This window comes from Canis lupus, chromosome 17 (genome assembly GCF_003254725.2).
Source record: "Canis lupus dingo isolate Sandy chromosome 17, ASM325472v2, whole genome shotgun sequence".
Taxonomy (NCBI): Eukaryota; Metazoa; Chordata; class Mammalia; order Carnivora; family Canidae; genus Canis; species Canis lupus.
This window is the reverse complement of record NC_064259.1, coordinates 17342856-17631213: the sequence shown is the minus strand read 5'-3', so window position 1 is coordinate 17631213 and position 288358 is coordinate 17342856. Positions and strand designations below refer to the sequence as shown.

The 288358-nt window shown below is 38.7% G+C and overlaps 3 long non-coding RNA genes across 6 annotated transcripts; 2 read left to right on the top strand and 1 right to left on the bottom strand.

The window, feature by feature from the left end:
- The first annotated feature begins 50338 nt into the window (after window positions 1–50338).
- Window positions 50339–61665, top strand: LOC112664733 (uncharacterized). Its single transcript, XR_004806335.2, has 4 exons — window positions 50339–50473; window positions 51317–51360; window positions 59542–59617; window positions 60452–61665. It is a non-coding gene; the product is annotated as an uncharacterized LOC112664733 (long non-coding RNA).
- On the bottom strand, window positions 59261–83249 carry LOC112664731 (uncharacterized). Of its 4 annotated transcripts, none has more exons than XR_003139915.3 (5): window positions 82942–83248; window positions 79307–79470; window positions 67408–67588; window positions 65932–66074; window positions 59261–60860 (listed from the first exon to the last, which is right to left on the bottom strand). It is a non-coding gene; the product is annotated as an uncharacterized LOC112664731 (long non-coding RNA). The 4 variants fall into 4 exon arrangements; XR_003139916.3 differs by lacking the exon at window positions 59261–60860 and adding an exon at window positions 60955–61075; XR_003139913.3 differs by lacking the exon at window positions 59261–60860 and adding an exon at window positions 60957–61078 and having other exon boundaries at window positions 82942–83246.
- On the top strand, window positions 68138–228658 carry LOC125752810 (uncharacterized). The gene is made up of 5 exons (XR_007403173.1): window positions 68138–68251; window positions 153281–153410; window positions 187168–187236; window positions 226427–226506; window positions 227136–228658. It is a non-coding gene; the product is annotated as an uncharacterized LOC125752810 (long non-coding RNA).
- Window positions 228659–288358: the final 59700 nt, after the last annotated feature.

The window sequence follows — 288358 nt, the reverse complement described above, 5'->3', positions numbered from 1 at the left end:
AACACCGTATAACAAACTACATATTTTGTTTATTTTCTTCATTAACTGTCTTCTTTAACTAGAACAAAAGCCATCCCATGAGTGCAGGGATATTTGCCTGTCTTCTTCACTGTTACATATTTTTTTCTTTGTGCCTAGAGCAATTCCTGGCACATAGCAGATACTAAATAAATATTCATTAAAAAAATAACAAGACATGAATGAAAAGATAGTCAGGACTCTTTTGTGGCCTGATTTTGATTCTGCTTCTGTTTTTGCTTCTTATTCAGCCATTTATTTATTTGTTCATTCAACAAATTTTTACTAGGCCCTCCTCCAAGCTAGACATCATAATAGATGCTGGTTCATGGATCCTGGACAGTCGTGATCCTGCAGTAGCATGAAGCTCACTGTCTGATGGGAAGAATGGCCACTAGAACAGTGATCGTGAGGGAGATGGAGTGGAAACTTACTTCCTTAGGGATTAGTGATCCTTAGGGATCAAAGCCTTGATTGATGAGGAGAAACTCACTAAGAAGGACTGTTCCAGGCTCAGAGGACACACATGTGAAGGACCAGAGCCACAGAGCATGGTACTTCTGAGGACACAAGGAAGGTCAAGGTGGCTCTGGTTGGGGGTGTGACCATGGCAGGGAGCCCGGTGCTTGATGAGGGCATGGAGGGAGACAGACTGGAATCCGAGGCCCTGGAAAGCCCTCTTCAGGACTTTGGTCTTTGTCTCAAAGGTGTTAGGTGATACATTTGACGAAGTAGAAATTTGAAGAGGGAAATGAGCTGATCATATTTGATATTTGCAGAGATGGCTGTGGCTGCAGCATTGAGCATGGCAGGAGGCGTGTGAGACTAGAGGTGGCTGGCCCCAAGGGTGGCACAGCATAAGCTGGCAGCCAGCAGTCCTGGGTCCCATCCCTGTTCTGCTCCCAGCTCTCCTTCAAGTGAAGGAGCCCTCTGTGCCACCTTGTGGAGAGCTTATAAGACATAGAGGCCGTGGAGTGCAGTCAGTGTGACACGAGTTTTGTTTTCCTCATCTGACCCCGAAAAGGAGATCATTGAAATGAAAAGGAGGCCCACATTTTCTTAAGACTCAAGTGTAAGCTGAGAAATGTGCTTATTCTTCACCAACAGCGCATCTGGAAGGAATGGGAAGGTAGTTAGAATCATTCTTTCGGTTCCTTTGATGAGTTATCACAATTGCATCAGCTTGGGGATGCAAAAGTGATCTAGGTTTCCCATTGCTTTTAACAGATAGATTAATTTGGTGGCAGAAGCAGAGGGGATATGAAGAAGCTGATGCTTGCAGAATGCTTCCCTCTATCCCACTGGCGCCTGGGCCCTGGCCGCAGACCCGAGGGAGGCGGTTGTCCTGTGGAGTGCCCCAAAACAGGGGTGATGCTGACTGCCGGCTCCCCGTTCTCCATCTCTAATCAGTGCCTAGCCTGCTGCGGCTTGGGGCTCAGGCTTTCAATTATTCAAGAATTGGGAAGTATTTGTTGCCTGATGCAGGATTTGCTTTTGTTCAACAGAACAAAACCCTGGTGGGTGAGATTCAGCACCCAGGGCAGCCAGGTCTCCAGATGCGTGTGGATTACTGACAGAGGGGCAGTTGCTCTGGGAAGGGGTCTGGTTCAAACGGCATATAGAGTGGATGGCAGAAGGGAAAAAACTGCAGGCAGAGATGAAGAGAGAACATCCTGATTTTGCCTTCAATTTGTTCAGCTAGAAAACCAGAGTATGCTGAAATCACAGAAACCTGAGGCTGTGGTTGAGGGATGAGGCAGCTTTGCAGGAAGCAGCCCCAGGCCAGGTGGTGAGGGCTCTGGGTTCTAGCCCAGAGGCTACTGCTTACCTGCCCTGTGTCTTCAGGGAAATCATCTCCTCTTTGGGCTTTGTCTCCTCACCTGTGAAATGAGGAAGATGGATTATATGATCTCTAAGGTTCTATTACATCTCTGTCTTCCAGTTTCGGGGTGATTTTCAGGTCCTGGTGCCCGTTGTTACTAGATCCTCTGCATAGGATGGAACTGGTGTTGTTATGATCACTTTTGTTTATTGTCATCCATTCAATCTTTCATTCTTTCTTTCCACAAATATTGAATACTTGCTTTGTCCCTGGGGAACTCCTTCAGGGATTCCCAGACTGCAAGTCTCACATGATGCAGCCCGATTATGAAGGCAAGTGCATCTTTACTTCTACTTTTGTTCTCATGAGACTGGGTTAGTTCTAGAAGCCACAAGACCCATTCACTTCTGCATTGATTCATTGAACAAACATTGCCTGAGCATAAACTTTAAGCTGGGTGGCATATAAGGGAAAATCAAAGATGAGTCAGGTAAATGACTTGCCCTCAAATTTACATGGTCTTGTTGATGAGGCTGATGTATCATGGGAAAACTGTAATGCAGGGATAAGTACAAGAAAAATTATATGTACAGGGAATTATGAGAGCATAGAGGAGCAGTATCATTGAACCCTGGAGAGCCCAGGAGCACCTCTCGGAGGGGCTGGGATCTGAGTTGAGAGTTATTTTTAAATCATTGTATTACCTTATTTTGATTATGAAAGTTATATACATGCACATATATATATATGGCTATGTATAATATATATAATTATGGGATAATAGGTCATCTTAATTTTCTTCTTTGAAAGTTCTGAATTTTGTTTCACATATGCATATATGTATATGTATATATGTATGTATGTGTATATATATATGAAAGAAAATTCAGAACATCCAACAGAAGAAAATTGATATTACCAGTTATCCTGTAATTCAGAGGTAATAACTAAAAAGTATTTAAAAAGGCATGTAGCTTTGCTATATAGTTTTAGATTTTTTGATGTCTTTTCTTTCTTTTCATTTTTTTGACAAAAGAAATCACACTGAAAATGCAAATAAGTTGCATTTTCATTTGATAATATATTATTGACTTTTTTACATCAATAAATGAAATTCTTTGTCATTATTTTTAAGAGCCATATATCATATTATATTGTACAGATGTCTTTTTATTCTTTTAACTAATAATCTATTGATAGATTTGGGTTATCCCAATTTTTCAGTATTATGAACAATATTGTGATAAACACATTTCTCCTTAGGACAAATTCTTAGAAGCTGGATATCTAGGCTAAAGGATATTTTAAATATTGACACACATTTCCAGATTGTACTTTAGTTTAAAAGCAGAAGTGGGGATGCCTGGGTTGCTCAGTGGTTGAGCGTCTGCCTTTGGCTCAAGGTCCTGGGATCAAGTCCCACATCAGGCTCCTTTCAAGGAGGCTGCTTCTCCTTTTGCCTATATCTCTGCCTCTCTCTCTGTGTGTCTCTCATGAATAAATAAATAAAATCTTAAAATATATATATAATAAAAGCAGAAGTGTGTGTATACTCACAAGTGCACATATCTTTGCTTTAGTTAACATTAGTTGAGTACTTACTATATTCCAGATATTAGACTAAGAACTCTACACACAATCTGATCTAATGAATGTAATATTTCAGTCCAAACAAACCACAGGTCCATAAACTTATTACAAAATATACTTCAAGAAAAATAATCCAGAAACACATTTTATTTGCCAAGCCAACCCAAGAAGCTAAGTGGCATTTGGATGCAGAAGGGTGAGAATATTAAGTCCAAAAGCAATAATTGAATCTTTGTTTTAGCTTTGTTAAGATGTCAGGCATTCTATACCATTGGCCTGAGTCCATAATTTATAAGTTTAAATCTAAATGGGGAAATTACCCAAGGAAAGTCTGTGATTATGGCCATGATGACCATCTAACCCTGCAGTAATCCACTACATTTTTAGTTCTCTGTACCAGCTGGTGTTACTAAGGTTTGTCTTAGAAATAGGGAGACCCAAGGGGGTACCTGGGAGGCTCAGTTGGTTAAGTGTCTGACTTTGGCTCAGGTCAGGGTCCTGGAATCAGGCCCCACATCTGGCTCCTGGCTCAGCAGGGAGTCTGCTTGCGTCTCTCTCTCTCTCTCTGCCCCTCTCCCTGCTTGTGCTCTTTCTCTCTCTCTCTCAGATGAATAAATAAAATCCTAAAAAAAAAAAAAAAAGAAAAGAAATAGGGAAACTCTCTGTCTTGATTTGTCTAGGACAGTCCTTTTGTCTTGAAATAAATATTGGTAGTTGCATTGTTTTGTTCTCAAAAGTATCCCAGTTTGGACAATAATTTACTTTGAGGAAACTTGTTACAGATGCACAGGGTTTGCTGATGAGACAGAGATGAGTATGAGCAGTGGGATCTCCAATGGGTGCCCATTCCCTTATGCTCAAGTGCAGGTATCTCTGTCCCTAACTTTCTAAAGAAACTTACCTTGCCTGTCATGCACCAGGGTATCTGGTCACCTCACTTATCCAGATAATAGCTGAGAATCAGAGAGAAAGCCAAGATATCTATGTAGGAAGAATTAGCAAACCCTGTAATAAAATTCTTGCCCTGGTCTATCGGAGAAATTCTTATGCAAAGCCTGTCTACTCTTCCTTTACACACAGATCCCCCAAAAGCTTGGGTATCTTATTTTCTCCCCACAGGTGATTAAAAGGATAGGTTAGAAGAGAGAACAAATGCCTAAGGCAATACTTCAGCATGAGCAGGAAGAGAGGGAAAGTGGCTTATATGAGAGAGAGAAGACAGGAGGCTTAAAAGGAAAGGCGAGGACGGCCATCGTGTTAGCGCGGCCACTGCAGTGAAGCCCAAGAGAATCAGCACAGCAGGGCAGCAGTGGGAGTTCATAATGATGACCTTGAATTATCAAGAAAGTGTTTTCTGCATTTAGTAGGCTGTATTTAAGAAGGTCGGGAAGCCTGAAACATTTTAGATGGGATTTCTATCCAAAATAGTTCATATTGTTGAAATTAGACTTATAAGAGGTAAGTCTTCAGCAATCTGAACACCTTGATTATGGAATGATTTAACCTTCTGAGAGTCCTGGGCAGCAGAAAAAAATGTAATATGTAAGAAAAAGCATTTAAGTCATCTTTCCTGCCCTCAAAGACTTCAAATTCTTGTTGATAATGTAAGTTTTCACCCTTTCTAGATGTCTTTGCATTTTAAAAAGAACTTTAAAAGACTAAAATGCCTTATAATCTCAAGGGAGTCAAGTTCCCGTAATATAATTCCAGGCACTGAGAACATAGGAGGAAAGTTTTCAGGGCGAAAGGGTTTTTCTGGTTTTCCATGCAGAGCTCTTTAGCTTTGGTTCCTTGACAATAGTCTTATAAAAAGGGGTGCCCTTCTTAGCTGCTCATGCCCTTTGGAGTCATAAACTCCCACCTCTGAGGGGCCCACTGGACCTGAATCAAGTCCATAGGACAAAGAGCAGAGAGTCAAATGTGCTCACGGCCAAGCAGAAGGCTAAGGGGTCCCCAGAGCAGCTGAGGGCACTGCTCAGAACTAATCAGAAACAAAATTATGGATCATTTAAGTGACAAGTGGTCGGTCCTAAGCTCTCAGAGTCCAGGCCGTTGGGGTTCTGAGAATTCTGGCGGCAGGCCTCTGTTCATTAATTCCATCCATGGTGATGTTTAAAGTGTAATGAAAACTCAATGCAAAAAAAATTAGAAGACTTGGAGCTTTTATAGTTATCCCGAGGACACACAGCCTGAAGACAGAGGATGGAGGGCACTGGAAAGATAGATGAATGAGACGACCTCCACTGCACTGTTGCTGTCCTCACTGGTGCCCTAATGGGAAACTCTGCCTGGACAGAAGCAGGCTCCCTGGCTGGATAAAAGCTGAAAGGAGGACCACCTGCCCTATTAGAGGGTCAATCCTCTTTTTTTTTTTTTTTTTCTTTTTTTTCTTACCTAAAGCCTCAGCTTGACAGAGTGACTCTGAGGGCTGGGACAGACACTTATATCAGCAGAACCGTGATGCATCCTTGCATCTCATTCCCCAAAGTAATTCTGGCCTTCCAGAGGCTCAGTGACCCTTCCTAGAGTGTCACTAATCCAATTACTCTTTCTGTGGGAAGTAGAACCTGGGTTTCTGGTGTCCAGGCAGGAAAAAGAGCCATTCAGATCCAAACAGCTGTTGACATCACTTGTCATTTTGATGCCTTTAGAGTGCTGGTTTTTTCATTCTTTCCTGATGCAGAAAGAAGGGCAGCATGGCCATAGGCAGCTGACTCAGATATGCTACTAGAAGATGTGTAGAGGGAGGGGCCCTAGGAATGATGGGGACCCAGGGCACCTGAGACTCGGGGAGGTATACGCTAGTACAAGAGGAATGCTGACAACAGCAAAGACACCTTTTACTTCTCCATCCCTGGTGCCTCTCCCTCACAGCTTCTGGTCCTTTGCACACATTTTATGAGCTGAATGGTGTCCCCTCAAATTCATGTGTTGAAGTCGTAGCCCCAGTACCTCAGAGTGTGACTGTATGTGGAGACAGAGTCTTTAAAGAGGTAATTTAATTAAAATCAATTCATTAGGATGTACCTTAATCCAATCTGACTACAGTCCTTGTAAGAAGAGGAAATTAGGACATAGGTATTAGATAGAGGGATAGAGGGAAGGTGATGAGAAGGCATAGGGAGAAAGGTGGCCATCTACAAGCCAGGGGAGAGGCCTTGGATGAAGCCAGCCCCGGCAACAGCTTAATCTCAGACTTCTAGACTCCAAAGCTTTGAGAAAACAAACTCTTGCTGTATAAGCTTCCCAGCCTGGGGTACTTTTTTATGGAGGCCTCGACAGACTAATATACTGCATGATGCCACCTCTGCCTGGGTCACTCAGCAACCTAGCCCTACCACCTTCATGGGTTCCTGGAACACGGCTGCTGAGTTTGTCTCAGCTCTGCCGCCTGGCCACAAAGTACTACTTTAACATCTAGAGAAAATCATATCTGCTACTCAGAAAAGGCAAATTTAAAAGACTTTAGGTTTCATCTAGTTCAAGGATTCAAAAGTTGCTATGGATAGTAACAAGGAAGCTTGGGAGATCAAGAGGGGAGGGAGGCTGACCTTAGAGTAGAGGCTCCAAAAACAGATTTTGGTGTCTCCTAAAGAGGTGCTAACCACTATCTTTAGGCCAGAGAAAACCCTTGGTGTAGACATGGGATGTAGGGAGTTGTAGAGTCCCTAGAATGGACCGTGGCTGTTAGATCCCTCACCGAGTCCCAGTGAGGAGCAGGGCCTACTATCCTCCAGGGAGAGCCCTGGCTGAGACCACAAACCCTGGGGACAGACAGATAGACAGACAGACACATGCACAGTGGTAGAAGAATGCAGGTTGCTTGCCTGAACAAAAGGGTTTCCTGGGGTAGCAAGATGCTCTGAGTTGAAGGAGGGTTCAAAACAAGGACTGGGAGATAAGAGTCAGGGACGAAGCCACCAGCTTCATTTTACTTCTCAAAGCAGGGATGTTGCAGTGAGCTAGTATAGCCAGCAATCAAAGAGGCCCCTGCCACCTGTCATATACGCCTATCCTTCTCAAGGTATGAGCCAGGACAGCCCAGCCCTCTGTGTAACTCATTTCCACATCATCCATACTTTCCAATAGGCTCTTACTCTTTTAGATTGCTTCCTGAAAGAGCCACATATTGAAAATCACCGGTCAGTCAGTTCTTTATTCCGTTAGTCACCAAACTGATTTTTTAAGCTCAAAACCAATAAAGCTGTGACGGCGAAGAACGGATATGGATTTCTCATTCTCACACACTCATATATAATAATAATAAAACTTTATTAAACAAGAGACATGTTGTTTCAGAGAATTTTTCTTTCCCTTCTCCAGGGCCCCAAGGCTAAAATATACAATCTTATTAACTTCCTGGAAGAAATACTCCATTCCCTCGGCGCACATGCTGAGCATTCATCTTCTTGGACCTGGAAAATGAGACAGGTTCTTGACATGAAGGTGTGTGGGCCACAGTTGTATCCAGGGAAATCTAGGGGAGCGAGCATGATGAGGACACTCCCAAGGAATCTGTGTGGAGTCCAAGAAGCCCTCTGTAATAGATCCTCCTGCATGTCCCAGGCCAGGAAGAAAAGTAGAAAGAATTGGCACAACAGGGCTAATGCAGGGTCATGTGCAGATGTAGGGGAGCCTGGAGATAACATTTAGATCATACTCCCAGACAACAGATCCGGAGACCAAAGCTCAGACAGGCTGACATTCACCCAGAGGCACACACAGTGGATAGTAGAGGAGGAACCAGAGCCCTGGCATTGTGTTCTGTCCTTGCCTTCCACCCCACAGCTCCAGAATTGATCTCAAATCAAGGAGATTCCACTGTGATTCCTACATGTCCTGTGAGATGGCCTCACACTCCTCAGGGAGGTCAAGGGTCATGTCCCGATCTCCTATCTCTGACTACAGCGAAAACAACAGCTACATAGCTCATATAGGCAGGAGAGTCTGCCAGAATCAGCCCAAATCGGTTGAATGAATGAACGACCTCAAACAGATGGTGAATGAGATTAGGACTCTGAAATCTAATTCATGGGACACCTGGGTGGCTCAGTGGTTGAACGTCTGCCTTCAGTTCATGTCTGGGTCCCCAGGTCCTGGGATCAAGTCCCAGATCAGGCTCCCTGTAGGGAGCCTACTTCTCCCTCTGCCTATGTCTCTGCCTCTCTGTGTGTGTCTCTCATGAATAAATAAATAAAACCTTTTTTTTTTTTTAAAGAAAGAAATCTAATTAATATCATCCAGCTGACCACAGAAAATGTTTGGTCCAGGGAGGACTGACATTCTGAAAACCCTGAAGTAGCCTGATGGTGGGAGCTGCCACCCCATCTTCTGGGGTGGAAGACAAGGAAGCAGGCCTTCACCAAAGTTATCCAGGCCACAATATTTGTCAGTTCCTAAGGAAGGACTGTCTTTGGACAGCCAAGGGTGTAGGATGAGATATTTGAAGAAGGAGGACGTGACCAAGGACAAGCTGAAGGGGTGATCCCTGGGAGGAGACATGCAGATCTTAGGTACTGACTGGGCTTTGAGGCGGAGTTGCACAAGACAAGCGGAACCAGCTCCACACTGCTCTGCACAACGGAGCTGGGGTTCAGGCTGGTCCTCAGGAGTTGGGGCTGTTATGGACTGAATTGTATCTTTCCAAATTTCACCAGGTGAAGCTTTATCTCCCCATGTGACTGTTGTGGAGATAGGTCCTTTAAGGAGGGAATTAAGGCTCACTGAAGTCATTGGTGGGGGTCCTAATCTGATAGGACTGGTGTCCTTATAAGAAAAACACCCAGAGCTCTTACCCTGCACGTGTACACAGAGGAGGCCATGTGATGATACAGTAAGAAGTCATCGTGAACAAGTCGAGGAGACAAGCACAAGACACCAGACCTGCTGGTCCTTGATGTAGATCTTTTAGCCTCCAGAACTGTAAGAAAATACATTTCCGTCATTCAAGCATTCAAACCTCCCACACTGTCTGTGACATTTTGTTATGGCAGCTTGATAAGACTAATACTGGGGCTGGTAGTCTCAAGGAGGGGAAGCACAGAGGGAGTTGGGGCAAGACAAGAAACTGGGGGACTCATGTTCCTGGTGACAGCTCCATGTGGGCAAGCAGTCTCTTTTTAAGTCTTGGCAGAATGCAACAGCCATGGGCTTTTCTGTGTTTATCCTTTCCTGGGGTCCTAAAAACAATCTGGGGTCCTTCTAGGAAAATGGGAAAAGGATCAAACGACCTCTGATGGCCACTGTAGCTCTAAGACTACAACAGATGCAGAGGCTCATCACTGAAAACAATTTATTGGGATTTTTTTAAACTGCAAGTTTGGAAATCTTTTAACTCCCTATAAAAAGGAGCAACAGTGGGCTAATTATAAATGAGTATTTATGTATACTTATTTCGGGTTATATATTCCAGATATTTTTCAGTGAAATCAAATGAAATGACTGTCAAATACACATGAAGTTCAGCAGAAGTTGTCTAGATATTTACACAGTCTAGGAGACACTTGGAACATATATAACAGCTGCAAATTGTCAGATTCTTCAGCTCTCTCTCGGCCCACCACTAGTGGAATTAATTTGTGGGTATCCTCCCAAGGTCCCTCTGACTCCCACTCAGGCAGTCTCCACACTCTGGCTGTGGACCCTGGGTCCAGCTTCCATCCTCAGCCTGTCTGCTGCATTCCTCTAGATCCCATTTCAGATCAAACACCAAATGTTGTCCAAGCAATTACTGTGCACTCAGCTCTGTGCTTTGCTGGACCGGGAGATAGCATTTGAAATGACCTCTGAGGTTACTTTCAGCCAGAGACAGGGAAGGCTGCGAGAATGTGCATCTTCAGAAAATTCAAGTATTGCTCCCTCCAGGAAGTCTCCCTGATTCTGCAAACAACTAAAGCGTAGCAAGCCCCATTAATTCCCTCTCCTCTTGTGCACAGAAATAGACTGTATTTTCCTACAGTTCTTTCATGGAAATGCAGTCCATGTGACAAAGGAACATGGGTGGGAGTGATGTATGTCACTTCCAAATTTGGCTCCCAGATGCTCCCTTTTTTTCCTTGTCTGCCAGTGTAAAATGCTGAGGTCCTAGGAGATTGTGGGATTGGCCATATCCAAGAAGCCTGGATCCCTTAGTGACCACGTGGAGAAGAGCCCCCACCCAACATTTGACCGTGATAAGAGTGAGAAATAAGCCTGCACTGCACTCAGCCTCCAAGAGGTAGAGATGGTTTGTTGCAGCAATTGTCGTGTCCAGGCTCCTACACTGACCGACTCTCAAGTTGAAAATAATAGTCATTTGCTCTCTAATTGAACACGCCTTCAGATAGGGAGCTTGGGAATATGCATGAACAATTTTCTAATTTGGTAGGGCTATGAATGCAAACCATGGCCTGTCTGCCTCCAGAAAGCATGCTCCTGACCCATTTCTCCTTTGTTGCTCTCTGGGCTACAGTGGCAGCCACAGTCTTTGGAAGACTGTAAAAGAAAACCTAACTCACAACATTCCTGAGCTGGATAGAATTTTGCAAATTGTGCATATGGGCGTTTTTTTGTTGTTGTAGTGTGTATTGTGTCTCTCTTTATTTCACAGGCATGTTCCTATCTTATTTCCCCACATATTTTCTCCCAAAAGAAGCTGAAGCAGATTTTGAGCTGGGTCTAGAACCATACCCTGGGGTAACCCTCGGGCTGAAGGCAGCAAGCTCAGAGAGTAGGTTTCTGCAGATGGCCACTGTGGCACTTTCCAAAACCTGCTGGGCTGCCAGGAGTCGGGCTGAGACGCAGAGAGGTCTGGTATGGTGACTGAGTCTGGTATCCACAGGCACACAGTGGCAGAGATGTCATTAGGGCCTGGGGCTGGGGCCCCACAACTCCTGAGATGCATTCTCCTGTTTAATCGGGAGGTTCAGAGAAATTCATAGCATTCTCAATGGTTCCCTTGCTCTGCTGCCTCCCCGGTCTGGGCCTTGGCAGCACTTGCTTTGGTATAAATCACATTCCATCAGCGTAACTGCAGGGCTTCGGGGATCATTTTGGAATACTAGGATGTTAATGCATCGGGTTTTGTTCCAAGCAGTGAGCCACCTCCTGGGATTTGGGAATCTCTCTTTTAAATCCAGATAGCACTAATGAGCTAGTAAGGGCTCCTGACCTCCTTGACTCATTTCCTCACTCCTGTGGCTGCTCTGAGCATTGGAATTAGCCACATCTGCACTGCGTTGCAGCCGGCCGTGGGTCTGATATAGCCGCAGGCTTTCAATGCAACTGGTTCCACCTGGAGGCATTCAAACTGCAATTTCTTCTTTCCCCCCCCCCCCCCCCTAAATTATTGAGTATACCTAAAAGTGCTTTTCACGTACAGGCTCTGGGTAAATGTTTGTGGTTATTTTGATGGCAATTGCACTGGTGTCCTTATAACAGGGATGGGCTGGGAGCTGACCTTTAATTCTATATCCAAGCAAAAATTATGCTGGGATGTTGAGGAGATGGTCCTTGAAGGGATGAGTGATAAGGAAAGACACATACTGACAAGCAGTTAAATATCATTTATCCTTTAGCCAAGCCTGTCTCTTAGTGCCCCTGACTTACATTTAGCCACTTGGAAATGCCTCATTTAACACTTATTATATATCAGGAGCTGTGCTAAGTGGTTTACAAATATTTACCAATCGACCCTGCTACACCATTTTTTATGTTAGCTTTACAATAAGAAACCTAGGACACAACAGAGAAGTTAGGGAACTTGCCCAGAGCCAATACGTGGTGCTGCCAGGATTCGAAGCTGCCGCCTCTGGCTCCAAAGACCACACACTTAATCACTGTGCCGTGTCTCTCCTCCACAGTATTTCTGCCTCTCAAGCTTGGCTCAGACTCTTCATATTATCTAGAATGTCCATTCCTTTGCTCTTCACACTTCTAAATTCTAGCTCATTGTTCAAGACCAACTTACAACCTAGCTCCTACAAGAAGCCTTCCTGAATTTATGTACCATGCTGCAGGTGACTGGCTCTGAACTCCAGTAGCACAGTAGTTCAGGGCATGGCATTGGGCATTAAACTGTACAAACCTCAGTCAAACCCAGTCCTAGCTCTACAACCTTGCGTGAATTAATTAACTTCTATGAGCTAAGTTTTCTTCTCTGTAAAATGGAAATGTATATCACACCTGCCCAACAGAGCTGTTGGGGGGGTGGGTGGCTGTTAATTGGACTGGCATATCTACAATACCTAGAAGAGTGCTCACTCACCCTCCTATATATGCATTTTATTGGTAGTCTTGCTATTATTGTTGTCATCATTGCCCATTTGCTTTTCCTATCACTCTTTCCTTGTCTGATTCTTATCTCCTGTAAGATTATAGGATTATTTGACCCCTTAAAGACAAAGATGAGTTGTGTGTGTGTGTGTCTAATTCTCTGGCACTTAGATTAGTATCCTGCAAATAGTAAGCATTCATTTAATGGCAATAATTAATTAATGAGTTGGAGGTAGCTAATATTATATCCCTCGGCACAAGAATTCAAAAATCTCTTTCCTACTGAAATGCATATAAATATAAGTCACAGGTCTTCATTGATCTTGGAATGGCACATCTCAGGGGAAATTGAATGTTTCATAGTTCAAAGAAAATCTACTCCTAAATAAGTTAACAGATGCATTCATTAACTGAGGTGGTCCAGTTAAAATAGGGCACAAACTTGTTGGGATTTGAATATCAATAGTCTGTAGAGAAGCATCAGCTTCCAAGAATTTTTGACTCCTGATGTGATCTTCTTAACCTTTGCTTTCCAGTCTAGTCTTCAGAGAGGCTGCCACTTATTTATGATGGAGATACTGCAGATATACCATGCTAGGTAATTGAGAAACCATTTGAAGACCGATGTCTTATTATCTCTTGAAGCACACAGCAAAGAACCACTTACAAAGCCTTCTCTATTATTTGACTATTTAGATCCTTAGGTTCATTGACTTCAGAATATTTTAAAGGAATCACTCTGAAGTCAATAAGGCTCCATAACTTGCAAGGAGTCAGGAAGCTACTGAAAGGCTCTAGGTCTGAGTTGAGTGACTCTCTGCAAGGCAGAGCCATGTTGCTCCTGCTGAAAATAGGGACAAGAATTTAACTCCACAAGGGTGGCCAGCTCAGCATAAGTCCCTGTGCTCAATGTCAAAGGGCAGGGTCTCCTGCAGTTTTTCTCTGAGCAACTTCACATTGTTCTGTCTTCACATTGTTTTGGGAAGTTGGCCTTTGGGACGGTGGCAGGTGAAGAGTTATGGAGAGTAGGACCTACTTTTCTCATAAATATGCTCTGGTTTCCCAGGGCCTTCTTTCTGGAGCACTGGCATCCTCTGCCAACCCTGAGGGCTTCAGAAGGTCTCTGGATAACTGAGATAAGGAAAATGAAGTACCAAGAGGTGGATATGAACCACTTTTTGTGAAGAGAGCTGGGTGGTTCTATTGCCTGATGCCCCTACTCCCCCTCCTCAAAGTGTTTCCTATCTGCTTTCATATAGGACCCCGTATAACATTGCAATTTTTTTCTTCCTGTTTAGGGACAAGTGATGAGCTGTGACATCATCTCATACTTTCCTGGCTGCCCTGAATGAACATTGAATGGCATCCCACAGACTGCTTAGCTTTTCTTTGGCCTATTTGGGATGGCAGGTGTGGAAGAACAGAGATGACTGGATAGGTTCAGGGAAAAGGGAAGTGGTGAGTGTCAACCCCCAACCCCATCCCCAAGTGGTTTTGGTAGTAAGGCAACAGCCATCCTGGGGAGTCCTGTACATAACTTGTGAGTTGTTTCCCCAGTTCTCTGAAGTAACACTTCCCATAACTCTTTTAATCATGCTCAATACTGTAAGCAATTGTGAAGGACACCCATTTCCTTGCTACAGCTCAGCACCTTTTCCATAGCATTATACCTTTCTTCATCCTGTGTATTTCATAATATTTCACGCTCAGTGCAGATCATAGCCACTAATCACCTCTCAGCTTGTGGCCCTCGTCTCCATGTCAACAACAGACTCTCGTATGGTTCTCATCTCACATTCAGATGATGGTGGTTCAACTGGACATTCTCCTCTCTGCTCCAGGCATCCTGATTTATTCTGTGCTCCCTGATGGATTAATCTTCAGTCACTACATTACTCGAGAAAATTCAGTGGCTCCCCACTGTCTACTAAAAGTTGAGCTTAGCCTATCTTTTAAGGCCCCTTTAGAATTTGGCTCTAATCTTTTTTTTTTTTTCCAGAAGTTCCTAATATATACTTCAAAATTCTCATCCCCAAATCTATACCAGTCCATGGCTCTTTACATTGTCATATTACATGTTCTTTATCAGAGATGCCCAACACTCTCTTCTATGCCTTCCCTGTCAAGTCATCTAATTTATTCGGCAAAGAAAGAGTGCCTTCAATGCCTTCAACTTTGGCTCTCTTAAAGACCTGGCTTGTCTTAACTACTTCGGTTCTATTACCCACTGCCTTATTTTCAGAAATCTAAGTATCTTCTGCCTATATTACTTGACCGTTAGCTTGATGCCGTATGAAGTATAACATTAGCTCTGTCACTCCTACCCAGATTTCCGCCTCCATATTAGTACTAACCCCATGTACCCTATCAGAACATAGGACCAGGATTATAAGTGCTCCATAAATATTCTAAATATAAATTATCTAGATTCCACTTTGAGAGCTGGGTGGTTGAGGTACAGTTTTATGCAAAAGAAAAATAACATGTATTTTATAGTCAGTATTATTGTGGGGGACATACCCGGATATACCGCCTCCCAGTAGAATCTTTCTGTACCTGAGATGACCCTGAGTGGAAGAAAGGCCCACCCCTGAGTTTCAGGAAGATAAATTGCTTTGTTCTCCTTCACCTTCTTTGCTTTACTATTTCCTCCACTTGGAATTCTCTGCCTTTTATCCCCCTTGATATATTCTTTCCTGTCTTTTGATATTAACACAAAATATTATCATATTAGTGAAGTCTTTGCAGGCCTCAGCTCTCCATTGTCATTTTATACTATTTAAAATAAAAAGACATAAACATAAAAGTTAACACAATTACCCAGCACATATATGACCTGATTGGGAAATATAAATCTTACCCCATTTGTGGACTGTGGCCTGTCTTGAACTAGGCATCACATTTGTCTACCCTTACTTCCATTTTATTGTGCTTATCCCCATTATATCCCATATGATTCTTCAATGTGGGAAGCTCCATCTCTTCCAGATCATTTTACTATTACCATCACTGCAGGGAAGTAGAATGAGGGAATACTGAACAAATAGGGGGAAATTACAAAAGCTTAAAAATTTCAGTTATGTCCTCAATCTCATTTTTTGGCCTTTCTAACATGGTCACTGCCTGTGGGAAGCAATGTTAGTCAATGGCTATTTCAAATCCCCAACTCAGCCACCTGCTAACTAGGAGGTACTTGGGTAGCCTGTGTAACCTCTGCACTCTTTTTACCATCTGCAAAAAGGGAACACCGAATCTGCCTCTCAGGGTAGTTGTGAGCATCTTGTGGGATGATGTAAGTGTGCTCCTAACCAAGAGTGTGTGACATCATTGCGGCTCTATTGTTGTTAATGTCACTGAAGCAGCTCCTGTTGGAGTTATTGCCAGCTGAGGTAGGTACTGGACACCGGTGTGACTGTTTCTTCCCAGGGGTGACACTCCCTGAAATCCTGCTCCCTCCTTCAGCCCCATTTCTGAAATTAGGGCAAGGGCAAACTGCCTGGAATTTCACTGAACTTCTAGGTGAGACTCAATGAACCAAGTCCAGAAAACTCAAGCCAAAGAGCACAGAGGTAGAAGACAAAACCAAAGTCTAAATCAAGGATAAGTGCAAGTTGGTTTTCTTGGGAAGTCCTCTAGAAGGAGCTCAGACAATCACAGTTTAAATCAAATGAGCCATAGGTGAACAGCAGATAGAATTTCTTGATTCGCCTGAAAGTTTTCTGGGTGGGATCAGTATCATTCCGAATACATGTTGCTTATCTCTGTGGGTGCTTGGGCTCTCTTCTATGTGGCTCTGACTCTTGACTCCTCTTGCCCTCCTTAATAGCAGAACAGAAGCTGCAGCCTCCCCAGATATCAAAGATAAAGCGATAAACTCTTTTTAAATGAATAAATAAATGAGTGAATGAATGAATGTATACATGAATATAAGAAAGACAAGGCCCCTATGACAGCAGAAACTGTCTACAGACAGTAATCCCAAATCCAGACCTCCAGCCTTTCCTTGGAAGGACAATATATATGTAAATAGAGCCATCACGTTTAGAATGTCAGGCCTCAGAGGGTTCCTCTGGAGCTTACAAAGGCCACTTCACATTTCTTCATGAAATTACAAAACTTGACAGCTTTCTTAACACAGTGATGGTGAGGAATAAAAACTTCAAAAATTATGCTATTTGAAAAGTAAACTATTTACTGTTCAGAGGGAAAAAATCTGAACTTAACTACTTGGCAGCTATCAAAATGTAACCCTATGACACAACTGCGATTTAAAATGTAAATAGAGCTTCAGACATGCAGAGAAGGAACTAGCTAGCCCCACCCAAGACTAGTTACTGTGGCATCTTGACCTGCAGGGACAGAACCAAGGCCCAGGCACTCACCCATCACTGCCTGGACCAGAAGGACAACCGAAGTTTGTTTAACTCTACCTGCACCTCTTCACTCTCAAGGATATGAAGGAAGCATCACAAATGAAGGCCTGGTGATCCAGTTTCCTGAAGAAAGTGTGCACTGAATGAAGTCTAGGTTAATAACCAAGGCAGATATTCTTAAAAAAAAAAAAAAAAGTATTTGACATTCAGGAACAGAAGGTGATGTGTAAAATGTATTGTGCCCCCGTGTATTTGTATTCTCAGCTGCATCGAGGTCTTGAGATGTACACGTGCTTGTACAAATGCTCTCACACTCTTGAGCTGTGTGCCTTGAAAATATATTCAATTCAATCGGCCTTACGTATTTCTCTTTAATTTTGTAAACTGGAGAAGAGCAGGCCAGACTCCTTGGTGTGCAATGGTCAACACAATCCTCACTGGCCTATTTGCCCCTCCTTAGCCGTGGGCATCTGCTGTCCCAGGGCCTGGCAAGTGTGAAGTGGGGTCGATGCCAGTGCCTGTGGAGCCAGAGCTGTTTACAGTTTCGACATGAGCTGGCACATGTGGCTTGGGTGGGGGTAGGGATAGATGACCTCTAAGTTCCCTTCTCATCTAAGACCCTGTGATGAACTTAGAAGACATGACCCTGATTTTCTGCAATAGTAAACTCTCACCCCACCTATCATTCTAAAGACTTTTTGTAGGTTTCCCTCACTTTTTCCAGGAGACTGATCCAAAATGTGCAGCCTGTAGACAGAAATGTGATCCATCAATTTTCTTCTTGCTTTTTATTTTTTAATTGCATCATAGTAGTAATATAATTATGTGAGAGCACATGACCAAATATGAAGCGCTTCATACACAAAAAGTCATAAACACTTTATAACTGCAGCCAAAACACTCAGAAGCTCTGGGCAGCCGTAAGCCAAGCTTAATTTTTAGGGGAATATCAAGCCAAAGAAGCAAACCAAGGAAGTTGCCTATGGATGTAAAATTTTGGGCACAGTTCAGTTCAATTCCATTCAACAAATATATGTATCTACTAAGTAGGCACAGGGCACTGTGCCGGTTTCTGTTCCCTATGAACAGAGTTTGCTTGTTTTTAGGGATTGGCACTACACAGATGGTTTCATAGAGATGGTGAGAGGTGGATCAGAGCAGGGGCACAAATAAACAGTTTTCCATTTAATAATCATAATTATAAAAACAACAATTAGAAAAAGCCACCATTTACCAGAGGTCCAATCCTATGCCAGGATTTATGGCACACCAAGCATTCTCTATGTGTACGAGTGAACGAGTGATCACATACATAACTCCTAGTCCTTACAGCAACCCAGCAAAGAGAGTTATTCTTATGTCCCATTTTCTGTATGAGAAAACCAAGTCATAGGGAGGGCACATCACTTGGCCAGGGTCACCCAGCTCTCAGATACTGAGCCAGGGTTTGAAAACATAATTGTCTGACTTCAAAGCCAGCATGCATCACACCTACATTAACCTACATCTCATCATCTTCCGCAATGGCCATTACTATTTGGCAGAAGGGTGACAGAGGGCCTCAACCTGGCCTATGACTTTTGGTGAGAGTGGCTCACTGGTGCTCAGCCTCTCCTCTCAGACCCTCCTACTTGCTGCCTAAACCAGGCACCTCTCCTTGTTCTTCCAATGGGCCAGTCTGTGGTCCGGGCAGGAAGTAGAGACGGCTTCCGAACCTGGCTTTGGGCCATGTGAAATCCTCTAACTAGTCCCCGTAGCCCAAATCTTCCAGCCACCTTCATAATGTCTTCCTTTCTTCCATTTGAGTCCATTTGACTACAAATACAACCTTACTGACGTGGAGTCTCTCAGGAGCTCTGCTGAGTGGGGCCCATCTACCGCAAGCCTGGGTTCCTGGTCAGAGGGCAGAGCTTGCCTGGGAGTTTGTCTTTAAAAAGGCAGTTGGCTTGTTCCCTGAAGTAGGTCACATGTTCTCAGCTCTCTCGTCCTCCTCCTACTGTTGGAGCCACCCAAGGGGAAGCTCATGTGAAAACAGCATGTTACTCCCCATCAGCAGAGATACATCTTTGCCCCCCATGATGGGCTCTGCTGGTCCAGCAGCCACAGGCAAGCTGTGTTTTATTCGTGAACATCCTTCTTGTTTCAGCAGATAATGGACTCTAGTTAGGAGACAACACAGTAAACACAGCATAAACATTGGGGTGTACAGCTAGAATGAGTCTGCATATAAATAAGAGTGCTGGGAGCCAGGGAGGTAATAAGTCAGGAATGCAATGGAGAAAGGTTATTAAAAGCAGAGCTTGTAAAAATCTGCAACAAGGCTGAAAGCTTGGAGCATTTCTTGATTACAGAGAACTAAAGGCGGCGGCCTGTCTCATCTGTGCTCTGCCTAGCTGGGTGACTGGACTCCTCACTTAAAATCCTGCTGTTACTCACTTTGTTCAATCGTAAAGTTGGGATTTTATACATTGAAAACAAAAGAGAGTTGTCAGGGTGTTGTGAAGACTGTACATGAAAGAATTATGAAAAAAGCTGATGTTGCTGCATAAATGGAAAGTTATGTGATTCTTAATTTTGGAAAGTGGCTGAAATTACTCTTTTACACATCTGAGCCCTCTTCTTGGTTGAATATCAAGCAGAGTTTATCTTTTGTAACAGAAATCTCTCAGGGACATATCAGGCATAAAAGGAACCAAGAGTATTTTCTGTTGTGTTAGAGTCAAAACAGAAAGGTCCTTTTCATTAGCTTTGTACTGGTCAGGATATGGTGGGCTATGCTGCAATAAGAAATAAATCCTGAAATCCCACTGGCTTAACAACAGTTAGAGAAAGAGGATGTTCCTATCTCTCTGACATGACACCTGGCATGTCTGTGGCATTTCTCTTACAATCAGTGAGTTCTGAGCTCTAGGCTGCTCCTCTCTCCTAGCTACACCATGACTTCTTGCATTGCCTCAGAGGGGGCAAGAAAAGGCTGGATCCTGTGAGATGCTTTTTAATAGTCAAGCCAGGAAGTGGTTTATCACTTCCACCCCTATTCTGTTATCCATAACCCAGTCATGTGGCCTCAGCCCAAATATAAGGGGGCTGTGATGTGTGGAGGAGCCCAGGGATGTCTTGGGTGAGTTCCCTGCCTGCTGAACCTTTCTTAAAGTGAGTATCTGGCTACCGGATATACGGGGATTCCTTGTCGTCATGGAAGAGATAATGCTACTTTGATGTTGCTCCAATGACTTAAAAGTCTCTGGCCAGGGTGGTGAACTTGTATATTTTTGGGGCAGAACAAGATTCCCAGAAGGACTTCCCAACCAGCTGTAGCCTCTATATGACATTGTGATTTTGACTCTAGACACCAGTGCATCTGAACCCTGGTTTATTCAGGATAACACTTAAGTAATTTAACCATATTTTCAGGCTAATTGTTGCCATGCCATCTTAGCAGTTATGATATAATTGGGATAGCATTACCTTTTAGCCTTCTAATGCTGAGGCTAATAGCTTTGGTCAGGCATTTTACTATTGATTGGAACACTTTATTAAAAGACTGGAATTGTGCAAAAAAGAAAAACTTGTTAAATGCGATCATATACATCTTATAGCCTAATGTCTGGCATTTTCACAGTCTGAAGTCACCATAAATTGCTGATATTCATTACTATCTCCAAACTTTCTGAATTTTAAAGTGATTCAATGGTATCTTTTAGAGTTGCAGAAGCTATCTCAGCATTGAGATTATTTAGATTTAATTTAATTAAACAAGGTGCCATTAGACTGATGTGGCTCTGATGCTATGGCAGCCTGTGTAAGCAAACCAAAATCTAACCCTGTAAATGCATCAAGTTTACAAAACTGAAACCTTTGGCAATCAATCACAAACAGCAAATTAGGCTTTAATCAATAGCCAGTCAAAAATTTCCTTGCTTTGCTTTTGTCTTTTCTAGAATCTCACCCAGAACTCTTGTCTATGAGGGGGCTCCCAACTACTTTTGATTTGATGCTGCCCAATTTGAGTCAGTATTTGCTCATATAAACACTTAAAATTCTGAATATGCCTCAGTTTATCTTTTAGCAGATTCCAATGTTATATTTTCATTGGAACAGAATGGACATCTATAGAAAGCAATTGCTACCTTAAAATAGCACTTTGAATTTAAGTTAATTTTAAATACCTTTTCCAGATGGACAACCAACTGTTTTCATCAGTTTGGAACTTCCTAGCAGTAAAATGCTGGTGTGTAAAGGTTACTCTTTCATTTTATCTTCAACAATGCAGTCTGTTCTTAGACCCAGTCCATCCTCTCTCAGTTTGTGAGCTTGATGATTTGAATTCACCAATCCTAAACTCCATCTGTTTGTTGCCTGAAAACAGTTGAACAGATTTCAATAAATTTAGAAACTGTAAATAAATTGTTGAAGAAGCCTGAATGATGGGTAGGATTTCAACATTGGGGATGGACAGCCATTGTATTCATCTAAGACTTACAGATGTGGATTTGCTCATGTAGTCATCGTCCACAAGGTGAGATAAGAATTTCTGACTGTCTCATACTCCAACTGGTGACATCATTTCCCTCAAACTTTGCAGAAGAAAGTAAATCCAGATTGAATTTAAACTGCAGGACCTGTCCTTTCTGGTTTCCCTGGATGAAATTAATCATCCATACATTCTTTTTGCATTTCCTTCAGTTTTCCTGCAGAAGAAACAGATAATAAACAAAGGGAGGATGACAGCACAATATATAAAATATTTGTGTATTATTTTACTCTTTAAGGATTTGAATATATTCTAACAGCAGAAGCTAAAGGTGCTTTTAAAGGCATTGTTGAAACCCCAGTAATTCGAGGGAACACATGTTGTTATAAAACAGAAGTCATGTAATAAGAGCTACTACCTCTTTTCTTCTAACTACTGTTTACTGCAGGTATATTATATTTCAAGCATTGCTTAGCATTTTCCATATGGTATTCCATTAATATTTGCAAAGAATTTGTCAGTTATACTTTCTGGTCCTCATTTAACATATGAGAAAAGCAAGTCTGGAAAAGGAAAAGTAACTTGCCAAAATTACAAGGCGGGCAAGTAGAGGAGCTGTGATTCTAATGCAGGTCTTTATCCTCTTCTTTTGATTTCTTTTGTTTTTCATTGAAGGGGTTGGGTGGTGCCAGTGAAAGAAGATGCATCTTTCTTCAAGTCCTTTGTTGCTTCCAGAAAGTCTGCGTTGATTCGGTAAAAGAAGATGCTCAAGCTTTTGTTTCATAGATGTTCTTTGATATTCCTATTTCAGATAATTCTTTTAAAGGGGCAGCTAGGGCATGAGGACTAACTTCCTTCTCTAATCACATTACTCTGAGATGGATACAGGCATCTGAACATGATTAGAGTCCTTTTAACTGTGTTTCTACCGTGAGATATGGATTCAAAATACATTTAAGGTCCCGTTTGTTTTCATATTGACAAATCTATTGTACCCTCCACTGATTACCTTTTTAAAAATTAAATAAACTTAGTGACATGTAATTTACATAATTAAGATTTAGCTATTATAAGTGTCCAGTTCAATGGGTTTGGGTAAATATATACACCCTTGTAACAACAAGAACAATAAAGGATAGAAATTTCTTTCATTTCAGAAAATTCCTTTGTATTTGTTGTAACTCATCCCTATGATCACATGAAGTACAATTTAACGATGTTTTCTTTTATGGCTTGTGTTTTTTCTCTTCAATCTAAGAATTCTTTGCCTACTTGAATGTCACAAAGATTTTCCTCTATGCATTGTTCTAAAATTTGTTTTAGAACAAATTTAGAGTTTTAAGTTTTCACATTTAAGCTTATAATCATTTCAAGTTAATTTTTATGTATGGTATGAGGTTTTTTTTTTGTTTTAGAACAAATTTAGAGTTTTAAGTTTTCACATTTAAGCCTATAATCAAGTTAATTTTTATGTATGGTATGAGGTTTTTCTGTTTTAGAACAAATTTAGAGTTTTAAGTTTTCACATTTAAGCCTATAATCATTTCAAGTTAATTTTTATGTATGGTATGAGGTAATGGTCAGGCATTTTTTATACAGATACCCAATTTTCCAGCACTTTTTATTGAAAAGATTATCTTTCCCCCATTGAATTAACTTGGCCTCTGAAAAATCAATTGATCATGTGTATAAGTCTATTTTCAGACTCAGAATACTTTTCCCATTGATCTATTTGTTTACCCTTGTGTCTTACTTGGACTTTATAGATCTTGAAATCAAGTTCTGCAATTCCCCCATTTTTTTTTCTTTTCAAACCTGTTTTAGGTATTCTATATTTTTTTGTGTCTCCATATACATTTTGCAATCAAGTCACTTAAAAAAAAAAGCCCACTGAGAATTTGATCAGTAATGAGTTGAATCTATAGATCAATTAGAATCAACAAGTTGAGTCTTTTTAAGCCATGAACATGTAAAATCTATCCATTTATTTTAGTCATTAATTTTTCTCAGCAAAGTTTTACAGTACCAAATGAACAAAACTTGCACATATTTTGATAGATTTATTCCTAAGTATTTAATTTTGGGTGCTATTCTAAATGGTATTTTTAAAATTCAATTTTTAATTTTTTTCTTAGAATACTATTGATTTTGGTATCTTGTTTCCTGAATTGTTATTCAACTCATTATTAGTTCTAAAGTTTTTCTCTAGAGTTAGAATTTTCTTCATATAAAATTAGTGTAATCTTTGAATAAAAACATATTTGTTCTTTCTCTTTCAATCTGTATACATTTTGTCTTTTTCTATCCTTATTGAACTAGCTTAGATCTTTAGTGCAATGCTGAATAGTTGTAGTGAGTGAAAACATCCTTGCGTTGTCTTTGTCCCTAATGGGAAATGGTTTAGTTTTTCCCATTAACTATTATGTTGGTTATAGATTTTTCATAGACGCTCTTTACCAAGTTAAAAGAAGAGGATAGATGTTAAATTTTGTCAAATTATTTTGCTGCATCTATTAATAAGATAATATGGTTTTTTTCTCCACTATTTTTTAATATGATAAACTATACTGATCGATTTTGAAATTTTAAGCAAATCTTCTAATACTTGAATAAGTACCATGATATATTATTCCTTTTTATATATTTCTATATTTGATATGCTAATAATTTGTTAAGGAATTTTGCTTCTATATTCATGAAGGTTTTTAGTTTTCTTATACTATCTTCATCTAGTCTTAGGTATCAAGTTAATACCAATCTCCTAAAATAAATTGTGAAATAAGGGAGAAGTAAAACTTCCACTATTTTCAGATGTCATGATACTATATATAGAAAACCCCAAAGGGGTGCCTGGGTGGTTCAGTCACTTAAGCATCTGAGTCTTGATTTTGGCTCAGGTCATGATCTCGGAGTTGTGAGATGAAGCCTCGCAGCCGTCTCCATACTCAGTGGGAAGTCTCCTTGAGATTCTTTCTCTCTCCCTCTGTCCCCCTCACATCCCATTTTCATTCTCTCAAATAAATAATAAATAAATCTTTTGAGAAAAAGAAAACTCCAGAGACTCCAACAAAAAACTACTGATAAATGAATTCAGTAAGGTTGCAGGATGTAAAAACAATATACAGAAATCTGTTGCATGTCTAGACACTAATAATGAAGCAGCAGAGAGAGACATTAAGAAAACAATCCCATTTACAATTGCACAAAAGATAACAAAATGCCTAGGAAAAAAACTAAACCAAAGTGGTAAAAGTCCTGTACTCTAAAAGTTATGATGAATGATCAAAGAAATTGAAGATGATACAAAGAAATGGAAAGACATTCCATGCTTGTATTGGAAGAACAAATATTGTTTAAAATGTCTGTACTACCCAAAGCAATCTACAGATATAATGCAATCCCTATCAAAATACCAGCAGTATTTCTTTACAGAACTAGAATAACCAATCCTAAAATTTGTATAGAACCACAAAAGAGGGGCACATGGGTGGCTCAGTGGTTGCACATCTGCCTTTGGCTCAGGTCTTGATCCTGGGGTCCTGGGATTGAAACCTGCATCAGGCTTCCTGCAGGGAACCTGCTTTTCCCTCTGCCTATGTCTCTACTTCTCTTTCTGTGTCTCTCATAAATAAATAAATACAATATTAAAAAAAATCCACAAAAGACCCCGAGTAGTCAAAGCAATCTTAAAAAAGAAAAGCAAAACTGAAGGTATTACAATTTCAGCCTTCAAGTTATATTACAAAGCTGTAATGATCAAAATAGTATGGTCCTGACACAAAAATAGTCACACAGGTCAATAGAACAGGATAGAAAGCCCAGAAGTAAACCCACAATTATATGGTCAACCCTCAAGAAAAGAGGAAAGAATTTCCAATGGAAAAAAGGCAGTCTCTTTAACAAATGATATTGGGAAAACTGGACAGTTACATGTAAAAAAATGAAACTGAACCACTTTCTTACACCACACACAAAATATAAACTCAAAATGGATTAAGGACCTAAATGTGAGGCCTGCAACCATAATAATTCTAGAAGTGAGAACAGGCAGTAATTTCTCTGACATCAGTGATGATAACATTTTTTTAGATAATGTCTTCTGAGGAAAGGGAAACAAAAGCAAAAAATAAACTATTAGGAATACATTAAAAAAAAAAGTTTCTGCACAGCAAAGGAAACAACAAACAAAAATAAAAGACAGCCTACTCAATGGGAGAGGATACTTGCAGTGACATATCTGATAAAGGGTTAGTATACAAAATCTCTTAAGAATTTATACAACTCAATACCAAAAAATGGAATGATCCAATTTAAAAATGGGCAGAAGACATGAACAGATATTGCTCCAAAGAAGACATCCAAATGGCCAACAGACGTGTAAAGATGCTCAACATCACTCACCATCAGGGAAAGGCAAATCAAAACCACAGTGAGACATCACCTCACATCTTTCAGGATGGCTGAAATCAAAAACTCAAGAAACAAGTATTGGTGAGGATGTGGAGAAGAAGGAACCCTTATACACTGTTGGTGGGAATGCAAACTGGTGCAGCCTCTGTGGAAGAAAGTATGAAGTTTCCTCAAAAAATTAAACAATAGAAATACTATATGATTCAATATTTCTACTACTGGGTATTTACCCAAAGAATATGAAATACTAATTAAGAGAGATACCTGCATCCCATGGTTATTGCAGCATTATTTATAATAACCAAACTATGGAAGCACATCAGGTTTCTCTCATAGATGAATGGATTAAGAAGTGATCTATCTATCTCTCTAAAAAAAGGAATGAAATATTTTCATTTCACAACAACTTGGATGGATCTAGAGAGTGGAATGCTAAGGGAAATAAGCCCAGAAAAAAAAAAAAAGACAAACACCATATGATTTCATGCATATGTAGAGTTTAGGAAACAAAAGAAATGAACAAAAAAAACAAAAACAAAAACAGCTCAGACTCTTAAACAGAGAACAAGCTGATGGCTACCAGAGGGGTGTTGGTAAAATAGGTGATGGGGATTAAGAATACACTTACTATGATGAGCACTGAGTAATATATGGAACCTCTGAATCACTATATTGTACACCTGAAACTAATATACTACTGTACACAACCTACACTGGAATTTAAAAAAAAAAAGAGAAAAACAAGAAAACAAAAATTGAAAACAAATGAGCTAGCTATAAGGAAGAGCAAAATATCATGAAAAAGAATTGCGAGGGAGGAGCAAGATGGCGGAAGAGTAGGGTCTCCAAATCACCTGTCTCCACCAAACTACCTAGAAAACCTTCAAATTATCCTGAAAATCTATGAATTCGGCCTGAGATTTAAAGAGAGACCAGCTGGAATGCAACAGTGAGAAGAGTTCGCGCTTCTATCAAGGTAGGAAGACGGGGAAAAAGAAGTAAAGAAACAAAGGCCTCCGAGGGGGAGGGGCCCGCGAGGAGCCGGGCTGAGGCCGGGGCGAGTGTCCCCAGGACAGGAGAGCCCCGTCCCGGAGACGCAGGAGCTGCACCGACCTTCCCGGGGGAAAGGGGCTCGCAGGGAGGTGGAGCAGGACCCAGGAGGGCGGGGATGCCCTCGGGCTCCCCGGGACAGTAACAGCAACTGCGCGCCCAGGAGAGTGCGCCGAGCTCCCTAAGGGCTGCAGCGCGCACGGCGGGACCCGGCGGGACCCGGAGCAGCTGAAGGGGCTCGGGCGGCGGCTCCGCGGAGGGGGCTGCGCGGCCCCGGGAGCAGCTCGGAGGGGCTCGGGCAGAGGAAGAGGCTCCGCGGAGGGGGCTGCGCGGTTCCAGGAGCAGCTCGGAGGGGCTCGGGCGGCGGCTCCGCGGAGGGGGTTGCGCGGCCCGGGAGCGCGAATCCACCAGCGCAGGCTCCGGAGCACAGGGCGCCGGGACACAGCCCAGGATCCCGCCTCCCCCGGGACAGGCAGAGGCCGGGAGGGCCCAGGACAGCGAGGACGCTCCTGCCCCAGCTGAGCAGATCAGCGGCCCCGCCCCGGAGCCTCCAGGCCCTGCAGACGGAGTTCCTGCCGGAGCTGACTCCAGGTTTCCAGAGCTGCCCCGCCACTGGGGCTGTTCCTCCTGCGGCCTCACGGGGTAAACAACCCCCACCGAGCCCTGCACCAGGCAGGGGCACAGCAGCTCCCCCAACTGCTAACACCTGAAAATCAGCACAACAGGCCCCTCCCCCAGAACACCAGCTAGACTGACAACTTCCAGGAGAAGCCAAGGGACTTAAAGAACACAGAATCAGAAGATACTCCCCGGTGGTTCTTTTTTTGTTTGTTTGTTTTTGTTTTTGTTTTTGTTTTTGTTTTGTTTTGCTTTTTGATTTGTTTCCTTCCCCCACCCCCTTTTTTTCTCCTTTCTTTTTCTTTCTCTTTTTCTTCTTTTTTTTTTTTTTTTTTTTCGTTTTTTTTTCTTTTTCTTCCCTTTTTTTTTCCTCTTTCTCTTTTCTTTCCTTCTTTCTCTCCTCTCTTTTTCTCTTTTTCCCAATACAACTTGCTTTTGGCCACTCTGCACTGAGCAAAATGACTAGAAGGAAAACCTCACCTCAAAAGAAAGAATCAGAAACAGTCCTCTCTCCCACAGAGTTACAAAATCTGGATTACAATTCAATGTCAGAAAGCCAATTCAGAAGCACTATTATACAGCTACTGGTGGCTCTAGAAAAAAGTATAAAGGACTCAAGAGACTTCATGACTGCAGAATTTAGAGCTAATCAGGCAGAAATTAAAAATCAATTGAATGAGATGCAATCCAAACTAGAAGTCCTAACGACGAGGGTTAACGAGGTGGAAGAACGAGTGAGTGACATAGAAGACAAGTTGATAGCAAAGAGGGAAACTGAGGAAAAAAGAGACAAACAATTAAAAGACCATGAAGATAGATTAAGGGAAATAAACGACAGCCTGAGGAAGAAAAACCTACGTTTAATTGGGGTTCCCGAGGGCGCCGAAAGGGACAGAGGGCCAGAATATGTATTTGAACAAATTCTAGCTGAAAACTTTCCTAATCTGGGAAGGGAAACAGGCATTCAGATCCAGGAAATAGAGAGATCCCCCCCTAAAATCAATAAAAACCGTTCAACACCTCGACATTTAATTGTGAAGCTTGCAAATTCCAAAGATAAGGAGAAGATCCTTAAAGCAGCAAGAGACAAGAAATCCCTGACTTTTATGGGGAGGAGTATTAGGGTAACAGCAGACCTCTCCACAGAGACCTGGCAGGCCAGAAAGGGCTGGCAGGATATATTCAGGGTCCTAAAGGAGAAGAACATGCAACCAAGAATACTTTATCCAGCAAGGCTCTCATTCAAAATGGAAGGAGAGATAAAGAGCTTCCAAGACAGGCAGCAACTAAAAGAATATGTGACCTCCAAACCAGCTCTGCAAGAAATTTTAAGGGGGACTCTTAAAATTCCCCTTTAAGAAGAAGTTCAGTGGAACAGTCCACAAAAACAAAGACTGAATAGATATCATGATGACACTAAACTCATATCTCTCAATAGTAACTCTGAATGTGAACGGGCTTAATGACCCCATCAAAAGGCGCAGGGTTTCAGACTGGATAAAAAAGCAGGACCCATCTATTTGCTGTCTACAAGAGACTCATTTTAGACAGAAGGACACCTACAGCCTGAAAATAAAAGGTTGGAGAACCATGTACCATTCGAATGGTCCTCAAAAGAAAGCAGGGGTAGCCATCCTTATATCAGATAAACTAAAATTTACCCCAAAGACTGTAGTGAGAGATGAAGAGGGACACTATATCATACTTAAAGGATCTATTCAACAAGAGGACTTAACAATCCTCAATATATATGCTCCGAATGTGGGAGCTGCCAAATATATAAATCAATTATTAACCAAAGTGAAGAAATACTTAGATAATAATACACTTATACTTGGTGACTTCAATCTAGCTCTTTCTATACTCGATAGGTCTTCTAAGCAAAACATCTCCAAAGAAACGAGAGCTTTAAATGATACACTGGACCAGATGGATTTCACAGATATCTACAGAACTTTACATCCAAACTCAACCGAATACACATTTCTTCTCAAGCGCACATGGAACTTTCTCCAGAATAGACCACATATTGGGTCACAAATCGGGTCTGAACCGATACCAAAAGATTGGGATTGTCCCCTGCATATTCTCGGACCATAATGCCTTGAAATTAGAACTAAATCACAACAAGAAGTTTGGAAGGACCTCAAACACATGGAGGTTAAGGACCATCCTGCTAAAAGATAAAAGGGTCAACCAGGAAATTAAGGAAGAATTAAAAAGATTCATGGAAACTAATGAGAATGAAGATACAACCGTTCAAAATCTTTGGGATGCAGCAAAAGCAGTCCTAAGGGGGAAATACATCGCAATACAAGCATCCATTCAAAAACTGGAAAGAACTCAAATACAAAAGCTAACCTTACACATAAAGGAGCTAGAGAAAAAACAGCAAATAGATCCTACACCCAAGAGAAGAAGGGAGTTAATAAAGATTCGAGCAGAACTCAACGAAATCGAGACCAGAAGAACTGTGGAACAGATCAACAGAACCAGGAGTTGGTTCTTTGAAAGAATTAATAAGATAGACAAACCATTAGCCAGCCTTATTAAAAAGAAGAGAGAGAAGACTCAAATTAATAAAATCATGAATGAGAAAGGAGAGATCACTATCAACACCAAGGAAATACAAACGATTTTAAAAACATATTATGAACAGCTATACGCCAATAAATTAAGCAATCTAGAAGAAATGGACGCATTCCTGGAAAGCCACAAACTACCAAAACTGGAACAGGAAGAAATAGATAACCTGAACAGGCCAATAACCAGGGAGGAAATTGAAGCAGTCATCAAAAACCTCCCAAGACACAAGAGTCCAGGGCCAGATGGCTTCCCAGGAGAATTTTATCAAACGTTTAAAGAAGAAATCATACCTATTCTCCTAAAGCTGTTTGGAAAGATAGAAAGAGATGGAGTACTTCCAAATTCGTTCTATGAGGCCAGCATCACCTTAATTCCAAAGCCAGACAAAGACCCCGCCAAAAAGGAGAATTACAGACCAATATCCCTGATGAACATGGATGCAAAAATTCTCAACAAGATACTGGCCAATAGGATCCAACAGTACATTAAGAAAATTATTCACCATGACCAAGTAGGATTTATCCCTGGGACACAAGGCTGGTTCAACACCCGTAAAACAATCAATGTGATTGATCATATCAGCAAGAGAAAAACCAAGAACCATATGATCCTCTCATTAGATGCAGAGAAAGCATTTGACAAAATACAGCATCCATTCCTGATCAAAACTCTTCAGAGTGTAGGGATAGAGGGAACATTCCTCGACATCTTAAAAGCCATCTATGAAAAGCCCACAGCAAATATCATTCTCAATGGGGAAGCACTGGGAGCCTTTCCCCTAAGATCAGGAACAAGACAGGGATGTCCACTCTCACCACTGCTATTCAACATAGTACTGGAAGTCCTAGCCTCAGCAATCAGACAACAAAAAGACATTAAAGGCATTCAAATTGGCAAAGAAGAAGTCAAACTCTCCCTCTTCGCCGATGACATGATACTCTACATAGAAAACCCAAAAGTCTCCACCCCAAGATTGCTAGAACTCATACAGCAATTCGGTAGCGTGGCAGGATACAAAATCAATGCCCAGAAGTCAGTGGCATTTCTATACACTAACAATGAGACTGAAGAAAGAGAAATTAAGGAGTCAATCCCATTTACAATTGCACCCAAAAGCATAAGATACCTAGGAATAAACCTCACCAAAGATGTAAAGGATCTATACCCTCAAAACTATAGAGCACTTCTGAAAGAAATTGAGGAAGACACAAAGAGATGGAAAAATATTCCATGCTCATGGATTGGCAGAATTAATATTGTGAAAATGTCAATGTTACCCAGGGCAATATACACGTTTAATGCAATCCCTATCAAAATACCATGGACTTTCTTCAGAGAGTTAGAACAAATTATTTTAAGATTTGTGTGGAATCAGAAAAGACCCCGAATAGCCAGGGGAATTTTAAAAAAGAAAACCATATCTGGGGGCATCACAATGCCAGATTTCAGGTTGTACTACAAAGCTGTGGTCATCAAGACAGTGTGGTACTGGCACAAAAACAGACACATAGATCAGTGGAACAGAATAGAGAATCCAGAAGTGGACCCTGAACTTTATGGGCAACTAATATTCGATAAAGGAGGAAAGACTATCCATTGGAAGAAAGACAGTCTCTTCAATAAATGGTGCTGGGAAAATTGGACATCCACATGCAGAAGAATGAAACTAGACCACTCTCTTTCACCATACACAAAGATAAACTCAAAATGGATGAAAGATCTAAATGTGAGACAAGATTCCATCAAAATCCTAGAGAAGAACACAGGCAACACCCTTTTTGAACTCGGCCATAGTAACTTCTTGCAAGATACATCCACGAAGGCAAAAGAAACAAAAGCAAAAATGAACTATTGGGACTTCATCAAGATAAGAAGCTTTTGCACAGCAAAGGATACAGTCAACAAAACTCAAAGACAACCTACAGAATGGGAGAAGATATTTGCAAATGACATATCAGATAAAGGGCTAGTTTCCAAGATCTATAAAGAACTTATTAAACTCAACACCAAAGAAACAAACAATCCAATCATGAAATGGGCAAAAGACATGAACAGAAATCTCACAGAGGAAGACATAGACATGGCCAACATGCATATGAGAAAATGCTCTGCATCACTTGCCATCAGGGAAATACAAATGAAAACTACAATGAGATACCACCTCACACCAGTGAGAATGGGGAAAATTAACAAGGCAGGAAACAACAAATGTTGGAGAGGATGCGGAGAAAAGGGAACCCTCTTACACTGTTGGTGGGAATGTGAACTGGTGCAGCCACTCTGGAAAACTGTGTGGAGGTTCCTCAAACAGTTAAAAATATACCTGCCCTACGACCCAGCAATTGCACTGTTGGGGATTTACCCCAAAGATACAAATGCAATGAAACGCCGGGACACCTGCACCCCGATGTTTCTAGCAGCAATGGCCACGATAGCCAAACTGTGGAAGGAGCCTCGGTGTCCAACGAAAGATGAGTGGATAAAGAAGATGTGGTTTATGTATACAATGGAATATTACTCAGCTATTAGAAATGACAAATACCCACCATTTGCTTCAACGTGGATGGAACTGGAGGGTATTATGCTGAGTGAAGTAAGTCAGTCAGAGAAGGACAAACATTATATGTTCTCATTCATTTGGGGAATATAAATAATAGTGAAAGGGAAAATAAGGGAAGGGAGAAGAAATGCGTGGGAAATATCAGAAAGGGAGACAGAACATAAAGACTGCTAACTCTGGGAAACGAACTAGGGGTGGTAGAAGGGGAGGAGGGCGGGGGGTGGGAGTGAATGGGTGACGGGCACTGGGTGTTATTCTGTATGTTAGTAAATTGAACACCAATAAAAAAAAAAAATAAAAAAAAAAATAAAGCAAAAAAAAAAAAAAAAAAAAAAAAGAAAAAGAATTGCAAAATATTCTTATATTTCTGTTTAGAAAGGGTCTTGGTGTAGGAATAATATTATTTTTTTCTTAAATGTTTGATAGACTTCACCAGTGAAGACATCTGTACTTGGAATTTTCTTTATCAGTAGGTTTTTAATTAAAAGTTCTATCATTTTAATAGACCTATTGCCCTTTAAATTATCTTTTTCTGCCGTTTTGGTAATTTTTTGTTTGTTAAAAAAGTTTCCCATTCTATTTAAGTTATTGAATCTATAGCGATATGGTTGTTCTTAATATATATAATTATATATAGCTATATATATTATACATATATATATAGCTTTTAAATATCTATAAAATATACCGAATTCCAGCAGCATTTTGCCTAGTACTCACTCAAGTAAAATTTGCTAGAGGTTGTATTAACAACTTTTAGTGGCTTCCAAACATATATTGAGTCAATGATCTAGGCTATTAGATCTTGTGGCTCTGCAATCTCCATGCAGGGTTCCCATATCCACTGCTAAATGAAGTTAGAGTTAAAATGTCTTGCAGGGCTTTCCCTTGCCTCAGTTGGGAAGTGAAACATGTCATTTATATTTATAACATTTGGCCAGAAAGTCACTTGGCTTTGTCCAGGTACAAGAGAACTAGGAGATAGAGGTTTCAGTGTAACCAGTAAGGAGAGGATTCAATATTGATGAGCATTAATGGTGTCTACTGAAGTCTGCCTGTGTCACTTGATACTATGCTTCTCTCCACTACTTAGAGCAATTCAGACCATGTCACATGTCTGTAGTCTCTCCAGCTGTTTAAGGGCTTTCATATCCATTATCTTAATATGTCTCCGAATCAATCTGTAAGTTATGCAGGGCAGGCTCTTTGAACCATATTACCTTGGGTGAAGTATGGTGAGTCCAGACACAGATTAGGGAGAGAAGCCAGGAAGGGGTTTACAGTTTTGTATATCTATAATTCCCCGGGGAGAATACAGTGTGCCATGCAGGATCACTCCGGGAAAGCATCAGGTTTGGTCACCAAGCAGAGAGAAGGAGGAGAACTATGGGTGAGCTCCTTGCAGTTTTTACAGGAAGGAAAGAGCAAAGCAAGGCAAGCAGGTTTAGGATGGTCTAATTTAAATATGTTTAGCAGGCTCTGGGTCATAAGAGCTATTAAAGGCCGTCTGTTACCTGGCCCTGGAATGCTTAGGATGAGTTATGAAGGCCAGGAGTATGAGTGTTTGATAAGGGAGGAGTTTGGGGTGTAGACTCAATTGGCTTTTCAAGAAAGGAAACTGGCCTCTAGCTTGGGCCTCAAAACGGAGTCAAAATAGCATTTTAAAAACTATATTACCCAGGTATTCCTTATTGTCCCCATTTTGCATTTAAGGTATTGAGTTACACTGAGGTTAGATCAATTACCCAAGATCATCTCATTATTTCCCAGAGGGCCCTAGACTTACAACACAAAAATCCAATTCTCTGATAGATAGGTTTTCAAGTCCATTGTCTTACACATCCAGAGAGGTTTATTAAATGCTTCCATGAATCACCCTACCCAGTCAGAAGCCTGGGTTCCCACTCTGTTGCCTCATTTAGGGGCCCTTCCTCTACTCACAGAAGGTCATAGTGTCAGTGTCCCAGAGGGGCCACTGGACTCAGTTTCCAGTGAAGGCAGGGTCTTTTCATCAAGGGGAAGCACACAGAAGATAGCTGATACTGAAGCCAGGTGGCAGTCTTCTAGGGGGTGGCAATAATTAGAGCTGATGATTGAAACTTTTCCAAGACTGGATTTCCCTAGAACAAAGGTTAGCCTAAAACTTCAATGCCATCCTTTCCCTTTAAAGGGATGTGTGCACAGAACTGTCACTTTTAACAGTGCTTTAGGATTCTCAAGCACTAAATGGTACTCCTCCCCTACCACCAATCTCCCAAACAATTCTGTTCAAGGCTAGCCTACTGAATTAATCTTTCTGCTGAACAGAAACCAATCAGGAGTTGGCATGTTGTGGTGTTTAGGCCACATGAATATGAAGACCTATTTGCAAACACTATAGTAAAACTAAATTGAGTTAATTTCTATTTCTTGAGTTGAAACACTGAATTAAAAAACAATTTAAATGTCTTACTCTTTTAGAAAAAAATCAATGCTTTAAAATTAATTTCATTTTTTAAACTTATTATTAACTCCATAAAGCCTTTTGGGCTTTTTAAGCTAATTGTCTTTGAACTCATTTTAAATTCAAAAGTTTTTATAATTTTGATAATATTTTAAACATTATCTTCACTATGTGGCAGTTCATGTTATAAGCTTAGAAGGGTACAGAAAAAATTATCAAAATCCTTGTGTAAGAATGGCACAAATATTTTTGAAGCATTCCTATTAATTTTGTAGAACAGTAGGAATCATCCCATTTTGCTTAATTGAATCATATGTATATATATATATATGTATGTATGCATAGAGTCAAAATTTATAAATTCATAGAAAAATATCTAGAAGACTGTATACTAGAATGTTACCAGTAAGGGATCAACAACATTGGTTTGTTTGTTTTTAGAGAGAGAGAGCACACATGAGCAGGGCAGGGAGGGACAGAGAGAGGGAGAGAATCTTAAGCAGGCTTCATAGGTGGAGTCTGATGCGGGGCTTAAATTCATGATTCTGAGATCATGACCTGAGTCAAAACCAAGAGTCTGATGCTCAACTGATTGAGATACCTAGGCGCCTGCCTCATCAATGTGGGTATTTTGCTACAATTTTTATACTTTTATTTTAACTTGATTATTTCCAGCAAGTTTATAAGAACTTTCATAACTATAAAACAAGTAATTTAAAACACATTTTAGGCCATGAATCAAATAGGTTGTTTGAAGGTGGTCAGGTTTATTTTGCTCATGTGTGAACAGAGCCTCAGGCTCTTCTTCAAAGTTTGGCCACAGAACGCCTTGGTGGCTCAGTCAGTTGAGTGGCCAATTCTTGATTTTGAATCAGGTCATGATCTCAGAGTTGTGGGATTGAGCCCCATGTTAGGCTCTGTGCTCAGTGTGGAGTCTGCTTGGGATTCTTTCTCTTCCTCTCCCTTGCCCCTCCCCCCACTCACTCTAAGAAAGAAGAAAGAAAAGAAAGAAAGAAGAAAGAAAGAAAGAAAGAAAGAAAGAAAGAAAAAAGAAAGAAAGAAAGAAAGAAAGAAAGAAAGAAGAAAGAAAGAAAGAAAGAAAGAAAGAAAGAAAGAAAGAAAGAAAGAAAGAAAGAAAGAAAGAAAATCTTAAAAAAAATTTTTGGCCACATATTATGAACATCTTCCAAACTATTAGTCCTCCACAGCAATGATACATTAAATAGTTTCATAATATTTTGCTTTATAAGTATATAATCACTTATTTCCAATTTTTAAATTTTTAATTTCAATGGAAACACTTGCTCAGTGGGTGTAGTACAGAAGTCAGGCAAAGCGAGAAGTAAAGGACTCTCTTCTTAGCCACTTTCTGCCTCCTTCTCTACGTGAACACATTTGTAAATGTTTAATGTGCATTTTTCTGGACTGTTTATTACTTCCATGCAAATTCAGTCAGTACACGCTCCTTCACCATCTTACATGTTCTTTTCAGTATTTCAAGTTCTAATTATCCCGGTGGTAATCTAGACTTGATTTACTAACTTCATATATCATTTGTTAATTTGCTCAGTATATGGGACATTATAGCATCCCTGCTACTTCCTTCTCCATTCAATCTTCAATCATCACATTTTAGTTTTAAGTCTATTGTTTTATTTTCTGGCTTTGAAATTATATTAAAACATCTATGTGTTGACTCATCTCCATGCAATTGCATTTACCTTGCTCCCTGAGGACGGGGGCTGGTCAAGGGCTAGATTCTATATGTTTTGGGTTCCATAGAATCTGAATGGATTCCATGTGTTTTGCTTGGCATCTGCACATACATACCAGAATTCTAGCTCATTCAGTGACCCAACTCTTCCTTCTAGAGCAAAGAGCAGACCACGTTATGACTGATTGAAAACCCACAGGGAAATGCAAGGCAGGGAAAACATGTCATTGGGCCTCCAGATTTGTCTTCCTCCACTGTCTTGAATGCACTTGCATCAGACTCCTTTGTGTGTATGAGCACAGGGCTCATTAAGGCTTTAAGGCTATGACTAAAGAAAGTATTTATTTTCTTCTTTGGATATGCTCATGAGCAAGAAGGAGGATGAGGTCAGAAGATGTGCCACCAGATGCTCTTTGATATTCCCAAAATTAATAACTGTCTTCAAAGGGGTAAGGTTACCAAGCAAAGAGCTAGAATTTTCTGGAAGTAGTTTCTAAGAGAAGCATGATTTCAGTGGCCCCATCTGTCAGCCTGGGATCACACACAGGCTTTGCAGACAGAGCAGAGTTTCCAATAACTCCTGCTACTTCCAGGCAGGAAGGCAAAAAGAATTTGAAGGAGCGGCAACCGCTGTGACAGAGAAGGAGCCATGCTGCTCACCTTTCTTTGCCTTTTAGAAATAATCCTCTTATCTGTACAGCACTTTTCAAGCCTTCCTCAAATGAACTGTCAGATGCTTACATAAGGTTTTCACATGAGTCAGGCCTAACTTACCCATTCTGCAGCCAGTAAGATTGAGGCTTGGTCCCCTCATGCTGCTTGTTCAGATCAGCAGGGACTCCTCCCACCTTGTTTCCACTGCACTCCAGCTCTGCCCTATTTTCTCACGGTCTCTGGTTTCCCACTATTGGCTGCACTTGTACTTTTTGGCAAAATTCTCTGAAATTTTTATGATTTTCTTTCCTATCCTTTATAGTTGTTTTTACCAGCTAATTTGCCTGCCTCTTTTTTAATGTTGTTGCTGAAGTCACTCATCATGTCTTTCTAAGGCATTCCGCTTGATATACATAAAAACAACTCTATTTGTGTTTACCTTTCATTGGTTTATGTGACAGTTAGTTAAATTACATTATTACGAGAGCATGTACCACTGGCATAAATAGGTTGGGGTACAATCACGACTGACATGGCTGAGCATCCAACTCAATTGGTGGAAATGACAGTGTTAGTATATATCAGAAATTAGCCAACTAGCTGAGAGCCTTCAGTGTGCTGTGCCATCACTCAATACGATTTACCCAAGACATGTAGAGGACTCATTAAGCAAGCAGTTGTTTAAGGGAGAGTAGTTTAGAGAGCTTGCACTTCCATGAATCCTATAAAGATTAGTCATTAGAGCTCTTTCCACATCATAGAGGACATTGCTTTCTAGCTTGCCTCCCTGGGACCTGAGTCTTGATTAGCCTAAGTGGCTAGAATCTCAGCAGATTCATTTTGGATGTGGGAGTCTGGGAGGAGGTGGGTTGGTTCAGACTACCCTGAAATTGTCTTCCCAATTTCAGGTTCAATGCCAGGATTAGCAAACTGTGAGCCCAGCATATCTCCAATTATACCTATTGTGTCAGAATCCTTCTCTCCCTTCCCTAAAGATGTCCAAATCCAAATCCTTAGAGCCTATATTATATTACATGGAAAGGGAAATTAAGGTGGCAGATGGAACTAATGTTGCTAATCACCTTACATTAAAGTAGAGAATTACCTGGTAGGCCCAATGGAATCATAAAGGTCCCTAAAAGTGGAAGGCAGTGAGTTGGAAGATGTGCCCATGGAGAAGCTCAGAGCAATTCAGTGTCAGAATTCAGTGTGCCACTGCTGGATTTGAGGTTGGAAGGGGCCATGAATCAAGGACTGTGAGCACTCTCCAGAAGGTGGAAGAGGCAAGGTTCTCCCCTAGGGCCTTCATAAAGGAATGCAGCCCTGCCTGCATCAGGGTTTTAGCTTTGTGATCCATGCCTCAGACTTTTGACCTCCAAAACTGCAAGATAATAGGTTTGTGTTTCTTAAGTTTGTCATAATGTGCTATAGCAACAATAGGCATCTAATGCACCTACCCTCTTACTTCTGTAACATCCTCCCTTTTCCTAATAAAGGAAAATCATTTAGAGGATTTCTTTAATGTAAGCTCTGAATTTTACAACCCCTTTCTACTCCCCAATGTATTTAAATGTGGTTTTAAAGCCGCTGCTTGTGTCTAGAGGAATGTAAAACAAAGGGCCAAATCTCTTTACAACAAAATGTTTAAAATGCTTCAAATATCTAAGGAGAGCTTTTAAATAGCAGTTCTGTCATGGATGGAGAAAGAGCAAGGAGCATGAAGTGCTCTGCAATGTATCATGCTTGATAAGCCAAAGACCTGGGTGAGCAAGTGTCAGACCCCACCACTTGTTGGTAGGAGGGCCACTCAGGGCAGCCAGTGCCCCTGCCCCAGACCTGCTGGACGGGTTCCCAGAGTGACCTTGTAAACACCAGTTGCTGCCAAGTTTATCTTGGCCAGTGTTGTCTATCAGCACAGAACCTCTTACATTTAGACAAAGAGACCCCTGGGAGTTTCAAGGAGGAGAAATGCCGAAGGGAACATGCACTGCTAAGTCACTAGGGCTTTGTACAAATCACCCAAGGAAGCAGACCAGGGAGCAAGACATCCAGCGACAGGTGTGAGGCTTATTGCTACTGGAAGTTAGAGGACTGTGAGGAGGCAGAAAGTTCCCCAGCTCAGAGTCCAACACAGAGATAAGACCTCCTGCAGACAAGCATGTGTGGAGGATGGTGATGAAGTCATGAATGAGTGCTCCGGTGGGCACTGTTTTGGCATGCAAAGGAGAGCCTTTCACCCTCAGCTCAGGGGTCCAAGGGGTGGGGGGCTCTGAATGGAAAAAGAACAAAGTAAACAGAAGAGGAGGTTGGTGAGTTTCTATGAGGGAGGGGCAGGCAGACTGTGAGCAAATACAGTTGCTCATGTGACCCTGGGTCAGCAAGAAGGAATAACGTGGGAGATTCTGTTAGGGGACCCATCCTTAGTAAGAAGCTTGGGCAAGCAGACTCTTGGCAAATTGTGGCAGTTCCTTAATTGCAAACTAAGAAAATAGACCTGCTCTCTTAATAGAGATTCTCTGAGGTTTGTGAGTACGGGGGTAACACACACAAGCATATATGAAATATTAAGGATTTAGAGATGAAAGAGAGGGTTACTCAGGAAGGATGTGTAGCTTGGGATAAGGCATTTCACCTAAGACTTGATTCCCTTGTGTAAAATTGGGTCAAGGAGCCTCTCCTGTATCCTCAGACTTCAGAATAAAGTGGGATATACATAACCTATTTTGTAAATTTTGAAGTACTTTGTGTAAGTTGTGATTAATATTTTCATTGCTATTAATAGATTGACTTAAATTCATCAGAATTACCAAAGCTCTATAACAACTTTTCTGTCAGAGTATTTTGTGGGGAAAGAATGAGTTGATTCCATTTTGGCCTTTCCTTTTGCTATATCTTATCTGTCCTCCTCTTCACCAAATTCCATGTTTGTACTTTCTCAATGGCTGTTCACTCATATGTCCACATCACGCTGGCCTGTATATCCCCATAGATTCACTGAAATTGCTTTGGACAAGGTCACTAATGATCTTCTAATTGTCAGATTCCATAATAATAGTAACAATAATAATGAGGGTGATAGCTAATGCTTATTGAGGCTTAATTGTGTCAGGAATGCTCTAAGTAATTTGCATACATTAAATAATTTAAATTTGCACTACTTTGTGAAAGAGGTACTGTTATTAATCAGATTTTAATAACAAGGGAACTGTGGGAGAGAGGTGCCCCTTCCATAGGTCATAGGATTGGAAAGTGGCAGAGCCAGGATGCAAACTCAAGCAATCATATTCCAACATCACACTTGTAACCATTACATAATGCTATCTCCTCATTTGACTGCCCTCCGGTAGATGTGGATTTTCTTCCACTGACAAACTGATTGAGCATGGGGCTTTGAAAAGCAGAGTGGGTGGGTATGCTCAAGCAGGGGAGCTGACAATTAGATGTAGCTCCCCTTGACATGGAGAAATGCGTGGCATGATCCAGGGTTGGCAGCCTTTCTGAAAGTCCTTGGTCTGGAGCTCTGACTGGATATATGCAGAAGCACTGGCTGAAGAGGTTGGCACCAGAGAGCCAGGTGCCAGCTAAGTGTGGGGACAAATGATCAGCAAAGAGGAGGGGTCAGTTTCTCTAGATCTAGGGCACAAGAAGGGTTATAAGGATGGTCCACGAGGACCATGGTGACTTTTAAAGCCTCTTCGTGGCACTTTGGAGGCTTCAAGATCTTTAATTTCCTGGGGCATAAGTGTCCCTACCTTTTCATCAGGCTCTATGCCTAATATCCTTGGTGGTCCACACATCTTCTGGTTAAAATGGCCAATGGGTGATTCTAATAAAGCAGACAGTACCCCCCACCCTGCCCCCCGCCAATATCCTTGTTAGCTTTCTCTTGGCCTCCCTAGGGTAGAGCGAAGCTGGACAGAAAAGGCAGAACTTACTGAAGTTTGCCCATGAACATGACTGTGTCCTACAGAGACGTGAGGAAAAAAAAGAGGGAAGAAAAAGTCACATTCTGGAATGCTGTATTGAGAAAAAACCCTCAAAAATGAAATAAAGTTTTAATCAACTGGAATACAAATGTGTTAGCTTGCCTGTTCTGGGATAAGTTATTTTTTTCAGATGTACATAAAGCAATTTAGGCACTCATAAATTTGACAAGTCCCTTAAAAAAGTGTCATAAATTTGACACAGTCCCTTAAAAAGCAATATTGAGTAATTTGCTTGTTATTTTACGGAAACCACTTAGTAACCATATAAAGTAAGTGAGAGTAGGGAGTATAAATATTCCTAGCACTCCTAATCAATGAAGAGAATCCCTAAGAGAGCACTCTGAGCGTGTCCTGGAACAGCCTTGGGTACCATGTCTGAGGGTGCGTGTGCATTTGCATGTGTGTGTGAATGCAGGCATGAATGAGGACAGCTTTGTTTGTGTAAAGACATTTTATTTTGTCGACAGAATGAAAATAAGTTGATCATGGCAATCTTGACTCTCCATGGCAAAGAAAGCTTTGATTGGTTTTTGTCTCCAGAATAGAACACATTGCGTCTCTGGAAATCTTATAGCTACTTAAATAATTTATTCAGATGGGTACCAACCAGGACCGTTCCTATTTTGGGAGCCTCATTTCTTCCATGAATTTCCCACCTCCCCCTGAAATCCATACCCCTGTTGGAAACATCACTGAGATGCTCTGCTAGTCTATAGAAGCCCTCCAATCTCTGTTCCCTGGGCAGAGTCTCTAATTACCTACCATTATCCTTTCTTACTCTCTCCCTCTTAATAATACAACATTACCCCCACCCTGAGTTTTAGCTGGGAACATGGCCCACATCCACCCAGTTAGAGGCTGATTACTCAGCCTCCCTACAGTCTAGCTGTGGCATGTAATTAAATTTTGGCCAAGAAAGTGATAATGGAAGTGATGTATGCAAACTTCCAGACTGAGTATAATGAAGCTATGTGTCTTTCACTCTTTCTTTTCCTCTCCCCTCTGGCTAGGAAATGGAAATTGAAGCTGCTCCTTTGGACAGAGATAGAAGCTTCAAATTGAGGGTGGCACAGCTGCCCAACCTCTCTGGACTATTTGGTGGGAGAGAAATGAATTTCTATTTTATTTAAGCCTCTATATTTGGAGTCTCTTCATTAAAGCAATTTTACCGGGAACCTAAATAAGACATGGCCTAAAAGATCTTCATGTAGGGCCCATTTGTGCCCTGCAGTACTCTGGTTGATATCTTCACCTAAAGCGCAGATCTACTTCCTGATGACAAGACAGAGCTGCTGTGTGAGTATGTGAGGACAGAGCTCATTGTGGTTTGTTTAAACCATTATTGCTTGGAAAGCTGAAGGAATGGAATTGATTGCAGTAGCTGGGAGAACACCACCTAGAAATTCATAAACATCCATTTTATTGTTGCTGATTGTGTAACTTTTTATTTTGATATAATTTCAACCTCATACAAAACTTATAGAAAAGTTGCAAGAATATTACAGGAACTTCTGCAAAACTCCCTTTCAAATTTTCCAGCTGTTTCTACTGTATCCATTTACCTTGTCATTCCCCTCTTGTGTGTGTGTCTATCAATATAATATCTTTTAAAAATTACTTGAGAGTAAGGGGATTGCCTTTCATGATATTGCACATTTTGAAAAACACAGCCCAATTATTTTGTAGAATGTTCCTCAATCATGATTTGATTTAGTTTGTGTATTTTGGGCAGAAATGTCATAGAAGTGATGTTGTGCCTTCTCAGTGCCTCCTATCAGGAGTCAAGTGATGCCCATTTGTCACTTTGATCACTGAGTTAGAGAGGTATTCACTAGATCTTTCTATTGTAAAGTTCCCCCCCTTTTTTTTCTTTATTAGTAAATAAGTGTGGACAGCTACTTTGAAACCATGTAAATATCTTGTTACTCATCATAGATTCATTACCAGTTTTAACATCCACTGATGATTTAATACCTAGGAATTTTAACATGGATTTACTTGGAGAAAGTATGTTGTCTCAAAAAGGGTTTAGGACTATCTAATGTGGAAAAAGAAAGAGGTCTGGAGTCTATTTTCAAACAGTCAACTCCAGACCTTGATTTCCTGTTCTGCAAAACAGATGCATGGAGGGGTGGTGTTCTTGGATGAAATGGCTTCTTTCTAGCTTTCTAAATTCAAGGATCTGGAGTTTGCAGACATAGGTACTCTGACTTCCTGGGGAGACGAGTTCTTTGAGGTGCAAAACTTCATATGCTTTATAGTATCTTTAGCATCCCAGGCTGTTATTCACTCAAGTTTCCGAAGTTTTCTACACTGGAGAAGTTTCTGCAGGCATTCTGAAATTCTGAAAGGAGTGACAAGAGCCAGACCGGGGGAAACAATCAGCATTCAAGGGGCCAGGATACCTACACTGACACAGCAGGAAGACTCTGGAAGGGTCAGAATGAAAGTCCCGTTTGGCAGTGTTGCCAACTCTAATCTGCTTTGGGGCTGGCTTACCTCACATAGACATGAGTGGGAAGGCCCTTAGATCACCACTCACCTAAAGGCACCCTGAGAGAAGGACCTGTACCCAAAAGCCAGCACCCAACATTAGGTAGGCCCAGAGACAAGGCTCAGTGTTTATGAATGAGTAAGAGAAAGAACTCAGGAAGCTTCTAGCACCATCTGAGAAAGAATGACACTCTGGAAACTCAAGCTGTTTTCTGAAGCTTGGCTTCCTTATTGCTGACTTTTGATTTTCACAAATTTCTGCATTGCCCAATGGGGATGAACACTAAGATCACTAGGTTTATTAGCAGACAAAAAGGAAGAGAGAAGCAGCTTCAACCAGCATGGCTTGTGGTCAGGCTAATGCTTAAAATCAACAGGGAGCTGAGCTGGTTCTGGACATCCAAGTCCTAGAAACACCCCCCCCCCAAAAAAAAAAAAAAGAAGAAGAAGAAGTTTTAAAGTATGGCTATTCATTCTTTGATACTTATCCCATCATTGGGTGGGACCTAGATGTGTCCCCTTGAATATAGGTGGCCCAAGCCCACTTTGGTCAATACAGTATAGCCACAGTGACATTATGTGGTTTGGTGCTAAAAGGCCAGGTAGCTTCCCCCCTTGTTTTCAGGAAATCTTAATCTTGGAAACCCAAGATATCATGTAAGAAATTGGCTACCTTGGGACTGTCATGCTGTGAAGAAACCCAGTCCCTATAGAGAGATCATATATCCATATAGTTGCTTTGGCTATAGTCAAAGCTTTAGCTTTTGGCTATAGTTGTTTAGTCCCAGCTAAGCCCAGCTTTTGGGTTATCTTGGCCCAGGTGGCAAACATGAGTGAAGAAATCTCCACATGACTCTGGTCTTTGGTTATTTGACTACTTCTCAGCTATTCGAATCTTCCTAGCTAAAATATCAAGTGTTGTGTATCAGAGACAACTGTACCCTTTCTGAATTCCTGATCCTCAAAATCTGTGAGCATATAACATGGATGTTATTTTATGTCATTTTAATTTGGGGCTGCCATGCAGCAGGAGGTAACTGGAGCTTCGGCTCCCTTCTGAGTTGCCCTGAAGGGACTGTGTGACCTCAGGTGGGAGCCACTATGGATTCTAGCCTAATGCTTTATCTTTCTACTACTTGTCAACAAAATATATTTTATTTTAGTTTATTTAAAAAATATTTTGTCTGACAGAGAGAGAGCGAGCGAGAGAGAAAGCAAGAGAGAGAGAGAGCTCACAAGCAGAGAGAGAGAGGCAGGCAGAGGGAGAGGAAGAAGCAGGCTCCTCACTGAGCAGGGAGCATGATATAGGGCTCAATCTCAGGACCCTGGGATCATGACCTGAGCTGAAGGTAGATGCTTAACCAACTGAGCCACTCAGGTGCCCCAACAAAATATATTTTAAATCAAAATATTATGGTATGCTTAATGTGGTATGTCTCTCCTGTGTGCTCTGGGGGAGGGAGGTTATGACTCTTGTGGGGTTTTTTTGTAATGTCAGCAGCCCTGACACTTTAGCCTCATTTACTCTCTAAAGCCAACAAAGAACCATGGCATGTTTATGGGACACAGATAACTTCCAAACTAAGTACTTTATAATAAGAAATGTCAGTTGTACTCTGCGTTTTCAGCTGTGAACCTGAAAAGGTGATGATGAAATGGATTCTATAGAGGGAACTGTATTTCTCTAGAGGCATGACTTATACATTTGGAAATGCATTCTGGAGTCTTCTGTCTCCTTGCCCTGACACTGAAGACTAGGTAAGTGGGGAGAGTGAGGGCTTGTGAGTAGTCCCTGTCTTGACTTGACAAATGCACTACAGTTGCTTTCTCTTGATGTATAATAGCCGCCAAACCCAAGAGGGGAGACGAATCCTAAACACTCCTTCATCAATAAACCAGGAATTGTACTAGATTTTGATGGTGGAGCATTGAAGAAGGCAGGCACAGTTCCTGCCCTCATGAAGCTCACAATCAACCTATCAGGAAAGACAATGGATGGGAAATGTATAAGTTTGATGAATATGATAGCTTTGTGCTTCCCAAACTGTCTGTGACAAAGGACCTGTTCATTTTTCCTTTTTATCTATCTACCTACTTATCTGTACAGCATTTTGACTTCCAATCTGTTATGAATAGGTGTGTCCTACTACACATGATGAATACAGGTGAGCAATACAATCTATGCAAATCTGACAACACTCAGACTATTCTGCAAACTGTTCAAAAAAGAGGAGTCTGTAGATTTCCTCCTTGAATGTTGTGACACTGCCAAATTACTATACAGATTTTGACACATTTACTTTTTTTTTTAATTTTTTTTTTTATTTATTTATGATAGTCACACAGAGAGAGAGAGAGAGGGCAGAGACACAGGCAGAGGGAGAAGCAGGCTCCATGCACCGGGAGCCCGACGTGGGATTCGATCCCGGGTCTCCAGGATCGCGCCCTGGGCCAAAGGCAGGCGCCAAACCGCTGCGCCACCCAGGGATCCCCACATTTACTTTTAATGTCTGTATTTACCTCATTGCAGATCATTGACAAGTAGATTACACACTGGCTTTAGTTCACAGACCACTCTTTGAGTAGCATAACTACAGACAGGGAGCAGTTCAGGAGGACATCATGTTGTCATTTGCCCTTCTTCATGCATTTCTCAACAAAACTTAGAAAATTGGAGGGAGCTTTCTCATAATGTGCAGACTGTCTTATGTTCCAACTTCTTGATTTTAGGCTGATCACAGGAGAATTGATGAGCAGAATCTGGGAGTCACCACCTCTCCTCTTAGAATCTACTAGTTGCTGCAAGGGGTTGTAGGTTCCTTTCATGTTGTTTCTAGGGTCATTTAGTCCAGGGCCTGGTGGGGAGGATGCAGACAGAGTTGACTTGAAGTATTGTAAGTTCTTACATACTTAGTGTTGATATCATGGTTCTCCAAGGTGCAGTATTCTTGGAAGGGTATAAAGAAGAAGTGACTCTTAAAATAGTTTTAAGTCACCCCCTTTATGAAATTCTCAGTGATATCATCTGCATCTTACAGGTAAAGAAAGAGTGTCATACTAATTAAGAAACTCTCTTGGGTGAAAAGATAAGAAAAAGGATTCTAAAATTCTGAATAGATTTTTTTTCCCCCAGGATTTTAAAAGCTAGAAAACAAAACCGCTTTCAAATTTTGGAGGAGGGTGGCTTTTTATGATCTAGAATTTCTTAATAAATGTAACCATATATTTTATTTTATTTTAAAAAATACTTATTTGAGGGAGAGAGAGTGAGTGTGCACACAAGCAGAAGGAAAAGAGGTAGAGGGAAGGAGAATCTGAAGCACATTCTATGCTAAGCATGGAGCCCCATGTGAGACTTGATCTCAAGACCCTAAGATAATGACCTGAGCTGAAATCAAGAGTGAGATGCCCAACCAACTTCCAACCAAGGGCCCCTAACTATATATTTCAAAGACTATAAATATATATATTTTTATAAATGATTTCCTTTTGAAATTAAATAATCCAAAATGCAATGGATTATGTAACGTCTAGGCGTAATATTGCTCTCAAACCATAGTTGCCTTTGTGCAAAATGAGGAAAAAAGTGCATTCCATTCCAGACTCTACCTATGGACCTGACATGAGAGGACTGGCCTTGGGAGCATTCAGGGGCAAGGTCTCTAGGGAAGAAAATGTGGACTCTCTACTTCTCATGTCTAATTTGGCCACAGAGCAGAATTTTGCAAAATCAAAATGCAGGGAAATCAACTAATTGTTGACATCTTGCCAGCTGTGGAGTATATTCACTAAGGAATTAGAGCTGGCAAATAAAGTCCTGCTGCTTATGTCCAGATCTATTTGTCTGAAAAGAATCATTCCTACAAAAAAAAAAAAAAAATCCAAAGAGCAAACAACAGCAACATCCAACAAACTGAACAAGAAATATAAAAGCCACCCAATAGTCATTTCTCCTGCTTTTCCTTCAAAATACCAGTGTTTATTTAATAGACCCACAGTCCTAGGATGGAAACAAACAGATCAATCACTAGGGTGTTCTATTGTGCCCATCATCCTGACGTCTGTTGATGGTATTTATCTGAGTTTGAAAGTCATCACACGGGCACAGGTGCAGCTGATGTGGCATGACATTGGTGTTATATAAAGGGCTGTGAGTGACAGCATGAAGGTAGAGGAAATTATGCTTGAGCGCTCCAGGCAGCCAGCCCACCTCACAGCCCTCCTGCCACCCTCTGCCTTACCAGAGTCACCTCCTGGTCACGGCCACCATGTCTCATCATTGACTTCAATAGCAGTTGGCACTCTGCTTGCCTCCTGCTCTGCCTGTGGCTAAGACTGAGAGGAATATCTAATGGGCCCATCTTTTTCTGCTGGGATGAGCTCATTCTCGTGTCCCTCCCTAGCATGGAGCTGTGCTTATTTCTTAGACTAAAAATTTCCAGGGAAAGAGTCTGCTCATATCCAGAAGACAGAGGCTAGGGCTTGAGTTTTATAAGCTAAACAAAGCTCTCACACAAAGTAGAGACATAAGGACACTAAAGGGTGTGGGTCTTCAGCATTTTAAACATGGATTTGTGAATGGAGGAGAATATCTACCACGAGGAGCCACATCAAGGTGTGTACTTTATGTAGGTTAAATAGATTAAATGTCACAGAAAGCTTGAGCTTGTCCAAGTATGCTGGTGGGCTGGTTGCTTGAGTTGAAAGCTACTCCTTAGGGATTTGGGCAAGATCATCATGGACAGTGGGCATAGTCAGCAACATTTTGGTGATGAGCAAATAGTTGCCATTTTCCCCGGGTCTCAGAATTAAAGCTATTATAGGAGAGTTCTAGACTCCTAAAATTATTGCAGCTCAAATTCAATTTGTATCAACATCATTTTTCTTATCTATAAAATGGGTTGGCTTTGATGCATGTAAAGGCTCACTAGGTAACTCACTAGGTTTTGTGAAACATGGTATGAGGTGGGTTGTATGTACACAAGCAGTTTGGGTGCGGGGTATGAATGGGGTTAGGTGTCCTGTAGGACCCTGAGAGGGGTACTGGAAATTTCATCTGGGCTGCTGTATACATATTGTAAAGCTTGCCCACTGTCCGCCTTCAGGGGGACTTTTCTTGGGATCAAAACTCTTGATAGTTTTTAAAGTAGCATCATACATTCCTTCACTTAGTTATTCCCTCAATCATTGATTCTTGCATTATTTAATTCAGTAATTCAACAGATATTTACATGTGTAAACAGTTCGTTAACCCTTCTCACAGAGATATGTATGGGGCCCCCAGCTTAAGTTCTCCTGGAAGGTTTACCTACCCTGTTCATTCAATTGTTCATTTAATAACATTTTTACCCTCTGGAGTTTGCACCCTCCTACACAGCTCTTTAGAAGAACTCAAATTCTTTGCCTAGAATGTCTGGTGTACAGCTGGGATGATTCATGGCTGCTTAGGAGACACTTAAGCTGGAGGCTTTTTCCAGAGCCAGGCAGAAGGTTTGCCTCACAGGGTCCTCCAGAAGGATGGGTGTCTCTTTGCTTTGGAAGAGATACACTAGGAAAAAAGGGCAATGTTTCCTGCCTTAAAAACCTCTCTCTAGATATTTCGTAGGTCACGGCTATATATCTGTGAAAGCATGAAGCAGGAGAAGCAGAGTCATTGTGTCATTGAGTTAGCTTTACCATTGTTAATCACCCACCTTTATTATTGTCCACCTCATGTTATCAAATCCTACTTCCCTATTATTTTCCTGGTACTCAATTCTTTGGACTTCAGCTCACATTTGCCTCTCCCAGGAAACTCCCTGATTATGGCAGATTGATTATGTATGGCCCTTCTGAGCATCACCATCCTTTAGTACTTGTCTGCATATTTCATGGAGACTTCATGGGTCATAGAGGACATATTGTCTCTCTGTCTAGACTTTGGTCTCCTTGGAGAGCAAACATTAAGTGCTGTCCCTCTTTTTCTATTCTTGAACAGTGGACACATTGTTCCATGGCACTACTGACTTGATGATACTTCAGTGGGGCAGGTAGGTAGTTGGATCACACTCAGAGGTTACTTCAGGGGGCTTTCTGTACAGGTAAAACCTTAACCCCTGTGGCAGTAAGGCCCATCTTCTGCCGTTTCCATGCTATATGTTTCTTGTTACTGGTGCCCTGAGGGCTCCTGCCGTATCTCCCCAGATTTTCCTGTTGGTACTTTGCATATGTCAATGTGCCTGCAGACACTGCTCTGCTATGATGTCACAATTGCAACTTGATGAGAGCAATTTTCCTAAATGAAACAATCCTGGTGATTAGCTCTAGCTCTCTTCTGCCAGCCAGTACAGCTGGGATGGGCTGCAGTGTCTACACACACACATATGCACGCACACACAGAGCCTGAGGGTCCAGTTTCCTGGGTGCTCTAGGATCCACCAGAGCTCCCTCTGTAAGCCCTCCCTCCCTTCCTGAGTTAACAGCAGTGTCCCAGATACATGCATAACAGGTTTCCAATTTATTTCTTTTCAACAGCCCTTGGCAAACATTTCTTCCCCCCCTTTCTCTTTTTATTGCTTGCCTTTACTTTATCTGCTAAATCCCTGCTTGTGGGTCTCCAGCTGCCTTTATAGCACCTGGCCCTGTTAATATCTCTGTGTTGTTGCAGTTGCTGCCCTTGGGGTCTTAATGAGGAGCAGGTGGATATTATCAGGTCACTTTCAGGAAAGAGGATAGGAAGGGAACCTATTACCAACCAACACATTATATAGGTTATCTCATTTAAAACCATCCTTGTGCAGTAAACATTATTTCCCTTACTTTATGATGAGAAAAACTATCCCCAGGAAAGTCCCTAAATATCATTCTTTTGAAATTCCCTATAAGAGTCAATCTCTCTTGTGTTCAAGTTCTTTCAATGGAGTCCGAGGATCTAATGTCGAATAAAGATCACGTTCCTTAGCCTGGTATTCAAAATCCCTTATGGCCTGGCCCTCATCTACGTTTTCTGTCTCATTCCTCACTACTTAACATTCAGTCATAATCAAATTGACTTTTTCACTCTTCTGCATAAGTACCTGACTCTTCTCCACCTCCATACCTTTGCTCCTGCGATTCTCCCCTTTACAATGCTCTCCTCAAACTATTTTTCCCACATATACAGATTATGCTTAACATTTAAGAAGCAGCTCAAAAATCACAGGCTCCACGTAGACTTAACTAACTTCCCCAGTTGGAAATAATTGTTCCCCACTCTACCAACCATGTCAACTAACCTGCATCTCTCTCCTACTAGTATTCCTTATCATGGGTCCGTCTGAAGCTGTGATCTCTTTGAAGGTGAGAATCACCCGCCGGTTTTAATTTATCATTTCACAATCTGACCAGGGCAGTGCCTTTCTCAGAGTTGATGCATTAAAAAAATAGTGTTGAATTGATGATTTGGGGAAAGTCACTTCATTTTCTAACTACCATCTCCATCTGTGGTTAATAACTAGTATTAATTAAGATATTTCTGACTAAAACTTATAAAAAAAATCAGTGCTAAATGATTAGGTTCCGAAAATTTTGCTTAATGAGGCTAGTTCTTTCATACTTCCCAAATAGTTTATCTTCAGTGACTATCTTTGAATTTGGTTAAGTGGATATGGTTCTCCTTTAATGTAAATTTAAAGTTTCACAATAGTCAAAAATTCTTTCCTTCAGAATAGGACATATGCAAATCAGGTTTAAAGTAGGCTAATCCCTTTATCCATAGACAATTGGTTATGCAAAAATATACACATGAAATATGAAATACGCTTACTGGAGAACTTGTTTAGTATTAACTTACCTCTCTTGACCTCCATTTAACAATTCATTTAATCAACAAACATTTATATGTGTAGTCATATATCTTTCCTAAGTTTCAGACCTGCATATTCAATTAACAACAGCTCTGTTGGAACCCAGGAAACCTAAAATTGAATTTATAATCCATACCCCTGTCCAACCACGAAGTCAAGCCATATACGACCTGCCGAGATCATATAGCAATGCCCACCCATCTTCTTAGTGAATCTGGTAATTATCCTCTATATTTCCTCTTACCTCTTTTTCCTTAATCCTTCCCAACCAACCAAGTACTTAGTATTATTGATTATCCTGCAGAAGTATCTGTAATATATTGCTGTTTTTCTTTACCTCCACTGCTACTGAGTGTAGCTTTTTTGAATAAAAAACAAAGAAATGGCTAATTGGCCAGTATCTTCAACAATAAAGTATTCAGTGTCTATGATGTCCTGACAACATACCAGGTCCTTTATGGATGCTATCTCATTTAACACTCACAAAAACCCCTTAAAAGGAAGTAATTTCAAACAAATTTCTTCTTAAAAGAGGAGATTAAGACTTACAAAGTTGGGCTGCCTAACGGTTCATGACTGGATAGGTGGCAAAATGGGATTTAAAGTGAGTCTCTGAGACTCTGAAGCCTAATCTCTTTTGCTGTGCAATATTGCCTCTCAGGGAAGAAAATGATAGTTTTGATTAAAAACATTCATCAGTTTGTTCAGCAGGTCTTTTGAACATGCATATGTGCTTGGCTTTGTATTAGGCTGATGACACGGTGATACAGTCCTAGAGGGGCTTCCAGGGACATCAACAGTGGCTAGGCTGTGCTTCTGTTACAGATAAATGGAATGTCTTGGTCACTTTGAGAACACCCATTGTCCTGCTCACTCACACCATTTGCCTACTGATAGGTGGCTCAGGGCTCTGCTTTGTGTCCTTCCCTTCCTCATCCCAAGGCCCAGAGTGATGGAGCAGCTAAGTTCTAGAATATTGCTGGTTATCTTGACAGTGGGAAAATAGAGTTTGGGGGAGCAAGTGCTACTCTTAACGCTTCTAACCATGAGTGTTGTCATCTGGTTTGAATCACATTCTTCACTGGCCAAAGAAAGCCACAAGCAGGAAAGCAGGAAGGTATAAGGGAGGCAGTAAATACTGTTGAACAGGAACACAGTTTACCACAGGTAGAAAACACATAAATATGTAAAGGCAGTCACCCACATACTACTGGAAGAGGAAGCTTTAGTCTCCTTTCCCTTCTTAAATGTCCTGAAAAGGAAAACTTGCTAAAATGCCTGATAATTTTTCAAGGCACTAACTCCTGCTGCCCTGAGGTAATGAGACTGGGATAGAGCTTATCCTTAAGGAAAGAGCTAGCTTGTGTCCCTTTCATTATATTCCACAATATTTGATAGAAGTGGCAAACCAAGGTGGCACCTTCTTTGGTGCCCAGCCATCCATTTTTTTTTCTCCTTGGTCAGGTCTTCTTTATATGGCTGATAAGATGATTCTAGGTGGCTAAGTTTAGGCTTCACAGAGATGAGGGGGCACTGTGAGGCTTAAACCAAACTCACCCATTTTTGAGGGGAGCTCAGCACTGGACAGTGAGCCTGAATTCAGCACTGGGACACTCTCTGAGCCAACAGTGGAATAATACTTTGTTACCCATATGGCTACAGTTCCTCAAGACTTGTCTCTGCCAGATTATCATTGGGGAGAAGCCCTGATTAATAGGATTCATTTTTTTTTCTTTTTTGGACTCTTGCCTTAATACCATCCAATTCCCATCAGTATTCTAAAATGTGCCTATGGAAGCATACACACATTTTATGGATACAGAGGAAAACAAAATGACCAATATATCTTTCAGGTAATAGGGAAGGGAAGGATGAGTTTCCTAGGTCCTGAAGAATGGGAAGAAGGAGCAGGGCAGAAGACATACAAGAATCAAGAAAGAGCATAGTATCCTAGGTGGATAACATGAGAAGATACTGGATTAATAACAAAGGCTTTTTGGTGGGATTTATCAAAAACAGAAGCTGGAAAACCAGACTATTAAAGGTGCTAGATGATAAAAATCTTAAATCTTTTTTTCTTTTTCACTTCAAAATTTCTAGTACTTATTATGCTATCTAGGATAGAATATTCAGGGAGTGAATTAGTGAATGGAAGAATAACAAGTATCATGTGTATAGGTTATTTACTCTACATGGGCATGAGATCATTATAACTGCATGGACTCATTATAGTGAATTAGTATTGGTATGCCCATAGTAAAGATAGGAAAACTGAGGCTTAGCAATATTAAGCTTTTGATGTATTATGCATCTATTGAGATACCTTTGGCTGCAAGTAAGGGTATATTTGTGAGATAATAAATAAAAAATACATATATTGGTCTCTGCTCCAGTTCCTGACACAGAGCTCCAAAAACCCTGATAATTTTCTAAGTGATAAGAGCACCAGGGCCATCTTGTGTTGTGATGTTTGGTCTTTGACTCTGGTTCCTGACACAGAGTTTCTGAATCCCTTGGAATTTTTGGTGGAATAGTAGTGATTTGGTTCTAATGAGATGACTCTCAGGGGGCTCCCATTTCAGGACTGCTCATAAGAAAGACCAAACCATGTTTAGAATCTTAGAATTTTCAGCATTCTCTGCCCTTGTCCAGAGAAGAGAGAAGGGCTAGAAATGGAGTTGGCAATTAATCATGCCAAGTGAGGAATACTCCATAAAATCCCAATAGTAGGGAGGATTTGGAGAGCTTTCAGGTTGAAGTGTTTTTGTAAGTTCCATGAGCCATTCTGTAAATCAGTCAAATGCAAGGAAAGGTCATTATAATCTCTGACCACAGCCAGGGGATAACCGGGGCTTGAACAGATATCTGTAGGGAGTGGCAGTTCTGTGGGACTGAGTCCTTAATGTGTAGGATCTGACATTGTTTCTAGATAAATAGTGTCAGAAAGTGCCAGATGTACTTGTCTAAAGAAGTCTCAAATAATGACAAAAAAAATGACATGTTTATTATTTCTTATGAAAAGAATTATGGTGGTATTCCATCCAGGGTTAATTTTTCAGCTCCCAGGCCCTTTCTACTCTTCCATTCTTGGCCCTTGCTTTTTCTCCCTGTGATTACAAAATGACTGCCACAGTTCCAGACATCACATGAACCATGATGATGTCAGCTGACAAAAAGGGAACCGTGATGATGTCTGCATGTCCTTCTTAGGAAAGAAATTCTTCTTAGCTAACTATCTTTAGAAAAATATCTCATTAGGCTCTTTGGTGTGGCCACGAGGGTGTAATCTATTTGTAAATAGCAAAACACAGAGCAATACATGGCTCCGTTTATGGTGCTAGGTAAAATCTGGGGTTGGCGGGAGCAGAGAAGTATGAGAGAGAAAGGGAAGAGATGAAAACAAAAAGAACAGTGAGCTGAGTGACATTACAGGGGATCTGGGAGGTTGAAGAAAGGTTTTGAGAGTTTAAGATGTTTTTAGTTTTGAAATTTAATGTCTTTATATTTCTGTCTTCTATAATCCCTCCATTTTCCTTACTATTCTCTAAAGACTGAAGCATATGTAAATTCTATCTGTTTGTTTTGGAGACAAAGTTGAGAAAAGGGACCACATTCCCTGGCCTTAGTTGGTTTAAAGCTCTGAATTTAGAATAATTCTGGGAAGATTTAGGATTCACTAGTTACAGGAACTTGAGGATATGCACTGAAAGTCATCAGAAATCTTGAGGAAGATGTTGGAACTTCCATAGGCTATGAGATAGAGCCCTGGGATGATTTTATTTAATTTTCAGAAGACAGGAAGGCCTCATGACATGTGGGTCATATACAAAATGTTGCATTAAGTATTCCTAAATGTCAATCTTTGCTCATATTTCTGATAATTCCCTATGTATAAATTCCCATAAGAGCAATTACTGGTCTAGAGGTTGTGGACATATAGAAAGCCCTAAAAATGCATTGCCATTTGCTGTGACAGGGCTCACTTCCCCATGCCCTTGCCAACATGGCAAGGTATTGTGATGTTTCAGAAACTTTGAAGGTTTTAAGTGCCTGGGCACTGACCCTGAGAAAATGTCCATGTTTTCTTCTGCAAATCCCTGTCCACCTGCAGCCCCAACCAGTATCTCTTGTCTGGGGGTTTTTGATTATATCCCCTATCTGAAAGGGGCAGAAAATGTGTGAGTAGGAGGAAGGAGGGAGCAGGGGACAAATGAAGGATCCAGGATAGTTTGTGTCTAAGAAGGATGAAAGTAGGGGATCCCTGGGTGGCTCAGTGGTTTAGTGCCCAGGGTGTAATCCTGGAGACCTGGGATCGAGTGCCCACGTCGGGCTCCCTGCATGAAGCCTGCTTCTCCCTCTGCCTGTGTCTCTGCCTCTTTCTTTCTCTGTGTGCCTCTCATGAATAAACAAATAAAATCTTTAAAAAAAAAAAAAAGGAAGGATGAAAGTAGTAAATGGCTCAGTCTTAAAGGAAACTAGCCCTGTTTTGTGAGAAATTGCATTTCTGAGAAGGATCTTTAAGGCTGAGATAGATATGTTAACCCCAAACTTGAGGTTAGATGCTGTCTCTAAAGGGTCTTCTAATTCCCTACCTCCAACCATCTCTAGTGTCTGCAAGCTACACGCATACTACAGTCCCGTGCCACTTTCTGAGGTTACAAAGCTATTGTTTTGTCCTGAAAATGCAGATTGCATGGTAAGATTTCATCAAAGCTCATTCCTCCTGAGTAGCTTTGAGGGTAGGACCCAGAGTGCCAAGGAGTAGGGTGAAGGACTCCTTTTTCACTGACTAGCACTCTTCCTTTTTAGAAGAAATTCATTTTGCCTTTGGCCACTTGGATTAAAGACAGATCTACTCACAGGAAGCAGAATCCAGCACAGCACTAGAGGCCTGGGCTGTATTTTGGCTCCAGGGGAGAAACCTAATGAGGGATAATGCTGGGAAAAATTAACTGATCAGGTGGTATTTTATTTCTTTTCTACATCTGTTGCTGTATGAGTGCCGTGTGCATCTGGGGGACAGAGCAGGGCATGAGAAAAGCTGCTGGGCACCAGATAACTGGAGGTCCTTCTGCAGAGAATTTCCCTGTTTCCTGTGACGCAGTCCTCAGAGGAAGTTCACCCAGCTTCAAAATCCAGTTTGTGAAAATTCACTTAAAGTTTGGGTGAGATTTGGGGATTATTCATTTTAGGATATGCCACTACTGATATGTCGTCGTGTTTATAATCACCATCTTCTCCATTTCTCTTAGAAACATAGAAGCCCGGAGTTAATTTACAAACAACTGGCGCTTCTGTTCCTCAGTCCATGATGACAAAGTAGCGTGAGGGCAAGAACCTTCTTGTCCATTCACCTGCACAACCCTAGTGTTCTTACAAGGAACCAATGAATGAACACATGCACAGATGAATAGTGTAATAGCATTATTCAGGCAAGGTGTCTCTTTTGTTTCATTTAACTTTAATTGTTTTCCTTTTCAATTTTAGCTCTCCACTCCCCTTGCCTAGGCACGCTCTCCAGTGGATGTAATAAATGTCCTCCCAATTCAGATTCCATGTTGATTTATTCATCTCTGGGGCCTTAAAAAATCTTTTGATACGTATATTTAATTCATATAAATAATATTGATTAAATCCCTCTCTTTTTACTTATTATCGTCCTGTTATTCTATCCAAAACTAGTTGATGATTTCTGACTGTTGCCAAGTATTTCACCATGAGCTTATACCATGTTTCCTGTAACTATTTTCTAGTCATGGGCATCTGAGTTGCCCTCAGCTTCCTGTTGTCACAAATAATGTGGCCATCCTCGTAAATGTCTCCTTGTGGACCTATGAGAGGGTGACTCCGGGATATCCACTCAGGGATGGCATGACTTGGGGCCACGGTCTATGCATATGTTTAATTTCACTAAATTTTGCTGGATTCTCTCCAGGAAGTCACCAGCAGTGCATGAATATTTCTATTTGCAACATTTCGTTTTTCCTACTTATCATTTTTTTTGCTTTGCAAAGTGATACTCACTGATAACTACTGGGTGCGAGCATCTATTATTAGCTCTTGGATCCCCTCTGAGGTGCCTATTCTTATCCTTTGTCTATATTGTATTGGATTTGTTATCTTTTCTAGATGATTTATAGAAATTCTTCATGTATCTAAATAGTAATTCTTTATTAATATCTTCTTCCAGGCTTTTCTTGTTATTGACTTTGCAGAGTGACATTTGAGGTACAGGAATCGTTTTTTGTTTAGATTTTCCCTTCATGGTTTATGTATTTTGAGTTTTGTTTAACAAAGCCTTTCTCACTATAAGGTAAATACCTGTCCAATCTTACGTAAATATATGTTCTACTACATTTCCTCTGTTAACTTAATACTATTGCCTTTCACAATGTTTTCTTAACCCACATATATGTCTGAAAGTGGTATATGACAGACACAGCATCACAAACCAATGAAAAAATGAATAGATCATTTAGTAAGTGTTGGGAAGAGTTAGATCGTTTTGATAAGAAAAGAAACTCCAAGTGTATTGAAGACCTGTCTCCTTTTCCGTGTATATTCTATCTTCTACTATTGGTTGTTCCATTCGCTGTCTTTTTTTATAGTGTATATTGTGTTCAGATATCTCACCTCTCTCTAGAGCTCACCTTATATACCCTAGGGACCTAGCTGCTTTGACTAGTAATGCCATCAGGATGGAGGCACAAACCTTAGGTCCTAGATTGTTCCTCGTGGCATGTTTAGGAAGATGTGGAGGCATTGGTGTTGATATTTATGCTTAATCATCCCTTGTACTCTTTCCCAGAGAATTCCCCATGCTCCCTATTCCAGGGTATTCCCTGCCCACTGTGGTAATGTGTGGGCTGGTTAGGGAGATATAAGCAACTGCATTCCTGTGTTAAACCTTGTGTGAAAACAAGCCAGGAAATGATATGCTGGAACCATACTGGGGTTCAGAGTGGGATACCAGCTCTTTTCTCATTGAGTCCTGGCCTGCCCCATTATAGGCCTCTGCCCAAATTCAACTACTAATCTTCTGTCTTCCTGGACACTTCACACACACTTTGCTTAGTTTTTAAGTACCCACCCCCCTTAAATGTACAAGCTTCTTTTTTCTCTTCTGGTGTCTTCATAGTTGGTTGGGGAGGGTGCCAGCAGCTGGTATTTGTTGGCCACGAGGTTAAGAACTGGAAGCCTGTCAGAAACTATCTCACTGGGCATCTGATATTGGAGATTTGTGCATGTCAAGAATAACTGTACAATCCTTTATGAGATTTTACTATATTTGTTTTCTTCAGATTGCATTTGTCATCTTTTAAGTTAAAAAAAAACCTTCTGATATTTAGTCTTACTTGTTGGACGCATGATTATAACAACAGGTTTATTGAAAGTAATAATGTCAAACTGAAGAGTAATCTCCATGAAATTCTGTGTACTCATAATTAATCATTAATTTGGTCACTGAACATCTTTGTAAGAGCAGTAGTTTGTCTTATTTTAAAATGTGGAAACCGGGGCAAAGCTGCAAGTCACATTCTCAAAACCATAATAGGTATTGGTGTGACTTCCTGAGACATAATTGTGGAGGTCTCTGTTAAAAACCTTGTATTTCAATAACATGCCATGGGGTCTCTTGGCTAAGTCTTGCAGCCACCCTGGTTCTATTTTTCAGGCTGATGGAAACTGTATTCGACATGTAGCTTTCAGTAGGAAGGATCAACCCATTGCCTGTATCATCCCCACTTAAGGTAAGTTGTGTGGGGAAAGAGCCTAGGAATGGAAACCCATAGACATGGCTCCCAGTCGTGGAAGTCACTTTTAGCCGGTGGCCACCTGAATGCATGATTTTAGGCTAGTTTATTATCTTCTCTGGGACTTACATTTCTGATCTGCTAATGAGGAAGCTGACTTGATACATGTTCCTTGTCACTCATCTCTAAGGAGTTTGGGGAGTCTTTGATTGGGGGTGGAGGGTCAGGCAGTCCCTGTCATCCATCCAGAAGAAATAAGTTTACTTCCCTTCCAGAAAATCTCAGCATCAGGCAGATGCTAAGGCTGAGATTCCTTTTGCCGTTGTGTGCCTAGCATGCATTAGGAACAGTCTATCCCTAGCTTTCTCCAATTTCTGCCCCAATTGCTTTAGCTCTCTTCTTTCCTGCCTTCACCCTTTGTAGCCACCATATAGCTTCCAGAGGCTGCTTTTGCACATGTGCAGCCTGGCACAGGGCCATGCCCACAGAAGGTGCTCATGCAATATCAGCTTGCAGTGTGCTCATGTATCCCATTTTTACAACTTTAATCTATTATTATCAACTCTATCAACACCTGGGCAAGTTTTCTTCCTTAAAATCCAGGCAGATGTTAACCTTCTAATGTTCCTCTTGTTGTGGAAGGAGCTTGAATGGGATAGGAGGAGACTGGATGATATCCAACCCTGGATGGAAGGAGGGGAAGGGGAGCAGAAGTGAGCAGAAAGCCTGCCCCAGGCAGAGAGCCTCTGATGCTGGTAGTCAGCAGGGAATAAGTGGAAATCTTAGCATTCCAGTTTTTTGAGTAATGGCTGAGCTCCTGTTGGGGCCCAGGTGACTGATCCCTGTCTGGAGGCAGCAGAGACGTAGAGGAGCTCTTTAAAACCGCGCAGCAGACGGCCACTCCATGGGAGTATCCATTTTGACAAAATAGACTGTGGATTTGTCCGAAGAACTCAGGCAGCAGGGATTGTGGCCTCCTCCTTGGTCTCATGCTTGAAGACTTTTTCTCCCAGTAATGAGAGTGCCGAGCGAGCAGGCCTTTCCCCGACAGTGCTGGCAGCAGGACAACTTGTGCCCGGGATGGATTTTTCTTCATTGATTCTAATCTTCTTCCTGACTGTCTGTCTTGGCTGCTTTGACATATTGAACACTGAATAGTCCCTGAGTAATTCTTGAACATTTGGGGATCGTTTTTATTTTTACAAGACAGTAGAATCCAATGGAGTGATTTATACATGTACTAGAAGAAAATGAAGAAAAAAATAACAAAGTGGTTTCATTCTGGGAATAAACACGGACTCAATGACGATTAAAAACCACACCAAACAAAAGGTTCGCACCCAATTTTCAATAATTCCATAATTTTGTAAGGATACACAGAATCATGTAGAGATGAACAGTAACGGATAAAGGGCTTTCACAGCTGTGGCTTCAACCATGATTGATGAGAAAATGCTACTGAAGGGAGAAAAGGAAAATGAATATTTATTAATGGAATAAAGTGTCGGGGGCTTAAAATCTAAGGAGATCCATCATTTCATATTCAAGGTTGGATGCATTCAAAACAGAAGGTTCAATACACTGGCCCCATAGCTGAGCGGTAGACCAGAAAAATTCACAGGCACTGCCATCGTTTGGACCATGGGGGACTTCCTGGGGATGTTATTCCCATTTCAGCCCCCATTAACATCACCTGAACAGGGCAACATTACATGAGTTATTACTCCAAGAATGCTGTGACAACAATTGCCTTCACATTTTAGAACACCCAGAGCTATGTGGTCTGGTCATTCACCCAGAAATTAATATATCATGTCTGCATACTTTCTCTGTATATGGTAGTTATGGCCTCTGTGCTGACAGCTTGGAAATTATTGGTAAGATTTTTTTTTCTACCATGACTTCATCAGTTCTCCCTTGTACCTTATAAGGGTAATATTTAGCCAACCAATAGTACCTCTTCAAATCTCCTTGCATATTTTCTCCCCATAGAAACTCTACCCTGTGCTTGTTCTCTTTAGGTTGGTCAATTAGTTAAAACTCAAAAAAAGGCTGTTTCCTTTTGGTGAAATGTTACTCACCTGACCTTAACATCTTTAAAAAAAAATTAAAATCGGAAATTCAAGGAAGGCATTGTGGATCTCTTTTGTGATGGTATTATTTCTCCATGTAAGCAGCTTGTTCAGACAATTAACAATAGTGATATTGTGCCTTATTTTGACAGGGAAGGAGAAATTGATTGATGGCATTTAACTGCCTTAATTTAACTTAAGGTATTGAAGTTGTATTGGAAATTTTCAGTATGTAGATTTCAGCAGGTGGGTATCCCCCAACCCTATCACCCCTATCCACATAACCATATGCACACAATGTCCTCAGCTCCCTACACTTCTCTTGGGACCTATATTACTTTATTATAGAATATGGCAGTGGTGGCTTATTGGTCCTATAAATCCACCTACACTGAGCTTTTGAAATCACTGTCCTGATAGATAGTCTGAATCTTTACACTGTCACACTTGTGTTATTTCTAGATATCACTTCTAGATGGCAAATCTTGGACTGCAGGTGCTGGCTTATACTGGTTGGTTGTATATGTTATACCAGAAGAAAAGCTGCTATTCTATTAGACAGTGTTTTTCAATTTATTTTAAACCGTTGATTCTACTAAATCCTTAGCAATAGATGTGAATGAGTTCTCTCTATTGGCCATCTTTGGGAGAAGGCCAAGAGAGTATAAATTTTATTGTTATATTTTATTGTTATTAGGTCATGTATACTTCCCACCTCCCAAGACTGGGAAGTTTAGTCTGCAGAAAAGGGCCAGACTGGAAGTAGATCCCCAACAAATATTTAATGGGTTAACTAATTAGTATGGTTTGTTATTTGGACAAAAAGCAATATTGGAGTTCTATCAGGGAAAAAAAGATTCACATCTACTCATAATTATGTAGCAATGGCCAGAAGGTATGTGTTCAGGGAGGCTGCAAATCTCAAGGATATAGTTGAAAAAGCCTCTGAGTTGAAAAACAAAACAAAACATGTTCTCTTCAGAGAGTTGTTTTGAGTGGCTACAAATAGGATATTGGGCAAATGAGCAAGAATGTTGAGCAATGAAGCTAGAAAAGAAAAGGTAGGGGCAAGACCCAGAATATTCTGGTAGTTTCTGGCTAACAACTTCCAATTGGGTCCTATAAGAAATGAAGCATTAAGGATCTATGAGCCCAAATTAAACAAACAATGCCTTATCAGATTTGCATTTTAGAAAGGTAACATTAATAATCATGGATGGAAGGTGGTGATAGTGGAGGAGGGAAAAATCGTAGAAGATTATTTCCATAAACTAAGGCAAAAGCCATATTGTTATGGACTTAGTTGTGTCTCCTCAAAATTCTTATGTTGAAGCCCTATTGAAGTACCTCAGAATGTGTATTTGGAGATAGGGTCTTTATATAAATACTTAAGTTAAATGAGGCTGTTAGGATAGGTTCCATTCACTCTGATACTTTTTTTTTTTTAAGATTTATTTATTTATTCTTGAGAGACCCACACACACAGAGGCAGAAACATAGGTAGAGGGAGAAACAGACTCCTTGCAGGGAGCTCGATGTGGGTCTCGATCCTGGATCCTGGGATCACACGCTGAATTGAAGGCAGACACTCAACCGCTGAGCCACCCAGGCATCCCTGACTGATGCTTTTAAAGAAGAAGTTAGGACACAAGAGACACACCAGGCAGGGCACGTCCAGAGGAAAGACCATGTGAGGGTAGCCATCTGCAAGGCAAGGAGAGCGACCTCAAGGGAATCCAAACCTGCTGACACCTTGATCTTGGACTTCCAGCCTCCAAAATTGTGAGAAAATAAAATTATGTTGTTTAAGCTGCTGAGTCTTTGATATTTTGTTATGGCAGCTATATTAGTCGGAGTTCTCTACAGAAGCAGAACCAACAGGATATATCTATTTACCTATCTACTTATTTATTTTAAGGAATTGGCTCATATAATTATGGAAGCTAAGAAGTCCTTGTAGCTGGCAAGATAGAGACCCAGGAGAGCCAATGGTGTAATTCCAGTTTGAGCCCAAAGGCCTAAGAACCAGGAGAGCAGATGGTTCAAGTTCGAGTCCAATAGCCAGCAGATTTGAGATCCAAGAAGAGCCAGTGTGTTTCAGTTCAAGTTCAAAGGCAGGAAAAAACTGATGTCTCAGACGCTTGGATGGTTCAGTGGTTGACAGTCTGCTTGCAGCTGAGGTCGTGATCCCGGGGTCCAGGGTTGGAGTCCCTCATCGGGCTCCTTGCAGGGAGCCTGCTTCTCCCTCTATGTCTCTGACTCTTTCTCTGTGTCTCTCATGAATAAATAAATAAATAAATCTTAAAAAACAAAACAAAACAACCCTGACATCTCACCTCGATCTGTTAGGCAGGAGGAGTTCAACCTTATTTGAGAAAAGGTCACCCTTCATGTTTATAAAGGCCTTGAACTGATTGGCTAAAGTCCACTCATATTGGGGAAGACCATCCACTTTACTCCGTCTGCTGCTTTAAATGTTAATCTCGTCCAAAACCAGCCTCCAGGACACACCCAGAATATGTTTGACTAAATATCTGGGCACCCCATGGTACAGTCAAGTTAACACATAAAATTAAACATCACAGCAGCCCCAGAAAACTAATACATGTAGCCATGGTCAAGAGAATATGCAAGAGGAGATGGGGTTGAAAAATATTCTAAGTGAAATCATAAGGACTTGGTGACTGATCGGATGTGAGGAGTAAAGTCAGTAATGAGTCAGTATTCTGATCCCAGATGATGGAGTGGGAGATGTGCAGGGAAAACACAACACAATGCACACCCACACATACACCCTCCTATACACCAACCTCTATTAGATATGCATAAAATTAAGGGGTAAATTGAGCTTTAATCACTTATCCAGACTTTGCCATTCTTTTTAGCTATTAGGGGCAAAGCTGTTTAACTGTAAGTGAGAATCCTTGCAAATTAACAATAAAGGTAGAGATGGTGTTAAACTCATAAGAGAGACCTTGAGATCTTTAATCAAAACCTCTGAACTCATTTTGCATAGATATCTGCTGTTGTTGCTGTATTTTTTTCCCCCAAGCCCACATCCAATGGGAAGCACTTTGCTTGAGGGGAATGTGAGTATAAGTATCTGTGTGCTGCATACAGGAGAGAGTTCTGATCAGGTGGATTAACCATATGTAGAAATGACTGCCGGTGCCCAGTTTTGGGAGGAGAGAGCAAAGCTATAGGAAATGCTACATGAACATAAAAACACAAAAATCTGAGGCCATTTTGACCAGGAAAAACTAGACACACATCCTCAGTGGTCCTGAGGTCATTCGTAACTGAGTCATCAGTAAAAGGCTATATATATGAAAGTCAGATCTAATTAGGCAAAGAAATAATGGGTAGGTTTTATAAATAATCAAAATACAAATGAGTTTTGCAGTAAAACTAAAATGTGATGTTACAGCCATTGGGGAGTAGAATGTTGGGTCCCAGAGTCCCCTCATGATTAGGCAAAAGGACCAGAGTGGAGGCAGTGAGTTAGGGAGAGACTTCAACGTGTGGCTCATCCTGGGGCCCAGACTTCCTTCTGCTGCACCTGCTACACAAGGTACTACTAAGGATGTCTGCCCTGAATCGTGCTGCCACCACTGATCATTGTTCTCTGCCATAAATTCCCAGCTCCACCCTCATGGTCTTTTGACTGGTGAAGGGATTTGATAAGCTTCAACAAACAGAAATGTATGGGAGAAATAAAAACACATCCTGTCCTAAAAGGCTTTGCCTTTCCTTGTTATTTCAAAAGCTGCAACTTCATGTTCAGTTCGATTGTTCTTCAGGTGGTTTCTTGGGTGGAATGAATTGGTTGGCAATCTCTCCCCAAACAGGTGAATAACTTAGTGTCCAGAGGCCATTAACATTCTGCTTGCAAGGGACTGCTCCCTATTTGGTCCTTAATTTGTTAGTATAATTTCAAGTGAAAACTCACAAAGAATTGCATTACAAGCAAAGTTATTTTTTTGGTAGAACTCACATGTGATACAGAGTGGCTGGTTTTACATAACTTCTGACTCAGTCTTTTATGAAATAAATTTATGCTTGATTAAAAGTCTATGTGTGTGGGGAGAAGGAAGGAGCACTGAGGTAGGATAAGGGAGTGGTGAACAGGTATAGATTCAGGGTAAGTCATTTGTCCAGTTCATAGAAAAGGCACTAGTAATATTTGTAAGAATTGTCTCATTATCATACATACATATGTACATACATGAAAGTATTTACCACGTGAATGAGTTTGGGAGCTGATCCTGTCTTGGTTGAACCTTTGGATAACTGCAGTCACTGTCTGTTGACCTTGATTGATCGCAGAGCTGTGAGTTAGGAAGATTTGGCTAAACCACACCTGAACTCCTGACCCAAAGATGCTGTGAGATAATACATGGGTATTGTATTAAGCTGCTAAGTTATGAGGTAATTGTCACATAGCAATAAATAACAAATATACCACCTAAGATTTTGGATAAGCATAACTTAAGTGAGGGCTAAGTCAATTATAGTGAAGATATTTCTGTTGATACTAAGCATATTCACCTTCAAAGTATCCTCCCCCATCTCCCACCCACACCTGCCACCTGCCCAGGAGTACACATGGCCACGTGGCTCATGATAGGTTGCTATGCCAAATCTGTTTACTTAGAATGAAGAAGCAAAGTGATGGTTAAAATTTTTGTCTTTGAAGATCCTTTTGGTTATACATTAATTTTGAGCTTTTTTTTTCATTTGTTTGTTTTGGTAAGAAATTAGGCCCAATCATCACTGCAAATGGTATCCAAAGCTGACAATGAATCAGTTAAGCCATATTTACTAGCCCATTTAGAGACACCAGGTCAAATAAACCATTAATATGAATGAGCCCTGCAATGATAGAAAAAAAATACAAGTTAAATCATGACCGCTCCTGCTTAAAGAAACTCTTTTTTTTTTTTTTTGTTCACACATCCAAATATGATAAATACTTCTTGGCACTTTTCCTGCTTAAGGCTTAAGATGGTCAGCGATCCTGAGGCTGTGATAATAGTCACACTGTTTATTTATTACTCTTTAGACTCAGATGGCAGTTCCAGGCCTCAGAGCTCTAGAAAAATGAGTATGGACATCTGGCCAGAAAATGACTCTCGTGTCATTATAAAGCTGGCTGGTTCTGGCATCTGCCTTTTTTTTCTTTTTCTTTTTTTTTTCTTTTCTCTTTCTTTCTTTTTTCTTTTCTTTTCTTTCTTTCTTTCTTTTTTTTTTTTTGTGAGCATGAATGATATTCTTTTTCCTTCTAGGGTGTGAGAAGACTGACATCCTACTCCCTATAGAAAACTTAGTCTAGAACAGTGTTGTCCAATAGAAATATAATGCAAGCCACAAATGCTATCCCCATATGTCATACTAAATTTTCTGGTAGCTACATTAAAAAAGTAAAAAGAAGCAGTTGAAATGAATATTAATAGTATATTTTACTTAACTGTACATATCCAATGTTTTATCACTTCAGCCTACAATCAATATAAAAAATCATTAATGAGATAGTTTACATTCCTAAATCTTCAAAGTCCAGTGTGGACTTCTATTGTATTCACAGCACGTTTTAATTCACACTACAAATGTTGCAGGTGCTCCACAACCACATATGGTTGATGGCTACTGTACTGGACCAGCCAGATCTAGAATGTGTGCAGAGCAGCCTATGCCTCTGGGCTGCTTAGAGCTTACCTGCATGCCATTTTTTGGTGTCCTAAGGAAATTCCATGTTCTTTCTGCCCCACAGCCTTCTTGCTCTGTGTCCTATGTCAGCTCTTTGAAAGTTTTGACTTTCTCATACTGTATAATTTGGCCACACTTGGGGATGATAATTCAACAGCGGCTTCTTGGGATGTTCCTCTAAAGCTCTCTTCTGAAACAGGAAACATAATAGGATATACGTTATGGCAACATTCAAACTGTTCATCAATTATCCATTACATCTGCCATCTCCCTTCTGCCAATCGAGGTAACTATGTTATTACAAAAAAAAATCTTATTTTAATTATAATCCAATCAGAAGATGCATCCATTATGTAGAGTGCTTTGGCATGTTCTAAGGATTTAATTTTTACCCAAATAGCAGAGCAAATGCTGCAGAGACAAAAGGGTTTGTTCATGTCTTCATGAATTCAGTCATTAAAAAAAATAGAGTGCACGCTATGTGGAGGCATGGTGTTCAGTGGGGGACACAAGTTATACAGACCATGGCTCCAGCTCTCATGAAACTCATCCTAAAAGGGGAGAACAACGTGGACAGATGCCAGTGTGGCCATGTGTTGCTAGGAGGGCTCTGACTGGGGGGACCAGGGAGATATCTTGGAGGAGGTGAAATTGCACTAAGTATGGAAAGCGTGGGTAGGATTTTGATGTGTCACCATGGATGAGAAAGGAGAGGCAGGGAGATTATTTCAAACAGAGACTGGCGTGATTCTGTGGTGCAGGGAGGTAAAACCACATGTTGAAAATATGCACAAGGATACATCTTTTTCACAGGTGAAATGGAGAGGGGGTCTGAGAACCCCGTGGTCAGTGAGTATGTACAACTAAATGTGCTGGACTGTGGTTGGATTTTTGTGCTGGATAGTAGACTGTATCTCATTTCTGGGCTGGGTGGAGCCATGGAAGATTCTAAGGGCTGTAAGAGGATCATAGCTGTGTTTTCGGGACAGACCTGACATGTGTGTGCATTTGTGTGCTGAAGTCTGGGGGAAAGTGGGGGGAGGGCTCTGAACACTTTGTCTCTCATGGGAACAAAAAATATTAAAGCAATGGGTTTATGCATTTTTTGACCTTTAAAAAATGGTATTTTCTGCAAACTCTCTCCTCCCCACCTTACCCTTGTTAAATATTTCATCTCAACTGGAAAATACCCACAACAATGATTTTTTTTATGGTTTTAGCCTTTCAGTAATAAACCAAAACAAACAGTAGGGAGCTTAAAAGGCCTTTCAGCTGAGAAAGATGAAAGCAGATGCCTCTGGTTTAGATTATTGTTAGAAAGTGCAAGGGTCCGTTTCTTCTGGAAATCCTGTGAGGAGGAGAGAGCAGGAGGAAGAGCTGCTGCCATGACCACCCCATCTCTGACCTGACATTTTGGTAGCATTTCTTACTTGCCCAGGGTTTATACGTGCACCCCAGAATCTCATTATCTGAAGCACAATCCTGCTTTCCCTCCCTGTAGCTAGAACCCATTTGTTTCTTGATGTGTAGGGAAAACCCCAGTGAGAAAGATGTAGAAATTGGGATTCATTTTTCACAAAACTATTGAGAAAACAGAGATGTCTTTATGACTTAATGCCCTAGGTACAGCCACAAAGTTACCTTCAGGCTGGAGGGATGGTTTCTCACTGCAGCTCTTTGTCCAGACCATTGATCTAAGATGCCTCTTGTCACTATGACCTTGAATTGCTCAGGGGTCTCATTTATAGCAACAGGCAAGCACATACTCCTTGTCTACTTACACAATTCCATCCCATGAGCCTTTGCTCCCTCCATTCCTCTCGCCCACCATAGCCTGCCAATTCATTTGTTTAGCCAAGATTTAATGAGAACCTACTGAGTGCAAGAGCTCAAGGATTCAGGGATGAATAAAACGTGGTCTTTCATGGGTTCCTGGGTAAGTACAAAGGTGTTAAAATAACTCATGGCAAGTGCCATGATTGGCAGCATATTCAAGGCTGCAAGGGCGCTCAGCCTAGCCTGCAAGGTCTCAGAAGAGAGGTTCTTCTCAATTAATAACCCAGGAGCTGACCCCCCACATTCAGCACATCTCCCCTGACCCGGTGTCTCCTTCCTCTGAGCATTGCCACTTGCCACATGCTTCTCAGTGTTACAGTTACATTTTAGACTATTGCCTATCTCTTTTTTGGAACAAACAAAGTAATGTATTTATGTATATTTTGACTTTTTAAAGAAGAACAATTTTGACAAGTTCCATATCGCTCGTCTTCATTAAATATTCTATATCATCTGAAGAGCACCTAATATCACTTTGTGGGGGTTCATTAAGATTGGGTCAGGTTAAATGAGTTCATTTTTTCATTTAATAACCACATTTTAAGCACCTCTGCATCTTGTGATGTTTAAAATGTGAACAAAGCAAATTATAGTTCCACTCTTGTAAAGCTTAAATGGTAGTGGTAGTATAAAACAGTAGATAAAAACAAAACAGCATAAAACCTGAAGAGAAGTACTATGAAACAAAATAATGAAAAATAAAGCTTTCAGGAGGTGGGCCTATGATATTTCTTCACTCACACTATACCCATTTTTGTCATTGTCTACATTGGTTACTTCCATGATCTGTAGGGAAGATTTGGTGCCGATGGATGCAACACGTGCACTTATAGGAAGGGCTCTATTGGGGGTGGGCAGTGGTCACAGGCTCGGATCCACTCAGGGAGGCTTACTGAATTGACATCAACTCTCAAGGATGTCCTAAAGCAGGGATCTAGGCTCCAGAGCCCTGTGAGGGTCCCTGGGATTATAAGCCACATTTTCTCAGGTCCCTGCTTCTTTCCCTGCAATGTTCTAGGACATCCCCATGCTTCCCCTTCACTTTCCTTGTAAATACAGCACCCATGGGATGAGATTGGGTTTATTAGAGACTCCAACCAAAAAAAGTTAGCAAAATGAGTTTTAAATTCTGACAACTTTCTGAAGAATTATAAAGGAAAAGTACAAACTAACTGCTTTGAAAGAGGGCATATTTGGGTGCCGGGAGAGAGGGACTTAGTGCAGGATGCTAAAGCAACACTCAGGCATCCTGGTGATGACCATATCCTGGTTTCAAATGGATTTCTCCCCCTTTCCCTAGGGGAAGCAGGGCAGACAGGCAGAAAGGGCTGGACAGGAAACTTTACAGTGAGGACTGTTTGCCATTTGCTTGTTACAGTTGGTACGAAGGACCAGCAGGATAACATAACCATACTGAAGCAATATATAAGCCTGTGTATCTGGTGGGAGAAATTTTTTTCCAGTTTTATTAAGATATAATTGACAGATAGCATTGTATTAGTTTCAGGTGTACAACAGTGATTTAATATTTGTATATATCACAAAATGATCACCACAGTAAGTCTAGTTGATGTGATCACCATACATAGTTACAGATAATTTTTTGGGGGGATGGGAACTTTTAAGGTCTACTCTCTCAGCAACCTTCAAATATATGAAACGGAACTGTAGTCGCCATGCTGCATATTACATTCCCAGAACTTATTTATCTTAGAGCTGGAAGTTTGTACATTTGGCTATCTTCATCCATTTGAAGCTTATTTAAAATGAATCTCAAAATGTCCCTTGTCCCCTTTAATAGAGCTCAAAAGCATTAGCAGTAAGATATGAAGCTTGAGGAAATAGCAGAAATGAAGAGATATCCGCCAGCAGAGGCTGTAAGAGAGCAAGGCGCTGCCTATGGGTTTTTGGGACTGTTCTCAGGACCCCAGCCAGAGTCCTCCTGGACAAGGCCCAGATGGAGTGGCCTGACCAGCTGGCCCAGCAGTTAGCCTTTCTTGTGTGTTAGATGTGAGATGTGTGCAGTGAACCATCTGACAACCAACCAAGATGCTTTAATTGGTGCCTGCTGGGTGCCTTGCCCATGCAAGATTACCACAGGGCTAAATAGTTCAACGGCATAGACGAGGACACTACAGTGAATGCAGGTGATGCAGCCCAGAGAGCTTGCTGGTGGCTGTGCACCGGCAGCCAACCCTAGCCAGTGTTTCTCACCCTTTGGTATAAATAAACATTCCATAGGTTCTTGTTAGGACAGATTCCTGGATACCTTGTTGGGAGATTCTGGTTTATTGGGATTTGGTTGGAGTCTAGAAATCTAGATTTTTGGCAAAAACATTCTATTTGAGATGATACAAGTATGAGAAGCCCTGCCCTCATGCAGCTCAGCCCAATCTTATGATGATTTTTTTTAATCTACCAGGAACTTCATTTTTTTAAACCACTTTATTGAGATATGATTGACATGTGAAAAGCTGTGCATATTTCCCGTATATAACTCCACGAGTTTGGGGATACATACGCACCTGTGAAACCATCACCATAATCATGACCATAAACATATCATCACCTCTCAGAGTTTCCATCCACCCCTATTATTGTTATTAATTATTATTATGACTTTGTGATAAGAACATTTAACATAAGATCTACCCTCTTGGCAAATTTTAAGTACAAGTGATATAGCATTGTTAGCTATGGCGCTGTGCTGCATAGGAAATATTCAGAACTTACTTGTCTTACACAATTGCAACTTTGCACCCTAACCATGATCTCTTCATTTCAATCTCCTCCTGGCCTCTGGCAACCTCCATCCTACTTTCTCTGCTTCTATGAGTTTGATTATTTTAGATTCCACATATACTTGAGATCGTACAGTATTTGTTGTTCTGTGTCTGGCTTATGTCACTTAGTATAATGCCTTCCAGGTTCATCCATGTTGTTGCAAATGGCAGGATTTTCTTTCTTTTCTAAGGCAGTCCGGTCTTGAGTGGTAGTACATGGTGTAGAGTCTCAGAAGCCAGGCTACTGGAGCCAGTTTTTTAGAGCCTAGCTTTTCTCTAGGCTAATTACCTCTGCCTCCTACCATGTCAAGGTAGATCAAGGCATTGGGAGAAGGAAGCCTCTGGAAGGTGTTTTCTTCCCCCCAATACAGAAAAGCAAAGGCCACTCAGAGGAGAAAGAGGATGTATTTACTGTAATATCACAGCCATTATTACTGCTACTACTAATATTTAAAATTGTGATTGTTTATTGAGAGGTCTGTACTATTATTATCCTCGTTTTATAGGTGTGGAAACTGAGGGAAAGAGGTTTAAGTAACTTGTCTGGGGTCACACAACTGGTAAGAAAAATTCATGGCCAAGGAATCCCAGTGTGAAGGCCTCCTAGAACACTGACATGGTGCAGGACTGGAATAAGAGAATAGTTTTCACTTCTGGGCTTTAGTTTTCTTGCCTATCAAATAAGGGTTTTGGATTATGTGACTTATAGGCAGGGCTGGCTTTGTGGGTGTGTAACCTGTAGAGTTAAATAGGGCCCCAGGATCAGAAGGTCTCAGGCTTGGTTCCAAGATGTGCTGTTGCTGTCTTGAAATTGCTAATAATTTTTGAACAAGGAGCCCCGTATTTTCATTATTCATAGGACCCTGCAAAATAGGAGGCAGATCTTGTCTCCCAAGGGTTCTTCTTTTCGTTACACTTTCCCAGCTTCTGGATAGATCCTTAACAATTCCCTCTGCATCACTGGCCATTGAAGTGCCCGTTGGCAGTGGCAAAGGGGCAGTGAGCTGACCTGGACCTTACAGTGAGAGGAGCTTCTGGGCTGGCGACATGTGCCTAGGACATGTCTGCAAATGCTGAGAAGCACCTGGTGGAGGAGAGTGCATGGAAAACGCTCAGTGGCCGGGGGTGGTATGCCATGTGCTACTGGCTCTTGAAAACAGTCACAGTGCCAGCCAACGTGGGGGCTTGTGAGCTTTATTGCTACGTTGCCGATCTATAGTACTTTAGCAATCCCTCCAAGTGGAAGGTGGAGGGGGACTCAAGGAGAAGAGTTTTCCCTGAGTGGCTTTTTGGGCCTTTGCTGGCCGCCCCTTACCCATTCCTTGGCAGTGGTCCACCCCCACACTTATTCACCAGCAACCCTGCCCTCATCATTCCTGAGTCCCAGGAGTTTGTGTGTAATGCTTGGAACACGCTTTTCCAAATGCTGGTTCCTTCCTGACAATATAGCGTTACTATACACTCAGTGCACAAATTTCATTACACTTGCTGCCTGAAAGGTTTGGCTCAGGAACAAGGGAAGGAAATGTTTATCGAGTGCTTATCATGTGACCTTCTTATTTTCTCTCAGTTCTTCCCTCAGTTCTTCCTCTGAGTAAAGTCCTAGTCCCACTTACGTTCTAAGAAAAAAAAAATTAAAAGGGTGCTTAGCGGGGTTAATGACTTAGATTCTTATCAGCACTGAAACAAAAAATTCAGACACAGACAATCCATCCAAAGCATAGCATAAAAGGTTCATTCTTCACACCTTGGTGCTTATAGGCAGAACAATAAACTATGAGGGAAGCATCTGCGTGTTCCTGTGTGTGAGTGTGGGGCGTGTGGATGTGAATGGGGTATGTATGTATGTGTGCGCACGTGTATGTGTGAGTGTGGAGCATGTGTATGCATGTGTGTGTGTTGGGGGGATGTATGTACATGTGTATGTGTGAGTGTGGGCTGTGTGTATATGTATGTCAATGGTGTATATGTATGCATGTGCATGTATATGTGCAAGTGTGGGGTGTGTATGTATGTGTGTGCATGTGTGCGCATGTGTAGGAGTGTGGGATGTGTGTGCATGTGTATGTGTGAATGTGAGGTGTGTGTGCATACATACGTGTGAGGACTAGGGATGCAGAGAAAGGTAGGACAAGTTCTCTTGCCCTAAATAGGCCTTCTTCCCACTCCATCCTCTTTCTCCCCTTCCAACTTCTAGATCTTTCACAAATTATATTTGAAGAGTCCTCCTCATCAAAGCCTTGCCATTGCTTCCTCCTAGATACCTGCCCACCTTGGTTTAGGGCAGATGTCTGCCTTTGTGCCCCTGAGCACTCATCCCCAGCCTTTACTTGCTTATATCTCCCTGTATTGTGATTGTGTATGCACTCATATGGAGCCCCATAAGGTCTGATCTCCACCTGGGCTGGCAGTGGGACTGTCTTGTTCTCTGTTGCAGCCCTGGCGAGGATTGATAAATATTTATAAAAAGAATGAATAGACAGCAGGGAGAGGAGGTACAAATGGCAGTGATGAGGAGAGGAGGTACAAATGGCAGTGATGAGCCCTGGCATCTCAGGTATAAAGACAGATGCCTGGCATGGGGCACAGTGGAGGCAGCTCCATCTGCAGGGCCTGGCCCGGAAAGGCTCCTCTAAGTCTTTATTTCTTGAGCCCTCACCAGTGTTCCATGCAAAGGGCTTTGCTTGCATCATCCTTGTTCATCCTTATAGCAACTGGATAAAGTAGGCCCTGATTAAGGTTTAATGGGGAAGGCAACTGAACCTTGAGAGGTTGGTCAGACATAGAAGACAGAGAATCACTTCTCATTCATAGAGAACAGATTGAACTCTGTCCCAGGGGTGTGGAGACAGGTTGGGTGAGTGTGTCTATAGCTAGAGGAAAATGGACAGTTGTTGAGTGAAATGGGGTGATAATGCGGAACCTTACCTCTGCTCCCAGGGACAGTGGCTGTTAGATAATCTCCTCACTCTTCTCTGTTCTAAGAAAAACTAACTACAAAACCCCCTGTAATCTCAAATATTGCTGGATAGACCCATCTCCATTCTTCATGGCTACCATAAGACTGACCTACAACTGCCTTGTTCACCTGCCTTTATAAAACTCTAGCCCTGTTCCTTTATCCTTGATTTGTTCCTCATTCATAAATGAGTTTCCTAAGGCAGTAGCCTAAATCACATCATCTCCTTAGTTGTCTGGTACATTCTGTCTTGCACCGGGCCTGCAGCTGACAAAAGATAGGGGGACCAGATCATGGGGGCTGTGTCAGCCATGGAAGGGGCGACGACACGATCCTGCAGGCACAGGAAATCAATGATGTGGCTGAAGGATTTTTTTTAAAGATTTTATTTATTTTAAAAAAATTTTATTTATTTATTCATGAGAGACAGAGAGAGAGAGAGAGAGAGAGAGAGAGAGAAAGGCAGAGACACAGGCAGAGGGAGAAGCAGGCTCCATGCAGGGAGCCTGATGTGGGACTTGAACCCAGGACTCCAGGATCACGCGCTGGACGGAAGGCAGGCGCTAAACCGCTGAACCACCCAGGGATCCTCCAAGGGACTGAAGGATTTTTAACAGAGGACTGGCAAAGCCAGATACATGTTACAGAAAGGTCATTCTGATTTGTGTATGTGAGAAGGATTGGAGGGATAATTCCCTGAACACAAAGAAATTTCAGATTCTGATAAGAGAGGATGGGGCTCTGAGCTGGGGTAGGGTCAGTGGTGGGTGATATGTCAAGGATGGTATCCTTTGGGACATACATAGTATCTGGATGTGAGGCCAGGGAAAGACACTGTCAGCTCTCATGAGAAAGGCTGTCTTCCTTCTGGATTGTGAAAGGTGAACAGCACAGAGGGCCACAGAGCCACAGGCAGGCCTACTGCATAGGGAAGGTGAAAGCAGGTTCTGATGGCACCATCAGAAACAGAACTCGGAAGCACATGCCTGCAGGTGTCCCCAAATGTCCTTATAGATAGATATTGAGGTGGGGGCTGCTGAAGACATATATACCCTACCTCTGTCTGATTTGGCTTCGTTTATCTTTTAGTAAAGTCCAATCTAGTTTAGACTAATTTAGTCTAATTTATTTTTCCCCCAAACTACCATCCTACTTCTGTCAGAGAAGAGATCTCCTAGCATCATGATCCTAGCCTGAATCACTTCATGGAGGGCTGCCAGGGAAATGGAAGAGGTGGACATCTAGGTGCTCAGACAGATGGCATTATTGCTCTCATTGGCTCCATCCTCTGCCCCATGGTTGGTTAGGAATAGTCGGGTCCATGGGAGATCTGGATTCTGGGCCCGCTCAGCCTCCCATTTGAAAATCAACACTAAGGAAAGGTAGATATTTTATGGCAGCCAAGGGGAGAGTTGTTTCTGTGGTAGGTGCCACACTTGAAGGCAGTGGATGACTCAGGTGCTAATTCCTCAGGGAGGAAGACACCATTGTTATGTGTCTTCAGAAGCCTGTGCTCAGGCTGGAGCTGTGAATTGTAGACAGCCTGGTGAAACATTCTTCTCGGTTGTTCTCAAGATATCTGTGGGTTTTTTAAAGTGTTTTTCACACATTAATACCATTTTCAGGCTTTTTTTTCCGGTCTTTGATTGCCTGAAAGCTTAATGTAGATGTAAGCACTTCCCTGGATTCTCAGTGAGAAATGTTACATTAACGTAATTACAGCAATGATGATTCATATTGTCCCAGTGTCATAAATCTGGGCCTACAGAAAACTCTTCACGTAGAGCTCTGCCTTTGTCTCTTTGCTCAGAAAGTGACATCTGCCCTCTGTGCAATGGCCTCCTGGGGATGCATCGAGCCTGGGCTATCCCTGGGGACCCCCTTCCACATCAATGCCCTCAGGATGGCTCATATGCTGCGACCTTTCAAGGTGCTTCTGGGCCCCACTTCGGTCCTGGTATCTGAGCCAGAGAACCAACTGTTTGCTCTATATCACCACCTGGATTTTCCATAGAAAACGACAAGCCCCACATGTCTCAGTGTGGAAATAGTCATCTTTCCGACCCATCCATCCCCCTCCCGCCAGACTGCAGTTGTTCAACCATCAGAAGGGAAGCTTTGAGACAGATATTGAGAGGAAATAATGCTAAACTTAAAGGATGAAGAAGTGTTAGCTAACTCTGAAGAATGTGGTTGGGTCTGAGGAACGGGTCAGAAGATGGGCAAAGACTTCTTCCTGTCTGCTGAGTGGATGGCCAGGCTAGGCTGCAGGATGGCTCCAGGCCGCCTCCTACTTGAAGAGTGGATATATAGCCTTTAACACACTAGCACTGGGGTGTTACATGGGCTCCCATCACTCCCTGTCCCTGGTTCCCTTTACTCTCTCCAAATTCATTCTTAAATGGAAGTTTTAAAATAAAAATCTCAAAGTCCTGATGGTCCATTAACAAACTGCATAGTCTTTAAAATACTCTTCTATAAATGACCATAGAATGGCGACTTTCCTAAAGCAATATCCATGTCTCTGGCCTAGTCCCATAGACGAATAGCCCTCCTTTAGAGGGGTGGGGGCTTTTTGTAACTGTGAGATGCAGGGAAGAAAGGGATATTGCGAGGCTGGGGAGCAAGTGAGGTGATTCACAAAGGGATTGTTTTTATTTAGCAATTCTTCTTTCTTGCATGACTTTGGTTTGGGATTGAGGATCCATGTGTTGGTCCATGGTAGGGGGGCTGGCAGCAGCTACTCTAGGATTTATTTGCTGTTCAGTGAGGCCAGTGAGGACAGTAGCTCCTGCCATCTTAGAGGAGGTGAAACTTGCTTGGTGGGGATAGTGAGTGGGGGAATTTAGTAAGGGAGTTGAGATTTGTGTGGAAAAAAAGATTGCTTCTTAAATGTGGATAAAACATATTTATGGTCAGTTTTCTGTTTTTTACATATTCCCAAAGTGACTGTGGTCAGTTGAATGATGACAAGTTTCCCATGCCATGTAAATATGTTACCGTGGCTAGAGCTCAGTAAATGAGGTGTTCTTTCCTTTATTTTTTTAAAATAATTTTTTTAAAGAATTTATTTATTTGACAGAGAGAGAAAGAGAGAGAATGAGCAGGGGGAGGAGCAGAGGGAGAGGGAGAAGCAGACTCCCTGCTGAGCAGGGAACCTGATGTGGGACTCCATCCCAGAAGCCTGGGGTCATGATCTGAGCCAAAGACAGACCTGAACCAACTGAGCCACCCAGCCAACCAACTGAGTTCTTTCCTTTCATATGTTATAAATCTATACTAAAACCTCAGTGGCTAGTGGCCAGGAGATTGTGGGACAGAAGTAAAGGTGGTGGTAGAGGTGTGTGTGTGTGTGTGTGTGTGTGTGTGTGTGTATGGGTTGGTTGGACATGCGTGTGTATCAGTGTAGAAATATAAGCTGTGTTTCTATGAGAGAATACATTTGCAAGGTGTTTTGCAAGTGAAGGCCCATTTCTTTATAAAAATAGAATTGCTTTTCTAAGACAGATGTGCTGAGTAAGTGGAAGGACGGCTCTGAGTTTTAGAAGGAGCTTTCCAGAAATTGGTGCAAGGAGCTTGCTAATGGTACTGGGAGATAGAAGGGGAGAGGCACAGGCCACGCTGTGTTTTGCATTTCAATCTCTGTGGATCCTCTCTCCCTGCCTATGCATATTTAAAATTCCTTTCAATATATAAATAGGATAATTCTCTCTCCTCATCCCCACCAGAGTTCATTTAACAGGCACAAAAAGAATTGCACATCCAGGCCTGTCTTTTCCTGCTTCCTGTTTTTACTATTTATTGGTTTTTCTCATCTTTTTTTCCCCTCCCACATAGCTCTCCTTAGATTAAACTGTGTTTCCAGATTGACTGGAGGGAGAAATACAGTTCCTTATACACAAGGCTGAGCCCCAGGGAGGTGATCCTAGGCTTGCCCTGTTCAGACCTTCCCAAACTCTGCTTTGAATAGACAGCCCTGGGCCTTCGATACTCTATAGGTTTTTGCAACCTTCCCTTAATGCCACCTTTTGCCTATTTTGAAAACAATTACCCATTTTGCCTTATGAATGAGCCTGGGTACTTCCCAATGTCCCAGAAGCTCAAGTGAAAGACAGGATTCTTGATGGGAAGGCTATAGGCAAGGATGTGAGTCAGGATCTGGGTAAAGGTGCCTGTGACAATAGCCAATCAAACTCTTATTCGTAGAAAAAGCTCAAGGAAGCTCTGGTTGAGTCTAATGGTCTTGCTTCATGTGGCTAATGTGAACAGTGTGGTCATTTTGGAAGAAGTTAGACCATGCATTCCAAACATTGAACAGATTTCAAAATACCAGTTAGTGAGGCCTCTAGGACGTGTGTTCTTAGAAAGAACACATCATTTTGCATTCAGTGGAGGGAACGCTGAATTGGGAATCAGGAGTCTTGAGTTCTAGGCCTGCCTCTGCTAGTGTGAAGCTCACATTCACTCCGCATCTCTGGATCTCACTTGATGCATCTGTGAAAGGAGAAAGGTGGTTTTATTCATTTGCAGTGACTTTTCCAATTACAACAAAGTGATTGGCTTTTGTATAATCTTGGATCATATGTGGTGGCCAAAATATGTGTAGTGAGGCATAGAATGAAGCACTGACTGGTCTGGCACCTGTGATGTACGGACGGTATCAAGGACAGGAGGAGCTTTTCTTTGAAGGTGCTCTGAGCTTGACTCTGGGACTCATTAGGATCGCCTTGCATGGGTTGAGCTCCCATTGAATATCGGATAGAATCCAGAAGCGTGTGACCATGGGAAAATGTCACTGCTGTATGACTCAGCACAGAACCTAGGGAAACTTTATAGCAATTTCTGTCAATTAAAAGTAAGGTGACCTGCATATGTGACCTTGAAGAACTTTAAAATAAGGCAGGTGGCATATTTTTTTCAGAATTACTCCAGGTTTCCTTTCTCTCTTTCTTTCTATTGCTAATTAATACTGTTTGTAATTCCTTTTTAAAAAAAATTGTTCAATTTATTTAAACTAAAATAAAAGTGGTTCACCCATTTCTTCTAACCCTCCCTGCCACCTCTTCCCCTTAAAACCACCAACCTGTTCTCTGTATGAACATTTTTTTTTTTGATTCCACATATAAGAGAGATCCTATGGTATTTGGTATTTGTCTTTTTCTGTCTGACTTATTTCACTTAGCAAGTTCCATCCATGTTGTCATCAATGGCAGGATTTCCTTCTTTTTTTATGGCTGAATAAATTCCTTTGTATATATGTACCATGATTTCTTTATCCTTTCATCCATCAATAGACACTTAGATTGTTCCCATATCTTGGCTATTGTCAATGATGCTGCAGTGAATGTGTGTGTGTGTGTGTGTGTGTGTGTGTGTGTAAAGATATATATGTATATGTATATATATATATTTATTTTTTGCCTTGGTGTTTTTGTTTTCTTTGGATAAATAACCAGATGTTGGATTACTAGTTCATATAGTATTTCTATTTTTAAGTTTTTGAGGAACCTCCATCCTGTTTTCCACAATGGCCACACCATTTACATTCCTACTGACCATGCAGGAGGGTCTCCCTTCCTCCACATCTTCATCAACACCTTCTATCTCCTGTCTTCTTGACAGTAGCCATTCGGACAAGTGTAAGGTGAAGAATAAGATATTTCCATGATATTAATTTGGGATATAGCCCACCTCTCACTCTAATCTGCCTCTGAGGTGGCTGCTGATTCAGATTGCTGCTGCCAAGATCAGGAGGCTGGAGGAGAGACTTCTGGGCCAGACAGAGTTGGGAACACAAAAGCAGTACATGAAGATTGCAGCTGATGTCTCCACTTGGCAAACAGTCGGCATATTTGGTTTCCTGTTCATATACTCTGCTGTCAAATAATCTATTTTAGAAAACTGATCTCTACAGGCCAGGCTGTCCTTGGAGGCCTGAAGCATGTGTGAGCAGCGTCAAGTTCTAGCCTCAAGAAAAAAGCAAGGACTTTCCTTATAGGCCAAATCAAGGGTACTCTGCATTGCTCTGTGAAACACTGAGGGATAGCTGGGCACAAACTCTGGGTTTCCACTCCTCACAGGGCTCACTTGATTTGTAGGAGAACCACTGCTTTGTGGTTCTCATTTAGGATCTGTGACCAGTAATTTTTTAAAAAGATTTTATTTATTTATTGGAGAGAGAACAAGAGTGAGAGCAAGAGAACACGGAGAGAGTGGGAGAAGCAGGCTTCCTGCTGAGCAGTGCCTGATGCTGTGCTTGATCCCAGGACCCTGGGATCATGACCTGAGTCAAAGGCAGACACTTAACTGAGTTACCCAGGTGCCCCGACCTTACACATCCTAAACTGTGTTCTCTACCCACGATTTGTTGGAGTTCAAACTAAACTTTGCCCAAAGTCATTATGTAGGCCCTTGATAGTTTCTTGTTCCTTTAATTTGCAAACACCTCGATGGTAGAAAATTTCCCAATAGCATGCATGTGCAGAATGGGTCGGAGCAGGGCGCACCACAGGAGACTACTGGGACACAGCCCTGAACATTTAGCAAGGCTCACACGTTGCTCATCGGTTCCAACACCTCCCCTTTCTGCATCTCAGCCTCAGCAAAGTTAGCGATAGCCAGAGGCCAGGTGCCTTCACGGTCTCTTTAGAATCTCCAAAATCATGAAAATGCTATCTGCAAATACCAAAAATCTCTTGAATAGCAAACATGGGGTTGATTCTGGTTGCTGATCTTTTGACAATCACACATTTTCTCTTTTTGTTTTTGTTGTTGTTGCTTGCTTGCTTGTTTTAGGAGCTACAGAGAGTAGTAAAAAGCGTGGGCTCTTGAACTAAACTGCACGGGATCTAATGCCAGCTCTGGCACTTCCTACCTGTGTAATCTTGGGCAAATTCCTTAGCCTTTCTGTGCCTCAGTTTCTGTATGTGTAAAATGTGGACAATAGTAGGGTTGTTGTAAGGATTAAATGAGTTCATGTACTAACAGCACTTAGGACTGTGCCTGACAGCAGAAGCACAGTATAAGTGTTAGCTCTTCTTATTGGAAGTCACCACTGCTGTTACAGTTGACATCTGGAAGGTGTGCTGAATAGCATGTCCTGCATGAAAATATGATAATGGCTCTTGTGTTTGCAACTAGTATCTATTAATTAAGAAACCGTCATTTGTGCTCTGTAATTATATTTATTAAACCCTAACTCCTATCATAACAATAATTAGTTCTTGCTAATTAAATTTATCAAATTCCCCCTGGATTCATATCTTAGGTAAATATTTAGTAGCCCTACACTAATTATTTTAATCAACATGGAGTGTATTTCAAATGACTACAAATAGTTCTAACTAATTAAACTGAGTACAAAATAATATCTTATGTAATAAATTTGCAGGTGCTAAAAAGAGTGGGAACGAGCCACAGGATAATGTCTCAGCGACCTAACCACCTGACTTAGTGATTACAGCATTTCCAAAGCTCAGCTAGGGGAAGTAGCCGAGAAGGTTTATTGTTTCTGTCCTGATTTGTTTTTTGCTGCCAATGTTTTGTGGATGGAACAGGCTCTGTGTGTGATTCAAGAACATGCCATATGATTTAAAATTGGACCCACTGACACTACTAATTAATGCGGAAGCAGGAAGCCAGCAGCTGCGGCAGTACGCAGTATGATGAAACCCTGCTTCAAAGAGCCTGCGAGAAGAAAGGCAGACTCTCTGACGTTCCTCATTCTGCAGGCCTGGTTTCCTCATCCTCAAACCATGCTCTCAGATCTACCTTATGCTGGGAAGTCCTCCTGCACATCCCCCACCTCCCCCTCTTCCCTGTCCCCCACCCCGCCCCCGCTCCTAGCTCCTAGCTCCTTCATAACAAAGAAGATAAATCCTTGAATTACCGTTTGCTGATTGGCATCCTGTTGCTAGGAAACTGTGAAATGAATGTATCATATTTCATAATAAAAATGCCACTGACCTATCCTTGGAAAGACGTGTACAATGAGTTGAGGCACCTTGTGGAACAGACCTGCACTGACCTCCCACCTGTCCTCTCCTCTGTGCCCTTGTGGGGTCATTGTGAGATGACTGGTTCTCCATCATAGTGGTCACTCCCTGGCCACACAAAGGGCTGACTGTCATCTGACTTAGGGTTCTGTGTGAGGCTAAGGTTGAGAGAGTGGCCATCTATGGCCAGAATAGGGGGCCCGGTCCATAGACAGGATTGGCAGGATATTTGGTTCACCACTGAGTTTTAATACTCAGTTTAGGATTGGGATTAGGGTTTAGGTTGTTGTGAAGTCCTATTAGGGAGAGAAAAGAAGGAAATGATCATTATAGTATTGGCAGTTGAATTATAATAAAAATGATTGACCTCAAGAATAAAAATGGTAAGTTCGAGTATCAACAATCCATGTAGAAAACTAAATCTTTCAAAACTGTCTCCAGTTTTTTCTTGTAAGTGACAAGTGAATTATCATAAGCAGCCAGCAGTGGATGCTCAGGACTTGGTGTTCGGGATTGCTCCAGGCTCTCTCGACCTTCCAGTTTCATCAACTGGCCTGTGAGGAGGGGGCTTCCTTGCAGCTTACATGTTACATTCTATTTTTGTGGAAAGGTGTCTTGAGTGGGCATGGGAGGGATCATGGGAGACAAATCTGACAGTGGATCTGCACTTATGCCTCTCGGAAAAGTGCACAGGCACATGAGAGTTATAGAAAATGCCCGCACTTTATCTCCCCCTCTCATTAAGCTGCCATCTACTTTCAGAGCCGATCTATCTCTTGGTTCTGAATACCACTTCCCCACTTCTAGCTCTCCCTGGAGTATTTGTGATCTCATGCAGCCACCTTTATGATAGATGAATCATTCCTATGGCAACCGCAGTCATCATGAATCCTCTGAGTGAGCGAGCAGGAAAAAAAAATGCTTTTGAGAGAACAGAGATCCTAGGGGGACCTGGAGTAGTAGGGAAACTGGAGACCATTGAACCAATAGAGGTGGGACCAGATTGTGTCAGAACTAGAAGGGATGAGATGACTGAGGCCCAGAAAAGAGGCTAGTTTTGCTCAGTATCACACAGAGCTAGAACCCAGGCCTCTTTTCTCCTTGCAACATGGTGTATAAGTAAACGAGTGAGCACACAGACTTGCCATGTGTCAACTGCAGGCAAATGGGTCATATAATAGAATCTTTATGTGTTGTTTATTTGAACCCACTGAACATGAAGTTTTGTTCAGAGAAGTCTAATGATTCAGGACCAAGACTGGATCTGGACCCAAGATATGTTATCACTGCAAATGTCATTTTCTTTCATCCCATTTCTTCTCCAAAGGATGTGCTCCCTTGTGATGGTGGTAGGGTGGGGGCCCCCAGCCAACGGAGGCAGCTCTGCAGATAGCAATGAGAAAGCATCTAAGAGAGAGCACTGGGGAACCTTGCTTTGTCCTTGCTGTGGTTGGCAGATAGGATTTATTTCATAGTTTCTTATAAACGGGGCTTAGCATTGCTTTAATGGAGAGATCTTCCTGAGCGGGGAGCTGAGATCAAGTCATCTATTCACATGGCCTTTTCCCCCTGTAACTGCCACAAGGTCATCCATGCACCTGTTGCTTACCTGTTAGTTCTGAAGAGTCATCATCAATCTCAACTCTGTGCACAAAGATGCTCCCTCATCCCATTTTTGCCCAAATATGTCCAGAGAATGTTTCTTTTAAAGAATGAAATGCCTTATTTTATGCTTTGAACAATTTTTATCCTGGATTGTGACTGAAGAATAGGAAGAAAGCTTACATCTTCTGAAAGAATCCACTACAAAAGAAGATGATGTGCATGGAAGGGAGGCATTGCAGCTGTTTCATTTCCGTGCCTTGCACAGGAGTCTCCTGAGATGGCACCCTGAAGCCTGCCAATTGTTCTTTCTCTTTAATAGATTATCCAACAGAGATCCAAAGCCCTTGGCAGACTGGGCAGAGAACCACAATGTTTGAGCACATTACTGCTCATTCTGAGAAGAGTGGAGTACAAACTGTCATTTTTCAATCCACTGTCATATGGCTGCAGTCCTGCTAATGGCACCCAGTCCTTCTACAACACTAAATAGACAAGATATTTTTTCCGTCCTGAACTTTCATCAGAATTAAACATAACTATCCATACACATCTTCCCTTTCTTCTCTTGGCTCCCATAATGATATGCTTTTCCAGATTCTTCCTCTCTGTCAGCTTTATCTTCGTTCCTTTTGTTTGGTTTTCTCGATGCTTATTCCTAACCATTTTTCTTTTCTATATTTATTTATTAAAAAAAATTCAATGACAATCTATGCCTGCATTGTCCAGTATGGTAACCACTAGCCAAATGTGGCTGCTGAGTATTTGGAATGTAGGTATCCGAATTAGGATGTGCTAGAAATATAAAACACACAACAGATTTCAACAAACAACAAACAACAGCAAAAATGTAGTTATCCCAATAGTTTTTATATTGATTGTATGTTAACATTATAATGTTTTGAATATATTAGGTTAAATAAAGTATATTATTAAAACTAATTTTACATTTCTATTGGGAAATTCTGACCTTTGCAGTGAAAGTACCCAAACTTATCTCTAGCTCAGACGTCTCCTTTAAACTCCAAACAATAAAACTCATTAACAACTTAACATTTCTGTTATGTTATCTGTCAGGCAATTCAAAATCAGCACATCCAAAATGAAATATGAGATGTTTTTTCCTAAATATAGTCCTATTTTAGTTACTGGTTCTACCATCATTATCATTTCCCTCTTCTCTTCTCCATGTGGCTTTCTTTTCCAGAATTGCAGAAATGTAAAGTGTCCAGGTGGGAAAGCTGTGTACATAACCACTACCCTATACTTGTGCCTCATTTGCAAGATCAAGTTTTTATGTGGTCATCTGTAGTGATAGCTTTGTATAATATATTTCAAGTTTGTGGCTTATTTCTTTATAAGCCAGCCTATTCCATTTTGGGGCCTTACTGAACTAGAATCTGACTTTTATTCATCTTTCAATTCTATCTCCTGAAGCCATATGAGGTAAGTTTAATTTCTCTTCCACTTGTGAGAATATCTTGGCTGCATTGGCTTTACTTGAGTTATACGTTTCTTGTTCCATTGGCATGATTTAAAGTCTTCTCATTTATTCTGGCCACTTACATTTTGAACACAGTGTAGTTTGTCTACCTATAAAGAATGCAATTGTCAAATGTTCCACCAATTTTAACAAGCTAGTCAAAGACTAGAAAGAGACTCTTACTTTAGTTGCCTCAGAATCTGTACCTCTGCTGATACCAAGTGGTATCTTGGGAGTATATGCATTTATTTGGGTTATATCACATACAGATATTGTTTGGTTTAGACCTGATTTTGTGTAATTCCATTGTGTCTGGGTTATGTAATGTAATTAAGCCAAGCCTCTTTCATCTGCTTTTATAGGTTTGTATAATATATTTCAAATTTGTGGTTATACTTATAGTTTGGCCCATTGCACCAGGAAGCCATCTAGACACTATCGATTCTGCTTCTTTCACTCACTGATTTTTTTTTAACTTAGATCAGTATAATCAAAAAAATGATTAGTAAACTTATATTTTTATAGAAATGAGCAAAGATGTTAAAGGATAGGATGAAATTTAGGACTCTGATGTATACTATGAAAGTCCTCTATCCAAGTTATGTTATTCTGTTAATTAGTCTTCCAGATTATAGGGCATGATCATTTAATCAGCTGTAAGTTTATGTAACAATGAATGTTGGTAAATTCTTTCATATTATCACTTCAAATATTTTCTCTCTTCTGTTTTCTCCTGGGACTATAAATACATTTCCATTACTGTCCTGCTATTTGTGGATATTCTGTTCTGGGTTTTTTTTTTCTCTCTCTCTTTTTTGTTTTTTTCTCTTTCTGTGTTTATCTTTCTGGATCATTTCTATTGGCATTTCTATCCGGATCGTTTTTCTTTTTAAGGCTCACTAATGTATTCCCATGCTGTTTTCACTCCACTGAAGGGCCCACTGAAAGAACTACTCATTTCTGATCTAATTTTTATCTGTAGCATTTCCATTTGATTCTTATGGTTTCCTTCTTTCTGCTGACGTTCTGTATTTGTTTATACACATTGTCAAATTTTTCCATCAGACCAGAGGTCAGCAAAATTTGTTTTTGTAAGAGGCCAGGTAATAAATATTTTAGGCTTTGTGGGCTCTCTAGTCTCTCATTACTCAGTTCTGCCATTGGCCAGCAAAAGTAGCCATAAATGAATGAATGTGGCTGTGTACAATAAATTTTATTTACAAAAACAAGAAGAAAGCTGCATTTACCTTGTAGGCTATAGTTTGCTGATCCCTGCTCTACATCCTTTAAAATATTAATTACAGTTATTTTACTATCGCTGTCTGATAGTTTTAGTAATCTCTAAGTCTCATTATACTGACTATTTTATCTCTTGACAATGAGTTCTTTCCTTTTTTTGTTTGTCTCATAATTTGTAATCAAATGTCAGAGATGGTATGTTGAAGAACAGAAGAGACTGAAGTAAATATTATGTACAAAAGGAAATGGACACATCTTCTGTGGTTGATAGAATCAATCTGGTAAATATTTCAACTGGATTTTTTTTTTTTTTTTAGGTTTTAATTTTTGTAATTGTTATACCATGGTACTTTTGGTGTAACATAGCCCTCAAAATTCTCTAGTGTGGGTTGTTTTTACTTGTGTCTTATATACAGAATGGTGCTGAGGGCTTTTTCTTAGTGTTCTTGATATGCCCTTAGCTTTCAGGAGTGTTAATAAAAACACACAACAAAGGGTGTTTCTCCTCCTCTTACCCAGATAGGAGAATTCTATTGCTTTTTACTTTGGGTTAGACCTATGGTATAGATAGGAGGAGGAGAGTTCCTTTATGTGACAATACTTGAATTAGGTCATATCTCAGTATCTCTTATTTCTTGTTTAAAGTGTGATGATGCAAATAAGTATTTTGACAAATTTTCACTTATAGCTACCTCATTGTCCTGAATTATCAGAGAAATAACTTTAAGAGAGCAAAAATAAGTAGTGATTTTAGACATGATTTCTTTTTAGGAGAGAAATGTTAGCTCCCAGTAATTGTTGTTTCCTCTACAGATTCTTTTGAATCACACATAATTGATTAAATAATATTTTATGGAATCTTGCCAGGGGTTGATATCAAAATAATTTGTCTCTGGATTCCAGTATCTCTCTCATTTCTCTTTACTCTGGAATAACATTTGCTTTTCTGTAATCACCTATGTCTTTCTCACATTTTCTGTGGTTTAAGTCACTAATATAATCTCATAATTGAAGGTCTTTTTCCTCTTAAATTTTCTTCACCTAATTTGGCCTAAGCTTCCTTCTTTTAATATGTATAGTATTTACTATATGGCTGCAAATCATTGTAATTTACACTGTTACCATGGGTAACTACATCTTTTAATTTATTCATTCAACCAAAGTTTAGTGTCTAATACATGACAAGTTTAAGTCTTAAAGCTTGAGAAACAAACTTGAACAAAATTTAGTTCCTGCCTTCAAGATGCTCCAAGTCTAGATGCTAAGGCAGCCATGTAACAAATGTTTAGGTAGGAGCATGAGATAAAAGCAATTATAGGGGAATGGCTGATAAACTGTAACTAGGGGTAGGGAAAGAGATTTGAGAAGGTTTCAGAGAGTTAGTGATATTCTCAAAAGTTATTTAAAAATATAGACTTTCCCTTGATAATGAGACAGAAAAGACATTTCAGACAATGTAAAAACGTTCAGAACTGTGGAGGTTGAAAGCAACCTCATGCCTGCATTAGCATAAATTCCAGCGAAGGTAGAACATGGTGGCATGTCCTAACAAGAGATGGAACTGGAGGGAACTAGGGCCAGGCTGTGAAGGCCGTGCTTGCCTATTAGGAAATTTGGACTTATCCAGTAGGTGGCTAGGATTAATAGAAGGATTTTAGATAGAGGAATCACATGATCAGATTTACATTTCTAAGAGTGTACTTTGGCTGAGTGAATATGAAGAGTCAATGAAGCTTTATTGTTTAGGCTCTGCAGGCACATGCCTAGGGCCCATTAGCTTTACAATGGCCTTCAAATTGTTTGAGACATGGGGGAGAAGAAATATTAGCTTCATAATTGAAAAGCTGCCAAGTTAAAATAAAAATTATTTTAATTAAATGCCTATAAACCATGGAATTAGGTTAACTAGTTAACTACAGCTCAACTAAACTCTAAGATAGTTTCATACAAATTAGAGAAGTGTTGTGTTGAATAAGCAGAACTTGTAACACAACAATATAACAACTTTGCTTTATTCTTTATCTGTCCTTTCAAATCTGTTCTGTGGGGCTAGTTCTTTCCCTTCTCTTTAGGCAGAACATAAAGTTCTATGGCTTCTCGAGTCACTGTTTAGGAACTGGCATTCTTAATTCAGTCTAGTCCCCCAAACAATCTTAATTGTAGTTAGAATGCCCAGTCCCACTAGTAATCAAAGCTACATATTTATTTAAAATTAATAGTTCTTTTCTCCTTTGCTTTGGGAATTTTTCCTACCCTGGGCAGGAAGAGGGATTTGGTTGGCTTTTTCAGAATTCAAGAGTTAAGTATTTTAATTTGCTTTCTCCACTCACTAATTGCCTTTCAATCTTCTACAGTTGAAACAGGGTGGAGGTAGTGTGAATGTTGTGTGGCAGGGGGTGGGGACTGTTTAAAAATGGAAATGGACAACATGTTCACAAGTTATGTAGGAAGTAAGTAAATATATAACTTGGCTACTTAGACTTGAGAGTGAGAGAAAATGAAGCATTTACAATGACTTCCTTTTGAATATAAAGGAATGCTTGTGTGACATACTGTGGTGGTACCTCTAACTAGACCAGGCTCTGCATTTATTCATTCAAGAAACATTAACTGCCTACCTTATATTTAGATCCATTTGAACGAGATATTTCCAATCCTTGAACAGCTCACAGTCTGTTAGGGAGAGTAGTAAACCCATAACTCAAGTGTTCTGTGATGAGAACTATAACAACACTGTGCTTTGGAAATTATATGAACATAAAGGCATGTGCCATGCAGCTTAGAGCAGAATGGGAAGGGCTGGCCTCTGGAAATGTCAAATAGCCAAACTTATTTTGGGAAATATTGATTGTGGTGCCTGTGAAGAAGTAAAAAAGAGTATTGGTTATATATAGATCTAAGGCTAAGGAAAGGGTCTGATTTAATTCAGAAGTTTAGGAGTTATCAGCATAAATGTATAAGCAGAAGTGAATGAGGTATATTATCTAGGCAAAATATTACATCCCTGGCTAATATTAATGAAGGGCAAAATGGCATAGGGTATATTTAAGGGATAAATAAAAACTGGAGAAGGATGCTGAGGATAACTGTGCAGAGGACTAGGAAGAAGAAAACCCAAAGAGAGGAGACCTAGAGGCCAGTGGAGAACTCTTTAGGAATGAGAGAATAGTTATTACTGTAAATGCTGGAAAAAAACTCAAGGGTTGTGTTAAGGAACCAGCATGGTTGCTGAATCAGATAGACCTGGATTTCCCCTAGCTTCGGCTTATAATCTGTAACTTTAAGTAGCTTGTCTAACCATTTAGCAGTAAACTGTGAGTATTTGGTGTTCCTTGGAACTCTTTGGAAAGATCTTCCATAGCGTGCAGTGTACCGATTCTTTCACAAGAGCCATGTTCATCATTTGTGCCAAAAGTTGACCAAAAGAGCAGTCCAGAGACACTTCTCCTTCCCTATCCTCTGCATCTTTCTTCTCAGCATCTTCTTCTACATTATCTGAGCCATTTAATTTCAGACTTCCTTTCAGTTTGAGTCCCTCCTGTCATGCTCCTCTCTCTAGCTTCCTGTTCTGCAATTCAAGGCTCCTGGAATGCAGAGCAGTGTACAGATGTTTCCATCCTGTGAGTGCTTGCTGTTTCTCAGATGGTGTCTCTGAGCAGATGTTCTGGTGTGTACCTCCCTTTCTCTGCTGTTGTGTTTTCTATACAAACACCAGATTGCATTGCTGCCTCCTTCTTTCTGGAGAAAACCCAATTCACACTGGTGATGGAATAGGTTGTGCTTTCAGGCTGTTAGATATGGTCTAGGGTACAAAGGCTTTGCAGAGCAGAGTGTTGGGCCAAAAGGCTTAAGAAATGAAGCTTTGTACTGTGACTTCATCTACTCTTGACCTGCTGCCCTCAGCGTTTCTTCCATTGAACTAGTGTTTTATAAGAACATCTCTTTTCTCTACTTCCTCTACTTCCTTAGTCTTGCTCTGTGTTCCCCCTGTGCCTCTCTAGGTCTTTTGTAATTGTGCATCCACACATAAGCCTTCCCAATACGCTGGGTTCTTTATCTTCTGGCAACATGTGGGGTTAGGAGATGGAGTCAAAGAGTCCATGGAATTATTGCCCTTTACAATAATAGATTTGAAGAGCCTTAGTGAAAATAGGGAGGAGGCAAGGTTACCTGCTAGGCTAGGCTTGCAGGTGGGTGAACTGTCCCCCATGAGGGTCAGCCATGACATGTTGCTGTGGTCTGCCTCCCCTCTTTTCATTTTTTTCTTCATTTGTCAACTTGCTTTTGATTTCTTACTGAGAATTTAACTGCAGCTCAGGACCCAGGGATATGGAAGACAGTCCTTTGCCTTTAAAAAGGAGGCTCTTTTACCTTACCTCTTGATTTTCCTCTTAGGAATTCATGATTTGGTAAATGCTTTTCATTCTCATCTTTGTTCCATTTATGGCAAGTAAGTACTTTTAGTCCTTCATGTAATAGAATGAATTATATTCACTTGTTACTGGCCCTCTCTCCTTATTGGAAATAGCAGTCTTGTTGAAGTTGCTTATGGTCCTATATGTATTAATTGGAATGTTAGGTAGAACCCTGGAGAGTTAGGAAAAGATCTTAGGGAGAGTGGTGATGGAGTCAGGGGAGTCAAAGCAGAGGAGGGGGCTGGATTGACTCACTAACCCAAGTTTTGTCCATATCCAGGCATAATTAAAAGCCAGAGTGGAACTCAGATCTGATAGGTCTCAAATGCCACTGGTATGGAGTGCATTTTACAATCCAGGTTTTCCTCAATTTACGTACCAGATCATGTTCTGAAAATTTGTATGTGAAATGCATTTATAGAAGCCAGCAATATATTTATTTATAAAATGAAGAATACACTGCAAGGAAAAAACTTGATCTTTAGAAGCAGACACACCTGAACCAAACCATGGCTTTACCACTTTATTCATTCATCTACTTGGCCATTCATTCATTCAAAAATATTTATCATGAGCATTCACTGTCCAAGGCATAATGCCAGGAATGAAGGAGAGAACACTGGTAAATTTTCTGTGTCAACCTGGATAATTTAGTAACTTCTCTCAGCCTCAATTTCTCATCTATAAAATATAAATGATATTACTTACTGTGCGGGTTGTCATGAAAGTTGAAGTAAGGATTCAGTTTCTGGCATACATCAATTTTTTTATATTGAGGATTATAATTAAGTAAGTAATATTTCATTTCACATATCACATGAGATTTTTTTAAGTGAAGCCTACCTATTTACAATGACATACAATAATGTTATTCTCATTGAGGTTCCCTGAATAAACATTTCTCTCTCACTAATAGATTAAACTTCTACACATGCAAGCTTATTGCAATGGAAATTTCAGAAATAAAATCAAGTTATAAATGTTACAACTATAACATTAGACATTGGAAATGTCTTTCTTCTCTACAAAGACCTCCAAAAAGCACAGGATTGGTAGTGCCTGGGCCTAACTTAGTTTAAGCTTTGACACAATATAACCTGAGATTCCTTTGCATCTCTCTGGACTCCATATTCTTCATCTATGGAATAGTTTTAGTTACTTCCTTGCTTGCTTCATAGTGATTTTATAGAGATTAAATGTAATAAATGATAAGAGAGTATTTTAATACTTTCACTATAATTTTTTTTCTTTTGTTTTCTTGTTTTCAAGGGCGGAATAACGAGGGTATCTTGCTCAGTTTTACATCTTATTGCAAATTTTCCTATTTCTTACCTTTCATAAATTTGCAAATTTTTATTCTATTCTGAATGATAAGCAATAGTGTCAGTGGATTCTGATTTGAGAAAAGCGGGTTTGCCAAAATTTAAATTTATGAACTAGATAGATTGAGAATAATGGTTCACATTAGGAAGTATTGTATTTTACCAAAAGGTTTTTCTTTGACTTTCTTAAACTAATAGGGGCCAGCAGCAGTGATTTAAAGTGTGCTTAATGTTTTAGAAATATAGCTATTATACAACTTGAAATATCTCTGCATAGTAATATCAGAGCACAGGTTAATATTAGGATTTTTGTTCTAAAACTTAGCATACATAGTGATAGAACTGAGAGTGCCTACAACCACACAAAACACTATTGAGCCTTTTTGCTATATGTTTAGTTTGGGACTTAGGTTTAGGAGTTGGCTTTGAATGAATTTCAAAGAAATCTCAGAAGGTCTAGAAAGGAAATACATTGAAAAAAGTCTAAAATGTAATCATTCAATCCACAAGTCCACCCTAAGTCTCTGCTGTGGGTACTTGGTCCTTTGCTGGGAGATGTGCAGTTGGGAAATCATTACTGAAGAAGTGACATTTGAATTATATCTTGAAAGTTGCATAGGTGTTTAGCAAGTAAAAAAGGAGTCTAAGGGAAAACAAGACAGAGATGACTATGTGACCAGTTTAGAAGAAGGATGATAGAACCCCGGAAGCAGGTTTGAGCATAGGGAGCATATAGAAGAGTTCTGATGGAGGAGGCTGGAGACAAGGTCAGGAGACAGGTTGGGGAAGGCCTCCTATGCCACATTGTAAAGTTGTTATAAATGCAGACAAAAGGGTGGTGAGTATTTGATAAAACAGCCCATAGGAAGCACATCAGTTATTCTCCTCTGGACATTTGCTCTATAAATTTTCTCACTGAGCTGAGGCAAGGGCTATTTTGTCATTATGCGGAGGGCATTATGGTTCTTTGCTAAAGATTGCACGCCTTAGCCGAGCATGCTGATGAGCTAAGGTTTACAGAGACACACTTCTGCCTGGCTAAGTCATGTTTAATGTGTTCCACACATTAATTTGCTATAGTAATAAACCATATGGATTATTATTATTTTTTCCTGAAGTGCTTGCTGTCTCTTTAGAAGTGTGTGTCATGTTTATGGAGTTATGAAAAGGTTATCACAGAATTATATAAACTGGGGTTGGGAAAGTGTATGATCTCGGAGAACATGACAATAGCACAGGTAGTCAGTCAGCTCTGGGGGTCTCATAAGAGAAGTGGGTATAGGGGTCAAGGAATGGGTTAGGAGAGAGGGCATAAGCTGATGGGGTTTTAGAGGGAAGTTGGTGATAGGGACAAGGAATGATAGGAAGTCCTAAAGCTTGATTCTGAGATTGATTTTGGAAGTTCTTGGAAATAGAGTAAATTGTGAATTTCTGCAGTGCAGAAACTTCTTTGGTGGGAGGCATCTGGGGAGTGAGAGTCAGCCACAAGGCAAAGACAAGCATTAATCTATAAGGCCCCAAGGTCCTGAGCTTGCCTAAGATTGCAGAAAAACCAAAGAAAAGTGCTTCGAGTAAAGTCAGAGATTGTCTGTTGCAGCAGTTGGAGGCAGAGTGAATGCGGAGAGCAGAGAAACATAGAATCCGGGAGGACGCCCAGGCTCCTTGGCCGTCAGGACCTAGCAGGGAATGGCACTGTTCAATGCTTTCTTGCTGTTAATCATTTTTCTCATTTTCCCTAGTTGTTAACCCTGGGACCATACTAATCAACTCCTCGTTTCCCTGCCTGTGGCTTACATGGTTCCTTGGTTATTACATCTGAGTTTAATCATTGTCCAAACTGAGCTCCATGTCTTCCTTGCAATTTCACCCCTGATTCAGTTTGTGTTTTGCCAGGAAATGTGTGGAAATGGAAAGGATCTATTTAGAGAGAGGAGAGTCAGCCAGAAAAGGGAGATGGGACTCTCTGGGGATGTATGGAAGATTTTCCCCCACTGGTCCCTAAGACAGTGTTGAAAATTTCAGAAAACAAAACAAAACAACAACAACAACAACAACAACAAAAAACAAAACCCAAACCAGAAAAACAATGCCATTCATGACTTACTACATTTTCTCTTTTTCTCATCGCGTAGAAAAGCAGAGAGGTGAACTGGAAAGCATAAAAGTGGTTAAATCAAAAGCATCAAAATGTAGTCAACTTGCCATTTAAGTAGGAATCATCTGGAAGTCATGTTTGGCTCTGCACAGCCTCCACTCTAGAAGTCTCTCACGTTTCAGAATCAGAGTGTGGAGGCAGAACTAAGTCGATCATGGGGTTCTTCGATTACAAGGAAGTGTTAGTGCTGGCCATCATCAACTGATCCTGCAAGACATCAGAAATGTCATTTATCTCTCTCAAAGGTTGTCTGACTTGGGGGTGGCAAAATTTAAAATCAGTTCCTTAGGGAGTAGCTCTCAAAGTCTTAAGGGGATTTATGAATAGATATAGGTACATTAATTTTTTTTTTCCAGAAAATGTTGTCAGATATTCTGATACTCTGAGGAATACCTCACTCTGGAGAATGGGGTATTTCCATCATGATACAAATATCCCATTATTTTTCTCATCTTTAAAACAAATAAACTTGTACAACTTGACCTCCATTTTACAAATCAGCAGCCATCTCATTTTGCTTCTGTAAGAGCAAATCTTAAAAGAATCATCTCTGACATATATTACCCCAAATTTTTATCTTCCTGTTCTCTTTTGAGTCCACCCAAAGTAGGCTTCCTCCTCCACCATTCCAATAAAAATGCTCTTGACAAGATCACCAAGAACCCCTGTTTGATAATGCCAATAATTACTTCCAGACCCTCATCCTTCTGGATGCATTAGGAATATCTGATATAGTTGTTTATCTTTTCCTACTGGATCCTGGATAATGCCTTTTTCAATTTGGCTTCTAGGTGAAACATTCCCTGTGTTCCTCCATGTCACAGGCTGTTCCTTCCTGGGGTTCAATGTTTCTTCATGTTTTTCTGACTTCTTAATGGTGGAGTGTTGCACTTGGTCCTTTTTACTACTTTATCTGCACTTATTTATTCATGATTTCATTCAATCTTATGGTCTCACACACCATCCACAAAATATGACTACCCAATTTATCCTCAAATCCCAGATCTCCTCCCTGAATTTCATGCTTACTTATATCCAACTGACTGCTCAGTATTTCCACTTGGATATTTGATAGAAATCTCAAACTTAGTATGTTCTTGATCTTTTCCCTAAACCTGGCTCCTCCCGAAATCTTCCTCTTCTCAGTTGTCCTATGTCTGTATGACAGAGCTTGTTGGCCTTCATCTCTCTTTTGTGGTCCTCAATCATCAACAAATCCTACTGACTCTACTTTTGAAATATACGCAGAAATAGATCACTTTTCTCACCATGTAACACTGTCATTCTGGTCCAAGCCATTATCTTGGATCTGGATTGTTGTACTACTTTTTATTCTTTGAATGGGAGAAAATAGCCATGTCAAGGTGGGGTTAGAGGTAGAGACTAGAATCCACAAAATAATGTAGGTTTCCAGTTCAGTGGTCTGATATTGATGTGAAAAGTGAGTGGATGCATTAGTGGGTTGGGGGCGATGCACGCACAGAAGCCTATGCCAGTTAATTCCGTATACCTGTTCACCACAGATCCATCTTCCACCCTGTTGTGTTGTAATCTGTGCTCCAGAAACCTGTCCTCCAAGCACTACATCTCATAGGCTCTTTTGTCCTCTGCTAGGCTTGTGTTCAGGCAATGGGTGACATGATGGATCTCTGAGGGCAAGAAAATAGAAAGTCAGAGTCCTGAGCCCTCAACCCCTACCACACATATGGCAGTGGCTTTGTTCCAGTCATAGCACATATCAAATTGTTCCTACTGCATAGTTCCTGCTCTCCCTGAGCTTTGTGAACACCACTTCCTTCTCTTACTTTTTCAGGATCATGAGTGTTAACTGGGTATCTCACCATGTCTTGTCGGTTCCTTTAACTCTTTCCAAATCTCTTTAAATAATCCCTTTGTTGGGTTCCTTCAGGAACATTATTTTGAAGATGTTCTTCTGTTTCCTTCTGGAATCCTTCTTTTTTTTTAAGATAGATTTATTTATTTATTTATTTATTTATTTATTTATTTATTTATGACACAGAGAGAGGCAGAGACACAGGCAGAGGGAGAAGCAGGATCCACGCAGGGAGCCCCACAAGGGACTCAATCCCAGGTCTCCAGGATCACGCCCTGGGCTGAAGGTGGCGCTAAACCACTGAGCCACCTGGGCTGCCCTAGAATCCTTCTTAACATAGGTAGAACTATTCTTTTGGTATGCAAATAAATATTAAATTAATTACATCTTATGAAAGTAAACAACTATTCCAAAACACATTACTCATAAAAATACAGAGAATAAAAATATCTAAAGGGATGAAAAATGTTCATTCCTCACTGCAAGGTCACTACATAGTCACTATTAACATTTTAGTGAATTGTAAAAAAAATTTACAATTTTTATATATTTTTATTTATATAATTTTAGTCTCCCTGTGATGTTTTAAAACATTAATGTCTTTTTTCCCCTCTTCTTTTCTTCTAAGATTTTATTTAAATTCAACTTAGTTAACATATACCAGTTTTGAGAAATGTAGAAACTTTGGAGAAAATACAGAGAACAAGAAAATAAAAAATTCTATCACTTAAAGATAAACTTGGAAAAATTAATTGTATTTTCTTAGAATCTTTATTTCTTGGCAGTCTAATATAGTTCCTCCTTTACAGAACATGGTGATTTTTAAAGCATAGTGAAAGCAGATTAGTTACAATTCATAGAACAAAGGGGAAATGAAGAGCAGCTTGGAATAATATTGACCACTGGTTAGTTTTTATTGCTTTGTCTTAATAAAAGGAAAATTTACTAGAGCTATTAAGTTGGAGTTTAAATGATAAAAATCAGCTATTCAATTATCTTGATATGAAAGTTGCTTCTTTATGTGCTTTGTGCAACTTGCTTTTGTGGATGGGAGAGAAAGACTTTAGTAATTTTCTTGGTCCTAAACTAGAAACTGTAAATCCTGTAACCAGTGTTAGTGGTCTTTGTCATAGTGTAGACATCCTTTCTTTCTTTAAACAGATTTCCACATAATAGTGAGAGGAAGGATATGTTTTCAGAGAATTCCCCAGTTCTGGGAAAAGAAAGAAATTTGCTGAGGGGCAAAGCAGGTTCCATTTTGTACCTGGGATACATAATCTAAATTTGGCTCATAAATATTCTGAAGATTCTGAATTAGAGATCCAAATGAGAAAAAGAAAGACCATCATATCCTTTTTCTTCATATCATAACTTTCCTTTAAACAAAAAAAAAAAGATTTCATTCATTTATTCATGGGAGACACACAGAGAGAGACAGAGACCTAGGGAGAGGGAGAAGCAGGCTCCCTGTGGGCTGTGTCTCTGGGACCACGCCCTGAGCCGAAGGCAGATGTTCAACCCCTAAGCCACCCAGGTGTCCCTCATAACTTTCCTAATTGAGCTCTATTCATTTTGGTTTTTGCTTGAGTCACTCAATCTGTCTTTACCAAATTGTTTCAACAGGGGTAGGTATAGCAGTGCTATATGTCCCAATCTTTTGAATTTTTAACTCCCTCTCTGTTCTTTTAAGACATGAACATCAATTTATTTGTGTATGTAATAATTAGGTTTCAACATTTTTTTCCTCAAAACTTTAGGTATTTTATATTTTTGATATAGCATAATTAATGGGTAAGAGGTCAGTATATTCCTGTCTTTTTGAAACATGAATTTTCCTGCAGATTTGCTTAATAATTATATATATTACATATATGTAATATATATTTTATATATGTATATATATATTTATATATATATGTAATATATATATATATATATTTTAATGACAATTTAAGGTAATTTCCAGTAGATTACCAGGGATGGCATATTCATTGATTTTTTTTTTTAACCAAGCATGTAGTCTAAGCCCTGTTAATCAATATATATCATGTATCTGTTTCAACTGTAGACTAAAGGAAAATTGCCTTAATTATGACTTCATTGCAAAATGTTCCTTTTTTTTTTTTAATTAGAAATATACATTGTGGTGAGGTTGATTATCTCTATCTATTGTTTCCTCCATTGTTTTCCATCTCCTGTTTATTTTTCTCCTCACTCTCAGGAACTTCCCAGAGTTGTTCTAAATGTCTGATTTGGTTTTTCATAGAATCAAATCTGCTCTTACTGCCTTTGATTTGAATTTTGATTCTGCTCTTTTATTCCCATTTTATTTGTAACATTCCCTTTCCTCATCCATATCTTTTTGTACTTTATCTTTTAATTTTAGTCTGTGTTCTTATTTTTTTTTCCTGTTCCTATTTCTTGTAGTATATTCAAGGAAATACTTATTTTGTCTAATTTTTACTTTTCAGAATAAAGTTTTAGCTACTGTTTCCATATTTATTTTTTTTCCTCTTTCATATTGATTTCTATATTCTTCATTGAATATCAGTTTTTGTTTCTGTTTTTTTTTTTTTATGGGATCTTCTTCCTTGGTCTCTTATTCATTTTTAACTGTCTTTTCTTTTTTCTTCTTTAAAACATTTTTTTAGTGTTTTCAAAGAACCAATTTTGATATTGTTGAACTCTATGTTCATATGCTAATTTTTATTCATCCTATTCCTATTATTTTCTTTTAAATTCTTTGAGTTTATTATGTTGATTTTCTGTATTGAGATGGAGATTTTGACCATTCATTTTCAACCTTCCCTTGTTTCTAATATAAGTATATACATTTCCCTCTAAATACTGTGCAAGCTTTTCCTTTTATGTTTAATTTCCTTCTTATTTTAAACATCTATTTTTTTTGAAAGTTCCAAGTTAAGATTTTATTTACTTATTTGCTCATGAGAGACACACACACACAGAGGCAGAGACACAGGCAGAGGGAGAAACAGGTTGCATGCAGGGAGCCTGATGTGGGACTTGATCCCAGGACCCCGGGGATCACGCCCTGAGCCAAAGGCAAATGTTCAACCACTGAGCCACCCAGGCGTCCCTAAACATCTAATTTCTATGTTTCATTATAATGGTTTTCTTTCTTTCTTTTTTTTTTTTTTTTTTTGCTGCACAAGTTATCACAAGTGTGTTTTATAGTTATCTTGTTGAAATTGAATCCTGACCTAGTCATATAGTGCTCAAGTCTGTATTCCTCAATTCAGTGATTATTCATTCAGGTTTACTGTGTCCAGTGCACCATTTCAAATGTTAGGACTTCATCATTGTATAGACCAAACTCCTAACTCTTTGGAGTTTATGTTCTAAAATGGGGAGAGAGACAGTGAATGTAATTAGTAAGTAGGAATTTTAGAAGGTGTTAAGAGCCACATAAACTTAAAAGCAGGGTAAAGGAGATTGGCCATGTTGTGTATGGGTGCACATGTGCATACATGCGTGTGTTGTATGAATTGTGGTGGGAAGAGCATGTGGTTTTAAATAGAGTAGTCAGAGAAAGCCTTCCCAACAAGGTGAGATTTGGGTATATATCTTGAAGGAGAAAAGGGATTCTTCTCTGGGGAAGAGCTTTCCAGTCAAAGGGTACATCCAATTCAAAAGCTCTGGGGAAAGATCATGCCTGCATGTTTCAAAAGGCCAGTGTGACTGTAATAGACTGGCTGAGGGTACATGGTAGAAGAGGAGATAAAAGAGAATAGGAGTGAGGGCAGTTAGTGTCACTTGGACATTGGCAAAGAGACCCAAGATCTTGATTTATTTTTACCGATCTTCATGAAAAGACTTGTTTATACAAAAGATATTTTATTTTTCAGAATTTTTAAGAACAGAAATGGCTTTACCTTAACCTCTAGGAATAAGTAGATGAATTCAATCGATAGTACAGGATCTTTCAGGCTCTTGAGGAAACTTTGGTGACAATCAATCTGTGTTAAGAAACTCAAGATTTTGCTCTCTTTTTATTTGATCTTTATACAGGAATCATTCACTCATTTAGTCAACAAATACTTTTTGTTTTTTTCAGAATTTTTTATATAAATGTTCTTTTGCTGACCTCTGGGAGATTTAGACAAATCAACATGCAGCTATTCCTTCTGGTCATTTTATCTTAGAAATTTGAAGGACTTCAATAGTTACCATCATCACAACAGAGCGTTACCCAAATTCTGCCTGAATAATTCCATTCTTGTTTATAGCTAAATTCATTACTAAATACTTTAATTCTTGCCAATTTTATGTTGCAATCCATCAGATATTTGAAAATAGCTCCCAAATTCCCCTCAAATCACATCTTCCCTGGCCCTTGCATTCTAAATCTTTCTACCTCTCCTCATATTCCTCATATATCTGGTGTTTCAGACTCCCTGTCATTATGTTCACCCTCTTTTAGACAAGGATATTGTGATTCTTACAATTTCTAGGTAAGAAAAATCCCTGGTCTTGAGTTTGAATTTTTACTTCTCGGAAGTAAAACTTCAAAATTGGTTATGGACAAAAATGTGATGAAAGCAGATCAATTAGATCCCAGCATCGATGGCCATGTTACGTATTTTGGCACTTTATGGAAAGAGTTTCCTTCTCTCAAAGAAAAGTTCTATAATAGATCTTCCTCAACCCTAGTGAAATTGATTAATTACTTCAACTTAATTGATTGTATGCAGTTTCTCAACCGTTTCAAGATCCTAGAAACCAAACTGAGCCATGAGTCAACATCTTTCTATTTGTTTCCATCTGTGTTTATAACTAGCATGACTCCTGGTTCCAAACCAGTGCCCAGTATGTTGCAAAAGCAGAGAGGCTAGGTTTTTTCTAAGTTTAATTTCCTATTTGTGATATGAATGAAGTTAAGATGAACCTGATGAGGTGTAACTTTTCCTGTTCTATTTTTGCCCTGGTGATGAATAGCACTTTCCCTGAGTGTCATGTGAATTTGTTCTGTTTTGTAAATACCCTCACTTGATTTATCAAAAAGTTAAGTTGGCAGAAGATGCTCTTAAGCCATATATGAAGCATCTGTCCATTCATTCAAACCTCTTCCAATAAAGTTTATTTTATACTTGGGAAGATCTACAGGAGGTACTTCTTCCTTGGAATATCTCTTTAGACCTTTTGAAATCCCATCTATCATTCAAGGTTCAGCTAAAAATTATTTTAATATGAAATTTTCTTTAGCCCTCAGCCAGAGTAGCGTTTTCTTTCTTTAGGTATCAAGATCTACTCCTAGTACCTCACCTGCAGATTCTATCCTACTTTGTTGGTGTCATTTGTGTACATCCACACATGATCAAGCTTCCATTTGCAACTTTTACTGCATACTGAAGCTCCTGGTAGACCTTTCTCTTTTCCTTTTTTACTTGACTGTCAGGAATCTTAATAGTGTTGCTCCGGTACTATATATCATCATGTAAGTTATGATGAGAGGCTCTGCTTCTGGCTACAGAGACCTAAACATCTGGAAAATAGTCCTCTTTTGCTCCCAACATTGGGGCATGGGAACATAATTTAAATGAACTGATAGCATAGTCCTACCTAGGAGTTCATATTAGAGCATGGGTACCCAGCACAGGGGGCTTCTGAGAATTGGTGTTAGCCATGATGGTGACAGGATCCATTGTTTGGTGGGGATTGTGGGCCTGGTCCAGGAGTCATCTCCAGTGTCTAATGGTAATATCAGTAATGTCCCATGCAGGCCATTCCTATACTGTGATCTTGCTTCTGATTCTGGTTCTTGCCCATTTTCTGTAGCTGGCTCTTTATTTACATGTTGAAATTGCCAAGTACTTAGTACTCTTCTAATAAACCATAATTTTTGTTGTTTGCAACCAATAACCCTGATTACTGGAAGAAGAATCTTTGTTTTGTTCAGACTTGATTACCATGTGCCTAATAAATACATGATTTTCTGCATGATACAGAACATGTTAGATATGATGTGTATGGGAGCTCAGGGGAATCATAAGGCCAAATTAGCTCATTAATTAAACTATCATGTTAAATTTTAGAGTGTATGATTATGGAGAAAGCTTTAGAATAGTCTTTCTCCCTTTAGCCTTCTTTTCAGTTCTGAATATAAAATCTCAGTATAGATTTTCAGCAGTCTGTGGGTTAGCTTGTTGCCTTTTTAACTTTTATGGGTTGTGATGTTCAGTTATGCTGGGAATTACAAGCCTGAGAAATTTCTTGGACATTTGGAGTCATTAATGAACTAAAAATACAGGAGGGGCATAACTGAGTGGATTGCTCACATCTCCTGCTGTGTGGCCTGAGGTGTCTGCTTTGGAATTGCAAGTACCAGGAACCTAGGCAGAGGGGAGAAAAAGTGGCATGAAAGCAGTTTCTCCTTGTTATAGTTTTGCTAGGTCTTGATCTTGCCAAGGAATTTGTAAAGGTGTGAGATTTCCAAAATCTAAGAATGCAAGTAAGGGGGGTTGAGGTGGGGGTGGAGAGAGCCCTGTCCTTCCTATATAACCAGACCTCAGTGCACAGATACTTCTTGGGTTTGGAAAATGGCCTGAGGTCCCCTGGTGACTCCATTGCTTTGTCCCCTCCTGCTGGGGGTTCCCTGGCACCGGTGGAGCCATTGGCATGCGCATGTGTGCCACGTGGGCTGAGGCTGTCAATCCCTTGGGGGGACTCCCCCCTCTGACAGCGAGTGATGAGTTTCCTAACAGCCATGATGGCTGCAGCCCTGCCTGGAGGCTTGGCTCCTGCTCAGCAGCTGCCACACAGCCGTGCTTCTGGCCTTCCCCACAGCCTCAGGGGAGCCCCGCTCCAGGTTTGTGCCACTTCACTGACTCCAGAAAGCTGTACATTTACACCACCTGGGAGTGAGAGGAGTGTGTTTATCAGCCACCAGGCTTGGAATGAGAGTCTTCTCCTTGTGGGAATGCATCAGTCACTTCTCAGGACTGACCCTTTGTGGTAGTTCCTCTTGTAGATGATGTTTTGCTTTTCCTGATTGCAGAACAAAATGAGAGCTTTATAATTAAGTGTATGGTAAACGATGTGGCAATGGCCCTTTGGGTCCTCGGTCCTCTCCAAACAGCTAGGTGTGGGGGTGGCAGCTTTGGGAAAGATGAAGTAGATTGGGAATTTCTTCCAAATTCCTGGTTACAGTTAGCTAAAAGGCTACTAGGGGATTTCTATATGACACTTGACCTCAAACACTGCCTTAGGGTTCTGCTTAGGAAACTGCCGTAGCTCAGTTTATGCCAGACCATTTAAATGGAAAACCCACATGAAGCCTCTTGTGTTCCTTGTATCCAGTGTGCAAGGGAACCTAAGCACAGGGCTTGAATTCCAAATTTGGAACAAAGAGGCATTTGTTCTCCTTCCCGAGTGGCAATGAAGCATTTTTAAGAATGTTTGGAGACAAAATTATTTTGATTTAACTTAGGATAAGATCAATGAATTGTTTTTCAGAGAAAGATGAAAGGCCATCACTTCTTTACACACCCCTTCTATCTCCTTTGGAAATAGACAGCCAGTGAGAACATCATCCCATGTACTTATTAGCAGTACTTCCAGGGCTGTGCCTATTAAATGAATTGTTTTGAGGTCAACATGAAACGCCAACTGGAATGTAACAAAAAGATATCAAAATAGAACAGCCCTCTTTGTGATCATTAAGACAATGTTAAAAAGGGAGAAATCTATACTATTGACCCAACTTTGATATTTTCTGCTTTAGTTTAGGGTCATCACCACAAATCTCAGTTACTAAACTCATTACATGTTGTAGAGGCTTCCTAAGCTGTGTGATTAATAATCCTCCTCTGAATCAAGGCATCACAAATAGTGTGTTACTCTGCTGCATGAGAAATAGAGCCACCAGGGCCAACTAGTGTCATCTGTAGCCGAGGACTGTGATTTCTTCTGTATGAGCCTCTTCTGACTAATTTTCAGATCCTGAGTCCTTTATGACTTAACTTGTACAGAATGACAAACAGTGCTGACAGTGTTATGGGTCTTTGTTCCTTATTGGCTCTAGGTAGGTACCATCAAGAAGCCTTCTCATGAACAAAGGGGAATACTGAAGAGGTGCCAAGATAATAAGCAACTCTGTGTAGCTCATATGTCAACTCACATCCTCTTCATAAATATCTTTTTTCTTTCCATAAATATTTTAACCCAGTGGTTAAAACATCTAACTCATAATAACAAGAACAATAGTAGTAACTACTATTTTTTTGAGTACAGTTACATGATGATAATGCAGTGATTCACTTGCCCCGTGTTTTGGAGTTTCCTCTTTGACAGTTGGATTCTGTTATTAGATCACAATATTCTAAGGCTTGTTTTGGTATCTTCTGAAGGAGTGGGGCATCATGGATGGGATGGTTTTTTCAGCCAGGGAAACCAGACTTTAGAAGGTAGACCCTGGATAGATTGGAGTGGCAAGACTTGTAGACTCTTTTACCACTTTATCCTCTCCATTCTGCTTTGAAAATGGGAAGATAGCTCTTTGATTTGGGTACTCTGCTCAGAGGTAGGATGGGAGCCAGATTGTGGGGGCATTGGAAGGCAAGCTGTGTCCTGTAAGTGGACTTTCAAAGTGTGTGCTTTGTGGGCTTTTGCTTTTCTTCTCTTTCTCTTAAAATTCGAGATTCATGGCTATATATATGTGTGTGTGTGCGTGTGCGTGTGTGTTCATGTGTGCACATGTATGTGTATTCACTATATGCAGTGAATCTTATAAACTGTCCTCAAATTATACAGTAGATTATTATACAAAAGATTTTGGCTCCCCTATATCTTTCTTTACAGCAGAAACCATGCCTTTTTGAAGTCAGGATAATCATAGCAGCAGTTTCCGGCAAGAATACCAAACAAATGGTAATTTGGACTGCTGTTCTCTTTTGGAAATTATCTCTTTGAAACTCCTGGTCTTCATTTTATTAATGATAGAAAATAAATGAAATAGAAACATTCTCATATTACAGATGAAGAAACTGAAGCTTAAAGAGGGTGCCATTCTAGTAATAAAAGCAATGGTGGAATTAAGACCTATGTTAGTCTGGTGACAAAGCCCATACTTCACATGATGATAATCTTTCATGGCTTAGAGGAGAGGCTCTAGATTGGCCCAGAGGAGAGATATATCTTTCCTCCTCACCTCATTATCCAACAGTTTCATACTATATACACATGTAAACTTCATAGAATAAATTATTCTCTATGGTCACCATGGCCAAGGCACTGACTGGGATGCTGCCAAACAGGGAGCCTTTTCTATATGACTTTAGACCAATGTATGTCCTAAGGCCCAAATCTCTGCAGCAATGACAATATTTCTTGGCAAGCTAGAGAAGTCATCCTTGTAATGTTTCCTGACTCAGAGTTGGTACTCAATGAATTTTTATTAAATTGAACAGAATGTTCCAGGTTTGGTGTAAACCTTAGGAAGCTTTTGCTTTTCTAAACACTTGCATATCTATTATCTCATGTGAGCTTCATTAAACATCTATGAAAATATCCCCACTCTGCAGAGTTGACAACCTAGTTACCAGAAGACTTGAGGCTATCCCAAGTTCACAGCATAAGTCAATGTTAAGCTGTGGCTGGGAACGAAGTCTTGAAGTTTGTGGTGTAGTATGCTTTCTTATTTCTTCCTGAATATTTCCAATTGCTCTTTAAGTATCTTAATTGAAGGGAGAAAGACAATATTTCACTAAATGCTTGAGTTCTTGTCCTCTTAAAAATAGGAGGATCTGATGGCAATGATGATGAGGGCAATGCCAGATAGTTCTGTGTTGAACAGTTGATGAATATCCTTGTGTTCTTGCCAGAACTCTTCTCATCCTTGATTTCCTCCAGTTGTCAGAGATTAGGGAAATCTTAGTCTATCCTGGAGCCTTGTAATCATGGGCTATGTGCACAGTTTTCATAGGATTTTATTCTGAGGATCCCAAATATGGCTAAGTCCCTAAACACAGATAGTGCTCTCTTTAGGACTGCGTATTTTTACCCAGTTGCATGGTTGTATTGGTTGTTGTTGCATTTTGTTGCAATTTGCAACAAATTGCATTTTGTTGCAATTTGCATTTTGGTTGCATTTTGTTGTTGTTGTAATTTTAGGTCTATTCAAAAATTGGCTTCTAGTGATGCAGGAAAATTATGGCTGGAGGTGATTATGTGCCTGGGAGTTATTTATTACTCAGAAGACCTCAGGAGTCAGAATTTTTTATTGAGTTGGGGACTTTAAAGTTCAAATTCCACAATGTTTAAAGTCAACAGAACTACCCCCTAGAATCTTTTTACTCAAAACATGGTTCTTAGACTAGCGGGATCTACATAACCTGGGAATTTATTAAAAAATGTAGACTGGCATGCACCTCTTAGGACTGCTGAATCAAAATCCTCATTTTAGAAAGATCTATAGATGATTAACATGCATTTATAGGTTGAGAAACACTTTCTGTGATATTGTGATTTATCTTAAGAAATACATAATTGGTCTTGTCCCTAGTTTCTGGTGCAGAGATCCTAAAACCCTTGGAATTTCCTGTAAGGAAAGCAATGAGGATGTTTTAGGTTATGTTAATGAGGTAACTTTTGGAAAGCACCTGAAGAGGGGGCCTGGTTGCCAGGGGAGTCATTGGAGACTGATTAGAGAGTGGAATTTTTAGTCATTCCTGGACCTCCTTGCAGGGCAGAGGGGCTACAGGCTGAATCAGTTGCCAAAGGCCACTGATCATGCTTATACTGAAACCTCCATAAAAAGCTCAAATTAAGGGATTCTAGAGCTTCTGAGTTGGTGAATAAGTGGAGGTGCTGGGAGAGCAGTGTCCTGGAGAGGGCATGTAAGCTTGGACCCCTTCCCACATAGCTCTTTTATCTGCATGTTCATCTATGCCCTTTGTCATATCCTTTTATAATAAATTAGTAAACATAAGTAACCTGGTTTCTTGAGTTCTGTGAGGCTCTCTACCCAATTAATCAAACCCTAGGAAGAGATCATGGGAACCTCTGATTTATAGTTGATAAGTCAAAATCACAGTGACAACCTGGACTCACTGATTGGCATCTGAAATCGGAGGCAGTCTGGTGGAGCTGGGCCCTTAACCTGAGGAATCTGATGTCTCCTGGTAGACAGTGTCAGAATTGAGTTGAATTGTAGAAACCAGGTGGTGTCCATGAATTGGCGGTGTGGGGAAAACCTTCTACACATTGTAATTGAGGCCTGGAGTCATGCACTTCCCAAGATAGTCTTAAGGGATACCATATTAATCAGGGTTCTCCAGAGAAACAGCCGATTGGAAATACATGTGTGTATATATGTGTATATATATAACATATGGACACACCCAGAGATCATGTTTAGACAAATATCTGGGCACTCTGTGATTCAGTCAAGTTGATATATAATTAACCATTACAAGATACCAAGTCACCTGACCATACCTGCTTTGGTTTAAGAATTGTATTGTTCTAACAGAACAAGGAGAGTAAACCATAAGCCTCCATTTATTAAGATCCAAGGATATTGCTATGTACCCATATTGTATTGGGTATTAAAGTAGATTGGAGGCTATGTTAATTAGTTAACATAACCTTGAAATTATAGTTCCAGCTATCCATGTGGTCCATAGACCAGTATCATTGGCAGCACACGGAGGAGAGCTTATTAGATGTGCAGAATCTCAAGCCTACCTCAGTCCAGTTATTTTAGAACCTGCCTTTTAACAAGATCCCCAGGGTATACTTATATATATTAAAATGTGAGAAGCACTGCTGGGGTTGATCCAACCAGAAGTGCCTTATCTCTCTTAACTAAGTGAAGAAATTGTATTAGGGTTCCACCACAGGCTGTTTTGGGGAGGGATCCTTCTGAGGGTGTTGTGCCTGAAGAAAAATAACCAGGCACCCTATAAAGCACTGGGTTCTCAACCCTGGCTACACATTGGCATCACCTGGAGAGATTTAAAGGAAGCCTATGCCTGAGACACACTTCCTGATTCCCTGATTTTATTGGTCTTAGGTCTGGTCTGGTGTTGGAGATGTTTCTAACCTTTGCAGATGAGTATAATGCCACTGCTGTAAATGAGCATGGAAGCCCTTCTCCAATCCCACTTCAGTTCCGAGTCAGATCAGAAGTAAATCTTTTGATTCCTTATTTGTATTTTTATGAATTCTAAGGTAATTTTCAGGATGTAGAGAAAATGTAGGGAGCTCGTGACAGTGAGGAAAGAAGGCCAAAGAACACAGTGAAGGAACAAGGCATACATGTAGAGGCTCAGGGAAGTAAAGCCTCATCTTGATTCTTCTCCATAACCAAGGGCTCACATCCCAAATGTGATTTTTTGCTTATTTTCAGTGACAGGAAATACCAGCTATGAAGTTAGACATCATAAAATTTCAAAGCTGAGCGGGACACCAGGAAACCAATTGGTGCCGTTCCTGTTTTAATTTGATGAATATCTACTCTTTCTAGCTCTGAGTAATGATTCTTCCCTTAAAGGTCACAGAGATTTTACACATAAGAGACTCATTTGCTCTCACTCATGTTATTATTTTTTTTCTTCCTCTCTTCTGCCTTCCTTCTCCATTGAATACACAACTATTAAGCACCTTCTGTATGCATGGGCATAATTTGTCATTTTCCCTTTGATTATGCATACATTGCACATTTCTGAACCTTTCTCAGTTTACTCAGATTCCTTTATATTTTTTGTGTCTAAAATGTAACCCAGAACTTTAATGAAATTCTAGAAAAGAGAAATGGTGAGGGAAGTTTGACTTCCGTATCTAGGATGTTTGTATTTAGCTTGTGGACAGCTTGGAGCCCTTGCTTATTTTTTCCTTGTCCCAAAGCGCTCCACTATGATGTCACTTCATCGCGTCAGGATCAGTTCGAATTATATTCCTGTCTTGTGGGGGTATTAGCAAATCTGCCTAACTTAGTCCAGTCTGCAAATTTGATGAGCACATTGTCGATTCTTTCATCTCAGCCATCAATAAAGATATTGAATAGGCAATAAAGATATTGAATCCTGTCATACCCTGGGACAAAGGCATGGGTGTTTACAATAACACTTATGACCTAAGCAATCTGCTGTTTGAACTCATACTTTCTTCTCAGAATCAGGTATCAAGCTCTTGGGGATTGTACTTGCAGAGACAACTTTAAACATCAGTAGAACCAGTGTCAACCAGTCCCCTGAGCTCTCTTTTGATATATCATGTACTTCCAACCACTCTCAATGGAGCCCACTGTCCTTCGTCTTCTTCCTCTTCAATTGACTGTCTTTATCAGCAGCTTGGGCTCTGAACCATGTTGGTATTGAAACATCTGTATCTTGTCTTTGATATCTTATGATTTCTAGACATGACTGTTTCCACCATAACTTTTCTGCCTTCCCAACTCACACTGCCCTTCATATTATAAAACTTAGTCCCTGCAGTTCACTTGAAAAGCTACACAGGATGCTGTTTTGATATTGGTAGGCATACTGAGATATCTGTCACTGACCTAGAAAGGAGTGGGATAAAAGGGATAAAAGGAATAATAATATTTAATTATTTTAAATGCTTGGAATCTGATTCCTTATACTTGTGGTGTGATAGCAGATTGAACGAACTTATTTTGAGTTTTATCGTAACAGTTCTCTGATTGGAGTATTGAGAAACTCGGAATATTTCTGAGGCAATGATTCTTCATTGTGAAATGTCAGGTGGTCAGTCGCCTGTGGCAAGGCCTCTTCTCAGGGCTTCCTCTTCGTTCAGCCTCAGATTATCCCTTGACTTAGAAATAAAATGCCAGTATAGTTAATAATGTAACTGGCGGAGAGACATAGAGTCATTTGTCTCTATAGAATGAAACAAAAGCCTGTATCAACCCAAACAAACAGATGACAGTCTTTCTGCAAAAGAACTTTTGCTCATCACAGTCCATCCAGGAAACTTTCAGTTTTTTTTCTTTAATTTAAACCACCCGTTTGAAACACCAATCATAACTGGAAATAAAGACAAATGATGTGCATCCCTGTAGACTTTGAAATGGGCACCCTGCCTTTTCTCTGGTTCTGTATCTATACACACTCATTCTCCTAGGCTGGGCTATGAATTTTTTCACTGTTCTGTATGAAATGCTCATTCTAGCCTCCAAGACTTTTTACTATTACTGTCACTACCTGGAAAGCAGCCTCCCACCCACACCTCTTTAACTACCTCCCAGTTCCATGCTCTGGCTCATTGCTTCCTATGGTCATTGTCTCCTCAGGGAAAACATTCTTACTCTCCACAGCTTTCTTATTTCTCTTCTTTGCCAGACATTTCGACATGGAGTGATGATCTGGCTGTAGCATTTGTTGTTTATTCATTCACTTACTCATCAGTAAAGTATGATTGAGCATCTACTATATGCCAAAGATTTTAATAGGATCCGGGGCACAATGGTGAGTGAACATAGTGGGCCCTGCCCTCACAGAACTTATAGTCTAGTGAAAGACATAGATATACATAGTTGCAAATAGTAGAAAATTAAAAATTACCTTAAGTGTTTTTCCAAGGATAAATACAAGAGACTTTGAGATCTTATAGGATGTTTCCTCCTCACACAGTATTTCTTTTAGTTGAAATTAAAAGGATAATCAGGAATTATTTAGGAAAAGGGTTGGAGAAAGGTAGAATATTATTTCCATGAGGAACTTAAAGATTCACAATGGAAACCAGAAGATCAATGTGATTTGAAGAGTAGGGCATGTATGCTATGAGACAGAGCTGCAGAGGTGCCAGGGCTCAGGCAGGTCATGTCTAACAGATCTTGTTAAGAATTGTGGTCTTTATTCTATGAGCAATAGGAAACCTATTAAAGGGTTTGTAGAAGGACAGGGCCCCGGGCTTAGGTTTGTTTTTGTTTTTGTTTTTGGTGCAGATTTCATTCTGGAGCTATCTGGGGAAAGACTAGACATGAGAAAGTGTTTGGCGAAGAGTTTGGGTGAGTCATTTAATAAGTTATTGCAGGAATCAGGGAAGAAATGTTGGCAGCTCTGCACAGGGTGATAACGGTAGAGATGAAGAAGGGTGGAATGACATAGAAGGTAAGATAAGTAAGCCTCTGTGATGGCTTCAGTGTGGAGGTTAAGGAGAGGGAGAAGCTAGGATAATTTTAAGGTTTCTGGGGGTACACAGGATTTGAAAGGTGAGATTATTCATGGAAGGAAGTTGAAGAGAACCATGTTGGAGATGGGAGCTTATGGGTTTGGGTTTGATGCTGTTGAATTGAATATATTTGTCAGTCATACAAGTAGAGCTCAACATATGAGTCAGGGGTTCCATGGAAAGATCCAAACTAGAGCTGTCAGTGTGGAAAGCTTAGATGTGCAGAAAGTACTTGAAGGTCTGGGTCTGTGTACCAATGCCCAAGGGAAGAGGGTCTCTGCCTGCAAGTCTAACTCAACATTGCCAGATTCTATTCTTTTCTTTTTTAGTGAACTTCATTATCATGATTATAAGCCTGGGCTCATTCGTTATGTTTAATTAATATTTACAAGACACTATGCAAGTCTATGACTACCTTTTACAATGTTTATTATTTATTTTACAGTATTTTAGTTAATATTTACAAGACATGATGCACTATTCACGAGTGTATACTTAATTTTCATAGCTTTTCTGTAATGCAGATATGGTTATTTCTATTTTAGAGATTAAGAAATTAAAACTCAGAGATATTAAGCAAATAGTTAACTCAGACAACAAGGAAGTGCCAAAGCTGGATTAGAAGCCAGTTTTTCTTTTTCCAAACATCCATCCTGAGCTCCTGCCTATAAAAGCCAACCAAAGGAAGTCTCGGTAAATACTTGTTTGTTGATTGATTGATGCCAGATAAATTAAATGTCTGAGAATTAGTAAATGTTACTGATTTTCTATTTTTCTAATCACTAGCTGTGAAATAAGCTACATTCTTGGGTCCACCCAATACTAGCTCTTGTCTGTGGATTAGAAAAGTATACAGTGCATTTTCAGATATGGTTTGACCAATGTAAGCAAAGAAACGGGTAGTTCTGGAATCTAAAACTGTCTAAAAGAACACACAAACAATTATGCCCATTTCCAGCCTTTGTGAAACACTTGCAAATGTGTGATGCCAAGCATATTTAAAAATAAAATTGACATAAAAGGAACATTCTTGGGAAGTCATATGTTTATAGGGAGTAACATGGAGATAGGTAACTAACTATATTAATTGGCTCAAGTGCCATAACAAAATACCATAGATTGGGTGGCTTAAGGAACAGAATTTCATTTCTGAGAATTCTGAAGTCTGGAAACCTGAGATCAGGGTTCAATCATGGCCAGATTCTGATAAAGGCTCTTCTCTTGGCTTACAGACAGCTACCTTCTCACCATGTCTTTACTTGGCAGGAAGAGAGAGATTGAGAGAGATTGAGAGATAATTAGACTGAGAGAGAGAAAAAGAGAAGGAGGAGGAAAGAGGGTGGAAAGAAGGAGGGCTTCCTGGCGTTCTGGTGTCTTTCATCATAAGGACATTCAATCCCATCATGAGGGCCCTACTTTCATGACCTCATCTAAACCTAATTACTTCCCAAAGGCCCCATCTCTAAATATCATCCCACTGGGAGTTAGGGCTTCAAAATAAGCCTTTTGAAGGGACACAGTTCAGTTCACATCAGTGATAAACAGTCCCTGAGACAGAGGGGTTTCCCAGAACATGGACTCTTCCTGCTAAAATTGAAATAGTCCTGGCAAAGCAGAATACTTGGTCACCTTGCATAGAAGGGAAATCACTTTTATTTTTCCCAGTTATTCAGGAAAGGCTTCATGGAAGAAGTGGAATTTCAATGATTATATAAAGGATGGACAATAATCAAGAATGGTATTGAATTGGGAAGAGGATAATTGATACAAGTTGCCAGCCAGATTACTAGGAACATTAATCCCTGAGTCTATTAAGGGGAAGCTATTAGGATATCACCCCAGAGCAGCTATGTGTACTTTTCCCAAGGCCTCCCAGAGACAATGACTGAATTGTTATACCATGCTTTTCAGATATTCCAGGGAGGAATTTCTAACGTGGTGACTGGAGAACTGGTTTCACTGAAGATGAAAAATGAAATATTTTTACCATCTCTTTCTCCTCCTTTTCCCTGGACCAGTTTTATTTAAAAAAGAATATAAAACTTTTTTTTTTGCAAGAATGCTGTAAACCTGCTACTCACCAGACAAAACACTACATAATTACTTAGTTATTTGATATTCTAAGAAATGAGTTATTTGCACACAAGTAAATGTGTTGTCCATCAAATCAGTTGGAAAGCCTTCAAGAACAGGACCCCTGCAGTCTCTAGATTTAAGGTCCTTGAGTTCTCATTCATCTCTAGTTTATCTTTAGTGCATGCATGGAGTAGGATTGAAAATAAACACTTGCCAAAAAGAATGGAAATGCTGCATATTCCATGAAAAGGCTTTTTGACAGGCACTGTATGCAAAAGTGCATCTAGGGAAGCTGTCCATAAAGGATATTACTATTTTGGCAGAAATGTATGTCCTACCTTACCTGTTCTTTTCCTTAATGCTTCCAGGCTAGACTGTATTATATTTCCTGATATAGAGTCTTATGATAATCAGGAAGCACTATGATCTATTGTCCCAAAGTTGAGTTTTGAGAGTCCAAACAGTTGTGTGAAAGAGATCCTTTGTTGTCGGTCACCAATGTCTTTTTTTTTTTAATGGTGGCCAAGTATAAGCATGGCTGTTACAGAGTTATAAAGGTCCTGCGTTTGTATGTCTTAACAAAGAGTTACAGATTTTTAACTCTACAGGAAACTCACAGGTCCTCGTGCAACACACTTATTTTTAGAATGATGAAAAACTAGTGCCTTCCTCCAAACTACACAGCTGGTTGGTTGTAAGACCAGTATTAAACACAAGTTCACTTGGATTTTTACCTAGGACCCTTTATACTCACACATCCATCACCGTATTTATGGGAAACCTTCAAATGCCTCTCACCTCTTCAAGGGAAGATAATTGGCTTAGTCAGTAGGATGGAGGATGCTTTTGTTCACTAAAAGTAGGGATGGGGTTGGAGGAGGGGATCTTCATCCCAAGCTTTAGGGGCATGAAAACAAGAGGAAGGCAAGGTCAGAACAGGGAGCCCATGGCCAGCCAGTAAGCCAGTTCTAATACTGTGGAGCTGAGGGTCCAGAGCCAAAAATCTGAGGTACCAGGGAGCAGTAATCAGATTAATAGATAATATACAAGACAGAAATAACCTGGGAGATTGCTTGGCAAACACTGTTGCCTGAAGCCAGCTTTTTTTTTTTTTTTTTTTAATTTTATTATTTTTTTTGTGCTGGCTGCTAGGCAGAGGATGAGTGGGCCAGCTCATTTAAAGGGCCAGCCTGGCACAGGCAGGAATCAAAGGAGAACACGCATCAGGTGCAGAAGAGTGTTGATTTTATTTTGCTTCCAGAATAAGAAGCAATTTGGTGAAGTAGAAAGGGAACATAGGCTCTGGAGTCAAATAGATCTGGGTGAAACTTCAGCTCCCTTACTTCTTTGATGTGTGGTGTGACTTCAGAGCAGATGATCGTGAGCCTCCTTCTCTCCTTTGTAAATGGGGGTTTATGATACCCAGCTGGGTGAGCGTATGTAGTTAGAGTACTGAGCACAAAGCTAACACATGGAAGCATTTCAACTCAGCAAATGTGAGTTTTTCTTCACAAAAATCTCCTCTTGCCTTCTCACCTTGCCATCCGTGTCCTGTCTTCCACCTACCATCTATGTCTGAAATACACAGTTCAAAAAGAACAGACGAAGGATGGAGCGGCACCTTGCTATGACTTTCAGGGAGTGAGCTGTCCGGGGGTGAAGGAATGGCAAAGGCACACGACTGTATTCACCTGCAGCAGGGCTCCACCTGTACATGTGTGTGAGTGTGTTCTGTGTAAGTATGTGTGCCCTTACGATGGCCCAGGGGTAGGTCTTAAAGAGAATTCTGTGTGGAGAATCTCAGCATGACCAAAAACTCATCAGAGGACACAGTGAGTCTGTGACCAGATTAGCCTTCCCAAACCTTCCTTCTTTCCTGCAGAAGGAGCCAAAGTGGAGTTCCAAGACTTCACAGATTCTTCTGAAGCCCCTTCACTCCCATGGCAGTCGTTGCCAGAATTCCTCTTCTCTTTCAGGTTGCACTAAGTTTTTCTCTGTCACCTGGACTTCCAAAAATTTTCCATGATTTGCTCATCCTAATTTAGTCAGTCAACCAGAATTGTGGAACACATGTTATAAACCCAGTATTGTATGAGACTTGCCATAAAAACCCCCAAAACCAACGTTGTTCTAGTTTTCAAAGAGTTTATAATCTGCAAGGAAAGTCAGATATTTCATAATTCGTTATAATAGCACTTAATTTGTAGGGCAGTTGTAACAAAATACCCCAAACCGAATGTCTTAAATAATAGGGATTTGGCATCTAACAGTATTGGAGGCCACAAGTCCTCGGTCAGGGTGTTATCAGGGTTTTGTTCCCTCCGAGGGCACTAGGGAAAGATCTGTTCCAGGCCCCTCTCCTAGCTCCTGCTCGTTGCTGGCAATCTGATGTTCTTGACTTCTGCTATATCACTCTTATGTCTGCCTTCATCTTCACATGGCATTCTTCCTGGGTGTGCCTCTGTGTCCGAATTTTCTCTTCTTACAAGGACACCAGCCATACTGAATCAGGGGCCCACCTGATTCCACTATGACTTCATCTCAACTAAATATATCTGCAATAAACTTTTGTCCAAATAAGATCACATTCTGAAGCATGGGTGGTGGTGGTTAGGACTTCAATTTATGAATTTTGGGGGACACAATTTAACCCATAATAGCACTTAATGAAAATTAAGATAGGAGAAGTCCAGGGTTCTGTGGAAAATTTGTTCCATCTACTTTCCTCAATCATGCAGATTCCACAGGGTCCGCTTCCTCCCCAAACTCCCGCTTGGCTCCTCTGCTCCACAGTGACATTTCCTCGTTAACTCATAACCCTCCTTGGGCCTATGTCCCTTTTCCTCTACTAGATTCTAAATTCCATAAATGTAGAGAATATGTCTTTTCCTTTCCCCTGTGACTGCCTCAGCAGTAATGAATCACCAATGCCAGAATGCTCAGTGGAGTTGGTGACTTGGTGACTTTCCAGCATAGAGCAGAGTGGTGCCAAACACCCCTCTTCTCTGTCCTCACCTCCACCCTCTCATTGGTCTATGTCTTGCAGCCCTGGGTTCCTTTGGTCATAAAGCCAACAGGAAATATCTCAAAAAACATACACTCTTCCCGAACCCTGTTCTGTGGCAGGGGCACTGGCAGGGGTACTGGCAGGAGGCATCAGCAAATGTCTCAGCTCCTGGACCACTCCCTGTGCACAAAGCAAACTACATCATTCGTTAATGAAAAATGACAATATCATCAGAGATCCTAATAATATCCTTACAAATCACAGGGTGTACATACAGCACCCTTGCTTTTAGCAGGGGGATCAGATCCAGGAATATATTCACAGAGCTGTTAATGTTTTGACGTATAATGGAATGAGGAGGGGAAAAAAACATATGCATCTTCATTTGCATCCATAAAAAAGTCCAAGAAAATATATGTGCTTAATCTATAATATTCACCTATTGTATAGAATATTGAGCCTGATTACGAACTTATGCTTCTGTGACCTTTTTGAATAAATGATTGGATTTTGTGGACCTGAGGTTAGAGATCCTGAATGCTCCTAAGACAGCAAAGCAGATGGTGCATTAATAAAGGGGGTATTAGGAGGATCGGCTTCCCAATTCCAGTGTATTCATTAATACACTTTAGACAGTTTAATTGCTTCCTGAAACACTAATTGAAAGAGGTTCATTTGCAAATGCCTAGGTTCTAATAATATAAATCTGGCACGGTGCCACAGAAGCCCCTTAAATACTATTATAAGATGAATTGTGGCATTTAAATAAAGGCAGCTGCCTTTATTTTTGAAATAAACATTTTTGAAATAAAGTTGCTACAGTGAAATATAATGTATAGATTTTTTTCAGAGTAGGAAAAAGCACAGTAGGTACTGAATCTTTCCAATATTGGAGTTTATGAAATACTTACCAACATCATGCTACTTGAGCCTTGGGATTGTGAACATCTGGTAGACTCTGTGACTTCAGCAGCACAAAAGCAGAATGTTCTCGTTTACATAAACTCATTTCCTGGAGGGATAGCTCTGGAATCTGTTATTTCAAGAGAATATGTGACTAAATGTTACACCTCTGAAAGAAGGATTTTCCCCTTCAAATCATGCTGCCTACTGACCTTCCTTAAATTGTATTTCATGCCTTTATAGGCATATTGATTCTCCACACACTTCCCCAGTATTTATTAACCAAAACTCTGAGCGGTTAGGCTAAGAATACATTAAGAGTTTGTTTCCAGGTGAAAAAAATTAATATGGATGGCTCACATCCTAGATTTTAGTAATTTTGTTTCTTGTGGTAGGGTAATTCTAAAATGAATGGACGTGAATGTTGGCTGGATTGCTTATTGGCTGATGGAGCTATGGATAATCTATGAACCTTTACTAGGTAACAGTGTTCAGAAGTGCCAAATCTTCCACCAATGAGGGGGGCCTTTGATGTGAAGCAGGAGCAAGATACTTTACATGAATTGTCACTGAAATAGCTTATAAGAGCTGAACTCGGTTTGGTGCCCAGGATTGTTCTGGAAATAGTGGAAGTCTTAGAGGAAAGATGAGTGAGACCCACGGACAAATGCAAGGCATGGTTTTGGTGTTTGAAGAGCTAGGGAGTTAAGGGTTCACCTGTTTATTTTTGAGCAGATAAATGGCATTAGAGAGGTGGGAGAAGGGCCTTCTGGAGACTTTGTGATAAGACCAAGGAGCTCTTTAGTGTCGGGAGCTACCGTACTTTTCAGGGGGAAGAGTTTTCCTCAAGAAAATGGGAAATGACTTGTTGGATTTGAATTTTTTCTCATTCCTGATGATGACTGTACAGGTGTAAATCTTTGCTAAGTTTTCTACTTTGCGTCCTGCTTGTGGCAAAGACTAGCTGGCTCCTGGTAGGTGTCTCTGTATTCAATGTACCTGATTCCTGCAATACATTGTACAGACTATGCTTTTAAGTTTATTTAAAGTTTAATTCCAGTTACATTTTAAAATTACATTTTTAGAGGCAAATGCAATTTTTTAATTTAAATTATTTTAAATATAAACAATAAAATGATTTTATCTCTCCCTTATCTCTTCACCCCTCAGCTCTAATATTCTTGACAGGTATTCTGATTTTAATCAGATATTGTATGTTGTACCTATCCTAGAAGCAGTTATTTCAAAATAACCTATTTTATCCTGTTCTTATCTTGTCTTCTGTTTTCTTCTCCTTTTTTCTCGTGCCTTTATCCCAAGAAGTGACCACAAGTAGACACTTAGTAAAATTTGGTTGAATTGCACTGAACTGGTATGAAGATAAATATTCTTGAGAATAAATTGAAAGAAAATCAGCTATACTTCAGCCTAGGCTAAAAAGGTACAAAGTCAAGGGGTCCCCATGTTTGATTTAGTTGCTGGATATGTGGAACTGTTGGTTTGACATCCTGCTAAAGGACAAACTTTGAGAGATGACTTAGCCCTCTAAAGTAGATATATAAATATATTGTAATCATAATTAGGGCCAGAAGGAAAATAGGACTCTGCTGATCCATGAAAGCCAACATACCTTTTTTTGGTATGTCTGAAAATCTTTACTTCACCCTGATTTCTTTCAATTTTGGTATGGCTCCTCATGGCCTATTTCATTGCATACCCACAGACCTCAGGCTAAGCTCAGAAAGAAGGCATGTCACCAAATGAACCACCTCCCTACTCATCCCTTTCTTTACTCCCTATTCAGAGAACTCTGAAAATCCCTGGTTATTCTCAGCCCCTCCCCCTCCTTTCATACCTTCATCACATCAGCCACTATTTTTTGCCTGTCCTGTCTCCTCGGCCTCTGTTTGGCTTCTCTGTCTTCTACCTCATGTTCTCCTAATCCTTTCTTCACACTGGTTCCCAGGTGAAATTCCTAAATGTGAAATCTGACCATGTCACTCTCTCCTGCTTAAAAATCTGCAGGATAAAATTAAAATGCTTTTGAAAAGGTATTCTTTCTTCAAAGCTGCCCAGATCTTTTTCAGCAGTGGAGTTCTGTTTCCTATTTGAGGTAAGGTTATTCCCTCCTTTAGGCCTCTATAGAGACTTTTGAGTTGCTCTTTATAATAGGATTCACAGAATATAATTACTTGTTTATTTCTCCATCTCCTTAATAGTCAGCCCTTGGAAGCAGAGCCTCAGTTTTGTTTTTCTTTTTTCTATCCTCATCATTTGCCAAAAGATGAGTGTGTATTAGGTGCTCCATAAATGACTATTGCTTGTAATTGAATATAACAGGAAGGCTATTTGATTTTTGGTGAGAAAAGAAACTTAACAGAGTAAGAACCATATGGAGTCAAAGATAGGTCACATTAGAAGGTATTATGCTCTATATTTGAGAGCTCCATCCATACAAGAATATCTATACTATAGAGATCAGACTATTGATAGCCAAGATCTGTATGATTTTGTGGCTCAGAACTTCATAGCTCCTCTGTGTAAAAAACTAGCTTTCTATATATATTTCTGCATGTATGCACATTGATATATGTCTCTGTGTTTTAAAGACTGAGAATGCATCTTGAAATGTTTAAACAGTGATACATTTTAATGAATATAAAAAGTTAGCCAGGTAGGTAACTTGATATCAAATGTACTTTTTACAACTTGCTAAATCCTATCCAGCCAGAGTTAAAAAAAAAAAGTCTCAAATTATCTTTTTTAGGAAGATACCTTTGTAATATAAAGCAGTTCCATAAGTAATATATTATTTGCTAATGAGAAATTCACCTGATACTGTTTGAGGTAAGGATCCTGAGAGAAACGAATTTGGAGAATTGGATCCTACACCTTAGGGATAAAAATACAATTAGCTGATATTATGGTGTGGGGAGGAATTTAGGGGGCTAAAGTCTTAGACTTTGAGCCAAGTTTTTTTTTTTTAAGATTTTATTTATTTATTTGTGATACACACACACACACACACACACAACACACAGAGGCAGAGACACAGGCAGAGGAAAAACAGGCCCCATGCAGGGAGCCCAACATGGGACTCGATCCTGGGTCCCCAGGACCAGGCCCTGGGCCAAAGGCGGCGCTAAACTGCTGAGCCACTGGGGCTACCCTGAGCCAAGTTTTGACTACCAGTATGTTGCTTTTATTTGATTTTGAAATATTATGAGATTGTTTCTTATAATTGGTAATTAGTGAAAGCAGATTCAAGTGATAAGAATGTATTTAAACAGGTGTAAGGACAAGGTAAGGGTGAGAGTGCTTTAGGGTTAGATACTTGAAGGTATGGAAGTCCTGCGTTTTCGTAGAGAACTAAAAGTGTCATCTTAAAGAGTTAACTACTGTGAATGTTACTAACTCAGGTCCTTGGGCTCTCCAAGTAATAAAAATTGACTGAGGCCAAGTGGCATGCTTGAGTACAAGAGAGACAGCACAAAGGAAGGAGTCCTTCAAGCTAACTACATGAACAAAGGCTGGGGAAAGTTTTTAAAGAGGTTAAGGTGGTAAAGGAACAACACCTAACTAAGCATGAAGAGGTGGGGAGAGACACAGAAAGTTGGACATGCAAGTGCAATAGACAGAACATGCTTGGTCAGGCATCACATGTCTCATTAGCATATTTCATCTCTACCCCTGGGTATGATTTTTAGCATTATAATGAGGGGAAAGTTTAGCAAAAGATCAGTGCTAGGGTGTATCTTGGAAAAGACTGATTTAATTCTGTCTACACCAGTCTTCATAGTCCAGTGCCCCCTTGGTAAGTGCCTTCTTTCTGCATCTCTGCAAGATATACTAGTCAAGAGGTAGAGAGTTTCAGCTCTCAAGGAATGATGGGTTTCACAGTAAGAATTGAGGGGACCTGAGTCTAGTCCCTGCTGTGTCTCATAAACACCAAATAGCCACAGTTTCAACTGCACATAAAGCATTGATTTAAGGATTTTCATTAATGTTTGAATCATATCAAAAAAGACATTTGAGGTTGAGTCAGAACTCAAAAGTTATATCCACTAGAAAGGAATCAGAGAAAAAAATGCATATCCTTGTTAGTGATAATAATTCCTGAAACACTCTAATAGAAAAATTTAAAGTCAACTGCCTTAGACTTAAATTAATTGTTGTAGGTATGACTAGTTAGTGTTAATCATAAGGAAACTATTTTTTTAATAATTTCATTTATTTATTAATGAGAGACACAGAGAGAGGCAGAGACATAGGCAGAGAGAGAAGCAGGCTCCCTGTTGGGAGCCTGATGTGGAACTCGATCCAGGTACCCCAGAATCACGACCTGAGCCAAAGGCAGACACTCAACCACTGAGCCAACTAGGTGCCCCCATAAGGAAACTATTAACCATTAATTAACTATTGATCCATTCATCCTCAAGCAGAAACCAACTATTCCCTATTTCAATCTTTGTCTCTCATATACATGTATACATATAGTTTAGATCACTAAAATCTACAGTAAATAATTTGATCTCACCTTGTTTGCATTTTTCTTTGTACAAGTCTTAAAGGAATTAGTCTGAGAAATCTAATATCACAATGGAGAGTGAAAGGAGGCATGTTTAGACTAGAAATAAGATTATTTTTAAGGACTTGGACTGAATTATCTATGCGTGCAAGTGGGTACCTTTTTCATACTCATTAAGGCGAGTTCAAATAAATTCCTGCTAAGGGATACTTCTTAGGACTTGTCTCTACTTGAATATAGTGAAATCTCTCTTTTAAATAATTTCACACTGAACACTTAAGCCGGTTTTGTGTCAGGGACTTTGTCAAATTTAAACTACCTAACTATCTCAATCCCCTTCCTGTTTTGGGGGCATTGCACTTTGATGAGTCTTAGTGGAGGGCCCACACTGGAATTTCTAGAAAGCCAGAGGCTTTGTTTCCCCTTCCCATCGCTGAAAAGGTAAATCTTACCTAGTAGGTTTTGCCAACTGGTTGTTCCTATCCCAAGACACAGAGATGTAAAAACTACTTGGAAATTACTTCCATGGTGGTGCCATCCAGTGTCAGCAAGAGTGGTATCAATCAGTGGGATCCTAACCATACTTTTCCTGTGACTTGATTTTGGTGCTGATTTCTGCTCTCTTCTTTCTTAATTTAGCTAAGAAACTTTTTAAAAGATTATTTTAAAAAATGATCTTGTGATATAGTTCATGTGTTTGTGTATCTGCTCTATGAGGAAATTTAAAAAGTTATTTTCTCATGATCATTTTTGATCAACTTATATAATTTAGGTTCGTTCTTCCACATGTGTGCTTTTTATCCCTTTATGTGATATGTGTTGAATAATACATGCATTCTTACATGTTCAATGTATTTTTAAATAAATGGATTTCTATTAAATTTTCCTTGGCAACATTGTTGTATTTGTGAGCTGACACTAACTTGAATGTAATGGAATGGCTTTCAAATAATCTCCAGATTTTACACTGGCCCCTTTCCCTTCTCACAACTAATGCCCTAAATCTGTGAGAGTTTACTAGAGTTAAACTTTATAAAAGAGTAGAGTTTGTTCTGTTTTATATTTTGGTGTGTTGAATTATCACTTGACATTATTATCTAATCTGGGTTATGTTTAAAAGTCAAAGTCATTAAATATTTTAAGCTTCCTTGGAGGTTTGTCTTTTCTTATTAGGGCTGGGGCATGGAGAAAAGATACATCTGAAAGAAATTGGTAATGAAGGTACCAAATCTCACGTGTAAAAAGGGTCAAGTTCTTATGTAAGACAGAAAAATTCAAGCTCCTATGAAGATGAACTAAAGAGAACTTGATTCCAAGTCTGAGACTTTCAAGGAGATTTAGAGGTCAACTTTTCCTCTTTCTACCTAAATGTGTAGATATGTCTTTAAAAAAAATTAAAAAGCCCAAGAAAAATGTGAAGCTTGAGGAGGGTACTAGAAACAACTTAGCAACTTATAGGTCCCGACAGTGGTGTTATTGATAAATCTGCAAAGCCAAATCAGTTTTAAAACTTGTTCTGTTGTAATAGAAATCCAGCTTTCTTTTCAGTGATCTGTCTTAGACAAACAGAAAAAAGGTCAGAACTGGGCTGATCAAAATCAATCAGGGTATAAGAAAATGTGACTCCAGATTTGCCTGCTGGGGGCATTGTCTTAGATGACAAGTCAAGCCAGCCCTCCAAAAATGGTTCAGCTGTGAGGCAGGCTGGCCACCCAACAGCATAGACAGATATAGTTCATGCGTTTGTGTATCTGCTCTGTGAGGAAACGTGAAGACTTGTTTTCTCTTTTCTTTCTTTTCTTTCTCCCTTCCTTCCTACTTTCCTCCCTCCCTCCCTCCTGCCTCCTGGGATTTGGCTATACTTCATCCTTTTTTTTTTTTAATTCTAAAATATAGTCCTAAAGAAAATTTGGATGACAGTGGGCAAATCTGACTTTCTACATGGCTTCAAGTAACTGATATGACAGCTTTAGACAGACATGTTGATTAATAATTCTGTCCCTGGCAGTAAGTATCCCCACCAAGCCAGTTTCCATTTTATCATCGTGTAAATATGTAATCTGCATAAAATTAAAGCTGTTATGTACTTGAAACATTGTCTGCTCAAAGATGTTTATTCTAAAGAACAGCCATGGATGAGGTTGCTACCCTGCCTCTCTCTCTTTTCTTTATTCAGTTCTAATTTTTCCTCTCTCCACTTCAAAACTGTATTCCCTTGTCGTTATTCCTTCTGAACCATTCTATTATCCATCTTAGGCATCTCTTTATAGAGCCAGAAATGATTTTGAGTGTGAACATTCGGTGTTCATGTCACCACCTCTGCTGAAAACCGAACTGTTAAATTATGAATTTGTGGTCTCGTTTCACACCATAGTAGCCCAGGCTAAAGCACTCCCATAAGAAATGTCAGTTTTCATCTAAATGCACTCAACAGTAAATGCCTTCTCCCTGGAGCATGCCCTATTTGTTGAAAAGAGACACAGAAATTTTAGAGTTCACATGTTGTACTGCAGGATCACACAGCTGGTTTAAAAATTAGTGCATTTGGAATAATGAATGGCTGACTGGAGGCATTCTGCTGTTAAGTATGGTCCAAAATGTTCTTGACAACTAGAATGTTAGAAAAAATTTTCTCTAACATTCTCAGTTGTCAGTGTTTTGGGAGACAGACTCAAATGTCCAAGCTCATGACATGTCTGCGCTAGTATATTGTGAAGATTAAATGAGTTAAAACATGAAGTGTCTGTAATTGTATATCATACCCAGTAAGTGTTTAATAAAATTGTCTGTTTTTATTGTTCTTTATCTTAGTCCAGTGACTCTTGTCTTGTCTTAGGGTATTTAGCAACTGACAATATAAAAATTTACATTATGGTGATCCTGGAGGATGATGTAATTTCCTGAACTAAGTGATTTGTAGGGCTCCGAAAAAGGATTGCTTAAAGAATAAATAACCTTATGAATTTAGGAAAGGTCTCTCTTAAGCCTTTCATTCATACAGACTGGTTCTTAGAGGGTAGACACAACTCCAGGCTTGAATAGAACCTGGACGGAAGCCTATTTAGGAGACATGGACCCAGGCTTGCAAAGTAGCTCATGCTCCAGTTAGAAATATCCAAGACCTGACCAGAGGGTAAATTCTTCTCTACTGATGTAAACTTTTATGGAGACTCCCCAGTCTTGCAACTGGTGACTGAAAAAGAGTAAGAGAGACACACAGAGTGCTTTTCAGCAAGGAAATCTGTTATACTGGAAATGCAGGAAGAGACTATGGGACAAAGAGTAGATAAGGAGCACTCTACCTGGTCCAGTCCCCACCTTCCTCCTACTCTGTAAAAGGTGGAAAATTTTTGAGGTCTGTTAGTTTATCTCCCCAGTGAAACTGTGAATTCTGTGAGAAGAGGCACTGTGTCTTATATTCACACAGGACCCAGGACCAAGCACAGGGCCCGGCACAGGTAGGCACCTGCCAAGATGGAAACAATGGAGACTTAACTGTCAGCATTATTGCAGGGATAGCAGAAAGAAAGAATATAGGAGGAGATAGATGATCTGGGATCCTGATCCTACATCCACATTGTTAAGCTTGGACAAGTTTGCTTCATGTTTAAACCACTTCTACAACTAAGATCAAAGCTATAGAACTTTGTACATAGAAGGTACTTAAAACCTTCTTGTGAAAGAATGAATAAATGAAAGAAATATATTGAGTTGTTTAGAACTTTTCTTAGATTTTTTGTTTTGTTTTGTTTTTGTTTTGTTTCTCACCTGAAGTAAAACCCACATCACCACCTAGATCCTTGGAAACATCTTCCATGATACTTAGTACTTTGAGTCCCATTCCGTGTAGTGGATTAGAATGCAAGTGATTGAGGTTCAGACCCATATTTGTATGACCATGAGTGTTTTCATGGAGAATGATCCAGAGTGGGGTAAAAAACAAACAAACAAACCAAGTCATACTGGCCTCACTGGGACAGGATTGGAATTTCTGTGTAAATATCTGCTTTGGACTGTACTGTATTCGTACATTCATTTCTTCAAAATATTTATTGAGTGCCTATCCTGGACCAGCCATTGTCCTAGGTGCTAGGACATAGCAGTGAACAAAACTGAGTCCCTGCTCCTAGAGCTTATCTTCTAGGAAGGGGAAGAGAGCACTAACAAGTAAGCAAGCAAGTAGCTGTAATGTCAAATAATAGTACTCTGCAAAACCACAGAACAGGGTACAGGGCAGAGGGTATGGGGCTTAGGGAAAGAGGTACTCCTCAATGGGAAGGCCTTTTGAGTAAATTGACAGTTGTTTAAGGACAAAAGGGAAGTGAGAAGCAAGTATTAGGTGTCCAGTGGTGGGAGCAGGTCAATTAAAAGAGGTTGGATATTCAAATAAAGATGTTGAATTTGCACTTCAGTAGCTAAATGTTGTAATCTGGGGTTCAGGACTGGAGATAGATATTTTGAAATTCAGCCAATGGGAGGCATTTAGAGTCATAAGACTTAGAGTGTCCTCAAGAAGAATGTGTAGATGGAAGTAGAAGGGTCCAGGGACTGAGCCCACAGGAGCTCCAGATTTGGTGGTTGGGAATGTGAGAAGAGAGGCCTAACAGACTCAAAAGGGGTAATTAGTGAGATAAGAAGTGAAGCAGGACTGAACAATGGCTCAGAAACCAAGGGAAAGATAAAAATATCTTAAAATAATTAAATATCTAATTAATACTAAATCAATTAAATGTAAGGTTAATAGCTAACATCGAATAGATTGATATCCAACATCTCTTATTTCTTGTATAACCACAGCTAAAAGGCTTTGTAATTTTCTATATATTATTAAGCTATAATTTCCAGCATTGGGAAAGTAATATTGGTGTCTCTGAGGCATTTCCATTGGTTTAAGTGGAAACTAAATGTTTTTATCTGGAAATGACACAAGAATGGCTGAAAGTCTTTGAGCATTTAGCTTCATTTCCAGGGAGGCACGCCTAGTCCTTGACAAAGTTTGGATTGATTGATTGAATTCTCAAACATGCTTCAGTTTTAGCAGAGATTGAAAGAGTTGTCTTGCACCCACCATCTGGGTCTGGTGTCCCAGATGGAGTGCAAGTAAGTTCTGATAACATTAGGTGCCTCCAACTGGGGCTGTTTCTAGAGGCGGTTCACAGGAGAGGATTCATGTCAGCTCAGGAAAACGTACAAATAAATAAGGAAAACAAACTCTGATCATGAGTGAGTTATATCTTTGGGAAGAACATTCAGTAACTTGTTTGACTAATTGAGAACCTACTGTGTGTCACAAAGTATTGCCGACCAGTATTGTCAGATTGAAAAAGAACTAGAAGGGAAAATACAGTAAAATGAAGTGAGGAAAACAGGATACAAAGTTCTTTTATTTATGAGGCATTAAGGGAAAAAAAATTCATGTGTGAAAAAAATGGAAGAAAAGGAACTTCGGGAACTAGGAAATATTCTAATTTCTTCTCAATAATTTTCCATATTTTCCTGATTTTTCTCTTATAACTGGCTTTTATACCAGGAAAGTAAACTTTTATAAGAAGAAACTGGAAACTTCACACATTTATTTTTGCTTTAACTTCCTATTGGGGCAAACAATAGTGCTTCTTCCTAGTTATCCTTTCATGGAGTCTATACCCTATTTATGAAATTCAACTTCATCTATGCTAATGGCTGTGAAAATCAGGCAGCCACCCTACCTGCTATCACTGTGGATCGCCTGGGGTGCTGGCTTCTCAAGCTGCTGTTTTATTAATGATCTTGAAACTGAGATACTAAGAGATGAAGAAGTGTTAAAAAGACTTACTGATACGCTACCAACATTTGCCAAGAAAATGAAATCCACTAAGATGAGAAAGCACTGGGGAGGCCAGGGAGAAGCCAACTGTTCCATGTTTTTAGCCCCTGACCTCTGAAGTAAGGATTTCTAAAAACCAGCCCTCCTTTGGCCACACTTGGGCTGTCCACCCTCTGTCTGCATGCAGACAGCAGTCCTCTGAGACATAAGATTTTGCCCTTGACAAAGCTTGGATTGATTGATTTTATTTCCAAATGTGTTCCAATTGCAGCACAGTTACAGTTGGAGAGGGGGAAAAAAGGCTTGAGGCCTCATCATACTCTCATTTTATTAATTTCTTTAATAAAGGAGAAGGATTATTCAATATATGATTATCCAGTGGCCCAGTTTGCATAAGTTAAATTACATATCATTAATATGTTAAGTTTTATAAAATTAAAAAACACTGTTAAATGATTCCAGGATCTTTTTTTTTTTTTTTTTCCTTTCAGGCTATATACAGGTATGGTTTCATTACTTGGTTTATTTAAACTGAAGAAGACAGTGTGTCTTCTGAGACTGTAATAGACACCAACTACACATTAAACACTGAAAATGGAATTGTGGTCAAGGTGGTCTGTGGTTGTGTTTCTGTAGAGAGCCATCGTCGGGGGTCACTTTGCAGAGAGATGCCTAGGCCTTTGGGATCCCCAAGACATACTTGGTAAAACAAGACTGTGAAGCAAGGTCATTGAAGCATCAAAAGAGTTCACTCCATTTTTAAAGTAGCTGATGCCTTATATGAGGAAATAACCAAAGTGGATAGCAAAGAGTTGAAAACTTATCTTATTGGGTGGACGCTATCAAAGCTGGGTTCCACTTACCCTAGTTTTGACAGAGCTGAAGGAATTGGAGGCATAAACCAGGAAAAATGTGCAGCAGAGAGAATAGGTGGTAGGCATTGTAATCTATTGAGTGCTAATTGATCGAGTGTAATCTACTGAGCATATGGCCTGTGTTTTCGAAACTCTCTCTTATGTCTTGCCCACTGGTAGTCTCTTGAGTGGGTGGTCATTTCTCACCTCCAAAGTTGAAGAAATGGAAGCTACCAAGGTGAATGTGCCCAACAAGATTTCTGACTGTCAGTCTGGAATTCACTTTAACACTACACTAATCCTGACTTTGAATTTATAAGTTCCATGTCCTTATATTGCCGGGTCCTTTATTCCTACTTTTTAAAACTTTCTTAGGGACTTCTAAAAACTTTTTTCTGTTGTCTCATCCTGAGCATCTGCAAACAATCAACACCTCTAAAATGAAATTCACCCAAAATAGCAGGGCCTTCTAGTACAATGAAACCCATAAAAGGCACACCTGGTATTCTTGAAAAATAAGTGCTGTTTTTGATGGATTTAAATTGGACTTCAATAATAGACATATTCAATCATGTTATATTTGACCTAAAAATCACCTCATAGTTGTCAGATGTACCTTTGTGAAAACTTCCATCAGATAGTGTGTGCTGATGTGATTTACCGAAGTAGATTTGACATGAATGGCTAAGTTGTCAGAAGTAATGCAGTGATTTTTAAAAAGTATGTTCCCCCCCACCACGTGGAAATGGTGAGCTTTTTTAGCATAAGTGCCTGTGCTGAGACCATCAGGCTTTCTCCAAATGCCCAGCAGTCTAATTGGATGGCTTCTCATCCAGGACTGTTCAGACTCCTCATCACTTCCTACCCAAGAGCTCTGATTGATTGGACAGTGATGAGTTATAAGGATTTTCTCGGAATGTGTGTCCCTAGGCTTCCATACGTCAATAGCAGAAGGAACAGGGCCCGAAGAAGCCTGTGAGTTAGACTCACAGCTTGTCTCTTGTTCCTGAGAATTATTCTCTCAGCTTCTCATAATGGGATAAGATGATTTTAGCATCTCCTTTGTTGCTTATCGACCTGCTCCATCTGCTGCTGTCCTTCAGTTTCCTAACTTAGAATCCTCTTCTCTGATTTTCCCACCAGAGGTCCTGCTTCCTTCTCTCACAGTAATTAGTTAGACTTTTCATTATTCATAATAAACTATCAAGGATATGCCAACACTGAAGTGGAGCCTGTTTTGCATTGATTCATTAAGCAAATACTTATTGAACCCGCACGAGGAACTGTTACAGGCATCGACGATAAATCAGTGAGGAAAAAGGCTCATGAAGCTTATGTTCCTGGAGTGGGATCAGATGACAAACAGATAACATGCTAGAAGGTCAGATTGTGAGAGATGCTCTAGAGAAGAATAATATAGGGGTAAGGGGATGGAGGAGCTGGGAGGAGATGGCATTTTATTTTGATGATCAAGGAAGATTTCACTTATGACACTTGAACAGAAACCTGAAGGAAGTGAGAGGAATTCATGTGGGTATCTGGGAAAGAGTCCCTGACCAAAGGACGGGCAGGCGCAAGGGCCTGGGAACAGGAAGGAGGTTGCTATGGCCACAGGGGAATGGACAAGGGAAAGCTAGGTTGGAGGGGAGTCCAGGCGGAAAGCTAGATCACTTTGGGTCTTGTAGACCACTACAAGGGCTTGGGCTTTTACTGCAGTGATAGATGATGCCTCTGGATGGGGTTTTAGATAAAAAGTGATGTAATCTGACTCTCATTTTAAAAGAATCACTGTAGATGCTGAGTTAAAGCATAGACAAGATGAGAGTAAATGGAAGAAGCCAGGTAACACTACACTAACAGAGGAGAAAGGTGATCATGGCCTTTTATCAGGTGGACATAACAAAGGTGGAGAAATCAGTTGCAAGTGGGTCTATGTTAACAGTAATTCTCTTAGCAAAGCTTGAAATGTAGTATTACAAATGTTTCACACTTCTCCAGCTCCCCAGATTCTTACATCCAGCAAGAACATTTTCAATCTTTTAGATGTCCCTGACTCTTCTATCTCAGGTCAGGAGCTACATGATACCATGAAGAAAAAGGAAATGAGCTTGTTATTGGTAGTCCTAAAGTGAATCCTGATGCGGGGAGTCATGACTATGGGATAATTACCTCCCTCTGTCCTCAGCTGCTTCATCTAGAACATGGAAATAAAAGCAGCATCCATCTCTTGGGTTTGCAGTGAAGATTAAATGACATGAATTTATGAAAGCATTTAGTGCAGTAACTGGTATGTTGGCAGAGTTCAATTAACGCTAGCTATTGTTATCGAAATTATTTTTAATTATTGTTAGATGCACATTCTTACCTCTAAGGCTTCAGTGAAGGCCTAACATGTTCTATTCTTCTTGGAGTCCTGACGCTTTCTTTGTCAGCGTCTGAAGCAGTGCCCTTCTGCTACATTTCTGTCTCAACTATGTTGCTTACAGCATCTACGAATGACAGCCTCTCTGTTCTTCTTCCTCTCCTATACCTTGTGAATGTCCCCCCCTTTCTTGATCCCCAGTTTTCACTTTAATGAAGGTTGCCTCTCTCTCTTTCATTTCCTGGGTATGTCTGGGAGCCTCTTCCTTACTCTTATTTCCTGGATTTCACACCCATGCCAACAAAACCCGACTCTGAGGAATACTCATTAGATTCTTGTATCTGTTTAGTTCGAGTAATATCTCTTTCCCAACCTTTACTCTTTCCAAGCTTCCCCTTCCTATTTATGTCTTTCCTTTTCAATCAATAATCAGTCTAGAGAGGCTACCAGAGCTTGCTGGTTGACCTGTCCAGGCCCTACTTGCTAAGCTACCGGTGCAGCCCCAGTTCTGTCCCGTTCTCTCAAGTTCTGGGTGCGGTTTCCCTTGGCTACTCCTTGGCTGTCTTGTATGGGTGAGTATTTTGAGGGTGGATGCCTGGGAGGAGAAGCATGTCTGGTGTGTCTTTGCCTGCCAGGTGTTTTCTTATACCAGTTAGAAGGTCCCTAAATCATAGGTGCATCTTGGTGAGCCCCACCTTCTCCTTTGCTTGCTAACAGAATCAAATGTAAGGACTGCCTCTGGGCTTCACCCTGCCAGAGTCCGATGGCCCCATTCCACATTTATGCTCCTTGGGGACCTAATTACTCTGATGGACTTGCGGTTCCCTAAAGCTGGGGGTGATCCTTTTAAAGTTAGGCTTTATGAAGTGTGCTGTGAGCCTCCCCAGACTTTGGAATTCTTCCATGAAAATAACAACACAGTATTAACTTTTTTTTTTTTTTATTTCACATTTTTGTGGTTTCCTGATGATGGCACTTGTATTCTAGATGCATTCCACAGAGGACTCAAGAGCACTAATACACACTCAATTTTTATTAAAAAAGAAGATAAAAGAGGGTCCTCAGAGAAACAGGATGTCATTAAGAATTATTATGGAGTATAAAACTTTATTTTTAGGTCGTGACATTAGCATCCTGAAAATCACTATTTTTTTTAAATTTAAAGCTTGCAGTTTTTTTTTTTTACTTTTTTTTTTTTTTGTAAACACACTAAAGCATTTAAATAGCACTTGCTTGTTTGTGATGTTCATTTATTCCCATTCCGTTGTTCAAATAATTTCTACAAACAGAAATCTTCATTGGAGAGAGACAAAAATAAATACATTTCCTCCCCTCAAGGAGTTTCCTCTCTGGTGGGTTAAAGACAGATTTAAAATAACTCATGATTATGTAGTTGAAATTATCATTATTCTATGGTTGAGCTAGGGCTCTTTAATAGATGATATCTAGACCAGTGGGAGAAGGGCTGAAGAAGCTTCTGGTGCATCTCTCTCTTTGCTGGCTGAGCAAACAGCTTAATCCTCAGCTTCTCCACCTGTCTTCTTCGGAGTGCCAATAAGTCCCCACCCATTCCCCCAACCTGGCTGACTGTTCTGGGCTGGGTTTGTGAACTGATTGCATATGTTACCAAGAAAATTATTGGGATGTCAAATGGTGGTGTCATCTTTCTGGCAACATATTCTTGAGCAGATTGTGATCCAGTGACCTACAGGCACATCATTCAAGATGCCAGTCCCACTGCTGGTCCATTCCCTACCTTTGCCTCCAGGCTGGAACCCCATCTGGCAAAGGAGAAGTACCAATAAACCCAGAATTCTATTTCTTTAGCCTTTTTCTAGATTGTCAGTCCCAATACCTGGTAAGGTGACGCTTGACCCATATAGACTCATTGCCTCTTTGTCCCTTCTCCATCAGCTTTTCACATATCATACAAAAGCTTCTCTCTGCAAGTGCAATAAACTCTGCACAGATTGAAAAGAGGGATGACAATATTCTTAAAATATTTTGAATCATGATTTTAAAAATATTTTAAGCCACAAAATAAATAAATACTTAACATATGTTAAAATATCTGCTCAGAATGGTTCCTCTTTTTACTTCCCTCCTCTGGATATCAAATACTTTCCTGTCCTTTTCTCTTTTCTTGAGATAATTGTGTGTTTGTGTTCTTGTATTGCCCCAGGTTTTTCATGTCCCTTTGAAGTAGACTTAGTTTGATATTCTAGATGAATATTGTGTTTATTTAATTACATAAAAACATAATTCTTTTCAAGAGTCAACAAGCATGTTCAAGCTCCTCAAACCCTGCCTTACACACATCTAGTATGAAAGTCTAGCTTGTTTAATTTATTGATATGTAATCTTCCATTAATTCCCTCCACAAATTTATTATTGTATACTGAGTAAGGTATGTTGGTAAGCACTACAAGGCTAGAAAGATAATCAAACAGATCTTGTACTGTATAACAAGCATACAGTGCAAAAGTAACTGTAATTTAAAGTTGAATATGGCAAATGTCCAAAGAGAGATATTTAGAAAGTAATATAGAGAAAATTGGGGTAATTAATATTCCTTTATTTATTTTAAAATAAAGGGAAACCCTTCCATTTTTCTTACCAATATTGTTGCTTGCCTGTAAAACTCATTTTTAGAGTCATTTTTAACATAAAGACTGCACCTACATTTGAGCAGGGATACAATTTTAGAAGCATTCTCTTAGGAACATTTTATTTACTAAGTAAAGAAAAGTTGTTCTCTTTTATGCTGTTAAACATCTTGAATGTGGTCCCCTCCTCACAAGCAAAATAAGACACCACGTTGATCCTCAAAGAGCTCATGTTGGAGCAGGGCCAACAGAGAAGCATGCAACTAAAAGTTCAGTTCAGACCACAAATGGCCTCATGTTGGACAAATTACTTACCATCTCCTCTTTTTCTTATCTGCAAGTAGGGAAATAATGTCTTTTTCACGGAATTCTGCTGCTGTTCTTTTGAGATCGTGTGGTCAGTGAAACTAGCAAGCATTAAGAATTAGAGGCATCCATACCTGACGGCTACTTTAGGAAGCTGTGCCAACCTGTGGTTCATGATGTCTTATAAATTGTGAAAGTATTGTGAAAAATTTCGCAGACCTGTAGAGATTAAAAACACACCCTAAGGCACCTCCAGGGAAAATAAAACATTTTGGATGCTTAGGATTTTCTTAGTGGGAAATTGAAAATTTAAGGAACTCACATGTTTGCCACCTGCGAGGTCAGATTTTTAGCACTCTGTGTAATACATTCTGATGGCATTCATCTGAATTTGTATTGTTTCCTTTGTCTTTCACCTCTAAAAATCAGGGAGGCTTGCTTGTTTGATACTTAAATTCTGGTTCCCTCTGCAAGAGGCACCTTTGTCTAATTCTCTGTCTGGAAAACTTCTACTTCCTTGTTGCCTCTTTCTGATCTCTTCTCTCTCCTCCTCAAACATAAGCACTCATTTCTCTGTGCTCATATCAAGCTCTGCACGTATCCCTGCTGTGGCACTACAGCAGTCAATTGTAATTGTTTTTGTATCTTCCTAATATGCACAAAATATATTGTTTAATACCTACAAGAATAACTGGTTCATAGAAACCATCCAATAAATATTGAAGTGGGGCACCTGGGTGATGCAGTTGGTTAAGTGACCGACTCTTGGTTTCAGCTCAGGTCATGATCTCAAGGTCATGAGATGAAGTCCCATGTCTGGCTCTGCAACTCCGTGCAGAGTCTGCTTGGGACTCTGTCTCCCTCTTCCTCTGTTCCTCCCCCAACCCAAAGAAAGAAAGAAAGAAATGTTGAAGGAACACAAGGAGAAAATGAGGGACAAAGGGACTAAGAAATAAAAGAAGAATATAGAAAGAAAAATGCAAGAAAATATTCTTTGGTCAAATTATGTCAAGTATGTTTTCCTACCTTTTCTTTTTTCTTTGATTTGAAACAGTACAGAAGTACAATGTGATCATTGTAAAATAGTCAAAAGCATTGCAGAGTTAAAAATTAGAAAATGGAATCATGTTTTAGTTTTTTCACTAGATCGCATGCAGTAACTCTACTATTAATCTATTAATTTATTTTTGCAAAGCACCAAAATATTCTGTGGGTGGATCATAAATAAAATTTCCACTTGTCTGTCGATGGATATTAAAATAGTTCCCAATATTTTCATTTTTAAACATCATGCAAAAAATCTTTGCAGATAGGAATCAATATTTATGTAGAATTCTTAGAAACTGAAGAGATGGATCCAAACAAATGTGCTTTACTGTTTGATAGATCCTGCTAAACTGTCTTCCACAATCAGTGGGACATTTCCCCCCACTATTGGTGACTCTAGACATTTTTAATCCTCAACCTTTCCTTGAGGTCAATTTTATAGACAGAAAATATTATTTAATTTTTATTTTAATTTGCATGTACAAGATTAACTAGGGGGGTAGAATATAATTTTTAAATGTGTTTATCATTTCTTGGAATTACTTTGTGTCTGTCATTTATTCATAGTTATGCTTATCAAAGATTTTACCTTTGTGTCTACTGTATATACAGTAAATACTTTCGGTCACTTACTAGGATTTTGTATAAAATTCTTATAAAGATCCACTGTGTAATGTAATCTAATTTCTTTATAGTTGTTGATCCATGTGTCATTTACACAGTACTTCTGTGTCAACAAGAATTAGCCAGAGCCCTCCAATCCCCAGTGGTGCTGTAGAACAAGGATTTCACGCCACTTCAGTCCCAAAGGGAATCAGATCCTATATGTAAAGCAAGGCGTTCCTCATGATGCTGAATATTTAATGAAATTGTGCTCTGGGTTGGACTGATATGATATGCATGTGCTGCTTCCTTCCTGGTGAACTCTTTAGTGTTCTGAAAAGCATGATAGTGATTCTGACATGCCCTTCATGGTTTAACAACTTCTTTCAAGAGAAACTGCACACCTGCAAATTGTGCTTGCATCTGATCTGGCATGATCAGAACCCTTATTATTCTGTTGCAGATAGATTCTCTTAAGGGTAATGTATAGTGTTGAAGCTTTCCACTTTATTTTTGTTTCAGAATACTATATCAGAGGATATTTATTATATTTGTGAGTTCATTTTCCTTTTGCTCTTATTTGATTTGAGTGTCAGATGTAGAAATTTAGCCAATTCACATAACCGTTAAGGGAATGTATTAACTCATTACTAGCCGTGGAAGATTACCTCCATCTGCTTCCATAGTACATCCCTAAGCAGCGTTTTACTCTAAAAAGTTTTACTGTATAAGAATATATTTTATGTAATATAATAAATATATTGTTATAACTCCCTTTACTAAAGAATTTCCTAGAACTCCTTAGAACCAGAAAAGAAGAAAACGCTTGTGTAGAAAAGCAATTCAAGGCTTTGTAAACCTCCGGAGCATCGTTTATTTAGTACACACAAATATACTAATCTTGTATTGACATTGTCATCGTATCAAGTTCAAATAATCTGTCTGCACTTTAAGACTAGCATTGAGTTCTGGCATGTCAATCCTTACCTAATTCCTTTTGTTTTTTTAAATCAAGGTATAATTTACATATAATACAATTTACTGTATTAAGGTACACAATTTGATTAGTTTTTATAGTACTATGTAGTCATGCAACTACTACCACAATCAAGATATATTTATGGATTGTTTTTATAACTCCAAAATGTTTCTTTTTGTCCCTGTCTAGTTAAAAGCACTCACTCACAGGGCCCCAGGCAAGTACAATGTTTCTTGCTCCTATAGTTTTGGCTTTTCTAGAGCTTCACAAAAATCAAATCAACAGTAATAGTTTATACCCAGTATCTTGTACTCAATATAATGTTTTGCAATTCATCCAGGTTGTCACATGTATAAATATTACTGAATAGTATTCAATTACATGTATGTAATATAATTTCTTTTATATATATAGACACATCTCTGGTAAATATATATATAAATATATACTTATATTTAAATATATTTATATATTTTTATAAATTATATTTTATAATATATTTATACATTTTATATATATTTAAATATATATTTATATTCATATATAAATATATATATTTGGTTATTGAGAAACAAACTACTGTGAACATTCTAGTAAAACTCTTTGTGTGAGCACATGTATTTATTTATATGTTTATTTATTTATTTATTTTAAATTTTTTTTTAATTTATTTATGATAGTCACAGAGAGAGAAAGAGGCAAAGACATAGGCAGAGGGAGAAGCAGGCTGCATGCACTGGGAGCCCAAAGTGGGATTCGATCCCGGTTCTCCAGGATCGCGCCCTGGGCCAAAGGCAGGCGCCAAATCACTGCGCCACCCAGGGATCCTTATTTATATGTTTAAATACCTACTGGCAAATCTGCTGAGTCAAATGATAAAAGAGCCATATGGTAAAAGTATGTTTAAAGAGTTGAGAACCGCCAATTATTTTCCAAAGTGATTGTATAATTTGCACTCGCATCAGCAAAATATGAGAATTTTAGTTTCTCCAAATCTTCCCTAGCACCTGCTATTGTTAGTCTTTTTAATTTTAGCTACTTGGTGGATTTGTAGTGATATCTCATTGTGGTATTAAATTTGCATTTCCCTAGTGACGAATGATATTAAGCAATTTTTTTCATGTGCTTATTTATCATTCATATATCTTTGGTGATGCTTTTAATAATCTTTTAACCATTTTTAAAATTTGAATTTTTGGATTTTTATTATTGACTTAAAACAAGTATATATATATTTTTTATGCAATCTGATGTGAAGTAATGTTTTGAAGTATTTTTTCCTAATCCATGATGGATCTTTAATTTCTTAAAGTGTCTTTTTAAGAGCAAAGATTTTTAATTTTGATAAGGTCCAATTTATCAGTTTCTCTGGCTTTTGCCTTTTGTGTATTCTGCAAGAAATCTTTGTCTACCAATGTTACGAAGATTTTCTCCTTTGTGTTTTTTAGAATGTTGTATTTTTAGCTCTTACATTTAGGGCTATAATCCATTTCAGGCTAATGTCTATATAATATGTGAAATAAGAGCCAAGGTTTTTCTTTTCTTTCTTTTTTTTTTTTTTTTTGGTTTTTCTTTTCTTTACCTAATTGTCTCAAAATTATTTTCCCCATATAATTACTATGGTACCTTTGTTAAAAATTTGTTGACATGTGTCATTCCATTTCTGGATTTTCTAGTTTCTTCCAGGGATTATATGCATATAATCACACTAGTACAACACTCTCTTGGTTATGTTAGCTTGTTAGCTTTATAGGAAGTTTTGAAATCAGGATGTGTAAGTCTTCCAACTTTGTTATTTTTCAGAATTATTTTGGCTACTGTAGGTTTTTGCATTTCTGTGAAAATATTAGAATCCACATGCCAATTTCCACACAAGAAAACAATCAGAATAAAAAAAAGAAAACCCAAAATCTCTAGACCAATTTAGAGAGAGTCAACATCTAAAAAATATTGAGCCATCTGATCTATGGACATGGTATATGTCTCCATTTTTTTGCAGTCTTTAATTTCTCTCAACAATGTTTTGTAGTTTTTGGTGTAGAGTTTTGCATGTTTTTGTTAAATTCAACAAGTTTTGTTACATTTTTTGGACATGAGTAAACTAAGGAACTTGGATGGGAGAGCATCCTGAGTTATCTTGGTGGGCCTACTGTTTTCATGAGGATCCTTTTAAGAGGGAAAGAAGAGTGTTAGAGTCAAAAGAGATGTGGCAAACAGGAGTGATGGGAAGAGTGGGGCCATGAGTGAAGAAATACCTTATCTACTCTTACACTCATCTTTTAATTTCTCATGAACAGTTATATGTCTTAGTTCTAAAAGTTACATTTGAAGATTTGTTTGAAGGTTTAAGCTTTATAATTTCAATCTCATCATTTGTTTTCTTGACCTTATAATACTGGTTTGTTGAACAATATTTATTTTTTAAAAGATTTTATTTTTTTATTTTGAGAGAGAGGGAGACATTGTGAGTGGGTGAAGGGGCAGAGAGAGAGAGAGAGAATTCCAGGCAGGCTCCATGCTCAGGCTTCAGCACAGAGCCTGACATGGGGCTCAGTCCCACGACCCTCTGATCATGATCTGAGCCAAAATCAAGAGTTGGATACTTAACAGACTGAGCCATCTAGGCACCCCAGAATAATATGTACTTTAAAGTCCATATTTGATAACATCATAACCTAGGTTGCCTATGGATCCATTTTATAATCTGTATGATTTTCCATGGGTCCTTCCTTTATGCATGGAAAGTTTTGATTGAATGTAAGACATTGTGTAAAAATGTTATAGCTTCTGGCTGACATTGTCTTCCTCTGGGGACCATTCTCTTTGTTTTCTAGTAGATAGCTATAATAAAAGGAGATTAAAGATAATCATAGCCTAAGCTCATTAAGGGCTGAGTTGCCACTGACATCAGGCTTAGACTAGAATAGATCATTTTAGTCCTTAGACACAGATCTCCAGAGGCACCAATTTAGAGCCTGGATAGTTTGCCAGGATCACTGCTCCCTGGGGAGCTCTAGTGTTTATCTTCTCAGTACCTCATGACTTGAACATTCTGCTCTGTTATGCAGGTATTTTTCTGCTTGGTTTCTTAGTCTCTCACTCTTCCCACCTTAAAGATTTGACAAATGCTTCAAGAGTCTAATCTAGTGGTTCTCAATCAGGGCGATTTTTCTTCTCAGGAGACAATGGACAATATCTAAAGATATTTTTGTTTTTAACAACTCTGGGGGTAGGGGGCAGATTACTACTGACATCTAGTGGGTAGAGGCCAAGGATTCTGCTAAACATTCTATATGTCCTATAGGACAACCCTCGTGATAGAGAATTATCTGGCCTGACATGTCAGTACTGCGGAGGATGAGAAACCTGGGTCTAAACCACTGGATATCAAGCTAGTAAGCCACTACCTCTCTTCTCTCATAGAATTTTCCTCCAGACTTGACTGTCTTGGCAGCTGCAAAACTCCATATTGAAAAAAAAAAAATCCTCAGCCTCACAAGGTATTAAATATCTTTGCTAGTTTTCTGTCTTGTAGCAGTGAGGCTCTGCCAAGCATCTCAGCTTCACCTCCTGTGCCAAGAATAGGCAAATCCCTAAGGGTAAACATGGCTTACGGAAAATTGTGCTCACTTCAATGTGCCTTCTTTTCTCCTCAAGTCCAAGGTTGTGTCTGTTTATCCCCAATTGTTCTTGACCAGAGCACCAGCCTCTACAAGCTACCCTGTCATTGCTAGAGGCCATAGTATTCCTAGCTGATGAAAAAGCAAGAAGGGATAGACAGAAGTTCAGCTCAGAGAGATAAATGAAGAAAAGTGTTCCTTAGTTGATGGGAGACAGGAAGTAGGCTCAATGTCTTCTTCACAGCCAGTAAAAGGAAGCTGAGAAAATCTTTTGCAGAAGATCTGCTTGATCCGTGGCTTTAAAGGAAGATGTGGGCTAGAGAGGTAGGAGGGAAAAAGAGGGAACCTCATGACAGGAAAGCAGTAAAGCCATAAGCTGAATCTGTAATACTCTCAAGAATCACATCCCATTTAAAACCTGGTTCTGGAGACTGGCATGTGGCTGAGTCTGACTTTTTGCACTGAGAAGACTGAATACAGAGAGAAAGGGTCTCTGCACCTCAAATGAGGCTGAAATACAACTCTTCACTGCATGAAGAAGCCAAATGTTCAGAAGGAAGGCAGGATAACAAAACTAGTCATTCTAATATCAGTCCATTCCTGTGAAATAAATTTTGTTATTTAAAACAATGCAAATACATTTAGGACATCAAAAGATACAAAATTGGATACTAGCTGTTGAAAACAATGAGAAATGATGACAAAAGACAATTTGAAAAAAGGTAAAAGGGCCAGATTAAAATCTTAGGATTTATAAATATTGGTATTAAAGAACTTAATAGATTGCATGAAACATGGAATGGACCCAAAGGAAAAAGTTATTTGAAGATGATACTGGAAGAAATCACCCAGAATCCAGTAGTGATGGGAAAAATAGTTAAAACTGGAAAATCATTAAGGGAATGAGTGTAGATTGGCAAGCCCCACCATAGGTTTGACAGAAATTCTGGAATAAAAGAGGGATAGAGTGGTGGAGAATAATATATAAAGACATAATAGGTGAGAGTCCTTAGGGAATACACAACAAAAAATACACAACAAATGGCATGCAAGAAAAACAAAAACAAATCCACAATTTAATACAGAGAAATTAGATTGTAAAACATTAAAAGAGAAAGAAGAAAAATCTTAAACATTAGTGTCTAGAGAGAAAAAACAAGTTATCTGCACATGAAGTGTATTATGACTGAGAACAGATTTATCACCCAGAAGAAAGTCCAAAAGACAAGAGAATCATCTATTCAAAACCCTGAGGGAGACTTACTGTTAGCCTAGAATTTTATACTCAGCTAAATCTTCATTCCTTTGCAGAGGTAAGAAAAAGGCATTTATTAGTCACACAAAGACTGTTGACCAGTTATAGAATAATACTACAAGATTTATTACAATATGCAGTGTAGATAGTGGTGATGGGAACTCAGAGCATGGGCAAGAGGATAAAAGTGAGCACAGAAGAAATGAAAATATATCTGTAAATTAAAGAGCAATTTTGATGTTTATATAGGTAAAACTAAACATACCAAAAGCAATAACATAATGGTGGTGCTATGCGTTGTTTAAGGCATGCTAAGATTTTTGACAAGTTTTGCATTGGAGAAAACATTGAATAACTTTAGACTTTACCCAAATTTAGCTCCACATTTTTCTAATAATGTATTTGAATATTAAGAACATAATTTATAGCTTCAAATCAGTAGAGATAAATAGTCGATAAAAATCTTTGCCCAATAGAAATCAGGAAAAAGAAAAAAGAAAACAAAGAAATGGTAAAGAACTCAATTTTAAAAGTCCCTATCATATATAAATTACTTCAGAAAATAATAAAGAAAATCATCCAACTTATTCTATGAGACTTTTATAACTTTTATACCTATACAAAAAAAGGCCAGTATAAGACAAAAAATGGGCCAATTACACTTTTGGTTACAAGTCCAAAGATCTGAAATGAATGCCGAGTAATAGAATTCAGTGGTGTTCTAAGCAATGACAGATTATGACAAAATAGATTTTATCAATAATTTGAGGCTGTCTTCATATTAGAAACTATATTAATAGCAAAAAAAGAAAGGAAAAAAAAGGAAAGAATAAAAAGAAAGAAAAGAAAAGAAAAGAAAGAAAAGAAAAAAAAAAGAAAAGAAAACCAGAAACTTGAAAGTATCACTTATTGGCAAACCAATGCAATTTCTTATGATAAAACTACCCTTACAATATGACTGGAATAATTACTGCAAATAAACCTTGTTTAACGAAAAAGCATGCTACACAGTCAAAAGTCACCAAGCATCAAAGAAAGAAACCATGAGAATTTACCCTAGGCATGCAAAATTATTTTAATATTAGAAAATCAGTGCATGTAATTCATTACCATTCAAATTAAAGACAAAAATCATATCGACTCACAGGAAGCATATTACCGACTTTACACATGGTTTTAAAAATAACTTAGGAAATTAGGAATAGAATTTATTGTTAAAAATTACAATAGACTCTAGTGTTAGATTGTTAGCTTTCAGATATCTACAAGAAACTAATGCTTAATGATGAAGTGTTGGAAGTTTTTCTCTTGGGATCATCGTACAGCATGTCACCAGTTTCTCACTGGCATGTAGAGGGCATCCTTCTATAGTTCTCCCTAAGAAAAATGTAAAACACTGGTTGAGGGCAGCCCTGGTGGCGTAGTAGTTTAGTGCCGCCTGCAGCCCAGGGTGTGATCCTGGAGACCTGGGATCAAGTCCCACGTCGGGCTCCCTGCATGGAGCCTGCTTCTCCCTCTGCCTGTGTCTCTGCCTCTCTCTTTCTCTCTGTCTCTCATGAATAAATAAATAAAATCTTAAAAACAAAACAAAACAAAAACACTGGTTGAATTGTGATAGTTCTCTGCTCAAATCCCTACAGCAGGTCTCAGTTTCAGAGTGGGCCAGAGGTCCCTGCAGGATCTGATTCTCTTACCTTCTCTCTGCTTTCCCGCCCTAATCATGTTTCAACCCTACTGTCCTCTCTGGCATTTCCTAAGCATGCCGGGCACACTCCTGCCTCATGGCCTTTCCCCACACTGTTTCCCCTGCCTAGAAAGCTCTTATCCCATCTTTCAGGTTTTCCCCACTTGTAGTCTTTCCCTAAGGGTCACCTTGACTCCCCTATGTAGTCCTGTAGCCCCTACCCCGAGGCCCCCTTCTCTGATCTATGTGTTTCTGTCCCCTATCACTTACCATCATATTATATACAACCATGTTATACATTTTTTGTCAAATATATTATGTATTGTTTGTCTGCTTTTGCTACAACTTAAGTTTCACTGGGACTGGGATCACGTCTGTTTTTATACCAAAGGCCTAGGAATAGTACACCACATTTAGTAGGCAGTCAAGCAATATGTGTTAAATGATACAATGAGGAAATTTTGTGCCAAAGCTACATACATTTAGAAGTATTTTTTGGCATGAGAGACTCCTAACTCTGGGAAACGAACAAAGGGTAGTGGAAGGGGAGGTAGGAGGGGGGATGGGGTGACTGGGTGACGGGCACTGAGGAGGGCACTTGATGGGATCAGCTGGGTGTTATACTATATGTTGGCAAATCAAACTTTAACAAAAAAAATTTAAGAAGGAAAAAAAAAGTATGTTTTGGAAAAACATATATACATAAAGAGAGTCACCTTGGGTCTTTTGAATGAATTATCTTTATTCTAAAATGAGCACTTTGGGGCAGCCCAGGTGGCTCAGCAGTTTAACGTTGGCTTTGGCCCAGGGCGTGATCCTGGAGACCTGGGATTGACTCCCACATCGGGCTCCCTGCATGGAGTCTGCTTCTCCCTCTGCCTGTGTCTCTGCCTCTCTCTGTCTCTCTCTGTGTCTTTCATGAATAAATAAAATTTTAAATAAAATAAAATGAGCATTTTTAAATATACACATTAGTAGTCTTTATTTTATTCATTTAAATACTTGTTTTTCTCCCCAGCAGGACTTCAAGATGCTTATAGGAAATACTGTGTCTGCTAATACTTTTATATGTTCCAAAGTGGTATGAGAGGCTGGTTAGAACGATGTCTGTCATATAGTAAGTCCCAGATGATTTTTTTCTTCTTTTCAGTTTGTGGAAGAATAAATATGGGTACTGGGGAAATAAATGAGAGTTACTTTAAATTAATTCTCCCACATACACCTTTTCTCAGACAAGCCCAACTACTGTGTCTGAAACTTCCTGCTGTTTCAGGCATCTGTGTCTTTACACATGTTAGCCTACCAGGAAACTTTCCATGTTTCTGAATCCTGTCCTCCTTCCATGCTCACCCTAGTGCTTACCCCCACAAGCAGTCTGCCTGGCCATCCCTCTGTAATCTTTGTCCTACCCCCTTCATGTGAAGTATAAAAGTGTCAACAAATACAAACAAAAAACAAATATAAAAATTTAACAAATGCTTTAGCAAGTGCTTATTAGATTTTCATTCTATATTCTGCATTATGCTAATCAGTTTAGTTGTATCACCTAGTTTAATCCCTCTCAGTGATGCTCTGAGATTTTAGGTGTTATTTCCAATATTTACAAGTGAAAACACTGAAGTTCAGAGATGAAAGTTAACTTACCCAATTCTCAGATAGTAAGTGGTGGAATTGGAACAATACCATTTGACTTCTTCAAGCCAGAGAATTTTGTGTTGAATTGTTGATGCAGGCAGGTTGAGTCTGAGAGCCCTGGGGAATGTCCCACAGGACCAGCCAAGAGGGTCCTTGACTTCATCCAAGGTAGAAATCAACTTTGAGCCAGAGAAAGTGGAAACAGTGTTTATTGAATAATGTAAGTGACAGGTAGAGAGTAGCAGATGGAGTGTCTGCGTGACTCGGAAAGAAATGAGAATGAGTCTTATTGTTGCTTGGGGCTAAGGTTTTTATTGGAAAGGGGTCTGGGATACATGTTCCTTTAGGAATCTAGAGGAGGGTCCAGTCAAAGGCAAGCATCAGATGAACAAGAGGTGTTATTCCATAAATTACCAAGGGTAGGGGATGTTGATGTCAGCATCAGTTGAAGTTTGTTTGAAGCTAATGGAACATGTTTAGGATCTGGCTCTTCTTGGATGTCATTAGGTGTTTGGGGCCTAGGACAAAACACAGAGAATGATGAACATAGCTTCTTTGGCTTATTCAGAAGCAAAATACAGAACATAAATAAATGGGGCCTCACAGAAAAAAGAGCAGAGATGGAGACTTTCTCAAATGGAGTCCTTTCAGCTTCTCTACTTCACTGTGATAGTTGATTAAACTGTCTGACTCTTCAACTATATTAGAGGTCTATTTTGGAAGAAATGTTATCATTTAGGTTTCATACATGGAGTGCCAGAACAATTTCTGGTAAAAGGCATTAGGTAACTATAGGTTGAAAAAAATGGATGAATGAATAATCTATGGAGGGGTGGCAAGAAATTGGGAAACATAGAGTAATTTGGAACCAATCTGGGAGAGCTTTTTATAATATTTAGTGAGTTTGGGCTTTATCCTATAAGTTTTAGTTGCTAATACCACATTTGACATTGAAGAATTACATATTAAGATAATACATTTTCAAAAGATGACCATGGCAGGCATATTTTGAAGAGCGCAAACTAGAAGCAGAAAGAACTCCTAGAAGTTCTAGGAGGCTATTTCAGTAAATGATAGCCAGAGCACTCACCAAAACAACAGGTCTGTCAACAAAGTACCTCAAACTCAATAAGTTATAGCATGAGTCAGAAGTCTGGGCAAGACTTAGCTGGGTCCTCCACTCATGGTCTCCCAGGACTGTAGTCAAGGTGTTAGCCAGGCTATGTCTTATCTGAAGCTCAGAGTTCACTTCCAAGCTCATGTGGTTGTTGGCAGAATTTAGATCAGAATTTGGACTAAGGTCCCCTTCTCTTGTGGGCTGTCACCTGGGGGCTATGCTCAGGTCCTTTCCAAGTGGCTTTCTCTTAGGCATTCTCATAACATGGCAGATCACTTCTTCAAACCCCTTAGGAGAATCTCTCAGTCTAGGTTGCTAAGTATCCATCTTCTGTAATATAACATAATCATGGGGGACTATCCCATCATCTTTGACATATTCTATTGTCTGGAAGATGTCTCAATTCTCCCTGCATGCAAGAGGAGGGACCTGCCAAGATGTGTTATCTGTTGTGATTCACTGTAGGGTACATTTACCACAGGATTTATCTTAAGCTCAGACATTGAGGTGCAAGGGTTGCCTACCTACCATACTGGCATGCTAAGGTTGTAGACTCCAAAACCAGATGGATTGGCACTATGTAACCATAGGCAGGTAACCTAGCCTCTCTTTGTGTTTCAGTTTCCTCATCTGTAAATGAAGAACATAACACATCACAATGAAATGAGGAAGTGCATGTGAAGAACATAGAACTTACCGAGTGCTCATTGTACGTTTCTCAATATCACTATAGATTGATCAAGATGGCCCTAACATTCTCTTTATCTTGACTAAACGTTAGACTGGCCCCCGGTCTCTCTTTTCTTGGAGCACATATTTTAGAAAACTTATAGTTGTGAATTCTTTCTCTGCTCCTTTAAGATATAAGTCTTCTCCCAGCCTTTTGCCAGTTTTACCACCCAGGAATGTCTCAAGGACCTGGATGCCATCCCTTTGAAATGTAATTATTAAGAAAGATAGCACCCTTATCTTCCAGTCTCTGAAGGAAAGTAGGATTCTAATTCTGATAAGGTACAATTAGCAAATACAGATTACTTAATCACATTGACCAATCTCTTCCCTAATGTCCTCCAGTACTTTTCTCCCAGCTCACCCCAGAGCTTAAAAACTTCCTATTGTTTAACACCAAAGAATTTTAAGTGGACTTGAATCTCTCTCTCCTATTGCAACAGTCTTTTTTTTTTTTTTTAAGATTTTGTTTTTTTATTCATGAGAGACACAGAGAGAGAGGCAGAGACATAGACAGAGGGAGAGGCAGGCTCCTCGCAGGGAGCCCAATGTGAGACTAGATCCCAGGACCCATCACACCTTGAACTGAAGGCAGACGCTCAACTGCTGAGCCACCCAGGCATATCATCCTATTGCAATAGTCTTAAATAAAGTATTCCTTGTCTGTTTAATGCTATCTGGTACATTTTTTTCTTTGGCTGTATCACAGTTATCCATAGGAGAACTCTCCTTTTCTGACCTGACTCATGGTTAGCAGGTTTGAAATATGGCCAACGAGCAAAGAAGAGAATCTGATTTTTGGCATCATTCTACCTTTCCTTTTCTCTACCTGTTTCTCCTGAGGGACTGTTGCCCTGTTGGGTAATTAAGACTCTTCATGTAATGCCCACATTTCAGACCCATTTTTTCCCTTTGCTACTTGGTCCATATAATATCTGTCATATAATAAAGGATATTATACTAATTTTCTCAGAGGGGTAAATGTTAGATAATGACTTCCTATTACCTTCCAAGAGAATTTCTACTTTAGCAAGGGGACTTTCTTCACTCAAAAGAATTTTCCTGAATCATGGAACTTTATCATTAATTCCAACCTAGAGAAGAGGCATTAAAAGACACTGGCACTTTCTAAAAACTTACAATTAACTAAAAAAATTGCAGCCTATTTAGCCTACAAGTTGGCCCTGGTTTGAAAAAAAAAAAAGGACAGGCTATACGTTTATGCAGATAAGAAATGAATGAGCAGATCCACAGTGAAACAGAGAGAAAGTCAAATGTACATGGGTAAATAACTCATTAATTCTTTTCTGTGGTTTAGAAACAAATAGATAAAATGACATGTATCTTCAATTATTATTGTCAGAAAGCTTAAAAATAATTTAGTATGTCTGATATCATATAAATGTCCCAGAAGCTTTATCTCTAGTGTATAAACACAAGTCTTACCAGTTTAATACATGTCCTTCCAGAGAGTTGCTCTCTCTCAGGGGCTAATCATAATTTCAGAGGACACTGATGTTCAAATAAATAAATCTCCTTAATTGAGGCAATATAGGACAATATATCAGAAACTTTGTGTGCATGTATGTGCGTGTGTATGTGTGTAAAATGGTGGTATGTGGAAGAATAAGGTAAAAAACTGCTCTATTTGATCTGCTTTCTGATTTAGGAACTGTGTGTGTGTGTGTGTGTGTGTGTGTGTGTGTGTGTGTGTGTGTGTGTTGGGGCTTGTGCTCAGAATGCTTTATATCAAGGCAGAACTGCACCAGGTCTTCCAAACTCCAGAAGGAGGTATACAGAACCTACAGGAGGACATTCTGTTGACTGAGCAGAATGTTAATATTTCAGAATATGTTATCTGCATTTTGGGAGAAAATGTTGATTCAGTATGATTTCCAATTTTGGAAACTTAGTTTGTAGGACTTCCTATACTTGTATGATCCTGAATATTGACTCTTACCAGAAAATACCGGCTTCCTGGGGCTTATTTTTGCAAAACTAGAAATCTTACTTCTAGAATGAGGAATCCAGTAAAACCAGCGATAGACATGTAAAGATTTCATCTTTGGTTTTAATTTTTTTAAAGTTTTAATAGAGTAAAAAGAAGCAGTGGCTTGCAAGCATGAAAATAAATTGGAAAAACAAATCCAAATAAGTCGTAAAACCCAGTTCTCTTCAAACTCAGAAAAGTGGTGTTTTCTTGATTTGCCTTCTATGTGGTGTCAGAGGATTTCTTGGTCATTCAGGTGACTTGTTCCTGCAACACCAGGCTCTTTCTGGCTGTTTTTGAGGCGTGGGATTTGGACTGCAAAGATGGGTTGTGACCTAACCCCGTAGGTATCATGCACATTTCAGTACAATAGGACTTAAGAGTTCCAGAGAAAAGCTCCCCACTTGGTAAGGGCTTGTGCTATTCTGTCCAAGACGGAAGTGTGGGGAGAGAAGAGTTATGTTTCAGTGGCAGAGCAAGTTAAGTAGCGTGTTAGGCTCCGTTCCACTAAAGGAGACCTTGTGAGCAAATGCCAGCTCCTTAAATCTCCTTGCACTTTCATGCATGAGACGATGTCAGTGATAAATGACGTGGAAACTAAACCACCGTGAAGTACTTCAGACAGTCTCTCTAGAATTAAGCTGGTCACGTATAGATCTAGGAGTCAACCTTTTCAATCTGCAGGGAGCAGCCAAGATCATGACCTACAACCAAGGCAGGAGGGAAGGCTTAACTTGAATAAAGGGAAAAGTGCTGTGAGATAGGCAGCTTCTTACTTTATTAAACAGAGAAGCTGGGGCAGGAAATTAGATCCTGGGTTAGTGTGGACATAGATTTTTGATACATTTCAAAAGGCCTGGACTTGACTTCCTGGAATTATTCACACACACACACACATACACATACACACACACTCACTCACATGCTCACACCCTGCCTCCTTCTCATGGGATAGGACTGGTGGGGAGAGGCATGTACCAAGCACTGCTGGTCTTTGACTCGCAGTGAGACCTTGAAGACTTTAAGCAGAGAATCTCCCTCTCAGTGTTGTCTGCCTTAGGGCTCTGCGCAAGAGCAGGTGTCCCCTTTATGCCCGTGTGGCACCGTGGTGCTGGGGGCCAGAGGTGCACAGACAGTAAAGATGTGATACCTTGGCCGTTGAACAGGATTGTGTAAATTAATGATTTCCCAGATGTTCTTCCCCGGTCCTGCTCTCTGACACAGGAGTTAAACCATCAATTTTGCAGAGCCATCAGGGCTGTAGCTCTAAGTCAACCCGAGAGGGAGCACAGAGATAACCCTCCTCCCCCCTATGAAATCAGACACATGAGGCTGAGAGGAGAACAGGAGAAGAAACTGGAAGCAGTGGCACAAGGCTTAAAGGAACATGGGATGGTGATAAATGTGCAAATGTGTGCTTAGGAGAAAGAAAGGAAAGTGCACAACTGGGTGCCCTCTTTAAGCTCTCCTGGGACCGATGCAGAAGTGGTTTCAGTGAAAAGGCCTCCATGAATAAGGAAATCCTTTCTGCTTCAAATGGCTCCCAGTTTCTGATGGCATCTTTCTTTCAGTCTTGTAACATTCACATCTCTAACCAAAACTGACAGTATCTAAAGTAAAACATGAAGCACATTTCCTAAAACCTTCGAGAGAATCAGTATGTCAACTGTATACTCCCCAAGTGCACAGACTGCCATTTATAACCATAGGAGGATAAAAAACACTTGGTGCAGGGAAAAAAATCCTGGACTAGCTGTGAAAATCCTGGTTCAATCACAGACCCTTTATTTCACCTCCATGTCCCGGTGAGCAAGAGGTTCCTGAATATTCTGTACTTCACTTGGAAAGAAAATAGGGTTTGGAAAACATATAGGATATCCCTGTCTTACTTAAGTATTAGATAAAAAGTAGCATGTAGACATGTCTTGTGAACCACAAAGCAAGTGATTACTATACAGGTTAATTTTCTTTGTTAGTCTCCCTTGTTCATGTATGTGACAGGGAAATAATAACAAAAATAAATATTTGTGAAAAGTTATTGCCTGTTCTATGGCACTTTTCTTAGAGCAGTTGTCCACAGTGTATTCTGACATTCAGTTTTGATGTTTTACCATCAAAACAATAGAATCGTCCATAAATCTATAAAACACCACTCAGAGTTGAACCATCATAACATAACATTTAATTCCTTTTATATTAACTTTTTAGAAATTTTGTTTATTTATTTATTTGAGAGAGAAAGAGTGCATGGAAGCAGTGGGGAGGGAAGTTGATGAGGGAAGAGTAGAGGGGGAAGGAGAGGGACAAGTAGACTCCACCCTGAGTTTGGAGCCTGACATGGGGCTCAATCTCATGACCCTAAGATCATGACCTGAGCTGAAATCAAGAGTCAGACACTTACCTGACTGAGCCAACCAAGTGCTCCTTTTCTATTAACTTTTAATTTTCACATATATTTTTACTGTAAAAAATGCCATCATAGGGCGCACATTATGTTGTATTTTATGAGTTAATGTCATATGGTAAAACATTCTAGGCATGGTCCTACACTTCTCTCTGGTCTTCAGAATTATTGCTTCATGGATGCAGGATGTTGCATCACATTGATGGATTCACACTTAATCAACCCTTTCTCACGAGTTGCTTATATTACTATCACTGTTTGGTCAATGAAGCTTGACAAAGTGCTTTGTATCATGAAAGAAGATTCAAAATAGTGTAAGCATGGCTATCAGAATCATTTTAAGATGGAGTCGGAAGGCCATAAGGCAAATCAGACTATGCACATCCAAAACCGAAAAGAACTTTAGCAAACCCTGTTAGTTCAATAGCCAATCATGTATAGATGTTCAGCTTAAACTCACCAGCACCAAGCATAATTCATTCAAAAAAATTTGGGTAAGCCTGTGGTTTCTGCTTTAAAACCCCCTGTCTCAAAAAAATAAAAATAAAAAAATAAAAAATAAAACCCCCTGTCTCTTGCCTACAACTTGGAGCACACTTTCAATTTGACTGAACTCTGTGTCTGCTGCACTGCAATCCCTAAGACCCCATATCAACACATCCATTAATTTGGCAGGTTGTAGTTTTGCCTTTCCTTGGTGGGCAGCATCCATTCGCAAAAATGGGGCTATCAATTTTGGCAGCTCAAGAGCCTGCTGGTTGTGCATTTGGGTTCCCAAATTAAGGAGGGGGTGACCTGGCCTCATTTCAAGAGCTCAGCATTTGAGGTTGAATAATGCAGAATCCATGAAGAAATTAGAAAGAAAATCAAATGCACTATGCATAAGACTTGAAACCTATACTCTCTTCATAAGAAGTCTAATATAGTTGAATGGCAAACTCCCCATAGCATCAATTTGATTTAACAAAATATATTAAGGAGCTACTATGTGGTGAAACTGTCATCTCTAGGGAGTGAGTAATGGTTAAGTTCAAAGACTCTGACCCAAAGGCCTGGGGTGACATCTCTGCTCTGTTACATAATGATTGAGTAAGTATAGCAGGCAACTTCATCTTTTTAAGATCCAGTTCTTCAGTTGAAAAAATGGGAAAATGTGAAATAATACAAGTAAAATATTTAGTTCATCTCTAGCATACGATCAGTGTACCAAAGCATAGCTCTTGTTATGATTCTTATGTATCTTTTAGGCTAAGCACTATAGGCAAATTATTCTGCTTCTCTAAGGCTTGATTTCCATACCTATAAAATGGAATTCATGCTAAAATTTACCTTATGGTCTGTTATAAAGTTTAAAGGAAGTAATGCATACAAGTAACTCAGACCAGTGCCTAGCACATAGCAGTCCTTCAAAACAATGTGAGTTATTCTAATTTTTCTTTTAGTGATCAGAGCAGCTTGGGTGGACATGTATTTCTACCTCTCCTTGCACTGGTCAGGACATGAAATCCTTGAGGGATTAAGCAACCTAGGTCAGTGAATTACCTATCTATTGTATGTAAGTGCCAGAGTTTAAATTAGCTCTTCTTGACTTCACAGCTTTCCAAACTCTGGGAGGATTCCAGATGAAGGAGACAAGGTTCTTGATGATCAGAATCCTCTAATCCCGCCAAGGAAACTACCAAGCATGGCTATCCAGGATGGAGGTAGAGGTGCCTTGAGGATTGAGGTTGGTGCTGGGAGGACCAGAGCACAGTGAATCCTGCCAGGGGATGGGGCAAGGGTTGGGGGTGCTGGGGAGACTTGTCCTTCTGCTCCCTGAACTGATACCAATTGTGAATTCCAGGAGAGCAGTGTCGAAATGAACAATATTTCTCCAGATGAGAAAAAGTGCCCTTGGGGAAGAAAAACCTGGTTGGGCTTTGACATTCAATTTCCAAGCACTTTAGCTTCTAAGAGAACTCTAAGGACTCCTTCCTAACTCACTTTTCTGCTACATTTCCTTGGCCTCTCTTTTCCCTGCAGGCTGCTGCTCAGGTCACAGGCCATAGGTTCTTTCCTTGTGCTCTGGGCCCTCAAAGGCAGAATTTCTGACCTAGGCTTTTCTAGCAGGAAGGCTGAAATAGAGGGTTGAAAAGTGGAAAAACAAAATGAATGACTGAATGAGGAATGAGGAAAAACCCACAGTCCTGTTTTCCTTTTCTATAATTCACTAGCAGCTAATTTAATGGAAATGTGTTGCATTAAAAAAAATTAAAATCCCAGTAAAGTCCTTGTAGTTTGGAATATGATTTTGTATTTTATGGAGAGTAAAAAAGGACCTTTTGGTTTGGATTAATATTTGGAGTGACATGTCTTTCAGCACTGGCTGTACTGGTGCGTTTGCCTAGAGGAGTCATTAGAACATTTCTGAGTAAGTTGTAGGTTGAGTAGGTGCTGGACAGTAACCCTCGTTGTTTCAGCAAATACCAGGGATGACTTGTTCAAGGTATCAGGGCAGAAATAGGCTGCTGTTACTCCTTTAACCCAGAGGGGTCTTATTCTCCATCCAGCCTTATGTAGAAGCAGCAGGCACTAGGTAGGAGCTGCTCTGCTTGGAAGCAAATGGGTCTGGCCCTTGGATGATGCCAGAAGGTTAAATGAAGCTCAGAATCCCAGTCCACACACTTTTTTTTATTAGTACAAAATTTCGTCTGTGTAATGGCAGCAACTGTATTGCACTTGTCCCAAATGGCTATGCCTCTCTGTTTGCCTGTGAACTCCCTGAAGTGAGATGTACTTTTGCACAGCATCTGGGTGGGAAGGCTGCTCAGTAGCAGTATGACAGAGTGAGTGGTAAAAGCAAGGATCCTGGTGGGAGGAAGCCTGGGTTTAATGCTGGTTCTGCTACTCACCCTGTAACATTGGCCAAATTACTTGACTTCTCTAAGGCATCAGCTTCTTCATCTATAAAATCAGGCTAATTTTTAGTGCTTATCTCAAAGGGCAGGTATTTGGTCAACTGAGGACCAGCTGCACTGAATCCATTGTGGACAACTTGAACCCCTTCACTAAGTAGGAGCCATTATAGTTACTTTTACTATTGTTGTTTTCATGTTTAAAACCCATAGAAAAGACCAGGGGAAATAGGCCTGTGTTACAATGAACATTCTGTTTTCTTTATTTCTTTTTCTTCCTACTCTGAGTTTGGGTATCGGAGGTAATAATTCTTTGGATAGCGGGTTTCCAGCTTACCACATCTGACATGCTATATTTTTTCTTGCATATTTATTTATCATCTGTTTTCCTCTACTATCATGCAGGGACTTTTGTCCTAGTTCTTGACTGCACAATGCCCAGCACATAGTAGTTACTTAGCAAATATTTGTTGAGTTAGTATTTTGATGTTGGAAAATATACCTGGATTTTTATATTTTCTAGTTTCAGACATCACTAGAAACAGGTTCAAAAGTCCTTAGTCTAGGGTGAGTCAAATGCCTACTTAGTAGATATGGAACAGGAGCACATGGTTATACAGCTCTTGTGGAGATAGGATGGACAGAGATGGGACTGTTCCAGAACAAGAAGGCAATACTGAGCAGAAAAATATCATATGCTGAACAAAAATTATAACAGTTCCTTCTCTAAGGAATTTACCTAGAGCAATTTCATCCTTTTCTCTCTAGTTTTGAATTTAGGAAGGCCAAGGCTATCTTGACCCAGAAAAGCCCTTTATGCATTTACCTGAAGGAAGACTACTTCCATCTTATCCTACAATCAGGCAGCAAGTATTTACTGAGTAATGAGTGCCTGCCAACAGCATGCAGTAAGTACCCTGTGATGTAGAGAGATAGACATGCAAAGTAGAGAAATAGATTTGGGAGTCATTTGCATCCTGGTGAGAGAGGAAGCACTGCAAGCAGATGAGCTCTCAGAGGAGACAGGTGGAGAGGGAAAGGAATAGAATCCACGGTCCCAGGAGGCACCTCCACAGACGGGAGGGAGGTTGGCGCTGATGTGCTAGTTGGAGCCGAGGGAGGACAAACTTCAAGGGCCCTGGTTCTCCATGGACCTGGGCCAGAGGAGGTGGCTACGGAAGGAGGAGCCCCTTCCACAAATACCACATGTGACAAAGATGGAAAAGCCTATAAATACGAGTACCCTGTAGACACAGGGTCTTAGTTGGTTTCTCAGTCTCTAGCACAGGCTGTTTCTTATACAACTGCAGGTGACACACTTGTTAATAAAAAGCTCAGTTCTTAATATACATATTGCAGCCTTTAGTGGTCATGAAGAAAAACCACCCATCTTTCTATCCCGCAAACTGAATGGACAGATGGTCCAGTGCCGGGACTCTTCCTTGTCTCATGTTGGTTACTGTTAGTTGTTTTAACAAGCCTCCATCAGCTCTCTTCCATGCTTTTGAGAGATCCATAAATGCGATAATCTCAGAAATACATGGTGTCCTTAGGGATATTCAAGCACACCGAATTCTAGCAGCATGCAAGCTAAATTGATAGACTTTTAAAAATGATTGACAATTACCAATAGCTGGAGGTTTTAAAACTTATTTCATGTGCTCTGTGAATACACTGCTTTAACTTCCATTTCTTAGAGGGCTCATGATTCATCCACTGCAGAAGGAACAGTTTCAAAATTGTTCAATTGGAATTTGGTGAGCAAAATAACCCAGACCAGATCAGATACTTATTTGATAACTGAATCACAGTTGCTGACTTGGGTCACCTTCTGTGAGTCCTCCTCCCATGCCAAAGGCAAACATGTTCATCCACTTAGCAGGTATCATGCCCCACATCATGGTAAGGGCACATCTTTTGCACTTAAGAAAGTTTACAGCTAATAAGGGAAGATAAGATGAATGCACAGATAACTATAATACAAGGCAACAGGTGTTTATCACCAAATGTCTGCATATTTCCCAACAGGATAAAATGTTTCTAAGTAAATGAATAAATGAAAGCATTAATTGGGAGAGTAAATGTGAGTTTAGGACAGGGAGAAGGGATCTCATGGAATGGTAGCATATAACTTCCTGTTGGGTATGGAATTTGACAGGAAGGAGAAGGTTTGGGCATGCAGAGATGAAGAGGGGAAAGAATAGCATATATGTGGGGGAAGAGCTTGGGTAGAAGCGTTGAGACAGCAATCAGAGAAACTAGGGAGGCCATGCGGGCAGGTTTGCAGCAGATGGCAGGCAAGCTTGCTCAGAGGATATAAAGGATCTTGGAGAGTCATGATATTTATCATGGCTAAACACAGTGTGCAAGGGGGCCTGATTCTCATTTTTAAAATAGATAATGAGCTCTCTCTGGACACACTAAGTCTTACAGAGGTCAGGCTATCATACTACAGTAGTATCCCCTTCTCCACAGGGAATACATTGCCAGACCCCCAGGAGATGCCTGAAACAGCATAGTATTGAACCCTCTACATACTATGTCTTTTCTTATACAAACATACCTGTGATGAAGTTTAATTTATAAATTAGGCACAGTAAGGAGTTAACAACAATAACTAATAATAAAATAGAACAATTTTTTAAAAATTTTATATATGTATATTTTTTTATTGAAGTTCGATTTGCCAACATAGAGTCTAACACCCAGTGCTCATCCCGTCAAGTGCCCCCCTCAGCGCCCGTCACCCAGTTACCCCATCCCCCCACCCACCTCCTCTTCCACTACCCCTTGTTTGTTTCCCAGAGTTAGGAGTCTCTCATGTTTTGTCACCCTCTCTTATTTTTCCCACTCATTCTTTCTCCTTTCCCCTATAATCTCTTTCACTATTTTTTTATATTCCCCATATGAGTGAAAGCTTATAATGATTATCCTAACAATATATAGTACTAGAAGTTGTGTGAATGTGGTATCTATCTCTCTGGTTCTGTTAAAACATCGTACTGTACTACACTGACCCTTCTTGTGATGATGTGAGATGACAAAATGCCTACATGATGAGATGAAGTGGGGTGAATGATGAAGGCAATGTGATATAGCCTTAGAAACTATTGACCCTGTGATGATATGTCAGGAGGAGGATCATCTGCTTCCAGGTTGTGGTTGATGGTGGGTAACTGAAAACACAGAAAGCAAAACCACAGATAAAGGGCGGGGGGGACTACCGTATACATAAATCAATATATTATATAGGGCCTTCAACAAATTCTGTGCCCTTTATATCCATAAAGTTAGTAAGATAATCTATAAACAACGTTTAAAAATAATAAAGAGGACAATGATGTATGTAATTATGTATATAGTATTTTGGAAATGCTCTAACAATTAAAAAATGTCTACTTTAAACAAAATGGTACATGGTGGCCTATGCACAGTCTCACTGAAGCCTTTAGGTGTTAAGAGAATAACTGTTCTTTAAAAGACATTTCGTGATTTCAAATACATCAAATATATGTAAGAGAAATCACTCTTGTTCCCATTTTGTTGTGAACAAATAGGATAAATATTGACAACTCCTTTCAAGCATATGGTGTCTGAACATTCTGCAGTGAAGGCTAACTTTGGAGGCCTGACTTTGCCCACCATGTTGTCATATTGTGATACCCTAGAACCTCTTTTCTTGCTGTGTGATAATTTGATTGAGGCTCAGATATTAGTCCTTGTTGGGAGAGAGGTGCAGAAATAGGGCTGGCTGATGGAGATGTTACATTTGAATATGCCAACATGTGAAACAGACAATTTTATTGGCTCATTTCATGATAGATCACCTCCTACATGTTGCAGCTTGGGCCATGGGCTGGCTTTTGTAATATTTAACTACTTTATATTCTATTTTAAATAAATGGGGGTATAATAAGTAAATAAGTCTTTAAATATGATATACTAATGAGGTGTCAAATTAGATTAAATGAAAGCAGCTATCACTCCATATCTGAAACAAAGTCATGAATTTATTGCTTGCTAAGCAGGGGAGAGCTTCACGGTTGAGCTCATACTGAGCAGAGACCTGACCTTGTATAAGGATTCAGGAATTATGGAATTCAGGGATGGGTAGAATTTTAAAACTAAAATGTGTTTAGATATTGGGTAATCTTTAGCTGTGGAAACATAGTTACTTGAAAATTATTGTTACACATTGGCTGATTTTCAGAAGCAATGTTACTGATGTGAAGTTGTCCTTGATCAATTAGGATGGATTTAAAATTGGTTCTGGTGATTACTTGCTGCTCTGGCTGAAGAAAAGAAAAAAAAAATCAGTCTTTTCCCATGAGGATAGGAACTTTTTATCACTAGAAACCATTGTTATCATCCTTCATGCCTAAAATTTCAAACTGTAGTCTGACCTTTTTTTTTTCCATGTTGAGAAATATAGTGAGAAAGGGATAAAATTCTTTTTTACAAGATAAAGTATGAAAAAATACTAAATATTAAAATGGGCTGTCAGAAGTGTTGACAGGTGAAGATAACAAGTGATATATGAATCGTTAACTTTTGAATTAAAATTTTATATCTCTGGTTATATTATAGTCCTGGAATGGTCTAAGTTTGACTATGTATTTGCATTGCCTTCCGTATTATCTAGAGCATATTCATTTACTTCAGATCCGTGTCTTCCGTTGAAGAAAAATGAACATGATAAATTGAATTAGTTTGACATATTAGTTTGGAAAAAATAAAGGCATAAAAAGGGTGTCAGGTTTAAATTATTATTCTTTTTCTTTCCTCTTTGTAAAAGCTCTCTTTTCTGTGGGAACCTTACATTTCAGGACTCTAAAAATGAGGATGGTACAAAGGCCATTGGCTGAAAGAAGAGTGTAGAGCAGAAGAAATCGTTTGAGAGTAAGGAAAGAGGTTCTGCCAAAAAAGATTTTACTTTGTAAATTCAAGAGTCAGTCTGGGACTAAAAGTTCAGATTTTCTGTGTGTACCAAAATAAGCATATTCTCTTATGAGAAGATGGACCTCATCTCATGGTGTCTTATTTATTTATTTATTTATTTATTTTTTTTAATTTATGATAGTCACACAGAGAGAGAGAGAGAGAGAGAGAGAGGCAGAGACAGAGGCAGAGGGAGAAGCAGGCTCCATGCACCGGGAGCCCGATGTGGGATTCGATCCCGGGTCTCCAGGATCGTGCCCTGGGCCAAAGGCAGGCGCCAAACCCCTGCGCCACCCAGGGATCCCCTTATTTAAAGTACTACTAGAGAAATTTATCATATCATACCCTGAGACCATCCTTAGGACTATTAAAATATTCTTTTGTGTTTAAGCATCTAAGACTGAAAGGCCTATGTGGAGCACCCCAGATTGGTTAGAAAGAAAGCAAAGCATGCCTGTCTACCCATGTAGATGGATTCTGGTGAGAAGCATAAGAAGGGAATGGTTGGCAAGGGAAAAGGTCATGAGGAAGTCACCTGGGTCAGGAGGGTGTTAACACAATCATGAGGGAAGTTGGAAATGGGCCAGTAGAAGGGTATTTTACAGAAAAAGGGGTATCAGCCCAAACAGAGCCAGACAGTGAATGGGAAGGATCAAGAGCTGGGATGCTGAGAGCCATGCAGCAGGCACCATGTCTGAAGCATCTTATCCCTTCTGTTAATTCTAAGCAATGCAGCCAGGAAGAGGTGGACCGGGTGACAATGCAGCTGGGAGAGAGCAGACCCTCTCTTTACTGGAGACACACCTTTGAGCCCCTCAAAGCACTTATAATCACTCTACTAAAAGTTTTCCCACTTAATTACATCTGGTCCTCTATTGTCCTCTAATTGTTTCAGGTGTGTCTAAGTCAGGTTTCCCAGTAGGCAAACCTATACTCTGCTCTCTTAGTTCTTCACAGTAGAGCTAACACATGGCTGAGAGCATAATTAAGCAAGCTCTCATTTCAGACTTGATTGGCTGGCTGATTAAAATGGAAGTAAATAGCTCAGGTGATTATTTTGTCCATTGGTAAGAAGACTGGAAGACATTCATTTCCTAACTGTTGCCAGATGGGTCTGAGAAAAGTTATGGCTGCCTTCCCAACTTGGGCCTTAGTTTGGCAATCTGTAAAATGTGGTGGATGAACTTTGGCAATGGTAGCTTTTCTCCAGAAGCCTGGGAGTTCCATGGACTGGGATTCCAACCTGCTTTTTGCAAAGTGTTGGTAGCACCCTGTGAAGTGATGCACATAGTTTTGTGCTTGGAATTTTAATGCCTGGGAAGAACCAGTATGAGTCATGCTTCTTTTCTTACATTTAAATTCTTTTAAAAAATGGTGAAATGGTGAAAGCATCTTGAGAAATGTTTTACTATTTTACTTTTAGTTCCCAAATTATGCACTGCCTGGATTTGTGTACCCCTCGATAACGAGGGAACATCACAGGCTAGAGGACAACAATAATTCCTGAATAGGGTGAGAAAGTCGTTTATCTTTCTGTTTCCACTCTGCCAGCAAGCATCTGAAAATCACTAACATTCCCATTTGAATAAATATTTTGGTAAGATATGTTCATTTGAATTTTTTACCCTCAATAACTTAGATTGTGATGGGAAGAAAGGAAAGAGATGAAATAGTTTTTATTAAGAATTTCAACTGCATTTCCGAAAGTGCTGTTAATACTAGAATATCTTTTTCTACTTGATAGTTTTCTTTTGCCTGAGCAGGTTTGACGCGAACAGTTAGAGGTATACTGCTCAATAGGGATGTGTGTATAGGGAATGACAACAGAAAAAGATTGGAGATACTCCTTATCCTCCTCGCACATTTATCACCTGCTCTCTGCAGGTGTTGCCAATTAAGTTATAGCTTTTGCTACCCCCAAAGCCTTTTTTTCTCTTTTGGATTTTGAAAGGTAGATACTGGAATATCTAAACTCAGTTGAATTCTGTGCCCCCTTGATACTAAATGCCCAACTTCTCCAATTAAGGCATTTAAGAGGCTGCTAATGATAACACATCTTGATGGCCCATATGGAAGATCAGGAGGAAAGACTAAGTTGGAGTAGAAAGTCTCCTCCAGATTGTGAACAGTGTTTAACCTAATAGCAGAAAAAGTGACATGTTGGAGGAAATCAACAAATAGTCATGAAGGCCTCCTGGAGTTTGTCTCATTTGCTCTGGGAAATAGAGAGCTGAACATGACAGGATACCTGGACTGGGGAAGCTCACAGATTTGAGGAGACTGATTATGTATAACATAAGGTAAAACAACAATAACAACGAAAAATACCAAAAACCAACCAACCAAACAAACAAACCTAAAACCAGAACAACAACCCCCCCCCCAAAAAAAAAAAAAAAAAAGAATCCCATAAAAAACATGGCCCAAAAGTAAGTCAAGCTCAGCTGGAATTCAGTTTCAAAGGAGGTAGATATATCACACAGCAATCCAGGGTTTGCTGCACTTGGCTTGAGAATGTAATAATGCAATAAAAAATGTCCATACATTCAATTATTGTTACCGAATTGACATAATTTCTTCTCTTTTGCTCTCAGGGGTCTGTTGTCCAGCTCATATTTTCCAGGTTCCTACTTCTTACTCACATAACTTCTTTTAGAAGCATGTGCCTTACCATTCTAATATTTTCTGCTGTCTGTGTATAAGCTGCTTGAACTCTAGATTTTATCTCTCCAAAATAAAACATATTCTAACTATCACTTCCCATGCCAGATAGTCTTTCTCTTCTTATGCTTCCCAAGATTACATCACATTTTTGTCATACAGCATCACACTGTAGTCTTGCATTAGCTTATATACCGCTAAGGCCTATGCTTCATTTTCTACATGAGTGTTTATTAAGCCATATCTTAGGGGAATTGGAAAATTGAAATTTCGAAAGCTCTGCAGGATTAACTTCGATTTTTGTTAAAATTCAGGAAGGCTTTTTTTTTTTTTTTTGGACCTAGCATTTTAACCAACTACATTTTTCTTAGATCTTAACTATATCATCCTATGTATTAATGACTCTTCTCAGCCTTTAGGAAACCATTTCTGAAATTCTTAAGAGTATCCATGCAGTTTTCAAAAGTCTCATTCTCTACTGCTTGGGAAGATTGAGAAATTAGATTTACTCTCTTTGCTCTAGGAAAAAGTTACATACTGCAAAAAGGCCATTTATTCTTTTTACCATGAACATGAACCAAATTTCCAAATGGTCTCTCATCTCTTCTATTTTTCCTTCTGGAGACTATGGCTTCTTTGATTTTAGTTTGGTTCCTACAGAGTTTGCCTTATCATGGGTAAAGTGTTATCTGGTGCAGAAATAGCTTAAGTATTCAAAGTTGTAGTTTAACACATTTCTGAAAAGGAGTAATAAAATTACTGTCTCTCCCACTGTGCCTTCCAAAATGACTTAGGCTGCCTTATGCTAATATTAATGGGCTGCTTCGGGCTGGAGCAACATGCTGGAAAATTGTGGTCTGTGAAGCATTGCCCTTGATGCCATCCCATGCCAGGTCGGCAGGAGCTTCACAGTGTTTGGCTGGGTATAGCTCTCAAAGTTGAGAACTCTCCCTTCAGCCTCACGTCCAGGATAGCTCCCTATGTACAGCGATCATCTTCCACTTCATTTAAGACTCTTCTACAAAGGACAGCTCATGGTTTCAAAGGAAATATATTGTCATTGCTCTTCTTTTAAGTAGTACTTGCTTACTGGTTTGTTTGAATAAAATGACATTATTATTATATTTTAAGCACAATGAAATTTGAGAGGAGGACTGGCATATCAACCATAAAGGATACATTATTAGATGGCTATAAAATGTTCTGTAATTTTAAAACATCAGATACAACTTGCACTCTGATAACACCATAAACACCCCCTCACATAAAACACTAAAATTACTACCAAAATGAAAAAGCAATTACTTAATGAGCCTTAGCTTAATAATAATGTAATCACTGAAAATGCACGTGCTAAATGCTCTACCTGCATTATCTCATAAAATCCTCATAATCTCACGAGGTTGGTGCCACGATCAAGGTTAGTTGTTCAGGCTCTGAGGATCGGGTACCTGGTTCAAATTCTGCTCCACTTCTTATCTGCTGTATTAAATTGGTGAAATTTCTGACCATCTTCTAGTCCTAGTTTTTCCATCTGTTAAATGTAGTTAATGATAATATGTATCTTATAGGGTTGTTTTAAGAATCAATATAAAAAACAGCTGTAAAGTATTTATCAAAGTGTCTGGAAAATGGCTTTAAATACAGCTAATGGTTACTGAGTACTTACTGTGTGCTAGCCACTGTCCTAAGAGCTTTATGGACAGCATTAATCTAATCCTCACAAAGACTATGATCGTCTTATTTTCCTATTAGGAAAATTAAGGTTAGTGAGATACAGTAACTACTCCAAGGGCAACAACTCACTGGGAAATATGAATTAATAGCCAAACTTGAATCTAGATATATATGCACCTGGCTTATATTAAAGAATCAATAAACATTTATATTCATGGTTGTTGCTACTGTTAGCAGCTCAAATATAAGAGTAGAAACCTTTCTTTAACATGAGACAGAAGATGATTCAACAATTGTTCACAGAACTAAATTTATGGACATAATCTAGTGAGCATGACTATTAGTATAATTAAACCACTTACTGAGCACTTAAAAGCTACATAATACTTTTGGCTTGTTTCTTCTAGAAAAAGCCCATAGAGTCTCTGTCACTGTGGTCTCTGTTTTATGAGGCAAAAAACCGATAGCAAACCTCAGGAGGGAAGTCAGACATGGAGTTTGTATTCTAAATCTCTCTTATCTGCATGATGTTTCCCTTGAAAATCATACACTCAATAAAGAGAAGACTATCCTGTGGAATGTGCTGATGGAAATATTTGATATATATGTTCAGCACAGTAGCCATTAGACACATGTGGCTATTAAATATATGAAATGAGGCTCCTACAAATGAAGAACTAAAGTTTTAATTTAATTTAAATTAGTAACAGGTATTATAACTCCAGTTCTTTTCCCAAGGGGCAACTTTAAATCAGTCTATCTTCTTCTCAGATCACTACCCCTTATGTTTTCCCCTATATCATTTTTTCTAGATCTGGAACTCAGGTTTAAAATCATATTATGGGGATCCCTGGGTGGCGCAGCGGTTTGGCGCCTGCCTTTGGCCCAGGGCGCGATCCTGGAGACCCGGGATCGAATCCCACGTCAGGCTCCCGGTGCATGGAGCCTGCTTCTCCCTCTGCCTGTGTCTCTGCCTCTCTCTCTCTCTCTGTGTGGCTATCATAAATAAATAAAAATTAAAAAATAAAAAAATTAAAAAAATAAAATCATATTATGCTGGATGCAGATGATTGAGAAGAAGCTTTCATCTAATAATAACGCAAAAATATAGTCTTTCCTCACTCTCTACCAGATACAACATCCAAAGCTATATTCTATGTATTTAGTTCCTGCCTAGGTGGTTATCTTACAAATGATAGAGGCAAACCATACCATAGAATTGAGAATGAGCAACCTTAAAACAACACTGAGTGGTACAAGGTTTGCTACCTTTTTCTGAATCTTTACTTTTGGTGCGTGCTCCACATTATGGCATTTTGGAGTCATGCACTTGATGTCACATAGCCATCAGCTTCCACTATTGACAAGCTGTCAACAACATTTTGGAATTATCTACCAGTTGTATGTAATTTCTTGAAGACTGTGTTTCCAGAAACAAGGAACAAAGCATATGCCTTGGAACTTTGCAGTTATAAAATATTTTTCTGCTTCTTAATTTGCAAAATCCCCATCCCAAATATGAATTAAGGGAGTATTAAAGGACAAAGCTGGAAGAGTTGAAGAAAAGAAATAAAATAACATATGCATCCTGAGATCAGTTATATTTTTGAATATGCTTTCTTTAGAAGTGATAGAAATGAATTCAATCAGATGAGGCTGTGAGGACTCTTTCAATTTGGCAGAGACTCAGCGTCCTATTACAGAACAGAATTTAGTGTTGACAGACAGTTTGGGGAGAAGAAGGAATGCATATCTTCTGTTCTTGACTTCTGGTCCACGGGAGTACTAGATTTTGTGCTCTTATCATTTACCTGCTGTCGTGAAAATTTCTTAGTCATCATTCCAACAGGACAATGTATTATAAAATTATTGCTTGTTTTAGAACAGCATTATACCGTAACAAAAAGCAGCTTATCACCTCAAACATATTTTTCTGACCCTGAATTCCATTTCACAGAGTTCACCAAATGGAAATAGATAATTCTAGCTGCAGAATCATAAAGATTTGCATTTGAAACATAGTATACCGCTTCATAGATGTCTACTTTTCTTTTGTTCCATGGTAGATGACTTTTAGAAACCTTGAACTTCCCAGTTATGTCTTAAAATATTTTCTTGATTTGGGAGAAAAATAGGCAGAAGATGCATTATCAATAATAAGCCACAGGGTCAGAGGTCATCTCTGAGGCAACAATGGAAGATAAAAAATAATAATAATGGTCTTCTTTTGTCCCTCCGCCCCAGCTAACAGAGTGGCATAGAAAAAAAAAAAAAAAAAAAAAAACCTCACCTGAGAGTCAAAAGACCAGGGCTCAACCCTGCAAGTAATAATCTAGGTTACTTCTTTTTTTAAAAAACCCTCTTTTCATTTCTTTGTTTATAAAGAAGAAATGGTAAGTTTTCCTGCCTATCTCAATGCTATTTGTACATCAAATAAAATAATATTTGCAAAAACACTTTGGGAATTATGCTGATTTGAAAATACTCTGATTCGCTCACAGATAGCACTCCAAATAGAAATTTTCAGCAGTCTGATATTTAGAAGGATGATATAGGGGCATGTAAGGAAAGGTTTTTTTGTGGACCAATGGGGACAATGCTGGAGAAGAGGTTTCAGAGGGACAAAGGCATGCACAAGCTTTGTATTACACTTAATTATGGAATACGATAAAATTTTTCTGGGTCTGAGAAAGGGTCAGTTATCAGATATAGAATGAATTCCAGTAACAACTTTATTCCATAGATAATAAAGTCATGTGAATTCAGTTTGGAGATTGTTAAGCTTACGTAAACCAGGATGGTTTATATGCATTATATCTATAAGCATAAAATCTAAGCATAAAGTAAAATCCATATGTTAAATTAAAATCCATATGCTAGGTTGAAAGAATAGTTTTTCCAAAGGAAAGAAGAAGGTCTATAATGAAGTGCCCTGATTTTTCATGACGTGTCTTGTGCTTGGACTTATCTGCCCAAATCTAGAAAAACATGATGTCGAGTTCCCGTGCACCAAGGTACAAGCCATTGTTGAGTTTTCCTGGAAAAATATGTCTATGTGTGCAGCAATAATAATAATGTAAGAAAAAAAAGATTGTAAAATGAAAGGACAGAGTTTCCTGTTTGTTATTTTTCAAAATAATGACTGTGGGTTCTCTCCCCACAGAAAAGATGCTATTTATTTTTTAATGATGAGCTGTTTCCCAGAGAAACAAAGTGGCATTCTGTCGACACCATATGGCGGCGGAAAAACAGATTCCACCGTGTTCCATTTGTTAGACTGTCTTCTGCATTTCTGTATCCATAATTTATGTGGGGGCCTCTGTGATTGCCAAAATATTCAAATGGATTTCTCTTAGCAGGGCAGCCTGCATGGGGGGAGAAAGGTTTTCAAAACAGCAGGACCTGAACAGTCTCCTGCTGCTCGGAGAAGAGAACACTTCCAACTTCTGTCCTTCTGGCAGCTTTCATTGTAATACTAATTTACATCCTTGGTTTAGGGACCATGTTTGCATTCAGAAAAAGCAGCTTATGTTCTTTTATGCTAATACAGTCATACTTGAATTATAACCCACACCCTTAAAGTCATATTACTCCTTCTGTTTCGGTGTAAGCATAGGACCTGGCCTTTAAGAAATTAATGGTAGCTGATACATAGCAGTGGCTGAATGATACCATTCTGAACACATTGATTCTGCAGCTGGTTTCCAAAAAGACATCTGAAGTGGTTATAGATAACATTAAAAATAGTCATGAAAGACTTCCTTTGCTGTCTAAGCATATGATTACCAGCTACATATTCAGAGGCTGTTTTTCAGTGGAAGTTCGAGTGGTATTCTCTGGTGTGTAAATAGAAACATGTCCCATACATGATACAGAATATAAAGAGAAGATTCGATGAGTCAGACTAATTGATATTTTGGCAAAATGGAATGTCTGAAAACAGTTCCATGTTCATGTGCATACAAGATAACAAGACTCTAAATTGTAAGTATTCTATTGCAAGTATATATGTATATATATATTTTTTACTTCAGAGAATCTCAGATATTCTTTCTGTATACTTGGTCATTGCATGTACCATGGTAGTGCATCAGAGAAACATCACGTAATTTCATATGGAGAAAGAAAACACATGGAAGAAATACTGTTCAATTACAGATGGAAGGTATAGCAATAATGCAATAACAGTACTAGAAGTTTCTTTTCCTCAACCGGCACAAATATGACCAAAAGTACAGGCTGCCAAAAATAGGTGGGTCATATTTGGTGTTTGTAAATACAAATGGAAGGTTAAGGTTTGGGTTATAAGGGGCAGAATTACAGGCCCAGAGACCTTGACTGATTTCCATTTCTTCAAAATCAATTTGAACAGACTCCTGGAAATCTATACTATTTTTCAGAATAGAGGGGAGGGGACACAGCTGAGTTCCTGTTGCTGATACTTATTCTTCTCAGGAAGCAGAATTCCCATGGGCCCAATCTATTGGCCTTATTGGCATAAATATCTTAGCAACTTGCTCTCCCACTAGAGGGCCTCCTTATGGAGACTCAGAAGACCATCAACTACAAAGAACCCTCTCCCTGGAGTTCATGAAGACAGAATGGTCATTGGACTATCCAAATGAAGTAACTGGGGACACCTGTCTTTTATCCTTTATGTAAAATATGAAATCTCTTGCTTGGAGATGGGTCAAAATATCAGAGGCAGAGTTGCAAATAGTCTCAGGTGGTTTCTCACATGACTAATGGGGTACGGTCACTCTGACTTGGTTGTAACCCTGGTTGTGTTAGATAACACTCAATCATTTCTCCAAATCCCAAAATACATTTTTGGTGCTATCTTGATACCTGCTTATTAGGACATTTTTAAGAATCTCAATTCTCCCAGGAAAGCTTTTTGGAAGAGAAGGATTTCACTCATGTCCCACCCTTTTGTTAGAAATCAAATCTCATACTTTCTCCCTTTTCAATTAAAAAGTTATACATTCAATTAGACTACATCTGTGAACTTGCTTTATCAGTAATTAAGATGAACATTATGATATGGGTAATAAAAAGTAATAGGCTCCTTCAATCTCTTGGGTTTTTTGAAATACATTTTCTCAATGGAAATCAAATTATTTTATTGCATAGAAGTGATTCCTCTCTTCAATAAGGTGAAATGATGCATGAGCTGTTGCTTGTACAACTACTAAGTCAGAATCATTAAGAATGAAGTTTAGTAAATAAAGTTATTGGGTGGCTGCTTTTTCACAAAAGGTTTGGAATTGTATTAAATTAACAGGAAATAGATCTAGAGTTTTCTCTAACCTATCCTCAGTAGAGAACAGAAATGAAATGGCCTTATTCAAGGACATCCATTTGAAATCCATAAATATTTTATAAGGATGGAATAAATTGCTTATTTTAAAACAGGTGCTATTGTAAAAATTATTTTGATTTTTCTTTTGCCTCAGGGCCCTTGAACAAAATAACAATATATCATGTACATAGTGCTTAGACATTAGGTTATGTCTGTGTTTTCCATAATTGGCTCAGGTGGAGGGAAGCTCACACTAAGGGTTCCTCTGCTGTCTCCCCAGTGTCTTTCCATAAGGAAAATCATGACTTAAATAGGACCTGCATCTCATTGCTCATTCTGCAAATTGTCAACTAAAATGGTACCATTTCCTTCAAGATAATGACAATAGATTGAAATGTGTTCTGCCAACTTATTTGATAGATAATTTCTATCTTGCATCAACACATTCAGATGTTCCCTATATTTTGTGGGTGGTTTTACATTTAAACAAAAGAAGGAACATTTTATTTTATTTTTCTTTTTTCTTTTTGATTTTGACCTTATTTTTCTTTTGGATTGTAGGTTCTCTCTAAGTAAGGCATATATTATGGAAGTTTGTGATGGAAAAATCTGTTCCTTCAAGGAAATAATGTAAGGAAAGATGGAGCCATTTCCCCACCATCTATTTACTTCTGGTTGTATTTCTGAGAGGGGGAAGAAACTGAGTTGAGCCATCCAAATTCTACTTCTCTCTCCTATAAGACTAATGATCTTGGCAGCAAGCTTTTGCAGGCTGAAGTCAGGATCTGATGTGTGATTGGGTCTGGAATCAGTAAGTGGACAAAGACATAATTCATTGCATGAAGATTATTAAAATGTTGTGATAAAGATTAGATCATTTTCTGGCCATGATCAGGTGGTCAATATGGAATTGTGAAACACTGTAAAATGGACTAATTTTTCTGAATATATAAATCTTGAAAATGAAGATATGCATATCTCAAGGGGAAGTTGCCCGTTCAGAAGCCAAATGACTAGAAACCAAGAGAATTGCCAATAACATGATGATGGCCATCAAAAGAAAACGGTCTCCCTGCTTGCATTGTTTTTAAGAGAATTTTCCCCTGATTGATGCAAGGAATTCCTTAACCCTAGAGGAACCAATGATAGGCCAGGCCGATCCAGTCAGATTCTTCCTTTTGAAAATTTGAGCTAGGAGACAGAATTTATGCAAGTTTGTGTCTGAGTCAAGGTAAGATAATTGTGATACCCAAAGAAAGGTTCCAAGACTGCCCCTGCTGAAGCCACGAGACTTTATGTAGCTGTGCAAATGGCCACATGCTGTAGATTGTGTGGCCCTGATACTGAGTTTTTCTCTCTCCACGACCTTTGCCATATAACTTTGCAATTTCTTTTAGGAAAAGTGCAGAGTATATTTCCCTTTCCTTTGATGTTATTTGGCTATTTGACTTGCTTTGACCAAAAGAATGGGGTAGAACTGATGGTATTCCAGTTCTGAAGTGAGGCTTTAAGTGGCCTCACGTCTTCCAACTCACCCTGGTGTACCTTTTCTTTAGCAAGAAGAAGAGAATGTCCCAGCTTATTTTCTCATTAAAGGTATAAGAAAGACACCTGGAGCAGAGCTACCAAGATCAACAGGTACACTAGCATGAGAAATAGTCACTCCAGTCACTGTGACTTGAAGCAGAGCTGACTTGTAGAACCCAACTTGGAGCATTCAAACATCACCAACCCATAGGCTCCTAAGCAACTTAATAATACCGTTTAAATCATTGAGTTTTATAGTCATTTGTTGTGTAGCAATAGCTCATCACTAGATAACAAGTCATTAGTTCTGATCACCATTTTCTTGGATGCCGTGAGATCTGGTTCCTTCTACTACAGCATTTTTATGGAGCTACTTTGAGTGGATTTCTATTCCCTGAAAACATATTTTCTGCTTTGGGCAATCACAAAAGGACCTTTAGCCAAGTCTGTAGCAAAGAGGTATCTATCTACTGCTTGGATCTGATGGCCTAACACTGAGAGATGCCACAGAGAATGAGCAGCTTCTCCCTCAATTTCCAAATTCTCTTATGCCAATTGTCTTTAAGTAAGAAAAGTTGGAAAAAAGGAACAAAAAGCTGGGATCAAAACCATGTCTCTTAGTGAAGGATTTGCAGTAATGGAAGTCATACAGGTAATGGATAGGTCCAAAAGCCAATCTGGAACATGTCCTTCCCAGTATCAAGGGAATTTGGAAGCCAAATTCATAATTAGAAATTTCTTTGTGAACATGGAAATAGAATAATAGAAAGTCTACCGCAGGATTTAAATATTTAAAGATATCAAACCTGATTCACCAGCTCCATAATACCTGCAGTGGGGCCCAGTGTGCCTGAATCACTGGAGAGGACCCTGCATATCAGATGGCATTGCCAATGCCTATGCATATAACTGAAGTTACCTTCCTGCCTTAATGTTCTTCAGCCATGTTAATATCTTGAAGTTAGCGTTCTACCCTGAAACCATCTTTCTCTTTAGCATGGCCTGTGTATGTCTCTTCTGATTGAATACATGTTGATCAAATTTGATTAAATTTCATACTCAAAGAGAGTTTATAATTTTTCTTTTTAAAACATATCTGGAAAGCATACTTCTATTGGCCCCAGAAAGTCTAGAGTGAAGCTATGATCAATTTTTATATAAATAACATTTATTATTGAACTGCTCTGAAGATAACAATTTTACCTAATATTTCTTGCAAAATGTGGGGATTATTTTATCTCATAAGCAACCTAATATCTTGCTTTTTTTTTTTCTTTTCCTTCATGGTATTCTGAGTGTGGTAATAGAGTTGAAAGTGTTATTATGTAGAGGAATTCTGACCTCCTCCTTCGGGGCTGAGAGATCACACAGAGAGCAGGATGCACGGGGCCAGCGATCTGTTCTTGGTGGAGCTAATTGATAAGGAACATATTTTATGAATGAAGTTACAAGATAAAAACTGAGACTAATGAAATACCCCAATGACTCCAAAGTAATTAAGGAAGGCATTCCATACACTACCTCTAATTAGACACTGAGGCTGAGAATTCACAATTGACTTGATATTCTCCAGTGGTGCTGACCCCTTGTTTAATATGACAGCAACTGAGAATATTCATAACCAAGGAAAGTAAAACCTTCCTTCTAAGGTGACAATGGGCCATTTAAGTGAGGCTCGGGTGAGTACTAGGCAATGACAGACATAGAAATTTAACAGTCTCTATGTTTTTCAAAAGATTACTTGATCCAAACAAGTTTAAGAGATATTTTTAAAAATAATTTTTATAAAACAACTCTTTTCAGATTTTAGAAAAATGATTAAAAATAAGGTCACACAATATGACCTATTAAAAATGTGTTTACCTGTTTCCTCTCATCAGGCTTTTCTTCAGTTCTTCAATCTAGTCTTAGAGTTTCCTATAATCATTCTTCCTATAAAATATAATATTCTGAATTTGTGTCAGATCTTACCATCGAATAGTGCTTGTCCCTCACTTCTCATTTCTCTTTCAAAAGATTGTCTTTAAATTACCCTCACTGATGGGGATTAAGGAGGGCACGTGATGTGATGAGCACTGGGTGTTATATGCAACTGATAAATTATTGAACACTACATCTGAAATAAATGATGTACTATATGTTGGCTAATTGAATTTAAACAATAAATAAATAAATAAATAAATAAATAAAAAAAAAAAAAAAATTACCCCTAGAGATCTTCCTGTTTCTCAAAGATGTGGTGAAACTATTAGAAGCCAAAGAATAGATTTTAAGTCAATAGGTATTTATTAATTTGAGTATGTGATGTGTTACAACATATGAGAAAGCAGAAGAAAATTTAACCAGGTACCCACAATTTAGAATATTACAGTCTATTCTCAGAAATGAAACACACATACAAGACAGAGAAACTAACAGCATATGACAGAATATAATTATACATGGAACTGTGCACCAGACTTTGTTTTGCAGGTGTTTAAATGAGAGGAGAGGAACAAGGGCTAAAATACCTGGTAAGATTTCTGAGTGGGAGGAGGAACTCAAAGGGCAGGCAGAAGGTACTGATTTGGACAAGTAGAATGGGAAGTAGTGGGCAGCAAGTTGGGCGAATGTGCCAGAGAGAGCTTTCTCATGGGGTGTTCATGACAAAGGGAGAAAGGGATTATTGTTGCTTGTGGGTTTGTCGCCATCATTGGATCTCATGAAAACCAAGCCAAAATCATATGTAATTACTTTACTTGCAATAAATCAGGATTGTTTGCCAGCTTATGAATAATTAGAGAGGGTAGGATGGAATACTTTCAAATCATTTTTAATCCTTCTTTAAATATTATTTACTTATTCATGAGTGACACAGAGAGGTGGAGACATAGGCAGAGGGAGAAGCAGGCTCCCTGTGGGGAGCCCTAAGCGGGACTCAATCCCAGGATCTGGGGATCACACCCTAAGCTGAAGGCAGACGCTCAATTGCTGAGCCACCCAGGAGTCCCAAATCCTTCTTTATTTAAAAAATCTTCCCTAGAGGTTCCTGGGTGGCTCAGTTAGTTAAGTATCTATCTTCGGCCCAGGTCATGATCCCGGGTCCCACATCGGGCTCCCTGCTCAGTGGGGAATCTGCTTCTCCCTTTCCCTCTTCCCTTGCCTCCTGCTTGTGCACTCTCTCTTTCTTTTTCATGTTCTCTCTCTCAAATAAATACATAAAATCTTTAAAAAAATAAAAATAAATTTAAAATCTCCCCTAAAGAGTAATAGAATCTTAGAGCAGACATAAATTGTGAGGGTTACTACTTAAAGATTCCTCTCAATGCAGAAACTTCTTCTGAACCACTGATGAGATGCTTGGGATCGATGAGCCCCTAATATGCTATGTAAGATTTTGTTTAATATACATATTTTTGCATAGAGAAGTTTTATAGTTCTGTTGTATTTCTTTTTTATTTATTTATTTATTTTTATGATAGTCATACATAGAGAGAGAGAAAGGCAGAGACATAGGCAGAGGGAGAAACAGGCTCCATGCACCGGGAGCCCAACGTGGGATTTGATCCCGGGTCTCCAGGATCGCGCCCTGGGCCAAAGGCAGGCGCCAAACCGCTGCGCCACCCAAGGATCCCAGTTCTGTTGTATTTCTAAGGCCATTTGAAGCTCATGCACTTGTGATGAACACCCGGTATTGTATGGAAGTGTTGAATCATTAGATTGTACATCTGAAACTAATATTACACTGTATGTTAACTGGAATTTAAATACAAAGTTAAAAAAAAAAAAAAAAAACCTCAAGTCTTAGAAACCAGTGGTCTATAGCATCTTGGCCAGGTGGTCAACAAGAGATAATGACAAAGCTCACCACCATCAATTTAGCCAACTGTAATTTCAGCAGCTCCGCCTGTCCCTAAGTGCCCTGAGCCAGTCTCCCAGTCAGAGGTGGCATTTTGGCCCTAGTTATTGGGTACATATCTGAATCCAGGAGGGATGATTTAATTAGTATCCAGTCAAGATGAGACCCCAGTACACAATGCTCAGGTGTCTCTATCCACAGCATCAATAACTAATGCATAGTCCTCTGTCTGAAGGATATGAAGATTGAGTTATTTGCTTTTAACTCCCTCATAAAATGAAATTAAAATAAAGAATCAGACCTAGGAGAGCGACTTAACTCACAGAGCCTGGGATATATGCACAGCCTTGGAATGGTGATCAGCAGACAGCCCTGTTTCCACTCATCCTCTTTGCTTCACTGAGTAGATTTGGGAGGCATTTTTACTTTAGGTTCATAAGTTTCCTCCCTAATGAGGAGAAGCTGTTTAAAATGACGTGCTGATTTAGAGTTTTCTTTGACTTTCTTTTTTAACATGATATATTAGAATCCCCTTTCTACTCACATCTTTCAGAAGTGGTGCCAATAATGTGGGGGACAATAAATTATTCAAAGTGGGGGAGCCATATAACAAACAGGAAGCCAGCAGTTTATTAAAGATAGCTGCACACAAATGCGCATTTGCCAGCAATGTCGACAACAAATCAGAAATGATATATGACCTTTCTCACACGCCTGCAACATTTAATATCTTTGAAACACATTAAAGATGTCAAATGTTTAGACCACAATCTGAGAAGCAGTGAAAATATAGTAACAGTGTTTGCAAACAGGCTTAGAGCTGGGTCACAATTCCCTATGCCTGTCTTTTCCTAAAGGGTAAACATCCTTCACATATTTGTTTGCTAGTGTACTTTGCTTTGCAAAATAGTTCTGATCCTGAGGTGGTGTTTGTTAATCCAATCCCACTTTACCATAAACTAGAATTATCATTTCAGAGGCAGTTATACTTCATTTATGTTCAATTTCCGACTCGGGTAGGCTCCCATAATTCACATTTGTTTATCCTCCTCCCCCTGCCCTGTGTTTAATATTGAATGATTTATAAGGCATCTACTTTAAAGCATTGAAGAAACTTTCCTTTTAAGCTGATAATAGTGAATACCTTTTGGAAGTAAAATATTATTTTATTAATACTTTTGCTTTATAAGTTGGATTTTAGTTTGTGTCACTTTCAAAATTAATTTTATTATAAAATATAAATGCAGAATAACTAAATAGTATAAGGAACCCCATGTGCCCACCACCCAACCTCAACAATTATCAACTCATGATCAGTTATGGTTTAACTGTACCCTCATAATATTTATTTTAATTTGAAACAAATATTAAACACAGAATGGTATCATTTAACTTGTAAATATGGGATGACTGGGTGGCTCAGTGGTCGAGCATCTGCCTTTGGCTCAGGGTGTGATCCTGGGAGCTAGGATAGAGTCCCGCATCGGGCTCCCTGAATGGAGCCTGCTTCTCCCTCTGCCTGTGTCCTGCCTCTCTCTCTCTGTGTGTCTCTCATGAATAAATAAATAAAATCTTAAAAAAACAACTTGTAAATATTTTCGTGATATATCTCTGAAATAAAAAAAGATCAGTTCTTCCTCTATCTCTTTTATTTTTCCATGCATTTTATTTGTGCAAAAACCTGAAATGTTTGTCCTGTAGAATTTCCAAAAGTCCGTGTTTTGCTGTTTGAATCCATGTTTTAAAATGTATTTCTGTCCCATATTTCTTGTTAATTGACAGGTATGTAAGCTTGATTAGATTGATGCTTTTTTTTTTTTTTTTTGGACAACACTTCTTCATAGGTAATGCTACACGCTTCCATCAAAACCACATGTCTGCTTATCTTCCTGTGATGTTAGCAGCCATTGCTCTATCTGCAATTATAGATAGTATGGAAATCTTACAACTGTATACTTCCATTTCTCCTTTCCTGTCCTTTTGTGTTCTTGTTTTCAAATATTTTACTTCTACTCTAAAATATATTACTTTTGCTTTAAATATTTATTTTATTTTATTTTATTTTTATTTATTTTATTTATTTTTTAAAGATTTCATTTGTGTATTAGAGAGAGTGTGCATGTGTGAGCCCACAGCAGGAGGAGGGGCAGAGGGAGAATCAGGCTTTCTACTGAGCAGAGAGCCCTACCTGGGGCTCATCCCAGGACCCTGGGACCAGGACCCCAGCTGAAGGCTAATGCTTTACTGACTGAGCTACCCAGGTGCCCCTAAATAGTCAGTTGATCTCACTGAAATTCCTCTAATATTCCTTGTAGCACGAGTCTTCTGGTGGTGAATTTTTTTTTTAGGTTTTATATGTCTGAAGATTTTTATTTAATCTTTTATTTTTTTTAAAGAAATTTCTTGGGTATAGAATTATTTGTTTACAATATATTATTTTAGACATTATTAAAGATTTTGTTCTGATTTTGCTCACTTGAAATGGTTTCTGAAGATACCTCTGATCTCACTTTTACCTTTGGTACTTTGTACTTATTAAGACATTTTTAACCTGGCTGCTCTTAAGATTTAATTCTTGATTTCTGGCTTGAAGCAATTTGATGATGATGTGACTTGATATCATCATGAGTCTTATGCTTATGGTTCCTTGAGCTTAGATTTTTTTGGATTTATAGTTTCATCAAATTTGGAAAACTGGCTGCTGAAGTTCCTCGATTACTTATTGCAGCTATGTTAATGTTTTCCAGACTTTTCTCTTTGTGTTTTACTTTTGGTAGTTTTTATTGCCATGTTTCCAGTTTCACTAATCTATTGCTTTGCAATTTCTAATTTTCTTTTAATACTTTTTAGTATATTTTTATATTTAATTCACTTTACTGTGAAGAATTTTCTTTGGCATTTTTTGTGCATGAGTCTGATGGTAAAGAATTCTGTGTCTGAGAATGTCTATTTCCTTTTCATTAAAAAAGCTTTTAATTTAGAAATAATTTCATACTTTTAGGAAATTTATAATAATATTAACAGAATAATTATCACTTTTTGTTACCATTTTGCCAAATTACTTTATCATTTGTGCTCTTTCTTTTCCCTTTATTCTTAAAATTTTCAGTGTGTGTTTCCTAAGATGAAAGATATTCCCTTGTATAACCAAAGAACAGTTACCTATTTGGGGAAATTGAACACTGATACAACCCTTTAATGTACTGTCCAAGTTCCAACTACTTTTAAAACATTTTCTGCCAAAAGAGAATCTAGTCAGGGTGCCAGGATTAGATTTGATGTTCATGACTCTTGAGTATTCTTTAATATGAAATGTTTCTTGGCCATTTTTGTGTCTCAGTGTGTATGTTTTTAAGACATTAATGATTTTGGGGACTATCGTGTTCTCCACTTTGGGTTTGGATGCTATCTTATCATGATTGTGTTTAGTTTATGCATTCCAAGCCACGGTATTACATAAGAGATGTATCATTTTCAGAATATCATGTCTGAGACATATGGTGGCCATTTGTCCTCTCTCTGGTGGTGTTAATTTTGATCTACCAGCTCAGGTGTAGTTTGATTCTTCCAGTGCATAACTTCTATTTTTTCTCTTATAACTAATAGGAAAACCATAGCCCTGAAAATATCCTGATGATCCTAATATCTCATATTAGGTTTAGAATCACTTGATGATTCTTGCCTGAATTGACCTTTTGACAACTGCACATTAATTATTTTCCAACTTGAGTACATTTTATATATTTACCTATCAACCCTCTACATTGTATTATAAATGAGTTCCCTCTATCCTTTCCTCCCTCCGTCCCTCCCTTCCATCCTTCTTTTATTTCTTTTCTTCCTGCCTTCCTAATTCATTACTACAAGAAATTTTTGGGTTCCTATTTCTTTCTTCCAATATTTTATAATTTAATACTGACTTATTTGGGGCTCACATTGTTCCAAATTTGGTTAGGAGAACTCTTTTCAGTTTATCTCCTTTATCTGTGTTATTTTGCCTTCACTTTATACATTTTTTCACTGAACGTAGAATTCTGTTTTGAAAGCTTTTATTGTTTTAGTGCCTTATAAATGTTGTTATACTCTTTGACCTCTACTGTATCTGATGAGAAGTTTTCCATTCATAATGCTATTCTCCTGTAAGAAGAAGTGCAACTTTCTCTAGCTGCTTTCATAATATTTTATCTTTTGTTTTTAGCTTTTTGACTATGATATTCTTAGGTATAGTTTTCTTTGTGATTATCCTTCTTTGGGTTTGTTATAATTATTAGATTTGGAAGTTGAGGTTTTCTACACCATTTGGGAAATTTTCAGTTACTACTATTATTTTTCTACCCAATCTCTTTGTCTCCTAAGATTCTAATAACATGTGTCTTAGATAACTTGATACTGTCTTACAGGTTGCTAAGGATGTGTTAATATTTTCTTACTTGATTCTTTAAATTAGCTAATTTCTATTAATATATTTTTAAGTTTCTTGATTCTTAATTCTTTAGTCACCAATCACTCTTAATGCCATCTCGTGAAATTATTTATTTCAGTTATTATTCTTTGCATTCTAAAATTTCCATTTGGGTTTTCTTTTATAGTCCCCAGTGTATTTATTATCGAGACCATATTTTCATTTAGGCCTCTGGACATATTTATAAAAATGGCTTTAAAGTCCTTTTCTGCTGATTTCAACATGTGGAATCTTTCAGGATAAATTGCTACTGTTGGCTTTTTCTACCAATTTGGGTCATATTTTCTTGTTTCCTGACATGTCTAATGATTTTTTATATCATACTGGATATTATGTTTGATCTATTGTGGAGACCTTGGATTCTATCATCATCCTCTGAAGAGTGTCTAATTTTGTTCTAGCTGGCAGTTGACTAGACTCAAACTCCAAACTCTGTTCCATGTGATGGGTAGCATCCAGAATCTCTGCTTAGTTCATTCAGTATCCTACCTCTTGCTTTCCTTGGGTCCATGGCATTTCCCAAAATATGCACAGTTAGGGGTCAACAAAGGATTTGGGTAGAGTTTATATACAAGGATTGAGGCTCCTTTGCTTTACTGTGGCTCTTTTCTCTTTCCTCACTTTTGAAGTACTTTGGAAGCCCTAACCCATTCTAAGATGTCTCAAGTTAGTAACACTTTAACTTTCTGCCTGAGTTCCTGCCAACCTATGCTACACTTCCTGGGGAGATCTTTCAGGAGAAGAGCCATTAAATGCAAACCTTACCCCGGTTAGTTCTTTTACAAGTGACAGTCTCTGCCTGAGAGACTTGGGCTGTTTTATTTTCGTGTACTTTATATTTTGTGGGGAATTTGTGATCATTTTGCATGGATGGATTAGTCCAATGCAGGCTACTTTACCATTAAAAGAACTCTTACTTATCTTTTCAACCCACCCTAGTCAGGCTACTGTCACCTGCAGTGTACTAACACTGCTCTAAACAAGGCCATTGGTATTTTCCACATTGACAAAATTAGTGGTCATTTCTAGTCCTTATATTACTCAATGTATGCGTGGCATTTGACCATCGCATTTCTTTTCTCTCTCTCAACTTCACTAGATGTTAGAACACGATAATCTAGTCTACTTCTGTTTCACTGATTGCTACTTGGTGTCCTTCTCTTTACTTCACTCATATTATTACCTTAACATTTTGGAAGGCATCAGGGTTCAGACCTGCAGTTCCTTTGGTTCTCTATCCACAGCACTTCCAAGTTGACCTCATGTAGTACTATGGTTATAAATACTATGTAACATTTTCTTTTTTCTCTGACTGGATCTCTCCCCTGAATTCCAACATCAAATCTCACTATCTTCTTGAAATTGTTCCTTTGTGGTTTGTCAGGCAACTTAGACTCATCCCGTCTACGTATTAATATGTAAAATATTAAGTAAGAGTAAAATATTCTCTTCAGTTAAAATTAACTTTATTCATGCTGTTGCTTTGTCTTAATGCATAGATGATTGTAATTCTTTTTTTATGTGTGTAATTCTTTTTTTTTGTAATTCTTTTTTTAATTCAAGTTCTACATCAAGTGCACTTGAGAATTGTCTCTGCTTTACCTTCAGAATACGTTCAGACTCTGACCACTGTGTGCCACCTTCTATCTTACCAACCTCATTTAAAACATTATTAGCTTTTACTTGAATTACTTTGAGTACTTTCTTCTTCTGTCCTTGACCTGTTCTATTCTTAGAGTGCGTTATTCACCTAGTAGCCAGAGTAATATTTGTATTTACTTATTTATTTATTTATTTAAATTAAATTAATTAACATATAGTGTATTATTAGTCAGAGGTAGAGTTCAGTGATTCATCAGTTGTATATTACGCCCAGTGCTAATTACATCACATGCCCTCCTTAATGCCATCATCCTGTTATTACCCTATCCCCCCACCTCCTTCCTCTGCAGCTAAACCTCAATTTGTTTCCTATGGTTAAGAATCTCTTATGGTGTGTCCCCATCTTTGACTACATCTTGTTTTATTTTTCCCTCACTTCCTCTATGCTCCTTTGTATTGTTTCTTAAATCCCACATATGAATGAAATCATATGATAATTGTCTTTCTCTATTGACTTACTTTGCTTAGTATAATACCCTCTAGTTACATCCACATCATTGCAAATGGCAAGACTTCACTTTTTTTGATAGCTGAGTAATATTCCATTATATATATTGTACCATGTCTTCTTTATCCATTCATCTGTCAATGGACATCTGGGCTTTTTCTATAGTTTGTCTATTGTGGACATTGCTGCTATGAACATTGGAGTACAGGTGCCCCTTTGGATCACTAAATTTGTATATTTGGGGTAAATACCCAGTAATACAATTGCTGGGTCATGGGATAGTTCTATTTTCAACTTTCTGAGGAACCTCCATACTGTTTTCCAGAGTGACTATACCAGCTTGCATTCTCACCAGCAATATAAGAGGGTTCTCCTTTCTCCACATCCTCACCAACATTTGTTGTTTCCTGACTTGTTAATTTTAGCCATTCTGACTGGTATAAGGTGATATTTCTTTTTTTTTAAAAAATTTTATTGGTGTTCAATTTACTAACATACAGAATAACCCCCAGTGCCCGTCACCCATTCACTCCCACCCCCTGCCCTCCTCCCCTTCTACCACCCCTAGTTCGTTTCCCAGAGTTAGCAGTCTTTATGTTCTGTCTCCCTTTCTGATATTTCCCACACATTTCTTCTCCCTTCCCTTATATTCCCTTTCACTATTATTTATATTCCCCAAATGAATGAGAACATATAATGTTTGTCCTTCTCCGACTGACTTACTTCACTCAGCATAATACCCTCCAGTTCCATCCACGTTGAAGCAAATGGTGGGTATTTGTCATTTCTAATAGCTGAGTAATATTCCATTTTGATTTGTATTTCTCTGGTACCGAGTGATGCTGAGAATTTTTTCACATGTTTGTTGGCCATTTGTATGTCTTCTTTGGATTAATGTCTGTTCATATCTTCTGCTCATTTTTTGACTATTGTTCAACATACTACTAGAAGTCCTAGCCCCAGCAATCAGAGAACAAAAAGAAATAAGAGTCATTTGAATAGGCTAAGAAGAAGCCAAGCTCTCCACCTTTGCAGATGACATAGTACTCTATGTGGAAAACCCAAAGACTCTATTCCAAAATTGCTAGAACTCATATAGGAATTCAGCAAAGTGGCAGGATACAAAATCAATGCTCAGAAATCAGTTGCATTTCTATATACTAACAATGAGATGGAAGAAAGAGAAATTAAGGAATCAATCCCATTTACAATTGCACCAAAACCCATAAGATCCTTAGGAATAAACCTAACCAAAGAGATAAAGGATCTGTACTCTGAAAACTATAAAACACTCATGAAAGAAATTGAGGAAGACACAAATAAATGGAAAAATTTTCTATGCTCATGGATTAGAAGAACAAAATTGTTAAATTGTCTATGCTTCCCAGAGCAATTTATACATTCAATGCAATCCTTATCAAAATACCATCAATATTTTCCACAAAGCTGGAACAAATAATACTAAAGTTTGTATAGAATCAGAAAAGATCCCAAATAGCCAAAGGAATGTTGAAAAAGGAAACTGAAACTAGAGGCATCACAATTCCAGACTTCAAGTTGCATTACAAAACTGTGATCATCAATACAGTATGGTCCTGGCACAGAAACAGATACATAGAACAGAATGGAGAACCCAGCAATGGACCTTCAACTCTATGGTCAACTAATCTTTGACAAAGCATGAAAGAATAACCAATGAGAAAAATGAAAGTCTCTTCAGCAAATAGTATTGGGAAAATTGTATAGCCACATGCAGAAGATGGAACTGGACCATTTTCTTACACCATACACAAATATAAACTCAAAATGGACAAAAGACCTGAATGTGAAATAGGAATCAATCAAAATCCTAGAAGGGAACACAAGAAGCAACCTCTTTGACCTTGGCTATAGCAACTTCTGGCTAGACATGTCTCCAAAAGCAAGGGAAACAAAGTAAAAAATGAGCTATTGGGACTTCATCAAGATAAAAAGCTTTTGTACAACAGAGTAAACAGTTGACAAAACCAAAAGACAACCTACAGAATGTAAAAGATATTTGCGGGATCCCTGGGTGGCGCAGAGGTTTGGCGCCTGCCTTTGGCCCAGGGCGCGATCCTGGAGACCCGGGATCGAATCCCACATCGGGCTCCCGGTGCATGGAGCCTGCTTCTCCCTCTGCCTTTGTTTCTGGCTCTCTCTGTCTCTCAGTCTTTCATGAATAAATAAATAAATAAAATCTTTAAAAAAAAAATAAAATAAAAAAAAATAAAAGATATTTGCAAATGACATATCAGATAAAGGGTTAGAATTCAAAATCTATAAAGAACTTACCAAACTCAGCACCCAGAGAACAGAGGAATATTCATACTATTTATACAACCTAACTTATTTATGTCACCAGTTTGCTTCAAACTTCCAGTGGCTAGCATCTCTGTCTCACCCAGAATGAAGCCTAAAGTCTTTCCCATTACCAAGAAGTACCTTTGTGATTTTCTTTCCCTGACCATCTCTCTGATCTCATACCCAACTTCTTTATACCACATTCCTTGTGCTGCAGCTACCCTGGTTTCCTTGCTGGACCTTTGCACTTGGTCTCCCTTCTGATTTGAACACTCATTCCCTAACATCTGAGTGATTTGTTTCCTCATTCATTGAGATGTCTGCTTATATGTTACCCTATTAGGGAGGACTTCCCTGTTCTTCCTATTTAAAATAGCACCACTACCTTCACTATTCTTTTTTCCCTTACCTTGTTTTATAAAGATTCGTATCATTGATATTGGCAATGGTTTCTTAGATATGACACCAAAAGTACAAGCAACAAAAGCAAAAATAGACCAGTGGATCTATATCAGACTAAAAAGTCTGCATAGAAAAAAGAAACAATCAACAGACTGAAAATGCACCTACAGAATAAGGAAAGTGTTGGCAAGCCAAAATCTGATAAGAGGCTAATATCCAAAATATATAAGGAAGTCCTGCAACCCAATAGCAAAATCCTCAAATAACCCAGTTGAAAAATGGACAAAGGATTTGGATGGATGTTTTTCCAAAGAAGATATACAAGTGGTTGACAGATATGAGAAAAAATGCTCAACATCACTAGTGAGCAGGGAAAAGTACATCAAAATCACAGTAAGAAATCACCTCATACTTGTAAGGATGACTATTATCAAAATTACAAAATATAACAAGTGTTGGTGAGAATATAGAGAAATTACAACTTGTACACTATTGACGGGGATGTAAATTGTTGCATAGAAATGTAGAAACAGTATGGCGGTTCCTCAAAAAACTTAAGGTAGAACTACCATATGACCCAGCAGTATCACTTCTGGGTATACATTCAAAAGAATTGAAATCCGGGTCTTGAAGAGATATCTGCACCCCCATGTTCATTACAGCATGATTCACAGTACCCAAGATTTGGAAACAACCTAGATGTCCTTCAATGGAAGAGTGGATTTTTTAAAAAGTGATGTATACACACAATGGAGTATTATTCAGCTTTAACAAGAAGGAAATCCTGCCATATATGACAAAAAGATGAACCTGGAGGACATTACACTAAGTGAGATAAGACAGTCATAGGAGGACTAATACTACATGATTCTACTTCTATGAGGTATCAAAATAAATTCATAGAAATAGAGGGATTAATGGTAGTTGCCAGAGACTGGAGGGAGGCAGAAATGATGAGTTATTATTCATGAGTATGGTTTTAGTTATATAAGATGAATCAGCTCTAGAGATGTGTTGTACAACATAGTGCCCAAACTTAATAAAAATATTTTTATTGAGCTCTTGAGATATGTTGTTTGTTTAATGTCTGTCTTTCCAGAAACAAAAAATGTAAGCTCCCTAATCACAGACATTAGGTCTTTTATGTTCATTGCTATACATTCAATAGCTCAATCAGTGCCTCTACCATAGTGGGTGTTCAATAACATTTGTGGAATGGATGAATATAGTGAAAGGGGGCATAGTGCACTTTAGGAAATGAAAGAGGTCTGGTAACAGATATTGATGTTAGGGGAACTAGTGAGTTAGGCAGCAGCCAGACTGTATAGAATTTTGTAGACCATAAGGATTTTTTAAAAGCACTATGTGTAGTCACTGGAGTATTTTAAGCAGATAGACTGATGTGATCTGATTTAAGTTTTGAAAAAAGTCACTCTGATCTGCAAAGTGTATGATCACTAGGGAAATTTTCTCAGCCCCAGACTAATTAAATCAGACCCTCTTGTGTTGGACCCCAGGTCTCAGTGGTGCTAATGTCTTTCAGGTGATTCCAATGCACAGCCAAGATTGGAAACTAGCAGGTTTGGGTAAGTTTCCTGACAAAGCTGGATGAACAAGATTCAAAACACAGGTGGAGAGATTTCTGGTTTCAACCTAGTTTCATTAAGAGTTTGGAGTCATTCCTCTTGTTCTTAAAATGAGAAAAAGCTATACAAGTTGAAATCAATAACTTTCTTGGATCAATAAGAGAACTAATGTTTTGGGGAAACCACTTCCCTGAAATCTGAAGAGTCAGATGCATCTGAAGAGATACCTCAGCTGAGATCCGCTTACCTGGAGAAGCCACTGGGAGTGTAAACTGGTAGGAACATGTAAATAGTAATTTTGACAAATTGTCTATGTCTGGACTAGCATGAGAGTGAGAAGCTTCTGTCATAAGGAGCTTCATAGTCTTCCAGGATTTTCCTTCAGGAAGCCTTTCAGTTTTTCATGGGGGGATCTGAGAAAGCTCCTTACAGTCAGTAAGACAAGGATGGGGGAAGGAAGAGTAGTCATGGTGCCTTTTTCCAAGCAAAGGTCTAATCTCTAGGGTGGAAGACTTTACCAGAGGGTAATTCTGAAATCTTATCCCGGCTTGGAGAAGGGAACTCTGCCCCTCTGCCCTACTTCAACCTTCCTACCTCACTCTAAAAATAAATAAATAAATAAATAAATAAATAAATAAATAAATAAATAAATAAATAAATAAAAGATAGATAGATAGATGATAGATAGATAGATAGATAGATAGTCCGGTCAGCAGGGGAATGGGTTTCAAGGAATTAGACTGGGATCCTTGGAGCTAGGAAAGAGACTAAGGGATGTAGGGACAAAATTCCACTCGTGGAGGAGGGACAGACATTTTCTGAACTCCACATCCAGACTCACTAAAGACTGGGCCTCAGAAGGCTATAGGACACCCCCTTCTCCATACCTTACTACCGACTGACAAACTTTCAGTAATAATGACAGTGAAGGCACCTGGATAGCTTAGTCAGTTAAGTGTGCAACTCTTGATTCAGCTCAGGTCATGATCTCGGGGTCATGGGATTGAGCCCCGCATCAGGCTCTGCACTCAGCATGGAGCTTACTTGTTCTTATCCTCTGCTCCTTTCCCTGTTTGCTCTCTCTCTCTCTCTCTCTCTTTCTCTCCCTCTTTCTCTCTCTCTTTCTTTCTCTCTCAACTAACCAAATAAAATGTTTGAAAAAAAAAACAGATGAGAGGGAACACATTATCATGAACTACTTATTGAGTACCTATTATGTTTTGAATTCTGTTCTATACCAGATATCTTATATAACTTCAATGTCCCTTTCAGTAAGTTTTTTAAAACGTCCATTTTATATTTAAGGAAGTGGAAGCCCAGGGAAATAATTAAATACACAGAACTGGTAAGAGATACATATCCCATAACAACTCATGTCACTTTTTTTAACTTCATTCTCCAATCCATTGCTTGTTCTACTACACTGTGTTGTTTAACATCATTTCAAAATGTGGCAAAATTTAGAAGTAGCAGAAAGAACAGAAATGGGTCCTGAAATGGAGGAAAAGCTTTTATGGGACAATTATTATTATTACAGGTGTTTTACTTGGTGTTTTCTATCTAAATAATATTTAAATCTAGATATTTTCTATATATATGGGGATGAGACTATTTGCAAAGCCAATTGTCAGGGAATTCCTACCAGAATTAACTGGTGTTGTGGTTTTTCACACCAATGTCTGGAGCATCATTGAGGTGCCAGAATAATAAGTATTATGCAACAAATTTTGATTTTAAGACTCATGTTTCGTCTTCAAATTTTAGCAGCTTGAAAGCTGAGATGCATCTTATTATGTCAAGAGAAACTTTCCAGTGGCCAAGCAAAGGAGTAAGGTATGGTGACATTTTTTTTTTATTGCCTAAGTTAATAAAAGCTTAGTCCATTTTGGAGGTAACTCTTTACCTAATTTGCACCTTAGTTAAATAATTTGCATGGCAACATAATATTCCATTGGTTTAAATGTAAATTTGGATCCTTAATGATTGCTTTTAATACCTTTAAAAGATTATATTACAAAAAAACTGAAAATAAAGTTATTGTGACTATGGAAGATTTCTTACCAAATCCCAGAAAGTGCAATTAAGGGCAATGAAAATTGCTAACTCTTTTAGAATAGATCATGTAATTTGGAAAGCTTGAGAGAAAGATTTGACCAAGTGCATTGAGAAGGACTCTGACATAGGACCTGAACTACTATTTTGTTGAAAGTTTCCAGCCAGCTTGTAAACAAAGCTGTTTAGCTCCCAGCACTATAAAACAAATTAAGAAAACTAGTTAAACAAACCAAACAAATCATTGACCAGATAGTCAATGCATAAGTAAGTAAATGCTTAAATGTATGCTGTCAATTGTAGAGGAGCTAAAATGGCCCTAATGGAGAGAGAATTTATGACTTGGGGAGTGAGGAAGAGATAGAGATAGAACTCCCACCAGGGATACTCAAAAATAATATAAGATTTCACTAATGCTACACAAATGTCATACAAAAGAGGTTCCAGAGAAGTCTTTTTATGTTATGGGTACTAATTTATGTAGGACTTGAAAAAGGAAAAGTTATGCATAATAGTAATCAGGGGGGATCTCTCAAGAACAGGAAAAGTATTGAAAGATGGTATGAATCTGAAGATGTTGAAGAGTTAGGGATGGGGACTACTTGTTACATGAACCTTTCTCTTCCACACAACGGGTGCCCATGACAGTGTCTTCCACATAGTGGCAGTAAAGAAGTGTTTGAATAGCTTGAAAAACTGAAGGATGACACCTCTTAATGGATATAGAATGTTTAGGGTCATGGAAGAGCATTAAAAAAAGCCTGACAGAGACCTTCTCACTCTTCCCACATCCACTCCAGATACATTCTCGGAATCAGCACCATCCTATTTTTAAACATTTCATTTGTCAGCTTTTTATTATTAAAAAAAATGTCCAATTTGCTTAAAGCACCTCAGGCAAAGTATGATCAAATTCATGGATGACAGTGACATTGAATAAGAATGGACAGGGACAGAAAAACAAGGGCCCATTAAAATGGACCTATGGATAAAGAAGACTCTCAGCTCTATACCACATCCAGGGTTTAGTGAAATAAAACCAAAAACAATCATAGACTGATTCAGTATCAACCTCAGAGGCCATGCTTTTACAGCCTAAGGGACTGAATTGTGCTAAGACTAGACCATGAATTCCCAGGGCATTTTCTGAATAATCATCTTATGTCCACATGGTATCTCAGCTTAAACTATTTCCCTCAAGAATGTGTCAGGAAAGGAATGGTCCTTGACATTCTTTTGTGGAAATGTTACCTCAAGCACACATAGATTTAGATGATTTTAAATCGGGGTTGTTTGTATTCTGAGAGTGAGTACAGCTGTGACATATATGATAATTGGGAAATGAAGAAAACAAAAGAGATCCCACATGGTTTCCTATAGCATGTAACAAGTATTTGTCTATTACATGAGCCAGCTATCTGAGCATGACAAATTCTTTCAATATGGTAGCCATAAAATGAAGTAGTAACAAGGAGCCAGGACACAGTCTGATATGCTGTGAAATTGGGAAACCAAGTCCAGGGAAATCCAGAAATGTTAGGTTAAAAATCCTGTTTCTACAAGTGAGTTGTCACATGTAAGCAAGGTTGATATTTCTTTAGTTCTTTAAGATTGAGGTTATTGGAGGGGTGACTGGGGAGAAGGCAAGGCAAATGAGCTAGCAGTATAGAAGGTAATTCTAGCTGGAATTCTTGAGGGCTTTTTAAGATTCATAGGCCTGTCCCTATGGGTGTACCTATCTCCTTAAAGATTTTAGTTTTTTTTAAAAAATTATTCATGAGAGACAGAGGCAGAGACACAGACAGAGGGAGAAGCAGGATCCCTGTGGGGAGCCCAATGCAGGACTTGATCCCAGGATCCTGAGATTATGACCTGAGCCAAAGGCAGACGCTCAACCACTGAGCCACCCAGGTGCCCTGGTGTACCTATCTTCTTGAAGAAACACCAAACAGTTGGGAGGCCCCAGAGACCAGAGGTCATAATTAAGCCTCTTGGCAGTCTGGATGAAAAAGTAGAAGGCAGGAAATGATGAAAGCCACAGAAGGGGATGCCGCACCTGATAGGGAACCAAAAGAGGAGACCAAATGGTAGAGACACCACCATTTACAAGTTTCTGCCAGGCATTTCCAACAAAGGGTTCTAGAGCAGTTGGACATTTATTGGGTGGGGGATGTGGTGGAGAGACAAAAAGGAAAAAAATAAAAGACCCTTGATCTAAATTTTACACCTTAAAAAAATTAACTCAAAATGGATCATGGACCTAAATGTAAAATGTAAAGTTATAAGACTTTTAGAAATAGAAAATATTTGGACTCTAGAGCTGGGCAAAAAAACTCAGGCACCAAAAGCACAGACCATAAAAGGAAAAATTGATAAATTAGGCATTAACTAAAATTAAAAGTTTTTCTCTGTAAAGACCATGTCAACAGCATGAAAAGATAGGCTACAGTCTGCAAAAAAATTTTACAAATCACATATCCAATAAAGAATCCATATTTAGAATATATAAGTAAATCTAAAAGCTAATCAGTGGTGATCCCTGGTTGGCTCAGAGGCTTAGAGTCTGCCTTCGGCCCAGGGCATGATCCTGGAGTCCTGGGATCGAGTCCCACATCAGGCTCCCTGCATGGAGCCTGCTTCTCCCTCTGCCTGTGTCTCTGCCTCTCTTTCTCTCTCTCTCTCTCTCTGTCTCTCATTAACAAACAAATAAAATCTTTAGAAGTTTTTAAAAAAAAATAAATAAAAGCTAATCAGTTAAGAAAAACCCCAAACATTTCAATTATAATATGGGCAAAAGACATGAACAGACATTTTATCAAAGTGAGTAAGAAGTAACAAGCACATGAAAAGTTATTCACCAACATTTGTCATGAGGGAAATATAAATTAAAACCACAGTGCAATATAATATACTAGGTACCTATTAGAATAGCCAATATTTAAAAAATATATAGTGACAACATCAAATTCTTGCAAGGATATAGAGAAACTGGTTCACCCATAATTGCTAGTGTCAATATATAAAATATTACAACCACACAGGAAGACAGTTTGGCAATTTTTTATAAAACCAAACATGCAAATATCATACAGCTTAGAAATTACACTTGCGGGCGGTTGTCCCAGAGAAATTAAAACTTACACTCACATCTGTACATGGATGCACATTTGTAATAGTCAAAACTTGGAAATGACCCAAAAGTCCTTCACCAGATGAATGATTACACAAATTATGGCGCATTCATGCTATGGAATACATCTCAGCAATAAAAAGGAACAAAATATTGATTCATGCAAAAACTTAGATGAATTTCCAGAGAATTATCCTTTGCAAAAAAAAAAAAAATTCCCGAAGATTGCATACTGTATAATTTTATTTATATAACACTCTTGAAAGTATAAAATTGTAAGAATGGGGAATAGATTAGTGGTTGTCAGAGATTAGAGATAAAGATTGGGAGAGGGTGGGGAAGCAGTATGTATGGCTATTAAAGAGCAATAAAAGGATTCTTGTGGTTGTAGAAATGTTCATCTTGAGTGTATCAATGTCAACATCATCGTTGTGATATTGTACTCTAGTTTTGCAAGAGCTGTGTAAAGAATCAAGAGAGCTGTCTAGTATTTTTTAAAACTGCATGTAGATCTATTATTATCACAACATAAAAGTTCAATTTAATCAATGTATCATATCCTTTCAAAAGTCCACATCATATATAAGTTAGCTAGATATAGTGATATAGAGAGAAATGGATCTGAGGAGGTAGTTGGACTTTATTTTCTAGTTGCAGAATGGCTTCAAAGTATTTTAAGCACAGGAATACTATGGTCAGATTTTCAAAAATTCTGATATGGTTAACATACAATGTTCTATTAGTTTCAGCCCTATAATTTAGTAATTCAACAATTCTATACATCACTCGGTACTTATCATAAGTATACTCTTTAATTCGCATCACCTATTTCACCCCCACCTCCCCTCTGGTAACTATCAGTCTGTTCTGTATAGTTAGGAGTCTGTTTCTTGGTTTCTCTTTTTCATTTGTTCGTTTTGTTTCTTAAATTCTACATATGAGTGAAATCAGATGATATTTGTCTTTCTCTCACTGAGTTATGTTACCTAGTATACTCTTTAGCTCTATCCATATTGTTGCAAATGCCAAGATTTCATTCTTTTTGATGGTTGAATAATATTTCATTGTATGTATATGCCATATTTTCTTTATCTATTTGTCAATTGATGGATACTTGGGCTACATTCATAATTTGGCTATTGTAAATAATACTGTAATAAATATTGGGGTACATGTATTTGTGTTTTAGAAAAGTCGTGGTTTTTCTATGTGATGTGGATTTGAAGTGGTGGGGTCTTTAGGGCTTGGGTGGGGACATCTGAGAGACTGACACCAGATAGAGAGTGATGGTTACCAAATGGGAGAAACATAAGGGACTAGTCTACAAGGCAGGAACACCACGGGTGGTGAGGTGGGAAAACAGGAACACACAGGTGGTGGATCAATAGTGTGTTATGGCTGGAGTGATTTGAGGCAAGTCTTGGACAAAGAAGAGCAGGAATCAAGAACTATCTCCAGTCTTCAGTCACTAGAGGCATGGTGGAGCTTTCACTGATGAGGCTTCAGGAAAGCAATTGTTAGGGGTGGGGAGCTGTAGGAAGCAGGGTCTAGTTGAGTTATCTACTGCTCAGTCATTTCACAGCCCCTATGCCCCCCATTATGTTTTCTCTTGGGGAAATTGTAGTCCGGAATTAGTGAAGTCATGGGTCTAGCATATATACCTTAACTTTCTAATTCCATGAATTTGAATTCTCAAAAGAAATATCATACTAATTGTCCAGAAATTCCATCATCCCAAGAAGAGATCTATTGTTCACCATTTGTGAAATTAGATGTAAGCAACCATCCCTAACCACATGACTGCTCTCTAAATTTTAGGAAGCAGTTGAGAGTACCGTATTCATTGTGAGCCCACTCAACTAGCAAAGGACTCTACCCTGAGGAGGTGTTCAGGGTGAATGTGGTGAGGAATAGGTCCACCTCCATTACGAAGCTCTGACTCAAACAGGATCCATCCAGATTGTGGCATCCCATGCAGCCTTGTGTATGGACTGCTCATTGGAGACAGGGACTAGAGAGCTTAAATAGAAGAGTGTGTGCATACAAAAGCAGCAGACCTTTGCCAGTCCTTCAAACCAGAGTCCTATGGCCCAGGAATGATTCCAAGGGTTTCTGAGAACTACAAGGTGCTCTTCTGGGGTTTCTCTGCTAGGGAGGGAGAATTCTGCATACCCTACCCATCTCAACAGACTACCCTTGAAATGATGCTGTTAGAAGAAGGGAGATTGATCTGTGGCTTCCTTTTTTAGAAGCCCTCAGTCCTATCTCCTGAAAAATGGTGGAGCTCTGATAGTGCCAGCCGTGGCATCAGTGCCCCATAGCACCTGGCCTCCTGGTCAGTTCTCCCAGGAGCCTGTTGGCTTAGCACATGGACTTGACATAAATTACCTTTTTGCTGAGTGAGAATGGGTGTGGGTGGGATGCATTCTGCTCATGATGGGCACTCACCTCCAGCCACAAGCCGTTTTTATCTGTGCTTCCATGTGAGGAGAGAAGCGATACCATAAAAAAACAAAACAAAACAAAACAAAACAAAACAAAACAAAAAACCACAAGCCACCCAAGTTGTCATGTGAACATTTCCTTGCACAGCAGAGACCTAAGGGAGTAATTAAATTTCGCTGATGCCCTATCATCTTTAAGGTTGGGTTTTATCCTTACATAAACAATGAATTACCCTGTAGTGTTTATTTAACAAAATACCCAGAAGATCCTAAACGTGCTTTCACAGAAGACTTCTTTCCCTTTCTCTACATCTGTCTCACTGCTTCACCAGGTCCACTCAAGGCATTCAGCCTAACCCTGGGAAGTGCTTCCTGATGGTGAGAGCAGTGCTAAGTTTGGCCATGGGAAATGAAGCTCTTTCCAGGGAAATCCTATTTTTGTTTTCATGTCTGCTCGAATAGACATGCATAAGAAATTAAATCTGGCCAGGAGGTTGATGCTGGAACTTGTGGGGGATAGGGGCATATGGGAGGGTCAGGGGTAGAGAGAAAAGCCTGGCTAGGATGTAGCCCCCAAGGTGATCAGAGGAGGTCTGGGAACTTGCCAAAGAAGATCAGTGTGGCATTAGCAGCAGAAGAGATGCTCCAGCAGCTGATGAAATATGATCTTAAGGGAAAGCTCAAATCCAGTTATTAGTGCAGGGAAAGAACCAGCCTGGTCCAGAGAAGTGATTTGAAGTAGAGGGACATAAATAGAAACTGTGATTAGATAATGCCAGTCACTTACTTGCTGCCCAGAGATACCGTGAGGGAGAGCTAAGCCACATGCTAGGCTCCTGACAGACACACCAGGTTCGGCATTGTTGCCATTACATACAACATAGAAAGAAAAGCTCGTGTGCACAGACCAGTCCATCTGTGCGTTGGCAGATGGGATGGGAGCTGCCTGAGTGAAGAGCGCAGTATGATTGAGTGTGGATATGAATGAACTTAGGATAGTTCAAATACAATTGCATTAATGTGGCCATCTCAGATTTTTAACTGAATGAATAGTTTCTGAATTGATTTTATTGTTTAAATCCACACTAGTTAATGGCTTTTCAAAATAAAATTGACTTTGGCTGACTTAAACATCAATAGAAGATTTTAAAAAATGAATTCGATTGTATTTTAAGCCCCAAATCAAGATTTCTATAAAATTGGACATGTCCCGTTTCCCCTGTTGTAAACTGGCTTATTTCTGAACGTGTAATAAGCAAAAGCAAACCGAATTACAAGTAGATTCAGACAAACCTTAGCTCAAACTTCAGGTAAATCCTCTATTCTCCGGGAATCATTGGGTAAGCTGCTTAGTTCCTCAGTTTTCTCAATAGAAAAAGAAGGAGATAATATTATTTACCTTGCAAGACTATTGTGAAGATAATGATTGTCTAATATAGTGCTCAGCCGATTGTAGACATTCAGCAAAGATTTGTACACAACTGCGTTTGTTTTGCGTATAGTCCTTACAAGCGTATATGTACAATGTTGGAAAAGACCTGGATAAGAGGACCACGGCATTCTGGTTGTATCCAGGTGTGGGAAATGGCACAGAGTAAATAATGGGCATGATATATCTGGGGATATCTTTCTAGGACATTAATCTTATCAGCAGCAAAATTAGTAAAAAGTTAGATCGTGGAGAGTCTTAGAGATAAAGAGTTTAGATTTAATTATTTAGGCCAAGGGTTGACAAACTTTTTCTGTATAAAGCCAGATAGTATATATTTTCAGCATTTTGGAGAACAGTCTGTGTTACAAATACTCAACTCTGCCATGATAGCATGAAACACCACAGACAATATTTCAATGAATGACTGTACTTGTGTTCCAATAAAACTTTCTTTGCAGGGATCCCTGGGTGGCGCAGTGGTTTAGCGCCTGCCTTTGGCCCAGGGCACGATCCTGGAGACCAGGGATCAAATCCCATGTCGGGCTCCTGGTGCATGGAGCCTGCTTCTCCCTCTGCCTGTGTCTCTGCCTCTCTCTCTCTCTGTGTGTGTGACTATCATAAATAAATTAAAAAAAAAAAAAAAACTTTCTTTGCAGAAATAGGAAGTTGGCCCGATTTGGGCAGAGGTCTATAGTTTGGCAACCTCTGATCTAGGTGACAAGAAGTAAATCCAGCATCCTATCTTATAATTTCTTCATTTAGAAATACACAGATATTTTGCCTTTCGAATTAATTAGATTACAGCTAACCCCAGACTATGTTCATTCATGAAGTCATTTCATACATTTTGGAGTGTCTACTATCATTAACAATTGCTCTTGGTGGTGTAGAAATAGCTATGAGCAAAACTCACAGACAAGGGGCAGCCCGGGTGGTTCAGTGGTGTAGCACCGCCTTCAGCCCAGGGCCTGATCCTGGAGACCTGGGATCGAGTCCCATGCCAGGCTCCCTGCATGGAGCCTCCTTCTCCCTCTGCCTGGGTCTCTGCCTCTCATGAATAAATAAATAAAATCTTAAAAAAAAAAAAACCTCACAGAGAAATGTTCCTGGCTTTAAGGAGTTCATGTTCTTTCTGGTGGGATAACAGAACTATATCTGTCACTACCTTCTTGTAGAAATTCTGCTCTACATAAGCCGTATTTATCAGTGTTTGCGATGCCGCTCATCGATGTTCTGTGCTGATTCTCCCTATATTACTAGATAAAGTGACATTCTCGCTTACTGTATCTAGATACCAGCAAGACGTTTGACAAAGTCCCCCCTGATATTACAGTGGACTCAGTGGAGAAATGTGAGCTTGGATGATAATGTAGCTCAGTGAACTAGAACCCGGATGAAAGACAGTACTCAATGCATACGGATTGATTGATCACCATCAACCTAGAGAGCAATCTCCAGTGACCTAGAGGGCCATGTCCTTGTCTCTGCCCCAACTCTTCCATCGATGACTTAGGTGGAAACATGGAAAGCGTGGTGATCAAATTTGCAGAAGACATAAAGCAAAGAGGGAGACAGCTGACAGGGCCAAGATCCAAAATGATTTAGACAGGCCGGAACAATGGCCTGAATCTAACAAGATGAAATTTAATAGGGATAAATGGAAGGTCCTGCACTTGAGTTCACAAGTCAAATCATACACGAGAAGGGGGAGAAGTGGTTAAACGGCAATACATGGAATAAAAGCCTTAGCGGTTTCACTGACAGCGGGCTCAGTGGGAGCCTACAGTGCGAGGTGAATGTCAACAATGCCTGGGCGAACCAAAGGCATTGCGATGAGGGCAGAGTCCAGGGCAAGGGAGGTGGCAGGGCTCTAGCACTGGGTAAAATCAGATCTCATGCGTGTGTGGTCCTGAGTGTCAGGTGTTCAGAGGGACGTGGATAGACTCTGTCCTTGTCAAAAGAGAAGACTCCATGAGTAAGGAGGAAACCCAAGAACATTGAGATGGATTAAGAAAATAGGGTTATAAATGCTTAAAGCTGATTTAGGGATTCCACAGAGCAAGTTCTGGGGGGAAACGGCAAATTCACCCTTGTTGAAATGTTTCCACTTCTCTTATAGCAAACCTCCTCTCTGCTCTGAAGATCAAAGGAGAGTGGATATTTTAACGCAGCACCCTCTGGGCAAAAGGCCCTCAAGGGAACTGGGGGAGCTTATGTTAAAACCGATTTGTTTCAGTGAGGTTCCTTATCAGTTTCATGCCTTTGTAATCCAGGAGCCATTTTTGCAAATCTGCATCAAATCACCCCAGCATGAGTTAGGTGGGCAGAAAGGTATGCCTTCTGGCCTGCTGAGAAGCTTAGTACTGAGGGTCATATGTGTGCTTTTTAAGGAACAGATTCCATGTGCACCCCTAGAGAAATGTCAGGGAATCAGGGGCTCAAAGAATGGAGAATTTAATTTTTCTGATTAACTCTGAAAATATGTTTTCATGCAACATTGTTGTTGATGCAAATCATTCTGAAACGATGATCTGTTTACTTTCTTGCCTTGGTGGAGGGAGGAAAGGAAGGGAGTAGAGGTGATCTCTAAAATATTCTCCTATTTTTTAAGATAAAACCCGAATGTGGCCTGTCCAGTCTGATCTGGCCCCTACTTACCTCTTTCACATCATAGGTATCTCTTCTGTCAGTGACCCTGACCTCTCAGCTACTCCCAACACATACCTGTGCTGTCTTTTAGGTTTGCAACAATTTGTCTCCCCACCCTATCTAACACCCTTCAGTTCTTACCAGAAAAGCTTAGAAATCACAATTTCTGAAGAAACTTCCCTGATTCCCAGAGTCTGAGCCCCATTTAATGTTGTCTGAGCACACTCTGTCCTTGCTAGAGTGTCATGCTTATTCCACACCATGGTAACTGACTGGCAATTGTACCTGTCTTCTTTATGAGCCTGAAGAGGACAGAAACCATGACTGATCTATTCATTGTTATATTTCCAGCATTTAGCATGGCTGACATGGAACGTGTATTCAGTAGATTTGTTAAATTGAATTAATTCATTGGCTGTATTAAGAACTGTAGGGATATCATCTTAGGCATCTATAACAATGTACTAAAGCAAAAATGGCACTAACGCCATAGTAGTGACAAGAGCCATCTGTCCAGTGTGCTTTTATGATAGAATGAAGAAGCTGAGATCTAGTAAAGGAGACTGACTTGCCCAAGGCCACATAGCCATCGAGTAGTTAAGCCAACACTAGACCCCATTTATCTTGTCTAGAAGCTCTTTTCTGCTTCACCATAACTGCCACTGCCAGACTGTGAAGTCACAAATCTGCTCTAGCAAAATCAGTGTAAGAGGAATATATTATCTCTGAATCCAGTGAAGGCTGGAGAACCAGATTTGGAAAAAGACCAGGAACTAAGAATGGTGAAGCATTTCGAAGGACAGACTGGAGCAGATCCCAGTCTGAAACAAGTCATGCTTTGGAATTATCTGGTTCAGATGCTGCCCTGGCACTGGATACTTACCACCACTGACCCTGGACCTCAGATTCCTCTTCATGGACTCACAGTCCTGGTACCACTCTACTCTCTTACTGAATAATTTCTTGAATATCCCTGCATTTAAATTTTTGTTCCTTTAAGATCCAAAATCCCAAGCAGGATTGGACTGGCTGAACTGAAGTAGTAGGCCTAGGACTCAGATGCCAGGAGGAGGGAGGTGGAGAGTACCTAGGCCCATCCGGACTTCTGCTATGTGAGGCTGGTGTGACCAAGATCACTCAATCTAACAAAGGTGTCCAGGTCCAGGGAGCCATCAAACACACAAACAAAACCCTACCAAGTCACTGCTCATTGCATAATTTCTGTCTTTGGTACCTTCATCTCCCCAGGTGAAGCTGTGGTTTATACAAAGCAGGTTTCCACCTGACACTGAGCATAATGACCTGAGAAAAAGTACAGCCTTCATTTTCACTTCTTTGTTTTGAAACAAAAATCTGTAACTGTCCCTTTCTTTGCTCATGTCTCCATTTTCCCATCTGTGAAGTGTGTGCAGTGTTGGGTTGACTTCTCAGAGGACCGTCCTTACTCTAATGCCCAATGATTGTTTTATAGACCCCCTCCCCGTGATATGCTGGTACCTTTCTGTGGAAAAGTGTGTTAACTTTGCCGCTCAGTAAAGGAAATGTGGTGATGGCTGAATCTGGCTTGCTGTTGGAGACTCTTGTTGAGTTTCTGTCAGCATTCTGGATACCCACCTTTTATAGAACTTCAGATGAATGGAGATGACTAGGAGATTGGCTGAATGCACAGATCCCAGCACATAGTAAGAAAGCTCTGTTTCTGGGTAATATTCTCAGAGTGATTATCAATTTTGCTTATAGGACTATGGGAGTGATCTCCAAAATGGACTGGCTTTGCACATGAAATAGGAAGTGGACTTAGAAAATGTTTAGCCTCAAGAATTGTACTTCCCAGCTAGGAGCTGTGGCAAGCTTGGGTTGGCCTGGCACCTTTACCCAGTGTCCTCTTGACTGAGAAATGGCCCTTTAAATCCACTTAGCACATGGCAACATTGCAGCTTTACAATGACTTCCAAAACTCCATAGAAAGCAAAATCTCAACATGACAGCCAGAAAGCAAATTGTTAGTAACTTCTGCTAAAGCCTGATGCTCCTCCATAGCCTTGTTGGAACATAAGTATTCATCCAGGCAGAGTATCTCTTTGACCTGTTAAATGATTTAAAACCTACTAACAAACCAAATGGCAACCCAGGAAAATTCTCCTCTTTGAGACAATGTGGAGCCATTATTCATTTAATAGTATAAACATTACTCTCTATCCCAGGGTTACTAACTTCTGAGCCTTTAATGGACTTCACATTGTACTTAGGGGATTAACAGAGAAGTTTGTAATTGATTCTCTTTGTTGAAGGAAATAAAGAAGACAAGTATTTACCTGGTCATGGGTTATATTACCGATGGAATGCAAAAAGGCTATCAATGTTTAAAACTAGAGAATTGTTTATTTCCCCTTTCTAAGGCACATATTGTAGTTAATACTTAAAGACCAAATCAGCAAGTGTGTGTTTCTTTAAGAGAATCCCAGGTTCCAAATCACAGTTCTTTAAATTAACCTACTTTAACATATTCATTGTACTTTATTGTGTACCTATTATGTGCCAAACATTTTATAACCTCTAAGGAAAAAATGTATGTGGTGTTGAACGGCACAAAGGTGATTCCAACCAGTCAATGGGGTACCAAGGAAGAGCCAACACTGAATTAACAATCATACAAATAAACGTAAAATTTGTAAATTGTTATAAATGCCACAATTTAAAAAATGAGTTATGGAAAGGAGAAATTGGAGGTGGGGGAAGAGATGGGAGAAGAGGGTGATAGGATTAACTTGTCTGAGGAGAAAGTGGTTGACTTACTGTTGTTGACTGTGTAATTAGGCTCCTGATATATACTTCTGACTCCTGAGCAATGATTACTTGGTACCCCCATTGTGATTTCTCAGGACTCAAGCATGTCAGCCAGAGCTGAATCAGAACAGAGCCATCACAACTATTATGGGAATAAGGTATTTTGTATGGAAATTAGAGCTTACATAGAAGTAGGAGGAGCTGAGAGGTATAAATTTTAGAGGGTGTAAGTCTGGATCAAACAGCGATTCTGTCTGAAGCACTGGTGCAGTTGGGCAAATCAGAATTTGTGGGACTCTGTGGAGCATCATGCTACATCTGCCTAGTGCAGCAGAACCACAAAAGGGAAGCATGTAGGGAGCCTGTAGTAGCAGTTATCTCTATAGAACCTGCTGCTGCTGCTACTGCTGCTGCTATTGCATCCCCTGCCCCCATGGGAACCCTACTTCTGTGAGCTTGCAGCCATGCAATGGTGCTGGGCTTATGGCTCCCATTGACCAATAGGAGGCAGGGTCAGAGATTGGGTAGACAAGCTGCAACTAGAGTGGGAGGTGAGCAAGGATAAGCATAGTCCTGCTGGAAACCCCTGCGTCTCTTCATCACTCTGACCTCCATGATATTCCAAGGTAATTTTGACATCACTTCCATTTTCTAAATCTAGGGTGACAAACTTCTTGTTTTGTGTAAAACTTCCCCAGTTGTATTGCTGAATGCTCTGTATGCCTGGCAAACCTTCCTTCCTAGGCAGGCTGCAGTGGTTCAGCCCCCTAAAATCTCATGTGAACTTATCTCATTGACCCACTCTAACCCAAAACCACATAGGGATTCAAGGAAGTATAATTCCTAGGCTTAGACAGGTGCCACATACCAGGTTGACCCAGGCAATCTAGCATACTAGAAGTAACCCATTTCAAACATTTGTGATGGACAATAACCAAACGATACTGTTTTAATCAGTATGGTTCCATGCATTTGATGTCCCCTTAAGGATTATGACATAGGTTTAATTTAAATTTAAAATAATAATACTTTGATGAAAGAAGGAATTTTACAACAATCCCTGAAATGAAATTTAAATGTTTTGTGGGTTGTCCTCTATTTGGATTACTTTTAGTATCACCCTAGCCAGTTAGCTTGGGTAAGTGGAAATCAGAGTGCTCCAAGTATGTCCCCTCTCCTGGCTCTAGAACAGAGAATTGGTCCTATAGTTATGAGTATGCAGGATGGAATGAAATCTTAAATCTTTCTGGTAGAGAGTTTGCCAGGTGTGAAATGAGAAGATGGTGGAGTGCAGTAAGGTTACATTATGATATATTTATTGCTTGGTCTTCCCAACAGATCATTGTTGATTGCAGGGTAACTAGGGTATGTGTCGAGCATTGTAGGAGTGTAAACATTGGAAGCCAGAATGAGGAGTGTTGCAGATAAAGGTAAAGGAAAAAAAGTTAGTGAGAAAAGGCAACTATATGATTTGAAAAGAGAGGAGATTCATGCTGTCAGAACAATTCAATAATGTCTGAAGAGGGCTTGGATTTATTGGCAACGAAGCAGGCAAGCTTAGGGCCATTCGTTCGGGCTCAGCCCTTATAAATGATTTGGAGGACTTTGTAGTGTGGTAAGTAAGCATAATGGTTTTTGTATTGAACTGTGGGACCCTCAGCCAACTTGAAAGAACCAAGATTCTCTAGAATTCAATTTACTTTGCATTAACGGGAGATCTGATCCTCATCTGCTCTAACTGCTTCTTTTATCTAAGCTGCTAAAGAGTCACATGGTTTAGGAAGAAAATTAAGAGATTTCACATTTGTTGCTCTAAGCAAAATCATTTTGTTATCTACTTTAATGAGAGTGTGGATGAGTTTTCCTGTTTTAATAATCACTGTGTCTTAAACTTCTCTTCCATGAAGGCAATATCAACAAAAACTCTCTAGAGACTTTATCTTTATACAATTAGTTTTTCTCTCTCTACCGTCTGAAGTCCTTAAAATTATTTTTAAAATAGTAGGAGGCATGTCCTTTCTCTGAGCCCTCTGGGTACATACAAGAAAAATGGATGTTACAATATTGCTTTGAAGAAACAATTGGCAAAAGGTAAGGTCTCTATCTTTATCTCAATTCACATTTGCGTGTACTCAGATTTTGTTTATTTTATTTTGTTTTGTTTTATTTTGTCTTCTTTAATCTTCTATCTTTCTTTCCATACATTAAAGACTTCTATGGATTTCTGTGGGTCCTGAAGTCACTGTGGAGTGAATTCCTTGCACTCACATCTGTTGGTAATTCTAAGAACCAGGAAAATTCATTCCAAAGTATTATGAATCTTATCTTTTTGGTAAATCTATCTTGCATGGTTGAAGAAAGACTGGTCCTCATTTTTGTAGTTTCTCATTTTGCACCCAAAGAATCTAACAATCCCCATCAAGTGGTACTTTATCAAAGTCTTCCAGACTGGAAATAGGCAACCTTGTCTCCGACTTAAGTTTAACACTACATCTATCCTTAGTGCATTTATGCATATATTATTTATATTTGCTCTACTCTTGAAGTATTTCAAAGAACTCATAGTGAATGAGAGGTTTAAAGTAACTGTTGAAATAGGGAAAAGAATGAGAAGGAGAAATGGCACATTAAGCACAAATTAACAATGAACTATTTGGCACTGTAACAGAAAGAACCAGAAGATTTGCATTGTTTTAATCGTCTGGGTACAAGAGATACAATGTCTAGAGCAGAGAAACACTTCTCCTGGAAATAAATATGAGAAGGTAATGTTTGTGTCCTCACATTATGGTAAAAGTATACACTGTCTTCAGTGATGACTTTGCAGTTTATACTAACATGTGTTTATGTGGCAAAGTTTTATTTTATTTTTCATTTTTTTATCTTTTTTTAAGATTTTATTTATTTATTCATGATAGTCACACACAGAGAGAGAGAGAGAGAGAGAGAGAGAGAGAGAGAGAGAGAGAGGCAGAGACATAGGCAGAGGGAGAAGCAGGCTCCATGCAGGGAGTTCGATGTGGGATTCGATCCCGGGGCTCCAGGATCGTGCCCTGGGCCAAAGGCAGGCGCTAAACCGCTGCGCCACCCAGGGATCCCATGTGGCAAAGTTTTATTGAACCTAGACAAAAAACCATAGTATTTAACAATGTTTAGTAAAGAGGGTTTCATATGAGTCTATACTAACAGGATCCAGGTAAGTTGATTTCAAGTCATGTACTGATAAAAGGACCAAATCAAGAGTGCCAGGAAGGACATCTCATAGGCGACAGACATGCAACTGGTGGCATTTAGGCCACTACAGTTCCTTGAACATCTGATACAGTTTTATATTTGGCATTTTTAAAGGGAAATTGTCACTGGTGTTTTGTAATAAGTTGACATAATATTAACCATGAAGATATTTTACAATCTTTAAAAAGTGTTACTCATTTTTATATTAAAAATTACTGGGGAATTCTTTGAGACGTTGTATTGCTCAGTACTTGGAACTCTTTCTAATTCTTTTTCTTTTCTCTTTGTAAACTCTAAAGAGCCAGCCTGTTGTCTTCAACTCTTGCCATGTACTCCATCCATTGGGATTCTTTTCCTTTTACATCTGACTTCAGAAAAAAAAGATACTTTCCAAATATTCTAATTTCCCTGCAGCTTCCTTAGCAGCCAAACATCTCTAAAAATCAAAACAAAACAAAACCAGTATAAAGCATCTTGCAGTGCCACACCTAACCCCTGGGGTAAGGCTTCAACACCCCTCTTCCCCAAACACTAAACTTTATGGAGTTGTATTGGTAAATTTAATCCAAGTGTCATAATTTCTTCCATTGGCAATGACTCTTCAGAGTGCACATATTCCTTAAATATTTTTCAGCTTTTAACATTGTGGGCTAGTCCTTTTGCTAGCTTTTGAAGTGTTTGCTCTGATTAAACTACAAGTCTCTCCTTTGTGCAAATATCCATCTTAATTTTGGGTATTTCCATTTCCAGTGTTCCAGTCCCTATTCCTTATCCCACCTCCTCTCTGTATCTATAGTCCCTCTGGGTAATATCACTCACTCCTATGACTCCAACATTGGACCCGTTTATTCCAGCTCCTTATTCTGTATCTCCTGGACATATTTCTTGTTTAGCTCAAATTTCATTTATCCTTCTACTACATATCTTTAAGTTGATAACCCTCAGGTACAAACCTGAACTTGCCATATTCACCCTCGAATCCTAGCCATTGCCTTTTTTTTTCTCTTAGGAGTAGCACCATTTTCTCTTACCCAAGGTAGAAAATTCAAAATTATGCTACACTTGTTTCTTCCCTTTATTCTGATATTTAATGGCTTGAAATACTGAAACTCCAGATTTCCCTGAACCTTATGGCATATATTAGCAGAATCTGGGAATGGATCTTATGGGTGCTAGCTGAGGTAGTGGACAATATGAGACTGCAAAAGGAAGACTTTGTTGATATGCTTGTCATTCTATACCGTGGTTCTTAAGATTGGTCCTCATATAAGTAGAACCAGCCTTACCTGGGAAGTTGTTAGAAATATACATTCTTAGGCCCCATAAAGACCTGCATCAGAAACTCTAGGGATGATTCCCAGAAATTTACAATTTAAAAAAAACTCTCCAGGTGACTATAATGGACACTAAAGCTTTAGAACCACTGCTCAACTGTGATTCATAATTGAATGCTATGGCAGAGGCACTTGTAACTGTCCTATAAACTGGTGAAAACTGGCAAAAATAATGGTCCTCATTAAATTAATGAGATGCAAAAACTGTGTAGGCAGATGTTAAGGAAGGGGTCAAAATACTAGAAGAAGTGAACATGCTAAAAGGAATTTATTATATAAGACTCAGGAACACAATAGATGGCTGCATTCCTAAGTGATACCAGAGGGCATCACCTTCACTAAGATGACAAGAAATGTGCTGGTGAGAGGGAGCAGCAGCAACTCCAAGAGGTTTAGTATTGTTTTCTGTAGCCTAATCTGACTCTGAGATCCCTGAAGTCAATAAATATCATAGAATTTTGAATATATTGAGGCCAGTTAACCATTGAGCAGTTAACCATTAGAGGCAAGGTGGAATAAAATGCTATAATAGACATCAGGGTCAGGATTGCACCCAGAAGTCCTGGGCTGCAAGAGTATATGGCAATAACAAATAATCCTTGTGGTTGTTGGAAGCAAGATAAAATGATGGTCGGCCAAACAACAAAAACAATGTGTGTGTGTGTGTGTGTGTGTGTGTGTGCCTGCATGAACACATGCAAAGGTAATATGTGTGTGAATGGATGAGCAGAATGCTGATGTCACTTGCTCCACTGATAAATCATGATTCCTTAAATAGGTGTTTTTTAAAAATTTTTTATTAAAGTTAGATTTGCCAACATATAGTATAACACCCATTGCTCATCCCATCAAGTGCCCTCCTCAGTGTCCACCACCCAGTTACCCCATTCCCCTGCCCACCTCTCCTTCCGCAACCATTTGTTTCCCAGAGTTAGGAGTCTCTCATGGTTTGTATCCCTCTCTAATTTTTCCCACTCAGTTCCCCTTCTTTCCCTTATTTTGCTATTTCTTATATTACCTGTTTGAATGAAACCATATGATAATTGTCCTCCTCTGATTGACTTACTTCACTCAGCATAATACCCTCCAGTTCCACATTGAAGCAAATGGTAGGTATTCGTCCTTTCTAATGGCTGAGTAATATTCCATTGTATACATAGACCACATCTTTATCCATTCACCTGTCAAAGGACATCGTGGCTCCTTCCATAATTTGGCTATTGTGGACATTGCTGCTATAAACATTGGGGTGCAGGTTTCTTGGCTTTTCACTGCATCTGTATCTTTGGGGTAAATCCCCAGTAGTGCAATTGCTGGATCATAGGGTAGCTCTATTTTTTACTCTTTGAAGAACCTCCACACTGTTTTCCAGAGTGGCTGTACTAGTTCACATTCCCACCAACAGTGCAAGAGGGTTCCCCCTTCTCCACATTCTCTCCAACATTTGTTGTTCCTGTCTTAAATAGTTTTTCTATCTCACTTAGCTCTCAGAATTGAAGTCCATTAATTAAGGAAAAGGTCAGATCTTTCTGAGGAAGGATGCTGCAATGATACGGCAAGTGTATATAATAATGATTCTTTTAGTTCTTTCCCAAAGTGACACAGCTATGTACATGCTTAACTGTGTACATGCTTGTATACTGGAATGAGAATCCCCATTTTTGGCCTATTGGATATCAGGTCTGAGCTGACACTTAATCCAAGAGCTCCACAGCAGGGTTACCACCCTTCTGTTAGAATAGGGACTTAAGGAAACCAGGTGATAAATGGAGTTCTGGCCAAGGTTTAACTCACAATGGGTACAAAGAATCCCCAGATCTACCCAATGGATATTTTTCTTAGAAGCTGGCAAAAGTCTCACCAGAGTTCCTTGACTTTCAGAATAAGAGAAATTAGGAAAGGTCAAGTTAAAGACTAAAACTGTCTACTCTGTCTAACATATCAGCCCCTGCTCCAGCCAAGATTGTAAAGCACAAGCAATACCACATCCCAAATGGAATGGAAGAGATTAGTGCCATTCTCAAAGTCTGGAATATGTAGGGTGTTGGCCTGCCTGACATCTACATTTAACCAGGAACTGAAGCCACTCTGATCCTACCCTTCCCTCTCTGCTGAGCAAAATTGGAGTTGTTGTTGCTGGACCAGTATTGCTGCCAAGAATGAAAGCTCACTGTTTCTCTTCCTTAGGCCACCTGTTCAAGAGTCATAGTCCCTTGTGAGTATTCCTAATTAGTTCTGCCACAGCCATATTCTCCTGCTCTGGTTGCTTGGGGTCTGGGTAGTGACAGGTTCAGTGGAGAAGGAGGGAGAAGAAGAAAATTAGCTACCACAGCCATGGTGGATAGAACTCACAAGATAGGGAGATGAAGGATCTGGGATGGAAATGAAAGAGTAGGCAGGGACCTGGTCATGTAGGACTTTAGTTCTGGTTAGGATTTTAACTCTTTTGTAAGACCTACTGCAAAACTATTGAGAGATATCAAAAGTGGATATGACATAGCAAGTTCTGCCTTTTACAGAGATTGCTTGAGATGCTTTGTGTAGAATGGGTTAGAGTGGCATGAACAGATGTGGAGAGATTCCCACATATAGATTTTTTTGCATGAGTCTTAGCAGGATGTGATAGTGGCTCAGGATAGAAAAAGAAACGGAAACGCTTGGTAGTTTTATAATATATTTAAACTATTTGATTTAGTCTTCTTTAGGATCTATTTGGATATCAGCTGTAGGGCTAAGAGTTGTTAAGGATCCAGTAGTGTACCAAGGGTGGGGCTATGGAAACCATCTCCCCAGGGTTTAGGTAATAGGGAGGAGTACTGTCTGTAGAGCATTTAAAATATAAATACAACCCACTAAAAGTGATCTGTTCCTTGTTATCATTTGGCTCCAGAAAATTTTTAATTAAAAACATTTTAGGTAATAATTTATAAATAAAATTAACTCATTTTAAGTGTTCCATGCCTTTTGACAAATGCATTATACTTGTATAATGACCACTATAATATATTTAATATATAATTTATATATATATAATTTAACACATGTATTATACATATGTAACTATCTCATAGAGCTTTATATTTGTTTTGTTTGATGTACAGTTCTGTGAATTGTTAGAGCCATATTAAGTCAGGGACCATTGCCATAATCAGGATACAAATAGTTCCATCATACCAAAAATCAATGTTAGTGATAAAACATTTTATTCCAGAAAAATCTTTTCACGGTCTAAGTCCTAGATTCACTGGATAATTTTTTTGTTGGTTTAAAGATTTATTTATTTATTTATTTATTTATTTATTTATTTATTTATTCATGACAGACACGGAGAGGCAGAGACACAGGCAGAGGGAGAAGCAGGCTCCTTGCAGGAGCCTGATGTGGGACTCGATCCCCCATCGCCAGGGTCACACCCTGAGCTGAAGGCAGACACTAAACCACTGAGCCACCCAGACATCCCAATCCTAGCCATTCCTGCAGTTACTGTTGAATTAATAATAATGTATATGTAACTTTAAATTAGCATATGTTTATAATTTGTCCTTTATAGTCTGTCTATGAGGAGGTTAATTTGGAATTCTCCCAGTTACAAGTCTGGCTCCTGCCCTCACATGTATAAACACAATTATATGAGTTCATTTGGCAGTAAGTTCCTAAAGGTTCAGGATCCTTTTTGTTCATTTTGGGCTCATTTTGTATTTCCATTCCCAACCATACTGCATATGCCTGCCTTTAAACAATGAATGTGAAATAAAGAATGAGAGCGCAGTGATTGTAAAGATGAAGAAAAAAGAACTTGAATCATTTCAATTCTGTCATTCTAAGTGACCACTTGGAGTTTTCATTTGTGTTTAAAATTTTTTGACTGTGGACCAATTGAAATCTGCTAGTACAGATTCTGAAGAAACAGTGACACAGGCAGGACTATACTTTCTGTGTATGTAAAATGTGAATTTTTTGTGAATCTCCACCAGATCTACCCTTCAAGACTTCTCTCAACTTATTTATATATCTGTTGTTTCATGCCAAAGAAAAGTTTGAAAATTAAAATTAATAAAAAGGTTCCTTGACTATGAGTGAAGAAAGATGGACAAATCTGCTGTACCGTCTATTAAGCATGAATACATGAAAATCAATTTTGACTTTGACAAATCTGCTGAACTTAAGGCTCAGCAAGAGAATCTACATTATTATTCATTGCTGCAACCACCAATATGTAGGTAGAGTTTTCCCCATTTTTATAAAAAATAAATTAAGGTACTTTAAATGTATGAAGCAATTATTTTTTTTCCTTTTTTTACTATAAATGTAATTTAATTTTAATCATATACATTATTTAATTTCTAGCATGACTGTGTGTTTGCAAAGTTCAACAAAAACAGTTTTCACTGGCTGTGTTTCTGTTGTAATCTTGATTACTATTTATTCCATTTCATGATTATTCCTGGAAATAATTTTGTTGAGTTGAGAAAGGTGGTGTTATTCCAGGTGTCAAATATCCTGGATATGGTGCCACAAAAGCTCATTTCTAGTTTTATAAGGTGAACACCTTGTTGGAGGAGGATGCCATTTACTGAGGTGAGGACACTGAAAGGGAAGCAAGCTTGGGTGAGATGCCCATATTGTTGGGACATATTGAGTTTGAGGTGTTATAGAAAGTTCCATTAGAAGGTATCATGTGGGCAGATGGATACAAGACCTCGAAGCTCAGAAGACAGGCTTGGGCCTGGTGTATACACTTGTTAATCATCCAAGCACAGAAGGAAATGGAAACAATGGGCAAGGATAGGATTGACTAGAGAGAACAAACTGCATGAGAATTTAAAATGGCAAGGACTGGTTCCCGAGGGAAATCGACATCCAAAAGTGGATAAAGATGGGCCAGCAAAAGACACTGAGGAGACATGACCAGAAAGTAGGAGGAAAAAGAGGCAAAATGAGGTGTCAAAGCAGCCAATGAGTAGGTCATGGGTAGACCATAGTCAGAGTTGCTAAGGGATTGAGTAAGATGAGAATAAAGATAGTATACTCAGGACAAAAGGAAATGGCACTTTCTGTTGACCATGTGAGAGAAGATTTTAAGGGTGTTATGGATGGAGGCAACCTTTTAGAAAGCTGAGGGGAGAATAGAAATTAAGGAATTTGAGGAAATAAAGACTATTCTTTCAAGAATGGTGTCTGTGACTGGGAGAAGAGAGCTCCTCTAGCAGTACCTGGAGTTGCTGATAGGAGGGCCCGGGGAGAGGGAAGGCAAAGAGAAGACATTGGAGGAGGGAACAGTTCAACATTCCTTTGGTGAAAAGAACCCCAGTAGAACTAGAGGATTACTCACTCAAAGGGTAATAGGAGGAAGAAAGAAAAGATATGTGAAGATGCAGATAATATCAGTTAAATGGATTACTTAAAATATATCTAACCATGGAAGTTTTTCTTTTGATGCAGTAAAATGTGGTTTGATGGTCATCACCATTTTACCAAAGTTTTCCATGTGGTCCTAAATCTAGAAGTCTGAGTGCTTTGGAAAGCCAATGACATCATTGATATTGTAGCTTTGATTAATCTTTTCAAGTCATATTAGCCAAAGGTGCTATATAGATCTATTACTGGGTCATATGACAAGCACCCAAGCCAATGTTTTCTGAAATGATGCCAAAATATCTCATTTTTCCATTATTTTTGTTCTATGCCTGTAATGTAGAAAACTTCCATAACTGAATGAAATTACTGATTTTTTAATTTATTAAGCTCTTACTGTTTACCTGTTATTGTGTCCAAGAACATAATTTTATGGATTATTCATGCTAAGTGGTACTCTGTTTTTAAATGCCACATTACTATTTAGAACATCCAAGAACTAAACATCTAGGATACAGATATGGATTTATTAATCTTCTGTTAAATCTTAGCAAGACTTAGAGCAGTTCATTTGAACATATCATACAGTATTATGTCATTGTTTGATATAGCTTATCATATATTAAATCACATTGTTTCAGTATATATGATTTTGATCACGTGTCTAAAGCTATAGTAGACTGCAAGTTTACTTTCTTCTTTTTTTTTCTCATACCAGTGTTTGTTCATTCTCTCTCTCTTTGTTTCTTTCAATTTCAGTATTAAGATACAGTGACATATTAGTTTTGGATGTACAGTATAGTGATTCAATAGTTGTATATATTACTCAGTGCTAATCATGATAAGTGTTCTTTAATCCCCTTCATCTATTTCACCCATCCCCACCTACCTCCCATCTGGTGACCATCAGTTTGTTCTCTCTAGTTGAGTCTGTTTCTTTGTCTCTCCCTCCTTTTTATCCCCCTCTGCTCATTTGTTTTGTTTCTTAAATTACACATATTAATGAAGTCATGTCTTTCTCTGACTATTTTGCTTAGCATTATACCCACTAGCTCCATCCACATTGTTGCAAATGGCAAGATTTCATTCTTTTTATGGCTGAATGATATTCTATGATATATACATCCCACATCTTCTTTATTCATCCATCTATTGATGATGTGCTTCCACAGTTAGGCTATCGTAAATAATTCTGCTATAAACATAGGAGTACAGGTATCCCCTTGAGTTAGTGTTTTATGTTCTTTGGGTACACCTGATGGTGTGATTGCTGGATCATAGGGTTCTATTTTTAACTTTTTGAGGAAACTCCATACTGTTTTCCACAGTGGCTACACCAGTTTGCCTTCCCACCAACAGTGCAAGAGGATTCCTTTCTGTCCACGTTCTCACCAATACTTGTTTCTTGTGTTTTTGATTTTAGTCATTCTCACAGGTGTGGTGTGATATCACATTGTAGTTTTGACCTGCATTTCCCTGATGATGAGTGATGCTGAACATCTTCACATGTCTGTTGGCCTACTTGATATCTCCTTTGGAGAGATGTCTTTTCATAACTTCTCCCATTTTTTAATTGGATAATCTGTTTTTTTGGGTGTTGAGTTATATACAGACTGCAGGTCTTCCTCTTGAATCTGCAGGCTCTTTCTCACTGGATACATCTCCCAATATTCCTCTATTCATTCTAAACTTTCCTTTTTGCTGGCTAGACATGGCAGCCACTATGCAAACCTTAGACACACCTGATGAATTGAGAGGATTGTCCCAGTAATACTTGAATCACCTCATAGAGCAGACTGCCTGTCAATACTGATTATTTTATGAAAGTGAAATAAACTTGTTTGAGTCACTTAGTTTTGAGATAGTTTATTTAGTTTTTAAACTTGATCCTTACTAAAATAAAAATTAGTACCTCAAATTAGGGTTCTGATATAACAAAAACCTAAAACATGTGTTGTGGACACAGAAGTTAGGTATTGGCGGTGAAGAAACAAATGTTACAGGCTGGACATTGCTGATACTTATTATGTCATAGCACGCTTCTTGATAAAATTGCCATTCATGCCAACTTAGAAAGCCAACCATGTGCCTGTGGAGATGATAACTGTATGGGAAGCAGTTGGGTAGAGCTATTATGTTTTGGCATATTGACTACTCCTTTCTGCCTTCAGTAAGGCGTAACAAGAAAAATAAAAATGCAAACAGAAATGGGGAAGTTGTAAACAGTGTTTGAAAATGGAAGTGCTTCCATATCATAAAGAACAAGAAGTATGATTATTTGGGTAAAGCCTTTCACAAAGCCCTGCTATTAAGACTTCCAGCCAAATTAAAGGATATAGCCTTGTGCCAGAAAGCCAGATTAATACTGGTATCTCAGACCTTTTGGTTCACATTTCTGTAAGTTATCCTCATTAAAACAAGAGAGAAAGAGATGGGCTCAACACTGATGCTGACATATAAGACAGATTTTAGAAGATGTCCAGAGAAGAACTTGGGTGAGGTTACTTGAACATGAAACTGACCGATATCAAATAGATCAGAAAGCTACTAAATTTTTGAGGGAATTTTAGGTCACAGGATTGGCTTACAAAAGCGTCCAAGGTTTTCAAAACTGCGTTAGTGGAAAGCCTGCTTAGGGAACTATGTATTTCCCAAGGAGAGAATACCCATTTCAACACCCAATGGGTCCCTTCAACACCCATTTTTGGATGTCTTGTGAGAACACAGACCAGAAAGAACCTCCCAGAGGGCATGGCTAAGCAGCTGGAGGTCAATGGACAAGACAATTCATCCCAGAACCAGAGATAATGTCTAACCTACTAACTTATTCCACCTCCCAGGGCAGGGAGCCTTTTCAGTTCCTACCCAGCAGTAATTTATTCATTCCTATATCAGTGACTGCATGTGTCTGCAATTGTTTCCTTTTCTGAATGAGAGATTATATTGGGGTTATTCTTTTGTTATTCCATAATTGTGTATTGTAGAGAGAGAGGGGGCAAATTATCTTTTAGATCACAATAAGGGATACAATAAGGTTATATACAATAAGGGATATCTCCAGACCTGATGAAGAGGACTGAACTTCACCTAAAGATCTAGGATTTTGAAATAGAGGCAATAACTGGAGGGGACCTTGTCTCCTTCGAGGCAATGAGTCTATGTTTGGGGAGGAGGGTACAGATTATTGCACGGCTGGCCAAATGACAGGCTGTAGCAGACTGCAGGTTGAAATCATGTGCTGTCCTGTTCTTTATTCCTTGTTCCATGGGCACCAGCAAGAAATGACATTTTCCAGGTGTTTTTTTTGCAAGGTATGGCAATGTGACTAAGTTCTCACTAATGGGATGTGAGGATAAATACTATATGTAACACCTGGGTTACTTTCTTAAAGGCCATTGTTCTGGATTTTCTACCACCTTTCCTTCCTTTTAATTGGAAATGAGATGACCAGAATAAATATGAAAACCCACAGTTAAGAATAGTAGAGCTTCTTTACTAGTCTTGGTGCCTGGATGATGTAATAGAGCAGAGACAAAGAGCCAACTTACCTGTTCTGGATAGTTAAGAGAGAGAGAGAGAGAGAGAGAAAGAGAAAGAGAAACTGCTTCATTTGAGCCAATAATTTTGGAATCTCTTTATATAACATTTAAAATGTAAAAGCAGCTTAGCTTTTATTGTAATTCAAATGAACATTTCACAAGTCTCCGTAATCAATGTCATATCATTTTAAAGAAGTGAATCTGCCAAGGACTATATCCAAAGAGGCAAGAGGCAAAGGGAGTCTGCTTAAGTGTATATCCAAAGAGGAAAGATAAAAATTAGGCACAGATATAAAATGTTTTATAAGGAGATAATGCATAATTATGTAGCCATATATATAGCTGCATAATTGTGATATTGTTTAGTTATTCATGAATAGAATCTGAGATACATATAATTAGTGAGTAGCTTACTGTGAAAGAAGTAATTTTTTAATTTTATATTTTAATATGACTGTCTGATATCTGGGCACTGAGAGCACTTGGGATTTCCAAAATACTTCCTTTGGGAATGCTAAAAAATGTAGAATAAAAAGATAAATTCCTAGATCAAATAAGTTTGGGGAATGCTACATAACCCAAGCAGAATAGACATCTTTAAGGGAGGGTTTTTATGGTTTTATATATGCTAATCAACATTGTGTGTCTCTAAGAGACAACTCCTTTCCCACAGAATATGTAATGGGATCAATATTCTGCATAATATAGGCTGTGCATGCTGCTCTGAGCCAAATAATGAATCCATGCTGCTTCACTGGGTGAAGCATACTCTGGCTTGCAATGAGCTAAAAGTACCCATCATGCTAATCCTGCCCTCTTCTCAGGACTGTGCTCACTCCCTGACCTGAAAGCCAGCCAAGCTCTGTCAGACTGCCAACACTGGCAGAAGCTGAGATACCTTCTATGAGCCATCTATGACTATGGACAACATCTTCCTGGTAAAAGGAAATGTCTCACCAGTGTGGTTTAGACTCCTCCCCACACACATGCCTTGTGGAATTTCAGCTGGCGTGGGACACTTCAAGTAAAAATGGCAAGTTTACTAAATTCAAGGGACTCTGCTATTTACATTAATTCAGACTTTATGAGCATGTTTTCAAAATGTGGACAGTCCTGGCTTGTTTTAAGAGGAACCATCAGTTTTGGTGCTGCTCTTTTTCTTTTATCTTAGATTTCTGTGACAAAACTGTAGCTGAACTGGAAAACAAAGTGACCTGCTGAAAGAATAAGAGTGTGCAAGGGATAAGTACTTTTCAGAGCATTATCTTTCTCGGGGTACTGTGAGAAAGTTGACTTCACTTTAGAAGTTTCAGAGTTTCTGTAAGGAAAACATAACTTCTTAAATCATGAATGAAATTTGAAGACAAATCTCCTGAGGGAAAGGAGGATAGAAAGGTGCCCAGAGTCTTCAGTACAAAAGAAAAAGGAAAGAGAAGAGATGCAGGAAGAAGCTGCACAAGATTACCGATGATGAGAAACCCAGGAATGAACAAGGGAGCTCAGACTCTTCTTCCGGCTACTTTTGGCTCAGAACCTCTTCATGAAATGTACTAGCACCATATCGAAATAGGAAAGACAGCAAGGGCAGAAGGAATTCCAGTGGAACTTCCAATGGAAACTCTCAAAGGAAACTTCTGTTGCATCTCACCCTCTGATATTTTTACAATGCCCTACACTGTGCAAATATACAAGCTATTGTTTAGATCCTGTGTTTGGAGTCAGACGTGATGTGCATCCTCATTTGCCACCTAATTCTGGGAATGTGGGCAAAGGACTTCTCAGATTCCTCACCTGTGAAATAGGATATTGTTTGTATTACCAACATTTTCATAAAGATAGCATGAGGGTAAAATTAAGAAATGCACATAAAACACTTAACACATAATGATCATTGAATGTTAACTGTTAAGGCAGCCACAGTGGCACAGTTGTTTAGCGCTGCCTGCAGCACGAGGTGTGATCCTGGAGACCCAGGATCGAGTCCCATGTCGGGCTCCCAGCGTAGAGCCTGCTTCTCCCTCTGTGTCTCTGCCTCTCTCTCTCTGAATAAATAAATAATAAAAAAATCTGAATGTTAACTGTTTCTGTTGTATTTACAAATATTTGCATCCTTATCACAGTTTCTTCAGAGTACCCCTGTGGTACCACTACTTCCTCAATTTAGATAACTACACAGATGATCTAAAAGGTTAACCTGATCAAAGTCATACAACTTCCAAAGAGAACTCAAATGTGGGCTTCCTAATTATGGGTTCAATGTTTGTTCTAGATATTGTCAAAACAAGGCCGTGACTGAATTCATAGGTATAGGGAAATGCAATCCTACCCAATGCCTAGAAGGAGGAGGATCATATTTGGGAACAGCTTTCATAATGCCTATGATATGCAGCAACCTTATTTTACCTTGATATATCAAGATTACTCAACCCAGCCATGCTTCCATTTTCTCTTTCTTATTCATTGAATGCTTTGAGAATCTAAATAAGTAAGATGATATGCCCAATTTCTATGCCCTGGAAAAATCATTGTTCCCCCTTGCATAAGCATTCCTCTCGTAGGTACCAAGTTCTCTAAAACGGAAGCACCTAGAATCATTAAATGAAAAGTAAAAATATTGTACCTGATTGCTAGGTGCAGTAATGACAAGTGTCACTCACATTTCTATCCCTGGTTCTCAGACTTTTGTGTTCATCCCTCGGGAGAAACAGCACCACTAAAAAAAAAGAATCCTATAGGAGAAAGAGACCCTTTTGCTAGTTGTTGTCCTTCAGCTGATAATGTAACTGAGTGTTCAGTTGGCCATCCCACTGTTTTTTAAGTCCAATTTCTAGTGCAGGATGGGACACATAGCAGACCCAGTGAATGCCAGGAGCTCTAACCTGTCACCTTACTTTGCCATCCATAGAATGGAATTCTTTGTCAGAGATACTGTAATACAAAGAAAAGGGAATATTTTTATATGGTCAAGTCTCCTGGGAGACAGACTTAGAGACAGCAGGTTTTGTGCAGTAGTTTTCTTGAAGCGTGTTCTCCAGAACACTTGTGAGGACTGAAGGAGGAGGATTACACAAAGGGAAAAATTCAACTAAGATGCAGTTGTAAGAGGACCCAGCCTGTTCTTCAGGGAGCTACAGAGTTAGGATAGCCTTTCCCAGAGACAAGAGAGTGTTTGGGCTTTTGTATCCCTGCCTCAACCTGTTATTGAGGTGCCACTAGGGTAGAGATATAAGCTTGGACAAGATAGATCTTTTGGCTAGGAGCAATTTCCAGAAAGATTGTTAGCTGTGAACTGACCCTCTCAGCCACCAGGGGAAGGAGGAGGCCTCAATCAGCTTATCACAGCATTCATTGTGGGCATTCAATAAGATCTCACATTGGTCTTGTGGAGGAGAAACAGGACAGGAGAGAAAGCAAATGCAATCCAGAAGAAGCAGAGCCTATTCAGGTGAAGTTAAATTATATATAAGTAAATCTTATTAAATAGTAATTAAGTAATAAGTAAATAAGTAATAGTAAATAAATAAATCTTATTTGAGTGAAGACAAATCCCACTCCTATGATAGGAGAATGCCATATGATCACCCTGCTCTTTGATGGTGGGTGATCTCTGCAGGTATGTTTATCATTCGTAAATTTGGGTGCTCAGGTGGACAGGAGCCATTCTAGCCAAGAAGAAGGCAAGTCCACATTGTTCATTACATGTATGACAACTACTCTGGCCACTATGGATAGTCAGTTAAGATTATTATATTTTTTATTCCTTAACTTGTCAATGTATTATGCACTAATATGCTTATATGCATTGATAAATTTTTCTGGTGCTGTACCAGCCTTACATCCTTAAGAAAATCTTTCCTTGGGCAAGATTAAATCTAGACACGTTACTAGATTTGATTTGCCAATATTGTATTAGGATTTTTCCATCTATGTTCATAAGTATGATAGGTCTATAATTATCTAGTTCTCTACTTATCTAATTTTGGTGTCAAGATTAAATCAGTCTCATAAAAGAAGCTGGGTATTTTTTTTAACCTTTTTCCATTCTTTGAAACTGGTTTGAAGATTATTTCTTCATTGAGGTTTAGAGAAAATTTACCAGTGAAATTCTTTTGACTATCTGATCACTTTTTCTTCTACTCCCTCCTCCCTTCAATTTCCTCTGCTGCCGTGTCACTGCACCTGGAACATACCAGAAATCTGTTTGCATGCACATTCTACTCTCTTTCTTCTGCTTGGAATGTTCTCCTCCCAAATATCAACATGACTGATTTCCTAACTCCTAAACCTGCCTTCTCAGGGATCCAGACCTTGACCTTCAGCTTAAAATAGCAGGCACAATAATGTCTGTCTCAAATGACCAGCAACCCACAGAGAGTCACCGCAAGTGACCTAGTGGTTTCTCCAGAAAGCTGATTTACCTTTTGAGGCAGTAATGGATGAGGAAGCAAAGGGAGGCCAGGGCTTTGTTTCCTCATCCAAAACAAAACAACAACTGTTGGAGCTCAGTTACTTTTTCTAGCACTTTTTATGTCATGTTTTCTCAGAGAGAGTTTCTTTCACTATTGGGTAATTATTGAACTGGGTTAAAAATCCATTTATTTAAGACAGGAAAAAATATCAGGTAAGCCACTCCGTCATACCCAGCTTGCTTCTTTCCACACCATTCTGTACTTCTATCTCCCTTACCCTGCTCTGTTTTTTTCCAGTCTTTATCACCTTCTAACATAGAATTATTATTATTTGTATAGTTCTTTTGTTTTCTTCCCTCACTAGAATTCAACTCCACAAAGACAATATTTTTGGTTGTTTTGTTTTGTTCATTGATGAGCCCAAGTGCTTAGAATGGTGCCTGACACATAGTAGGGACTCAATAAATATTTGTGGAATGAATGTTTTGTTGAATAGGTATACTAGTGCCCTAGGGGAAACAGAGGATGGACTTTTTATAACCACCAGTCTAATTTCTTAACTGGTTTTGCTTTTTGAAAACGATGGGGAAAAGATTCTCTTCAATAAATGATATTTGGAAAATTGGTTATATATGGGCAAAAAATGAAATTGACCCTTGTCTTATAGCATATGCAAAAATTAACTCCAAGTGGATTAAAGACTTAAGTGTAATACATGAAACCATAAAACTCTTATGAAAAAAACACATGGAAAAAGCTTATTAACATTGGTCTTGGCAATGATTCTTTTGGATGTGATACCAAAAGCACAGGGAGCAAAGCAAAAATAAATAAGTGGGACTTCATCAAACTAAAATCTTCCATAGCAAAGGAAAAAAAAATCAACCAAATGAAAAGGTGACCTACGGAATGTGAGAAAATATTTGCAAACCATATATCTGTAAAGGGGTTAATGTCCATAATATATAAGGAACTCATAAAACTCAATATCAATCAATCAAATAAGATAACCCAACAAAGAATTTGATAGCATTCTTTCCAAAGGAGACCTACAAATGCCCAACAAGTATATGAAAAATGCTCAATATCACCAATCATCAGAGAAATGCAAACAAAACCACACTGAGCTGTCACCTCACACCAGTTAGGATGGTTGTGATAAAAAAGATAAGCAATAACAAGTGTTGATAAGGGCTTGGAGAAAAAGAAACCCTTAAGCACTGTTGGCAGAAATGTAATTTGTTATAACCATTATGAAAAAAAGTATGGAGTATCCTCAAAAGGAACTACCACAGTATCTCAGACATACTGAGTCCCATGTTCATTACAGTATTACAATAGCCAAGATATGGAAAAATCTAAGTGTCTGTAGATGGATGAATGGGTAAAGAAAATGTGATATATATGTATATATGTCACATTTATGATTTATATATATCACATTTTATTTATATATATGTTTCTTAAGTACACACACACACACAAACACACAATTGAATATTATCCAAAAACAAAAAAGGAAATCCTGTCATTTGTGACAAAAATGAATCTAGAGGATATTATGCTAAGTGAAATAAGCCAGTCACAGAGAGACAAATACTGTATAATCTCCTTTATATGTGGAATCTGAAGAAGTTGAACCCATAGAACCAGAAAGTACAAAAATGGTGCCAGGGGCATGAGGGAGTGAGGGGAGTGAAGGAAATGAAGAGATGTTGGTCAAGCTCTCAGTTTTAAGATGAATAACTTTTGGGGATTCAACATACAGCATGGTGATTATAATTCATAATACTGTTTTGTATACTTGAAATTTGCTAAGGTAGTAGATCTTAAGTGTTCTTACCACACACACACACACACACACACACACACACACACACAAACATGATGAACATGCAAAGTGATGGATGTGTTAATTAACTTGGTGTTGGTAATCATTTTACAATGTATACTTCTGTTAAATCGCCACGTGGTATACCTTAAAAAAATAAAGCTTATTAGCATCCTAGAAAAAGGAATTAAGTTTTGTTTTCCTTCATAAGTCAATCCTGGTGATTTATACTTTTCTGTGATTGTCACTCTTCTAAATTGTGAAATTTATTGGCCATTGTTGTTCAAACTAATTTCATGAGACTTTGAAAAGATCTTATATACAGTAATATCCTGTTCTTTTTCATTTCTGATTTGTCACTTCCACCCCTTCTTTACCTCTATTCGGGATAGTCTTTCTTGTGACTATTTTCAAAGAATCGGGTTTAAATTTGCTGATTATCTCGTCTTCTCTATAGTTATTAAATCATGCTTTTGTCCATGTTATTTCCTTTCTCCTTCATTCTTTTGGTTACTATTTTTCTAGCTTCTTGAATTGAATACTTAACTCATTTATTTTTAATAGCCCCTTTTAAAAAGTGCTTTTAATACTATAATGGATCTCTAGTTCCCCTTATGCTACATCCCACAAGTGTTGGTATGTAGTTCATTTATTGTCATTGCTTCCTATAAATATTTTATAACTCCCATTGTGTTTTCCTCTTAAATCCATTAGTTATTCGGAAGTATAGAAGGTTTGGGAGGCGCTATCACTTATTACTGATTCCTCATTTTTTGTGTTGTGGACAGAAGTCATATTAGTGTATCGTATCAATTATCTGAAATGTTTCAATATCATTTTATGGTCTAGTACTTATCAAATTTTGAATATATCTTTGTATATTAAATTTCTTTATAAATCAATCTTACTAATTCTGTTGTTCTTTTTCTTTATTCCTGGCCTTTTTGGTAGAAAACCTTCTAATAGAAATGTAGAAAATCTGCTACAATATTTTTTGTCAATTTCATTTTTTAATTCTGTTAGTGTTTGCCTAATAAATATTTAGGAGATGCTTCAAAGAGCACCTACGTTCTTTATTGTTAAATACTTTTGTGTCTTTCACTTATGAATTAGTTTTCTTCCTCATCTCTACTAATGTTTTCCTTAAATTCTCTTTGATAAAAATATTACCATAGAAGTCTTATTTTGGTCAGCACTTTTAAATATATTTATTTCTATTCATTTACTTTTAATCTTTTTATTTTACAAGAATGTTGGTGTCATGGTATTACCTTAAATAACCTACAAACAATTGTTTTATTTATTGCCATTAAATATATATTTCCATTTATTTTTATCATTCCTTTTATATTTTTTCTTTTTTGTTACCCATACTTTTTACTTTATTTTTTTTTGTTTCTTTTCTAATTTAAATATATTGCTAAGTTTTCCAAACTTTTCATATTATCTTTAAGTGCCTAATATACATTCCTAACTATAACACTTTAAAAATGATATCTAAGTATATATTGTATCTCTATCCTCCTCCAAACAAGGCAAAAATTTATTACATTTTACTTACTGAATACCCCTCATCGTTCTTATCATTGCAATGCAGAATATTACAATATTCAATTTTTATCATAAAGTACTATTACATTTACCCTCAAATATTAATTAGTATTACTTATATATTTTCCCAATTTCTGTGCTAGTCATTATTTCTTTTATCCTACTCTACGTCTGTGTTTGTTTTTTCTTTTTATTAAAAAGCATCATTTAAATGTAGTTTCTGTGAGATTCTGTGGTTGGAAAATTTTCTTTTATATTCATATGGATCAGCAAGTTTTTATTTAATTTCAACCTTTAAATAAATGTTTGGCTATACATGAGATTTTAGATTAATTATTATTTTTCTTCAAGTTACTTCTTTCAGATGACCTTGTATGCTGGCAACTAGGGTGGCTGAAGTCTACTGTCACTTTGTCTTTCCATTGAGTTAAAACATTGTCCTCTTTAATACCTATTAATATTTTCTCTTTATCCTGGAGCTTCTGAAATTTCATTAGGAAATGTTTGGGTATGTATTTTTATTCATCCTTACAGTTTCCATTATCAATCTGATTTTGCATGTTTAATTTTTCATTAGCGCTCTTAACAATCACAGTTATTTGAGATTCCTTGTCTGATAATTCCCAAACTTTGTGTTGTATCTGATTCTGATGTTTACTTTATCTTTTCAGGCTGTGCGTGTGCATGCATGTGTGCACAAACGCGTGTGTGTGTGCTTGTGTGTTGTGTGTGTCCTTCTACAAGCTTTGTAATATTTTGCTGAAAGCCAAACATGATGTACTGGGTAATGGGAACTGAGCTATAAGCAGGTAGTGTAAGATTTTAATCTGGCCAGGAGTTGGCTGTGTTCTGTGTTTGCTATGGTTATAAGTGCCAGAAGTTCAAATTACTTTTATGTCCTTGTTTTTTAATCTCCTTTCTTGACTTTTGAATTTTCTGAGTACTTCTTAAATAGAATCTGTGTCTTGTAGCACTTTCGATAATAATCCACTGTTACTATTCTGAAGCCCTCTTGTTGTGGTAAGTTGAGGCGGGCAGCATTAAATGATTTAAATCTCAGTCTCCTTTTTTTTAAAAAAAATTATTTATTCATGAGAGACACACAGAGAGAGGCAGAGACCTAGGCAGAGGGAGAAGCAGGCTCCCTATGGGGAGCCCGATGTGGGACTCCATCCCAGGATCCTCGGATCACGACCCAAGCCAAAGGCAGATGCTCAACCACCAAGCCACCCAGGTGCACCTAAATCTCAGTCTTCTAATTAGCCTTTGAACTTGGGCTATGATCGCCACAGGTGTTTCTTAGCTCCCTCTCATAGGTAACACAGGAAGAGTGGAAGGAGTTACAGTAGTAGAGATGTCCTTCCCAGAGGTTGGCTATGGCTCTGGTAAAAAGTTATTTGCTCTGATAGCCATTTTACCAAAAATATGATAGCCATTTTTCTGGAGAATGCTATTGGTGCATTTCACAATGAATACTTTTCTTCTCCACCTGACACAGCCAACAGGGAACCTTTCTAGGCTCTCTACCATGAGTACCTGGTAGGTCTCCTAGAGATAAAGGAAGGTCATGGAACTATGAAGGACCCCCTTAGATTGGACTCTCCAGAGTCTCTCTCTCTCCCTCTCTCTCTCTCTCTCTCTCTCTCACACACACACACACACGTCTACATTCAGTCTTCAGCAATTCTTCAATATTTCCACTTCTATATTCCTTACAGTCTATAGCTCCAGTGGCTTCTGCTCCAGGTAAGCATATCTCAGTTGCAATGACTCCTAGTTGTTCTCTCTCTACAGATTTCAGGGTAGAGGTTTGCCCTGGAACCTCAATTGATGGCTATAAGAAAAATATTGATTTTCTGTTGGTTCTGGTTTTTTGTTGTCATAAGGATGGCAATGATAACTACTAAGTTCTTTATATGTCAGCACTGAATTTTAAGTAATTTTAAAGTTTATTATTCTACAAAGTATGTGATCACAGGCTGTGTGAATGGGTGTGTGTGTGTGTGTGTGTGTGTGTGTATAATATGTAACTTATAGGGAGTGAAAACCCTGCCCAGACATCGATTCTAAGCAATAAGTCCAGCTCAGATTCTTCCTTGTAAGGGACTCATTTGTTCCCTTTACCCGATTGGAACTCTGGCCAGGTCTTCCAGATTTCAGACTTGACAACTGTCAGAGAAATAGCTTTGGCATGTGATTTATTGAACTCTCTCTGGCCTATGTGATTGTTTAACTTGTTTTGAAGTAGAGCTATTTAAAAAATATATTTATCTTATATCACTGTTAGACATGGATAACTTAAAAACCTGAACCTATTGGAATCAGAATCCTGAAGTTTATTTTAATCTTAACTTTGCCTTTGGGATAGTTTTGATGTAAATCATCATACACATGAGTCACATTTAGCCCCTGCTATACCATAATTTTCCATGTGGATAAAAGTGTCTCTACATTATGGAAAAATTTTTTTAAATAACTGTAACAATCTACTCAAAGGGACCTTCCTAATTTAAGAGGTTATATCATGTTGCCTTGTAAACTACCTTTAAATTACTATGTCACCAGAAATCTAACCTTCTAAATATAGTATCTGACAGTATTCCTATGCCATTTGAAATTATGATGGTGTAAAAAATATACCTAGAATTAGCCGTTAAGTTTTTTAAATGCCGAATTTATTGTGTGACAATCTCTGTTGAAAATGAAAGCAAAAACAGTGATGTTTATATATCTTCAAATGATAAGTATAGGTCGGACCGTAATATTAAAAACATAAATAACTTACAGTATTTTTCAAATCTTTTGGATTTAGGACATATATATGATTAGAAAACACAGAATTTGTTTCAGTATAAAGTTAATATAGAGTTAAGAGTTCTTTAAATATCTAGTAGAGTTTTTAATTTTCTAGCTAGCATATGTATCTTCATTACTGGATTCGTAGGTCAAAGGATGATGGGGTGGGAGGATCCAAACTTGGAAGCTTTGAAAAATTTTTAAGAATAATTCTTCTGTAAGTATTTCTACAAGGAGATAAAGTATCTTAATGGTTAAAATGATCACATGCTTAAAATAATAGTTGGTACTTATAAAATGTCTTTTCTTTAAATATGAATTATAACTAAAAGAAATGGTTGCTTTATGTTACAGAGAGAAAATCTTAGAAATAGAAATGTTTCATTTGGCTGCATTGGTGACAGACCCAAAAATGAGTGTTGAAGCTGGTATAAGAGCCTGGGACTTTGGCAAGAATCCTCTCCCTTCCCATTTTAGGTCAATCTCTGCCTCTAGAAACTGAATAAACCCTCCCCTGGTGCTCCTGGGATTACCAGCCTATGACTTCCACCCCATATGTCTTCTGCCCCGAGTAGTGGTTTTTTTTTTTTTTTCTGAGTAGTGTTTTTTACCAGAATCATGAAAAATTCACTAACGAAAGCAAAAATTAGGAAAGACATATTTTATTTTAATTCTTTCAATCCTGTAAACTATCCAGTGGATTTCTGCCCTGGATGCAATAAGGGGCATTGGATAAGTCATGCTCTTGCTAGACCATAAACTCCATGTGGGGACATGTGGTCTCGTACTTCTTGCTGTCTTTCCTTGTTTGCTCCCAGAAGCTGCTCAACAGTTGAGGCTGACAGACAGACTTGAATTCCACCCTAAAGCTTAAGAAGTCCTCTTTGGGCAACTCTGCTATCACTTGGCTATTTCAGGGGAAGGAAAGGGACAAAGCAAAGTGCTCTTTTGCCAAATGCATTGTTCCAGCTTGAGAAGGCTAGAGGAAGTGAAAAGGATGCTTTGCTCCCTAAGTGCCTGCCTTTCAGCACAAAGCAAACTGCTGCTATTTTCTTTATAAGCCACTTTAGTAAAGATACATAATAGACATTATATATAATGCACGTAAAAAGTCAGAAAACCGAAAAGTTCTCTGACAGTAACACCTTACAACTTGATGCTAAAGAAAATATCCTTATAAGAGGAACATGGTGTCTTTGGTAGAAATTGCTCCCTTGTTCCCGAAGTTGAACTGGCAGGCGTAGCATTTCATTCCATCTCATATAGTGACTGATTGCTCAGGGCATCATAGTCCTTTAAAAGTCATGCCTTTACTGCTTTTCAGTAATTGCATTCTGTGTGTGCAATGATCTGAAAGCTATTTGAAGGAAAAGAGCATAAGATTACATATATGTTAGAAAAAGGTGCCAAACCTCTGCCTCATTTCCTGATATTTGATGATTCCAATGGTGCTGACTTAGTAATAACAGAGCCACATTGCTTATTTGTAGGGCTCTGGCTTGCAATTTATAGGGACTTTTATTTAAAAAGAAAAATAAACCTATTTAAATCTTTCATTCATGGTTAATTAGGTGATTGAAAGGGTCAATCGATGATTTACCAAATAAATTTCTAAACTACTGCAGTGTTTCTTGCAAAACATCCAGCAGTCAATAAATGAATTAAAGAAGAAGACATTTAATGCTGAACAGAGCATGCATTAAAATATAATAATCCAGGAAAATGCTCCTTATACATGAGGAGCAAATAGGCAGTTCATAAGAGCCAAGGTTAAAAGTCCATAGGAAGAGAGGCAACAGAGGGATGTAGAGGCCATACCAATAGGAGTACAGTTCCAATTAATTTATTGACATAATTAGCACATAGTTATTAATAACATTGCAGAAGCAGTTGGCAAGTGTGTACATATACACCATTTGAATGAATTCAAAAGAACCCTGTACTTATCATAATTAAATTATTAGTTCTGGGAAAGTGACACAGACTATGGAGGCCATAGCAGCAGGCCAAAAGTTATGCATCCAATTTATTTTGTCACTAAAATAAAATGTCTAGAAATGTTGTATCTTATCAAGCTGAATCTATAGAGCAGAAATTATTATGACTATCAGGATTGAGTGGTCCATTTGTAACTTCACCATTTGTGAAACCATGGTGGACCGGATCACCTCATGGTTTTTTAAAAAAAAGAAACAGGGAAACATAAAAATAAAATTTTGTAAATGAAATAAGTCTCTTGGCCAAGCAAATTCTCCACTTTTATATCTTTGCTTCTGGATAAACATATAAAAAGGAGAGCTAAAAGAATTGAGTTTTAGATTTTCTAATGACTACACAGAATTAAATGCAAAGTGCAGAGAATAATCCCAACTATAGTTAAAATTATAGATTTCTTAAAACTTTCTCACCTCTTTCCTTTAATTATGTTTTTAATGCTATTTGCTTTAATCCTGCACTGCTTTTGTTCACCTGGAGAGAAGGATGCAGACTTTAATCAGCGAGACGGATTTCATCCTAACATAGCTGTTGCATATTGGACTTGCTAAAGTCAATGAAACTTGTAAGTAAACAAACCCAAAAATTAAGAAAGAAAACAAATTCTTTAGGGAAAAATTCAGACTCTGGCAATTTTAACAACAAAAACAAAAATGGAAACATGCATTAAAAGACAAACTCTTTAGCATATGCTTCCTGCAGACGGAAGTGCATCTTGGAACATTCTGGATGATACAGATTTGGATCTGCATATAACTGGGTAACACTGTAAGTGGGGGGTGAGTGTTGAGGTGGGGGTGTTAGGTGTGGATGGGAGTTTTCAAATCATGGCTGTGGTTGTCTGGAAATCAGACTCATGTATTTGAATACTATTAGCCTTGCAGAATATCTATGGGATCAGGAAATTAAGAACTGACTTTCTTGAGGTGGTTCCTCCTTGATTCTTAGTCTCTCTGGGTCTCTGAATATCTGATAAAATCTATGTTACTTATAGCAGAATTGATACATTTGTGCACAAATACACAATAAGAAAACAAGTTTTAGTATTACTAATAATCACGAGCATTTATTGTGTGCTGACCATTTGCCCAACATTTTTCTGAGCACTCTACCCATTTAACTAACCCATTTAATTCCCCCTCAACAGCACTGTATATAAACATTATTCTTTTTTTTTTTTTTTTTTTTTTACAGATGAGAAAACTGAAGGAGAAATTAAGCTAATTATCCAAGTTAAAATAGCTGCAAATGGTGAAGCTGAGATGTAAGCCTTCTGACTCTTGTCTATGCTCCTGGCTACTTTGCCACAATGCTTCTCCAATGATCTTGGAGACAAAATACCCCTTCTCAGTGTGGACAGAGGAGTGGTCACTGCCCCTTCTCCTAACCAATGATTCAGTTCTATAGAGAGCCTGATGAGTGAGGCCATTGTAAGTACTTGTCAACTGTGGAGTGAAGGGGTGCCTGTAGGACCATACGAATTCCTTTGTCATACACTACCTTTCCACAATAGTTTCACTGGCTTATTCTCTGTGTCACAATCTGTGACCACAAAACCTAGATGCATTGGTTACCTCTGGCCACCGATGCACTCATAATGGCCTCACTGATGTTTGCTTCTGTCCAACCACACCCTCAAATTGTTTTTCCACATTTTTTTGACACTATGGCCACTGTGAGGAAAATGCAAGTACCCATCTTGAATTTTGTGTCTTCAAGAGATGAGTTCTATAGGTCACCTCCTCTCAAAGGTATTAAAGGGCATTATCTGATAATTATCTAATACTAATAGTAAATACAAGGAAATAGTACATGCTTGTCCTTAATGGGGACTCAGAGTTCTGTAATCATCACAGGTCTTTGCTGTGTACCCTGGTCAGCCAAGCTCTACATCAGTGCAAGTCTGAATTTTGGGTCTTGAGAGCTGACCAGTAGCAATAAGGCCTTCCTGTCTTTCACTCAACGTGATTATACCTGGGCCAGGGCTGGCCGGAGACAGTGAAATGAACATACTGTTCTTTTACAAATGGTCTAGGATCCTTTCCTTTCTTCCTTACCTACAAGGCAATCTCTGTTGTATTAAAATCTCTGTATGTATTTCTAGAATAGAGATGTAAAATTGGATTTTTATTTATTGATTGATTTTCTTATTGATGTATAATTATTCTGCATTGAAAAGCAGACATTTTAAGTGTGCAATTTGTTCAGCTTTGACAAATTCATACACCTGTGTACCCACACCCCATCAATATATTGAACATTTAGGTTCCCCTTCTCAGATAATCCTTAACTCTTCCCCATAGGACACAACTATCATTCTGATTTCTTTCACCTTAAACTAGTTATGCCCCTTCTGGAACTTTATATAAATTAAATCACATATGGATTCTATTGTTCACCATAGTGTTTTTTTAGATTAATTCACAGTTTTGATAAATTTGTCTATTTATTTGTTGATAGATAAAGACAAATTTATCAGTTGTTTGTCCCATCCTACTGCTGAATAATATTTCATTGTATGAATATACCACAGTTTGTTGATAGACATACGGATTCTTTCCAACTTTTGGATGTTATGAATCAAGTAACTAAAAACATACAAGAATTTGGGGTCATGTGTATTCATTTCTATGAGTGAGATTGATGAGCTATACGGCGTTTGTTTTTGAAGGGTAGGTAGAACTTGTAAAGGTAGAAGGTGTAAGATATTCCAGGACAGGAGTATGATTTGAGTATATGTATACAGTGGCACTTAAGTATCATCACATGACAGAAGCATGGCTCACAACAGAGGAAGTGGCACAACTGCCTGGGTGTGGCTAATTGCCCCTTTGTATCTGTTTCCTTGAGTAAAGGGTAGAAAAAAATAAAATGCCAGCCCCTAGACCTTCTGGAACACTAGAAGACCTGAACACACTGCAAAATATCTTGGTGGTTGAGTAGACCCATGAAATAAAATAGGAGCTGCATTTGGCTGCTGAAAAATGCATGCATGTTTTAAGGAGTCTTTGTATACATTATTAGGTAGTATTCCAGAAAGCTAACCTAATTTATACTCCTGTGGGCAGCAAATAGGGGACGGTCTGTTCCTCCAGACCTTGTGAGCACTGAGTAATATTTGCTGTTCATCACATACAAAAATTACTCGAATTCTCACTTTGTTTTTTTTTTTTTTTTCAACACACAAAGTGGTTCTGTTCTATTTTGCTTTATTTTTAGTGGGTAGTTGGATGAATTTTTTTCATTATTTTTTTTTCTCCAGTGCTAGGAGATCATTACATTCTCTAGGAGGTTAGGGTTGCTTTATTGATTTCAAATTCATCTCAAAAGTGTTTTGATGTCACATCTTACTCCTTGGCCATTCATGATTCTGCTCTGCCATTCATATCTTACAGGAGCTCAGCCTTGGTAACCCTTTGTTGACGCTAGAAATACTGAAGAGTCCCAAACCTCAGTGTCCAGACCTCAGGTTCTCAGTCAAAGAACAAGTTCTTAGTGTTACTATGTTGACTAACTCTCTGCTCTTTAGGAATTGATTCATGATGTCACAGCAAAATCTAACCACATCAGAGCTAGAAAGCAGCTTTCCTGAAAACTAGCAAAAAGAGGATTGGATTCAAGTGTTCAAAATTAAGGTTTGAAGTCGGAAATCAAAGTGTCCACGGGGCCACGCACCCTCTGAAGCCTGTAGGGGAATCTTTTTTTTCCTCTTCATTGTTTCTGGCGGGTGGTCCGTAATCCTTGGTGTTCCTTGGCTTGTAGCTGCAACACACCAACCTGTGGCTTTGCCATCACATGCCTTGTCCCCATGTTTCTGTTTTTTCATGTGCCCATTTTCTTATAGGGGTACCAGTCATAATGGATTGGACCACCCTTGTTCCAGTACTACCTCAATGCAACTAAACATCTGCAATGACCTATTTTGAAATGAAGTCATATTTTGAGGTCCTAGGGGTTATGACTTTAATACATCTTTCTTTGGAGGATGCAATTCAACCCATAGAATTGATACACTGAGTGGAATACAGGCCATACGGAGAATGGACTGCTTCTCAGGTAATGTTTACAAATAAGGATGCTGATATAGTCAGGGAGATCTCCTGGGAAGAAGAAGGAAGGGATTATTCAGGTAGACTGTCTCTATAGCTTTGGAGAAATAGCAGATCTGAAGTTAATTCCTGATTATCAGCCATGAATCTCTCATCATTTTTTTTCACTCTAAACACTTGCTTCTAATTATGCCCCTTTGATGTTTGCACCTTTCAAATATCTTGAAACTAAGTTCATTTCCATTTCTCACACTTTCAACATTGTTAACACAAGCTGAACAAAATTCCCTTCTTCGAGGCTTTTCTGGTTAGTCAGATCCTCCAGCACCCCGATAATTGTAAGCTGCTCTTTTCTTCAGTTTTCTCCTCAGCTGGCAGTTTTCCTAGCACTAAAAATCTCACCATGTACCTCACATAGTGGGAATGAAGATGTGGCCACCTGTATTATCCGTGAAGGGACTTCTGACACATTTAATTTTATCTGAGAGCCCAGTGGTCGCATCAGCAACCTGGTGTTCAACTGCTGCAGGAACCTGAATCTTGTCTTCATAGCTCTTACTTGCATTGAACACTTTGTCTTTCCACCTCTTTCACAAACATAACGTGGAAAGAAGCCCATGGTTTTTGCACCTTTTATATAAGCTTTTTGGTGATTAAAACCCTAGGGTGTTGAGTTAGTGTAAATGTTAAAAATATGTACCTAGAGTCCAGTAAGAGCTTTCTCTCTATGTATTTTTTAAAAGGAGTTTCAGAGTTGTGAATAATGCTGGATTGAAAACTCTGAGAAGCCAAGGTCCTCTGATTATAGCTCCTGCAGTGATATTGTACCTTTTTTCCAAACTTTGCTGCATTAATGCTTCCCCGTCATTTCTAAGAAAGAGACTAAAGCTTAGTTCTCTTACAGGCCTTGGAAATTCTAGAAATTTACTAGACAGTGACTATTAAAAAATATGAGTATATACTAAGCACAGTTTTTATTCTGATGCTTTGACTTCTTAGAATCTTGCTGATACTAGAAGGGACTGGCTTCCATTTCAAAGTTAGCTCATTCCTAGAGATAGCAATTATCTTGCCCTCCAGGAAGTGTGCCTTTCATATACAAACCAACCAATCCAGAGTTCATACTTCCTTTATCATGCTCTTCCTGCCCTAATCACCCCAGGGCCAGGTATCAGATAACCAGAGGCTGACCTGCCCTGCTGGAGCCTGCTGAAATTATTCAAACTAGCCCATCCTAAACCTGTGTAACCTGCTTACCCTGCCTGCCCATTTCTACCTATGGAAAACCACTACAAAGCCTCTTTCCTATATTTTCCTCTTGCTACTTCTTCCTTCTGACCAACCCTGGTGCCTTGCATGGCATGCTGTGCCTCCTGTTTCTAGGATCTATGAGTGAAAAATTCATTCCTCCATGTAAATGTCTGAATGTGTTACCATACTTGATTAAAATAAATCCCAAGTGCATTTTAAATCAGAATATGTAAAGTTTCACTCAAAAGTAGCTCTGATCCAATCAGTTTTGTGGTATCTTTCATTGATTATAGCTAAGTCAAGGACTTGGTCAAGGATGACTTTGACCAGGCTTAGTCAAAAGAAGAAAGAGACCCAGTATGTATTCTAAGCCTGTGTCTGTAACAGGAAATGACCGAGGATTATTGTGGTGCTGTTCTAAAGGGGGCAATGTGGCACGCAGAAAGGCCTTTCTGAAATGGATGGTCTAGGTCTGTTTCTCCAGCTGCTATAGCTTCTTTTAACAACATTTCCTTTTATTTTGCTCTCCCTTGAAAATATTCACTCTGGGGCTGAGTGAGGCCAACTAGGTACCAAGGACACACATTTTAAAGAGGTGCCCACTGTCAGGATTGTTTAGGGGAGAGTGAGTGCTTCTCCAAATTTTGCACCCTGGCTATCTTCACCCTTGATTCTCACAACCACAAGAATCTAAGTCTCAAATATCTGGGCTTTGATTTTGCTGTGTGCTTTTATGCTTAGATAAATCATCATGTCTCATGGTCATCAGAATTATTCAGAATTAAATTGAAACTGGGCACAATTTTTACCCTCTCATACATCTTAGGCTAAAATTAATGACAAGTACTGGATACGTTGTTCATTCAAATAGAGTCAGCGGGGTTACTTGTCTAAAATGAATTTTGTGATCATGGCAGCAAAAGCTAGAAGTTTCCTGGCATTAGTCTTAGTGGAATGAATTTTTTGAGTAATAAAATCATACATGGTAAAGAGAGAGGTGGTCACTCTTCTTTTGTGTTACTGCAGCATATGGTTCATCCCTTTGTTATACATGGTTTTATATGGTACTTGAATTGTTGTGTCTTTTTTTTTTTTTTTTTTTTTTTAACTTGATGGACTGTTAAGGGTGGAAACCATTCTTAGTCTTCTCTGTTTTCACAGTATCTAGGACATACCAGACACTAAAAAAATACATTCAGGGAAAATTCTTTATTGAATAAAGCTATTTTTAAAGCATTTTAGAAGTATCTATTTGCCCTGTAAGTATATAATTCTGTGAGACTGGTGACTACTTTCTATCCATCAATAAGGGCACTACTTACAGGTCCATAGTGTAAGACTCACCCTTCCAATGAAACTATGAAGTCCTGAAAGACAAAAATACATATTTTCTGCTTTGCATATATTTCCCAAATCATCTAACAAAGAGGTGTGAATTTATTGATTTTTACTTCACCTGGGTGAGGAGAAAAGAGCAATCTGCAAAGCTTTCAATTTGTGAATATTTAATTTAAAATTATTGTGTGTTTCACATTTCATATGGTGGATATTAACTGAAAACTTTGGGTACCTCCCAATTTCCATTTTTAAACTAAATTGCAATCTTTGGGAGTCGTTGCTTTGCCATTATGCACATATCTTTTGTGTTGTATTTTTAAATTAAATAAAAAAAAATATATATATATATATAGTAGGGTAAATGACATAGTCCTAGGATTTCAATGTGGTACTTGAACAAAAGCTGTGATATTCACAAGATGCAATGGAGCGTGTGTCTACTTATCTGGCTGTGCAAACTTATGAGCCTGATAACAATGGCAATGAAGCATTTTTTTGCATGAGTGACTCTTCAGGGGTTCTAATAGCCATGGAAGGACACTTGAACTCGGAGACCACAGTTTTTGCATAGAATAAAACTGCATACTGTTAGCTTCTCTACTCATCTGAATTCTAACCTGAATAGAGCCCTTCCCCAGCTTGGGCTGGACTCTGAATCTTGCTCTTTTCTTCATTATATCACCCACCCTCGCCTCACTTACCTGTGTATACTTATTTGTATTAACTTTTAAATATAATCTACTCTTGCATCTCCTATCCTCCTGCTTGCCTTGATGTTCTAGCCAGACAGAGCAGTGAAATGGCTCTTTCCTTGCCAACGTCACCTGACAGGTTTCTTTAGATCCAGGATAAATGCTCCTCCTCACTAATTCTAACTAACCCACAAACTGGAGAGGTTCTCTAGACCCTCTGGATGTTGTGTGCTTTGTGTAATACTGCTGCTATGTTGTTCCCCATGCTCTGAGATGCTGAGGGTCTCCTGCATTCAGGGCCGAGTCTTATATTTGTTTTCCCAGGAGTATCCAACAAAGTGCTGAGACATATGTGTAGGCATTGATTTGAAAAGGGTTGCTCTGTTTTTAATTCTGTTGAGTTTGCCCTGAGCCAAATCAAGTGCTATGGTCTCAATTACAGTTTGTGGGCTTCACCTAGCCAACATTTTGCCCACATGTGTCACATAAAGAGCAGTACAGTGTGGACCTTAAGGATGGACTTTGGAATTGTCCAGCCTGAGTACACACCAGGCTCCCTCGTTGAGTGCCTTTGGGCAAGAGACTTAATCTCTTTCAACTTCAGTTTCCTGATCCACAGAATCTGGAGAACAATAGTATTTATCCACTATTATTCTTTATGTTGCCTATTCCCTTGGTATTTTAAGGTGAAAAAATACTAATTATGGAAAATCATTACACGCAAACGTATACTTTCTCCTTTGCATTTCCAACATAGATATCACTGTTTCTCCATCTGGGGATTCATTCTGTGTATTTCAGGATGTAAGTCAATTTATTTCTGGACTCACAGTGTCATGACTCCAATTTAAAAGAAAAAAAAGCTTCTACTTTCTTTATTGTACAGACTTTATAACTAGGATCCTCCCTCTTTCTTCCTGGTCTTTCTGCATTCTCTGGTACTCTGCCCACCCCTTACAGAATCTCTTTCTTGATGCCAAGTCCTTCTCTGAGTAAGGAGATCCTATTAGGATGGTTGAACCTTATCATTCATGCTGGGCCCAACTAAAATGTAAACGAAAACAGAGATTATGAGGTTTCACCTGGACAAGGCATCGGTGGTGTTACTCCAGGCAGAAAGAGCAGAGAGAAAAAGAAAAAAAGAAGAAAAAAGAAAGAGCAGAGAGAATGAATTTTAAGGGTGTGGGGGGCAGTATCCCTCAAGACATTATCCATAGTTCAGTTTGACTTCTGCCTACTTTCATTTCCTTGTGGCAGCTTCTTTGGGACTCTCACTTTGTTAGCTCTCTCTATCTGATATATTTCTCATGTTTTTCAAAGGAGAAAGACATGCCTCCTAATTTGGGAATGTAGCATAGTAGTTGAGAGACCATATGCTTTGGAGCCAAATGCTAACTATGCCAACTTACTTGTGGGGTGATCTTAGATAAACTTACTTAACCACTTTGTACCACAATTTTCCAATCTTTAATATGGAGAGGAAAATAATGGTACCAGCTATATGATATGAGAGTTAGAGTATGCAAAGCATTTAAAACTACCTGGGAGGTAACAAGTGTCACTTTGCTATTATTACCACCTGAGCTCACATGTCTAACAAGGCAAGGCACCAAGTGAGTGGGCAGGCCTGTTTTCTGCCCTTTAAATTTTAGCTTTAAGCCTGACTATCTTTCCCTAGAATTAAGTCAGACCATCCCAGGCATCTGTCCTGAAGTCTGTCTTTCATTTAATTACATGTCTTGTTGATTTCACTCAATTGATTTCTTGACTCCCATTCATGTACCTCTTGCCCTTGGCTCACAGCATCTTCCATTCAAACACTTGCTAATTAATCTTGGATATTCCTTAGCCTCTCCTTACCTCTCAACCTAGATCAGCCTGTGATGAGAAAGGAGGGTTTGATGCAAATTGCAACTGACAAGGTGTACCGAAGTGGACATTTATTGACTCCCACAAACCGTGCACACTCATTCAAATAATTACCATTCATAGTCCACACACACGGGTGGCCAAATCTCACAGGTGAGGTGAGGAAGGGAGGGCTTTAGTTTGATGGGGAGCTTTTCCTCTGAAATATTCTGTTGCTGTCCTTCCATTTTAGTAATCTTATTCCCATGATGGCAGCTTACCATTTTTCCAAGTATAAAAAATGTTTGCTCAAAATGTACCTTCAGACATCTAATCTGGGTCAAGTCTAGTTGCCTCCAGTGGGACAATGTTCACTGTATGCATCCACACTCAAAAGGGCAGAGCCAGGGGCACCCTGGATGGCTCAGTGGTTGAGCATCTGCTTTTGGCTCAGGTCGTGATCCCGGGATTCTGGGATCGAGTCTGCATCAGACTCCTCACAGGGAGCCTGCTTCTCCCTCTTCCTATGTCTCTGCCTCTCTCTGTGTGTCTCTCATGAATAGATAAATAAAATCTTTAAAAAAAAAAAAAAAAAAAGAAGGGCAGAGCCAGTGCTCTGTCTTTTGCAGGGATTCTGGGAATACTGGCTGGATGCAGGAAAGAAATGGAGGTGCTTTGTAGGCCTGAGATATTAGTCCATATTCAATCCATTAAGTAGTGTCCAGGAATGATGCCAGAGCTAAGAATTAGCTGGTGCAAAGTGACCAAGAAGAGAGAGAAAGAGAGAGATACTGAGTGGATGATACAAATGAGAATAGGTAGTTTCAGAAGGGTAGGTAGAAGGACCAGCTACAATGACCTCAGGTTCTAGAACCTATAAAGTGTTTTGGTAACCTCAACCTCAGGGTGCAAAGAAAGTTGATAAGGACACTGAGCTACATTTTTGTCTTCTCTTGGTCTTCCCACTGGGTCTCTGTGTGATATAAATGACTTCACCATATATACTTTTAGATTTTTTTCAGTAAAATGAGTAAACCTTTTTTTCTAAAAGGCTAATGTGTTTTTTGATAGATTTGAATCCTTGCTTTACCCATCTGATTATTTCCTATTTTCTTTCTTGCTCACAGAACACTGACACACTACATGTGATCGAGGCATACGGGAGCCAGTGCTATGGGAGACTATGGCCAGGCCTCTTACAGGAATTACCTTCTATCAGGGTCACTTTAAGCCCAGATGGTATCTTTGTGCATATTAGAAAGAGGGAAGACACAGCTGTGCAGGGCAAGCCTGGCTTGGGGAGAGCACAGATAGGCTATTATCCTCTCCAGCCATCAGCTGGACAATCTGTAGGGCCTAACCCACACAACTACAGTGGAAGCCCTGACTATTTGATATTTGATTGACTGATTGATTGATTGATTGATTGATATTCTGCAAGCTGATGTCCCCGCTCTCCAACCAAATGGGATAAGAGGCAGCCACACTGCTGCATTGGCTCCTCTGATGATGCCCCATTCCTCCTTCCAGGTAGGTAGCACTGATCTATGAAATCTGAACAGGACTTGGTGCTGAGTGACCAGAGCAAAGGGGAACTGCTTCCACCCTTGGGGACTTTGAGCCTCGCTATCTGTCCTGGCTAGAAAGTACACTGAATGTAGGGGGGAAAAAATAGGCAGAGTCTGAATAGTCCATTCTGCCCATTTCTAAACCTAGATAAGCCCGTTGTTCCCCCTTAGCTCCGGTGCTCATTACCCGTCCGTCTTGACTTATTCATTTCCCCCTTGATTTGCCTCCTCCTGAGCTCATGGTTACCTCCCAGACCAACTGCTCATTTCGTACTGAACAGTGCTGAGGTCCGAGCTTTCTGCAGCTCTACCACTAAAGAGCAAATGATATGTGGGATAAATGACTTGCCATCTCTGGACTCATTTTTTCTCATCTGTACAGTGGAATAGCTTGAAGATCCACAGAGATTAGCAGAGTGAGGAAGCAGTGAAAACTTGTAAAGGGGAATACAAACTACAGACAGACGAAATCAGGAAGAGTTAATTTAGCCGCACGGTAAAATAGAACAATTTACTCACCCATTTTTCTATCATTCTTAGACACAGTTTGGACATCTATTAAGTACTGAAGAAATATATCATTTTCAACTGTCTGAATCCATATGCAGTTGATTTCAAAGCTTAATTGTATTTGAATGAGGAATCAATACATATAACTGCACTAGCATTACTGTGCTGAAAATCTGTGCATGTTTCTGATGCTTTCATAATATATTTCAATTTTCCCATTATTTTTCCATTATGATCCCATATTTTTGAAAGGATTCTTTGAGCATTGTAAAGTAGCACAAATCCCAAATGAATGGTAACGACTATTTGTTTCGATTTCAAGCTGCATTTATTAGAATGTTCTGCAAGCTCCTCCTGGTTCCAGGCTGTATCCCTAACAGAGACACTAAACAATCTAAAAAACATCTATTTTCTCACGTTTCTTCCTGGATTAAGAAGGTTGTCCCTCTTTCCTCACCTGTATTATTATGAGTGATAGCTAGAGTCCTTCATGGTTTGACTTCAGCCTTTCTTTCCATACTTGTCTCACACACTGTTTTTCAGCCAGGCTGAGCACTTCACAATCCCACATGGGAGGATGGAATCTTTGATCATTCTGATTTCACCCAGAATAGACATTAAGCTTTCAGCTTTTCCATAACCAATTTGACCCACTGGACAGAGTTCAACTAAAACCCAAGCTCCTACTCAGGCCTTGGGGCCTGCTGGTTCCTCTGGCCCTAGTACCTCCCTTTTTGATAAAACCTGACCCCTGGAACACAGTGCCTGGGAAGTCTCTTCATTTCTGGGACTACACTGCATTTAGGTCAGTAGTGTCTTCAATGCCAAACTCAAGTCCAGATGGATCCTCAGTCATGCTGTATTTCTGCACTCTCCTTCTCTCCCCTCACTCCTCCCCCTACCCTAACCCCGATTCTTCATTTCCTAGCTAGTTAGTGTAACTCCCCTGTGGTCAGGATCAAGCCCACCAATACAGTGCAAATTTGCCAGGTGCTGGTCCTGACAGGTTCAAGAGCAATAGAAAACACAGTGCAGATATGAGACAGCAAAGGTCTATGTGTTAATGAGGGAAATAGAAAATAAAGCCAAATGCTGAAAAACAGTGTTAGCAAAACTGCAGGTAAACTTCAGGCATCATGGCTCTGCACTGGTTTGTTAAAAAACAAAACAAACCCAAGAGATGCATTGAAAGACTCCAGTGTATCCACTGTAAGTTATCTAACACATGAGTAAACTGCATTCTAGGCAGAAAATTTGACCTTACCAGAACAAATAATCCAGGTTGGTAAGATCTCAAAATATTTATAAGTTTTATTCAACCTGAATCTGCTTGGTACCCATTAACATCAGATCTGAAACCCAGAAAGTGTCTAAGTTCTCTTTGTTGGATGTTTAGTGTGAATGTCTATCCAGCATCGTTTTCCTCTATAAAAGAATCCATATTTTTTTTGCTGAATTATTTCTCCTGATTTTCTGTTCATGCTATTGTGGAATATGCCTTACCCACCTGGCTGTAGGGTGGGCCTGTGACCCACCAATGTATTCCAATTCTTCTGAGCACAGTGACTGGCTAAGTAAAGGCAAGGTATCCTCCTCATTAGCCAAAGGAGACTCAATGTCAGAATATGTATTTGAACATTTTGGAGAGATACATTTGACTTGTATCCCTGAGGTTCCTATTCAAGAAACAGAACCAGGAGGATGGATGGATGAATGGATGTATGGATAGATTTTGAGAAATTGGCCTATGTGGTTGTGGGAACTGATAAATCTAAAATCTATAGAGTAGGGGGCAAACTGGAAACCCTCAGGCATAGGCTGCTGCTACAGTCTAGAGGAGAATTTCTTCTGTGTCAAGGAAATCTTCCTTTTGTATTTAAGGTCCTTCAACTGCTTAGATGAGGCTCACCCAGATTACTGAAGATAATGTACTTTAAAATGTCCTTTTGATTTCCTTTTAAGGTCAACTTATTATAGATATTAAACACATCTGCCCTTGAGCTTGCTTATTAGGTGTCAACTGTTTAGACATTTCCAGACTTCTTCAAAGAAAAGAAAATGGATAGATGCCTTTTTATATAACCAATCAATGACAAGACTTCATGTTATAATTTCAAATCAAATGTAGATACCCTATAGCCAGATTATCTTAAAATCTGTTTAAAAAATATGGGGTTTCCAGTGACTTGTGTAGAATTCTCTAAGAGGGACTTCCAGTCATCCAAGCATTTTCATGCAGGGTGCTGCCTAGAGTATGCCAGCCCCAGCAAATATTATTACTTTTGCAAAATGTTTGTCTATATAAACAAGTTGCATCACCCCAAATCAGCATGTCAGCTCCATTCTTTTAGGTCAGTCTCTCATGAATCTGTGAAAGAAATACTAAGCCCACAAATGAGAACAATTATTTTAATAAGTCAGCTTCCTTAGACTGAGATCCAGCCATGGCATGACCCCATATTCTACAATCTCTAAGCACATCTGTGCAACTGGTTGACCCTGCAGTGTAGGGGTACATACAAAGAGAGATGTTAGAATGCTCCAAAGGAGAGAAACAGACTGGGGCTCATGTGGGTCCCAGTCAGGGCTCAGGGTGCTCTACTCCAGGGCACTGCCAATTCCAGCTAGTCCCAGCCACCAAAGTGTGGACCAGAGTTGCAATTAGAAAATTTTAAGAGAGGAGCTTCAAAGCACCAGTCCCCCTGAAGCAAGGGCCATGCTTACCTAGGTCTAAGGGGAATACCATTCTGATGTCCACATTTTTCTCTTCTGTCATTTCACATGATGATCAGAGCCAGAGCTCATTTCTTTCTTACTTTAATTCTGGTCTCTCCCAGAATAGTAAATCTATTTTTGCGAATTGTGTATTTTTAAAAAGCACCCTCCATCTCCCAACACCACTATCCCTCGACACACACACACACACACACACACACACACACACACACACACCCCCTAAATAGCATTCTTGTTAGAATAACTAAATTCAGAGCTGAATAGAGAGGATTATGTACGGTGCTCATCCTATATTCTCCTCTTACAGTAATTGATATAACATCAGTGAGACTTTGCTGGCAAAATTGATTCAAATCAAACCAGAAAAATTCAGCCTCAAAAACTGAAAATGAGGTAAAAGATGGTAAGCAAAGATAATAATATGTGGCAATGTCTTCAAATTACTCATATTTTAGGCTTTATACAATTTGAAGTTGCAAAAATGTGTTTAACAAGGGTGGACTTTTTTTTAAAGTGTAATGTCTTCATTAATGATCAGAAAGCAGCACAAAGCACAATAATGCCTTTTTCAGTGATGTTAAATTGAAGGCATTAAAAACATTTGGGAAGACATATAAATAATACAAATATAGCTATCGAGGTTATAAATATGGATAGAAGGGAGAACAAAGATATTTCAGAAACAGTTGTGTCTACAGGAAAATATAATTGAAAACCGAGGAGTCCTCAGATAGATATGGATTCTATGATGTCTCTTCTAGCTAGCGTCCTATGTGATTTGGGGTCAGTGATATATGATATTCCAGGTGGATTGTCACAGGTAGTAATGCTGGCATCCGTCAATTCATAAAATTGTAACTTTGAATTTTTTTTAAAATTTTCATAATGTGGCCATATACCAATCTTTATGAAATAAATTTTTCTTTCTCATCGGATTGAGAATATTTTAAGACTGCCACATGCACGACCCCTGGGGGCTCCATATGTGTGATCTCTTCATAGTCTGTGCCAATCATGCCCCTGGAAGTAAGTAGTGGACAGCCTGTGTGACTTTACACCACTGTCCTGATTTTTATTCCAGAGCACTCCCCAATGTGCAGTGATATTTGCATGATAATACAGTATCTAGAATGTACAAAATGTCCATTGGGTTATGTCAAACAATCATTTACTATGAATGATATAAATATTCAAATACTTAGCATTAAGCAGACCATAATCTGTATGATTTAATGATTTACTGATTATTTTTCTGGATGAATTGAGTAATATAGATATCTCCCATATTATTCTCTGCAGGTTTCATTGCCTTGTAGATTTTTTAAAGGTGATTTCTTATATATTTAATTAGGTTTAACATTTCTGTTAACTTCTAATCAGTTTACAGGATAAAATGCATCCATTGGTTCCTCTGGAAGGAGGAGGTCTCATGGTAAACTGTGTCAGGTTAATGTCTCTCAGACTCGTTGTTGGAGCTGGTGCAAGTTCTCCTTGCAGGAGCTTCCAAGTTTGTAAATTTGGACAAAACAAAACACCCACTCGTTTTAAGCAAGTATAGAGCATTTATCTCTTCCTATGAGAATTCTTTTATTGGATATCCACTTTTGCATTACTGTTTTCACTTTTGCATTATTTTTAAACTAGACTTCCAATAATCATTCTTAAGAAACTTCTGTTTTCACATATATTAATACAATTACTAATTAAACATAGAGTATTTTCCTCTGCATTATATTTTTCTATTCTGATAGAGTCCTAAGGTTAGTTCATAGAGACCTAGATGAAAATATCCCTAGAATCTGGAAACAGAGGATTTAACTAATGAAATTCACACATTGTGAACAGGCTTGACCAACGGTATTGTCTAGAAGCATATGAGGGAAGCAGCAAGGATTGAACTGCCTGAAGTTTAGAAAGTTAATTAGAATTATCTGTTTCTCTCTCTTTTACTCCAAGGGGAAGGAGCCTGCATGAGTGTCTGATTCTACAGCCAGCTGTTTTTGATCCCACAGTGGAGATGGATCCATTAGGTACTCTGTCCAATGCCAATGTCATCAAAATTAAGCCATTCGTTTCTCTTACCAAAGTCTGGGCATATCCTGACTTCTCACGTTCCTATTTAGGACAGTGAGAGTGTATACTGACAGATCAATGAGAACATTCTGACTTGCTTAGAGTTTACTTTCTCATTAATTAATGATAATGGCATCAGTGTACTATATCAGTTTGTTATGGTTTTAGTTAATTGACTCATGTCTTTAAGTTCAGTCTTCTCTAACTTCTTGGATAAGATGTGGTTTCTGGATTCAATGCTGGAGATCAGACACTTGGCTGCAGGGCTCTGACAGTATAATTGTGCCCCATACTTGTCCCATGCAGGTCATCCAAGAGCCTGCTTGGATAGTCAGTGATCTGTCTGTTTGTTTGTTTGCTTCAAGTATAATTAACATAGTGTTATATATTAGTTTCAGGTATAAGTATAATGATTGAACAATTCTTTACACTACTAGGTGTTCATCACAATAAATGTATTCAGTCCCCTTCATCTATTTCACCCATACGATACCCACTTCTCCTCTGGCAACCACCAGTTTATTCTCTATATTTGAGTCTGTTTTATTGTTTGTCTTTTTTACTGTGTTCATTTGTCAAAAACTTAAAAATAGAACCACCGTATGATATAGGAATTCCACTACTGGGTATTTACTACAAGAAGTCAAAGCTCTAATTCAAAAAATGTTTTCTAATTAAAAAAAAAAAAACACCCCTATGTTTATTGCAGCATAGTTTACAATAGCAAAGATATGGAAGCAACCCAAGTGTCCATCCATAGAGGAGTGGATAAAGAAGATGTGTATGTATGCGTATGTGTGTGTGTGTGTGAGTGTGTATAAAATGGAATGCTACTCAGCCATAAAAAAAAATGAAGTCTTGCCATTTGCAACAATGTGATGGGTCTAGAAGGTATCATGCAAAGTGAAATAACTCAAAGACAAACACCATATAATTTCACTCATGTGTAGAATTTAACAAAACAAATGAACAGTAATCTCTCTGATTCCTCTCTGATCCTTCAATCTTACTAAGAAAAAGAAGGTGTGTGTGTGTATGTGTGTGTGTGTGTGTGTTGGAAGAGGTCACCCAGAGGACATGGCCACTAGTTGACCACTGGACCTGGGCAGGGGGAGGCTCCTTTCTTCCTCCTTGTGCTTGGAATGTATGTCTTACCCACCATTTCCACACTAGGGGCTGTTTCAAGGCTGTAGCCTTGAGAGAATAAGGTGTTGTTGATCATCTGGACTAAAGTGACTGAATCCAGTTAAGGCCTCTTTATAAACCTCAAGGATTCTCTTGGGGAGGCACAGAAATTTACTTATTTTACAGTCATCCAAGATGAATCTCATATGTAAGTTCCCTTGGTTATTAAATTTGCCACCTACCAATCTGGAGTGGTCTGTCTCTTTCTTTGATCTCTCCCTGACAGATGGACTATTTTAAAGGAATTAACCCTATGCCTTGGGCAATGGGTTGCTAAGGGACAAATAATCATGAATAAGCCCTTGTGGGTTCAGGATACATGTTAAGACATTTTGGTTTGTGTGCAAGAGCCTGAGGCAGTCCTCACTGTTTTCCATGTATTGGTTCTTACCGTACTGGCTATTAGCCTTTTACCCTGTGGCTATTGGAAACTGATGCGCTAGCCTGGGTACAAACCCTCATGACCGTTCCTCCAGTAGATTGGGTGTATGGGTAAGCTGCTACGGTAGCAGTGGGATAGGATGGTGGGATGACATATTGCCAAGGATGCTGAAATGCCTTTGAAATACAGTGATTTGGTTAATGCAATAATAGCACATCCTGTGTTTTCTAAACAACACTCAAGGCGACTGCTGAAGGAATCTGGGGCCATCCACCAGAGTTCTCAACAGGTAAGGGACTGGCAAATTGGTTATATTGGCTTCTTGCCTCCAAATGAGGGTTCTAAATATGCCTTAGTTTATATGAACACTGTGTCTGGCTCAGCCTAAACCTTCTTCCTGTTGTGGTGCAAACCAGGCCGCCACTAATAGGGGATTAGAGAAGCTAAGTGCCGTGGACAGATACCCTCATAGCATAGACAGTGATAGGAGTTTACACTTCAAAGGTCATGATGTGCAAGACTAGACAAAAGAACATGACATTGAATGAAGGAAGGTTCCATCTCTATGCCCTACAAGTAGCAAGATTAGTAGAAATAAAGAATGAAATATTAAAACGGCAGATTAAATTATTAACAGGAAAAACCACCTTGGCTGAGTGGACTAAAATACTGTCCTAGGCTTCAATACATTTGAATGATCAATTCGTAGGGCCTATAGCTCCATATGCCAGACTGCTGAGACATCCAACACCATTAGGGTGTAGAAATTGCTGCAAGCAGCCGGGCCCTAGTCTCACTGTGGATCAGTGTGCCATGTTGCTGAGAACACCAAGCCCACTACATACCTGGGAAAAGCATTATCTACTGGAATTTGCAATAAAATATCCCACCAGGATGGATAAATTATTTCATGCTCCTGGGTGAGGGTGAACTGCTCAGCCTCCCTTGGGATCTGTTGTCATATTGAAACACACTGTACTTAAAATGGGACAAGCTCCATTAAAAGAAGGGAGAAGGTGGTTGGGGGGCGGTCCTGGTCTGGCATATCCTGCTCCCAGTCCATCTCTCATGGCTAACAGTGCTGCCTCCCTAGGCCAATGTGTGGTGTGCATGACCAGGACAAATTCCTAAAGCTGCCAATCTCCCTCTTCTTAAGGCCAAGTAAGCATAATCTTTATTCCACTGGTATGATTATTTGGTTGCTATCTTTGTTCCCTCTGCTGGCCTGGAGGACATTATAGTTCACATGGAAGACCTTACTAAATTCACTCTGCAAGGCTTACATGGTAGCTAACAAAGCATATCTTCACTGAACATTGAAGTGCTCTAATGAGAAAAGCAGTCCTCCAAAATAGGATGGCCTTGGACATTAGTAGTGCCTCCCAAATAGGCACCTGGGCCATTATCTATACCGAATGTTATGTGTTCACACCTGATGAGTCTGCTAATGTATCTTTATTAAATCACACGAGGACACAGGTGAATGCCCTGAATGGTCCTACCACCCCCAGCCTAAGGGATTTAATAAGTCAGTGATTTGGATCATGGGGATCTTGATGGAAAAAATTGTCACTTATTTTGGGAATCATTATCTTAATTTGTGTTCTCTCTTGCATGTGTCTATACTGTTGCTGTGGCATCTGTCTCCAATGCAGCCATATAGCTGCCAAAGGAACAGCTCCAGGGTAGTAGAAACCCTTGCTGATGCTCAAGGCACGTTTTGGAGGGGGCAGGGCCTTTAAGATTGTAAGAGCAGGTCAGGAGGTGTGGAGGGTTGGAGGAGGGCATTGAGAGGATATGACCTCCATTTGACCTGCAAGCTGGATCCAGCTAATTGGAGGTTCCTTTCACCTGTTCTTGGAATCTACCTTCCACCCACCACTCTCACATGATAAGCCAGTGTCAAGATAGTGGCCTTGAGAGAGTGAGGTGTTGTTAAGGTGATAGGGGTGGGATATAAGATGAAACCCAGTTAAGGTCACTATATAAACTTCCAAAATTCTGGTGGGTAGGTGCTTGTCCTGTGGCACCTGAAAAGCCTGATAGGTAAGTTCACTTGTTTATTAAATCTTCCACCTACCAATCTGGAGTGGCCTGTCTTTGTCTTCAATCTCTCCTTGCCCCTCCCTGTACAAGGGCTAGTCTGCAAACTGTGTGTGTGTGTGTGTGTCTTTGGTAGGGGGAAAAAAACCCCATTCCTTTCCAACTGAGTCTTCAACCTATTTGAGATAGGATAGTGTTTATTATTAAAACTAGGTGTTTTTTTTTTTCCCAGCAAATTTTGATTCAACATATTTATATTGATAAAGTTATTTAGTAACAGATCCCAAAATATTTGCATAGCTGTTTAATAAAAAAAGGTCTTATTGTGTTGACTGTGATTCTGTACTTCACAACAATCTCTGTGTAATTCTGGAATTACTTTATGAGCTCTTTCAGACATGATGGATTGGCTATTGTGGAGGAATGGCATATGGTACCAGCAAATTATCCTTCTTTTACACTCACTGCATTTATAAAACCTGTTCAATACAGCTCAATCTCTTAATACATCTCCCTCTCTCTCTCACACATACACACATACATATATGTATAAACTTTTTATTGAAAAATCAGATACATGAAGAGTAATGCACCAAATTTACAACTCAAAGACTTTATAAAAGCTAAAGCTCATAGAACCACCACCTGCATCAAAAAACAAAATACTGCTGGCAACCTGGAGGCTTTCCATGTGCTCATCTACCCTCTCCAAAGTTAATCACTATCTTAATTTATATCACATTGATTTTGGCCATTTTTGAAATTTATAGAAATGGAGTCATCCAGTATATGTTATTTTGTAACTGTTCCTGCTCTCAGCATTTTGTTCTTGAAACTCATCCATGTTGTTGCACACTGCAATTGTTTATTCTTGTCATGTACTTTCCAATTTTGTGAATCTACTACAATATATCTATTCTGTTGATGAACATGGGGGTTGTTTTCCATATTTAACTATTAGGAATAGTGCTGTAGTGTCTGGTGTACATCTGTTAGGGCCTGAAAGGGCACATTTTGGTTGGGTGTCTACCTCAGAATGGAACTGATGTATCCTAGGATAAAATTATACTAAGCTTTATGAGAAAGTATCAAAGATTGCTACAGTGGCTTACAAATTTACATTCCCACTAGCATTGAATGAGAGTTTTAGTTGCTTCATATCCTCATCCTCTGTAGCACTAGATTATTTTCAGGTTTTTGAAACTCTAGCCATTATGCTTTTTGCCTAAAGGTATTGAATCCTGCTATTATTTTGTAGTTATATAATGATTAATGAAGTTAAACACCTTCTCACATGTCTATTGGACCATTTAAATTGTGTAAATGTGTGTGGATATGTGTGTGTGTGTGTGTATGTGTGAAATACCCATTTGGGGCTTTTGCCCACATTTCTATTGTGTTGGGTGTCTTTCATTTTATTGACTTGTAGAAATTCTTCATATATTCTGGAGTCCTTTACTGAATATCTGCATTGCAAATAGTTTTTCTCAATCCATGGTTTGTGTCTTTTAATGAAGAGATGTTTCTGATTTTACAATAGTCAAATCCTTTCTTCTATGGGTTAGTGCTTTTTGTTTCCTATTGAAAGAGTTTGCTTTGTAAATGGTGGCATTTGAAACATTTTATTTCTATGTAGTTGTTTTGTTTTATAGAAAGATAATTAGTTTTTATATAATAACTTAAAAAGTGAACTTGTCAAATTCAACTCTTTTAATAGTTTGACTAGATTATTTTAGATTTCTTTATGTACTCTCTGTCATTTTCAAATTAATGATTGTTTTTATAATTTTCTCTCCAAACCTCACATTTTTTATATGTTCTTGCCCCATTGCACTAGATAAAACCTCCAGCATGCTATTGAATAGAAAAGGATATGGCTGACTTCCTTGGTCTATTCCCAATTTTAGAGTAAAGCATTTAGGCTTCTTGCTCTAGGCTTTTTTTCCCCCCCACATATATGTGTAGATGTAAGGCAGGGGTGGAGACAACGGCAGAGGGAGAGGCAGAGAGAGAATCTTACGCAAGCTGTATGCCCAGTCTGGACCGGGCCACTGGGCTAGATCTTATGACCCTGAGATCATGACCTGAGCCGAAATCAAAAGTCACTTACCTGACTGAGCCACCCAAGTGTCTCACTCCAGATCTTTTTACAGTTACTAGTATATAACACCAATTTTTTTCCTTCATTCTTACTTGCTATCATTTTTTTTCCAGTTGTATTGAGATACAATTGATATATAATATTTCATTAATTTAAGGTATATAATATCATGATTGAGTATATATATTGCAAAATGCTGATCACAATTAAGTCAAGATAATATCTATCATTTCACCTACTTAATTTTTTTTGTGATGAGAACTTTTTCTTTTAATTTTTATTTATTCATAAGAGAAACAGAGGGAGAGGCAGAGACATAGGCAGAAGGAGAAGCAGGCTCTCTTCAGGGAGCCTGATGTGGGACTCGATCACAGGACCCCAGGATCATAACCTGAGCCAAAAGCAGGTACTCAACCACTGAGCCACCCAGGTCCCCCCATGATAAGAACTTTTAAGATCTGTTATTTGAGCAACCTTCAAATATACAAGATAGTTTTGTTAACTATAGTCACCATGCTGTATATTACATATCTGAGATTTATTTACTATATGTAGAAAAGAATATAATATTTTTGTAGCTGATATATATATGTATATAATATTACATCTTCTTTATCCATTCATCTATTGACAGGTACTTAGGTTGTTTCTATACCCTGGCTGTTGTGAATAATGCTGCAATGAACATGTCTGTATATCAGTTTGATTTTCTGTTTTCATTTCCTTTGGGTATATATCCAGAATTGCTATATCATATGTTAGATCTTTTTCTAGCATTTTGAGGAAGTTTTCTTTTTGTTTATGTCAACTTTACTTCTTTTATTTTCAGCCATTTTATTTTTATATTTGTGTGTTTTGTAAACTAGTTAAGTTTTATTTTATTAATTCTGACAAACTTTGTCTTTCAATCAAACATTTAAAAAATTACCTTTAATGTGTTAATATATTTTAGTGATTTTGGTTTATATATTCCAACTTACTATTTACTTTCTATTTTTACAACTCATTTCATATTCCTTTTTTTTCTTTCCTGATTTCTCGACCTCTCTTGGATTAGTCACTCTAAAAACGTACTTATTCTAATTTTTCTGTGGTCTTTTATTATTCTCTTAAGCGTGTCCTTTTGGAAACCAATATGCATTCTTGGTTTATTGCCTTAGTCAATTCAAGCTGCTTTCACAAAGTACCATAGATTGGATGGCTTTTAAACAACAGAAATTTATTTCTTACAGTTCTGAAGGTTGGAAGTCTGAGATCAGTGTACCAACATGGTCAGTTATGGTGAGAGCCCTCTTCTGGGCCCTTGAGACCTATTAATTCCTGAAAAAACTCTACCTCTTAATACCATCACATTGGGAGTTAGTATTTCAACATAGGACCTTGCGGGAGAACAAAAACACTCAGTGTGATATCATATTTTACCATTTCCCAGATATATCAAAGCAAACTTTATGAAATAGTCACAATAATTATAGAGATTATACATGAATGGACATGCTCAAATTGTAGTCTGGCAAGGAACTTGTTCAAGTTCTTTCCTGAAAAAAAAAAAATTTGAGCACCTACTCTGTATTATCCACTATGCTAGTGGTATAAAATGAATCAATTTTCCAATATTTCTTTGGTTCTTTCATGTTTTGGGCATTGGTGCTAAAGATACCAAGATAAGGAAAACTTGACATGATCCCTTTGCCTCACACCCATAATATAAAGTCTAGTGAGAAGTGGACAAAAGTATAATAAAAAAGTATGTAAATGCTTTTAGTAATGAAAGAAATACCAATAATATATTAGATGTTATTATATCCACTTTACTGATAAGGATACTGAAAAAAAGATAGGTTTGAATGTTTTGCCAAAAGTCACATGGCTGGGAAATAGCATAGAAAAAGAGCTTTGGGAATGGAAGGGAGTTAAGCCACTCATTCTACCTAGAATAACTGAGGAAAGCTTCATGAGGGAGGAAGTCATCAGAACTTGGCAGACATGGTTGGGCTGGCATTCAGGGAACATAGTCTGTGAAATGTCACCACTGCGCACGTGTGGGCATGTGTGTGACAGTAACGCAAGTTCAGAGAAAGATGAAGAGTCTGGTATGTTGGGATCTTAAGGTTTTAAAGGCAAGTTGTTGAAAAAAAAAGGTTTTTGAAGAAAAAAAATACAGTATTTAAACTATTCCGATCAGCATTGGTAATCTGTCTCTCTTACCTTCTGTTAGTCATAATACCTAATACTTCCAGAGGACTTATTGTGTGCCAGGGAGTGCAGTAAGCACTTTTCATGTTTTAAGTAATTTTAGACCAGAAGAAATCTTATTAAGTATAAACTAGAAAAGAAGCAACAGCTGAGGTGCAGAGAGGATGAGTAACTTAGTCAAGATCACACCTCTAATTGGTGGAGGTATTAAGATTGGATGTAGCTTTGCTCTTCATTTCTATGCATACCAAGTCTGTGTTCTCTGTCTCTTACAGTCTGGCATTGTTAGGTACATTATACAAATAGACATATACTATTATACATATGTAATATTTTAATATACTTAATTTTAGGTAAACCATATACTATATTAAGTATATACTATACATTAAAATAATCAGCGTTTTTAGGTATATAATATATGTGAAAAAATAATCAGCATTAATAAGTATATAATATACTTAAATATATGTAATATACTTATATACCACCCAGCTGAAATGTAGATACCTCAGGGATAGAGACTTTTGTCTATACTGCACTGTCATCCTTTCAGTGATTTTTAGAGAGCTAGGTCATTATGTAGTTGGTACTTGTGGAATCTTTGAAGGATCATATATTGAAGAATGGTAGATGTCTGATACATTGGCAAATTACAATGTGTCTACACACATATACATTATGATTTGTATATATTTTCAATATTAATATACTAAAATATTAAATTAATATTAATTGTATGTTTATTAAATATATATTTAATATTATATACTTTATATATTATATATTAAAATGGATATATAATTAGGATTGGCTTTGTATATAATACATATATACATATATATATGTAAAATCAATCCTAAATATATGTTCATTTTTCCTTTGAATGATTTAGTGTCTTATATCATTAAGAAATGAGTAAAGATTTCAGATTAATTGATTCTCAGTAAAGAACTTACTTTCTAAGTTCTGGTAGAAATTATAACAATAAACTAAAAATAGAAAATCCTAATTTATGAATATTTAAGAAACATATTTATTTTGTATTGATATATAACCTAATTGTCCCCCCAAATAATTTTACTATGGCTTAGAACATATGTAGTGTATGCTATATATATATGATATATGGCGTAGTGTGCAAATATGTGTGTGTGTACAATAACCATAGGTCCTGTTTTGTACTCGAACCCAAGCTTGACTTTGCCTAAGTGCTGGATTGAGTAAGGGTAAGGGTTTTTGGTTTCCAGCTTTTCAGGAATAAACTCACCTCCCTGATTGTCAGGGTCTCCCACAATGCTGCCTTATTGTCTTATCTGGTCTTGCTCTTTCCCCACACTGGCAGGGATTTTTGCCCTCTACTTCACACCTCAACCAACCAATATTAGACACAGTAGTGTGCCAGGGAACACTAGCTGGCCGACCATTTTCACCATGAAGTAGACAGGGAGCTACGAGACCTGGGTCAATACTTTGTTTTGTGACCCAGAACAAATGAAATTTCTTCTGCATGGGTCTTACTTTTCTTGTCTGTAGAAGGAGGAGTTTATACCAAATGTCTTTTAACATTTAAGTTTTTCTGAGAAGGGAAATGAGCACTGTGAATTAATTTCTTGTTAAAAAAACAATTTTGCCTTTATAAATCAGACACATCATAAATATTAACAGTAAGACACATTTGGGTGGTGTTGGAGACAGTTCTCCATGGGTATAGGACCCTGGTGGGCATGGTTGAGATTTGCCATTGGCCTCATCCTGGTGCCTGGAGTCCTCCGGATGTAGCCTTAATTATATGCTGTGTGAGTTAAATTGAAGGATTTGGCTCCTAGTTCTGTCAGTCAGATTATTCAGAGGGGTTGGCAGTAGCATATTCATGGAAAATTCACATGTGCTAAGATGGTATAGAAAAGAGGGCTAGATGTTAGAGGAGATATTTCTCTGGGTCTTTCTCATGTTTCTTCTGCATGTCTTAGAAGAATGATATTGTCTGTAGTTTTGGACCAAATGTTCAAGAATATACACCAGAAGCATGGAAGGTGGAAATAATGCTTTCCTCCAGAGCACAGGGCAGGCATGCGTACTGCCCAGGACAGAAGGCTTAGGTTTCCTGTGACATGACCTGTAGTGCATGCAGGTCTCATTTGGCTTCCTAAGGAATAGGAGCTTAGATAGCTAGCATACACACGCGCGCGCGCACACACACACACACTGCTGATCCTCTGGCTACTGCTACTGTTCTGAATAATAAATTGTCTCTCATCTTTGAATCAAGAGTTTTGTGCCAGCATCCATGAGACTGTGGCAAACTGACTTGCTAGCTTGGAGCAGGATAACATGTTAGACCCTTTACAGTTCTTGAGAAATAGAATTTTAGAATTTCTTTCTATGTCCCTTTTGATCTGTCTTTCCCCACTCCTTTCTGGAACTGAGACCCACAAAAATTTGAATAACAGGGCCAAGGTATCACAACTAATTGGTAACAAACTAGAGACTAGTCGAGATTTAATGACCCTTTGGTCCTGGACTTCTTTTACTAAAATGTTTTAAATCTAAGCAGGTACTGAAAACACCCATGCTGTGTAACAGTTAAAACTTTTAATAATTTCTGTGCATCTTACCTGCTGGTTAAAAGTCTCTAGAACTGTGCAATTAATTAAATGTGAATTTAAAAGATACTTTGGGAAGGTACATATATATTTAAAGAAAAACACTTCTAAAGAAAAAGATGAAACAGTGCACTAAAACCACTCATGATCTAAGTAAAAAAGCAACGTCTTGGTTAAAACAGAGCTTGTGTTACAGTACGGAAGTGAAGTGACAAATGGCACAGCTAAATCTTTGCTAGCGTTCATTTGTTCTTTTGGCAATTTTGCACAGACTTGATAAGTGGTTAGTAAAATGTTTATGCATCCAGTATGAATAATCTCAAGGCTTCTTATAGAATTTCCCTAAGTTTTGTGCTGTTACGAGGCTTCAGTTTCTGATTGAAGTCAGAAATGTATCTGCTTATAACTAGTAAGAGAATCAATTAAGAAGTAAAGCGGACTAGAAGCATCTTTTTTTGTATCTGAGACTGGATAGTAAGTGACACACTCTTATCAGAATAGAAATGACACCAGAGATAAGAGACTGGGTCCACCATCTCTCTACTCACTCCCCATTCTCACATACACCCTGTGGGTGTAAATCAGAGTCTTTATTTTGTTTTGTATTTTCCCTGTGTATGGGTTTTCCCCCTCAAAGAGTCTTTGTTCACTCATGTGACAGTTTTGCAGTGAAAGGAAGATCTTCTTAACACCCGCCCATTTCATCCTCCCAAACCCCAAAACAAATTTCACTCTTCAGGTTTGCGGATACCTGACATTCTGCCTTTTATGGTTTATGCAAATATGAGCATTGTCTCTATAAAATCCAAATGCATATTCTTATCCCCCAGGAAAATTTCAGTTTCTCCATCTGCAGTTGTTCCAAGTTTATTGTTTTTTAATCAACTGTATTTGAATAACTGTCTGTTTCTAATTTGATAACATACACATTTACATGATGCTGCAGTTAAAGGATTTCCTTTGTTTTAAATTAATTTGGGGGTGCTGAGCTCACTGGTGCCCTTGGTCCTTGGGTTCATTGCTGGCACTGGGGCCAAGCCATCATGGTGAATTACTTCAGATGGCATATGACCAGTGGATTCATAGACTCTCCCCTGTGGGATTTGTCTTTGGATGTTATCCAGCAAGAAAAAATGATGAAAAGCTAATTGCCTTCTGGAAAAGAGTATGTTACTTTAAGGGGAATTGAAACCCAGTGATGACGTTTACTGTAAAGTAAAGACTGTGAATTACAGAATATTCACATTTTGTAAATTATGAGAGAAATAAAAATATGTTAATTGTTTTTAAAAAGATTAATTAAATGAATATTAACTCATTTTGGGCTATTGCCTAATAAGGATTTAGAATCTTAGAGTTGGGATCCCTGGGTGGCGCAGCGGTTTAGCGCCTGCCTTTGGCCCAGGGCGCGATCCTGGAGACCTGGGATCGAATCGCACGTCAGGCTCCAGGTGCATGGAGCCTGCTTCTCCCTCTGCCTATGTCTCTGCCTCTCTCTCTCTCTCTCTCTCTCTCTGTGTGACTATCATAAATAAATAAAAATTTAAAAAAATCTAAAATCTTTAAAAAAAAAAAAAAGAATCTTAGAGTTCTCTTTCTCTGTCTCTATGTGTGTACACACACACACACACACACACACACACACACACACCTTTCACCTTTCCTCCCTCACCCCTTACAATCTGCAAATTGCCCCTCCCCAACCTAGTAGAGGTCTGGACACTTATTTTCTGGAGAGATTAAACCAAAAGAAGGTGATTGAGGTACCAAACACATGTGAAAGTAGAGAGCCAACACAAAGATAAGGGAATTAAGTAAAAGCCTACACTACACCAAATAATGAGGCCCATGGGGGATGGTTATTCTACCTCCCATATTTTATTGGAATTTGGGAATTTCCATTAATGGAAAGGTCAGCTGGTAATATTTACTTTTTTAACAAAAAGATTTTATTTATTTATTTGAGAGAGAGAGAGAGAGATAGAGACAGCATGAGCAGAGGGGAGGTGGAGAAGCAGGCTCCTTGAAGGGAGCCCAGAGCCAGTTGTCGGGGGCTCAACCCCAGAACCCTGGGATCATAATCTGAGCCCAAGGCAGATGCTTAACTGACTGAGCCACCCAGGCTCCCAACTGGTAGTATTTACTAATAAAACTTATGATCAGACTGAACTGATACTTGTTAAAACCACCATCTACTGGAAAAAATACTTACTGGTTTTATGCTAGATTATTAGATTAGAATATTTAAAAATATTTAATAATATGTCAATTGGGGACATATGGAAATGAAAAAAGGGTTTTTGTCATTGAGAAAGGCTTAGCCTGATTCAAGGTAGGAAATGTGCTCTAGCTACATACTTATGGAGTGCTCTTTATGTGTTTGTTTGATCTACAATAGTTAGAAGAACATAGATATCCTAGATAAATTGGACTCTGGAGCCAGACTGGCTAAACTCAACTCTTTGCTCCAACATTTATTTGCCAATTTATCTCTCACTAATTTTCCCTGATAGGAATTGGGGGCTCAGGGGGCTAAGAATAGCATCTGTCTCAGAGGATTACTATAATTATTTAAAATAAAATATATAAAGCACTCGGGATAGTTCCTGGTACATAAAAAATAGTTAGTAGAAATTGACTATGTTTCTATTAATGAATATACAAAGAATTATTAAGACACAGTGGATTCTGAAATGCATATCTGGTCACTTTAAGAATTTATTTAAAACTGCAACGAATGTGTTAGCTATTGGAATATTTTCTCTTTTATCCCTGTCTGGATTCATCTTCCCAGATCTGATGACTGTCTCATCATAATTGATGCTTTCTCTTCCTATTTGAGGCCTAGGATGTATTAAAATGTCTGTTTCTTATTTCAGGACTCTATTAATAAACCTTAGTTTATGTGTCTTTTCTCAGCATATGAGAGGCAGTGATGTTGGTTAAACACATAGCCTTTGGAGTTAGGTGACCTAGATTTAACCTCTTATAAGCTCTATGACCATGGACATATTCTTTAAGCCTTTGAATCTAGTCTTCTGACCTGTGAAATGGAATTATAATAGTACCTAATTCATACTTTTGATGAGAAGATTAAATAAAATGGTACATTTAAAGCCCTCTGCCCAGAACTACCTAGTCCAGCCAGCTGAGAAAATGACCTTGGTCAGCCTTAAGAGACCAATTTGGTATATACTGATTACCAGATGATTAATGCTTCTTTGGGAGGGGACAGAGATATTGACAGAAAATTTAATATTTAAACTGTAACTTTGTGGAAAAGTAAGTCTTTTACCAGACAAAAGAGGGGAAGGGAGGTTAAAAATTCTTGGAAATTGCAGGTGCCAAGAGATAATAAAAAAGCGTGGATTTAATTGTCCATTGTGGCAGGAGGCTGGGTACAGGCTAATGCTTCATATAGCATCTGGGTTCAAGGGAGAGCCAAAGGAGCAGAGAATATATCTTCTTTGTGTGTTTGCCAATTAGAGTACTTATGTTTCTAACAAAAATAGTGAGTATTATGAGGAGAAGAAAGAATAAATACTATTATCTGCCTTTTCTTTTTAGGGAATTGCTTACCTGATACAATGATACTGGAACGAGATCTGTTTGGAAGCTAAACCTTGATTTGTTTGGGGAATGTAGATAGATTTTTCAGTCAAGGCAGAAATCATGACCACATTTATGTTTGTTATCAGTAAGAATGAAGCAAAGATTGTAGCTTTAGTAGTGTTTTTCTTTGTCATTATTTTCTTTGCTCCTGGAAGCCCCAGCCTCAGGGCTGTCTGACATGCAGGATCCCCCCCTTTCCCTGAAAAGGTCTCATTGTCCTAGATGATTTTCTTGAGACTTCATCTTTTCTCTTTCAAAACTCTACTGAAGGTCATACTCTCAGCTAGCTGTCACAAAGGATAAGATCTAATAAATTATTTTGCCATAAAATATGAGTGATCAATAACTTCAAAGCTATGACCACAAGTCTCCGCCCCCACGCAAGCATAGCAGATCTTATATTTTATTCATAGCCTTAATTAATGATATTATTAATGATAATATGACAGATGAGTTCCATATTGCAAGGGGAATCTCTAGAGATCGTCCACCTGGGCCAATTTACCACTTTTCTGAGAAAGGGAGTCCAGCCTGCAGTTATAATGTCGCTTCCCTGCCAGGAGCACTGTCACAGAATTTCTCGTTTGTAGAATTTCAAGGACCAAAATGAAAGTCTAGCTACCCTCTCTCAGTTCTCAAAGCACTAATTGCATTATTTTGTTCAGAAATGGTGTTCAAACAAGCATAAGAGCTAAATATTTGGACATCAGTGAACAATTCTCTTTTGCTTTGAGTACTGGTCAGCCCTGTAGACAGCAGCTTCTGAGCACCAATGGAATGAAAAGATTTCTGTTGCACAAATGAAGCATTTATCATTTTCAAGGCACTCTATTTTAAATGGTTATTGATATAAGCCAATTTTCCTTGAAAGATATAAAACCCAAGAAATCTAGGGGTAGTTTGTGCATGATTCTCAGATTGTTGCATAAATCATGAACTGTCTGGCACTATTTCTTTACAACAGTAACTGAATTTTACTATTGACAATGGATACCTGCCTGCTTCTTTTAAGCCATTTTAATTTTGGCTTTTTTTCACAGGGTATCGATAATTAATTGCATCAACTCTACTGCTTTAATAAAACTGGTCATCCACAAAGCAAATATGTATTGCTTAATTTTCAGTTTGAGAGTTGATAACCACTGAAAATTAATCATCCATAGAAAGGGAACGGAGCAGCACTTCTAATCTCTGGAAAGATTGCCAGTCTATTAGAGTTATGTGCTATAATCAATTCACTTATAACTGTATAATTTATAAGCTCCAAATTAGATCAGCTATCTATTAGACCTAATAAAAATGGAAATGTATTAATCAGATTAGAAAAATATAAAAGAAAATTAGCAAGGAATCGGATGTGATACTCCTAGAAGAAAGAACAATGACAACTTTTGATGTGAAACTGAGTGGGTTAAACTGGCTTACCCTGTGTACAGCAATGTGCTTTTATTGATAGTTCTCTATCGTTGATAGACAAAACTGTAAAAGAAGGCCCTTCTTGGGAATTATATGGAAGCTAATACGTATGAACAAAAGTTCTTTACATCCTCTGTTACTTCCAAGAAGAAATAACATTTATCAAGCACTTATTACATCCCAGGTGTGGGACTAGGCCTAGCGGACACAGACATGCACTTTCAGATTAATATTCTTGTTGAGCTCATTTTCTAAGTTATAGACCTCATTAACTATTTTTTGGTTTCTAGATCCAGGTCAAAGAAACACTGATTAAGTTTGTACTAATGTTTCAAAACCATGAATCTTTTGCATTTGGTAATGTTTTAGTACTAATTACAAAATCTAGTTTCACTTTTATGCCAGGTTCCTTCCTTTCCTCATTTTGCTCCTCTACTCAGCAGCTTAAATTGGGCCAGGCTCACACTGAATCAACAGAAGTAACAACCACTTGGGCCAAGAGCCATAGACTAACAGTAACAGTGAGAAAAGTTAACTGTAGAAATGAAATCACTTCCATAAAAATATTCTGTTAAGAATAAGATTTTCATGGCTTTTAAACATCCCTAGTTTTCTTCCAAGTGAAAGAGTTTCCAACTTGAAAGAAACTGAAACAAACAAGTAACATAATGCCTCTGATATGTTAAGTCACCCTTACATAAGAAACTTTATAGCACTTAGGGTAATAAAAGCACTCAAAAGAGTTTTCATTAGTCACCTACCTGTTGGTTTTGCTTTTAAAATGTGGATATTCTTCTCCATCTACCTCCAGAAGATACTGAGCACATGCCTGCAAAATATCAGTTATGTATGTACGTATGTAACATCTGTATCACCCAGTTATCATGGAGTGAGTTTGCATGTGACTGAGAGATATATAACACACTATGTTAACTAACTGGAATTAAAATAAAAACTTGAAAAAAAGTAAATTTGGTGTACAATATAGTGACTCAACACTTCCATACATCACCTTGTGCACATCACGGCAAGTATACTACTTCATCCCTGTCATCACCTGTTTACACCCCCCCACCCGATTCCCCTCTGGTACCCATCAGTTTGTTCTCTGTAGTTAAATCTGGTTTCTGCTTTGTCTCTCTCTCACTGCATCTCTTTTTATCCCCCTTGCTTGTTTGTTTGTTTTTTAAATTCCGCTTACGAATGAAATCATATGTATGGTATTTGTATACCTCTAGTTTTAAATCTATGCTGCAAAGAAGTAATGAACACCAGGACTTCAGCTTTCCATGACTACTCTGTCAGTATACAACATTCCTTTTTACATTTTTTCTTTATGTTTGTTTATCTAGTGTTATGAATTTTCTCAATATTGTAGTATAGCATCCAGTAATTTCATCCATTTATGTGGAGTACATGTATACATTTATGTGAAGCTCATTCTACATTATCTATTTTAAAATAGTTTTTTTTTAATTTTGATCATGTTTTATTTGCAGTCACTTTTATTTGGAAATATTTTTGAAAGAATTCAGAATAACAATATATCTCTGGGTTTATCCTAGGTATTTAAAACTCAATAAATTTCTCTTAAACCATCAATTTCCAGAAAAATAGAAAAGCAGAAGACTCTTCCCAAATCAATTTTTGAGGTCAGTATCATCCTGAAAACATAAACTGATAAAGGCAGTATAAGAAAAAAAATAGAATATCATGCCTCATGAAAACACAAGCAAAAATCCTCAACAAAATATTAGCAAATCAAATCCAGCAATATATGAACATAAGACAGTGACCAAATGGAACTTATCTGTTAACTCAAAGTTGGTACAACATTTGAAAGCCAATCAATGATATTTACCATTTCAACAAATTAAAAAAAAAAAACTCATATGATCATCTCGATAGATGCAGAAAGAACACTTGAAAACTAAAAGCATCCACTTTTTTTTTTTTTAAATAAAACTTTCAGCAAACTAGAAACAGAAAGAAACTCCTTCAACCTGATAAAGGAATCTACAAAACCCCCTATCTAACCACTCACTTAAGGAGTCAAAACTGAATGCTCTACTCCTAGGAGGGAAAAAGCCAAGGATGTCTGCTCTTACCAGTTCTAATCAACATCATGCTGGATGTACTGGCCAGTGTAAAAAGACAGGAAGCATAAATAAAAGGCATCCAGATTGTAAAAGGAGTAATGAAATTCTATTTATAAGTGATATGATTGTTTACATTGAAAATTCTGAAGATTCTACCAAAAAGCTATTAGAACTAATGGCTGACTTGAGCAAGGTTTCTGACTACAAAAATAATATTAAAAGAACAAATTATATTTTTATATATTTGTAATAAACAACTTAAAATAGAAATTAAACATAATTTATAACACATGAAAAAGTCACATATAAAGCTATCAAAATATGTGCGAGTTCTATATGTCAAAACCCACAAAATATCGATGAAAGAAGTCAAAGAAATATGAATATATGGGTAACTATATCTTGTTGATGGTTTGGAAGATTCAATATTGCTAAAGATTCAATTCTCCACAATATATAGATTCAATATAATCCTATAAAAATTCCAGTAGGATATTTTAAGAGATATTTTAAGAATTGACAAAAGATACTTTAAGTATTGACAAACTAACTCTAAAATGAAATTTGTGTACACAGAAATGCAACAGAGAATATTGAAAATAACTTTGGGGAAAAATAAAAACGTTGAAGGAATCACACTCCCAAATTTTAATATTTACTATAGATAGTATGGTATTGGTGATAAGTCAGACACATAAATCATTGATATAGAATAAAGGGTCCAGAAACAGATCCACATGTATATATGAACAACTAACTTTTGGGATTAATTGAAGGCAATTCAATGCAGAGATAGCAGTGTTTTCCATAAATGTTCAGGAACTGTTGACATCTATAAGCAAAAAATTAATCCTGACACTGTCACACCAAGTATATAAATTAACACGAAATACATTCTAGCCTTATGTAATACCCAAATTATAAAATGTCTAGAAGAAATAGGAAGAGAATCTTTGTAAACTTGGGTTAGACACAAGTTGCTTATGTATGACACACACACACACAAAAACCCATAAGAAATAGGCTTCATTTAAAATTAAAACAAAGGAGCCTCGGTGTCCATCGAAAGATGAATGGATAAAGAAGCTGTGGTCTATGTATACAGTGGAATATTACTCAGCCATTAGAAACGACAAACACCCACCATTTGCTTTGTTGTGGATGGAACTAGAGGGTATAATGCTGAGTGAAATGAGTCAATCGGAGAAAGACAAACATTCTATGGTCTCATTCATTTGGGGAATATAAATAATAGTGAAAGGGAATAGAAGGGAAGGGAGAAGAAATGGGTAGGAAATATCAGAAAGGGAGACAGAACATGAAGACTCCTAACTTTGGGAAACGAACTAGGGGTGGTGGAAGGGGAGGTGGGCAGGGGGTGGGGGTGACTGGGTGGCGGGCACTGAGGGGGGCACTTGACAGGATGAGCACTGGGTATTATTCTATATGTCGGCAAATTGAACACCAATAAAAAATAAATTTATTAAAAAAAATAAAACAGCACATTACATTTCTGTTCTTTAAAAAATAGTATTAGGAAAATGGAAAGACAAGTTATTGATTGGGAAAGTATTTGCCAAACTCACATCTGCTAAATGATTTTTATCCAGAATTTACAAAAAATATTCAATACTCAATAATAAGAAGAGATACAATGCAATAACACATAATCAGGACGCCTTGGTGGCTCAGTGGTTGGGCGCCTGCCTTCGGCTCAGGTCGTGATCCTGGGATCGGGGATCGAGTCCTGCATCAGGCTCCCCATGAAGAGCCTGCTTCTCCCTCTGCCTATGTCTCTGCCTCTCTCTCTCAGTCTGTGTGTCTTATGAATAAATAAATAATTAAAAATAAAACATAATGGACAAGGTATTTGGGCACTGAACCAAAGATTAATATACAATTGTCAATATGAGATGCTTAATACAAATACTGAATATTATTTGTCAGTTGGGAAATGCATATTAAACCAAAATGAGATATCTCACTACATTTTGATTAAAACGTCCAGGAAGATGAGAAAGAAAACAGAATCCCACCTGATATCCAATAGCCATACAACCCAGTAATCCCACTCCTAAGTATTTATCCAAGATAAATTAAAACTTATGTTTAGACACATACACATATATATTTGGTGGCCCTACTCATAATCAACTTAACCTGTAAATCACACAAATCTTCATTTGTCAGATGGATAAACACACTGTGATATGTCCATACAAATGAATAATACTGCAACAAGAAGGATAAATCTCAAATGAACTATGCTAGGTGCATAGTGCACTATACTACATATTTTATTATTCTGTTGTGATATTCTGCAAACCAGTGGGTGTGCATGTGAGACTCAGAGAGGAAGGGAAGAGATGCCTACATCCTATAGAATTTTCTTGGCCAGTGGAATTGCTCCATATCCTGATTTCAGTGGAGAATTTAGGAGTATGCATTTACCAAAACTCAGAACTGTACACTTTAATTATGTCTCACTAAAATGAAATACATGATAGAACTTAAATCAGGATAAATAAACTTAAATGATAATGAGTCCAAAAGCAGGTCATATATTTTGATTTTTTTAAAGAAAATAATAGATTTAAAATGCATTTATTAGAGATTAAATGCACAGTATTTTTTTTAAAGATTTTATTTATTTATTCATGAGAGACACAGAGAGAGAGAGAGAGAGAGAGAGGTAGAGACACAAGCAGAGGGAGAAGAAGGCTCCATGCAAGGAGCTCAACGTGGGACTTGATCCAGGGTCTCCAGGATCACACCCTGCAGCACTAAACCACTGCGCCACCAGGGCTGCCCAATGCACAGTATTTTTACAACAAGATGGGTTATTCAGATTTCAGAAAAATTCCTCTTTTTTGTTAGAGTTTAGCAGCAAGATGTCAAGGTTTAACTTATTTCACGTTTGTCCCGTCTCACATTGAACACTACTTTTAAATACTCTGGAGTACCACATAGACACAAAACTGTTTCCTCTCTTCCATTTACTCCTCATACTACTTTAACGAGCTTCCACTATTCCATTTCCCTTAGCACTGCTCTCACTTTTATCTTGGACCTCTCAGATGTTTAATACAATGGGATCATTTCAAGTTTCATCATAAGATACCTCAAGGCCTTCAGTACTATGGACTTTTTTTAATCCTACACAGGAAAGCATTTTTCATTTCTTGAGTTTTCCCATATCCTCTACTGATTCCTATTCAAACTCTTTGGCTACTCCTCTATTCTTTCAATGGCTTCTTTTCCTTTGTGGATTAAGTTAAAATTTGCTATTCTCCATTCTTACTCTCTTTTCAATGGATGCATTCTTCCTGGATAAGCTCATCTCCTCCCATGCTTTAAACAACTCTCAGTATACTTCTGACTCCACAAGCCATGGTTGCACCCCAATAGCAGTATGTTGAGTTGCAGACTTGTATTACTTTCAACTCTCTCATCTCCATCATTCTGCAGCTCAGTGAATGGCTGCATTTTCTCTTCACTCAAAGATGTCATCTCTGCAAACATGTTCATCAGTGTTTCTAAATCTCTAATAGTATTCCAAAAGTCTTCTGTTATCCTTCAAACTAAGGATGATCAAGTTAGCCATTTGGCCACATATTTTGAAGGATGGATCCTTGGGATTCACAATGTAATTTAATCAATGTTGTGTCCAATAATTGAGCCAGAGGAAAAGGGTCCATGTATACTTCAAATAAGATCTTGATCTCCTTTTCTCTTTCTTTTTTTCATTCTCTCTTCTGGTATTTTTTATTTCCCTTGGCCAGTAAAGTGACCTGGATATGTCTCCTCTTGTTTGGAAGTTACCACCATATTAGATAATCTGGGATATCTGGGATTTCATAAATTTAGACATTAGGGCAAATAACCTTTTATTCTCTTACTTTGGCTCTTGTATTCTTTTTCTTTCTCTTTTTTCTCTGGATTTCTTAATAAGATTCAGTGGAGGTTTGAAAGAACAAGAAATCTATAGTGTAAAAATATATAAGCATTTGAGCATCAGAGAGAGAGAGAGAGAGAGAGAGAGATGCTCATATAGGTTATTATATTAATGGGAAAAGAGATTCATTTGTGGGGTAGGGATATGCATCTCTGTGATTTTAAGCTAACTAGAAGATTAGGGAGGTTTTAAATGTATAAGATTTTGGTTTGGGGATTTCCAGTGTCAGAGAGTAACACAGGAAAATATACTAGCTTCCCTACATTCTGCTTTTATTTAGCTTGTGCTGATCTATTTTCCCATCTTGATGAATATTTTCATTCCCCTTAATGAAAGTTGATAAGTTCTAAAACTATAAAAAAATACACATAATAAAATATCAGATACAAAAATACCAGACAGCCAGAATAAAGAAATGCTAATATTTTATTGCTTCTCCTTCAGGTTTCTTTTTATTTTTAAATAAAAGGTATACTGTATAACATTATGGAAGATGGTTAAGCCCTTTTTTGTTCACCATTGCAATGACATTATCTCTTTTTTCCCAGAGATAAACGCTCTCCCCAATATGATGTGCATCATTCCTGTTCATACTTTTAGTATTTTGTCATTTTTATATCCAAGAGCAAAGCATTGCTTTACATTGTTTTAAAAATCTATATTAATGCTGTCATAGTGTATATATTATTCCAGAATATCTTTTTACTCAGTATTGTTTTTGAGATCTATTCATGTTCACATGCATTAACTGGTTTTTATTGCTGTATGAATTGTGTGAATGAACAATAATTTATTATTCATTCCCTTAACTAAGGACACTGCTTCAATGCATATTTTCTGTGGTGAATATGTGCAAGAGTTTCTCCTGGGCATATATTTAAAGTCAGCATTGCTGAGTCACAGATTATATATCTAAATATCCAGAGATTGACAACTTGCCCTCTAATACATTCTTTTTTAAATTTTTTTTATTTATTTATGATAGTCACAGAGAGAGAGAGAGAGGCAGAGACACAGGCAGAGGGAGAAGCAGGCTCCATGCACCGGGAGCCCGACGTGGGATTCGATCCCGGGTCTCCAGGATCGCGCCCTGGGCCAAAGGCAGGCGCCAAACCGCTGCGCCACCCAGGGATCCCAACTTGCCCTCTAAAATGTCTTACCATTTTGCTCTCTCACCAGCCAATGACTGAGAGTTTTAGTTTCCTTTGTCTTTGTCAAATCTTGGCAGTATCGGAATTTTGAGTTTTTAAATTTAATTAGTATCAAATAACATATAGATAATTTTCCTTGATAATTAAAGAAGATGAGTGTTCCTTCATATATTTGTTGGTGTTTATTTTTTGATGGATTGCCTATTTAACAAGACAAACCAACATTATTATGGAAAACATATATACTGAGATGTGTGTCCACATAGCTTAAATATGATGACTGAGAACCAAGGCCACCTGTGTCAGCATGTCAGCATGATTTATTCCAGGAAATTCTTGCCCAAGAAGATGAGACTATAAACCAGTAAGTATTCTCACTATTTGCTTCAGGAAATTCTTGCATACCAATAGGTCTGGACAAAGAGTTTGCTCATCTGGGCAAATGGTCATCCCATAAGATATTAGATTGCTCACCTGAGTAAACAACTAGCTTATCAAACAACAGTTCATTTATCTCGATTCATTTCAAGATCATTACCTCTTTCTGTCCAGCACAATTTTGTCACAAACTTCTCTCAAAATAAGGCAATTCTGTACCTTGAAAGAATTACCGTATCATTTGAACCCAAACTCAACAACCTATAAATGTCCTTCTTTGATATCCTTTTTCTGAGTCACTACTATGACTCTATCATGATATTCTCCTTTGTTATAAGTCTGATAAATTTAGCCTCATTTACCAACTTCAATTTAGGTAAATCAAAAGGTTTATTGATGATCTTTGGGGCATCAACAATTCACGGCACAGAAGTAGGATAAATAACACCATGATTTCTCCTCCCTATATATCTGTCACCCAACTTAAATAATAAGCAATCTTGTTTCATCTATATCCCTACCCACTTCCTTCTTCATGTACAGATATTTTGAATTAATCCTTGACATCATATTATTTCAGTCCACTTGTTAATTAGATTGCATGTTTTCTTATTTACAAATCAAATATATTGTGGACATTCATACTGTTCCTATTTATGTACTGCAGATATCTTCTCCAATTCTGTTGTTTGGCTTTTATTTGTGATTCATTAATATACAGAATGTATTTATTTCTTAATAAGTTCATAATGTATCTTACAAATCTAGTTCTTAAATATATGTTGAAATTAGTTGTGTATAGAATTAGGTATCTAAGTTAATATTTTCCATATGAAAATGGTCCCTGCTATAGTTGTGAATACTGGTTTCCTTTCACCTTGATTTATGATGCTTTCTTTGTCACTTACAACTTTCCCATGTATGAGTCTAAATCTTATTTCCATATTCAGTTCCATTGATCTCTTTGTCTATCCTTATATGAAAACTGTATGATTTTATTTTTTTAATAATAAATTTATTTTTATGGTGTTCAATTTGACAACATACAGAATAACACCCAGTGCTCATCCCATCAAGTGCAACTCTGTACTAATTCTAGATATTCAGTATGAAATACATCAACCAATATATTGTTATTTTTGTAATCAGAAAAAATTTAGATGTTCTTGAATCTAAACTTAACCACATTTAAATTAAAATAAGTTTGTCTTAAGTCTTTTAAAATTTTGTTTGAGATTTTTCTCTGAAATTATATTAATTTTATAGCTCTATTTCTGCACAAATGACACATAAATGATTGTGAACATTCACAACTGTTCATATAGGATATCTATTCAGATTTTCTTTCATGAACATTTAATTGCATTTTGTGCTTTTCTTCAAAAAGTGTTTGTATGTCTTTTCTCAAGGTTTAGTTGTAGGTGTTCTGTAGATTTTCTAAATAAGCTTTTTATTTTAAAACAGTTTTAAATTTGCAAAAAAAAAATTGCAAAATTAGTACAGAGAGTTTCTATGTATCCCACACTCAATTTCCCCTGTGTTTAACAACTTACATTAGTATGGGTACATTTGTCACAATTAATGAACCAATATTAATATATTATTGTTAATTAAAATGTGCATTGTATTCAGATTTCCTTAATTTTTTTTCATTGATTTCCTTTTTCATTTCTAGAATCTTATCTAGGATATCACATTGTATGTATGTACGTATGTATGTATTTATTTATATTTTTAAAAAATTTTATTTATTCATGAGAGACACAGAGGGGCAGAGACACAGGCAGAGGAAGAAGCAGGCCCCTGCGGGGAGCCCAATGCAGGAGTTTGATTCAAGGACCCCGGGATCATTCCCTGAGCCGAGGGCAGACATTCAACCACTGAGCCACCCAGGCATCCCTCACATTGCATTTAGTTAACATGTTTCCTTGAGCTCCTCTTGACTGACAATGTTTTGGGCTTTCTTTCTTTTTTTTTTTTTTTATAATCTCGACAGTTTTGAGGGGTACTGATGAGGCATTTTATAAGTATTCATCAATTGGAACTTATCTAATATTTCTCCTCATCATAGACTAGAATTATGGATTTTGGAGGGAGGAAGACCAGAGAGGTAAAGTGTCATTTTTATCACAGAATTTCAAGGGTACGCATTAGCAACATAACTTATGGTTGTTGATGTTGACCTTGATCACCTTGCTTGATATAGTGCTTGTCAGAGATCTGCTGTGTAATATTACTCTTTCTTCCTCTTTCCATATTTTATTCTTTTGAAGGGTCATTGTGTACAGTGCACAATAAAGGATTGGTGAGTTGTGTTCCACCTACTTGAGGGAGGAGTACCTGCATACATTTATTTGGAATACTTCTATATGGATGCTTTGCCTATTCTCCCACATATATTTATTGATTTTTTTTTATTGAAGTGTAATTGACATATAACATATTAGTTTCAGGTGAAAGATTATCTCTATAAAATTAGATTGTTTTTTCAATTGGTTTTCAAAAATTCTATATATTATTAGATTATATTTGCATAATCAGTCCATTTTTGGAAGATATAAATCAAATTTCCTTCTTCGATTACTATTCTTTTTTTTTATTTCTATTTTAGTTTTATAATTTATGCATTTATAGGCCATTGCAGTTCACAATGATTTTCTTCTTAGTGGATATACTTTTAGAATGCATAGTTTTTGTCTTTTTAACCATTAATGTTTTTATCTTAGATTTTTTTCATATATGGATACTATTATAAAAGCTTCCTTTTTAGTAAGATTGCCCTTTTATGTATTTTTGTGTCTCCTACAATGAAATTTTGGGTTCATTTTCCTCTAAAGTTAATTCTTGAATTAGTTTATCTGAATGGAAAATATTTATTTGTTTTTACTGGGAGAAAATAAGTAAGTAGATATATATTTTCCTTACATTTGCAAGATTGCTACTATGTTTGAACCTTTTGTGACTTTGTGGCTTTATTTCATGTTTTTCCATTGGAACATCCTTAAAATTAGACTGTTTCTTACAATTGATGTTTTTCTTATGTTCTGCCTTCTGGGGATTGATTTTGTCTTTATTTCATTTGTTTATGCCTTTAATATTGATTGATTTTTATTATTCATTTTCCTTTTACTTGTCTGGAAAGCATAGATTTTATTTCTATTTTAATGCTTAACATTTGTTATATGATTGTTAAGTTCTTTGTATGTCTTATGGATAAGGCAATAAAATAATAGAATGGTGTGAAAAAGGCGATTGTAAATGTTTAAAAAAAATGAGGTGAGAAGAAACTCCATTTTAGAACCAATAAATAAAATAAAAACCACAAGCAAAGAATAGACACAACCGAAATGTGAATCTATATTTTTAATAAAAAGAATGCAGAACACAAAGGCAAAGGAGTCAAGATAATTAGAAATAAGATAACAGCAAGAGAGGACAGAAGTTTGCAATTAAATACAAGGACGATTGATTTTTTAAAAAATAGAGAATACAACAAATGCAAACAAAACAAAAAATAGAGTATAATTTCATGAAATGAGTAAGGAATTGAATATAGGCATAAATGGCATTGTTTTTGTGTTCATAGAATGCACTGTTTAAAGAGAAGATTAATAGAACCATAATGAGAAATTAAGTACATAATTACAAGAGGGCAAATTTCTGTTAATAAGATATAATAATGTCTATGTAATGGGATAGCTCCTCCAACACTGAAATTGAGGGAAGAACTTCCTAAGATCTTAACAATGAATAAATATTACTCTACTGAAACAGGAGGATAAGAGCACCCAAGAAGTAATAATTGCACATGGGAAGACTTGAGTTGAGAAAATATATAGCATGTTTTAGGAACTAAAAAGACATGCATTGTAATGAGATGAATTGTGTCTCCCCTACCCTTGACCCCCAAATTCCAATGTTGAAGCCCTAATGGCCAGGGCCTCAGAATGTGACTGTATTGGGAGATAATTAAGTTAAAGTGAGGTCATTAGGTTAGACCCTAATCCAATCTATCTCATGTACTTACATTAAGAGAAAATTTGGACTGAGAAAGATACATCAGGGATATGCATGCACAGAGGAAAACCAGGACGAGGGCACAGCGAGGAGACAGCTATGTGCAAACCAAGGAGAGAGTCCCCAGGAGAAATCAAATCTGGCAACACCTTGACCTTGGACTTCCAGCCTCCAGAACTATGATGAAATAAATGTCTGTTATTTAAGCCAGCCAGGCTATGGTATTTTGTAGTGGCAGTGCTGGAAACTAACATAAAACCAAAGCTAGATCCTGCAGATTTTATAAACCATGCAAAGAGTCATCTTTATTTTAATTAGAATGGGAAGCGATTGAAGAGTTTGAATCAGTGCCATGACATACTCAGATCTTCATTTTTCAATGATCAGTCTAGTTGCTTTATGGGAAATGGCTTGGAGAGAGGCCAGGCTGGATAGAAGGGTTTTTTGGTAGTCCACTGATGAAATGAAGATTTCTGGGGACTGAATGTTTGTGCCCCACCCCCAATTTGTATGTTGAACCTCTATTCTCTAATGTGATGGTAGTTGGATATGGGGCCTTTGGAGAGTAATTAGGTTGTGATGGTGGAGCTCTCATGAAGGGATTAGTATAGATAGAGACATGAGAGAACTTGCTTCTTCTCAGACTCCATCATGTTGAGGAGACAGCAGGGAGGTGGCTTTCTATAATCCAGGAGGACAGTCCTTACCAGAACCTAACTGGCTGGCACTTTGACCTTGGACTTCCCAGACTCCAGAGTGATGAGAAATAAATGTCTGTTGTTTCAGCTAACTCAGTCAGTGGTATTTGTCAGAGTAGCCTGAGCTGACTAAAATAAAGGTAATCTGTACTGTGCTTTCACATCCTAATCTGCTACTATTCCATGTATACTTAATATGCCATACTTCTACATTCTCATGGAAATGTCCCTGCTTTCATTAAGGCATCTAAAACATTGCACAATAATTTAGCTGTTTACAAATATGTATTTATCTTCATTAAATACTGTGCTCTCATGATGGGAATGTTATCTGATTTATCTTAATTTTTAGAGCAGTGTAGGCATCTGAAGGTATTCAACAAGTCTGAGTTACCTTTCCAGAAACTTCTATAATGTGACAGATTTTTATTCTGAACTCCTCTTGATTCCATTGTCATCCATGTAGTTTGCTGTTCGTCTGGTGATGACCTATAGAAATGTAGAAACATCCATCTGACCGCCATAGAGAAGTCAGAATTACCACCTTCTTTGATTCTCCATAAAACCCTCTTATATTTTGTGTTGATTTATCCATTTAATGTGCTCTTTCTATCTCTCTAGGTAGAACTGTGCATTTTCTTTCTTCTGGCTCTACTTGGAAAGTTGGTCAGCGTCTTTGCCGATATCTTGTATTTGAGGCTTTGTACCACAGGTCGTGATTGATTTACCACATGTGAGTATTTGCATTTCCTATTCATCCTTTGATGTTTCTTTGTTTTTCTTTGTAGCTGGGTTTGCTCTAATGCAAGTAGGATTAACATCTTCAAACACTTATATCTAAATCTCCTGAGGTTCTCCTGATCCTTTACTGGAAACTTTCTTCACTGAGGTACACTTGCCTTTCATGCACACAGATTTGTTAGATGAAGAAAGGTGTTGAGTAATATGGAGACTCTCATTCTTGACCTTGGCTATGTTTGTCATCAGATATCCTCAGAAAAGATAAACATCTATTTAGCTGCCCTAAGGTGACATTTGTGTTTCCCTGTCTTATAATAGTTGACACTGAAATAAATTCTGTGAGCCATTCAGATTTGGTGGAAATTTTTTATTGTATGCTGCTGATTGAAAAAGACCCCATATCTATACTATATATCTGGATGGATTGTGTTTCCTGAAAAAAATTTAGGAAAAAAGAGCAAGTGAAGCTTCAACTTGGCAAATTTCAGTCATTCATTTATGTACTTACATGTATTTGGTATATACTATGTGCTAAAAATATCCTAGTTATTTGGATTATGGCATTAATAAGACAGTGTCTGTCTGCGGAGATATATTCAGTATAGTGAGGGAGATAGAATTATTAAAATAACAGTAATATGTTGATTGATGTCATATCCATGCTTGGGGTATGCATATGGAGCTGTCAGTGTGATCCCAGGTCCCACTTTTTTCTTTATGCTGAACTAATCTAGAATATGTCAGAAGTCTGGTTTAGGATTACTCTTGGTTCTCTTTGGAACTGGAAACAAAAGATCTTTGGTCTGACCTAACATTAATCATTTTGAAAAGTGATGAAGTAAAAGTTTATGTATCACACTCAGGATAATGAACAGAAGTGGAGAAGAAATTAGAAAGTAGAAGTGTCTCAGTGTTAATTTTATCACCCACCCACCCACCTCCAAGAGAAGTGAATATATTTCAAAACTGGAAGACTAGAGCTGTACCCAAAGGTCGTAGTGGGAAACCTAGTGATTCTCATTTTAGCATTTAAGACTAACTGGCATATGTTCCTGGCAATCTCATTGCATAAATTAGATTTTAAATAAATGAAGTAGGAAACATTCTCAGAAAATGAGGACATTCAAATTTAGAATTTCAAAATTGAGCATCATTTTTTGACCCCTAAATAAGTTGCCTGTGTATAGAGTATGCCTTAATGTATCAGCACATAAACTGAGGAATAAGGGGTTGGAAAAACTATCTCAGGTTGTACAGTGGAGGCAAGGGAAAATAGAGGAGCACACATAAGGAAGAGTCAATGGAGAGTTAGACGTGGTGTGGGAATTTGGAGCGAAAGTAATGAATTCTTGGTAGCTTGTGGGATTCAAGCACAAAGCAATGTCAATGTAATTTCTGTGGGCTGCAAGAGGAGACATGATAAAGCCAATATGAGTTGATTAAAGAAATACCTGAGCCTGTGAACAAATGTAATTGGGGGACTGGCTCTGACTCTTGTTACCTCTTTCCAGACAGGTAAAAGATCTATGTTATAGGTACTCAGTCAATAATACTATTAAAAGCTGATAAATGTTGAGCTCTGACTATGAGCTAGGACTGTTCTAAATACCAACGTATATTGTCATTTAATATTTTCCAACAACTCCAAGGAGTGGGGGCTGTCATTCCCACTTTTAAATGAAGAAACAGAAAGGATGAATAACTGTCTTAAAGTCACACAGCTGGAGAGTAGACAAACCAAGTTTTAGCCCAAGGAAGCCCAGCTCCAGGGCTCACTATGAGATTTTTAACCATGTGAAAGAATCTGGTGATGGTTGGGTGTTAAGCTGTTTTCATGGAACTCAGAATGCCAAGGAAATTATTAAGTTAGATTTTGGCTTACTTTTGGGAGACTATGCTTACATATAAATCCCAGAAAGCCCTAGACGGAACTGGATTCATTGCCTCTCTGCTCTGAATTCATTTTTTGGTACCTGCTCTGTATGCTTGATTAAACATTTCTCCATAATAATGAGCACAGTGTGAAGCTTCGTCAGGAGAGAGCACTGAGGTACATTGCATGAGAAGAGGACTTCTCTTCATGGTTTTGGTTGTTGTGTTTGCTTCTGTTTGTTCCTGCTGCATGTCTGGTCTGTGGTGTGAGTGTACTGGGTCATCCAGTCGTGCTCTGCCCTGGCAATTCCTGGAGAGTACAGTACCTCAGATACCTCACAGCCATAGCCTGGGCCAGGAACCACTTTCATGTAGTTCTCTTGACATGAACACCATGCACTCCAAACCTGCAGTCATCCATGCCTTAAATCCCTGAGCCTATCCACTCACCAATATTGGCTCACTTGTGAGTTGGAGGGTTTTTCCTACCTGTTCAGCAGCTGTGGACAAGCATTAGCCTAGGCTAGCCAGTGAACTTGTCCACCATCCTGTAGTCTGCAAACTCATTAAACTACACCTTCCTCAATGAGGTCTGAACTTGATTGTTGGAGAGACATCCCCCTCCAATTTTTTCTGCTTTCGTACCCTCACCATCAGCCCTAGAGTACACGTCTGAGTTCTTTCTACATTTTTACTGATCATTTGGTCATAGCTTAATATATTCTTTGTATCAAGCTTCCCCTTTTTAAAATTATCATATGGTTTCTGTTTCCTGATTGGATGCAGACTGAAAAAGCCAAGCAGCCTGAGTACTCTGGAGTCCTATGATACATATGAAGTACATATGGAGGAGCACATTTCTCACTTGGTGTGGGAAATGGTGGAGGACACTCTATCAAATTGTATGTGTATGTGTGTGAGCACATGCGTGCACTCACGTGTGTGTGTGTGTCTGTGTACATTTTGAAGTTGGGAGTATAGCTTATACTATAGCTATAGTATAAGATATAAGCTTATCCAAGCTTATAGCTTGGATATTCTGATGATGAATCTCTATCCTAGGAAGAGGATAATGAGGAACTGAGTACACATTAGGCAATATTTCCTACTTAAATGCCAGATTGAGCAACTCATGGACACAGAGTGAATCTGAAACCTTCCTTGAAAGATTCAAGTCCATTAATCAATGACTAGATTATACTTTGTGATGCCTTTTGAAATTTACAAGAAAGATAATGTGTGTAACATTCTTCAAAAATTGACTAATTCAAGTATAATTCAGAACAATTTACTAATGTGTAGTGATTTATACAGAGACTTCGTTTTGCTTAAGAATTTCCAAATGGAATGCATGAGAGAGAATAGCTAAATTGAAATGGCTCTTACAAGTTATGAAAAAGATGGGATATCTTATGAAAAATTCTATCACAAGGGCATTCAGAGTGGGCACACACTGACCTTACAGTGTCACAACGTCCAGCCCATGTGAACTGATTGGTCCTGTGCATCTTCTGTAGCCCCTCTTTTTCCTCTCCCCCACCCCATATCTGAAATGTGACCCTTAGCATGAATAATGCTTGTGATAGGATAAGCAGAACAAACAGCAGTTTTTATGTAATTAGAATGGTCATGGGGTAGGTGGTGTGTCCATAAATAGCACTCATCATCACAGTGTTCTAGTTTTATCTACTCTCATACACTCATTCCACGTGCACTGGATTATAATGAATAAATTCCAGACTTTGTATTAGGTTGAATTGTGAAATTGCTGATATTTGAGATTTTTCTGACCGAGAGAGATCAGTTTTATACCATCAATGTAATGTTGCTTTACGTGGCAGTGCTTTAGTACATATTTCAAAAATATAAGAGCTATTTTTAGATATGGTCAAAATGCTATTATCACACCAAAAAATATGACAGTTCCTTAATATCATCAAATTTCTAATTGAATATCTTTTAATAGTTGTTTAGTCTGCAATTATCTTCTCTTGTCTGGACCTAGTCAAATTTTGATAGCAGGGTTAGGTTGCCTTCATGAAGTAAGTTGTCAAGTATTGTCTCCATTTCTGTTTTATGAAAGAGTTTTGTGTAAGCTTGGTAGCATTTGTAGTTTAAATGGTGATCAATTTTACTAGTGAAGCCACATGGACCTGGAGTTAGTTTTCTTTTTGGGAAAGGTTTGAATTACAAATTTAATTTTTTTCAAAAGATACCAACTAATAATATTTTCTATTTCTACCTGTGGCCAAATTGGTAAATTGTGTTTTTTGAGGAATTTTACCATTTCAGATTATTGATTTTATTGGTAGAAAGCTGCTCATAATATTTGCTTTTTATCATTTTTAGATCTATAAAATCATCAGTGGTTATTGTTGTCGATTGTAATTTAATTCTGTTGTCAGAGAACATACTCTGAATGACTTCAGTCCTTTAAAAGTAATGATTATAGCCTGGCATATGATCTTTCTTGATGCACTATCCATATCAACTTTAATAGGATGTATTTAAAGTTGTCAGAGGCAGTGTTGCATAAATATTAATTAAGCCAAAATAACTTCTATTGCTATTCAAATATTCTTCATTCTTATTGAACTCTTTTTTTTTTTTTTTTTTGTCAACCTGTCTATCAATTACTGACAAAGGAGTGTTGAAATCTACAACTAAGTCCATTTCTCTTTTTAGGATATTTTTCCTTTTATCGTTATGTATTTTGAAAATTCACCATTAGATGCATATTTATTCAGTATTCAGATATTGTCTTGACAAAATTACCCTTCTATGTTTACAAAATGCCTCTCTTCAAGTGATACCTCTTGTCTTCAAGTCTTAAGTTATTAAAGCCTCTCCACTTTCTTAAGCTTGATGGTTGAGCTTTAAATTTTCCATTCTTTTGCTTCTACTGATAGGTATCTTTATTTTTAATAAATTTAGATATAGTTGATCTGGAATTTTTTTTCTTCTCTATTAGATTTTTGCTTTAATTTTGTAATAAGTTTTAGTAATTGCTCAAGTTATTATAAGTACTTCGTCTATAATGTAAGAACTTTATAGAACTATAAATCAGTGTTGGGGTGTGCCTGAGTGGCTCAGTGAGTTAAGTGTCTGCCTTGGCTCAAGACATGATCCCAGGATCTTGGGATGGAGGCCCCCGTAGGGCTTCCCGCTCAGTGAGGAGCCTGCTTTTTCCTCTCCCTTTACCCTTCCCCCTGCTCATCCTCTCTTTCTCTCTCTAGCTCTCTCTCTGTCTCTCAAGTAATTAAATAAAACCTTAAAATATAAATCAGTGTATCTCTCATAGAATCAATGTGTCCTTCCTTTTTAGTGCTAATTTAGTTCTATATATTTACATATGCATGTATTTAAAACCCAATATACGGAACTATTATTCTTTTTCTTTAAATAATGCTTTTAAAAAGAATTTAAGGAATGAAAAACATCGACTTAAGCTTGGACTGATTCTAGCACTCTTTGTTTCTTCCTTTAGATCTAATTTTCCATCTGGTATCATTTCCTTTCAACCCATAAACCTTTCTTCTCAGCTCTAATTAGGTTCTTTTAGCTACAAATTCTTTCAGTTTTCATTCATCTGAAAACATCTTTATTTTAAAATGATTTTTGAAGGATATTTTTATTGGGTATAGAATTCTAAGATGTTATCTAAGATGTTGTTTATTCAATATTTTAAAGATTTTGTTCCATCAGATTTTTTTTTTCCTGTTGTTTCTGGTGGGAAGTGAGCCATCATTCTTATTCTTGTTTCTTTGGGTGCTTTTATGATTTTCTTGATGTCCCCCCGTTTTTGTTTGTTTGTTTGTTTTGTTTTGTTTTGTTTTGTTTTGTTTTGTTTTGTTTTGAGTTTGAGTTTCAGTATAATATACCTAAGTGGGGTTTTCATTTTTATCTGTTTGTAGTTTGCTGGGCATCTTGGATCTATTGGTTGTTGTCTTTAATCAAATGTGAGAAAATTTCAACTGATATTCTCTCCAAGTATTTTTTCTGCCCCCTTTTCTTTTTTCTTTTCTTTTGAGGCTCCAATTTTGTGTACAGGATGTTTTTTCCTCTTGAATATAGGTTACATTTCCCTGATGCTTGGTATACACAGTAATCATTGATTCTATAGATACTATAGCTAAAGTATAGATATTCTGGATTCTGTTAACTTCTAAATGTTGTTTTATTTTTTCAGGCAGTTAAATTACTGGTAGGTCTTCTTGACACTAGGAAAGCTTAGATATAGCTCTGTTATTTCAATTTTGTCTATGATCCTAGGGCAAGGCCCTTCCTGAGTCCTGAACGTATTCTTACTTTTATGACATTGCCCTTCTAAGATTTTAAAAATAACTCTCAGTTGTTTGTCAATACCTTTTAACATTGCAAGACTTGATCCCTGAAGTTATCCTCTCCGACACTGAGTAGCTGTTGAAAATCTCTGCTCAACTCCTTAACCTTCCAACCTTTCCAATTCTTCCAGTTTGAAACTTGGTTTCTACTCTTGCTTTTTGCATATCCAGATCAGAAGTTGAACAAGATTTGATCGATATTATATGAAGAATTTGGGGTTCCTTTTCTTTACTTTGGGTTTCTCTCTTCGATTTCATATCTCTTTGGCGGTTCTGAGCTCTCCTTTTATTCCTCACCAGATGAGACTATTACTTTTTTGCCTGAGGTCTGTCCATCATGCACTGTAAACAAGAAAATTCCCTCCAGAGAAGAACTGGTTTAATATGGATCTCACCTAATTTGTTTCATTGCTTTCAAAGGTCACACCTCCTCTAAATTCTGCCTGCTTTTGCTTGCTCACCAATGACTTCAACATTGTTTTCTTTTTTATCTTGATGAGAGTTTTTGTTCCAAGGCTTAGACTGATACAAGCTAGTCCATCATTATTGGAAGTGATACTCCCTAATCATCTGCTTTAGTCTTTTATTTGAACCATGGCAACATTCTCCTATCTGATCTCTATGTTTATAATCCTTGCACTCCTCCCTACATGCATTTGTATATAGGACATTCAGAGTAGTTTTTCTGAAATAAGAGCAAGAACAGTTTTGATTTTTTCCCTGCCCAGAGCTTCCTTTTGTTTCCAACTTAAAGTATATACCACTTTTCTAGGTACAAAAATAATACCTAAAATTTTTAATAATTTAAAAGTGCTCCATATGGGTGCACTAGATAAATCTGTATCAAGTTGACCTATCCAACCACATTTCCTGATTATGCCTTCCACTTCAGTCTCTATATTTCTGACCCCCTGAAAAACTCATTTCCCACAAATATGGCATGCATGTATAGAACCATTCTTTTTCCTCATTGTTACCTATACCTGTATTAGTTTCCAAAGGCTGCCATAACAAAATGAACTGGGTGTCCTAAAAAAAATCCACAAAATTATCAGCTCAGTTCTTGAGGCTAGAAATCTAAAATCAAGGTGTCAACAGGATCATATTCTTCCTGAAAGCTCCAAGGGAGGATCCTAGATGCATTTATCACTTCAGTATTTGCCACTACCACTTCAATGCCATCTTAGCATTCTCCCTCTGTGTTTAACTTTTTCTCTTTTTGTAAGGACAGCAATTTTTACTTTGGGTCCCATCCTAATGTAGAATGAACTCATCTTAACTTCATTATATTAGCAATACCCTGGTTTTTAAAAGATTTTTAAAAATTTATTTATTCATGAAAGACAGAGAGAGAGGCAGAGACATAGGCAGACTCCTCACGGGGACTTGATCCTGAGAATCTGGGACCACACCCTGAGCCAAAGGCAGATGCTCAACCACTGAGCATCCTGTAACCCTGTTTTTAAATAAAGCCACATTCCCAGGGTCCTTGCAGATATAAATTTCAGGGTAGAATGGAACATCTTAACTTTATTTGCCCTATTCCAGTCAAACAACTCTCCTCTTTGAGTACTTTTCTGATATTTCCATGAAATATTTCTCCCTCCATTGAGCAGTGCTCTGCCTACCACATATAGCATGGATTTGTTTTCTTGCCTGCCTCCTCCAACAATTTTGAGTCCTTGGAGAAAGATTAGTTTATTATTTATCTTTGCTTCTGTAGAGCCTTCTTCAATGTCTACCTTAGAGTAAATGCTTAATAAATGTTTGATAAATAATGATTTTTAAGGGAACAAAGGGCCTGTCTACTTTTCCATTCTTTAAATCCCTCAAGCATTATTAGCTTTCATTCTATTGGCCCATCCCTGTTGGCCACAATTTTATTTTCACCAAGATGAAAAGAAATTGAAGCCATATTCTTAGTAAATTAGAAACATAAACTTTGGTATCAGTGCGAACTCTCTGAGTCTGAAAAAAAATAGAAACATAATGTAAATCTAAAAATGTTACTGAGAATGTTAGTAATGATATTGACTTAATTCTGCTCACTAGGGGAGGACCATGACTGAACTCAATGTGTTGAAAAGTTCAGAGACATTAATCTTCTTATCTGTGCCCCAGAACTCCCCCTGCAAAGACAAATGAGCAAGCATTGATGAATGCTGGTTCATTAGGAGAATTTAAAAATGCAATTTGTCTTCATGAAAAGGAAGTATTTTTACATTTTCCATTTTACAATGAATCAGTGAAAAGAATTTTTCAACCATTACCCTTTGACTTAGAATGGCCTTTGTGAGCAACATCTCAGTGCAGTAATAGACTTACTTTGGAGGAAATCTTGACAAAAAGATACTTCCTGGAAAAACAGTATCTATAATATACAGGCTCTTTGAGGCTCCTTCATAACAATATTTTTAGGGTTTTAAATGCTCCCTTTTGTTTAACCTTCTAAGAGACAAGAAAAAGTAAAAGCTAAAAATAATAAAAAGCAAACAAAACACCAAAAACAGCATACCTTTAAAAGGAAGTTTTCAGATTTATGCAAGAGTAAATATATTGTCATCCCAGTCATATTTTTTCCATATCCATATAAGATGTTAAAACATTTTGTCCCTAGTGATTAGCATGAAAATCTGAAAGGTCTCTACTGACCCAAACATAAATATATCATGATTACTCTGCTCTAAGAGGGATGTAGAATTTAAACAAACAAACAAAACCTTAATATTGCACAGTATTTTTTAGTTAACAACTAAATAAGTAGAAAATGAAATTATTCAGAAATTCTCATCATCTGGTATCTGATTAATGAAGGCATTGGAGATGACAGTATCCATTCAAGTGATTATTTTTTAGCATTTTAGCATCTAACTTTCTTGTTCCAATTGTAAAATATATTTTACTGTCTTTCAAAATTAGCCACAAGTTTGGGGGGCATCAGGCATATTCTCTTGTGTATTGTCTTTTTTTTTTTTTTTTTTTTGCACTTGAGTCTATCTGTAGCAAATTTGTTACCAGTAATCTTTTCAGTCTTTAGTGACCATAAGAATCACCTGGTGAACTTTTAAAAATTCTGCCCCAACTAGGGGTTCCTTTCCAGGAACATTGCATTGAGGCCTGGAATTTGCATAAAAAGACAGGTGATTTTAATGCGGGTGGTTTAGGGACAATATTTTGAGAAAGTTTGATTATCTTTTCTCCACTAAGTATGTTTTCTGTATGTAGATCACCCTTTCCTCATTTCACAGGAACACATGGAGTTTTGTTGTTGCATCAGTGAGTTTCTCTTATATCTTTTTAACTTTACATGTACTGAGAAATTTTTTTGGAAACCACCAGCTGGCTCCACATGTCACCTCCTTTACCTAGACCTTCCATTTTTTTAGACTTGTTCACAATTGAATACTTCATTTCCTTCGACCTTGAGAATCAATTTTGTACAGCCTCAAAATCCTTTTTCCCTGGGTCCTTGGCCTCTACAAAATTCAGCTCCTCAACTCAAGTGCCCACCATCTGGAAAAAAATCCTGCTTACATTTCTCCACCTCATCAGCTCTCCATATGGCTTTGAAACTCAGTTAAAAACACATTGCCTTCTTCTGTGCTAAGGATCTCTTGATTTTCACCTATCTTTGAGTTATAATGTATTTTTATCTCAACATCTGCTAACCTTGAAGACCATCTTTTAAAAAGATGGTTTAACTCTTGGTTGGTGGTATAGATTTTATGATTGATTGCAAGGATTGAAATACTAATCATGTCAGAGAAAGACAAGCTCTCTCTCCTTTACAGAGTAACTGCATCTATAACAGACATGTTTGTCTTGTCATTGACCCAAAACTACACTTTTACTTTTGGTCAGTATAACATCTTCTAGAGCCATCTAGGTGTATAAACTGATTTCAGGATGATGGCACGTTATTTTTCTTCCTTTCCTTTTCCTTTTTTCATGGGAGACCCTTCTGGAAGAAGATCTCCACTCAGCATCTTAAGGAGTGTGAAATGTGATATGATCAGGAAGGAAATGGAAATAAATTACAAATTTGTATGAAAAATGAAAAGTCATGAAATATTTCACCAAAAAGTGATTCAAGGCCTAGGAAGCAAAAAATGTGAGAAAAAGACATTGGGAGCAATGATGCATGAAATGTCTAAAACCACAGAGGAAATGCCTGACAAGATAGGTAGTAACAAAGAGAACAACATATCAAAGACTGGGAAGGAACAGCCCTTGAGGAAAGATAAGAGGGATGAGGGGAAGGAGTTACTGTGTGTCTGGGAAGGTGTTTAATATACTCAGCTGGGTAACACCCTAAGGGAAAAGATCACAGAATTTATCTGAAAATACTCTGTCATTATGGACTAACATTACCATCAGAAGAAGAGTATTGGTGGGATTACTTAGAAAGCTTTCTTTTCTTGGAGTTGTAACTTTTTCCACCAAGATATTGATCAGGAAACCCTAAGAAATTGAATTAAAGCCAACAGTGTAATAATCATTTGGGGAGTGCATATTCTGTGGACCATAGCTATTGAAATATTTTACTAGCTTTCCATTCTTAAGGGCTCAGAGGGAAAGAAAATGCTACCAGCATAGACCCTGGTGGTGTTCCCTCTGAACCAGGTGGGAAGGAGATGGTGAATTCTGAAGCAATTCACATTTATAGTGAAATCCTATTGCGACAGGCTGCCTGAAGCCTTTCATTTCAGTTAATCTTTGAGTTCTGCCCTGATCCTATTGCTGCTGCTGCTGTTTCCAAATTTCCCAGTGCATTGAGGCTCTTCTCACTCAACTCTGCCTTCTCGTGCTTTCCATAATGGATGTCGGTGTGTGGTTGGAGGTAGAGCCAGCTCATCCACTGGGGCAGATGTGTGACTCCATCACACTGTGGAACACTTTTATCCCCACCACTTAGCCTGTCTACCTTGTGTGTGAAGACAGTTCTTCACAGGAATAGCAGCTCCTGATGGGAATTAAATCACCTCACCCTCTTTACCAGGAAAGAATGAGCAGAGACAATGTGCATCCCAGGCAGGGTCAGAGCCTTAGCAGCTAGGAGGACAGAATATCTTGAGCCCTCTCTTAAGTCCCTGTAGTGGGAACTGGTTCCTAGAGACGCTACATTTCTTTCCCTGTTGGTCGACTGTCTCAAAACATCCATACTAGTGTTCTGATTTTGAAAGCTAGAAAATCCTTTGACCTGTAGCCCTGGTTAATTTTTTTCTTTCATTTAAATCAAAACTGACAGGAAGAAGAATAGACTAAAAGAGTTATTTTCTTTTGCTGCTTAATGGGATATGAAGCCTCAGCTTAAGACTGAAAATAAAACTTTCCACTTGGGTAAACATAATTTTCTCCCCTTTCCCCCAGAAATAATCCCATTCATTTACAAGGATATAGTAATTTAGTATAAAATAATTCCTCTTCAACATCTTTGGTTGTAATTACTTGGCTATCTCCTTACTTCCCTTCTTCTGTGAATTTTGGACCATTCAGAGACTGAGCTGGCAGTGTAACCGTGTAGGAGGCTGAAGGGATGGGCACAGAGCCCTACCATGCCCAAGGAAGCCACAGACTCTTAATACCACCCTGCTCAGATATCCCTGTAGGGTTGATATCAGACCCAAAGACGGAGGAACCCTGGAACATCCCCCCTCCAAGCCATGGGAATTTGTGCTTTTTCTGGGGGAAGTCTGGGAGTGCATCTCTGATGTTTGGAGACAGTGATGTGCATATCCAGGGGAATCTGGCCAGTCCAGTGAGGAGCAAAAGCTATCAATGCAGCTGTAGGGGAGCTTCATATGCAGATAACTTTGGAAATGCTTTATCTCAAGCTCGTTGTCTTTTTTTCCTTCATGTGCACCAGATTTTGCTCAAATAATAAGGAGAAGAGGCAAAGAATTTATCATTTAAAATTATCTGCAAGTCCCTTATGGGGCTCAATTAGTCTTGGGTTTTGTCATTCTTAACATTCACTAAGCTGCAGTTTTTCTTTTGAGAGCTTATTCTGCATATATTAATGTGCATTAAAATGTAACAAAAAGTTTGGGATGGGGTTGAAAACACCACATATATATAGGTATATCAAGATTTCATTTCTCTTTTGTAGAAGAAACTCAAAGTTTCCTACAGCTTGTTTAATATTGAAACTTAATGAGTCTACCTAGTGCTATTACTGAGAAAGTAATGCTAGGCTTTGCTAAGGAAGGGGCCAGACCCCAGGGCATTGGAAGAGAACAGCTAACCAGACTTTAATATAGAAAAATAGATAAATAGGGTGATAATTCAATTGGAAGGCAATGTACCTATCGTGCACCAGGAGAAAGCACAGCTGGAGGATTTGAAAGTGATTTGGAAGCAAAAACCTCTCATTGAATTACAGACAAAAAAATCAAGTTAGGGGTTGGCAGTGGAGTGAGAGCTGGTTGTGAGGTTGTAGAAAAGAGACTGCCAGCTCTTCTGTTGTAAGCCAGAATTCCTCAGAGAGGCCAGCTTACTCAAAAGTTTGCTTTGGGTTAAATCTAAGCCAGCATTCTCCTAACACACACACACACACACACACACACACACACACACACACAATTGTCTTGATTTACCTGATAGCCACATCTCTGGGGTTTGGCCCTGAGGCTGTCCCTGAAACTTGTGTCGTTCAGAAGCCACTGATGGATGGTAGTTTAACCTGGCAGGCATGTGATGTCACAGAGCAACCAGCTAAGGGGAAATAGCTTTCAAAAAGGACATTATAGTTTACAGTAAGTTCATACTGGCATAGATTTAAAAAGTTAGTGGTAAAAATATTTGTAGGACAATTTAGTCATTGTCTGGAGGCTGATTTGGGACCTGTGGAAGAAATCCTTAATTTTGGATTATCTACATGGCACCAATGGATTTCCTGGTTGTGTACTTTAGGTCAGATGAATGTTTATTCTCTGCTCCTGTTACAGAGAGATCAAATGTGAGGTAGACCCACATCTTTCCTTCAGGAGCTTACAGTCTAGAAGCAGGGGGAAAATAATAAAAGTATTAACCCTAATTCAGTGAGACAAAAATCAGGGTCAAAAGAGACACAATGACAAATTGCAGGGAGTTTGGAGGAGTGAGATGTCAATGTTTTATTGCTGAGAATGTCAGATTCTTCAATAGAATTGTTTGACTTCTATACCCTTTGTAGATAGTAAACTATAGATTTCCCAGAAATTATTTTTGAAGGAATACAAAGATGAGTTTTCTAGATTATTTATATTTGTCTCATTTTTCAAAGGCAATTCTTTCTCATTTTTCTTCCACTAGCACGGCCTGTTCACCTTCCATTGCTGATCATTGGAAAGTTATCTGTATAGAAATGAATGTGTAGCCCTCGTGCCTCCTGAGAAGAAGGGTGGAGTTCAGCTTTTAGATCCCCACTTCTCAGTTGGTCAGTACCTGGGAATGCAGAACGTTGGCTCAGTCTTTACGCTTTAAAGACTTTGATTGCAAGTGGGAGAGCTTTGGTAATATTGGAAAGGAATCTCCTGGTCCATATTTGATCAGCAATGTGGTGGTTCTGGAAATCAATATATTCATGACTTGGTGCTCTACCCAGTAGACCAAAGCCAGACTGCTTTAAGCTTCTCCAAAGTTGCAGGACACTTTTCTGGTACTCACATTCCCAACTTTATGTCCTTCCTTGATTTATAATTAGTTTTCTGCATACATTCTATCCTCTGATAGCTCCTTAAGAACAGGATATATGCCTAAGTTCTCACAGTATCCTTAGGAATTCCTAAAACAATGAAGGGGCTTAATTATGTTCTGGAATAGTGGAGTAGGTGATGAAAGAATATAGTTTTATTCATGGGTATATTTAGACCTTTCTGTAGACTTTGAACCTTATTTCATAATTGTTCAAAAAAGAACTATTTTTGACAATCAGGGTCACGTTATTTCAATTCTCTGAGACTCAGTTTTCTCACCTACATATGGATGGTTAAGACCTCAGATGTGGAGATGTTCTCCAACTGCCCAGTACTGACATTTTAGGACTTCGCAGGTCACCCATAATTAAAGTGCTTAAGTGAATGTTGAAATACAGATAACTTCTCTTGCAAAAGGTTGTATGTAGCAGCTCTCTTCTACCTGGAGTGTGTGATCACTTAAAGATAAACAAGAACTGTCCAGGGGCACCTGGGTGGCTCAGTTGGTTAAAGTGTCTGACTCATGATTTTGGCTTAGGTCATGATCTCAGGGTCCTGGGAATGAGACCCATGTCGGCCTCCATCTGACCATGTTCAGTTGGGAGTCTGCTTGAGAGTTTCCTCTCTCCCTCTTCCCTTTCCCCTCCTCCTATTCATGTGTGCATGCTCTTTCTCTCTCTCAAATAAATAAATAAATCTTAAAAGAAAAAAAAAGTACTGTCCAAAGTCATCTGGGAGTGTATACTTTAAAGAAATCAGTTTTCAGATTTATGTATCATCTTTACTGAAATTGATCTTTGTGAAGATTCCTTTGCACTGCCATTCTTTTATGCTCACCCATGTCTTCACAATTTTCTTGTTCATATTTAATGAAAATCAATTTCTCACCCATAGCGACTCTTACCGTGCTTCATCGCCCTGAGGAGGTAAAAACTTCTGAGGCGTCCAGCAAGGGGCCAGAAGGAAATGTGTTGCTTCAAAGAGGAGTCCAGAGAAAGCAAAGCAAGATTGTAGGGCCCAACCTCATCCTCATTGACAAACTCCTGGCAATGCTCTGTGCCTTTCCTACCTGTTAACCTGTATTTGAATTCGAACTCAGGAGAGAGATGCTTGCCATTAAATAATTTATTAAGTTTATTTGAACTCAAAAAAGTTGAAGTCAGGCTTTTTCTGACAAAATTTCTTATTTGACTGATTAAGTGGATGCAAAAATCTGTTTTGCACATTAGGTCATGTGAAAGATTGTATACATCAGTTGAGTAAGATAATCCTTCAGTTCTAAAGTTTTAACAAGTAGCATATATTTAAAGCACATTCAGAACATATACTAGGCTAGAAATTATAGACTTTGTGATCACACATTGTGAAAAAATGTGGGTGTCCACTTAACATCATGGAAAATGGGTTTTCCAACATTCTAGTTGGTGGTCGCTCTAGGAAGAAAAAGTTTCAAATTCAGAGAAATGTAGATAGCATTAGTTCCACTTCTTGTGGGTAATCATAAACTAATGGGAAAGCGTGTTCCATGTGGACTTACCTAGAGCAGATTTTAGAGGGAATCCTCTGGGGAGTAGGTTATACCAACACCAGGCCCACTGACAAGTGATCTCTGAAGTCTGCTCTGTGCACATGAAGTCTGTGCACTCTGTGCACTCTGAAGTCTGCCTGTGCACATGTGCAGGCAGATAGGTTCCTCTCTACATCTAGGATCTCAATCCCATCCATTCTACTTTCCTGATCTCCTGTTCTCTACACTAATGTTTTCTTTCCTGATCTCCTGTTCTTTAATGTTTTAAACCATTTCGACTTCTTCCAAACCTATAGTTTCACTTCCTCTTCCATTTGCTCTCAACAAATGACCTTGCTTCTCACTTCACCAAGAAGATAAAGGTGATCCAAGAGATGAATCTCTCACCTTGTGCTACTTGCACTATTGAGGATTTACCCCAAAGATACAGATGCAGTGACAGACTGAGATACATGCACCCCAATGTTTATAGCAGCAATGTCCACAATAGCCAAACTGTGGAAGGAGCCTCGGCGTCCATTGACAGATGAATGGATAAAGAAGATGTGGTTTATGTATACAATGAGTATTACTCAGCCATTAGAAATGACAAATATCCACCATTTGCTTCGACATGGATGGAACTGGAGGGTATTATGCTGAGTGAAATAAATCAATCGGAGAAGGACAAACATTATATGGTCTCATTCATTTGGGGAGTATAAAAAATAGTGAAAGGGAATAAATGGGAGAAAGGAGAGAAGATGAGTGACAATATCAGTGAGGATGACAGAACATGAGCAACACTTAACTCTGGCAAATGAACAAGGGGTAGTGGAAAGGGAGGTGGGCAGGGGTTTGGGATGACTGGGTGATGGGCACTGAGGGGGCACTTGATGGGATGAGCACTGGGTGATATGCTATATGTTGGCAAATTGAAATCAATTAAAAGAAAGAGAAAGAACAAAAAAAAGAGAAAGAAAGAAAGAAAGAAAGAAAGAAAGAAAGAAAGAAAGAAAGAAAGAAAGAAAGAAAATTTCTTTCCACCTCACAGCTAATCACTGAAGGATTGTTAACTTGCAACTTACACGCATCTCTAACTTTCACTCATTTATTAGCCCGCTTCACTATGGCTCCCATCCCTGTCTCTGCAGAGAAAATGCTTTTGCTAAGGTTCCCATGGTCCTACATGATACTAAATTCAATAAGAATGCCTTACTCCCTAACCTGCTAGATACCCCCAGGAGTATCTGGTTCTATTGGCAGTTCCCCTTTTCTTTAAATCTGTGTGTTTTGCTCTTGACTTCCATGATGCCATATTCACAGGCTTTCCTTATATCTCCCTCCTTTCTCCTTAGGAATCCAGAAACACTTGATACTAGACCCAAGGATACCTGACTTGGGTTGTGTAGTATTTTCCCACAGCGAGGCCTCCTTTCTTTAACATTCTATACTATTTTCTTAATGTCTTATCACTCATTCTCGTGGTTTCAATCGCCATTTATGTACAACTGCCCCAAAATTTTAACTTCTAAGCTTCAAACTCATGCATCCTCTTGCTGATGTGGCATCTCCTACTAGATGTCTCAAAGGCATCTCAAACTTATGTCCAAAACTGATAAAAAAAAAACTTATATTTTTGCCTCCAAATCTGGCCACCTATTCTTATAGCAAATGGCACAAATACATCTCCATTTAAAGAAGGCAGAAATCAAGTACTCTCTTGGTTTCTGTCTTACTTTCAACCTTCAGATATAAATCATTGACAAGATTGAACTACTCAATGTCTCTTGCATCCATCTGTAGCTTCTTTTACCATCCCAGTCTCAGCATAATTTTCTGTAAAACACTTATGTCTGTGTTAAGTAAAAATGATAGCATTATCTTCTGGAGTTTCCACTGCATGGATGGCTAATAACTATGACAACTCTTGCATATGGGAAATAAATACACCAAAGTTCAAATTTTCTACATTTTTAAAGTAATGCAATATTAACTCTAAATATACTTTAAAAGATTAAGGATATATATTTTAATCTGTAGAGCAACTGTTAAAAAACTAGTGTTAAGTATAGGTAAAAACATTGCTACAGTAAAATGGGATTATAAAAGATATTTAAAAGGAAAAAGGTGAAAAGGAGGACCAGTGGAACAAAAACTACAGGGAGCAAACAAAAACCAAATAACAAAATGAGAACTCGGAATCCATTGGTACCAATAATTGCATGAAGCATTAATGGCACAAATACTCCAGTTAATTAAAAGGCAGAAATTGTAGATAAATATTAATCAACAAACAAACAAATAGCATTTACATATATCCTTTGGCACATAGTAGGTGTTCAATGAACATTAATTCTTTTTCTTACATAAT